The sequence below is a fragment of the Drosophila navojoa genome, chromosome 2 (genome assembly GCF_054131105.1).
Source record: "Drosophila navojoa isolate 15081-1374.11 chromosome 2, UAZ_NAV_1.0, whole genome shotgun sequence".
Taxonomy (NCBI): Eukaryota; Metazoa; Arthropoda; class Insecta; order Diptera; family Drosophilidae; genus Drosophila; species Drosophila navojoa.
The window spans coordinates 24,207,171-24,480,884 of record NC_142890.1 but is presented as its reverse complement, the minus strand read 5'-3'; the positions used below and the strand labels follow the sequence as shown (position 1 = coordinate 24,480,884).

Genomic DNA, 273,714 nt, shown 5'->3' with positions numbered 1-273,714 from the left:
CATCTCACTTATTGTTATTGAAAGTTCTATTCTAGCAGCAATTGTTGCTGCTGGTGTTGGTGTTGGCGTTGGTGTTGGCGTTGGTGTTGCGATTGCTGCTGCTACCGTTGGTGCTGCCTTGGCTTGGCTTTGGCATTTGTTTGTGCACTTGTCGCTCCTCTTGAGCTAAACACTTTGATTAATTTATTTGTGTGCGCCGCTGATGCCTTGTGCAAATTTGGAAATAAAATAACGTGGCAAATATGACTCTATTTTAATGCGCGCCGCGCCGCAACGAACCGACGCACGAACGTGAATTGTTAGCTTGCTTTTGGCCACTGAGTCTGAGTCTGAGGTTGCTGAGCTGCTGCTGCTGAGCCAACTGGAGGCTGCTGCTGCTGCTGCTGCTGTTCCCGTTGCCGTTGCCGTTGACGTTGCCGGTGCTGTTGCTGTTGCTGGTCCGCTCGAGTGTCTCTTTGGCTTGAGCTCTTGAATGTGACTGTTTGCAGAGGGGAACGCTTGTCTACTATTTGGCTTGCGCTTGCTGCCAACAAATATTGTTCGAGCCGCGCTCAAGTGCCGCCGACGATGACGATGACAGCGACTGCGACGCCAGCAGCGACTGCGTCAGTTGCCAGAGACAGCGCCGACTCGCTCTCACCCACAGCCGTTCGCCGTCTTTCCGTCTCACACTCGCACGCACACTCTCGCACACACTCACACAGCGACTCGCAGCGGCAGCTGGCACCACGATTCACCACCGGTTCCGAGGTCTTGCCAATGACAGGCTCCGGTTCTCTTACGTACACAGCGCTGGCAGCGCACGCGCATTGGCCAGCGGGCTCTTGTGTTCACAGAGCAGCGCCTGGTTGCCAAGACAACAAATGGGAGGAGCCAAAGCGTGCGGCGAGCGAGCAACGCCCTCGTTGTCTGTTGCCTGTGGAGCACGGTCAGCTGCCTCGTACACGCCACAAATAAGCACTAACACAATTACACACACACACACACATACAATCGCACACATGTAATGCCAGCAGTGAGCGCTCTAATGCCGCGTGTTGTCGCTGTGTGAGCGACGCCATGTTACAGTTAACGATTTTCTCTAATACGATCAATAATCGCGCGCTCCCGCTTACACGCCAGCCGCAGAGCCCCAGCCCTGCCGGCTGAGGCGCTGTGTTTAGCCAGAGAATGTCGACGGCATTTGTGACAAAAACAAAAAGAATGTGTGTATGGCTCCAAAGAAGCAAGACATTAATAATACCACTCTGAGTGTCTGTGTATGTGTGTGTGTGTGTGTGTGTGTGTGTGTGTGTGTGTGTACGTATGCGTGTGTTTGAGTGTGTTTTTTCTTCCTTTTTTTAAAGCTTGCACATTTGAGGTTAAGGTACGCCAATGTCACTCTCATTCATTCACATTCGTAGCGAGGCGTCGCGCGCAACGGCAGCAACAGCAGCAGCAGCAGCAGCAGCAGTAGCAGCAGCAACAGCCGTAGTAACCGTCAGCGGCAATCGTCAGCAGCAGCCATCAGCAACAGCAGCAACAGCAGCAGCAGCCGCATCTTTCTTTTTTGGCAAGTCATTGCGAAAGTGACCCAATTCTGGATGCGTCGTCATCTTACCTGTACTTCTTCTACCTGAGTGCAGTTCATTGATGCTAAACTGCACGCGTGCAATGTGGAATACTTCCTGGACCACCGACTATCGACCGCCGACCGTTTATGGCCGTGGATAAAACGCATTTTAATTTCGGTTGTAAAAACTTTAAGCAATTTCTGCTTGACGCCTTCCATTGTGTATTCCATTTAACCCTTTCACTATCTTTCTGTGTATGTGTGTGTGTGTGCGTGTGTGTGTGTGTGTCGGTGTGTCATATTTGTACTCACTCATCATCATCACGGCCATAACTACTTTATGGGTAGGGCAATTTACGTTTTGCATCCGCAGCCCCGTCCCCGCTCTCTCCTGTTGCTGTTCCCTCGTATTCGTGCTCGTTTTTGAGCCGGTGCGCAAAGTTTTTCAATGAAAATTTCTACTCAATTATGTGTTACCTGAAATATACAAATATGCGGAAATCCCACATTGTGATGTTGTGCAGTTTTACATATAGCCTCTGCTTCAATTCCCATATCAAAGCACATACATATATCATTAAGGTATTTGGCAAAGTAGTTCGATACTCAACAAGATTTATTTAGATTTGATATAGTGCCACTCGTACTGGTCGAAATTCCTGCGATAAATCGAAATTAAATTAATATATATAATTCTATATTTTTGCACATTTATCACGTTTTTAATTTTCACATTATTTAGTTCTAATATATGTTTAGAAATATTTTCAAATATTTGTTTCACTCCATCCAATATAATTTCAGCATTACGCGCAATAATAGAAAGCATTATTTGCTTACAAATTTCATTTTCAATACACTAATAACTGACCCTCATTATAGAGAAGAGTTCGAGAGCGATAGATACATAACTTTACACATTCTCTCATGTTCTCTTTGAAATTGTCTAGGATGAGTATAACATGTATGTATAAACTGTAGATAAACTACATATTATAGTCTAATCAAAATATGCTCTCTCTAAAATTTTAATTTAAATTCATTCCATAATCATATGAATAATTAAAACAGCAATTTCAAAGCATGCGATACATTTAATTGTATTTGATGTACATACACTTACTTTGTTTATGTGCAGAGCCAACAGAGTAGAGAACGCACATACAGAGCGAGAAAGAGACAGAGATATAGATGTATTTATGTACTTACAGATACACACATCCAGCTCAATATGGGCTATTTATATCATGATATGAGATACTCATTCTTTGATGCAGACTGAAATGTTCAAATGCTTCTCGCGCCTTTGTGTGCCGTTCTAATAATGTGCTTAAATATTTAATATTTTTATTGTACTATTTCCCAGGCGATCCCCAGTTCCCCTGTACCCTTGTGCCTGCTAGCTGCTCCCTGGTCCCTGGCCCATCATTGTTTGTCCGGGGGCAACACTTTCCGATGACGTAGAGCAAATACTCGCAGTAGTCCAAAAATATACATACGAGTACATGAATGTATTCGGGTATTTATTTACCTTTTAGTAATTTATCTATTTATTTATTTACTTTTAAAGCGCGCCACTTTCAGGCCTGGTCAATTCGGCCTGGTCGGCATGGGCTTGGATCTGAATCGAAATCAGTTTCGGCTGGACTCGGCTTGGATCGAGTACGAGTGCGTAAGCCCTGCTCAAACTTTTTAATTAGTTTCAATTGTCGACGCGCGTTGGCCGTGTGGGTGGCCAATAAACAGACGCATAGACAGACATATGTACATACATATATATTTATGAAAAATATTTGCTTTATAACTAGTTGTTGTTTTGCTGTTGTTGTTGTTGTTGTTGTTTTTGTTTTCTATTTCATTGACTGTTTATATAGCTTTAAAATGCAGCGCTTTTTGTTCGATTTAAGCATTCAGATGACGCATGCGTCGTGTGGCTGTGACTTTACCAAAATGTCCGCTTTGACCAAGTTTTCACAGATATGTATATATTTAGCTGTTTGTACCTGTGTGCGCATATCAATATGAAATGTATAATATTTATTTTTATTGTTATTATTTGTTATTGTTGATTTATTTGTTTATACAATATTTTCACACAAATTAAAATACTTTACCGACTCGTTGGCTTCGCCTTGTCAAAAATCAACCACGACAGCAACGTCGACGTCGACGCCGACGCCGACGCCGACATCGCGATGTCAGTGATGCACATGTTATTTATCCCCATTCTCTTCTTCTTCTTTTTTTTTTTTTTTAACCCAACCCAATTAACGATGCTCATTAGTACGTATTTAATTGTTTGCCAAATTTCGTAAAGTAAAATACGAACGCAACGCTCTAATATGTCAGGCAAACAAATCATTGCCGAAGAATTTAAAGCTTCTGATGTTTGCTTTGCATTAAGGCTTTGCATTAAGGCTACAGACACGTGTCTGCGCTTCACTCAAATGAATATATTTTTTAGGGCTTGGGAAGTCCTATATATATGCTTGAATATCATTATGAGAGCTCTAAGCAAACTAATTTGATTGTATTATACGATTCTTACACTTCTCGTTCTCTACTTCTCTGTTTTATTGTCATATATTAGCTAAATTTGTTTTACGTCATACGCTTTTGCCACTCTTAAAAAGTGCAATTCACTCAAGCCGGTTTTAGTTTGTCCTATAACCGCTCCATATAAATAAGATGGCATTAAAATGTGTCATGAATAAATCAAATGTTAAATTTTTAAGTGTATATACTCTTTCCGTCTTAATATACATACATATAAATAAAAAATTTATCTACATATGTGATTTATGTATGTCAAATAAGATAAATTGATTGTATGTGAATATTTAGGTTTCTAGAATTATATCACATTTGGAGAGCAATGTACATATCAACCAAATTACTAATAGGCGTTTGAGGCAAAACGAAGATAGTGTACAGCCGTCGCTATATCATCCATACAACATCTAACTTGTTGAATTGATAGACTATGTTAAGTTTGCCTCGGAAATCGCTTTCAATATTGGAAATCAACTTAGTTTTGTTGACCGTTTTTTTATGAAGAAAAACTTGTTCAGAATAAGAAAATACAAACAATTATTATGAGTTAGTATGAGCTGAGGAATATATATATATGGATTTAATTATGCCCATGCCATTTCATAATCAATACAAAAATATGTTGACATCAGATATGATAGAATCTTTATGTTGAATTATTCTGTAATATAGCTTAATTATTCCATATGCATTTCAATTCAATAAGTTGGCATAAAGTATTGTCTATGTATCGGTGCATGCACTGGGATTTAAGCATTCGCCTATCTGAAATTCTGTCGGCAGGAGTTTAAGGATTTTCGTTGTTGTTTCGTCAGCGTGTCGGTGTCTCCTGTTGGGTATTTGTTGCGTGTGTCGTAATGAGCACAGCCATAAAAGCGTCTTTTGTTTTACGACCGCACTGCGCGCGTGTTTGCTAAACACAACAATGCCAATTTTATGGCCAACCGAGCCGCATAGACAACGAGAGTGCCGTGGGTCCAGCAGGCACAGCATCCCAGCTCGAGCAGCGAGCAGCGCAGTCGACATCGAGGTGACACCAAAAGTAGAGCACCGCCATGCCAGAGAGGTAAAGGTTTAATCATTTGCAAGTCTAGAGCAACGGCGATGTTTGCAGTCTGCTACGGGTTGATTTCGCACTCGGGAACGGGGTCGCCATCGCGCATTAATTAGAGCACACAATGGTCAGCGGGCAACGGGCAGCCGGTAGAGGGCAGTGGTTACTTTCTTTAGCCATAAAACGCTGTTGCTGTTACCGCTGCTGACGCTAATGCTAATGCTATGGCTGATGCTGATGCTGATGCCGGTGGTGCGGCTGCTGCTTTGGCGGCTCTTATCTAAATTAGGATGTTGTTTGTGTGCGCCTGTGTCTACGCGTCGCCTGCATTATTTGCGTAGGTGTTTCATTTCCGTTTCACAATATATCTGGCGAGTGTTTGCACCGAAGCAGCGGCGTGTACGCGTCTCACCTTTACGTCTACCTTTGCCATAACATATCGCTTTCGGCCGTCTCTCGGCTGTCGCGTCAGCTGAATCCACGGTTTTTCTCTTTCCACTTTCACATGTGATTTTCTTTGTTGTGTTATCAGCCTTGTCGCTGATATTGTGCCCGTCACTGTCGTGATTCACATTTCTACTCGAAACTGCATTTACAAGAGCCCCGAGGCAAATACTTGCACTCGTAGAACTGCAATGCAGACGCCATCAGTCGCCTTTGATAAGCGCCTGCTCGAAATGTAGCGCATTTCGGGTGCGTGACTTATCAGAAAGCCGCCCGACTACGACATTCAAATCGCATAAATCACAGCCTAGTCGCAGTTTTCGCCTTAATATCTTCCCCTTTTATCTATTTGCTGCGGTTGGCCATAAAGTTTTTATCTTTGTGCAAACAGTGAAGGAAACGCTTTAAGACCCAGCCGACCTTATTATTTCTTGTTTTTAATCAAGAATCACGAGAACTGAGAACTGATATTCTTTTAATTAAAACTACACTCGCCAGGCAGGTCAGGGACGTGGGTGTACGTACGTTGTTCCAAAAATTAAAATTGAAAAAAAAAAAACAACCGAAAAATTCATTTAATACGAAATTAAATAATAATATCATAAATGCTTACATACAGAAATTATAAATAGCATATACATATATCACAATCTGTCATGATATATGAATAACATTGAACTCTTTCTCGACAGCCGGAAATCTCTCTTACAATGCTGTAATACTCAAACATAGTTGCTTTTGATTTGAAAACAGTGTTAAACATAAACCTTTTCGATCTCACCAATTACACAAACGCACATACACAGACACACACACAACATACAAAACAACAACAAAATTCAAAGTACCCAATGTAGCTACCTAAAAATCATCATGCGAAAGAATCCGTTGTTCATTTCTTTATCGAACATCAGTTTTTCTCCCATAGTTGTATTTTTTATACAAATACCCTGCATTGAAATGGTATATAAGACTTACACTGGGCTTAGCATAGCTGCAATGAAGCTATTTATTGCTTGGTTAATTCATTTGTCGAATACAATTTTTCGATGTTTCATTATATAACAGAAATTTTTTACTTTCTTATCGAAATTTGTGTGGTAGACACAATTTCAGTTAGATTATGCAATTTGAATTTTATTCTTAAAATAAGCATCCACTTTTCATATTATAATACACCATGCAAATTGCTGTTGCTTTTAATCATTCCTACAGAGTATTCAGATGGTCGACCATAGGCATCTCTAGAAATTTCGACTCGTTTTCCTTAAAAATTGTTGAGGCAACTTAGCACATGCCTGCTAATTATTTATTCGTTGCCTGAAAAATTAACTTTCGAGCTGTGGACGTAGACAACAAGAGTGCTGGCAGTTCTGCGTTTCGGTGGGGCTTCTATCTAGAAAACGCCTAGGCGAGCAAGCCCCATGCCCAAATGCTAACGGGGAGCCGTAGCGGCAACTACGACGACGGCAGCCCGAAAGCTGTCAAATTGTCGGAAAGTTTTTATCGTATCGTACTCCATGTTATTGAGTGGCCTTGTTCAGATTCATATTCACACGGCGCATAAATATAGATAGAAATACAGATACAGATACGGATACAGATACTGCGCCAGATACATTTGTATCTACACATGTTGGGGCTGATATAAACAATTCAATTACTTGTTGTAGCCCCAAATTTTGTCAACTGGGGGCGTTCCAGATTTTTTGTTTTTCGGTAGTTATTGATTTACAAGCGTGAGCTATCAAACGCTATCAGAACGTTGTCCACTTGGGGCCACGGTAGACTTATCGCAATGCGTTGTGATTTTTTGGAGTGTCGAAACGCCTAAGCAAATATGATTTAAGTTCTATTTGCTCTGGCCGCTCGATTGGGTCTTAATTACTTCCGAAAACAATGACCAATGGCGATAAAGCTTTAACTAATTGATAGTGCTGCACAAACGCTTAAGCAAATAGTTCTCGCTTGGACATTAACAAAATCAAATAAAATAATTACTCTGGAAACAGGCTTGTGTATGTGTGTGTGTGTGTGCATTTAAATGTGAGTGAGCGTAGATGTGGATGTGATGTTTTGCTACCTGGACCGGTTTAAGGCTATCATTCATAAACTTTTGACTGGCTGACACGCAAATTAGCTCTTGAGCCAACACGCAGACAGCGCGTTCATCGCTCAGCGTGCAGAGAGCGCTGGAGCTGAAGAGCTGCAGACCTGGAGACACTCAAGTGCGCAGATACAGAAACTGAAACAAGCGTAGACTCAGTCACATACACACACACACACACACACACACACACTGAGAGAGATCGAGAAAAAGAAAGAGAGAGGGAGAGAGAAGGGGCTATAGGGACCATTGCTTGGGGCCGTTGATCATGGTGATGACTGTGTAAAAAAGCGCAGCTACAAACTGGCACACAACTTTAGATGCTTGAGATGTGTTGGCCGTTTGTGTTAATCCCATCAAGCTCAGCACATTATGAAGTAGCAACAACAACAGCAACAACAAGAGCAGCAAGCAGCTGCTGCTTAGAAACTGGAGCTGCATGCGTTGAGTACGGCTGCTCATGTGCTCCAATGGAGTCTCCATCTCCAGCCCCATCTCCATCTCTACATCAACGGCACAAGTGACATAAGTGGCGCTTACATGACGATGCGTGCACAGCCAACGAGCGGCAGCCAGCAGTGCTCCAGCTCTCTACACCTTCCACAGCTTCAGTCACAGCTACAGCCACAGCTTCAGCTACGGCGCTCCATCTCCAGCTGAGCCTCAGCTTTATCTTCATCGTTTTGTAATAGTCATCATGGCCTAGACTCAGACGCTGATAAGAATGTGTTATGGCACATGGAGTTGTTAAAACCAGCGCCGCAAGGTGCAGCTCTCCCTGTGTGTGGTCCACAACGTTGATAAGGAAATTTTGGAAGCTATGACGCCGCCTCTGCCTGTCGACGCATGTCCGCACATCCGCGAGCCATCCATCTGCGTGTCGGGCTGCATATGTGACTCCCCGGGTTGGCCATACGCCTAACGTGACGTGCGACCGGCACTAAGGCTAAGGCTCATGCTGAGGCTCGGGCTGAAGCTGAGGCTGTGGCCGATTCTGAGCCTGACTCTGACGCTGACGTGCCAAGTACCATTGAAAATGGCAAGTCATTGGCATTTCAACTGGACATGCGGCACCCTTGTTAACCGCTGTCGTAGCCGTCGTAACATCCTTCGACGCATAACGGCAAGCGGCTCCTTTCCAGGCACTGGCCGATGACGCAGCAAACAGACGTAAAGCGTTAATTTAATAATGGTCAAAATATAAAAAATAATAATAATAAAAAAAAACACACACACACAGAGTGAATATTACAAGTTGACTCTTACCATAATTTGGTGCTATATGAATTTTGACAGTTGCTGCCTCATTTGGAGGTGTGTTTACAGCTATTGCTAGCCGTTGGTGATTGTTACAGTTGGCTGCACCAAAGTCAAAGCAGCCAAGTCAATGACATTGAGCAAACACATGTCCAGGCACAAGCAAAACAAGCATAAAAGTGAAACGAGAATTCAATCAATAAAATACTAAGCAAATTGAAGAAAGTAATTTCCAAATGAAGGTTCGTTCACACACCTCAAAACTATCTACATAGAATGGCTCTTTGTTGCTTGTTCAATATACTTAAAGCTCAAAGTTAATGCAAGAAATCTGGGGGCACCTACTTAATCATTTTTCAGTCGAATCATGTTTAGCAATTGATTAAATAAATACATATTAAAAAGTCCTATAAAGTTTCAAGTAACAAATAAATTGAGTAAGGGCACAAAATGCCTTAATTTGCCCCATTTGCAAGTCCCGCGTAGAGCGAGCGCCGCAAACAGCTCTGGGCCTTTATTGGTAGCCGCATTAATTTGCTAGACAAACAAAATTTCCCAGGCTACGGCCAACACTTCATAAATAGTTTGCACGGGGCAGCTACTGCAGCATCAGCTCCAGCATCGGCATCAGCATCAAGCGCGACTTGGAATGCGGTGTGAAGTTCTTGTGATTCACTCGCACTGGCTGCGGTACGAAATCAAAGAGCAGCATGCTGAACGTCTCTGACCTGGTGGCCAAGCAGCCAAAAGCATCATAAAATCTTCGTTTCTTGTATCTGGCAGCAGCAGCAGCAGCAGCAGCAGAGTTCATTGATTTCTGTCCGGCCAACTCAATCAAATAAAACGTGGGGAAACGCGCACGGCGGTGGCACTCTATTAGCACCTCTCAGGCACAATTTACAACAAACATTTACAACTGTCAATTGGCAACAAAGCAGCAGCCAAGAATTAAGGATGCAGGTCAAACAAAGGCACCGCCGACGCCGACGCCGACGCCGATGCCGGCGCCGACGTCGACTACGCAGCCAACGTCAACGTCAACGTCAACTTGAACGTTGACGCTGTCAATTTTTAGGGAGCTGCTGATAAATTGCATGCAATTTGTTAGCATTAAACAACAAACTAATTTTCAACTGGTTTGCCACCGATGGGAACCCATAGATACGAAATAATATCAAGAAACAATATAAAAGAGTCTATATATATAAATATATATATTATAGTGTATAAATGGCCATGTATGCGTATGAGTGTCTCTCTGTGTGCGTGCTTGTGTGTGTGTGTGTGTGTGTGTGAGCTGCAGTTTAAAGACGAAATTAATAAAAATTTCACTTGAATTGACAAAGTGGCCGAACGCCGTGACGTTCAACTGACGACAAGTGGCACTTGACAAGCTGCCGAACTTGAATATTTTTTCATTATATATATTTACAATACAGTATTTCATTGTTATATAGAAGCTGAATTCTCTGGCTGATGTTACCTGACTGGCTGGCTGGCTGACCATTTGTCTGGCTTTCAGTCGCTCAGTCGGCTAACCTCGTCACAGCTGGCGATTAATCTTGACATTGAGACGCAAACAGACACAAACAGACGCAAAAAACAATGCCCGAGTGGCATGAATTATGGCATATAGTATACGATATACCCCTAATAAATATGTTTGAATGTTGACAATCAATAATTTGGTCTGCTACGAATGGGTATCGAGAGCATTTAGAGATGTTCCCACATTATTGGACCGACAAGTGCATGTGAGATCATTATCAAGCGAGTCCACGTGCAGCGCACGCGGCCGCTACAAGTGCCAGGACATGCTCTCCCAGGCCACAGTCCTTCAGCGACAAGTGCAGCTCATCAGCGTCATCAGCATTATGAACCGCAACTACTTTAATTACACATTTAGCTTTCAGGGACCCTTTAGAGAATTACACTGTGCTACAAGTACTGACAAACATTTGAGACTCAATGTAAAATAGTCTAATTAGTATATGTATGTGTAGAGCTTGAGCAAAGAATTTTTGTATGCCTATAATTTAGAGTTTAGAACTAGCTCCGAAAAGTATGCTGTGCCAAATATCTATTAAATTTATTTTACTCTCAATATATAAGTATTTGTTCCTCTATAATATACAGAGATATATGGTATATGCTAGCGTCTTTAATTTTAAGTATATCATAATTGAATTTAAATATCAATTATACATTATATTCTGTTTAGATTAAGTCTTTAAACTACCAGGACGATATCATATAATATTTCATAATTATAATAATAATACACAAATAAAAAAAGAAAAATTCGATTTATTTATAAATTTCGGATTAATAGAAAACTTTACTTTACCACATCATGGAATATTAATATTATTGTACTTCACTTACAAACCTTGTTGCTTAGTGTATATTCAGATTAATAACTGTAGCCAGCCGGCGGCATAAGAGCTTAAATGGGGTTGCGCCAGGTCGGGGGCGTGCCTCATGGCAATTGTAATGCAAAGCGTGCTTTTTAGTTTCAGCATGAGTATGTGTGTGTGTGTGTGTGTTTGGGTGGGTGCGTGCGTGTGGGTGTATAGGTCGAACGCTGTGCGCCGGCAGCGTATTGGAAAATTCAGTTTCAGTGCACGGCAATGATGACGAGACTCAAGTGCCGACCCGCAGGGCTATTGACAGAAATCAAAACGGGCCAGCTCAGCGGCGCTTTGGCTCAGTGGCTCAGCAGCAACAGCAGCAGCAGCCGCCCAAATGGCAAACGAAGTTTTTTTGTTTTTTTTTTTTTTTTGCCCGCCTGTCGTTTGTCGACTGTTGGTTGCCGGCTTATCACGGCATCAAAACAAATTCGTTTGAAATTAATGCGCAGATTTGCTTTCATTAGTTGGCTTGCCGGGCGCAAATGTAACTGTAAACAAACACAATGGCTATGGCTATGGCAATGGCAGTGGCAATACGAGAGAAACCACCAGCATTCACATCCACGACTCGCTCTGAGCCGAGGCTAATCCCAAAGCAAAACTTTTGCCATTTACAAGGGCTGCTCCTGTTGCCTGCCCTCTCTTCCTGCCTTCCTACCTTCCAGAAGCCCAACTTTCAGCAGCTCACGCAGTTGCCGCACCCGCCACGTGACCAATAACCGTCTCTCCCCCTGTGCATTGCGCCACCCCGCACCGCACCGGATGTATTTTGAATCGCTTTTTGGGCAGTGTCATCGCTTTGCATTTGGAGTACTCCGGCTGCGTGTTCCTAATGTGACAGTTTAATTGCAGGTGAGACGCGGCAGACGCGTGGCCGTAACTCCGAAAACTACGATGATGCAATTAGACAGGCAACGACTTTTCCATTGTCCTGCAATGACTTCTCAGCTGGGTGTGCGGGTGCTACCAAATCCAGTGCCAGTGCCGGTGCCCGTGCCCGTGTCCGCTCCCAACCAGCTAGTCATGTGTTGTACTCCGGCTGTGCAGTCTGGCATACAAAGTCGCCTCCTGCGCCAATCGAAGTGTCTATTGGACTATAATGAGTTTTCACTGCTTTAAGACTGGCTTTAGTAACATTTTGCATTGGAAACGAACTCAATAGCTTGTTTGTAAAACAAATAGCGTATTTTATAAATATTATTAAATATTAATTTATGAGATTGAATATAATAAAAGACTATGCACAATACAATGATTCAAATCATTTCATTTTATTTTATATTCACATTCATTAATTTATTGAATAAATGTTTGTGTTTTCTAGTGATTTTTGCAATTTTTTTGCAAGAAACATTTTGGCTTCCCCAAACTTGTATGGCTACAGTCGTTATAATATGATTCTATTATATATAAAACACAAATTATATATGGTTAAATAATTTTCTTTGTTTTTTATGTACATCTGTTGGGATACCACTGAGGAATTGAGGTAATCATTATAAATTTTAACTATTTGTGACATTTTGATTATACGAATTCAAACCCTTTTGTGATAACTAACAAGATGAAAAGTTACTAAATATATGGAAAATACAAATTTAATATGTATCATAAAAGTATAAAACGTATAATATAATCTCATTACATTTCACGCCCTGTGCAATAACCTATTTAACAATTCTTTAAAGCTGCTGGGAACAGACTGACGCAGTGCCTCCATAAAAAATGTAGGCTGTAAACTGGATCAAAGGCGTTGCCTCGCTGTCAGGGTCTGTGGCTCAGGCAAAATTCTTAATTTAAACCCACCCACGAAATAAAAACAAAAAACAAAAACTTTCTCACATTACCTCACGGACCAATGGCAGTGGCAAAGGGACGAGGACGAGAACGAGAACGAGAACGAGCACAGAGACGAGTACGTGAACGGAATCGGTCTAAATGGACATCGTTTAATATTGATGGGCATTGTTAGAGCTCTTTATGATGAGAAAGCGCCGCAAAGGATGGATGGAGTTTTTGCCAGTGCTGCCTTTCGGTTTCAAGTGAATATTTAATTAAATTGTTTTCTAATAACCACGCGCAACTTTGTTGGGCTGCACGCGCCAGGACACGCGGCAATCGAGCCGACCAGCCAGGACACACCTTGTTGTGCCAACAACATTAGCAAGGGCGGTGCGCCTCGCTTTCGATGGCCCAAAAAGCCAGAGCCACCCCTTTCCCACAGCTCGGCCAGCTCAGCCAGCTCAGCCAGCTCAGGCAGCTCAGCCAGCTCGACTGTCTCGACCTGCTCGGAGTTCTCTGTCCTTTCATGTGCTTCTAATTTTCCAAATTACGCACCATCAATCATCGCAAGTTGCGACACGAGCTTGACGAACGTCGATAGCGATTGCGATGGCGCTCCGTTGGCGTTGTCGATGATGATGTTGATGATGACGATGATTATGGTGTCGTTGCAAGCTATGACCACCCAACCACCCAAAAATAGAACGACTGGCGCACCAATCGACAGCCAATCCCTGGGCGCTGGCACTTGAAACAAGCGACGCTGCGGCGGCCGCAAGTAAAAATTAAATTAAACTTCAAGTGGCCGCAATGTTGCGTGTGTGCTAAGGCAGCAGCAGCAGCAGCGGCGGCTGCGGCACGTCCTGGCTGCTGGCTGCTGGCAGAATGTGGCCTTATGCAGCTCAGTTGTTGACTGTGGGAATCCGTGTTGTTGTTTTTGTCGTTGCTGTTGCCTTTGCTTTTCCCATAGTGCTTATTGTTGACGCTGTTGTTCTTCGTCTTGTTGTTCCTGTGGTCCAGCGCAATTAACGCTAATTGCGCTTAAGCATAAGCCGGACTTTTGACTTTTGCAACGTATTTTCAGCTACAGCTACGGCTTGTGTGCAGGATTTTCCCAGTTTCCCATTTTCAATTTTCTTGCGCCTTAATCTACGCCGTGTTTTCACATTGGCTTGACTCTTTGACAAAACATTTGTCTTGTAATAGTTTTACAAGCATAGCTTAGGCACCAGCATAATGTTAGGGAGGACGGAAGTGAGCGAACGTCTTTAGTCCTTAGCTAAACAAGGATGAAGGACTAACTCTAACATCTTGAATAACTTTGTAGATGATTACGGATGACTACATAAGCCCAAAAACAAATAAACAATCAAAATTAATGATATTCTAAGAAAGTGAATGAATGAATGAATAATTAAGAAATTTATGTAATACATACATATATTTTTTATAAAGAAATATAAATCATTAAATGTAAGTTTTACTAATTAAACATCCCTATATATATTGAATGGTAAACTAAAATTTGATTGGTAAACTAAATATTGTCATTTAATAAACATCCATTCGATTAGTATATATGGTATATATTGTATATTTATATATTTTAAAAAAAAATCCAATACTATCAAGTGTTAGCGATTGGGAAGTAAAAACTTTCCATGAAAGTATTCCCAGTTGCTTAAATTCTTTTAGCTTAAATCAAGTTAAAATTTTAATAATGTTAATGCTTGGCTTTAGATGACAAGAAATTCATTCTCATTCCACTTTAATAAATGAAATAGCTTTAAGCTGAAAGCAAGCCCAGAAGCATGTGAGTCTTGACAATGCAGTGCAATTAAGAGCTCAATCAAAGTGACTGCGGCTGGCTCTCCCAAATTATATTTATGGAATTATTATTGATGTTTGGCATTGACCACCAATCAAGCCAGTGCATGGCGACCCGGCTCTAATTCCAATGCCAAAGCCGATTCGAGCACCCCAAGCCAATGGCCATTTTCAATTTGGTTGAGTAGTTGCTCGGACATTTGGCTGACCAGTTTGATGGAAGCGCAGACAGAAAATGCTGGCAGGCAGCCATTATATTTAAGCTGCCTCCGATCGCTGCTAATACATATATATACATATGTATATATGTATATGTGTGCCGGGTTGTATAGGGTGCACCACCCCATACTCCTGTCATACACAATAACGATTCCCACATACTTTATATGTATTATGTACATAGTTGATTTGCTTGCTCCTCGCTCACTTTTAGAACTTTACATACACACACACACATACTCACACTCCCACACACCCATAGTCACACTCACATGCAGAGTATAGAGCATTTTCCATGCTCGAGTAGGACGGCCTCGGATTTCATTCATGTGCCGAACTATGCGCCTTTCCCGAATCATCATCATTGATTTGCAATGCCCGAAATGTGTCTGTCTAATGATTGAGGTTTGTTGCTGTTGCTGTTGCTGTTGCTGTTGTGCCTAACTGCCAAACATTCGGCCATAGTTGTATATATGTATATGCATATGTGTGTGCATGACTGTGTGTGTGTGTGTTTGCCATCGTTTTTGGAAATATTATATGCTCATACCTCCGTTTTCGAGTAAATTGTGTAAATATTTGCGCTCGTAAGTGGATTGGAGATGGATGAGTTTATCAACAGCGTATTCGCCGTCGCAGCAATGCCATCTCCGTCTCCATCCCTAGACCCATTCCCTGCTCCTGTCCCATCCCCATCCCCATCCCCATTCCAATCACCATCATATTCACATGCGTAGCCAGCTGACTGATTGCCTTTGCCTGCCGCTAGCAATCCAGCCCTCAGCTCTTTGCCAACTGCTGCATTCCAGACCTTGATAACTGTATTGGCTAACTTCTATTCCATCTGTTCGATTGGCAGCAATAGGTTTAGGATTTCAACTCCTAAATGCACTTATCTAGAAATTTGCTTAATCTAACATTTTATTTTATTTACATTATTATTTTCATATACTTTTATTAATGCATACTAGGCTTAATTTTCAGCATAGCAAACATTTTTAAAAATAAAAAAAATTCTACTTACTAAAATATTTTTGCATTTACTTGTTTAACGTATATTTGTTTAAGCATTACAAATTATAGTATTCATTTTCTACAAATTTCCAAACAACATATGAAAAACGGATTTCTAAACAAAACAAAAACAACATTTTATTCGAAATTCGAATTCAGGCTTAGTTAGCAAAGACACGCACCAAATAAACATGGGTGAGATTAGGTGTGTGGTTCTGAAACATACTATTACAGTTTGGGAGCCGTTGGCTGAGAACAGTTTTCGGCACATGATTCTTTAACTCCGAAAACTAACCAACTAACGATATCGTTCACCTCAAACTGTTAGCGAAGTTCTGAACCACATATATTGTTTAACAACTGCCTTGACAAAGATAACGCATCATTGATACAATAACACTCAAACTATTAAGATGTTTTGAGTTGAGTCAAATATATACACTTTTCAGTGTCCCAAACTGTTAGCGATGTTACAAACCAGTTAACTATTGAGCAATTGCTCCACAACTGTTCGTTAAAAAATTAAATTAAATAGAATTCACAATTTTCACGATTCATTTCAAATTTGCCCCCATGATATCAAATGAAATGCCGTTTTTCATATGTAAAATGCTTACTGCTTTACTGCAGATCTATTACCTACGCACCGTGCTGAAAACACAGTTACAAGGGTTTCATTAAACTATCTAAAAGCTATCACAGGCAGAACAGTAATTACGCACTAGAGAACTTAACTACAACTATGCACGTATATGTATGTATATGTTTATAAGTGTGCGTCTATATATGCCGTTAGCAGCGTCTGGGCGCCATCTTCGTGCACAACATGCATTGAGGAACTTTAAAGTAACTAATCGCTGGTCCGATTCGGCCTATCGATTTGGGTGATTGAGTGGCAGGTTGAGCTCCCACAGTTTCATGTTGTTGTCGAGCACTTCGTGGAACCAGCTCTGCTTCTGCGGATGATCCCTGAACACAACGTTCACTGCCTTCAGGTCCAGCTGCAGGATCGCATCGTTGCCCAGCAGGCTGTCCAGCGACCTCAGCAGCGTGCTGTTCCCATGCAACTTGAGCAGGGTCACATACTTGACCACGTAGTACTCGTATTGCAGCTTGCGGCGGGCCCAGCGCTCGACTGTGGCGTTGGCACTGGCCGAGCGTATCTGGCCGAGGTGCTCAGCGAACCACGGCGCAAAGTAGTTGTACAAGTCAAGTTTGGAGAGGCCGTTGAGGCCTTTGCTCTTGATGCGCTCCTTGATCATTTTGTAGTTCTTGCGACTGTACACGAACACCTGGTAGAGCGAATTGCCAGTCGTGTAGGAGTTGACGTAGTGCGTGCCGAATGACTCCATAAATCGCACAGCCGATGACACATTGCCCACCTGCACCTGTTGGACGCGCGCTTGCACATCAGATTCCAGCGGCTGATTGACGGGTATCTCGGAATTAAGTTTCCCCGTTTCGCGGAAACGAACGACGCGAACCAGCACATAGGAGTAGTCGCCCACAATGAAGGACGTGTTGATACCCAGCTTCTTGGCCGCATTATCTGGGAACCAGCCGCCCGTGAACGCCTCCCAGGGCTTGTCCAAACTCTCAATGGTAAAGTCGCGGAAATACGCCTGGAATAGTTGGCGACGATTCTCGCAGAACTCCATGTGAAAGTCGCCATGGAATATGCCAGGCGCCGTATACTCCTGACTCTCTGACAGCTCACTCATATTCTGAAATGATAAAACACGCATTAATATTTAAATATAAAATGAGATGCATATACTTAACATAGATTTTTATAATAATACACTAATATTTATTAACCAAAATGCAAATTGATCTTCCATTCCGGAAATAGCAAATATTTTTTTTTTTTATTGCTCTTCTTTTTCTATAAACTTAATTATAGGTTTCTTGGAATGACATGGAAATTTATGGGGCTTAGCTTCTTTGATTTTGAAATCCATTTAACGAAAGAATTTTTAACTCTAAGACACGAGACAAGCTGGCGAACTTTGTGTTAGCGTGCTTGTCAACTATCAATAAAACAAGAAGTAATAATAAAACAATTCTTATTTCTGGTTCGAATTGATTCTTACATATATGAAATCTTGAACAAATACCCACCTTGTATATATTGCGAGTCGGCTCCTTAAATATCCATCGCTCGCTTTCGGAACTTTCGTTCAAGGGTATCACGCGCATCGATATGCCCAGGTAGCCGTACCGTAGGAATATATTAATCGCTTTGCCAATGCGCAGCTGGGACTCGCGGCTTCCACTGGCCGCCAGCACGAGGAGCCCCAGGGTCAGCAGCCAGAGCCTGAAGAGGCCCCGCCGCGGGCTCAGGCTCGGGCTCATCGCTCAGCTGTTTCTCGGTCGGCATGCAACGGTGACTGCAAGTGTAGAGGGACGTAAGCGGGTCAGTTGAAAGTAGTTTTTGTAGCTCTCATAACTTAACGTTTACTAACTAGTTTGCGGTCGTTAAAATATTTATTATTTGTTTTTCTACTAAAATGTATCGTCCACAGACGACGATAATTTATGCGCACTGACTCTGTCCGGCAGCTTCTTCAGAGCTTCGAGCTCTAATTGGCCGTGAACCGGTAACTGAGTTGAACTTGAACCGAGGCAAGGTGAGGCCTGCAGCTACTAGATGAGCCACTTAAGTGGCTGTCGCTGCAATTAGCCACGAAACACACAACGCTATAGAGATATACAAATTGGATCAGCCAGAGATGGTGTTTGTTGTCGCCGTCTCTCTCTTCCTCTCTACGTCTCTCTCTCTCTCTCCCTCCTCAAATGCAAATTATTTCCTCAAGATGGTTTTTTATATACTTTGTAAGATTTTATAACGATTTGGTGCACCACTTTAAACCGGTTGTATGTTTGTCGATCTCTTGTCTGGGACGAGGAAGCCGCACCACAGCAACTACGACAACGACAACGACAACAACATCAACAACCACAACAACATCAAAAACTGGCACAGCTCAGCCAAAGCTAAATCGGCAAATGCCAACAATATTGCAACTTGTTGCGCAAACTCGTCAAAAGCAGCTTAGAATTACCGACGTTATCAATAGCAGCAGCAGCAGCAACACCAACAGCAAGAAAAACAAAAACAACAACAGCAGCAGCAGCAACAGTGGCTGTGGCAGTGGCAGCAACAACCACAACAAACCCAGCAGACGTGTTGAACCGGTCAAAATAAAAAGGTTAGCCATAACACTCGGTGTCAGTATCGGGTGTTAGCCATGTCTATATGAGTCACACCTGAGCGCGCTGAGGCGCAACATTTGCCAAGCGACCGACAAAGATGACGGTCAAAATGTGAGCTTTGTTAGCGAACCATAAACTGTAGGGGACAACACACTCTGTGCAGTCGACAGCTGCACCTGTGCACCCGCAACCACAACAGGCAGCTAACACGAACCCAAGAATACCCTAACCCCACCAGCACACGCCATCGATCAGCATGTAAAACTATGATAGGCAAAATACAACTGACAGAGATTTCTGATCAGAGATCAGAGAGACTGGAATCGATCAGCAGCAAAGCAAATAAGTTGACTGGAAATAAATGAATATACATATTGTTGTTGTTGTTGCTTTAGTAGCATTACCTAACTATGTAGTATTATTTACTTGTATAAATTGTATAAATTCATCAGCATTTTTAATATGATTACAAAACAAATGCTAAGTTCAGCATGGCCTCGCTGCCGTCTGTTTAGATAAAACCGCAATTACGACAACTACTAAAAATATGTGTACAATGTGCCATTTAATTGCACTAAATCGTATTGTCATTGGGCGTGTTTATCGTTTTGATCTATTAGAACTCCATGCGTTAGGTTTAATGACACGATTTCTAATTTTATTTTGGTCTAATTTTCTATAAACTGGAATTCAAAAACAGCTACAGCAGAACCATTTCATTACCAGCTTTTTTAACAAAAATATGACGTAAGATCCCAAATGGAGATCGCCAAACATATATAAACAGTTTTTAACTGAGTTATACTTTAAAAAATAAATATAAATAACTATAGTAAAAAATTAATTTGAAAAAATAATAATAATATTAATGATTAATGAGAATGGAGATTAGGAGTCTGTATTATGTATGTATGTAATTATAGTCTCATGAAGGACTATACTTAATACAGATTACTAAACACAGTCGAATTTGTTGAAAAAAAAAAAAAAAAAAAATTAAAAGATAATTCAACTTACAATTTAATGTTTGAGATTATAAATCTGGACAATAGAAAACATAACTAAGATTAGGGATTTTAAGATTTAAAATAATTTAAAATAATTATATTATTATTTTATAATTTGTAATATAGCTAAAAATTATTTAGAATTAGAGACTATAGAACTTTAGTTTATTATTTTGTTTATATAAGAAAAAAGGATCACTAATACTAGAGATATAGTTTTGCGAATTCCAAACTTCATCTCTATCATTTTCATTAAAATTTTATTATTATCTTGGTTCATAGTTTCAGTTTGAGATCCTCTAATTACAATGTCAATCAATAATAATAATAATCGCTTAGGCAAATATTTTTAAATAAATGTTAAATTAGATCTTGAACCGGTTTCCATGAAACGATTTCGTTGCTAATTTCTTACTAATATGTGAGATGTTTAAATGAGGTTATAAAGATGATTGATTTATGTAAATATTTGCTTATTCCATAGTCCATAGTGGATCTAACGATGCCTGGCTACCCCTAGTGCAGACTTGTCTCTTTTCTTTGGTGACACCGTATCGATTACCGACACTCGTTGGCCATTGTGAAGAGCTTAAGAGTCAACAGCATTGCGAATTCGCAGTCTTCATCACGTTTGTATTTATGATATAATGATATTTTGGGTATGGGTATGCTATGGTAGGCATACAAAGGCAGCATGCGCATAACCTTGTGCAAAATGACCAAAAAGCCAAACCGAGACCGAGACCGAAACCGAAACCGAAATCGAAAACCAAAAGACGGACACTCACAGATGCGACGGAGGCGGGACGCAGTCGCTCGAATGAATCAAAAATTCAATGCGCGCACACAATGTTGACGATTGCGTCCGACTCCGACGTTTGACGACTCTGCCGCCGAGGCAGTTAACCAGATCGGCGAGACGGAGTCATCAGCCAACAGCGAGTCAGCCGCTCAATTGAAGATTCTTTATGTGCGGCATTTATGGGGTCTTTTGTGGCCATGTCTGCATTGGCAGAGGGTAGCGGGACGAGGAGAAGGCGATCGCACGAAGGGCACGCATAAGGTCTGCAGTTTATAGTTATATATGTACATATTATGTATATGCGTGTGTGTATGTATGTATTTACACATATTTAAACACATCTAGGTTTTCCTTGAGAAGCGTTTAACATACATATTGTGAGCTTAGATCATATGCTGTTTTTGACAACTTTGTTCAATTCCAATTTTGGCTGCACACAAGCATTCACGAAACAGAATTTGGCAGCCGAAGCTCCTCCACAAACACACACATACACACACATATTTCGATAAGCTTTGACACGCACTCAGCTAGCTGAGAGATTTTGACTTAGACTTTTGTACACACATATGTAGCTGGAGCACACGGAGGCAACTGGAGCCGATTGGCCGGTCGACAGCGACGACGACTTGTTTGCTACTGGTTTGCCTTATCGCACGGCTAACTGACAGCAGGGGCCAATGCACAAGGCGCGTTTGCCATCGTTAAACACTCATATAAGCGTTCTGTACATAAATACGGCTGATGTTAAAGGTCAGCCCAGAGCGCGATCTTAATTCTGAAGGCTACGCAACAGATTCTAAAAAAAAAAACGTACGGCCAAAGGCGCCGTTACTGATCTTTCCGGAATTTGATAAGACGGTCGGCGGTATAGACAAATTTCAATTAATCTTAAGTCGAGTACTTGTTTTTAATAGTTGTTATATTTGCGCGCACTGATTTTTTTTTAGGTTTCAGCAATAGCACACTTAAATTCCGGCTACTCATACAGTGAGAGAGAGGGAGAGAGGGAAGCACGACTACATCAGAAGCGCACTCACTCAGCCTGACACACACACACATGCACGTGCCTTCCAATTGCAATTAAAAAGCCGGAATCGATTCTCCAAGCAAGCACTTACGAGTACACCTCGAAAACGAGCCGTGTCAACGGACACAACCTCAACCGCGCAGACTCGAAGCAAAACTGAAACTGGCTGCCCTGCTGCTCAGCCAGCCAGCCAGCAGCCACCAGTCTACCAGCAAGTCAACCAGCCAGCCAGTCAGTCAGTCAGCAGCTACCAAAACTCGATCGCTTCGGAGAGAATAAGCTGAGCGGCGACGCTCCAGCGCACAGTGGTGTAGAATCGTTAGCCATGGGAAGATTTCAATTAATATAACATTGGCAAAGATTATTGTATTTAGTAGAAAATGGTTACAGTATAAAGTTTTTAGAACTGAACTCTAAAATATTAAAAAAAAAATAAAATAATTTACTCATGCATTTCTAAATAAAAATTAAATCTAAAATATTGTATGGTTTATTCTAATAATAATTATTATTATTATTTTATATTATTAGTTGTATATATTAACTATAGAAAAACTATAGTTGCTAACTATAAATTTATCATTTTCTTTTAATTATATTTTATTTAAATATTATAATTTAACTTCTTTTTTTAGCCATAATTAATAAATATTTCATCTGAAATAAAAATTACTATATTTTACTTTACTTAGACCACTGTGCTGCAGCTGCAGTTCAATGACTGTCGGGCAGATGTTCTGGTCGCCTGACTGCCCCTGCCCCTGTCCCTGCCCCTGCTCTCGCCCTTCTCGCGCAGTGGGGCGCAAAAACGGTAATAGCACATGACATAAATGTCCAAATGTCTACATTGACTATGAATGCATACATATTATTTATGTATGTATCTATGGAGTGGTGCTGGTGCTAGCTCCCCCACAGCTTTTCCGCTTATGAATGTTTCCGATCACGTCTGCCGCGTCCACATTGGCATACCAAACCGCTCGAGACCTGGAAACTTCGAACCTCCAACTGGGACCTGAGTCGTGGCTTGACCAACGCGCGGCCGTCGTAGTTGTCGTAAAGCATATGGAACTGATTGCAGTTTAGTTTATAAAAAAATTGAGCAATACTTCAATAGAATTGTGAAGCAATTGCTGAGCAATTGCTGAAATTGAACACTTTTTGTCACTCTGTTACCCGGTCAACACACTCCAGCTCAAATAAATAAAAAAAACCAAATCCGAAAAAAACGAAAGTATCAAATTCGCATTGCCTTGAAAAATATGCACAACAATTTGACCTAAATTAAGAGCTGTTTTGACAACATGCTGACGCAATTTGAAGTTTTCCAAATTTCTCAAATAGAAACTTCACAGACTGACGACCGGACTTCAGCTGTCACGATCTTTCGGTGCATTTCACTGAATTTAGCTAGTTAGCTTCTTAGAAGAACTGGGTGTTCTTTTTATTCCACTTGGCCATTTCCGAAAAAAATCAGCATTAAAACTGGTTGACTTTCTGAATTATATACGTGCATACAGACGGCACTCAGTACAGATTTTTTTTTTTTTGCTTCAATGTAATTCTTGTGTTACATACAGACATATGTACATATATATACTTATTGAAGACTCAAATTATATTAAAAATTCGTTTTTAGTGTTTATTTCATTTTTTTTTTTTTATTAATTTGTAATTCGCATTCCATTTTCGTTTCAATTTTTATTTATTTTTTTATCCCACGTTTAAACTATGTATATATAATGTAATTTTCATCATTTATTTTAAATGATATTTACTAACGTCTCAACTATTTGCACATATCGATCTTATTTCATTAATATTTTAATAACAATTCACTCAAATAGCTCAAATAGTGTCAATCCTTTTACATACATACATTTATATTGACATCGGGGATCATAAGTATCAATATTATCCTTATGAATGCATCATTATCCTTTCATTGCCATTTATTTGTCAACTCAGGAAATTAGAGAAAAATTCTAATTCACTCGGGTTGTATGTTTTTGGTATCGATATCCATTCCATACCATTTCATCATTCATTTACGCAATATCAACAATAAATTTTTACTTAAATTTAATGTGAAATTATCCTTAATATATCGCTACAATTTGCTCGCATTTGCTATGAAAAAAATATACATATATATTAATAAATAAATCATCATAATAATGGAAAACAAAAACAATGTTATAGTTATACACTTCTAGCCGGAAAGGGGCCCCGTTTCTAACATCATACATATTACCCAATTATCGTAAAATATAAGATTTTGATTTGAGCATTGGTGCTGTGAGACACCCAGCCAACTGGGGGCTGCAAAATATACATACAATACATACATTTTCTAGGTATTTAGGTATAAGTACTACTTAGTTAATTTGGCCACTCGGCTGCGTTAGTCGTGGGTAGTAGGTAGTTATGTTTTTCTTCTTGGGTAGGTTCTTCTGATTCATATCCATTGGGAATACATCTATGATTTGCATTGCCTCTCTGGCTGCCTGCCTGCCTGCCTGCCTGCCTGCTCTCTGATCTCAGATCTCTTCTCTCTTTTCTCTGCTCTTCCATCTCTTATCACTGCCTGTCGTCAGCTGTAACACTCGGAACGTAAAATGAATAGACAAGCACTCTGCATATTTAGTATATGCGTAAATTGTTCAACCATCTTGAAACCATAGAATTATTCATGTAGTTCTTTTGGGTAGCTGCATATATATTAACTGTTGGGTGGTTTGAATGGAGGCTTGTGGTTCTCTTAAAATAAGCTCCGGCTCAAATGGAAAGGGTATTAAAATGGATTGAATAGCTGATTGCTGCCGAACGTGCTGGATGATTATAAATTGAAACGTTTTGCTTTGATATTAATTTTTGCTTTACGTTTTTGTTTCTTTTCTTTTCTTTGCATTTAATTTTTTTGTTTTGTTTTTCTTTTTTTTTAGTTTTGGTTTTATTCTAGATGTAAGACTTAAAGTGTTCGCATTTCACTTGCCCAATATGTTGTTGCTCTGTTTGTGTTGGCGCTATAATTTTGGCCTAAAGTAAGAGTGTTCCGCGTAGCTTAGAAATCTAATTGCAGGTTACCCTGAGACGCTTAGCATTCTATCGGTTTCTGCATATGACTCTTTGAATTGCGTGCGACCTTCAGCTAGCGCCTAATCTCTGCATTGATTCTTAAAGTTTGGTAAACTTACAAAGTAGCTTGACATTGCAAAGTATTCACGAGTCACGATTTATCATTCTTCGTATTTATTTATCGTATTTTTGTGTTCTTAGATTGAAAAAAAGAGAATCAAACTTTACTTGAATAATAATAATAAAAACGAGTGAGTTTAAGTTTTCGACTCTATAAAAGCAGGTGCCCTCAGCAATCCTGTAAAAACGGATGAATTCGATTCCTGCTGTTGTAATTGGATTTCGTAATTTCTACACGATTTCTTTGTTGTATACATAATACATTAGCATTAAAAACTTAAAGCTGCGACGCTATCGGGTGGTTTTAGTTTTTAATCTTTTTCTCTTTTTTTTTTGTCGATTTTAATTTTAGTTTGTTTGGATTGTGGGCACATTGATTTGGTTCACTTGATTAAGCTGTCTGTTATTGCTTATTGGCTGTGGGTTAAAAGGAAGCGCTCGCTATATTAATCTTATTCAACTTGTCTGATTTTCAATGTATCCAACCTGAGTTTGAGTTGCTCAAAAATATATATGTGTATATTTTATTATATATACGTGTTTACGTGTTTCTATTTCGGTGCGTTGACCTGCACCCTTTTTACTAAATAGTGGTTCAAAATGTATTACATTTATCATTTCTTGACGATTTTGTAAATTTTATTATTTGCTGTTGCTATATTTTCTTTGTTGTTTTTAGTGTTTGTATTTGTCTGTGTGTGTGTGTGTATGTGTGTGTTGGTTTTCGTGCTCACTCTATGTTGTAATTTGCCATTATTTAATTAATTGTCGTTTTTAATAATAACGCTGTGGCAATTAATTAATTCTCTTATATTGTTTGATTGCATTTTCATCCTCTCTTTAGTTCTTAATTAAATTAATTCAACTTCAACAATTTTGTTCGCAAATGCGTTTTTTTTTCAGTTTTACTTTGTGTATGTAAGTGTAATCATTTTCACGAATTTATTTTGTATTTTTATTTATTTTATTTTTCTGTATTTCTAATTTTTCTTTTATTGCATTTAAAACCGTGCACATTTTGTTTTGTTATATTTATTAAATGTTTGTATTTGTATTACATTTTCTTTTTAGTTTTATTACGTGTATTTAATTGTTTTTAATTTGTTTGAAACACTTGAAATTGCTCACATCATACTAAACTTTATATACCCCTTCTCTTTGCGGTTGCTCATATGGCTCGTCTTGTTTATTACCTTTGTTCTATGTTAGTTAAATTTAATTACGTAGCTTGCTATAATTTACTAACTCGTTTTACGCTCGCTTTTCGAAAGACTTTCTATCGTAGTTGCAAATAAAACTGCAAACATTATACATTTCGCGTTTGCTGTTTGTTGGAGAGCTTTTGTTGCTGTTCAAGTTAACTTAATAACTAACCTCTGCAAAAATTACATAAGCGTTTAATGCTGTCTGGCAAATGAATACTTAACAAAATACTAGGTAAAACAATAACACAAATAAACAAAAAACAAGCCGCACTGCGTTACTTGATGGAATGACAAACAATATAATATTCAACTTAGACTAAAAACATCAAATATAAACAATAAGTATAACAGAAATTACAATTTAAATACGGTTCCATTTTTGTTTTCGATTTTACAATGTGTTTTTGTGTTCCGACTGCAGTTCCCATAATACCCAACTTTTTGTATATATATGTATAAATATATATATATTTGTGTGTAATGTTAGTGGACGCCAGGCGTCTGTCACTTCATTATGTGTGTGTGTGTGTGTGTGTCTGTAGATGTATATTTGCTGTGTTGCATTTGTGCCTTTTTAATACTTTAATGGTATCTGTATGTGTCCTCAGTATAGCGCCACGTTGGACGCCTGTGTGTATGCATCCCACTCACAATCGCAGCCATCGAGACAGTCGGGACATTCCAGCTCACTGTCTTGTCAGTAGAGCCAAGACACTGGCACCCATTGTGGTGTGGTGTGCACCCGATCGATGGCCGATTCCAGCGTAGCAATCGTCTCGCTAATGTCGTTGTTCACAATGGTCAAGTCAAAGAAGTGTCCATACAGTTGACGCAGCATATCCGATTCCTTGGCCAAACGCTCTAAGCTACCATCGTACTGCAATTACAAATAATCACGTTAACTGCCAAAGTTCAGGGTGAGTAACTCAAGTCTTACATCTGCAATGTTCTGCAGCGATGGCGCCGCTATAAACACCACATACGGCGTGAACTCAGCAGTGCGGAGTATTTTAAGCGCCTGCGGCTCCACGTCTAATATGGCCATTTTGCCTTCGGTATGTATGCGTCGAATGGTGTCCAACTTGGTGCCATACATGGCGTCCTCATGAGTGCCTATTTATACACAATTCCAATTTAATACATGCCCTGAATAGGAAAGCATAATTTCATATGCATTGCGTACCATATTCTAAATACTCGTTGGCACCAATGTCGGCCATCATTTCGTCATGTGAAACAAAGTAATAGCTGCGTCCGTTTTCCTCCTCGGGCTTAGCAGGTCTCGTTGTATCTATTAATAGAAATAAAATGTTATCAATCAAGCACTCGGCATGGATTCAACTAGTTGACTTACGTGGTATGGGATAAGCGTACTTGTCGGGATACTTTGATATTAATGTATTTTTAATATGCCGCCTACCCACGCCATGTGCGCCTAATAGCACCAAAGTCTTGCGCTGAAAGTTCGGATCACCAACTAAATCGAAAGCATTTCATATTATTAGATCTTCTGTAGCATGATTTCACAGTTATTTCGTACCTGGCACTTTGACAACCTCTTCGTATGTGACCACATCGAGCGTATCGAATATGGCATTGTGTTTGGCCAAATACTTGTCTCGACATTGCTTCTTCTTGCGCCCGAATATGGAACAGTTCACTGTGGGTTACATAAAGCGATACGTTTAGAAGCAGTTGGGCATAGGCAAATAACTCATTTATTATCATCTTAAAACATGCATTACAAAAATGCACTCAAATGCTGCAAGTGTAAGGTAAATTCAAACGAGCCTTAAATGGAAATCGTATTCATTTATAATTTGTTTAAAATATCCTCAGCTTAAACAGTACTTTGTAAAATACCAAGGATCATGCAATCGTATAGGTTGATGAACATAAATATAGGTATATAGGGTTTTGTGGGAATAAAATGTTCGTGTTATTGAAGCGCATCTATGTATGAGTAAATTCGTATGAAATGTCAAAGCTGCATCTGAAATCTGCATGAGAAATGATTACTTAATAGCATTGAATAACGACTATAATTATTGGTGCTCTTGATGAAATGCTGCTGTAAGTTTGAATCCTTGCAGAGGTAATACTACTCTATTATTCATTTAACGTTCGAAAAATTATTTATTAACGAAATTTTATTTAATTTTATGTCAAATTTGCATTTCTGTATAACCAAAATGAAATTATTTAATGAAGCAATCGAAAAAAAGATTAATTGAAATTTAAATATCGGTAGCATACAAAAATATATATTTACAGTTAATTTACTATTAATTGAATTTAAAAAAAAACCAACGAGTTTTGCATATAAATATTTCCTCTGCATGGGTAATCGGAGAACCGATAATGAGTATATATATGACTTAAGGATACTTTACTAAGGTATCAGGTGTGGGTGTGCCGTTTCAAATGAACTTTGCTACGTTTGGTGACGTGAAAGAAATTCGAGTAAACGTAAAACTCAAGAAAAAAAACGTTAAGAGTTCTGTTGTTGTTCAAATAGTTTTTAACTTGGGTCTTAGGAGTATTAGCTACCTGCTGATCCATCACACCCATCTGCGTGAGCGGAACATCCAGCACCCGGCTCTCCTGCACAACATTGTTATACATTTATATATATAGAATATGTGTGATTGACGATTTCACGAAATTGAATATATATTATATGTACTGGTTGCCTATAGATAGGCTTGTGTATTAAAATAAAATTCTCAATCTAAGCGTAGGCTCTTTACTGTTACCATCATATTTTTCTTTATTTTTAGTATTCCGACGAAATTTGGGGAACTTTTGAAACTACGTTTTAGACATGCAATTTTCTGTAAAAATTTCTGTTTTAATGCTCGGGATTGTGTTCATGTGTGTATGTACGGTAAAGAGTGAGTGTGAGTGTGGGTGTGGGGGTGTGGGCATGTGTACTAGTGTTGGCTGAGCGCTGCCTGTTGCAGAATGGTTTTTGGTTAACTACGAATTCATCACACGCTTTCCAATATAATAGAATTATAAGGCATACGATTATATTTAGCATCCAATTACACATATAAATAGTACACAGATATTTGGTTTACATGTATTTATGGAAATGTAAGGTGACTATTTTATATATGCACTTACCCTGCTCCTGCTTGGTCTTATCAACAGTCTGACAAGCAATGCGCCATTCCTGTAGCTCTGGTGATGGTATCAGACCCGCCGAACCGCCCACCGTATCAATTCTCGCCTGCCACCAATGATGATCGTCCTTGCTGATGATCTAAGCAGAATGATATGGTCGATCATTAGTGCCAAATGACAGAGGTTTCAGTGAGGCTTCCAAATGGACCTACCTGCAGTATGTCGCCTACTTGGAATGCAATGCCTGCCTGGGCACATGGTATAAGCTCATCATCCAGCGGATTATAATCGAACTGTGCACGAACAAAAATCTGCACAAAAAAACAAAAACCCAACAAAAACCTTTTAGTATATGGCTTTGCAGTCACGGTTCCCTAATGCGTCTGTCGGACTGATGCCCGCATACACAGCTACCCATTAGCAGGGAGTTTGGTTTCGTTAAAATCTGCATGCAATTGACACTGGCATGAGTACAAGCAAAATCCATTCAATTGGCATAGCGAGTACTGATGCCGATGTTACAGTATCTATGTTTATTAAGTTAAATTCAAATTGGCTTTAAGTCTAGATAGATGTGGGCATTGTATGATATGGATGCATGTGTCTCTTTCATGCTGTACATGTTAATTTGTCTGAACGTGATACTTACAAGCACTGGAGCAGGTCTTATCCTGAAAAGCTGCATGTGTGTTAGGGGGGAGGGGTGAAGAGCGAGTAGGAGTCATGTTAATGTTCAACCATATAATTACATAATTGATTTGCATTTGATGAATTTCAAAGTAATTTCATATTACACGAATCATTCGTGTGTTTCATGATTCAAAATTAACAAGAATTAAATTTCATTCCAAAATTGCTAAGCCCAACTTTACTACTAAAATTACAACAAAGCAAATTATTTATTTCTCTTCTTCATCCTCCAATTTCAAATTCGCATAAAATGTAACTAAATGCACAAAGGATTACGTAATGAACGTTATCAGGCAAATTACAATTTAATTATTTCCATGTCATGGCTGTATATATGTACATTTCTAACAATGTTGTTTGCTTATACAAAACTTTATGAATTTACGAAACTTTCGTTCTGTTCAAGCTCTGAGAATCAAACTTTTGGTAAAAGTTTAGGCATTAAAGCTTTTTTAAAAGCTAAATTTGATTGACAAACGTCATTCACGACTACAAAAAAAGGCATTGACCTAAATCTTATTTAATTACAAAAAAAATGTAATAAATAATAAAACTAAATGAAATGACCGCAGTTTGTATTTTATGATGGGTTATAATCGCGTTGAGTTTTTGGCTGTCAAATTATTTATTCTGGCTCGAGGCCACACAGTTTATACGTGAAAAAAAAAATGTATGAAATCTATTCTATTCTATGGAAGAGCATGTTACGAAAAAATTTTTATTCTGATGAAAACTTAAATTATTATTATTATTATAACGGCTAATTAGTGAATTCTAGTTAGATCAAAATGATTTATTTTAATTGAATTCTAGTTAAATCCAAATGATTTGTTTTATTTGAATTCTAGTTAAATCCAAATGATTTATTTTAAAGGGCACAACGTGGGCTTATTGCTAACACCGCAAAGAATACAAATAGAGCTCAATGGAACTTACCTCACAGGGTGGTGGTGCGCTACGGTAAGAAGGAACTATTTTAAAGGTAACCGAACCGCGTGCCTCGCGCTGCGCAAAAGAGAAAAACCCGCTTGATGAACAATATTTTGTCTGGAAAGGAGCACACGGCTTACCAGCATTCGTTGCAATTGACCCACTGACTGATGCTGCACCGGCTGACCGTTGATCTCTCGTATCTCGTCGCCCACGTGCAGTGTGGCCTGTCTGTGTATCATGCCACCGTGCATGATGCGTGCCACAATGCAGCGTCCGTCCTCTGTCATTTTAAGCGTGATTCCCTGCGGTGGCGAATGGCGAATGGCAAAGGGATTGGAACGACATCGGCTAATTGTGGCGACAATTTGACTTACCATGGGCTCGTCCGTGTTCTTTTGGAACTGCACCAGACGTACGCGTGTCACATGCTGCAGTTCGCCGCCCTCAACGTTGTCCAGCTCGTCGCCATTGAGGAAGGGCACCATTGGCGGTGGAGTGACGCGTAGCGCCTCCTCGCCGTACACGTCCCGGGCGACAACATCGTGTGTATGTAGCAAAGCCTATCAAGCAACGGCAAAAAAGGATGCTTTGTTAAATTTTTGCTTGCGAGCTCTGGGCTTTGGCCGAGGGAAGACGATTGAAGGCGACACTCAAAATTATGGCCCGCAATTAAGCTGCCAGTTATTATGCGGCTAAGAGCCATTACAAAGCCACTTTCTGTGGAAATTAAATTTCCGATTTGCTATGCCTGTCTCATATATCATAACCCAAACACACAAACCAGGGGTTCAAGCCCCGTCGAACGCCCACACAACTTGTTTACAACATTAACTGGCAACATTTGTTGCCAAGAAAGGAACAGAAAAAAAACAGCAAGCTGCCCAAATTCAAAATTCCGCTGAGCAGTGACTGAGGCACGCACATGAACCCCATGAACTCGAGCCGAAGCACGAATACGTATCCAATCCCAAACCAAGGGGCTTACCAGCTCAGTCCTGCCCAAAAATAACAACAACGAGAATCACAAAAATTTATTACCACCCCCAAGTGCAGCAGCCTCTGCCATGGGCTCAGTCTATGAGAGCAACGGCTTGACTTTATACAATTTCGTTTTTAATAAATTATGTTTAATAACACTTTGAATATGCTGCGAAATTAATTTGTGCGGCGTCCTCCACAAACCGCAAGATAGCAAGACGAGGCCAACCAAAGCAGAGAATTCGTAATACCCTCACACACACACACACACACACACACACACACGCACACGCACTCAAAAGCATACGCATTGGCAGGACCTCAACTGGGCGAGCGACTGGGTCATAAAAAAAGGATTTTACTGCCTGCCCATGCTGCGTGGCACGCATGTCGCACACCTCCTCAAAGGAACGCATACACACAGACACACACACACACACATAAATATACACACTTTGATATGTACTTATACATATGCTAAGTATAGCTAGGCCATGTCAGCGCTTTGGTGGGTGGCTCCATAAAAAAAGCAATTTTCAACGTTGATGATTACTCAATGCCAAAAACACACAAACAGCCACTGACTGGCACACACACACAGAGCGAGGGATACAGATAGAGAACGAGAGAGAGAAGAGATACATATTAAAGGCACGTACATGCAGCCCTCTCGCTCGCACACACCCACAGCTGCACGATTCATTTCCGACAGAGACGCCGCTTCAGCATTACAGAGGGAACCGCAGTTGCCTTTTAGTTGGTCTGTCACTAGTTTTGTTGGTTTTGTATTCGTTGACAGCGATGGAAATATTCCTCGTTGCTCACTTTTAGGCGCTGCGATGCTTAAAAGTAAATTGGCTTTTTACTGCTACTCTCCATTTGCCGCACTGCCCCACTGGCCTGGCCTTGCCTCTGCCTTTCGGCCACGATATTGCTTCGTTGAGTACTTTTGCAAAGTTTAAGCTCCTTTCACATTTTCCCATTTTCACCGCCACTCTCGCTGTTGCTGTCGCTGTCGCTGTCACTGTCAATGTCACAGTTCCAGAATTACTGGCAAAATCAAAATCAAAATCGCCATCGCTTGGCATTCACGTCGACCAAACATCCGCAATGCCGAATGCATAAATATTTCAAAGTGCTTTTAGCCTACTGTGATTTGTTGCCACCATCAGGCTAAAGTAAGTCAAAACATTATATTATTTAGGCATGTAGTTGCTGCATATGCTTGCCGTCGATAGATTGATTGAGTTTCTAGATTTTCTGGTCAATTCAATTCAATTTGTTGCTAAATAATCCGCTTGCAAAGCTAAAGAAATGCCTGTAATGCCTTGTCTTTGTTTGCATATTTTCCACTAGATAAATGAAATGTATCAAAACAGATAAAAGCTCTTGTTGTGGCAAAAGAGGGTAAACATAAAGTAAAAAATAAAGGAATATTATTATTTAATATTTAATAGAACAAATTCATGCTTTTATGTGATTTACATAGTCTAAATATTTTTACGAGAAAAGTAGTGTAACTATAAATTTGGCATTCCTTTTGAAGTAATTTTTTGATCATTAACGAGAATGGTTGCCCACCAGCTTAATTACTATAACTGTTGAAAATGCTCCAGCTTTATAACATTTAATATGACATTACACAAAATAATAAAATGTTTCGCACTTTGCGAGCATACATTTTTCATTTTAATACTTTAAGCTACTTTACGTTCTCTGGATAAAGTTCTGCAACTTACATTTCCACCAGAAGCAGACAGTTTTTTGCTTTACAGCAAGTTGTGAAAAGTTGAATTGGACGTAATTTTGGTTTAATAAATGCGTTGAAAATATTTCTAAATGTCCAGTGATTATTTTGAATTCTGATTAAGACAATGCTGCGTGGGAAACTTTTCTATCCAATTACCAAAATTTTGCTCAGTTGAAGGCAAAATAAATTAAACTTCGTGGAGCTTAGTCGCGTTGGCTTAAACGAGCTAAGCACATTCTCTATTCGTTAGCCATCCATTGCAGCAAATTCGACAAAATAAATGGTTAATACAATTTCCGAAAATGAAATTACGTACTTGGAATAAAATTTGCTGAACTTCGCAACTATTTAAATATGGCAGCAGGCTCAGGAAACGAGTACTGGCTCGTTGTGGGGGCCTTCATGTAAATGGGTGTGGCTGTGTCTGTGGCTATCGCTGTTGTTGTTGTTGTTGTTGTTGTTGTTGTTGTTGTTGCTGTTGCTGTTGCTACTACTAGCTGGCTGGCTGCCAGCCTGGATGGCTGCTGCCCGGTTGACTGTGCAACCGCTGGAAGTAAGTGGTAAACAACGTAATCTGATTTCAGTTAAAGCCTGCCTCCCGGCACGCCCACTGGACAAGCGACAGCCCATAGTTAACACCAAGTTGTTGGACCAATAAAACGGTAAATTTAATAAACGCTTGACAGGCGAAAAGTTGAGCAGTTTGGTTTAATGCCTCATTAGTCGTCGCCAGTGCCCCGACACTGAATCTGAATCCTTGAGGTTGCGACATTGATAGCCAAGGCAAGCGTCAGCAACAAAGTTTTGGGCAAAGCTAGCACCCACACCCACACAACCACACACACACACACACACACACACACACACACACACACACACACGAGCCCTCGACCGCACATAAACATACACACCCACACATAAACACTCACACATACCTATGCATACATATACACACACTCACACCGCTAATCCGTGTATACGTAACCCGCAGCTGACTTTGATTTCCATGATTAATACTTAAGTGCTTGTTAAAGTTTTACCAACACATACTCGGTCAGCAGCTGATGCCCAACCACCCGTAGGCCCTACACCGCCCCGCCCTGCCTAGCTGCCCAACGAGGCGCACAATATGCAGATGTTAGCTTACCCTATGCCCGCCTGATCCTAAACAATCGTTGACTTCGCATTTGCCTGTTTGCATACCCTCAGTGTATGTGTGAGTAAGTATGTGTGTGTGTGCGCGTATTTAGTAGAAAATTTGCTGAGGCTGCAGCAAAACAAAGCCCAACACAGCTTAAGACACTGTCTAACAGGGTTGGGCACCAGTTTGTCAAGCTTTCACTTAACAAAATAAAAGCTTATATTAATTGGAAATTCTGGTCGAAAATAATCGATTCTTTAATTAGCTATGACACCAAAAAGATGAAAGATATTAAAGAATGTAATTGAAGTAAAAAATGGTTAAAATGAACTTTGAAGAAAAGCTTTTGGTACAAATCCAGTCAATATTTGAGGGAATTAAATTTACCAGATTAAAGAAGACCTTTAAACAACATAGTAAACTTACACTATAGATACATTTGCAATTAAATATGTAATGAACTTTCTTCAGAATTTTTCCTCTTTTCATTTTAAAAATCATAAAAGAACAGTGAAAATAAAATAGCGCAATATATATGTATATTTCACTTTCAAGTTTAACATCAATATGATATCTTCTAAGTACCCTAACAACCAGTCAACTGCAATGCTGTTTCACACTGTACTAGCTGGCTGTGTGGGCCACATTGGCTGTTGGCTGACCCTTTTGCCCAGCTCTGCCCTATAGCAGCCGTCCCATTCCATCCAATTTCAGCAGATGAGGTAACGAACGAACGTGCAAACCGCAAAAACCTCATGCCGACCACATGAAACTTATTTGTTGGTTTTAATAATTACATATTACTAACAGTAGTGGCAGCAAAACCCATAGTAAAAACAACGCGAACTGTAGCTTGCTGCCATATTACGCTCTTTAATATGCCGGGCTACGGTTCAATTACACACGTATGTATATAATGTACGGGTTGGCCAGAGCATTGGCAACTGCGAACCTGAACCTGATGCTGAAGCTGAAAAGCTGGCACCGGCCGCAGTCAGAGTGTGTAGCTACAGCAGCCGCATCTGGCTTCATTAGGGACAACTACAGTCATCCGGGTAGACGTTGACAGCTGAATCATCTGGATTAATGCCGAATTTTAATTAGTACAACGTGCGGCCAGTCCACCCGTCCATCCGTCCATCCGTCCACGAGTCAGTCAGTCAGCTAGTCAGCCAACGAGTGAGTGAGTCAGTTAATCTTATGGCCTGGCCCGCACGTTTTATCGTCCTTGTGCTATCCGACTGGCAGCTGATGGCCGTTCCTCGTTCATATAGTTATGACACTTGGCGCCTTATCAACGTTCTTGCAGCGACCGATGTGAGCAGCTTATAAACGCAGCCAGGCGCAAGTTTTGGGAAATCCACAGGCCAGTCAGCCAACCAGCCAGCATACAGGCGTGCATATGTATGTGTGTGTACACATACACATGTAAGCGCAACACCCACCCACCACACACCAACACATGGTCTAATGAGCACGCATCATATGCATGATTAATTCGCGAAATGAAAAATTCTTCCAGGTTGTTTCTTGACGGAGCCAACTCCTGTCAACCTGTCAGATTGGGTGCTAAGGGTGATGGCATCACAGCAGAGAGCCTGCCATGTCTGTTTGTGACATCTGATAAGCTGGCAAGCAAACGCAACACCGCCACGCGGGAAGCAACCCGACTCAACACCACCCAACGCAACCCAAACCAAAGCAAGCTAAACAAAGAAAATGAAAACAACAACAGAAGCTGAACTTAAAATTTACAAAAGAAACTTTACACTTAGTTTTGGGGCGCAACTTGAAAACGGTACCCACATCCGTTTGTCAAAGTAGTTTGGGGGTCCCTGTTGTTTGGCTGCAACCACCGAGACACAGTCTTACAGTTAACATTGGACTCCATAAACAACATTCACCGTACGACTATGTCACGGTAATTGAGCGGCGACTCACTGCCCCTTTAATGCTGCCAGCCCATCCATCCATACATATATCCTGTCTATTAGTGCAACCGGCCGGGTCGGCTATACGGCCAAGCAGTACATCATCGTACATCAATGTACCTTTGCGTTGATTGACGCAGGTAATATGCTCACTCAGTTGCCTTATCAGTTGAACAATGGCTCTGGCGCCGTTGTAGCGCTGTCATCCGTATCCTGTGCGCCGTGTACTCTCCATCCATCACGCATCGCTGCCCGTCACGCATACCCCATCACCTATGTCCCGCATCCTTGTGGCGCGCCGCTGCTGCTGTCAGTCACAAATCATTCAATTCTGATGCCCGACACGAGCCCCAAATGAAGAAGATGAAAAAAGAACTACAAATTTCGAACAATGGCGAAAGACCAAAATATCGCCCGATTTGTTGCGGTGGCTCTTGCGGTTGCTTTCAAACCCGCTTATTATTGTTGGCAAACATCAGATGCACACATACACAGACACCGACTTGGAAACCACAAATTTCCGCTGTACATGTGGACATGTGTGTGTGGGTGCGTGAATGCATTATGCACTTATCAGCGCCATCTATCTGCGGTACGTCAGCTTCTTCCTGTTGCTCGATAAACAACAAGCGGAGGAAAGGGGGTGGGGGCAACTCAAAGAAGTCAACGCAAGAAAACCACACATGAATCCGTTTAAGCTACCAAATATTCTCTATCGCGTTCGACTTTCTCTCTCACTCTGCGACCTCTCATTTTCCTTTTTGTTCTCTATCTGTCTGTTATTTTATTCCAGAAGAAACTCGTAGCAGCCGTGAATGGCATCATCTTTACGCGTCGCCTTTTGGTTAGGCAACGCTCTTCGTCACTTTAACGCTGCCCACACTTTTCGTGTTTATTATATTATATCACACACTCAACGCTGGCGCTGTTATATAATATATGGGCCGGTTTGTTTGTCAGCGCTTCCTTTCATTCAATTTCAACTAGAGCAACAACGCAGTGACACAAAGGGCGATAACTGAGTTTTGTAACAAGTAAACTAATTATTTTTTTCGACTTTGTTGTTGCTTTTTGCTTCTTTTTTTTCTGTGTCAGTGGTTGGCAGTTGTTTTTGTCGAGCTTCATCTTGTTTGCTCGCCTTGAGACGAGGAGCAGCAGCATCTACGCATGTCCATGTGCTTGTGTGCGATGCTAAATTGCAAAATAATGTACACACTTGGCGTTGTAATCGCCATTGTTGTTTGATGTTGTTGGAACTGCCTCTAACTGCTTGTTCATGCCATTGTGCTTGTTCATCATCATCAACAGCAACGGCAACAGCAGCGGCTGGCCCCACTGTAAGTGGAAGTGCTTGTGCCTACGTCTTTTGCCTTGCTGGCGCAATTAACGCATTCGCAAATGAAGAGTGTCAAGGCAAGCAGTCAGCAGAGTCTGTCTGTCTTTCGGTCCACGTGTCAGTTGGGCACTTTTCCTTTTTGCATGCAGCTTAAGCCAATAATGTAGAAGTCAAAAATTGTCGACAGAGCCCAAAACACACACACACACTCTCTCTCTCTCTCTCTCTCTCTCTCTTACTAACACACACACACATACATCCACATACTTTTTACAGTTCTAAAGTTTCTGCAAAACTTTTAAGGATAGTTAAAAGGCTGACTGCTATTAGCAGCACTCAAACGGAATATTTTCCAAGGGTCAAAGTTCATTAAAAAGAGGCTCAGGCCTCATGGCTTAAACCATTAAAAAGTTTACAAGAAGAAATTATGTCCAAATCCCACGTAAAAGTTATAAAAAGTAAACCCAAAATAGGCCATTGTTTTTGCAACTGCAAACGCATTGGAATGTGCATTCCGTTATAATATGGCAATCGAAATTGAAATATTTATGCAGTTCGCTGGGCACGAATATCATAAAATAGCAGATGCCAACTTTCCAGCAGACAAATATTTCCAGCAACATCCATTGATGCTCGCTTTCAAACATAAATCAATAAATAAGAGAATTCGAGTTCGCAAGCAATTTGAGAAGCGACGCATCGCCCGCCACGAAGTCAGGCTAATGAGCATTCGTGCTTTATTATTTCACCACAGCAAGTTCAAAGTATAATAAAAATGTATAAGCAGATTATTAAATATTTTCTGATGAATTGCACAGCTATAGCAACAAAGTAGTGGAAGGCATATAGGACTCACATCAGAATATGCTTGAATTGTCAATGAAGAGCTGAGACGAAACACCGAATGAACAAAGAAGGATTGACATATGTAAATTACTGGGAAACTGTTGTTTTTCTTTTTTTTTTTTTAATTAAAAAAAAATTAAAAATAATATTTTATGAGACAATGAGCTCGTACTTCGTATGAATAATAAATTTATTAAAATCATAGTGCAATTCAATGCTCTAAGCCAACTTAGTACGCACAGAGATTAGTTTTAAAAACTATAATCCGCTGTTTATCGATTGCAAACGGAACGAACTGTTTTTCATTAGTAAAAACTTTTAAGTAAACGAGACTGTGGCTGGAGTAATACATTACTTTTCAAACACTTGGCTTCGACTTGGCTCTGGCCGGATTTTGCTGCTTGCCACATAGGTGACATTAAAGCTCGGACAATCTACATGAATATGCCGTCTGTTTGAGGGTGAGGCCACACCTTTTGGTAGTGCGCCGACAGTTTCAGGCCGGATGATCTGGCAAAAAAAGGGCCATCCTCGCCTTCGAATTAACTCCCCGACCGCTCTGATGGGCCCAACAAGACGGCATAACGAGCCTATTTGCAATGCTGCCCCAGAGTCTGGCCCCATCATCATGGCTGCTTGCCTGTGCTTGTGTAATATTTATGTAAATTTGCCCCGCCCACCACAGAAATTGAAAGGCGTAATGGTTTGTTGCGCTGCCTACTTTGCATATGACGCCGTCTCGCTTCGCTTTTTTGCCTCATGATGTCGCTGCTCGCTTTTGTGTGTGTGCATTTCGAAATTGTTCATAATAAATACACACACACACACGCACACACACACGGGGACACAAAGTGAAAGAGGAAGATGGAAGAAAGAGGGCAAATATACTGTATATTATATATACAACTGACATCAGGCATATTAAGCGCTATAATCGAGTGGAAGAGAATTATTTTGTGTGAACTAATTGCATTAGTGACATTCAATTTGACGCCCGGGCAGAGAAACAGCGCTAAACGGCAATTGTCACAGAGCACCGACTATTCTAATAGACCCCCTTACCATGTCATAGAGCTAATGTGATATTTTTTTCTTGCTCTGTCTTTTTTGTTTTTAGTTTCTCTTTTCATGCCCATATAGATTGTTTATTTTATGCTCTCCGCTTTGTGCTGCCTACTTTCGGGGGCAGTCAACCAAATCCAACGCCTGCCACTGATTTGGGATACGAAACCCACCGTCCCAATTTTGGGTGCGCTGCGTGACGCTTGGGCAATCATGTGAATCGAGCTCTATATAATTTGCAAAACTATGCGAGTTACTAAATATGCGCGGGTTCCTTGTTCCTTGTACTATGTGAAAGGACATTTTCCTGATTAGTATTTTGGCATATTGTGCCAGGACCTTAAGTATTTTAGAAGCAAAATTTTCTTGTCAGATTCCATCCTACTAGATTTTACTCATAATACTATATTTAAAGGATGTTGAGATTAAAATGGCTCAGTTGGTTGATCGAAAATTGAATGGATGGCGGACTTAAATTCCACTATTAAGTATTTCATCAATTGGTATATAAATGGAAGCATTGCAACCCATATCAGATAGATTCGGGTAAATATGTAAATTTTGCATACTTATGTAAATATAATAATATACAGTACACATCCTATTATATTGTCCCATTATAAATGTTTGCAAAAAGTATTGAGCGACCCGTGTGACAACGTTCTATGTGTCTATGTGTCTCTGCGCGTATGTATGTATGTGTATTAGTGTCTGAGTGTTTGCATGGCTGTGTTTGCCTCTTATGGCTTGGAGTTTTATGTGCCTGCGCGTGGGTCAGCCAAATGAATTAATCTTACATGTCGTTGACACATTTTCGGCTGTTGCCCAAATGTGCTGGGCACTTGGTTTCCGGTACGGATTTGCTTACCTGTTTACGGGTCCAGGTCCAAGCAAACAGTGGAGCGTGCGAGTGGGAAGAGAATAGAACAGAATACGTTGTTGTATAAGAAGTTGGGTACACACACGCACATATATTCAACAACAAAAAAAAACGAAAACCAAAAAAAGAGAGAGAAAGAAATGACATATCGTATAGCTATGTTGTTTTACAAACATACATACATATGTATGTATATGTATATCTACATATGGCTTCTAAAGCAATTTAAATACGAAATGAAACTCAAAGGCGCAAAACATTTTGTGGCAAGCTGTGGCTGCTTTTTTAGGTGAATGCAATTAGTTAACGGATTTTTAGACACAGTCTCTAGAATATACGTATATAGTATGTACAACTGTCCCACACTCCTTGGCAGTCGCTGCGAGAGGGTGTGTGTGTGTGTGTGTGGGTGGCTCACCTGATGTCCGGAGCATATGGAGCCATTGGGTACACGCACACGAAACGGACTATGCACGGGGCAGGAGGTGCGCGGACCCCAGCGCGAGGTGACCGCCTGCTGAAGGGACAACGCTGAACTGCAGGGATTAAACAGCGCCGGCGGCGGCGGGCAGGGCGGCGCTGACATACTTAACGAACTGAGCCCGCTCATGCTGCGGCAGTGGCCCGACAGCATGGCAACATCAGCAGCGGAGCATTGGGCCACTGGTATGCCCTGGCCACTGCTGCCGACGCCGCTGCCGCTCATGCCGCTGCTGCCACTGCTGCCGCCGCCCAATAGTGACATGTGCGAGCCACAGCCACCGGACATCAACGACTGTGATGTGAGCCCATGATGCTGGCACATGCCGACGCCGCCGGATGCTGTCACGCCCGCTGCTGACCATTGACCAGTCGACGCTGCTGCCGCTGCTGCTCCTGATGCTGCCGCTGCTGCCTGTGAGTCACCGCCGCCGCCGCCGCCACAGTAGTGATCCACGGTAAAACTGTCTTGGCTACCAGAGCATTGCAATCGATGCGGTGGCGGTGGCGAGGATTGACGCGAGTAAATGTTGTTTTATCTGTTCCCCTGGGCCAGGTCCTTTAGCCAGCTGATATGCTGCTCTTGAGCTTCTGCTTCTCAATGTTGTGGTGGCTCTTCGTTGGCTTGTGCAGCTCCTCTTGCATTTCCTGCTCTATTCACAGTTATTTGCGTATCTCCTCTAATATCTCAATGCGTATAGAGCTATTCACTGAATTACTCAATCGCAGCGATAACTAACATGAACAACAATTAACTATTAACAACTATTAATATCGTATCGTCGATTCCAATTGTGGGCTCAGTTTACAACTATTGAAACTGTTCTGCATTTTCCAGTTCCTGTTGTTGTTGCTCTCGCTTTGGTAGCACTTAAGTTCCTGCAGTCTGCATGTAGAACTATATAATACTATATATAGTCCAAAAACATATACATATATACACTTATATACGTATGTGTATGTGTGTAAGTGTGTGGAAGTATGCTGTAATAATTTATGTGCGCCCTGCAGTGTAGACTTGGTGTCGACTTCTTTTTAAAAAATTATTGTTTCCTTTAATTGATTTATGTTGTGCTTTTTCCCTTGTTGCTTTATATGTTTAAATTATGTTTGTTGCTTTTTTAAAATGCTTGGTTTTTAGTCATGTAGCTTTCAGTTATGATGAATCACAATCGTGTTTATTATTGGTATTATTATTATTATTATTATTATGTATTTAGTTGCTGTGTTTTAAATTTTTACAAGTGTGTAAAGTTCACTATTTATTTTTGGTTTAGCTGAATTTAGTTTCGAATTTTGAGTTGCCTTTTTGGTTAATTTTTTATTTAGCATGCGAGTTCTGCAAAAGAAAATCGTTGATAAGCCCAAAATAAACAAAATCTATAGAGGGACTTGTGGAAAATGGGAAATTGTGGAATTGTGAGAGGAGTTACTAACTAGTTAAGCTAAACTAATTGACTCTACTGGGTCCGTAAATATTGCTCATAGCTCAGCTCAGCACAGCAACTTCAATATGTACAATATGTATATGAATGTATGAGAAATAGGGTTGCACAGAAAATAATACAAATAATAAGCACAGTTGATAGAGTAGAGGCCTGCCATTTGAGTGAGGTAGTCGAGCGCTTGCATTGAATGAAAATGTGTATATTTTCATCCACAGGCCAATTGAGACTTTTAATTAAACCAAACGGCCAAATTACAGAAGACTGCCTAGCCAACAAAAATATAATTTTATGCGCCTAAAAGATAAAAAACAAAAAAAAACCGTAGAAATAGAAAAATGCCCATGGGAGGGACGCGCTATCTAAATTGGCCCAACGGCCAGCAAAGGGAAAAAGTTCGGCCAAAAGGCACCGAAAAAGAAAGGCAAGCAGAAAATATATATACATATATATATATATTTTAAAACTCGACCGAACTCGAATTCCCCGGCGACTACTGTATATAATAACGATGGCAGCAGTGCGAGACTGTTTATGTTAAATACATAGTTTGAGACGAAGCTCGAAGGAGTCAAGGAGGAGCGCGAGTGTCGAATTAAATTATGAAGAAATTGCGAATGCTTTAATAATATGTTTTTAAATGTGTATTTTAATAGGCAAGACATGAAGGCGGACAGACAGACAGACAGACAGACTGGCAGATAGGAGGCAGGTAAGGATGCTTGGCACAAAGGCACAGGTAAAGGTATTTGTATAAGGGACACAAAGGTGCTGAAATGTTTGTTTCGTCAGTTTCCGCTGCCACATTTTAAGAATGCTAATGTTGCCTTGTCGCTTCCGCACCATAATTGAATGAGAACGTGCTGAGCTTTGCGCGTTGGACTGGGAATGCTGGGAGTTAGGCGTGGGCCCAAAGGCCACCAACAGACGCAACTTTGCAGCGCAACATACGCGAACAAAATAACGAAATTCAATTCATAAAATATTCAAAACAACAACAAAAAAAGTGAAACAGAAAAAAGGCGAACACTATATACATATATACAGATATATAGAGACTGAGAGAGAAATTTTCATATACAACGGCCGCAACTAAGCGAAAAACGACAAGAACAACAACAACACAGAGAAATGTTGCTGAAGCCAATAAAAGTGCGGAGGCAGAGCGGAGGGAGGATCAGAATCTTGAAAGTCAGAATCTGAAGTCTGTACAGCGAGTGGTCTCTCTGTGTGGGAGTCAATGGATACTGCACTTGGACGGGGGCCAAGTAAATGATACCAAACATTATCTATGTATTGGTGCAATGCTCTCTTTCTCTTTGCAACTATGTGGATGTGCGTGTGGGTGTGTGTGTGTGTGTGCTTGTGTATGTGTATATACACACACATTTTTGATAAGGCAAAAGTAGACGGAAATGGCATAGGAAACGGAGGTGGAAAATAGAAGGCAGAGGGCCAACGACGGCGGTGGGTGGTGGTTAGCTGCTGTGCTTGAGCTGAGGCAGTGAAGTGAAAGAAATTTGTGGAGTGTAGAGATGAAATGGCATACTTTAGGTGGGTCGGGGTCTTCAGGTGTTACGGGGGTTGCTTCGCTATCCTGCTCATACTTACTGCAAAGTTGTAGATGTAGTTGAAGTTGTTTTTATTGTGGCTGTATTTGTTCTTATATGCATCTAAATCGCTAAGTTGTTGTTGTTGTTGTTTTTGCTTTTATTATTATTGTTGTTATTGCTGTAATTTAATTTTATTGTAAGCAGTTCCAGTTCTAGTTGTTGTTGTTGTTGATGCTATTATTATTATTGTTGTTTTGTTGTTATTATTGTTGTTGTTTGTGTGTCTAGGAGCCGAAATCAATAATGAAAATAAACGAAGTCTTTGTTTTTCTTTTCGCAATTGAGGGATGATATCCTGCACTCATCTAAGCATACAGTCAAAAGCACTTGCTGCAGTTACAGACCATAAATTGATAAGCCAGCTGTCACAGTTTATTTAATTTCCGTAAGGCCAGACAAACCGCGCACAACCACACGCACACGCACACGCACACACACATAAACACACAGGCAGAAAAACACGTCGGCCACATGGGCGTGAAGATAAACACGAAACATGAAATCAGATTAATTTAATTCAATTTGTAACGCGTTCGCTTGTCGTTTGCGAAATCATTGATAATAATTTTGGTCAAATCGATTTTGGAAATGCTGCTGGCTCGATTGCTGGCTCGGCTCGTTGCCCACGCCACGAGATGCTACGCCACGGCAAGCAATCGAAACTAGAGGCACTGCGGTTGTTGCTTCGAAGGCACGAAGGCACCGCCGTCAATGACAACGACAACGACAACGACAACGGCAACGACGACAACGACACGAGAGCAGCACACATAGCTCGTTGCTTCGCCTGAGACTCTCGTGCCTTGCCAGCGCACGACCAACTCCCACATACACACTGAAATTTCTATGCGTGTGTGCGTCTGTGTGTGTGTGAGAGTCCGCCTCGAACCAATATGCAAAAAATCAGCAGCCCGCAGCGAGCTTAAATTCAATGGCACGAAAAAGTCGCTAAAAGAATACATGTGTGTGTGTGTGTGCGTAACGCAAAAGTGTGTGTGCTTGTGCGTGTGTGCTGATTTTTCTTGACTTTATTTTCCCGTTTTTGAGCATGTGGCGTGACTAAAAATCAATTTGTGTCTAACTTTTTTCATCATTTATGTTGCCTTGGCTCGTCTTAGCTTCACAAAGGGCCACCAATTTTCATGGCCCACTTTTGTGCGCCGGCAGTTGGCAAACTATTTCTTAGCTGGGCCTTAAAAGTTTTCGAGCACTTGCTTTTAAAATTAAAAAGTTTCATTTGTCTTCTTATGTGTCGTACATTTGCGCTTATAGCTTCACTCATTTCATTTCTTTTTATTTCGGGTTTTCTTTATTTCAGTTTTCTTTTCTTTTTCCTTTTTTTTTTTTTTTTGCACTGGCTTGCGCCGTATGGCAGCGAGTACAGCAACAGCAACAACAACAACGGCAGCGACGAGGATGAGCCCGATATATGTGGCTCACACTCACACTAGATGGTCTATGTGAGTGACTGCGTATGTGTGTGTGTGTGTATGTGTGCAGTAAACGTCAACGTTGTTAAAGCCGTACTGAATGTTGCTGCTGCTGCTGCTGCTGCTGTCACTACTACTGCTGTTGTTGTGTACCCGTCCTATCCAGACTAGGGCTCGCGTTACACTGCCACAGTTCCAGCCAGCAAGGTGCACAATTATAGACTAAACTTCGAGTTATCAGCAGCAATTCAACAATGCTGCCAACTGCTTGGCTCTCGCAGCTGAATGCAGCCAGCGTCAACAGCAGCAGCAGCAGAGCAGCCACAGCTTCAGTTTTTCACCTAGCAATCAATTTCCGGTGCAGATGGCAGCTTTATGTGCCATTTCGATGCGTGCGAAAGAGATGACTATATTGGCGATTTGAGGCTGGCTGGTTGTCTGTGGGCGGCTGGCTGCTTGGTGGTGGGTTGCTGGCGACGCTGTCGCTGTCGCTGCCGATGCCGCTGTCGCTGCTGCTGCTGCTACTCTTGCTGATTTTGCTTCTCTTGCTGCCACAGCTCTGGCTGCTGCTGTTGCTGAATCTGTACAGGATGCTGTGCAGGACATGCGCACTGATACAACGAAAAATTTTAGGCTGGCCAAGCGATTCTTACTACAGGCACATGCTCCAAGCTGCCAGCAGCGCTGCCGGCGTCTCAGTCAATGCGGACGCCAGCAGCGCTGATATTTGTCTAACAGTAGCAACAGCAGCAAGCAACGCTAAGGGCTTGCAAAAATATTCGTAATTTATGGCGCAATGTCTGCGCCACGTAGTCGTTAACCCAATCATCACCGGCGTTCTCCCATCATCATCATCATCATCATCGTCAAAGGAGTTGCTGCTGCTTCTGCTGCTGCTACTGCTGCTGCTGCTGCTGCTGCTGCTGATAGTTACTGCTGTGGTCGCATTGCTAAATCATGCCATCGCTCGCCCATAGTCCAAACTAAAGTAGGTGACTTGTGTCCACACTCACACACACACACATAGAGAGAGAAATTCTTGTACACAGATAGCTATGCCCACTGCTTATTTGACAACCGCATGCGGGTTTGCGCCAAAGGAATCATGACCAAAAGGAAAGAATGCCGAAGCCACAACCTAATTACTTGTGTGTAAGCGGCCCAGTTGGCAAGAATGTGCAAACACACAGTACAAGGCAGACATCGAGGGGAAGGCCAGCTGGGGAGCTTATGTTCCTTCAAGTTATGGAATCTGTGCTGAGGCACTGACAAATAATTATGAAATGTATGCGCACCAAGGCCTGCAGACAGACAATCGATTGATAAACAAGGACAACATTGGCACGCCTTTGCCCCTGTCGAGGAGAGGTCTCCCAGTCTCTGCTCTCAGCTCCCTGTAACTGTTCCAGTCGCTGCTGACGATGTCCCTGCTGCTATTTCTCACAAATGCTGTCACGTTTAATGCGAAACATAACAGGCTTTTAATTAATGCACAATAGAGTGCACGGCGTGCTGCAATCCCGTCAAGTGCTACGACAACGATTCGGAATGCATTTCGCGCCAAGGTCTTGATGGAGGCGCGGGTAGTAAACCGTGCCCCGCCATGCCCAGCCCAGTCCTGCACTGCCCTGCCAAGGCACATCTAATTCCATAGTGTAGGTCAAGGCCTGAATCACATGTTCTACTAGCTGTAACGGCATCGAGAGTATCAGCCAATAAACTATTAACATAGCACCATTTGTTGTTGCTGTAGTAGATTGTTGTTGTTTGTTGTCGTTGTCGTTGTCGTTGTTGTTGCTGTTGCTGTGGTTGTCGTTGTCACAGTCTCTATCGCTGTCGTACTCATTGCCGTTGTAGTTTGCGCAGTCGTTTAGTCAAAGAGCAATTTGGCAACGAATTTGTCATTTTATCGAAGTGGCAACAACATTTACTCGCCGCATCAACAACAGGCTGCACACTTTAGCCATTCCGACATTTATGTGTGTGGCCAAAAGGAGTACGCTTAATATGTCAGTGGGCCGGGCCGGGACAGACCGGGTCGGGCTGGGCCACAACGTGGTTTGTGTCCGGGCCAATTCTGTTCAGGTGGCTGCTGCTGCTGCTGAACTGGGCTGCCAGTTAGCCTGCATGCTTGTTGACACGTTTAGTTGTCGGCTCACAAACACGCACACGCACACACACACGCACATATATATATATACAGTCACATGCCTTGTGTGAATTTGCCAAATCACAAACAAGTCAAAGGCACATTGAGCACAGTAGTAAAACTGGAAGCGAAGTTTGCAGAAATCTGAATTAATGCAAATTCAATAGTCATGGTAAAATTGTTTTGTAACAATAATATGTCCTCAGCTAAAGGACAATGGACAGTGTTGCAAACCGTCATTCAATGAACAATTGAATATATTTCGAGTTATGTTCGAGGCAATGAATAAACCTAATGAGCTTCGCAGACAACGCGTGCGTCTGAGTAAATATTAATTTGACTAGTTAGTTTGCGAATTAGCTTCGTTATGCTGCAAATATACAATCCAATTAACTGCATGGGTTTACATTTACCTAAGTTGCTTTTTATTTTCTTCAAATAAATGATGGTGAAATAATAATAATATTCTTAAGGCGACTGCAATCATATTAATTCAGCAAATTGCATCAACGTGATGACACAAAATCTATTATGTTAAAGGTGTAGGAAACGGATTAAGTTTGGGCGGTATGAGTTCATTAGCAAACCAAGCCAAAGACATTTAGAAGAGAGCTCTAATTAAATTATAGATGAATCGAGATGGAGACACAAGTACTTAAGCTTCCCTTCAGACACATTCAAAATGCACACATACGCGGCGGTGTATAAACATTTCCAAATATCTTTCAGTTAATTCTCTTTAAAGTATCGCTTGGATTTCCCCTAACCCTTTTGCCCGCGTATGTGAATTATTTATTAATTTTGTAATTTACAGTCTGATTTTTATGAAAGGTTCATAGCATGACTTTGTATGGCATGAAAAAGGGTTGGCAATTCATCCTTTGCAATTCTTACTATCGATTATTTTCCGACGTCGCTTCAAAATATTTATAAGCGATGAACAAAATTGGAATATTTTTGGAATATATTTTACTTGAAGAGAAACCAAATGCCGTTTGTGCAAGCCATCCTTGTCAGCAGCAAATGAACGAATTTGTGAAGCATTTTCCACAAATTCAATATTCGCCGATGCAAGTTGCTACAATGAACGAAATTCATCCATATCAGCTCGCCAGCGGTAAAGAATTTCATGAATTTCTGAAGAGAATTTTCAGCCAAAATCATGTTTTCAATTTATGGCTCATTTTCAACTAGTAAGCCCGCTGAAACGGAATGCATTGGCGGTCGGAAATGCTCACGACGCGACGTGTTTTTTGTGGGAACATTTCGCTCATGTGACTTCATTAGCGAATTAGCTACCGTTACGGTCAGTGTTAATTAGGGAGGATGACATAGATGATATCTGGTTTCAGCACGACACAAGGACCTCCAACAGAGCCAATTTTCAAATGGATATTTCGCGGGCTACCTGCGAAATTGAATAAACGGCCCCGACTCGACTGTCAGAATGACATGCTGTTAACTAGAAATTGGTAGACAGACGCTGCATTAATGGACATGAATGTCTGCACGTTATGGGGTCCACTGAAAGCCCTTTTCAATCAAATTCGCACTAGATACAGCGCTTAAATTGATAAGAGCATCGTCTAAATGTATAGCCAAATAAAAATTTACCAATTCAGCACGCATCAATCAAGCGCAGCCATTCAGATTGTCTATGTTCCAATATTGTTAAATCTAGCTGCGACAGCAAAACAAAAAGCCAAAAAGTGAACTCAACACTTATACTCTTAAAAGTCCTTAAAAAATATATATAAAAACTGTCCGAGTAATTGCAAAATATACACACTGAATCTAAAATTTTGTAGCTGTTGCAGAGACAAATTCATTTTCGTTGACTTTTAGATAATAACGTTATGTATATAGATATTTATATAACTTGAGATACAGATTTAATTTAAAACAGACTCTCACCCATATTTGTCAGTGAACAAGCCCTGGCCAAGCCAGTACTCTACTACAATAAAATCATATTTACCCAAAAAAAACTTAAGTCGCTTAAAGGTAAACATTATTATTCACATATTTTGCTGCATTAAATAAACAAATTGAATGAGGCTGATGATGTGCAAGAAATTCTTTAAACTGCAGTAAACTATCCGTGTAATCAAGAATCATAATTTCAGCATTGACGTCTACAACTGCCGCATCGGCGGCTGTAATAAAATTTACCTGGTGATGAAGGTTATTGTAGTAGCGCGTTATGTGCGGTGGCAAAAGCTCAGCCGTCTCGAGGCCGATCCACTGGAATACACTGTATTGCGGCGTTGATGTTGTTGTTGCTGTCGATGGTGTTGTTCCTGTTGTTGCTGTTGCTGCTTGTGCTGTTGCCGCGGTTATTGTTGTTGCAGTTGTTATGGATGCGTTATCGCAGCAGCAGCAAACATCATCCTCATCCTCCACCAAGACCTCATCCGCCATTCTAAAGTAATATGCTAATTTCGTTAGCTTGGACCGATATTGGCCTCCGTTTTATAATTTGTTCACTTTTTTTACTTTTATTATATTTTGTTATAGTGGCACACATTTGAATTTAAATTGAGTTATAGACGCGCAGTCGATGCTGCAGCAGCACCATTTTGTTGTTGTCTGTCAATTTATGAGCAGCGCCATGGCGCGGCCCCAAACCAACTCCCAGCGCCACATGGCGGGGGTCGACAGCATAACGTCGCCAATGGCAGCGGTTGCCCTTTTGTCAATTGCTCCCATGTGGGTTTTGCCGCCAAACACGTGGCTGTAAACTTGGCTACAAGCGTGGAGGTGCCTATGCATGTGCCACTGGCTGTGCCAGTGTCTGCACCACTGCCTGTGGCTGTCGTCCTTCTGTTCGCTATGCGCCGGAGGTTACTGCGGAAATTCGCGCGTAATTGGCACACTGACACGACACTATCCACTCCAGAGACAACTTCGCATTTGCGTTTGAATCCACATCCACATCCGCGAACGCGTCCGCGTCCGCGTCCTGTTAATTGGGTCAAGCGAGCAGAGCGCGGCGCGGAGCGACTCACTTGAGAAATAGACTCGAGTAAACTTAAGTTGACTTGACGAAGACGAAGGTTTCGCCCCACAATTCCCAGAGCTTTGTTTAGCCCAGCTGCTAACCCTTTTGGGGTCGGGTCGCCAATGGCGTGGGCGCAGACTGGCAGACTGACGCGAAATCGCTCGTTAGGCGCCTCTTTTACACATCACTTGGCAAGTGTCAAATAAATCCAACTGGAGGCGATGCCGTACCGTGCCGTGCCGTGCCGCGTCGTGCCCCGCCTCGCCTTGCCTTGCCTTGCCTTGCCCTGCCCTGCCTCGCGTTGCCTTTCCGTACGTTGCCTTGCGCTGCTCTGTTGTTGTCGTCGTTCCCTCGCGGCGACTGCGCCGCAAACTAAACAGAAATTTGTGCGCGCTTTTTGTTTAAGTCAATCACGAATGCTCGGTTGGTTAGTGCTACGCACACACTCGCACTCTCGCACACAAAGCATGCACACAGACCTGCACACATGCGTGTGTATGAATGCAAATACACAAATGCATATGCATTAGTATATGTAAGTGCAGTGCTCTGCTCCTGCTCCCGCTCCTGCGACAGCATCGGTAGCAGCAGCAGCAGCAGCAGAACACTCGCTGCACTTTGCAGCGCCCATGAGCAGAGAGTCAGAGAGTATGAGAGTGAGATTTGCAGCGGTTGTTTGGACTGCAACCGAGGTCCCACAATAGTTGTTGCTCTGTTTCTTCAGCATTTTCTTTTTTCCCTTCTTTTTTACCTACGCCTACCCGACATCCAACACCCTGAGCACAGTTCTCACTCTGCTCTCCGGTTGGATGTGTGCGTGGTATACAGCATTAACACAGTTGCTCATTGCTCGTTGGGCCTGCGTTTGTTCAGTTGTTCATATCGTCTGTCATTTTTATCCATCTATTTCATTTTTTTTTTTCTTCTTCTTGTGTTTTTTGTCATGAATTTATGAAAATGAGTAGTCGCTGGCACACGAGCTCAGCTTGCGTCAGAAATAAAAAAGGGTCTGATAGCCGGTTGGGCTGGACGGGCAAACCGTCCGAGGGACCCAGTGCAACTCAAAAAGGATTATCCGTCTAATGCTTGAAAGCCCAAATATCCTGTGATCACTACTTGAAACTCAACTTCTTTATTACTTTAACCGAATTTCCGTTAAGAGATTTAATTGATAAAATATTTAATTTCAGTGAAAAAAACATAATCAATAAAGACCCAAAATTAGTATATGTAAATATATTTAAATAATGAGCAAAATTCAATTCCTCAAATGACTTTAATTACAGTATGAATTTAAATATAAGTTAATCTAATTAGATTATTATATTTAATTATTCAAAATGGAAATTAATTGAACCCAATTTTATTTTTAATTTCTATTTCATTCCACTTTTCAGAATTTTCAAGACTTGTGAAAAGAATATATTTAAAATAAAACATCCGATTACTTCAAATTAAATCAATCAAATTTTAAATAAATTTGTTTCATGCAATCAACAATAATTCTAAATCATACCAACTAATAAATACATTTAATACTAACCTAATGAGCAGCTATTAATAATATATAATTAATTTAAAATTCTTGAGTATATTGATTACGATTAGGATAGTCATAACGCTTATGCCCTTCTATGTACCTTGTAAGCACAGGGTATAAAAAGGATAAAGCATCGCCGCTTGGCAGCAAACAGTGTAGGCTGCTTCAAGGAGCAATTAACGACAGTGGACAGCAGAGAGTAGAGTAATAGCTCTCGTATCACACATAGTCAGACACTGGGCATGGCAAACAATGCTGAAAAAACTCTGCATTGATTTACCCTGCATAGAAACAGGAATATCAAATATCTAATACATAATGCACATCGAGCTAAATATCAGACAAATGAAAAAATTTTGAATGTTCCACGAAAAAATGCAAACAAGCAATAACAAACATTGGCATATTTATAGTAAAATGTATTACTTCAAATGTTTATATAGTTAGTGTATCAAAAGTTCGCTGTGCTATAGCATCAGCAGTAAACCATTTTTTCACAATCGTTAAATGTTTTCTGTTGGCCTGCTGCTGCAAATATGTGGCGCACACCTACCACGTCTGCAGCACTTAAGTTCTGTGGCATACTTCTCAGGGCAAAAAGCCTTTGGGGAGAAGCCTTAGGCACAGGCACTGTCGCTGATGCTAGAGCTGGATTTGATACCGTTGAGCCAGCATCAGCAGCGGCAGCAAAGTCCGAATTTCATTTAGGTTTATTCTGATTAAATTGTTTGTATTTTGGGTTGCATTAGCTGGCGCACTCTGTTTGCCCGTGTATTGTGTGTACACTGTATGCCGGAGAGTGGACATACATAGTAATACGTGTGCGCCAGTATGTGTGCGAGGGATTAGTGACTGAGTGCGACAAATAGAGACAGTCCTCCGGAAGTTGATAGTTTCAGTGGTGGTGCTGTTGGTGGTGGTGGTGGTGGTCTCTATGTGTGTGAGCATTTACCACTGCTTTTGTTTACTAGCACTAAATACATTTCAAATTTGTTTTAGCTTATGCTAAAGCGAACCATAGAGTGGACCACAGATTGATATAACCACATCCCGTGCAACTGACAGTCGCCTCTGGCAAACAAACAGTGCAACAATGTAAAGAATCCCAGTTCCCTGAGCTCACAGCTTGCCTCAAAATGTAGCCACCAATACATACTTAATTAAATTTATGTATGCACAAGGTTAAAAAAAATATAATGAAAAACTCACCTGCATATGCGGCGATGCGAGCAGCTGCATCAGCTCATCCTTGGCATACTTATTGCCAGCACTGACGCCAACCGAAGACAACTGCTCCAGGACATCGCGACTGCGCGCAACAGCCTCGGCGCTAGGCGCCCGGCCATTTGTCGTGATGACCGTGGAGCTGATGCGATCGAAAAGTTGGAGAAACTGCTGTAAGCGAACATCACGTAGCATATCGCGTAGCACATCCGCATCCACATGCGCGTCCTGCAGTGAATATATGTCATCCAGGCAGTCCAATATACGCTGTACCGCCTCAATCCCCGCCTCTTCGTCTGCCCACTCATCAGGAGCACCAGCAATGGGCACTGCAATAAATTATAGATTAAGAATTTCACTTATAGCTCAAGTATTTCATTGGCCAAGACTTACTGTCCGCATCCGTTGAATACAGCGGATCCATATTGGTGCCACCAGCAATGGCCTGGACAGCGCCCTTGAGCTTGCGCCGCGCATTATAGCGCTTCAATTCCTCAACTGTCTCCGCCAGATGCGTGCGCTGTAATTTGTCGCGATCACGTATCCAGGGATGCTCTAGCACCTCGGTTATTGATAGTCTGTGATGTGGATTTGCAGCGAGCATTTTCATGACTAGATCCTTTGCATTGGCCGAAATCGATTTCCACTCAGGTGCCTCAAACTGCAAGCGAACAAAAGCAGCAATTAATAATCAATTAATCATAATTGCCCGTACACACTCACCGATAACCTTCCGCGGGCTATCGACTGCTGCAGTCGAACACCAGAGCCCAAAAACGGCAGCCTGCCCGAGAGCAGAACGTGCAGCATTACACCAGCACCCCAGACATCGCAGCCCTTGCCATACAGCCGCCTTGTGACCACCTCTGGCGCCATATAGTGCGGACAGCCGACGCGTCCATGTGTTTCTATGGTTTCCCGTGTGCCCGGCAACTGTATCGCCGAGCCGAAGCCACCCAGCTTCACTGGCGCCGAGTTATCCACTGTCGCCAAAAGTGCACAAGCGGGTCGCACATCTCTATGCAGTATATCGTTCTCATGGCAATATCGCAACGCCTCCAATATTTGGCGCATATAATGACTGTTGGCAATAAGAATATGTAGATATTAATTAAAATTATTCATAATGCTAAGAGAAATCCTTAATTAGTGCGGGCATGCCACTAGGCTCATATATACGGTTATCAGAATACAGAATATTTACAGCAATATAATCTGATGTACAAATATGAAGTTGGATAAAATTAATATAATAGAATGACAAATGCACTTGTGGAGTTTGATTGATTGGACTGACAAAACTGCCCTATTATGTGGTTTTATACCTTTCAACTAACTCTTATATCTCTAACTCTTAATTGAGAACTCTACATTGATATATCATATAGTATATATGTTACATGTTTAAATTTATATGCTTGCAACTAATCTTAATCACTTAACGCACACATATATCTTATATAAAATTTACATTAAGCAGTTTTAGAATTCTTGGAGGGAAAAATTTAAAATTGTAGCTTGCAATGTTTTATAAAAATGCATGATAATAACAGTAAATTAATATTGCAAGACAATTAATAATTAAATGCGCAATCTGGTCTAAGACATTGCTACTTAGCATTCCATTTATATATTAATCGATTGTCCTAGCATAGATGTTCTTCTGTTATGGGCAACCCATGTACTTGGGATTTGGCAGAAAAACTGGTGTCATAATTCTATAATTATAGGCAATGTTTCCATGCTCACCAAGCCACCGCCTCGCTGTAGACGAAGCCCGCCACAGCGCGCCGCACAACCTCAAAGCACAAGTCGGAGCCCTCCATGCTGCAAGAGAGAGATAACGAAATATTTAAGTGGCCTACATCCAAATGTATATATATATATATATATATATATATATATCAAATATATATGTGTGGGGAATTGAGCCTTGATACGTATGTATGTGGGTGAGTGTTACTTACAACTCAAACACCATGTAGAGCATGCCCTCGGAACTGTAGGTCTCCAGCAGCTCAACTATGTGCGGATGCTTCAGCATGTGACATATTGTGGCTTCGCGTTTCAGATCTGTAATGACACGCAATTAGTTCATATTAGAATGGGTAACATTTGTATGGCTGCCCCGCGCGGCTGACACAGCAACAAGGCGCCCAGCGAACGTCCTTGTTTGGGTCTGAGAGAAGCTGCACGAAAGTCCTAATGGATTTAGAGCTGACTTATGTGCCTGCCATGTATCATTTAGTCAATATCCGAGTCCAGGCGCCACTGCAGTTGAGCAATTTCTTTTTAATTGGCCCATGGACTGGGCCAAGACTTGAGCCTGTTCGCGGTGGGGCTGACTCGCAGCATCATGTGATGTGGGCTAAAGTGGGCGGCACGTGCCAAATTGTGTTTCGTTGTTACCGCACAATTAGTAGCAAAATATTTAATATAATTCGCGCAGCTTAATTATAATTTATTCACCCAAAGTACCTCGGGTGATTCGCCTAGGGCAAGATCGTCGCTCAAACTTACCAGCTGTGCTCAGTCCTGGGCTTGCCGTAAACTTGGCCACATCAACAATTTTGACAGCAAACTGCTGATTGGACTCTCTATGTATGCAGCGGCGCACAATGGAGAAGGGTCCTCTGTGGAATGTATAGAATGTGGCAGTATAATATACATATACATGTATATGGAGATATGTTTAGTAAAAGTTACCAACTGATTTCAAATGTCCGTGCTGACCTTATCAGGCCGCAAAAGGCTTGCAAACTGTCTGCCATAAAAAGCAGGCAAAAGCTTTCATATTCATATCACAACTAGCAACGCTTCGCTCTACTTAGTTCAACTAAACGAGCAGCACATAAATATTAATGTATAATGTAAGAATGGACACCGAATAACTTGTTGTTGTTGCTTGTACAACTTTTGAGGCAAGTTTGATGTTAGCCAAGTTTTGTATTGAAAGCTGTTGCCCCCATTTGAGGCGTCGACAGATGATTTAGTGCGTGCAGCACATAATGAGATATGGCAGCCATGGCAACAATATGAAAGAATAGGGAGCAAACGGAACTCACTTGCCAATGACCTCGCACAGTTCGTAAACATCGTCAAAGAGAATTTCGTCTTCGGTCATTTTGAATAATTGATGAATTAATGCCTGTGCCCGCCTGGCTCAATTGCTTTTTGGAATATTGATGAGCTGCACCACGGCGGCTGCTGTTGCTACTGATGTTCCCGGCTGTTGGTCCTCCGCCTGCTCCTGCTGCTGCTCCTTCTTCTGGTCAAACAACAGTTGGTGCTTGCGTCCACCTCCAAAAACTTCAATGAACTTTACGTCTTTGCTCCGAGTAGCAAACTGTTAATGTGCGTGTGCGTGAGCGTGTGTGTGTGTGTGTGTCTGTTCTTTTTGTTGTTGCAGTTGTTGCTTCGTTGTTATTGATTGTTGTCGTTGTTGTTGCTACGCTGATGCTAAACACTCATTTCGTCGCATGTAGCTAAAAAATGACACAAAAAAGTTGTTAACGTAAGTAAAGTGGACAGATGAGAGAGAGGGAAAAGCAAAAAATAAAAAACGGAAATAAAAATAGGCATTCGTCAAACCATGCAGATGTGTCAATCACAGGTGGCCAAGTGGCCAAGTACCCAAGTGTCCAGACAACCCAAATCAATTACAGCCGCAAAATGCTCGAGATTGTGTTCTTTGAATGGGACTCTGACCAGAAGAGGAAGTCTCACTGTCAGCTGGCTGAACAGTAAACGATTTGAATTTTGAATCGGAAATGGTTGCCTGTGGTCCACCCGGTAAACAAGACACTCGGCCTTACACTGGCCAGCCTCGTTGGGTGGCTAGCAAGTGCCCAGAAGCACAATGGCTGTTAAATGTTTGCACGAGTTTTCCTTTACCTTGTTTGTCTTCATCTTCCTCGTCTTGATCTTCTTCTTCTAGTTTTTAGCATATAATAGTAGTTTTTATCATGGACAGAGGACACTTGAAGTCGAAACACACTTTTTTGATGGTACTCCAAACTACAAGAGTGAGAGTGAAAGCGAGTAGCCGATTCACTAGGGGAGACAGAGAGAGAGCGAGCGAATGAGAGAGAGAGGAGCGCAGGCGCAAGGCGAAGTTCGTGTAAAAATCTTAAAAATGTAATAGTAATGTAAGCAATGCGACTATCCAGTCCGGGACATACACATTTGTTAAATTCTTGAAATGCAACAATTTAATAACAATTGCACATTGCTCTCACGGAAGGTGGGATCAACCTGACCAGGATACACATACAGATATATGTATATTAGGTGTATATATATATATATATGCTAAATGTCAGAGCGCGCATTGGGCGCGGTATGGCTCGGGGCTCAGGACTCGGTCTCGGGCGAAGGTTTTACCTTGCTCGTGAGTGCCTTTGCTGCCGCCGCCGTTACCGTTGTTGTAAAATTCCTTGACACTTTCAACTGGGCGACCTTACCACACATTTACACTGACACACACACATTCGCATACACACACATGGTTACAGGAACGACTTGTCGCGACAAGTGCCACCGCCTCACAATTAAGAAATTGATTCTTTGTCGAGTATTTTTACAAAGGATTTGCATTGCTCAGCCGCTGCCGCTGCCACTGCCACTGCCGCTGCTCTTGCTGATATTACCTCCCCCACGCCTACATCAACTAAGGGGCGTAGAATCACACACACACACACAGTCACACACCCGCATACATTTGATGTGTTCGCTTAGGTACAAACCCCTCCAATCTCAGCGCCGAACAACCGAAATTTGCGTAAATTTTTCCTTTACGTTTTGTGGCATATCCAATATATTTATCTTGTATTTCCGCTAGAAGTTGGCTTGATAGTTGCGCACATTCGTGTTATGCTGTTACTAATTTATTATTGCTATTTATCCACTTATTTTAACTTAAAACAAACACGACCCGTGAATTGATTGGCAAAGAACTGGCGACAACTGAACTGGTTCGCTGCGGAATGAACCACACTGCCACCGAGCAAGTCTATTGTGAATGTGCTCACTTTGTATGGTGGCAGCGCTGAGACACTTGCAATCCATTCCCGTACGTAAACATTAATCTCATTTTGACAGTCTGGCAGCACTTCCATTTTCAAACTAGAACTTGGTTGAAGTAGATTCGAAAAATATTGAATACTATTTTCAATCAACTTTCTTATTAAGATTATCCATATTATCAAATATAAAGTAAATATTACCACAAACAACAAACCAAGCTTAATCAATGCTGTGTACCGATTGTCTGATTTGTTCAATTTAAAAAGAATAATAATACAATAATATTATTTTTTGAAGTTCACAATCAGTGTAATAAATAATAAATAAAAATATAGATGCAAATAATACAGTTAGCTATTTAAACATTGTGGCAACTCTGCGATCACTCTTGAGTGCTAAATTTAAATATCCCGCGCATTTAAAAAATTGTTATATAATTTTATCTTAATCTGCCTATACGATAAAAAAAAGAAAATTATTGTGTTGATTGAGAATGACTAAAAGAGTAAAATACTCGTAAACTTCCGAAATGGAAATTTCTATTGCTGCACATACATTGAGATGTGAACTTAAATCTCTATATATCTATATTTATACATACATATCTATATACAAATTTATTTATTATCAAATTATCATTTCTTTAGTCCATATAGTATATTTATATACATATGTAAATGAAATTGCCAAGCCATAAAATCATTTCGATAATAAATGCATTATTGTTTTGCATCTCGTGTTGTTGTTGCTTTTTCTTAACCATAAACCATTTGATAAACCCATTAGAAATTATTAAGACTTTAGAATTAATATGCCGCTCACATACAGCTCACTCTCTGATACCCACACACAATAGGTGCGTAATCTTTAAATCAACTGCGTCTACAAAACGAGAGACCGGGATCCCGAACGTAAACATCATCAATTACACAGCCCTCGAAAGACAACGACAACAACAACAACAACAACAACGATAATAACAACAACAAGCAGCAGAAGCAGGAGCAACAACAAGCCGAGAATCGTAGGTCGCCTTTGTGCGTTGGTTGACAACAGGAACAGCCGAAGGCACAGTCTCTGCTGCAACCACTCAGGTGAAATCAAAATCAAATTCAACGCCAACCAATCGACGCCGTCGCCGTTGCTGCCTCTGCTACCACCGTCTCAGTGCCCACAGTCCTCTGCCCGCTGCGCGGTCACTACGCTGCCGCCTCGTTGCCGTTGTCGTCATTATTTGGACGCGTCGAGACTTGCGACTGTCGCGCTTAATGCGTGTGGATTGGACATGGACGTGAACGTGTAGGATTCGAATTGACATTATAAAAACTGGTTTGGTATTGGCAATATATGTATGTGTATACATACATACATACACTCATATGTATATTGGTGGTTGAGCGTCCTACGCCTGCGCCTGCACCGACGCGTCGCTACGTTCCCGCCTCTGCTGCTGTCTCTATCTCTGCATTCGCCTCCTCGTTGTACCTGCTCACTTGACAGTGAGTCCTGTTGTTGTTATGCCTGTTATTGTTATTGTTTTTGTTGTAGTTACTGTAGTTGATGGTGGTGGTGCCTCTAGGAAATTATCCGTAACTAGCTGCTGCAACCCGGCAGCAAACAAATGGAAAATCGAATAAGCAAGAGAACTACATAAATTGCCTGACTAGAAGATGCCTTAAACTCCGGCTGATATGCTTTATTTAAGAGTTTTGATTTGTTATACGTATCGAGATTTTATAATATTTTAGCTTACACTCATACGCACTTACATACATATGTTATCAGACACATAGATATGTATGGATATATGATATGATATATAAAATCATACATACCAAAACTATCAAAAAATCGGTAATGATTTACCCCGTTAACAGATTTTTTGGAGCGAAATTATAGGAATTCCCTGTAGATCTCACAAGTCAATCTGTGAGATTGAAGCAAGTAGACCAAGCGACAGGGCTACAAAAAACAATATACCCTCAATTACCAGTTTCACTGATTTCATGAGTATAAAAAGCGCGCCAAATGGGAAACACATATGTATGTATGTATATGCTTACACATACATACATACATATTGTATCTCAGTTGCTGCGTTTTCAGTGGTTGACGTCACAGTAGTTTGTCACAATAGATACTCTGTCTCATATTGTATACATAGTTAATATGCAGTAATTGCAACGCAATAGTCAATTGTCCACTAAATATATGAAATTACAGTAATTGGGTATGTTCTCAATTTCTAGTTCATAACAACTTCAATTTAGTTATTAGAATTACGAGGGTAAATAAGAGATAGTTATACAAAAATTAATTCTACTAAAATAGTCATATTTGACTTCAGATTTTGATGATGTTATTATAATATATAGGTATACATCTATATATGATGGCAATATAAAAAGACACGCGAAATACTCTTAAAGCTCAAATTAAAATAATTCTTACTATGCAGAAGAATTTTGTTTACTCTTACACAATAAATATAACTTGAATTTAAAATTTTAAGAATATCTGTGATGATTCTTTCCCTATTAAATATCTTAAATTCAAAATATGTTTTAAGCTTTTAAAGTACAAAATGAGCTCTACTCGCTTGCAATACAGTTGAGTATGTAGGGCGAGCGAAGACTTTGGAATCTAAATAATTATATATATTCAACGAGAGCTTATCTGGTAAATATGGAAATGTCAGCTTAAATAGTATACAAAGTGCAGTGTTTCTACTTCAAACATATATAAAAAACCAATACCCCTTCCAATTTACAGCGCTCTCAATATTTATCTGTCATTTCACATGTGTAGTACTTACAAAAAAAATCCACGGTATATACTTCAGAGATTTATCAAAGTAAATAGTTTCTTTCGATTCGCAACGCTCTCAGTAATATGAGTATACCATTATGACTACATGACAGACTCTTATCCAATTTAGCTATCGTCTATAAGCATTATTAAACACACGACAATTTTCAGTAATACGTACATTGTATATATTTCACACTTTCTTATCAAATTTTGGACACTCGAGTCTTATTTGCCTCTTTATCAGTCACATTGTATTCTGACGATTGTCTTCGTTGCCTATTTTATGTATTTGCTAATGTCACTGATAAATAAATAATAAGCAATTGCTGAGCTTATAATATTTAATACTCATGTTTAAATAGTTTCGGGAAAAAGGGAATTAAAGTGTGCTTGAATTACACTTTGAAAGTTGTTTTAAGTTCAGACCCGAAAACGTTACATAAAGTTTGTAAAAAATAAAATTTAGCACGTGCATATTAACTGGGATAAATGTGTAAAGTTCTCAAATTTCAGCTGCAGCATAAAAAGAAAGAAACAAAATTGTACTTAAGATCTTAAGTTAACGGATCATCAGGAATCGATCATCTGGCGAGGCCTCATTGCACATACATACATATATACATATGCTTGTATGTAGGTATATGTTGCCTCTCCCAATTTGATATTGATGTACGCATATGTAGTCAAATTACGTTGCCTGGAAATGCCATCACTTGGGCAGCTATACGCATATTTATTTACCGTATTGCCAGATCCGATACCCTAACCGTAGACCCATATGTCAGCCGCTGCAGCAGCAATTAACTCAAAATGTCATTAACCAGCGTCGTAGGTGAGAGACGCTCCCACCAGGCACAGACTGACATCTGACAGGCATCAAGCAGACATGGCCACAGTCCCAGGCACAGGCACAGGCACAGATCAACCCAGACAGAGTTCTTCTCGGTTTAGCTTCGCTGGGCTCTGCTCAGCATCAGCATCAACATCAGCATAGTAGAAACGAGTCAAAAACGCCCTCGCTGCCAGCGAATGGCCTGGCCCTCTGTATTATATTCTCCGACGTTCCACCTTGGCATTAAACGCTTGATTAAATTTCACTACAAAATGGGCTGGACAGTACTATGAGCTGTGTGTGCATATCAACATATACAACCCATATACATACATATATATACGTGTACGTGTGAGTGCATATCGGAAAAAGGTCATATCTTGTCTCGACCATATGTTGTTTATATGCAACTCTGCCTAAGGAGATATTCATGTTTTGACTGTCATGGCCAGCGTTAAGACACTTCACATAGATAGTCAGTTAGAAAGCACAGATCATCACATATATACACATGTATACATGCATATACATACTTATATGTTGTTTTTTTTTTTTTTTCCTTATTTTCTACATATCATTTCCCATCCGGCAGCAGCTTATGGGGGAAGCCTAAAAAGTGCGCCAGCAGCGGAACGTGGTGAGAAAATGTTTTGCATTATTTACAATTTAGCTTCTTTTTTTTTTTTGTATTTCACTGCAAACGCTGTCGGCTTTGGCTGTGCATCTGGCCCGGCCTTTGGCTCTGGCTCTGGCTCTGGCTCTGGCTCTGGCTCTGGTTCTGGTTCTGGTTCTGTCTCACTTTAGCAGGACATCCGTCATCCCGTCAGTTGTAGTCCGTTGCGCTTGCTTTGGTTTTTGGTTTTATCGCTTCGCTTCCTGCCGCGTCGCTGAACCTGTTGCTCTCATTAACAAATTGTCAGGTGTGCTAACGTCAGCGTCAACGTCAAAGTCAGCGCTGCCATCGACGCTGCAGTTATTCGTCATGCTTTGCTTAATGAGCACAGAGGATGGCGACGGTGGCGGATAGACGGCTTTACGACCAAGCAGAACATGTTTGCAATTCAACTGTAAAGCCATTTAAACGGAAAGTTTGTCTGCTCTCCCTCTCTCTCTCGGTCACACACTCTCTCCACATCTTGCACTCTTCAGTTAGTTCTATAGTCCCTCCCCAACTCCCTCCCTCTCCCTCTCTTGCTGCCCCACTCACACCGCTTTCTGTTTACCTGCTTGTAAACAAACGTCGCTTTAATCAATTCGTAAAAATTCTCAAACTTCAAGTGATAACAAACAAAGGCGAGACGCAATGAAAGAAGGGCCCAGTCTCAGTCTCTGTCTCAGTCCCAGTCTCAGATTCTGTCTCAAACTCAGTCCTCAAGTCCGATCCCAGTTCCAATAACCAGCATCAGGCATCATCTGACAACGGGCTGTTTATTTTCTCACAAAGGCGGTAAAACAAATACAATTTGACTTTGGGAATCGATTTTGAAAACCTAATCAAATTGAGCATCCGCAGCAGCAGCAGCAGCCGCAGCTTCAGAAACAGCAGCACTCTCTCTAATTATACCCTTTCAAAGTGGACAAAACGAATGTTAGATCAATTTTGCTCGCTTAGCATTATTTGCTGAAAGTTTTACTTTACTTCAAGTGGAAAAAAAATAGTATCTAAAGTTGCTTATATTGTTATTGCATGTTAATCATCAGTTATAGGTATACGGGTCCCATATTATGGGTGAAACAATTTTTATATAACAAAAGGAAAATAGTAAATAGGAAAGAATATCAAGTTAACTTAAATGAATAAGGACTCCGATATTTTGCTTAGATCTCGATGGAATAGAGCACATAAGAGATAGACTAAAGAATGAAATACATGAAATACAAGAAAGAGACAGAGAGATATAGAGTGTAACAAGGAAAGAAAGAGTTGGGGAGATACTGATTACGAGAGTAAAAAGGGAAGGGAGTGAGAGAGAGGTAATGAGAAAGTGATCACGAGAATAAAAGAGAAGGAGAGAAAATGTGAGTAAAAAAGTATGAGAGAGAGAGAGAGAGCATACAGCAATCGCCTTATTGCAAAAGTTTTCCATATCGCCCCACCCAGAAGTCAGTTTTGGATCTCCGACAGCGTATCGATGCTTGAGAGTGCGCCGACTCCAGCATCTTTAGCGTTGTGAAATATCCAAATTGAGCGCAAGCAAATGCCGCCTCATTGCTATGTAGGGGTTGGATCTTTTGGCTCCGTAAATAGCTGAAGCGAGGCAGCCAAGTGTGGCATTTTATGCAACACACGCCAAAATGTGAAGCCGTCTTTGGGCTGCAGCCATTTGGCCTGGCCCCAATGGATCACAGTGCAGACAGACAGACGGACAGACCGACAGAGAGACGGAGCTCATCATTTGCATGGACTGCCAGACTGCTGTTGTTGTTGTTGCTGTTGTTGCTGCTGTTGTTTATGCAAACGCATGGGGCATGTCTCCCGCGACTCTAATGACTTCAATGCCTGCTGCGACTGCAACTGCGTCCGCCTGTCAGCTTTTCCAAGGCACACAATGAAAATCATTTTCCAGTTCCCCCCACCGACTGAGTTGTTTTTTATTGTATTTTCAAATTCTTTATATATGTTCATACATTACATGCAACCTCTGCCCTACGCCTCGATCCCCGATCGCCGAGCCCCAGGCCCCCAACTCCAAACTCCAAGCCCCAATGCCCCTGTGTCCCTGATGCTATTTCTGACGCATTTCTTTGCCACTGCCACTGCCACGTTCAACATAATGAAAATCCATATGATGTCGATGACTTTTTTGTTTTTCTATGGCTCCGACAACGTCACAGGGCTTCGATGAGTCTCTCGCTTAAAAAACACCATCGCTCACACACATCGGCATATTCAAATGTGCATGTGCCGCACGCTCTTGATGTTGTTGTTTCTCTGCTCTCTAATCTCCAAATGTCGTTGAACTTTTTCCTTTATGATTACTTTTGCTGTTGTTGTCGCTGTTGTTGTTGTTGTTTTTATTGTTGTAGGCATTGCGCACAACTTTATTATTATTGTTATTATTCCGGAGCACTTTCCGCATATTGTTGTTGCTTCTGCTTCTGCCGCTGTCTCTGCCTCTGCCTCTGCCGCTGTCACTGCCTCTGCCTCTGCCTATTTGCAGATTCTACTCATATTATCTGCCTACCCCACCTCCCTCAGCTCTTGTCTCGTATTTTATGTCATAGTAGAAAAACAACCACAACAACAACTGATGACAACGATAACAGCAACAACAACAACAACAAGAGCTGCACACGTGCATTCTGCTGTTGCCGCTGTTGCCGCTGCTGCTGCTGCGTCTCTGCAATTATTTCCAATTTAGCAATACAACACTGGCTCCAGCAAATACCTCAGCCTGCCCCGCCACAGCGTCAGCTCCCGGGCAACTGCTGCTCCTATTGTCTTTTCTGTGGCAGTTCATTGGCCGCCAGTTGATGGAGCTCCAGCTGCAGCCAGCATCACGGCTGGGGTCAGGCTTGCTTCATGCAATTACTTCATGTACATGGGCTACAATAACACGGACGCGATGAGTAGTGGAAAGTCGAGAGTTGGGCATCAGGCAACGGGCATCGGGCATCGGGCACTGGACGAACTGTACGTAAACTGGTTGCAGTTGCAGGATGCTGTACTGGACTGGAGTGGAGTAGACGCTGCATAAAACTCTACTATCTATCTATCTATGGCTGGGTCTAGGCAAGGCGAGGCTAGGCTAGGCTAGGCTAGGCTTGGCTTGGCTTGGCTTGCCTTCCATTGCCTTTCCATTGGGAAAACCAGTTATGGGGCAAGGCTTGTTGCACGCCTGCTTGCCACAGCGTTGTCAGCGGCAATGATCATGCCAGGAGCAGCAACAACAGCCAGCCAGCCTAGACCTGTTGCTGATTGTTGTTGCTGTTGCTGTTGCTGTTGTTGTTGCTGTTGCTGTTGTTGTCGTTCTGGCTTGTTGAGGCAGCAACTTAAAGGCTATTGACTTTGTTTTTCTATTGCCAGTCTTTGGGCACACAGCACTTCCTCCTCCAGCTGGATATTGCTGTTTGCGTTAGTTCATTGAACCGCGTCACATTCTAATGTCCAGCAAACGTGTTTGGCAGCTTGCAGCAGTGGGAGTGCAGTGCCTTCGTAACATCAGCATAGACAAAAGTAACAACAACAACAACATCAAGAACCAAGCTAATCAACATCAGCAGCAACGTAAAGACTTTTCTAAGTAACTTGATATTTAAATGTATTTCATATTCAAAAATAAAATTAATTGTGACATTAGAACTTTCTCTATTTTGGCAATTTCTGTTCATATATGGCTAGCAATGACATCCACGCCTCTTCAGTTTAAGCAAGCTTCATATATAGCAAAGTAATTAAGTCAGAACTATTACAGGAGATCTGTCTATCTTTGGCAGACTAAATCATCTAGTTTCCAAATGGGTTTATATAGAATATAACATATATAAATATATACATATATGTGTTAATGTATACAGCCCATATATTCTTTTAATAAGTTTTGTAATCTACTTGTAGTTTTTCATTTGACATAGCAATATGCAAATATACCAGTTATATATATTTATAAATAATTTAAGACAAGAAAACAACAAAACAAGTTTTTACCTATTACAAATCCTATTCGATAGTAAGCCGATCAGGCGTAATCCAACACACACAGAGCCGTGGAACCTGCTTGCTTAGTTCCAAACAGATAAGTGTACGTAATTTTGGGCGTGGCTGTTGATAGGGATTGACAACTCATAGATTTGAATATGTTCGACTCGAATGGAACGTGAGGGTTGCGTGTGACGACCTTGCCAGACACACCTCCCGATTAGGAAATAATAATAATTTACTTCTTTATCAAAACTAATTTCAATTGAAATCTTATCAGTATTTGCCAACATAATAACATAGTTTTGAATAATGCAACTAATGAGACTTTATTTGATTTGACTGATAAAAGCCAAATTCATTCAATCAAGTTGAAAGTACGGCAAACGTTTGAAATTTTCACAATTGCCAAGAGCATTTGCTCCAATGTGCGCACAATGTGGGGGGCAAGGGGAGATCGGGTGCACCCGTGGTCAATGAGCACTCTTGGCCTGTCCATCAGCGAATGGTCAGGCTCTGCTCATATCGCGATGAGCTTCGTCTCTGTCTCCGCTTCCGTCTGTCTCTCCGTCAGCAGCTCCGGCTTCGGCTAATCAGTCAGCAAGGCACTCAGCGAAGCGTGAAACGCAACTGCTGATATCTAGACACATTCAATTAATAAAATCAACAGCAACAACTGTGCCCACATCCATGGCCCTTCAATACTGGTGCCTGCCCTGTCAGTGGTCAGGACAACGGGACATTGGGACAGGCGACATATAGGGCAAGCATTTCTATATTTTGTTCAGCCAGTCAACGCCTGGCCATGCACCAGTACAAGCCAGCGATTGATGGCGTGGAGCTCTGGTCGCGTCGAGTTTTGCTGGCGCTTTACCAAGCGGCTCGCGGCCTGTCGCTGCTCTCCAGCTCGCTGGGTGTGGAGCGGGAGCAACTGCAGCTGAGGCCGCCGCGACAACAGTGCAACCGACTGTTGATCATACTCTGGCGCGCCATCTTGGTTAGCATCTACTGGAACATGATTCCGGGAATCTTCAACTCAGTGAAAATTATAAAGACCTATGCAGCTCTCATTGTCCTGCTGCAGTCCAGCTCTGTGAGCCTCTTTGCCGTCGGCTCGTTCATAATGCAGGTGCGTGCCGAGTCCAGATTTACGGCCGTATTGAATCATTATATATCACTCTATGGACGCATCTGTGTCCTCACCGGAGCCGAACATCTCTTTACGCTCAAGTTCCCCATTTTCTATGCCCTGAAGCTGATTCTGACGCTCTGCGGCTGTCTCTACGAGCTGCCACAGCTGCTACCACTGCGATATATTCTGCACATGGATGTGGGTCACGTGATCGGAGGCCTAATTGCGATTTATTTGTGGCTAGGAACTATTTTTCTGCTGGATGCGTGCTTCCTTGGCTTCTTCGTATCCGGCGTACTCTATGAGCACATGGGCTCACATATTGCGATCATGCTGCAGCAGATGCGTTCCATTGATATGGACGATCAGGTACAGTCATCCGATGATGAATCCGAACCGAATCTCAATACATATGAGAATGTGAGTCCGATGCCGTGGCGGCTGAGTCACTATAGACGTATGTGCTTACTGTGTGATCGAGCCGACGAACTGGACGCCTGTGGCATAATCTATAGTGAACTTTATAGAGTAACTCTCTCGTTTCGCGACATTTTCCAGTGGCAAATCCTATTTTACATATACTACAATCTGATTGTTTTGCTAATAATGCTTTACGAGTATATAGTTAACTATTTGGAGGGCACCCAGGGTGAAATGGTGCCCGTGGTAATGACCTGCATTAAGATGGCCAACATTGTGCTGTTGATCATGTGCGCGGATTACATGATCAAAAAATCGACGATGCCACAGATATTGCCCTTGGACATCGTGTGCACCGACATGGATCAGCGGTGGGACAAAAGCGTAAGTCGAAATCTTACAAAAAAAAAAAACCACATAAAAAGAATTTTCTTTATGAATTTTCCATAATAGGTGGAATCGTTTTTAAATCAGCTGCGAGCACAACAACTGGAAGTAAAAGTCGTGGGCATCCTTCAGCTTGATAACAGATTCATACCAACAATATTATCGGCCATTGTAACATATCTTTTTATATTAATACAATTTGCTTTCACGGGCGGCTTTGATGTAGCTGAAGAGATCGCCAGATTGAACATAACAATTTGAGAACCAAAAATATACATATGTATATGAATCATTTACAATATTTTATATTATTTAAAAATAATATTGTATATAAAATTTTTGTGAAAACATTTCACATAGAAATGCGATAATCTACGATCTAAAATAAATAAATGGATCGAGGGAGAGGCGGAGACATAGAAAGCGAGAGAGAGTATATTAGAGAACACAAATTTGATTGACTGAAGAAGCATCTTTTATAGGAAATAAATAATTAGAAGTTAATAAGCTAACATTCTTATAGAGCATACCTTCTCTTAGATTGATTCTCCTATATTTATGACATCTCCTCCTCCATTCCCTATATTCTTTGATATTCTTACAAAGCTATAAATGATACCCCTTTTCAAATACATTTGCAATGGGTATAAAGCATGAAACAGCTGTGAAAAAAATCAACCCCCAATCGCTTAGCAATAAAATATTATTAATTGTTCATTGTCATTGAATAATGATATAATTTTTGAACGAAATTTATGGATCGGAGAAAGGGTTTATTTAATATTTGTAACTCATGTTCAGCGAGGCCAGATGGCTCCAAGTTACATTCGCTCTTGGTTTTGGGCTGTGGTTTTATTAGATCTTTTGCGGTTAGTTCACGCATGTGTTTGTAGGTCTTGTGCCTCTTTCACTGAACTTTTTTTTCCAAATTTATGTTGGCCATATTATCGTTCATTATATTGTGCTCCATTATACGTACCAGCTGATACAATTCGGAGATGGGTGGTGCTGAGAAGTTGGTGCTCGTTAGGTAGGCAGCAGCATAACAATGACCCGACGAACGAATTCGGAGCTAACACGGTGTAATTATCATAGCTATGTCTGGCCCCTCAGTTCCTGTTCCGCCCACCACGCCCGCCCCAATTATCAACATCGTCATCTACAAAAGCGTCTTTGTCTTTGATTATTTTTGGGCGCCAGCCGAGCGTAACGCGCTTGTCACGCCTATTATACAGCTATACGCTTTTCAAGTACATATATGTATGTGTTGTATATATATATATACATATATGTATATATGTATCTCAGCTGAACCTGAACTCAGCACCGTTTTTGACCCGTGTGCGTTCAGTGTGTGATTCGCTTCGCAAAATACTCATGCACTGAACAAAGCAAAAAAAAAAACAGAGAAAGCAAAACGAAACCAGCAAAATACTATAGAGTAATATGCATGCATAGCAAGTCGAAAGTGCAATACCCTCTAATACACAATGCAATATTTTCAGCTGTTCAAAAGAGCGCATCATAAGAGCAATAATATATATTTAGTTGGAATATAGATCTTGAAAATTTCTCTTGTTGAGCTAACTATATCACACTTAGTTCTATTATGCCTCTGTGAGAGTATCGACATACATAGATCTCTAGATTTATATAGATATTGATATATGTCTTGGCATACTGGGGCTACACTTCTACTTCTGAACTGCTTATTCAAATCGAATCGTTACCAATCCCATAGACGACTGATTATACCTTGTCTATGTCTGCAGGAAAATAAGCAACTAAAACTCGCCTACATTGCAACTGAATTAATTTGTTATTTTGTTAATTTTTTTTTTTTTTTTTTTTTTGTGGTCGGCTGCACACGCTGGCGAACATCGTTGGCAACAGAGCTCCCAATTCTTCCTGACAGGGCGCATTCAAATTTGTTTTTGCCCATTTGGAGCTGCTGGCCAAAAGGCCAAGCAAGCCATGCATATTTCCGGCCAGTCGCCCATTCCCGTCCAGTCCAGCCGCCCCATTAGCCAGCTTCGATTTCCTGCCTCAACCGGGCATTCCAAGTATTTGCCATGTACTTAATTAGCTCAACTCCCCGTCGGTTGGCTCTCTTTCAAACCAAATGCTACACCCTGTGCCCTATGGCGCGTGTGTGTGTGTGTGTGTGTGTGTGTGTGTGTGTGTGTGTGTGTGTGTGTGTGTGTGTGTGTGTGTGTGTGTGTGTGTGTGTGTGTGTGTGTGTGTGTGTGTGTGTGTGTGCGGCCAGGGGGTTAGCGATTTAGCTTATGATGAAACAGCTCGAGGAGTCCAAGAGTAACTACTGCTGCATTGTTGTTCGCATGCCGGCGCTGCAGTTGAAAGATGCCGCACACTCCAAATGGCCCCCATGCTAAGGGTACACACAGCTCCCATGTTCCACGTACAGCGGCTGCAGTGCCGTTGTGTGTGTGTGTGTGGTTTGGTGTGGCGGCTGCGGTTATATATTTACAGGCATGCGTAAGAATCGTGTGTAACTAGCGGCACATTCTGAGCTAATTAAATCCACATTCTATGCAATTGCTGGCCCCACACTTGCTTATCAGCTGAAACGAAAGCCGCACGATGAACATTTTGACCTCTGGACGTGGTCTTCCCGTCTACAAGTTACAATCCAATCCTATCCAATCTGACTTGACGACAACCGAATTCCCAAAAGAGAAGGAAAGAACTGCCACCAAGGTGGCATATTTATTATGATAACTCTAAATTTGGAATATGAACACTATCAATCAGAATCAGGTAATAATAACGAGCAATTAGATTAGGAAGTCGCTATAAATTGTACATAATTTGTAGACAACTACTCGATAGCAAAGACAATGGCAATTAGAGTACAAAGCCGCTATAAATAATAGATAATTTATAGGCAAGTACCTGGTCGAATATAGGAGAGACGATTGCGTCCAACGCTAAAATTAATACGCTTCATTATGATTGAGAAACAACTTTCACTGGCGAATGACTAGAAACAAAATAGAAACAGACAATCGTGATCAGAGCAAGTGTTGATCGGTTATTGAGATCGTGTGCTCGTAACGTGACACAGGCAAACAACTTCATTTGTCATCCCAAACATATACAGAACAGACAGGCACACACACACACAGACACACACACACACATTATCTGCTCATGCTCGAATTCTCAGTTTTTGGAACGTGACTGCGAGACAAGCAGTCGATAAACAAACGTGCCGGAATATTGTTTGAACTTAATATAGAGCAAGAACATACAGTAGTCGACTGAATACTATAGACGACTGAATACTATAAACGACTGTATACGTACAGACTGAGGCATACGTAACACAAATCGAATTTCAACAACATCTTATTAAAATAATAACAAATTCCCTCCATATGTTTGTTGCGGCATTTGCAAAGTGCATGCTAAATCAAGTGGGCTAGGTATATAAATAAAGAGAAAGAAAGAGAGACAGAGAGACAGAGAGAGAGAGAGAAACTTGCTATGAATATATTAAAAACAAAAACAATATAACAACACACCCCCTTCCAGCCTTCTTGCGTCAACAAGCCAACAACAGCAAATGCCAATACGTTGGCCTAAATAAACAAGGCGTTAACAAATAGGCAAGCGAGCAAGCGTTACGATCTTCGACGAATCTTTGCTGACCTGCAAAGGAAATAGGCCAGCAAGTACATTATCTACAATGTATCTATGTAGATTGTATAATTGTTTTCGATTGTGGCTACCGGAACAAATAGCTTTCCAAGCACGTAGTAGATCTATCAGTACAAAATATTTGATTACTTACGATTTTGGTTAAGATAAAATAATAGATATAGAGAAATCTTAGGTAAGCGCTTTGATGACGTAAGTCTATGTTATTTTAGACGATTGATTCTAAGAGCTATGTTACTTATCGACATTGAAGAAAATATCATGTGAGCTTCCTAATACTTTCCAAGACTTGCATAAATACATACATACTCATTTGAGTAAACTTCCACAGAACATAATATATTTTGTCAGATTTTACAAATGACAAATTGATTAACGGCCTAACACATACTTGTACATGTGTTTATATCGGAACAATAAAAGTGAGTGTGTCAGAAAGGTATTCGATGAAGAGTTTCTTTTGGTATATGTATGCCTTTGGTTGCAGTTGCATGAATCACACACCATCATGGTAGAGTATTCGCCAGATATACCAAATCGATATCAGAATGGGTTTGGGGGAGAACTGAAAACATAGAGAGAGAGAGAGAGAGAGAAACAGATTGCGATTGCCTAAGGCTACTGCGCAGAAGTTGGGGCCGGGCTGGGCACGCACACTCAACGCAGACGTTTTGTTATTTGTGTGTTCGATGAACCGAAATTATTGCTGACCCACTTTCCAACAAATTAACGCACTATATGGCAAATGGAATCCACAAAAAAGCGCACAGATCGCCGATAGAAAGAGAACAACAAGTTCCAGAGAGAGCGCATCTGTATCTGTGTGTGTGTGTGGGAGAGCGAGGAGCCAATTGAGGACGGCGTCGCTGTCGACTTTGCGATCGTAAAGAAAAATAATAATAAATTTGCTGTTGCTTGTGTGTGTGTGTGTGTGTGTGTGTGTGTGTGTGTGCTGGCTGCTTGTAATTTACGCAACACTCACTCGTTTGCCGATTTTTGCTTTGCTACTTGTTTTGCGGGCAGCGGCCGCAGCACGAGATCAACAACCATCTGCAGCAGAAGCAGCAGCAGAAGCAGCAGCAGCAGCAGCGCTCTTTGCACAATAGCTTCAAAATCTGAAATCAAAACCTGTTCCAAACTTGGCAAGCTTGCCACACGTCTCGGCCAAATCAAAAAGCTGGCTCAAGCCAAGCTTTGACGTCAGCAGCGTTGCGATGCTGCTGTCGCTCTCGCCGCTGCTGCTGCTGTTGTTGTTAATCGTTGTGACTGTACTTTTTTTGTTGTTTGCATTGAAAACTTGTTTGTTGTTGTTGTTGTTGTTGTTGTTGCTGTTGCTGTAGCTGTAGAACTTCAGTTCAGCTTGAGCTTTCCTTGGGTGTTGATTGAAATCGATCTGTGCAGATCTAAAGCAGTCCACGAAAGGGAGACTTAGCGGTTAAGTTCTGAAGCTTTGACCTTGTAGTCTCAATCTTATCAGATACAAGTGCATTATTTGCACGTATGTATGTATGTATGTAATGCATATATATATATATATGTATATATATATATATGTGTGTGTGTATTTAGATACACATATAATTTAGTGAGGCTTAAAGTGAGGCCTGTCCATGTAATTAATAGTGCTGGGCCTGACGGCAGGCTGTGCCACGCCCCGTGCTTGTCGTTTTTGGAACGAGCGCTTAAATGACGCTTTCCTGTGTATTTAAGGTGTCTAAACTTGACTACCGTGCGGAGTGAGTGCTTGGGCCTGGACTAGCAACAACACAAAAGAACACACCTCAGCACAACACAGCAGAAAGCAACGCAAACGCTCGCAGCGTCCGTAACCTTGCCCAAGACTCACTCAGCAGCCAGTAGCCAGCATCCCATGGCCCCCAACCCGTCCGCTGCTGCTGCTGATGTTGCTGTTGCTGTTGCTGTCGATGACCATTATTTTAGCCAGCCCAGACACAATCTCAAGCTATGAGTCGACTGAGGACTCTGACTGCTGGCTACTGTTGTGCTTTTTGTTTTTGCTGTACCCGAGCTGGCAGACGCAGCAGCAGTGGCAGAAGAAAACGCAACTCGGAGCATGACAAACAGTTGCAGGCAAAGCAAATAATTAGTATACATCGATTATCTTGCGCCCGGGCTCAAATGTGTCTGTCCATATGTGTATGTTTATATATGTACCTGGTCCGTTGGCTACTGTGCTGCCGATGCTGGCTTCAAACTGGTCCAACTCCAGATGTTGGCACAGAGCACACGCGCTGCTTCCTCTCGATGATGTTGCCGCTGTCGCAGTCTCAGTTGCTGCCGCTGCCGCTGTCGCTGCCGTTGCCGTTGCCGTTGCAGCGCCTACGCGAGCGCGCGCCCATGCAGCCCACAAAACGAGTTCCCCCGAAGCCAGTCGAGCATTCTGAATTCTGCAATCGCCATATGCGCAGCCATAAAATGCCGCGCCAGAACTGTACACAGCGTCAGGCACATCCAAGTTCCATGGAGCACAAACAACGCTGATGACGATGACGGCGACGTGTGCTCAGCTCGTGCCAATTCTTTGACTTTAAATACGCGTTTGTGTTTGAGTTTGAGCTTGGGTTTGGGTTGAGGTTTGCGATTTCAGCTTTGGCAGTTGGCACTTCGCAGTTGGCAGTTGCATGTAAATGGCTATGCATGTATGTACAATTGTGCATACATACTTATGCACAAGCATTCATTTGCAATTGCACAAACGCCTTAGAAGGCCATCAGGCTGCAAAAGGAAAAATCCATTTGCATTTAATCAACATTGTTTTTCATTACGTCCATAAACCCAATCGGGCCAAGTATCCAATTTCAAGACTAAGTTTGTATATTCATGTACATGCACAGGCGCATGTGCAAACAATTCTAGTTGTGATTGGCTTAAGCGTAATTAGTATATGACTGACAGCTGGAAATCTAAAATAGTAACTAGTTACAGACTAAGTAAGTGCACTGGATGCAAATGGAACTGGCCCACACGAGTTGAATATTGCTATAAATATGCCATTCAACATTTACATTTTACTATATTTTTAAATGTTTATTCGAAATACATATTTATTCGATTATAATATGGATTCAATGAATATACCGAAACAGAGACAATTCTTTGTATGGGAACGTCGTAGATATTCCGTTACTATATTCTTGATGAAACTATTCAAGACTGAATCAAACCTATCCAATTTAGTCGTCTAATTATAATCCATTATATGCTCTCTTATGTAAAATATGCAATTATGGAAGATTTAACTCTTTGCATGTCTTCTCTATAACTCTGTCACATATATTTATAATCGTAAGAGTTCTTCGATTATCATTTTGCGTGCAATTATATGTTATATATTATTTAAATTATATATTTCTCTGTATATAGGTTTGATTGCTCTTCTTCAATCAGACCAGAATTTTTTCGTAAATAAAATTTTGAATCTGAATCATTTTTGGCATAGAATGAATATTCAAATGGAATTACACTAAGTCGAAAGTAAATTACGAATACAACATAACTCTATGATAAATATATTATACATTGCTTGATAATTTATTTCCCCCATTTTGTTGGCTAATTGACATTAGTTAAATACGGGAACAAATGGTGTCGTAATTAATGATAAATGCTCTTACATGTCAATTTGTACTAATTGAGGCAACGTAATTTGGTAGCTAATGTGCTGATATTTGGCTTCGGGGAAATGTTACATTAAAGTCATTTTATTTGAGCAATAAGATGTTTCATGTGCAAAACTTGTTAGCCCTTACAATTTTTTTTTTTGCTGCTGCTGATGGCTAATGAGTTATCAACGGATGTTGCCCGCTTCGTAGCCTGCAGCCTCTAAAGGCAACACATTTCTATCTCTCTTTCCTTCTTTCACTTTTGTACAGGGTTGCCTCTCTCTTTCTCTCGCTCAATCTGTTGCCGGCTGCCGACTGGCGGCTACTGTCTAGCGGCTACTGTTGCTACATGCATACACATACATACACACACACATACATACATGCATACACGGAGAATACATAATCTTGATTGACTTACGGCTTTCAGTTCGTAATGATGATATTTTCATCATCCGTTTGTTTTATCAGAATATTCTTAACGCTGTTCTTGTTCAAGTAGCTGTACATTTGGCCATATCCAAGTACTTGGGAGTTACCAACAGCGGAGCTACCTGCACTTGAGCTACAACTTCAACATGGGCCCGTGTGCTTTTGTCTAGTGAAATGTTGAAAGCATCATTAATTTTTTTTTATTTTTTTTTTTTTGGTTTTTATAGTATCTTTCGCCTCTTAGCCCAAACTTTAATATACATACACTTACAGGCAGCGTGTGTGTGTATGATAATTGCAGGCGGAAAGCAAAGACAGAGATGGAGAGAAAGAGGGAGAGAGCACCAAATACTACACGAGTAGCAGAGCTGGATGACCCATAATTACCGCACACCGGTCCCAGTCACAGTCCCAGTCGCGGCCAACAGAACAATCATGGGAAAAATGACTGTAACTCTCTGTCCGTGTTCTGTTTGTTGCCTTAAAAAAGCACAATAATTTGAGCAATAGCAACGGCAAAGGCAATGGCAATGGCAATGGCAATGGAAATGCTTCGTTTTATGATTATCTTGCCGTTTACACGGCACGCATAAACACAAAAAGCACGCAGCTGGAGCAGCACCAGGTCGCAACGGGCCTCCAAATACTGATCCCATTCCCAGTTTCACTCGCAGTCAACAAACCCCAATCTCGACAACTCTCAGTCGCTGGCCAAGGCATCGCCCCAGTTCTCTTTTTGTCAATTTCGAGATAATGTTCGTCACCAAGCCGTCCGTAATTTGATTTCCATACCCTTACCACTGGCAGAATATATTATAATTTCTTACGACATATGTAAATTATGGCAATTGACTCAAACTATATGAAACACTTTATTTACTTAAATATGAACAAGAAGAAGTTCTCCATTCACATATGTAGCTAAGATTGAAAAGTAAAAATATAATAAAAATCATTTTATAAACATCGTGTGAATACATAAGAAAATAAAATATTAAATTAATTTTTAATTAATTACATCAACATATTAATTCCATCAACAAATGTGTATTATAATAAAGACTTAAAAATGTAGCGTTTTCCTTTGCTCTAGGGCAAACAATTAACACCAATCAAATGTTTCTAAATTTGTCTGTAGCCTAAGGCCTTGCTTCGTGCATAACTATGTTTGTACAGTTACAACTGTGCTAAGCTAAGCTAAGAGGTGCAACTAAATGCTGTCGTTTAGTTTTTATCTGACAATTCATTTTATTGTAATTTTCTATTAACTATATAAAGTTGAGAAATTCTCAGAGCATGCCTCTTAGGTAAAGTATTACCTGTGCGACTTTCTGCTCACATGATCATTCCTGTTTTTTTATTATCGCCAGCGCTGACGCAGCCCTTTTTGAGCCCTGGAACAAGTGCATCGAGCAAGTGCACCTTTATCTGTGCCTTCACCTTTACCTCTACCTCTGTCTCTACCTATGCTAATTAGTGCAGCGGCCTCGGCCTTGTTTTTATGCGCTTTCAGCGTGAACTGTCCAGCCGGCCGTTCGGTAGCTACGTCGCTCGGCTAGCTGCATAAATTTTCTGCTCCAAGGCAAAAAGAGCATACCGATACCTCGTACTCGCACATAAATAATTTATGCGCCAACTTTCATGGGAAAAGTGAGACAGAAAAACGTTAAGCGGAAATTGGAGTTGGTGTCCTGACAACGGATTTTTACATGCGACCGCAGGACAGGTGTGTGCAGTGGTGTACCTTATACCATATCATAATCAGAGGGTTGTTAATAAGCGCCCACAGCGTGACGAAGCTCTAAAGATTTTCCCTTTGCATATCGTACTGTATTATATAGGTGAGATAGGTGACCAGACCGGACATATAGATCAATATCAGCTCGTTTGATACCTCGAATAGACCCAGAGGACGCACTCGAAATTCTTTATAATTTAGACGGCTCAGGAACATTTCCAGCTATAACAAAAACAGAAAGGTAAATACAATTGGAGAATGTAAAGCATACATAACGAATCAGTTCAGTTAACATTAACATATATAGAGAGAGAGGGAGATGCAATCATAATATTCACCTTCATATGCCAATATCTGTTATTGGTAATGTAGTAATTCTCCACGCTGAGCCATCGAATAACTCGAGAATTGCTGCGTGCAATGTGAACCGCCACGGTCAGCAATAATATATCCAATAATATCTTAATAACCATGAACCATAAGCTGACGCCCCCAAGGTTTTTCATTACGAAGAACGCAATCGATCCTATGCTCAAAAACTTAAACATTAGAACAACACAAAGGGGAAACTCAAATAGTCTATGAAAGCTGTCGACCACTCGAGGAATCCCGTCGTAAGTTTCCAGACACTCATCTAGGCGCTGTGCAGCTGCTTTTAGTTTCCTTCGACTAGCTGGTGTCCCGTTAATTGTCTTCAGTTCGTTTAGCTGCTGGCGGAGCTCGTGTCGCACATAACCGTTAACTTGATCGTATATTACGCCAATGCTAAGGTATGCCACAAAGTAGACATTCAACATTACGGATGCATTGACCGTATTATATAATTCGCAAATTGTGGTCAGAATATAGTACACATTTATATCAGATATCCTCCCTGGAATCAAGTAGCAGCTCTCATACATCAGACCGATCACTTTTAAGAGCAGCAAAGTCAGAACCCATTTGCGGCCAAAGCCAACATCCTCAGATCCTCGCAGGGCATGTATTCTTTGAAAAAGCCCCAAGAAACTGTTGACCAAATCAACCACTCGATCTGCATAGCAAAACTGAATCACCAGGGTGTAGACGCCACAGGCCACATATATGCATACACGAATGATTAGGATTGTCCTAATATACGAAGCGTTGAACGAAAACATAAGACTACTATATATGTGAATAAATTGGCCACACATCACTATTCTTAAAATCAGGCAGACCCATTTATACCACTTTCGATTCTGGGCCACCAAACGATTATCACCTCCATTGCTCTTAATGCTGAAGCAGATGATTCCCATAATTGTGGCATAGTTCAAGGATCCTCTTAGAATGCACACAGATACCGAAGAAGCTTTAAACTGCCACCGACGACTTCCGAACATGGCTATTCCAATAGTGACTAATGAAATAAGCTAACAGTACGTACTTATATGTACCCAATATTAGATCGATTTAATTTGTTAAAAGTCGTCATTTGAGAGCTCATTTGAGTCACCTGTCAATTCAATTAGTTAATTAGATTCCGAATTCCGAATAATGAGACTACTAACATTTATAATTAATATGAATGGCATTATGTATACAATAAAAATGGCAACACGTATCAAAAACTTTATTAATTTTATTTAATATTAATATTAAATATAAATTTAAAATTTGCTTTGGTTTCAAATTGGATTAGTTTGCATGTCGTACTGGATTATATAGGTGAGATAGGTAACTAAGCCGGACATAAAGACCAATATCAGCTGGTTGGATACTTCAAATAGACCCAAAGGACGTATCCGAAATTCCTTATAATTCAAACGGCATAAAAATATTTCCAGCTAAAACAAAAAAAAAGGAATTTTGTTAAAAATTTAAAGCAAGCTATATACTAAGAAGATTTGAGTTTATTTATCTTATGATTTCAATAATCAATATCAATTATCAATAAATAAATCAATCATTTTACTGGAATAAATGCTATGGAGAGTTGGAAATATGAGACTCACCATCATATGCCAATCTTTCTCCTCGCTCACATAGTAATTTTCCAAGCTGAGCCATCGAACAACCCTCGAGTTGCTACTTGCAATATGAGCCGCTGTAGTCAGCAATATAATATCCAATAATATTTGAATCGATAGTAGCCATAGGCGGATGCCTTTAGCTAAATTTAACGTTATGATAAAAGCAATCGTCGCCAAGCTTAAAAACCCATACGATAGAAAAATACATAATGGAATCTCAAATAGTCTGTGATAAGCGTTTCCCACTTGGAGAATCTCATCGTAGATGGCCAGGCACTCGTCGAGGCAGCAGCCAGCGGTCTTTAGCTTCCTCTGGCTAACAGAGATTCCGTGGCTCGAGTTCAGTTCACAAAGCTGTTGTCGCAGCTCGTGTCGCACGAAACTGTTTACCTGGTCATATGCAATGCCTATGCTGAGGTATGCCACGAAATTTAAATGCAATATTATAGACGCATTGACAGTATTATAGAAATCGCAAATTGTGCTGCAAATATGATAAGTATCCAATGATGGCATCATCGCTGGGATCAAGTAGCAACTTTCATAAATGCGACTGATCACCTTTAAGAGCAGCAGGCTCAGAACCCATTTGTCGCCAAAGCCGTCATCTTGACATCCTGGCAGTGCATGTATCCTTTGGAAAAGCCTTAGGAATCTGTTGAACAAATCAACCACTCGCTCTCCATACCAAAACTGTATTACCAAGGTGAAGACAGCACAGGCTATATAAATGCATACACGAAAGATAAGGATTATCGTATAATGAGATGCATTGAGTACACGCATAAAATTTCTATATATTTGTATATAGAGGCCACACATGACAATCCTTGAAATCAGGCAGAACCATTTGTACCAGTTTCGATTCTTGGCCACCAGACGACCATCACTTCCATTGCTCTTGACGCTGAAACAGATGATTCCCATAAATGTGGCGTACTTCAGCGATCCTCTTAAAATGCACGCAGAGACCGAAGAGGCGTTAAACCGCCACCGACGACTTCCAAACATGACTAATCCAATAATGACTAATCATATGAACTAACAGTAGTCATATGTACTCAATATGAGCTCGAGTTTTATTTGTTTGATTGTTAAGGGTCGACGCTGAAGGGCCTCATCGATGTATATCTTGCATTAGGAGAATTACATATTAATTATATTGTTTTTCAATGCGTTTTTATTGGAAATATTAAAAATGAATGTAGTTTATATATTTGACAATAACGATTAAGGTATTCTCTCATTAATATTGATTGTATATTATATCCAAGAAATGATAAATGTAACTCGACGTCAGTATATCAAAAATCGTCTAATAATCGTGTTGACGTTTATTGATTCAACAAAAGGCGTCAGAGGCTGTTCCTTTGGTCATTATGATGAAATTGATTTCTGTATGATATGTACTGAAATTGAAGGAATCACTTCGTATTAAGAAACTTTTTTAACTCACCTTTCTTCAAATTGACTATTGACAATTTTCGACATAATGTTTGCACTTGCACCACAGATAAGCATATATACATACAAACTTTATGACTCCGCCACTAAAGCGTGACAAATTCAAAATTATTAATTTTCAAAATAACAAAAAAAGTTTTTATTTTTAACTATGAAAGAGCATTATTGCAGTCGATATCCACATTTAACATTCTTTTATCTTTGTATATAATTTCGTAACTTTTCTTTCAAATTGGATTAGTTTTCATGTCGTACTGTATTATGTAGGTGAGATAAGTGACCAGGCCGGACATAAAGACCAATATCATCTTGTTGGATACTTCAAAGAGACCCAAAGGACGTACTCGAAATTCCTTATAATTCAAACGGCTCAAGAACATTTCCAGCTAAAAAGAACCGATGAACTTTTAGTACTTTTTTATATTATATACCTAGATATTGGATTTAATCTACTTTTATAATAGAATTTAATTATTAGTCTATCAAAGTTGAAATATAATACTCACCTTCATATGCCAATCTTTACTCTCGCTCACATAACAGTTCTCGAAGCTGAGCAGCCGAATAACCCTCGAGTTGCTGCTTGCAATATGAACCGCTATAGTCAGCAATAAAATATCCAATAGAATCTTAATCGCCAGTATCAATAAGCGGATGCCGCTATATAGATTAATCATGACGAAGAATGCGACTGACGCCAAGCTCAAGAACCCAAACAATACAATAATGCATAGTAGAAACTCAAATAGCGCGTGAAAATCGTTTCCAACTTGGTGAAGCTCCTCATATATGGCCAGGCACTCCTGGAGGGATTGGCTTACGGTTCTTAGCTTTCTCTCTCTAATAGCGATTCCTGGGCTCGAGTTTAGTTCACAAAGATCTCGCCGAAGCTCATGTCGTATATAATTGTTGATCTGGTCATAAGCGATGCCTATGCTGAGGTATGCCACGAAGTAGATATGCAGTATTATGTAGACATTGGCCGTGTTATATATATCGCAAAAAACCGATACAGCTACTAAACTGCTGTACTCGAAAATTAGTAATGGAATCAGGTAGCAAAGCTCGTAAGTCAAGCCAATCACTTTCACAAACAGTAAGACCAGCACCCAATTGTCGCCATAGCCCTCATCGTGACATCCTGGAAGTGCGTTTATCCTTTGAAACAGTCCCAGAAACCGATTCACCACATCGACAATTCTATGTCCATACGAGAACTGCATGATTAGAGTGGAGATAGCGCAGACAACACAAATGAAGAACCGAATGACAACGATAAGCTTTAACTGTGTAATACTAATCGTATAGATAAAATCGTAAATTAGGTTACAATATAGACCACAAATCAAAATCCTTGAAATCAGACAGAACCATGTGTAAAACTTTCGATTCTTAGCCACCAAAGGACCATCTCTTCCATTTCTCTTCACGCTGAAACAGATGATTCCCATAAATGCGCCGTACTTCAAGGACCCTCTTAAAATGCTCGCAGAGACCGAAGAGGCGTCAAACCGCCACCGACGACTTCCGAACATGACTAATCCAACAATAATAACATGTCAAATAGGTTAACAGGTCTTATGTGTACAAGAAATGCACTCAATTTTAATTGAAGACCTCAATTGATAGGTATCTGTGAGTCCAATAAACTAATTAGCTTGACGTTAATGAAATTATTATTTCTGTAGCGTAGGCAACCATTCCGCTTAGATATGTTTAATTATAATAGTTTATAGAATTATTTATTAATATAAACAAAGATTATCATCGCAATGAATGATGCATAAAATCAAGTCAAATTTCAAATCTTATTCGATTGCATGCCATATTGTATTATGTAAGTTAGATATGTTACGAGTCCGGACAAAAACACCAGTATCAGCTCGTTAGAGATCTCAAAGAGTCCCAGCGGACGTACTCGGAACTCGAAAAAATTCAATCGACCCAAAAACATCTCCAGCTGTAATGAATTGAAATAAATTAGGATGACATAGTTGTTAAATGGGATTCTTAGTAATAATTGAATGAAGTAAAAGTGCTTTAAAATGGGAAGCAAATGAAAATAAACTAACTCTTGACTTATTGAGTGGAATATAGTCGGAAATAAGTTTTGCCCTTTTTCGCAGCTTTCAATTTGAATTCGCTGTCTCAAAAAAAAAATAAATAAATAAATAAAAATTATACCGGAAAAATCATTTTCCCTTTTTGGAGTAGACACGAGTGACGAGGCCAGACTTTTGATATACTATATACTAAAGTCAATATGCCTGTGATCCTGTTGCTAGTGCATTCGTAGATTTATGAAACGGAAGAAATTGTCATTAGTTTGGGCCACAAACTTCAGGCTTACCTTCATGTGCCAATCGTTGCGTTCGGTAACGTAGCAATTGTCGAGGCTTAGTCGGCGCACCACGCGGGAACTGCTGCTGGCACCATGAATGGCCAGTGTCAGCAGCACTACGTCGAAGAACAATCGAGCCACTAGCAACCAGAGCGCCACATTACGAAATCGCTGCAGCATGATGAAGTAGGACACCAATGTCATGCTCAAGAAGGCGAAGAGCAGTATGAGGCATAGCGGTAGCTCCATCAGCCGATGAAACGCGCTGCCCACCCGCTGGATATCATCGTAGATGGCCAGACACTGGTCCAGCCGGCAACCAGCGGCCCTTAGCTGTCCTCGACTGACTTCACAGCCAGTCGGCTGCTCCAGGCCTTGCAGCTGGCGTCGCAGCTCGTGGCGTACATAGTGATTGACCCGGGCGTAGAGGGCGCCCACGCTGAGATAGCCCACAAAACAGAGGTGACCGATCATGGTGGCATTGGTAGTAACGTATAGGTCACAGAGTATGGTTACAAAGAGACGAATACTCAAGCCATCGAACAACTCTGGAAGTTCGCAGAATACTTCGTTTATGAGGCAAATCATCTTGAAGATCAACAAACTCAACTCCCGCCTGCCACCAAAGCCGCTCGCCTGGCTGCCGGGCAGCGCGTTGACCTTGCGAAATAGCCTCAAATAACTGTTGACCACTCGGAGCACATGTTGCCCAAACCAGAATTGCATTGTCAGAGTGACAAAGGCACAGATCAGGCAGCACACCAGCCGAATCCAGGAGAGTATAATCAAATGGGAGTTATCCAGAGTGAAGATGTAATCCAAACTCAGATAGCCATAAATGACGCATATTAGCAAACGTGTTAGCAGACAGAACCACTTGTACCAGAAGCGGTTCTGAGCGACCAGGCAGCCATCGGTGCGATTGCCCTCAATGCCAAAGCAGATGATTCCCAGAAATGTGGCATAACGAAAACCTACATGCAAGATGTTCGCCGAGAGCGAGGAGGCGCTCAGCTGGCGACGCCGACCGAACATGACTAAGCGAGGGAATTTGCGGAATGTTGTAATGTTGCATTGCCTGGCAATATTTATAAGCACATGCACAGTCATACACACGCATACATACATGTGTACATATTGACTGACTGCTTGGTCAAGGTCGGTCTTTGTCCACTTATCTTGAGGGTTCATTAAGCTAATGGCAAGTAGGAATAATATTGTGATAAGGCTGCGCACTCCAGTGCGTGTTGTTGTTATTGGAAATAATTTCATAGTCATTGCAAATGGTTTGTATTACGATAATTGAATTTAGCACTAATATTTGCATAGCATATTCATTGATACATTGATGCGATCAAAATATTTACGATATTGACACATTTCATATTATTTTCAGCTTATGTGCCCAAACGTTTACTTATGGCCAAAGAGGGCACACTCTATCTCTAATCTCTGCACTCTATCTTATCAGTTAAAGATTCGCCAGAGACTGCTGGGCCATATATGTATGTATGTACTTAAAAACGTATTTTAAAATAAGCGGAATGAGTTGAATTTTATTAAAGTTAAATGGGATATTAGTAGTAATCTACACTTAAATCAATCCAGAGAAAGCAACACAATTTCAAGTAACCGGATACCTAATGACCAAGAATATGATCTTCAATATTCTCAGTAGTGGCTCTCACTAATTATCCAATTAGTAATATACAATAGACTGAGATACCTACCTAATTTAGAGCTCAATACAGGTATGTACATATATAATTCTTAAATTGTACATTTGAAGAATACTGAATCGAAAATTCAATCAGGTATTAAAACATGTAGTCTTCGATTAGGAATAAATAAATTGTTTAGAAGAAACTGAGTATTAGATATCGTAGATATATAAGTAAGTATGTACGTATGCACCTGACTAGAGCTTGGCTGTTCCCCCATTGGTTTTCGATTCACACGCTCACGATCCTGCATGGCGATATTGTTGTTGCTCCGAGCTGACGGTCTAAGCTCCCCCATGTAAATGACGCCCCCATTTCATGGGATGCGTGTACGTGATCCTCTGGCATATCTTTTGTACTACATCTTCTTCTCTCCTACTCCTAAAAATTGTATATGTCTGTGCACGATTACAGCGTTCAGTGATTTGCGTCCAGATCGGAGAGATCTCTCAAGCTGCTTACCTCAGACAGCGCCCCTGCCATTGAGTGCCATTTGAAAAGAATTTTCCCATTGTTGTTGTTTTTTTTTTTTATACATTTTGTAGGTATATATATATTTTTTTAGGTAATTACAGTAACAACAAGAGGAGAGTGAACAATGCGAGGCTAGGGGACAACGGACGAGGCACGTACATTTTCCAGCATTGTACGAAAATTGTGGGAACAATCACGAAATGAGCACTGGAAACGAAAAGTGCTTTGCATGTTGTGTTTGCTGTTCATTTTGCGCAAATTGGCTTGGCTCAACTCAACTCAAGTCAACTCAGCTCAGCTTGGGTCACCTTGGTTTGGTTTGCTTTGGTTTTGGTTTTGGTTTTGGTTTTGGCTTTAAAATTGCGAAAGCCAGACCCGGCCCGGAGCAGACCAGGCCAAACCAAAGGAAATCATGCGAAGCGGCTGGCCACAACTTGGTCAGCAGATTAGAGCAAACCGAGGGCTGCCAATTGCTCAGCGTGACCTCACGTCCAAAGGCAGACACGCAGCCTCAAAATGCGAAAGAGAGGCGAATAGAATGAGAGAAGGAGAGTGATACGTGTGGCTAGGTGGATGGGTGGTGCCATAAAAGCAGGCAGCTTGCAGCAGGGTTGATTGATTTTTATTGTGAGGACAGTGTGTGTGCGTCTAGCTGTGTGTATGTGTGCATATGTATGCCCATGCATATGTGCGTGTGTGCCAGTGACTCACGGCCTTGGCTTGCTTTTCACGCTTTTCCAGCCATTGCACTCTCTGAATGATCTCTGACATTAATGATGATTAATGAAAACGCAACGCTATTACATTTTTCCCCTTTACACTATTCGCTATAATTTATTGCGATTTCTTTTTAGAGTTCCCGTTTTCTCAACGCCGTTGCAAATATGTGAAAGCCGCGAAATAGAAAAACGACAAAACAGCGAATGTGCGTGCGTGTGTGTGTGCCTGTGTATCTGTGTGCTTTGTGCGACTGTGGCTGCACAAGTTTTATGGCACCAGAGCTTGGCTTTACCGTTACGGCATAGTGAAAAAAGCAACAAATCAACGGCAGGCTGTGTCATAAATTGTTGTTGTTTGTTTTCTGTACGCTTTGCTTTTATAGCGAGGCCAAATGCAAAAAGGTGCAGGCGAAAATGCGGCCAAAGCGACTGTGCGCTCGTTCGTTCACTCTTTGCTGCTCAATGTCTCCATCTCTCTCTCTCTCTCCCATAGCTTCTATGACTATATGCGTGCGAGCGTGCATGCGTGTGTGCATGCGCATGTGTGCATTGCGAATGCGAATGCCAGCATTAAAAATCTTGAAATTACATGCTAATAACCATACCCGTGCAGCTACTTCCATAAGTGGGCAAATAGTATGTTGGTGGCATGTAATTTAGTTTTGCGAAATGCCATTGTTACATAAAGACATACGAATAGCCGTACATGTATATATTTATTGATGTATGTATGTAGTTAAGTGCATATGTACATACATACACTCGCTTCCAATACAACTCGAATAGTTACAATCGTACAGCTTAGATTCCAAATGGACATACATATGTATGTATGTATACAATGCACATAGCCTCGAATTGAAGCACACATGCACCCTCAAATATGTATGTATGTATGTGTGTATACGAGTGTATGTCTATGAAAGCGTTGGGCGCATGGGCCGCCAACTGAGTGGCCGCTCTTCAGGCAGCATCAATCTTCATCAAGCCGCTGCCGTCGCCGACACCGACGCTGACGCCGATGCCGATACCGACGCTGACGCTGACGTCGTAGTTTGCCTAAGGCCTGCCGGAAGTGACAGCCAATCTAATGTTAAGTGCCCACTCCACGGGCTACACATTCATTACAACTGGAAAGCATTTTCTCAAATGTCTGCAGGCAGCGTTGGATACAATGTGGCACACACAGAAATACACTTGTATGTAAAACGCCGTACAGTGGAGCTCCGACATGAGAGACACAGTTAAAAACGTACATATGCGTATGTATATGTTTAAATATCTTAATTTGTAAGAATTAAAATACCAATTAAGTATACTTACATAATATATTTACATACATACATATGTATGTACATCTCAACAAAACCCCGATATGAATCTGTAGGCCAGGCCGTTTTCTATTTCGTTGCAGTAGTCATACAAAACCGTGATATGGAGTATACTGCAACGGTGTTTCACTGTACCAAAACGAGCATTTGAAAGTTTCGCTGACTCATTTTCGTTTTCCCTCCACTTAGGCACTCACTTTTCTCATTTCGTTTCACACGAATCACGCTATCAAGAGCGCCCTCCATCCTCATAGAGAAATAAAAAGCTTTGAAATTTTTTTTTTACATTTGAATTTTGTATCTTTTTTTCTTGTATTTATTTTAATTTTTTTTTTAAGATTTTTAACTTTTGCTAAAAAGTACATTATACAGTTGTTTTGTAGTGTGTTGTGTAGGTTATACAATATTTAGTTTCATTTAAGGAAATATGCACAGTTTGTGTTGTTTTTTTTTTTTCTACTTTAAGATTTTCTCTCCCCTAAAGAATGTCAATAACAATGAGACAATTCTCTTTAGTAGAGTTTACAATTTTGTTTACCGTAATTCGAATTAACATATTATACACAATTAACAGAGAATAGTCAAAATAGTCTCTGTAGTTTGTTTGCTTTAAATAATTTCAATTAATAAATTACATTTAGACAAAATAATGTACAATTTTTTTATTGAGATCATGACAAACTGTAAATACTTTCGGCACACGCGTGCAGCAGAAGCCGGAAACACGCTGAGAACGCTTTGAAATTGGGGGTTTGTTATTAGTAATTAATTTGTAATCTTCTTTTTTTTTTTTTTGAGTGTGCGTGTTGGTGTGCTGTCGTATTCGAAGCCCACTAAATGTACTGTTAAGTCTTGGTTTTGTTTAAACAAAAATATACACATATAAAAAAACATAAGTTAAATAATAATAAAAAAAATATGTAATAAATATCAATTATTGCAGTTATTGTTCCTACACCCTTTGCACATCCTCTTCTCCCCAATTGGCCCAATTTCGCTATTATGGCTATCAGCCTCAACGCGGTCGCTGCTGATCTGATTAATTTTACGTTTTGGCACTCTCGAATCTCCTTTGTAAGCTTTGCGTACGGGAAAGTTGCCTGTAAATGAATCGAAACAAAATGCTATAATTAGATACAGTTGGAAAAAGTGTCTCTGTGTGTGTGAGTGTGTTTAAATAGCTAAAGTGTAAACGGCTGACCTTCAAATGTGAACCAAGGAAAAGGGAAAGCGACGACGACAAAAAGCAAATGCAAACTCAAAGCAAAACGCAAGCGTTTACGTTTAACGCAAACAAACTGCAATACAATAAACACACATACATGTGCATATGCATCTATACGTACACACTCAACATGCATAGAGCTCTCTTATCATGGACTATGTATGTGTAGGTGCACACGCTTCTATTATACCCTGCACACAATGTACGTGGATAAACGGGGTATGATGTTATCGTTCAAGCGTACATTTGTATGTATGCACATAACAGGCAGTAGAAGAGTGCTTTGTTGTTATTGCTAACTTTCAGCAATCGGGGATTAACCTATTCACAGCGTTTTTTTTTGTGAATGAACGTACACAAACGACATACTGATACACGTTTATGTATGTATATACATTCGTTCATATGTATATACTATGTGTGTACATACATGTATAAGTATTATCATGTTCATGATTCAAAGTAACTTACTACTTTTAATCAGTCTTATAAATTAATCATTTCTTTTGTGCGCAATTAAAACTACCTTGAGTATTGACATAGAAGCTAAATGGACGTGACAGCTAAATTTTCGTGGGTGCTTTATTTCACATATAATATATATGTATGTATATGTATATGTATGTATATGTACATGTTTATATAAGTTATATATACATATACATATGTACATATATATAATGTAAGCACATAATATAAAACTGGTATAAAGTATATCATGAACACAATTTCGCTTCAACTTTACTCCGGACATTTATAATCTATGACCCATTATTATATGTATGTATCTGTTTATGTACTTAAACGGTGTTTTTCTTCCGCTATTAAAAAAAAAATAAAATAAAATAATATAAAAATAGAAATGTAAAAATAAAAATAAAAAATTTAGTATATGTATGTACATGTATATAATATGTATATAACTTCAGGCTCAGCCAATCGGCACGCGCTCGCTTCTTCTAAGCAGCACCCCAGAAGAAGAACAAGAAGTTGAGAGAAGCGCAAGCGGCGTTGTAAGCCATTTACAGTTACAGAAAATTATAAGCCGACGACAACAAAGAGCGTCAAGCAATGCGGTCACTGAGCAGGCGGCGTTGGCGGCTGGTCGATCAGACTGCCAGTCGGTGTCGCTGTCGCTCATTTCAAGCATTGTAATTTACCGTTATGGGCACGTAAAGCTTCTCAATTCATTAGGCGTTTACAGCGCTTTCTACTACAAATGAAGTGCACAACAAAAGGAGAAAGAAAGAAAGAATCCGCGCCAGATAGAACGGTGAGACGACAACAAAACGCGTTTTGTTTACGAAATGTGTGTGTAGCGATACATGAAACAGGAACGGAGACGACAACGTCGCATAACATAAATATTTATAAGCACACACACATACATATGTATGTACATACATGTATGCATACATACATATAAGTATGCATATGGTTGAGGCCGTGAGAGTTGCTGCATACATAATTATAAGCTTTGGCTGGAGGCGTGGTGAAAACTCGAAAGCAAAACAAAAACGCAAACAGCTCGAAGAGAAACAAAACAAATGCGTCTAACTGTGAAGTACAGTGGGGCCCAAAACATGGCAAAAACTATTGAGAAAAAAAAATCAGACATGGACTTAGAGATTAGAAAAGCACTTCGATTTATTAGATACAATGTTGTATTTCTACTTATTAAACATCTCATCATCATCATAAGTAAATATGCATTTATATATGTATGTATATTATTATCATCCAGAATGTGAATATACTTACATATGTATATGTATTTAAGTTGGAGTTAAAACAAAACAGAACAAAATGAACGAATAGTTTATACGTTTTAATAAATAAATCTTATAAAACAAATATAAAGTCTAATTAAAAACGTCTAGAATGCGAATATGTAAATGAAGAATTCTTTACAGTTTGTAGCTGGACCTGTCACAAGCGCCAGATTCTGACGTTGCTGTACGTACGCGTAACGCGTGACCTTCACAACGAAAAACAAGTAAAAATGTTGCAGACCGTCGGGTAGTGCTGACTGCAGAATGCTTGCTCAGTGTCAAAACTTTACTAGCTCTATTAATATATAGTAAACGAATAAACGAGGTGAACAGTACTTCAGGCATTTAATATTGAGTTTACAACTATATATAAATACATACATATGTATGTACATATATAAGATAATGCTTTTCGGATGTATCACGCCCCTATGGTTGTGATGATATTTTGAATTTTTGCTCTCCTAACATCCTAGCATCGGAAAACCCCAAATCATATTTTTTACTAGGATATTTATTAAGAATTTCAAGTTTCTAGTTTCAATGGACAGTGGACATTTTATAAAACTCAATATACCCATTTCCAAAACCTCAAACAATAAAACAATATTAACAATAACATGCGTAGCCATAACCCACATACATACATATAAATATTTATATGTATATAACCTCACGCATAAGTCAATACAAACGCGCTTATCAAAACGTATGTATATATGTATGTAATCCACAAATTGGCGCCAAAACAAAATTTCATAGGCGACACTGCAAAACAACTCACGATCTCGCGCTCAGCGCTGTTCTCTGCTATTCTCTCTCGCTCTCTTTTATTGAAAGTCTGCCCGTTTGTCTGGCACTGTGTAGCATATGTGTGCGTGTGTAGTGGACTGACAAGACCCGTGTATAAGAGTCGTTGTGGGTGCGGTTGTGAAGGAGCAACAAGCTACAATGTACAGTCGTGTGCCGTCTTAATTTTTTCTTGGTTTTTTATTTTTTTCATACATACGTATCTGTATGCATGTTTATGTGTATGTTATGTGTGCGGCAACAACCGCAGAGAGCGCGATGACAGTGATTTCAATTTTAATTGAGGCCTCTCGATTAATTGCTGAGCTGCAGCTGCATTCGCTGACGCAATCACTTGTATATTTTTTCATTTCGAATCTATTTTTTGTGCAAAAACTAAGCAAATATTGCGATAGACGAACTTATATTTATATATATATATATATATATGTATATATATTTATATATGCAATGTATATTTATACTATTCATTTTTGGCGCGAAAAAACATTTTTGTCAATTGAATTCAGCTGTCAGCGTCAACAATCGCAATTTTGTTATTTAACATTTTTCTTGTTTTTAATTTTATCTCTACGCTACTTTATCAATTGCCAACTGCTACTATTGATATTCTGTTATGAACGACACTGTTGTGTGTAAGGAAAACAAAACAACGCGAAGTTGTCGATGAAACAAAAAGAGCGGACAACAATCACATACAGACATATGTACATACATACACACACTAATATACACTAGCGCTAAAAATGGTTAGAGTGAGCGCGAAAAGTAAATGTCTATCAAAACAAAACAGCAAAAGCACGAGACTGAAACCAAAATAACATTTACTTAAGACGCGAATAGCCCTTTAAAAAGGGACAAAACTGCGGAATTGAGAACAAAGCAAAATCAGTGAAACTGAACTGCAAATATTGACATGAGTAATGGAAATATATAAGTATATGTATGTGTACGTGCAAAGGTTATTGAATTATTGGATGTCTGATAATAAGTTTAGCAATTTATAGGACAGTGCACCTGAGAAAGAGGCAGAACGAGAGAGAGAGAAAAACTTTCTTTGGCTTTATATAGCAATATAGTCAAAATTTAAGTTTAAAAAAATAAATAAATAAAAAAAACAGAAACAGAAAAAAAGAGAGAAAGGGAGACAGATAAAGCTTCTTTGGTTTTATTTAGCAATATAGCAACAATTAAATTAAATTAAGTAATTATGAAACGATAAAATTCTACAAAACAAAAAAGAAACGAAAAACCTTGTTGCATATTCGATTCGTTGAAAATCAGGTGATTTCCGATTGTTACACTTACGTTTAACGCCGTTTTTTTGTGCAACTAGAATTACTTGTTGCGCATCCAAGTCCGCAAATTTAAGACTTTTCTTTTCGCTAATGCTAACGGTAAACTTTTGCGTTTTCACAGGCTCCACTGAACTCAGCTGATTGCACTTTTCCTCTAATTTGTCGAGATCTATATTATAGCGCTCCGCCATGTAGTGGACCTGGCGAGAATTCTCCTCGTCTAGAAGGGCGTCGATGTCGGCGCTATCACACGTACCGAACAAATTCCGCCTTTTCGCCTGCACTTCCGGAGAAGACCTCGAGGGGCGTGGCTCGAAGGCGGCTAATGGCTTCGCCACCGGTGGTACCAATATAAACGATGGCATTTTGTGCACACAATTCACTTTTCTTTTTTGGTTTCTATTCGTAATCAGATTTCTCTTAGCGAGCAAATATGTTTCTTTTTTTTCTTTTTTTTTTTAAGTGCAAACAAAAACAAACCACACGAAATCAGGTGGTGCTGAAGTCACGTACCGTACGGAGAAAGCATTGCAAGCTGTATGTAAATGAATGCAAATGTCAAACGATTTCTTAATCTATTTTTTAATTGCTCTTGGCATAGTTTAAATTTGCTTTTCTATTTTTTTTTTTTTTCCTTTTCAGTTTGTACGCGCGACGAAGCCGAAACACATACTGCTTACGGAGCAACTACTACCTTTCAAGTCGATGGTTGAAACACGAATGAACGTACGAATCGAAAAATCGTACGAAACGAACATACGAAACGTAATAACATTTTATGTTAATAACATTCAGAGAGAACACTTTTAGATTCTCTTTGTTCGCAGTCCAGAGTGAGGTGAATTCGAAGTCAGTGATGCCGTTTTTCCAGTGTGTTAAGAGCTGGATTTTTTCACATTTTATTAAGCAAAGAAATTATTTAAAATGTTGCATTGAAAAAAAGGAAAAAATAAAACAGTGTTTTTTTTTTTTTTCATAAAAAGTACTCGTTAATTATTTAATTCTATTAATATCTCATCTATGACCACCAACGCTATACTTAAGTAACATTTTCCATGTCGGCGAAATCCTTATCTATAAGAAAAATCTCATATAACTTTTATATTAACATTTAAATTATTTGTTACCTACCTTATGTCTAATATTGATCTTAGCACCGTGCAACTCATTCTGTTCGTTAGCTTAGTTTGGATTAAATTAACCTGACTGAACAGGCGCTCAACTTCATTTTAGCTTAATGTAATATCTGAAAATAGCCAGATTTGTAGCTATGAGCTGTTTGAAAATTTTGGTAGCAATTGGCCTTAAAAGGTAGCCAGATCTAGCTACAAAATAGCTTATTCGGCAACACTGCTTGCTTGTTTACATTTTACTTGTGAAGAGCGAAAATGCTCTCTTAGCCGCTGTTATTTAAGAGTGTGGTAGAATTGCCAGCACTTAACACGATTGGGAGATTGATAGAGGATAGAGGGAGATTAACAGAGGCTCGACCACGATTGAGTGATAGTGGCTTTTAACAGTGACGCTAGACCATTGAGTATATTTTAGCAGTGGGGTAGATGGCTGTGAAGCTTATTTTCCTTGTGTATATGCGTGAATTTTATATATGTACATATGTTTGGGTGTATGTATTTTTGAAAGTTTGTATGTTCATTAATTTAGTAAGGTTTACATTGTTTTGCGTCTATTGTTGTTGTGGGTTAATGTTTTAATGATGTTTAGCTCCTAGTCCAAGGTCAAAGCCAGTTTCATGCAGCATTAAACGGTATAATTAGTAAGTCGTGTTTACAAAATAAATAAAATACAAATACTACGAAAAAACACTTTCGCGCTTTAAGCGTTCGTTCGAGCGTTACCCGCAAACGAAAGTGAAATCAGCTTGAAAACGACATAGAAATATTGTTGCGTGTGTATGTGTTTGTGAAGTGGTGTAGCGTACAATGTGGACTCGTTACTGTTATACAATCGTTGTAGCGTTTTTTGCGCTTGCTTAGTTTGTGTTATTGCCTTGACCAGACGATGATTCCTCGCTTATTGGCAACAATGGACTGATCATTTACCTACATATGTATGTATGTATGCATGTATGTATAATTCTCAGAACTCTTTTCGATTCTGGCACCAATTGCTACCAAAAACCTACCTGCCCCCAACAGACAGCGTATGCAACAATAAGGGTTCGGCGCGAGGGTTGTACACAGGTCCATGCAAAAATCAACCCTCCCGCCAAAAAAATGAGGCATTTTGCGTTAGGGTGGAAACATTTGAGTCAATCCAATGCTAAGGCCCAAATACCTGTATTAACGATTCTCTAATTAATGAAATCTCTCTCCTGAAATATGTATAGCACGAAACGGAAATGCTCTCTTTACCTGGCAAGCGAGTATATGTATGCTTAAATTGAATGAGCCTCAAATGGGATGCGTCATTTCCATTGAAAATGCGTTTTAGGCTCTGCACTTGGCTACAGCGCCAGTTGCTCTGCCCACACCCGTACACACGCTCACACACATGCATACATGTGTTATATTTGCATGTGTGCGTGTGTTACATTTACACGCGGCCTACGTGACCGGCCTGCTACTGAGCGACTTTTTTTTCCTACTTCCGCGAAAACAGCTTGCGCAGCACAAAATCAGATGCTGTTTTGTATTTGACGATTTTTGGTTGTTGTTGTTGTTGTTTTTCATTCAATTCGTCATCATCGGCAACTCGTGCAATAGATAGAACGCATACAACGCACGAGGCACATTCTGGCTGGAAGTGTGTGGCACGCGAGGCATGCCACAGACATTAAAGTAGTTAGAGGCAGAGGGTTAGTTTCCTTTCTTCGCTTTGTATCTGTGCCCTGTGTCTACGTACATATGTATGTATGTATGTACAATGTGTCTGTGTCTGCGACGGTGCTCTGTGTCCCGTTGCTGGGCGCTGACGTCACGATCGCCTAATTAATAAATGAGCTCATTAAACAAATACCCCAGCTTGCACTGTGCATGCGCGTGCATGCGTATGTGTGTGTGCGTATGTATGTATGTATGTATGTGTAACTGCGCATTGCATAGATACGTATGCAACACATATGAATAATCTGAAAGGGAGCTGTGGTGGTATCTAAAAACGGGGCATTTATTACACGTACCAACAGAGTCAATCTGAAGTATCTAATATAATCTACCTACATATATATAATCTCTACACAAACGAGAAAACTATGAGCGAATATTAAATTTGATCGACATAATTTATAATTAATATAGAAATAAATGCATACAAATATACATACATATGTACATATGTATGTATGTAAATATAATACACGCAATATCCGAGAATATATGTATGTATACTTAAAATTCTCAACGAAATCCCATTTCCAATGTGTACAGAGCATAAAAAGTATCTAGCAGATACATTAGGGCCGTCGACAATCTATTTTTAGTGCGTGGGGCGGCTCGACTGCGACTGGGTGCATTTCGAAACGTGGCGAAAGTGCACCCGGCACTCGGTACACATCACTGTTGTTGTTGTTGTTGGTGGTGGTGGTGGTGGTGCTGCTGCTCCCTCTCAGAGATAATAAATTTGGCGCACAGCTGAGAAATAATCATGCCCCGACAATGCGGCGCGCGTCGTCTTCAGTGTGCCCTCTGTTCTCATTTTGTTTCAGTGTATTTGTGAGGCATCTGTAAATTTTGCGCCAATTTGTGCGGCTGCTGCTGCCCCGGCAAAATACCTGCTGCCAATTTTGAGCGAATTTTTGCGCCAAAAACCAAAACCAAAACCTGAATCAGACGCAGCCGGGCAACAGCTACCAAGCACCAGGCACCACCTGGAACCCGGTCACCTCTTGCCGCCAGTCCTTCCGCACCCGCCACATTTTGTTGAGCCACAGCTCATGGCTGAACAAGTGCTTTGGTTTTTTTTTTTAACTTACTTCTCTTGTAGTTTGCTGTTTTGTATGATACCCTGTAAGTGTACGTAAAGCCATGAACATGTCGACAAATACATATGTAGTTAAATGAAATGAAATCAATTGAATGTATAAACCAAAGCACAGTTACTTAATATTAGGCTATCCCTTACAGTCAAGTCTAAGTTATACGAATACTAATTGCAGGTAATACTACCTATAATATAAGCAGAAATTGTTATTAATTACAATTCCAAGGCAAATGATTATTCACAGCTGAAACTGTAATTGCGCCCAACTATAATTCATGATGATTATAATGCTGCAATGAGTGTTTATACTTAGATCCGGTCATTAGAAAAAGCTATACAAATTAATATCCCGTTGCTTTAATTGTACAAGAGAGGCCGTTATTCAATTAATGATTGTTTAGATCGAGAATATTGCATAGCTTTTGAGTGGTACAGGGTATGTGCTAGTTGCGACTCGAACTGTGCTGCAGTGCGGCTCAAAGAGAACGCAAATTCTTGTTTTTTGAAGAGCGGTAGGGGGCGGCAGGCGGTTAAGGGGTAAGTGAAAAAATAACATCTGCTCTCAAAAGGCCGGAATGCCTGCAAATCGACAGCAATGAAGGAGCAGCAAATCCGAACTCTCGTTCTAATGACAAGCAAGAGACATTGAGCAACTGTAATTTATATGTCTACTAAATATATATACTAGAGATATACATACATATGTGTATATGCACTTCATATACAACTTTTATATATATAAATAGAAAAGATTTGATTGGTTGCTTTTATTAAATAGGCTTACAAAGCAACATATCGTATATTATTTTAAATGAGCATTAGCAGAGAATATTTTATTTACGAATGTAACCGAAAATGACGAAAGTGGCACTAAATATACATATATGTATGTATATAAGTTTGGGTTTATAATTTGACTTCGTTTGAATTTAGTAGTAGTCATCTGAGGTTTTTTTTTTAACTTTTCGTAACATTTTAGAATGCAAAAAATATCAAGGTCTTTATGTCTTATGTAATATAGTTTTTAAACGAGTCTATCAAAAATATGTCGAGTCAATCGAGACAATCTAGTATTGAGCACTTATATTAGAAATACATACACATCCTCGTGCCTGTGAACCGCTTTTCCAACGATTTCGAGATCTGTGTATAAGACAACAGACATCGACGACAGATTGGCTGGGATACGATCCATAAATATACATAGATACGATCCACAAAGGGGGCACTCCTAAAAAGCGCATGCTAAGCCGGACCTAACCGCTTGCACACAGATATATACAGATATATACGATTTATGTATGTATATATATGTATGTATGCACATGTATGATGCATGTGTTCGTTCGGCAAGAACAGTTCCGGTTCGTATATCAGCTTCCACACGTTTCACATTTGTAATTGTTGTCGTCGTTGTTGTTGTCGTCCACAGTGCTAATTTGGTTCATTTATCTCGGCTTTCGGGCTGGCACAGAAATATACATACATATGTATATACATTTGTATGTATACGTACGTATATGTAAGTATATCTACAATTGCTCTATGCAGCTGGTTTATTTTGGGGGTACGCCTAATTGCGATAGTTGCCCGCTGTCTGAGAGCACATAAATCTCACGCGCCTCCGATTGCAGCGCTGATTTCGCTGCGGCTGTGCGGAGTGTCCAGTGTCCAGTGTCCCGCGTGCATTGGCCAAGCGCATAGATAGCCACGGCAGCCGCAATTAGGCAAAGGCAACGGCAACGGCAACGGCAACGGCAAAGGTGATCTGGGACACTGTCGCGCTCTCACAGGCGACGAACCCACCCAGCTGGCCCGTTTCGAGTGACCAATGTCCAGCTCATAATTCACGAGGCGAAGGAACGAGTTGCGTCTGTTGTTGTTGATAGATGCACAGCTCGAAATGATATATATGCATGTGAGAAAATGCATAAACACAGTTGCATATGTCTGTCTGTATATCTATGCATGCATCCCATGCATATTCACATCTTGTCGGGGGACTGTCGGCGCTTGAATAAATCAAACCAGCGCCTTGCAAGTGGGTCAGCCACACGGTGTTGGCCTCTTGCCTTGCCTAGCCCTGCCCTGCCTTGCCTTGCCGTGTGGCATGCCTCAGTGGCGGCCATTGCATGCCGCACGCCAGTTACTGCCACCGCCAACTGACCCACTTGTGGAAATCTTAGCGTTCCGTTAGTTTCTCACACCCAAAACTGGTTGAGAACCAGCGACAATTGTCGCTCGACAGAGGCAGCCGCGCGGAAAATGCCAAACAATAGGCACTCACAAAGAGAGAGGGAAGGGGGGAGGCCAGCATCGCCAGATATGTAGACATTCAGATTGCGACTGCTTTTCCAACTGGTTTTTCACCGTCTTCTGCGTTTTCTGTTGTTTTTGCCTTTTTATTGCGTCGCCTTTGCCTTTTGATTGTCTCAGATTTTTCCTGTTTTCTTTTGTTTTTTGTTGATTTTGTTTTATTCATTTCGTTTCTTTTCTTTTCTTGTTGGGCCTTTCTAATGCACAAGCAAACAAAAGAGTTTGTTAGGCCAGCTCCGTGAGCGCTTGACTCGGGTTCAGATGAGTTATAGACCTGGGTGTGGTGACCTCTTGACTAGGACTAGCTCTGGTGGTTGCTTTCGCCGTGGCTCTACTTTATATGCACTTCCATTTCAAATGTTTAGCTAGACCCAAATGGACTCTATTAAGGTAATGCGATATGTGGCGCATGAAAAATCAAAAAAATGATCGGCTGCCCCCCTCCCCCTGCGCATAGCTCTGACAGTGATGCATCTGGGGCTGTAGCTGTAGCTGTATCTCAATAGCTTTTCTGGGCTCCGCTAACAGCATATGGTCAGCGTTTGGTCAGGCGATCGAGCGATGATCCGTAAATAATAAAAAAAGAGAACAAATTAAACTATTTTTGGCATATTCAATTACATTGTTGCCCACTCGGGCCGACGCGCAGCTGCCCAAATATTTTGGCCTACGCTGTCAACGATTCTCTAATGGAAAATGGAAAATCGGGTAGCGTGCAAGTTTTTCAGCTGCCTCCCCCAGCGTAGGGTCGAGTCGGAGGCGGCGGCTGCCTTCCCTATTACAGACTCTTTTTTCTAACGCCGCCGTCACTTGATAAACTTTTCATTTGTTTGCAGGGCGGCTGCTGTTACAAATATACACATTTATCTCTCTATATACACATATACCATATACACATATGTAAATATGTGTGTATACTAGTTCCACATCCAATCCCTAGCTCGGCTTTGCCCTTTGTCTGTCATCAGAGAGCGCGCGTGCGCGCGTTTTGTTTATTTTTATCTGCTGCTATTTCAGTTATGCAGCCGCTGTTTGGCTTTTCATTTATTTACTTGAAATTTTGCTTTGTTGTTGTTTTGTCACACGCCCTGTGCGCCTGTTTGCATTTCCACGTCCATCTCTCCGGCTGCAGATCGGCGGCAGCTCCAGCCTCGTCTTGCATCTTCGCCAGCAGCTCCGGCTGACTTCCTGTCTAAATAATTGCGCATTCAGCGCAAACACATCCCCAGTAAGGGGGGAGCAGGAAGGCAGATCTAAGTCGAATAATTTATACACTATATGGGACAGGTAATCATAGTCTCTATAAGTACATATTTTGTAATTTTATATGGTATATTTAAATGCAATTGTCAGTTAAGTATTTGTATAATGATATGATACCCCTGGCATATCTAATACTATACAGCTAAGTAGGCAAGCTATGGCACATAACGTTAGCATGAAACGACCAAAGTCCAAAGTCTTATCCAGCTCTATAACAAAAAATATACTTGAGACATTATTTTTATTCTTTTGATCCAGATAATTTATTGATTTACTACCTATTTCCTCAACTTTAAGTACAGGTATTTCGCAATTTCGCCATCGATATTGTTTTTATCTTTTTGTTATTATATTATATCGTATATTTGTACATATGTATATGAATCAATGAGTGAATTTCTGAGAACATTATTTTATTGTTCTTTGTAGATTCAGCCCTTGAAGAAACCACGTAGGCATAAAAGAATACTTTTGCTAATTGTAACTATGTCGATAAGAAGACTTTTGTACATTCAAACTTACATACATATATACACTTACATGTACACGAAGACTCACACTCACATACTGTATCTAAATTTAGTATGCGTCTGTGTATGTGCCTTTAAGGGAACACAGCGCAAGCTTATCGCCAAACATTGGGAAATTATAAGAGGCGCAATAAAAAAAACAACTAGATAAAACATTATTTACTGCTATTGTTGTTGTGGTGAAATCTGAAAAGTCCATAAAGTAAAGTAAGCTTTAAAATCGAATCAGTAGTTCTTATTGGTAGTACAGTAGCAGTAGATATAATTTACGATTATAAACGTATGTATGAATTTTGCATTTACATTTTCATTCGTATAAATTACAAATACTGTATATGATTACGGTATATGATTAAGATATGTATATGTTTGCAACTAATCTGCACTGCTCGAATTTATTCTATTCATTTTATGTTTAGGTATAATCGTTTAACTCAGATATGCACATACATTCACTCATATGAACATACAGACATTATTGTGATGGATTGGAGAAGAGAAATAGATATATTCGTATAAAGGGCAGCACATCACTAAGTACACTAAGAAGTGAAGAACGGACAAAGAAAGTACGAGGGTCATAGAGTGTGGTCGAGCGGTAGACAGAGAGAGATAGATATACAAATATATATGTATGTATATGTATGTCAACATAGATATAAACAACCTTACTAATTACCAATTGGTTCCATATGCTTTCTTTATTGTTTATTAATTGACTATACTGAGAATTGTGTAAGATCATATGTCTGCATATGTCTCAATGTCTGCAAATACATACATACATACATACATATGTAAGTTTAAGTGTACATACATAAGTTCTTCTGTTCAGAGCGTCAAAGAGAAAAACAAACGGTCAACTGTCATTTGCTAGGTATAGTAAAAAGATATGTACTTATATATGTACATATATACATATGTATGCTAAGAATTGAATATGTAATGTTTGGATGAAAAAGCAATATTCTTAGATGTATTTAGTTCTGCTAAATTAGCTAATTAGTGAGAGTTAACAACATCAAAGTAGTCTATGATTAAAATATTGACGATCTATTACAGATCTCGTTCTGTGGTTAATGTGGTCGATTTTCTCGCTAATCGACTGATCTATACCGTTAAGCAGTGTTAAGTGCTACCGCAAAGAAAGCGGAGGCAGAAACACAGTGGAGAACAAAATTAATCTGATTGACTCCGCTGATGACTTTTGGCTTTCAGCGCATAACTCTGTGCACGATCACACAGCGCCCGTTGCATTGATATTTTAATGACGCATTCTATCAGCGCATTCGTATTTTGCTGGCATCATAAGCAAAAGATCGAAAATTACGTTTTATATCCCTGCCACATAAGCAGCTGGTGAATAAATATTTAAGATCATTCAGTCAAACATGCGGGCTAATGACTTTCCATCGCATTATTATGGCATGTTTAATACGAGCTCAACGTATTCTTGACTGATCTATGGGGGCGGGTCTTCGCGCTCCTCGATTTCCAATTGATAGCTTAGTTTTTCCTTAGATGTGATATTTGATGTGTTGAACACAATTATTTGACAAATAAATACATACTTATATTTCGAACTATACTTTGATATATTGTATAAACATTTTGTCCATAATTTGATATACAATTTACTATTTGGTGGAGTCTAAAGTGTGAAAATATTCATCGATTTGAAGTATCACAATAATACTTTCATGTAATTACCGCTCTAATGCATTTATTGTATGTACATAAATCATTGTTCAGTGGCTTAATATCCACGTATAAATTCTGATTGGCAGCACATTCGAACACAGCACAACGACTCATTCGATTACCTTTCATCGTCTTGCTTAGTCTCATATCGATAGTTCCGATTTCCTGATGTCAGCTGATTGTAAGTTCGTAGTGCTGTAAAATGCATTTGTTGTTGTTTTATAATCGCTCAGCATAGATTTATAAGAAAAACATTTGTTTTAAATAAAAATGATTCGCAAATTGCATTGCATTCTGCGACTCAACAGCACAATTACTCAAAGCATATATAAACAGCGGGCCCCAACGCTCCATTGCAGAAATTATGCAACGAATGAAGCAAATGAGAATCATAAAAATGACAGCTCCAATACGAAGCGAGGAGGGGCTGCCGGCTCGTCCAAGAACCTGCCGAGCATACGAAATCCCTTTGCAGCCGCTCACGAGAAGACCAAAAACTCCTACCTGACAATGGTGGAAATATTTGAAGAGCGCGATGTGCACCGGCGCAACCATGTGGAGTTTATTTACGCCGCATTGAAGCATATGCCCGACTTTGGAGTCGAGCACGATCTGGAAGTCTACAAGGCGTTGATAAATGTTATGCCCAAGGGAAAGTTTATACCAACCAATCTGTTTCAGGCCGAGTTCATGCATTATCCGAAACAGCAACAATGTATTATCGACCTGCTTGAGCAGATGGAAGACTATGGCGTCATGCCCGACTACGAGATGGAGGCAATGCTGTTGAATGTGTTCGGCAACAAGGGACATCCGTTGCGTAAATACTGGCGCATGATGTACTGGATGCCCAAGTTCAAGAATTTGTCACCCTGGCCACTACCTGATCCAGTACCCGACGATACGCTGGAAATAGCTAAGCTGGCTGTGGAGCGCATGTGCACAGTGGATCTACGTTCGAAAATCGATGTGTTTGAGACAAGCGAGATCAAGGACGCGCTGGATGATACGTGGATTGTGAGTGGCATGAGCCCCGAACAGTCTAAGCTGATGCGTGAGCACTCCCGCCAGAAGGCTCTGTATATTGAGGGGCCGTTCAACATATGGATACGAAATCGGCGCATCAATTATTTTACACTGCGCGCCGATGCGGACCCGGAGTTCCTGGCGCAATTGGACAAACCACAAGTGGATGAAGATGATGTGACGCAGATTGGTGTGCCGCTCTTTGGACGTGCGCCACCACGTCGCCACAATCAGTTAGGCAAAGTGCGCTCGGTACATCAACAGGACGATGGTACTATATTTGCCATCTGCGCCACGGGGACCTCCACCAAGGACTCGTTGCTCTCATGGATTCGCCTGCTGGAGGCACATGGCAATGCATCGCTGGGCGAAATACCCGTACTCTTTAGATTCACATCCACTGTGCCCGCCAAGGCCGAGCAAATCGAGGGCCCCTCCAACCTGCCTGCGCACTCCAGCGATACGAGTAGCAATAAGGAGCATCCGGACAGTAAACCGTAGTAAGTTCGCTAAAATAAAATAAAATTGCCGAGCAATTGTAATGTGGAGTATGTTATCGTCTAGGTTTTATTAAGTATGCGTGGGCGAAATTAAAGTTCGAACATGGTTTTCAATTTAAAATTGCATTGTCTAAAGAATCAGAATATATATATGTGTGTGTATATTTACTGGATATATACACATATATACTGAAGCAGTTGAGCTTAAAAGAAAAATCACAGAACTCAAACTAAATGTAAACAAGATCTGCTACAATTTCAGCATATACTCAGTTCTCGCATATGCTAATCGAAATCTCTAAACTCTAATTTTAAGTAATATGTACATGTCTCTATATGTAATCCGTGTTGAGATATATTGATAAGCTTTAATAAGTATTCAAATCTGTTCACTGTCTGCGATTTGAGCCGATTCGCGCATCTATTTTCGAAATAGATGAAATTCCATTTCTACTTTGCTCGCGTCTTGTTGACGGGGAATACCTGGGTGACTACACCAATGCCCTTACTGGACATGCCCTCGCGGAAGAGTATACGCATGCCAGGTCGCACGTACTCCGGGTGTCCGACGAACTCAAACATGACGGAGGCCGAGTCATTGGTGCCTAGCTTCTCGCCACCCATGATGCCACGTATAACAGCCGTCTGACGTATGCTCCCAATGTGGACCGTTGTCTGGAAGCCCACGTAAATGGCAGTTGCATGGAAGAGCACCGAGACCTTGGCCTAGAATGTAAACAAGTTGTGCCATAGATATTGCTGTGTGTTCAGGCAGAAGTATTTGAATGGACTCACTTGAAAGAAGTAAGTGCCATAGGGCTCGTCTATATTTCCTGAATCACCCAACAGAACCATTCCGCTTCGCAGCGGTGGCAGCTCCTGGGTGGGCGTGAACGATAGCGATGCACTTTGGCCAGCGCGCACCACTCGACATGGAGCCTTGTTACGATGTATGGTATGAACGGTAACTGAGTGGAAGCTGCCGTTCGGTAGTGGTCCAATTTTCATGGGCATATTTTCGGTAAGGACACCCTGTACCAGCAGGCCGCCAACAACGGATCCCACATCGGTTACCCGAAAAATTTCATCAATTTGAAACTCGCATGGCTCTAGTTCCAGGCGATCCTTTTCAGCATTGCTGATGCCTGGGGACAACACGTAGAGAAATTTGGTGACCAAATTGAGTCCAGTTCCGGTCACATTCGAGACGCAAAATATGGGCACAATGTTCTCAGACACCTGGTTCGACCCAGCCGATATGGCCTCATCTGTATTGGTGACAATAAACGGTACTTTGCGGCAGCCGATATTCGTGAGCAAAGTGCGCAGCTCCTGCAGTGTGGCATCTGGTGATGTAATATCCGTTTTGGTAATCAATATAAAGAACGGCATGTCTAGAGCACGCACAATGGCCAAATGCTCCTCAGTGGTGTCATTACATCCGCTGCCAGCGGACACCACAAGCATCGCATAGTGAGGTGAGTAGCCGCTCAGAGCCTGGACCGTTGTGCGCATATAGCGACGATGACCTGCCAGGTCCATGAATGTGACCAGCTTTGTGGAGCGATCGCTTATCTCCTCGGCAGTCATCATTTCATTGTACTTGTAGTTGACCACATTCCCTAAGGCATCGAAGCCTAAAGTCTCATGCGAAATGCAGGAGGTTCGACCTGAGAAGAGACTCCAATTAGAAACTGCTCCACTTATATATAGCTTCATTTATTACCCGACTGAATCTCGTGCATGTGCCGAAACATGTTTAAGCGTGCACGCCCATGCCCATTGTCCAGTTCGTCTTGTGTGAGCACGCCCAGCAGCGTGGATTTGCCAGCATCAGCGCCGCCTAAAACGGCGACGCGTACCTCAATGTTGTGCTGATCGTCAGGGATCTTGCGTACGAGCACTTCGGCAACCGAGCGCCGCATGTCAACTGTCTTGCGCCGCAGTACGGATGTGCTGGCGCCCAATTGATGGGCCATATGCTTGAGCGTAGTCAGAGAGGCATTCATATCCTTATCGCTGAGGCCCTGCAGGTGGCCCGCATCGGAGACGCCGATCTCATAGATGGCCTCACCTTGTCCTTCGCGTAGACGCCATTTCATTTGGGTGACCAAATGCTCAAAGCGTTGCTTTGACGGATTCACCAATTTGAGCTTGTACTCCACATTGCCTAGCTGTGGCTCCGGGGGCAGAGCTCCCTGCTCAAAGTCAAAGATTAAATTACTTTTGGCATTACTGCCCGTGTTGTTGTTGTTGTTGCCACTGATTTTATTGCTCTCATTGACATGAGCATCCGTCTCATACTCGCTGCTGCCGCTGCTGTTGCCATTCAGCTCTTGCTCCTCGTCAAAGCCATCGTCTGGTTGATTCGGATCGAATAGGCTTAAAAACGAATCCATATTGTGGCTGCTGTGAATGATTAGAGGAAGAGAGAACAAAGGAATGCTCACATCATATTTGATTTGCTGAACATTTTTGGCCAAGTGCGCCATTGAGCGTATATACATACATTATATTTTTGGCTTGGCCTCTTTTGCTTGCAGTGACCTTGAAACGCTTGTTTATGTTTGCATACAAACACATGCACACACACACACACACAGTCTTACAAACACTGTGTTCGGCAAGTATTACTGTTCTTATTTACACAGGCATGTAATCACTGCCCTATATGCTTATTTAATATTATTACCAAATGGAAATATTCTATTACTTAATATTAGCGCCTTCCTTAACTAAATCAGACCGAGTTCGACTCGATGTTTTGCTATGTGCGCCGAATGTGCCACTGGCCCGAAAAATCGATTTTTGGGACGCGGGCGCTTTGGCCCACTCGTTTCACAAACACATGTAATACTTATGTATTCATGTGTTTAGGCACACGCACATGCACATGCACGCACACCCACACACACACATGTATTTCACTTGGGTAGCTTGCTCTTGGGTCCGATTCGCATCTTGCAAGAATTTGAGTGTTTTTCGTTTTCCGTTGCCTTTCGATTTTGTTTATAACTGGTTCTGTTTTGTGGCAATCACACGTACACAAACACTGAAGAGCTTTCTGCTTCCTGTTCTCTACATTAGAGCATATGCATAATGATATGTCTTATGTGTTGCTTTTGCTTTGCTTTCCATAATGGCACATTGTGTAGCGCATGCGGCAGTCAGTTAAGCGTGAACTGCTGCTCATTATTGGCTTGTGTCTTATGTTTGTTTTTCGCATTTTGACGTCCTCGGCGCTACTTCTTGGCTTTCTATACAATTCGCTAGCTATGTATTTGTTTTGATCAGCTGTGACTGCGACAGCTGAATGAAAAAATCAGATAACGAATTTGCACTTCTGGCGTAATTATCTTTTCATTATAACTTATTTCACCGAAAGCTTTCGATAGGACGTACGTGTTTATGTTTGAGTACGTGTCAATTGTTTACAAATAATTAATTGCAAATAGCACACCTATTAAAAATACATACATATTTTAACCCTATGTTAGCATATAAAAGAAAGAATATAAATTACATTTCTCTTGCATTTTTATGAATATTCTGGTCAAACAATTGAAGATGCAAATTTTGTTTGTGGATGTGAACTTTTCATCATACTTACATTTCACAATAGGTCTTAATTTGCTTTGAGTTAAACCCGTTTATCCAATGCTATGCAATTTATGTTGAGCAATAATGCACTTGGATTGCGTGAGACACTTTCGACTAAGTATATGATCAGCTAAATCTAACAGATATTTACGAAATCATCATAATTGGACACTGTGAACTAATAATTTGGAAAATTTGCGCCAAGAAAAACGCAGAACATAAACAAAACTTCTTATTTTTTACATTATTGTTTGTAAATAAAGTTTAGCCTGGCTGTGCAAGTGTGTAAATGAAAACGAAACACTAAGCGTATTCCCTCTTCTCACAACATTTTATTCGTCTTACATTTATCGATAGGATAACAGCTGTTGCTTAAAAATTGCGACTGCAACAAAGTGACCAGCTTTTTATGAAATTAGTTACAATTCATGAAATTGTTTTATAATTATTATAATATATGTTCAAATTATAATTTGTTTTACTATTGACATTTTAAGTATAAAGGAGTGTTGTAATTGATATATTTAAATACAACAGAATATCTATAAGATAAATTACAGAATATTAAATTATGTTAAGAAAAAACAAAGTTTATCCACTGTTAGTGGTTTATCTTAAATTATTATTACCGCCAAAGCTATTTTGTTGTTTACCAACACTGAATAGAACTTAGGCTGCCAACCGCCTCGAATGTGAAACCATACTGATAATAATTTAAATACTTGTTCTTCAAGCACTCCCACTTAGTTTCTGATCGTTACCAGTGCAGGAACACGTTGATAGAGAATATGCCCACCGTATACCGTGGAACAATCGTGCATACGAAATCATTTGACGAATTCGAATCGTTTAAGGAAGGCTTTGTAGCCGTAGAGGATGGTAAGATAATTGGCATTGGCGGTGATTATGACAATTGGCTGTCCACTTCCGAGGTCAATGCGGACTTGATTAGCGAAGTGAGGCTGTCTCGATTCCAGTTTCTCTCCCCGGGCTTTTGTGATGGTCACATTCATGCTCCGCAATACGCACAAATTGGCCTGGGAATGAGTGTTCCTTTGCTGGATTGGCTAAATACGTACACGTTTCCAACTGAAGCAAAATATGTTGACAAGGAATTCGCTCAGAAGATCTATAGAAGTGTTGTTGTAAGTTCAACTGTAACTCATAATGATCAATATTGGTTTGTATTCCTTATCGGCCTATCATCACACATTGTGTGCTCACACTCGCACTCACACGTGCGAACACATATGCAATAAATTTTGTTTCGACAAGAAGTTATTGGCTGGCTTTTTAACGATTGCTTTCATTCTTAAGCACACATACACACCCACACAGACACATACACATACACAGATACTGCACATGTATATATTCTGTGTCTGCTTCGTTATATCAGCTGATAATTTAATACTCTATATAGCAAGCTACACTTCGCTGTGGCACCACCTTGGCCTCTTATTTCGCTACCAATAATTTGGAATCGACACTGATCTTAGCTGAGGAAGTTGCACGTCAAGGCCAGCGCGCATTGATAGGAAAGGTCTGCTCCAATTGCAACAGTCCCGACTTCTATGTGTGAGTGTGGAAGCATTATAATTAATCAATCGATCCGTCTGCAATCAAAGTATTACTTGCTCTGTAGGGAGACGACAGACGAATCGGTCGGGGGAACTGAAGCATTTGTAAAAGCAATACGCAAACTTAACAATCCCCTTGTGTTGCCCACAATAACTCCTCGATTCGCGCTGAGCTGCAGCAAGGAATTACTGCAGAAACTGGGTAACATAGCTAAGCAATACGATTTGCATGTGCAGAGCCACATTAGTGAAAACTTGACTGAGATCGAGGTGGTTAGAGACATCTTTCAAACGAGCTATGCCAATGCCTATGATGAAGCGGGACTGCTAACGAAAAAGGTTTGTTGAATGTTGACTGAAAAAACCTTCAAGGAAACCTAATCTGTTTCTATAATACAGACCGTCATGGCGCACGGAGTGCATTTGCAGGATGATGAGATTGCCTTGCTTAAGAAGCGTGGAACCGCTATTATTCATTGTCCCGCTTCCAATACCAATTTGAATTCAGGCATTTGTGATGTACAGCGTCTTGTTAAGGCTGGATTAACAGTGGGCCTGGGCACGGATGTCTCTGGAGGCAACTCCGTATCCGTACTAACTGCCTTACTGCGCGCCATAGAAGTTTCCAAACATCTTGACTTCTTTAAAAAGCAAAATATCCTTGGCACGGGGCGAGCTGAAATTCCAGATAACGACTACCAACAATTGACGTACAAACAGACTTTCTATTTAGCCACCTTGGGTGGTGCTAAGGCATTAGCCCTGGATCATATTACGGGTAACTTCTCTGTTGGTAAGGATTTCGATGCTTTGCTGGTGGACGTGAGTGTGCTGGAGAAGCCACATCGTCCGCTTACTGTTGACGAGCTCTTGGAGAAATTTATTTATACTGGTGATGATCGTAATATTAAAGCCGTATATGTGGCTGGCAAGCTGGTCAAGGGCACAATATAATTAAATAAGAAAACTGTGATTGCTAACAATAGCTCTTCGCAGAGAAATGCATAAATAATTTATTACATAATTCCGTATATATGAATGGGTCTATTTTAAATGCTGAAAATAAAGAGCTCTCTATTTGGGTTAAAGTAACAGTAAATCAAGTGTTTTACATTCTATTCTATTTAGTACAGTTTTCATTGGTCAACCACACACATTTCATTTTTACAAACAGTTTTATATGTACTCGGATATATATATATTTATATTTTTAATTAGATCAGCTTATTTAGTTTTTATAATTGCATAGGCGTTTTTTATAATCACATATTGGGTTGGGACCAGGTCATTTTGTTTTTAACGCCAATAATTATAATAATTGAGCTTTTGAAGTATTGAGTATAAGATATATAGAATTGTTTGTTTCACAAATCATAGCTATAGAATGTAGAGTAACCATTGCTTTAAGGATTATATGATGTTCAGACCTTACATCTGTATTATCAACAGTACTAACTGCACACACTGTTTAATTACAATTTATTAAATTTTTTTTTTGCTCGTACACAATATGGGTTTTGTGTATTTGTGGGAATGTGGATGGGCACCTAAGATTTAGTTACAAAATTAAGTAAATTGTCCATAAATATTTTAGAATTTCAAATCGGGTTCATTTTGGGCTAACTAAAATGTGTATGCCTTTTGTGGCATACACAAATACTTTCACTTTACACATTAAAGCTTACACTCTTACATGGCTTTAAACTAGGTTTAGCTAATAGAAGGATTGTTAAATCTATTTGTGTATATATTAATATATACTTATAATAAGCTTTAGGACACATTTTAAGCATTGAACATGTTTTGCTGTGTGGCATCGTTCTCGAAATCCGTCCAAGCATTATTTAATTCAATAAAAATCAGTTTGGCGATTTCCTCGTGTTCCGTTCCATTATGCTGTAAATGAATGGAAGTGAATAAAGAAAAATGCTTGGCAAGCAATAAATGAGCTCACCTTATCTGGATGCACAGCTAAGCAGGCGCGTCGGTAGGCCTTTTTCACCTCGGCGGGAGTAACCATGGTGGACATTTCGCAGCGCTGCCATTTGGCATTCTCCCAGAGCACCGTATGCATGGAGCAGAGCAAAGCACGTATATTGTTCTTTTTACCGTCGGTCTGAAATTCCAGCATTATTACAGATATTCCTGAGTTAGATTGTTAATAATACTTACCCATTCCATAATGCGCACCTTCTTCGGATCCATATCTTTCACCAACTCCTCTTTGCGCATCTCGTTTATGGATCTCGGCCCCTGATTCATTTTGCTACCAAACGAATAGCCCTGTTGTCCCAGAATATCTGCAAAAATATCAGAGCTCTTGGCTCCGCCACCAGCGCCTGGTTGCTGCGATGATTTTTGCGCATCAAAGTGCGTTCGACTATAGTCCGGGCGTGATTGTGGAGCTTGAGGTTGCGGTTGCGGCTGGGGCTGCGGTGGTGTCCTTACAAACGGTGGCTGTGCCTGCTGTTGAGGTTTAGCTTGTGGTTGAGGCTGCGATTGGGTCTGCGGTGGACTTGGCGCTGGCTTGTGTGTCGGACTGGAAAACTGCGTAGGCTGTGGACTATGACCAACGGGCGTGCTGCCCGCTGACTTAGCACCAAGCGTGCTGCGATTAAAGTTTATATTTAGATCAGAAGCCAGGTTGGCAATGTCAGCAAATGGATCTAGTGGTTTTTGTGGTTGCGTGGGTGATGGTTCCTTTCTGGGTGCAGCTGGCGTTGTGACGAATGTCGGTACCGTGCCCACAAAGGGTGGCAGATTAGTGCTGGTTGATGGCTTTAGATTGGAAGCGCCAATGCCGCCGTTTTGATCTATAGAGCCAAATATGTCAAAAAGATCTGCATTGATCTGCGGCTGTTGTGTAGTCTGCTGCAGCGGTGGAGGCGGCAACACATCGGGAATGGGTGCCGATCCAATACCGGTGGAGTCATCATCGCCAAAGGCACCTAACAGGTCGAAGCTAGCATCTGAGCTGGGCATGGCGCTTGCCAGTGGATCAGCAGCAGCTGTTGCAGCTCCACCACTCGGCTGTTGATTCAGATTGAGCAAATCAATAGGTGGCGAGGGTTCTGGCATTGCTGTGGGTGTATCATGAGCGATTTCCGTGACATCGGGCAGCACTAACGGCGAGCTCGATCGCTCCGACTTTTTAACAGACGCTGGCGGAGAGGATTTCGTAGTGGGCTTGGTCACTGCAATCCACATAAATCGATTAGAATTAAATATTGATCTTTACTAAGGCCAGCTTGAACTTACCGAAATTATCCAGCATCTCCACATACTCTAAATCGGAACTAAATAAGTTTTGTGCATTACGTTTTGACTTGGCTGGTAGCCATGGTGGCTTGTGGCTGGGCGGAGTTTCCGTATCCGTTACGCTTAATGAGAGCGATACGCAGAAGTTTGGCGGTACTTGCTCCGGATCAGGTAGATCATCGAGATCATGGGCATTAAATGTGATGAGTGTCTCTGGCTCCGGCACAAAGCCAGTATTAATTTGAAACTGGCAAATCTTGAGACCCTGCGGTCGCACCATGCCCTTCAAAGCATTACGCGCATGGTACAATACAATAGTCAAGTCTCCACAAACAGTTAAATTAATTGGCAGCACGATTTTGCCTGGACCCGCTATATATAGCCTGAAATTCAATAAAATTAAAATTAGCCAATCTATAGTCTTATGTGAAGGAAGTATTTAGTTTACCGCATTTTTTCGTAATCTTGCAGAGTAGTAAGAAGCAACATCTCGTTGCAGTAGACCTCCATGTAAAGCCGGCAGCCATCACGAGCCTTGGTCATGCGCGGCACGGGCTGACAGCTGAGCGAAACCAGGTTGATATTCTTGTAGTGCGGAAGAAGTGGCGTGGGCCGCAAAATATCCCCAAAATAGTAGAGATATCGAAACTCGGAGGGACGCAAATTAATGGTGTGGCGTTTAACAGCAAACACTTGCACCGCGTCCTCTGGTTCCTGCAGCAAATCTGCGTACATAAGCAGAGCGCATATAACTGTGGCCGCAGTGCAGCCGCCCGAGTCGCCAGTTTGCACAATGACAACAGATTTGGGATCTGCGTTAAGGAAGTTATACATATCCGCTGATACAGTGAACAGGCCCTGAAATAGAGTTTAGTTGTTAAAAATGTCACGGGAATGTATTTAGAAGTCTTCGCACTTACTTGAAGATTGGGGGCGTGTGCCTGTGGGCAACCATATACAGAACCCGCCTCCACAGTTCGTACTGGCGGTGGCAGGCGCGGCACAGTTCGTGGTCCAAAATTGTAAATGCTTATCTTTTGCGGTGCAAAGCGACTCTCCAACGACAGACGCACATCCTCAATGTTGTTCGTTTTGTAAGTGGACTCAAAGCCATCCGATGGGCAGGGCATTACCAGAACGCGCGAAGTGATGTGACTAATGTCTAAGTCGTTTCGTGCAATCGATTGTTGCATCGTTTGCATCACCTTGGTTGAAGTATCTTTTAGGTTCTTGAACAGAGTACCAGCACCACCACGCAGAGAGGATAGCAAGCTACCGCTGCCATGACTAGCCGTCGAGGTCGATGCAGCAGAAGCAGTCTGTGGTGCATTCATAGATATGGGCGTTGGTGTGGGCACAGCCGCAGGATTTGGATTGTCGCAATAGAACACAGAGTGGTTCGCTTCGGGTATACTTCTCTCTGGACTATGGGCTGGCGACGTTTCTATAGGCATCCCGCGCAAATCTAATGGTCCCTTAAGCGACCAATTGTTTGTCTCAGCAATGGCTGCCAAACGCTCCAAGACCATTGAGATATCATAGCGTTCTGCTGGGTTCACTTTAAAACAGCCTTTTATAATCTCGCGAAAGCAATTATAACGGGAGTCAGGTGGCATAATATAGTTAGCATTGATGATACGCAGCTTGCCTCCATCCTCGAATGGATGCTTTTGATAGCACAAAAAATATAATATACAGCCAAGTGCCCATATATCGGCCTTGGGTCCAATCGGATAATTCGACCATGTGTCCAGCATTTCGGGCGCACGATACATGGGCGTGGTCACCGTATTCAGCTGATCCTCAAGCATATTGCGCTGATGTGCGGTCCATTCAAATGTGGGCGCCAACACCTCCTTGCTGGCTGAACCAAAGTCGCAAAGTTTGATCTGTTTGTCATTGCCAATAAGGAAATTTTCAATCTAGCAACGGAATATATATATAATGATTAGATTATTTTTGAAAGGCATTTGCTCAATAGATCTCATCTTGATATAGACTATCAAAACTGCTTAATATATTACTACATACATTTGTTAAATTCTATTCTTGCTTGCTTTTCAAATGATTTGACTTGATTCACATTAGGCATTTACAGTTCCCAATTACCTTTATATCACGATGAGCTATGGGCGGCAATTGTGTATGCATGTGGGCAACGGCGCGTGCCATTTGATAGAAGATGCGCAAAATAACAGGTGGATCGAGCGCTGAATTGTCTACTCTAAAGCAGTCCACCAGAGAACCACCTTTTGAAAGTAATGAAATTATCAAATTGGATTCCACTTGAGTTTATCCATGAGTTACCCTTGCATAGTTCCGTTAGCAGTAAAAACTGTGCGCCATGATGGGACGTGGGAGGAATGCAGCTGGTGCCAATGCAAGTGACAATGTTGCTATGTCCAGATAGTTGCTTATGGACGCTAATCTCATTGTTGATTGTTCGGCAGGCCTGCTGATCGGCGGCGATCAAGCGCTTGAGGGCGTATTCTGTGCCATTTTTCACATCTTGTGCGACGTACACAAAAGCATATCCGCCTGCAAATAGAAGGGGAAACGCTGATAACAAATCACACTGATAAGCGGGGGCGTTCAATTTCAGTGACGAGTCAAACTCATTTATACAATTAAATATGCATTATTTATAAGACCGAAATTCAGAAATTTGATACTCTTTTCTTGTGATTGCGTGTGTGTGTAAGTGTGTTTGGCAATGTGACTCATAGGTCAAGAGAACGGCTGAAGAACGCTTGAACTTCAATAACAACTTGAGACACCAATACTACTGTGAATACAGCATGTATGACTTTTAACGTACATCTCATACTCGCTAACAAAGCAACAAGTTTTTCATTCTGTTTCAATGCGAAAATCAGAAAGCGGAAACGAAGAGTTTGTAGATGACGTTGTGGTGTCATTGTTGGCAGTTTTGATTGCAATTACAAACTTTTCGAAGAATACAACCATATTTAACACTCTATTCCTATTGATTTTTATGCACTTGCATGGGGTTAGGCAATTGTTTTTGTTTGTATATTCCAAATATTTCTAACCTTCGGCTATGACACATTTTGTGCGTAGCTTCAATCCGGAGATTTCTACATATTGGCCAACGTAATCATTGTCCATGCTGCCACTGTTCACTGTAGCAGTAGTGGAACCTCCTCCTCCTCCATTACCACCTGCATCCGATGTGGTGTTAAAGTAGTTAAAGTTTAGCGACTTGAAAAAATCGCCCATATTACTCGACAATGGTATGTTGTGTATTATAATTTTTTATTGCTGAGTCGCGAGCTAATTTTAGGGTTTTTGTTTATTTTAACCGAGTTTAAACATTTTCGCTGTGGTCACAACAAATATTGCTGCGTTGCTTTAGTATTTATTACTTCTGTTCTGGTATTTTTTTTTGCTGCGTTGGACGGACATAAATAGTCAGCTGTTTGCTTAACATCGAGTTTAACAGCAAAGCATTTTAACATCAACTGTGCTCATTTTTAACAAAGATACATTTTTACATTCGTTCCCAAAGCATTTAAAAAAAAAAAAAAAAACAAAAACATTAGATTTAAATTATGTTATTAAAATTTGCTCATCTATTCAAACTCGATGACAAAAAATCACTTAAGTTGGAGATCTCAGCTGAATTAATTTCGTTAAGTGGAGTGATATGTAAAGTGTGGAGTGATTATGCTATGCCTAATATATGTAATGCTTTTCAAGAAATAATTTTATATAATCTTTTTTATTTTATATTATCTTTTTAATGATTTAAGTGTATTTATTTACATGCTTCTATAATTGGAAAGTCTTGTTGAGACATGTGAGTTTGTTAGTTTAGTTTAGGTAAAAATGGAAATATATGAGAATATTTCGGAATTAGATAAGTTAACATTATTACACTATGCAACATGTATAGGCTTTTGACATTATTCAAGATAACTTATTTTGTAGATTAGAGAAAGGGAGTACGAAAAGGATTATAATATATGTATTTAGTAATGATTAAAATTAGTTTAAGGTTGAGTTTAACATTTTTGAAACATTTGTTGAACATTTTTGAAATATATTTATTCAATTTATTTTTTGTAAGAGATTCCGTATTGTGCATATTAGTTCAGATGTCTCCAGTATTATTTATTTCTAATTCACGGATATTAAACTTTGGCCTTTAGATAATAATTTCCGTTAAATATTGGGGAGTTTGCGTTGACCTTGCAGGTGGAGTTGCCCGCATCTTTAAGTGTTATAAATATGTACATATGGTTAATTACATAAAGTATAAACCCTAAAAAAATAAATATTTTCCAAACACATTTTCAGACCGTTGAACTAATACAAGGTCGATTAGACATTTGTCAATTGCAGATACATTTGTACACATTATGCTGTTGAAACGGTCTTCGATTTCCGCCGAGACTTATAAAAGACTTAATACAAATAATCAACAAATCATCGAGAAACAAATAACAATCTTCAGTCTTTGTTTTCGTTTGTAAACAAATGTGAAATGCATGACAAAATACAGAAAGAAAGACCAAATACGATTTTAAAAACCCATTTACGGCACAAATACTGTCTGTATCTGTTTGAAAGCAAGGTACGTTGTGGATTGCGATACCAATGACAATTTTATTTTTCTGCTGCTTTCGTCGTTGTTGTTATTGCTGGCCATTGTTGTTTTGCGTAAATTGAGCGTCTCGGGTAATTTTGACACATTTTAAAGTGTCAAGTGTGCAATTTTGTTACATTTGCATTTCTAGCCAACGTAACAAATGCCATACAATAATAATGACAAAAAAAGAAACATTTTTCAGATAATGATGGCTTTGGCTTATCATGAGAGGCTCAATAAACAATGTTTCGCAATTAGCCAAATGAGTGCAGTTATTCTCCAGCTGCGACTGCAGTCATTTGGACTTATCATGGGCAATGCGATTTAGCATTGACACATTTTCCATTAGTTGGCAATAATTAAAGTTAATAAATATTTTTCCACGCCATTTAGCCGCGTAACTAATATGCCTAGAGCTTGGGAAATGTAACGAATTGAGGGCGAATAAAATACACATTCTGTTTGGACAATTGTGCGGGAAAACACGTCTAAGCCCGAGAACAATAATGAGTTGCCTTGCACCACTTTGGCTGTTGTTGGTATTATGGGTGCATTGCGTATACGCACAGTATTACCGATCGATGCCAAGCGATGCGCTGACATTTATTCTGTATAATCCTTCGAGTGGCCAGCAATTGGCACCAGTTCGTTATATACTCTCACGCACCGTCAACAATAATCTAATTGAGCTGCCATCGATGGGTAGGCCGTGCTCCTGCCAGGACTACGCGTGCAAGTGCTGCTTGGGCCTGGGGTTTGGAGTGATAAGGGAGGGCCTGTGCCTCAACGTCGCAGGCAATCTCCGAGACCTCAGTGTTAATTTTGTCGTTGAGCTTAACCATCGATCGTTGGCCGACTTTGATATATCGCCCAGAAGTCTCCCGGATTTTTGCGCTCCGCTTATGCTGCCGATTCCAATTTTTACCTGCCTGCGACTCTATAATATACATATCATCGACCGGAGCTTGTACGTCTGCACCTCGCTGGTATTTAAGATACTATTCCAGCAGATGTTTGAGTACAAATTGACCTGCTTGGAGCTGAGCGTCAAGGGCGTGGCTGCGGTTGCTGAAACGGACTGGAATAAGGATCAGATTCAGCTAAGAACGTATCAGCAACAATTACCGAACAACAAACTTGAAGTCTACGCTGCATAAGTTGATAGTATGGCCCATGGCTTTTACATGTACACTCATCCATCCTCCACTCATTCTGTTAAATATTAAATCTAACAAAAGAAAAAAGTGAAATTTTTGTTAATTAAAAAAAGCATTTTATTCAAAAGCCGCACCAACAAGAAACGACACAATAAAGCGCTATGAAAATTGCGAAAATTGCTAATAAAAAGTTGGGCCAAGTGTGTGGCAGCTGCGTGCGTCTGTGTGTGTGTGTTTGTGTGCATATGATGCGGCTGCCTTGGATTTGTATCTGTATCTCAGCATCTTAAACAAGGTACACAGCTCATTGGAACACACCTACTTCTGGCCACTTTCGTTTAACCACTACGGCACATGGCAATTATTTTTCTGCCCGCTATCAAACAGCATGCATCTGAAGCCGACAAAACAGTATACGAGCTTGCGAGCAACCCAAGCGGGACTCGGAAGAAGAATTGGGGCTGGGGAGCGCCGTTGGCACTTTAGCGTGATGGGCTGTCAAATGGTAATTTGTCACTTAAGCATGTAATCGTAGTTAAGGTCTAGGCTCTTGTACTAAACAAATTTTAAATTACACTAGCCAACAGCAGTCGGAAATAGCTTTCTAACAAAGTTAGGAATATGGTTTAAAGCATAATTTGCCGAGCAGAGTTCGACTTTGAGTCATAGAATAAGTCTAAAATTGTTGGCACTATACTTAAAACATTTTTATTTGGAAATATTTATTCTGTACTAAATAATCATCAATTATCTTTATTTATCATTGTCTGCTGAAACACATTCGCCAAAAAAGAGAGTGGAAAATGAAGAGTATGAATAAATTATGCGAGGTTAATTTGTATGACAAATTAACACTTTGCTTCAGTCGCTTTATTAGAAACCTTGTTGACTTGTGTAATAAACGTTGCTATTGTTGACTAGTTTCTGAAGATGTAATTATTTATTTGACACATTCAAAAGACAATTGGTGAAAATGACACTGATAAAAGGCATTAGATTAAAACTTTGTGAAAATTATAACAGCAACGGGTGGTGTTGAAAAAGTAATAAAATAAAAAAAAAAAAAAACAATAAATATTATTTATAAATTGCTGTAAATAAAATAACATTAAACGCTCCTCAAAACGAAGATTTTGTTAAATATGTAGCTTATGATAAATCCAAATTCAAATTCAATTCAAAGAACTGGTTTTAATTTTTGCATTTTTAGAAGAGCCAGACAAATGATGAAGTGCGCCTTTAATTGATTTATTTGTTATGTTAATGTTTAAAATTAAAATTTCAAGACCTCAAACTCTTCTTTATATAATTGATAATGTGCTTGTAGATCAATATTTGTTTTATTCTCAGCGGAGACTTTTTCAAAACCTATTCAGTTAACCTGCACTGTAAATGCATAATAACATAAGAAGTTAGCCTAAAATATATAAAATAATAAAATAAATTAATTAAAGTAACTAATTAATGATATAATAACTGACGTTTATTTTCAAAGATTTACATTTGTATATTTTTAAAGCAGTTTTAATCACAAATATGCTTGTATGATTTAAATAATCAGAGATAAACCACAGTTGGTCAATCATCGGATCAACTGCACTGATGCCAAACAAACGTCGCTGACGAGTGGATCGCCAAAAAAGAAATGAAGTATTGTGAGTACAATTTGGATCTCTGCATTCGCTCTTTTTGCCACTGATGTTGCTTTTGTTGTTGTGGCGTTGTTGGCTGCTGCTGCAATTGCGCAATTGTTCGCAGATTTTGGCCGCATTGTTGTTGCTTTGGCTTTTATTTGGCATGCTTTGCTTGAGTTTCGTCTGCCCCTTCGATCCACATTTTGTCTGTGTATTGCTGTTTTTTTCTTTCTCGGCTCTGGTGTTTGCTTAGCTGTCTCATGCTCAAGCTTCAGCTCCAGCTCGGTCTGGGTCTCTGTCTGAGTCCCAATCTAAGTCTCTTTGGCCAGCTGTTGCTGCTGCCGACGTCGCTGTCGGCGTCGCTGAGTATACTTGTATGTGTGTTTGTGTTAGTGGTTGTTACCGTTGCCAACATCGCAGTTACCTTCGCTGCGACGGCTGCTGCTGCTGTTAAGTTGTTGTTGGCGTCGGCCTCCAAACACACATAGATCCCCCCATACATGTGTACATATATACATATGTGTGTATGTATGCATAATAATTTTTACTTTTTTCTGTCGTTTTCCAGCTCGATGCTTTTTTACTTGCAAGCAAAAGTTTTTCATTTGCGTTCAGTTGTATTTCGGTTCGCGTTGCGATCTGTCGCACATTTTGTCTGGCTCGCTCGCAGATACAATAAAAACACAAATTAAGAGCCGTTTGTTGTGATCGTCGTCAGCAAGGCGTCAAGGATCAGCACGTATTGGACTACTTACCAAACAGGATATTAAGCCGAGAGTGAAATATAACGTGAGTTTTTATTGCTGCGCTTTGATGAAGCATAAATAATATATTTCGAATTTAGCATATTTACGTTAGGTAATTTGTGTCTATAAAAAATTTCATTGGTATAAATTATTAGTTCTTGTGCTTCGATTCCAATTCTTTAGTATTTACACTTTCAAAACGTGATCTGTGAAGTATTTAGGGCCCGACATTGACTGATATGCCGTAGATATTATGACATTGATGCCTTTTGATTTAAAAGCGAATGCTTAAGAAATTTTATGGGTCTACAGCTTACCGCATTTGTGTGTGGGATTAAATGGGCTGAGGCAATAGCATCTGCATGTTCGTGGATAGTATTTTAGATGACAGGCTTTATCCATCAAACCTACGGACCTTCAACTTGGCATTCGATTGATGTGCCCGAAAGTTTAACAAAATTTCACTTTCAGTTGCGACACTTGGGCGCAAAAAGAAAAAAGACCTAGGCGCCAATACACACACATTTACACTTGTTCACTCTTGTCATAAGCCGGAAAGTGCTTGCCAATGCTGACTAACAAGCATGTGTAATTAAAGATGCTGGCAAAAAAAAGACAGAAAAAATAATAAAAAGTAAAATTAAAAACAAAAAAAGACCATAAGTAAAAAGCATTAATCTTAAGAGAAGACCAGCCAAGAGACCAGCAAGGGCTACAGCATCTTTAAACTTTATGATCTTTAAAATTTCACATTTCATAGTCTCACTAACAACAAAAAGTACAAATATGTTTAAGTGAAAAACAAAAAAATCATGTAAAGTTTCTCACTTTTGGGTGGGAAATGTTAATCATAAAAAGTAAAAGTGAAATTAATACGGCGCCGGCAAGCATCACAAGCAACAATAACAATAACAACAAATTACATTAACCGCATACGGCCACATTTGCATTTTGCACATGACAACAACTGCAGTAGCAGCAGCAGCAGCAGCAACAACAATAACAACAACGACACCAGACAAACATTACGACAATCGCTGATAACAATAAGCAACGAGCGTTCGATTGTTGACCCGACTACCAATGATATCGGACATCGTTAATCGGTAACGGCTCCGATTTAGATTCATTAAGTGCAGTGCGCAACGTGCGAATATTGAAATAAAAGCGAAGAAGCAGCAGTAGAAGAAGTCGCTCACGTGGGGGCGTATACGTAATTTGAATGCAGTCTTTGTTTGCCAGATCAATTGGTAATGCTCGCAGCGTTGCCAATCGTGGCTGGGAAGTTGCTCTTGCCTTTTGATTGACAAGCTGACAGGCTACAGCGACTGAGGGCCCTAGAAGAGCGGCTCTTGCCAGAAAAGTGAGAGTTTTAAGTACGTGTGTGAGAGCTGTTAGAAGCCGACACAACTCGCACTCGAACTCAAAGTCGAACTCGAGCTCAAAGTCAACACACAAGCTCAAGAGTCAATGAACAAGTCGGCGATTTGTGCCGCCGTTGCCAGCAATTGTGCTCAATTGAGCTTGTTGTTGCTATAAACGTAATACCCAATTAATGGCAAACGGCACGCCTTGAGTGAGAAAGCCCATCATTAAATGTGCGCCGTCTGTCGCATGCAAATGCTGAGCGCTTTAAGTAGCAGTTCGTAGTAGATAACCCCAGCGTATAATGGCCAACATCAATACAACAACAGCAACAGCAACAGCAACAACAAACAAATCCCAAATAGCCAAAGATGAAATTAAGACCTAAGCTCAAACTTAAATTGCACACACATAATAATAATTGCAGTTTGCATTTCAACATAGTTATGCACATAATAGCAAACCCGCAGGGCTATGACTCCGGCTCTGGCCATGCGCCGATAAAGTGTTTCAGTCGCATTTCCTGTCTCGCTTCACTTCAAAACTTGAAGTGATGTAATTTTCATTGAACAAAAGTGGCCGAAAAAAAAGAGAGAAAAAATATATAAAAAAATAAAAATAAAGAAACAAAAATGACGCTACAAAGACGCAACGGCAAAGCTTCAAAAGGCGAAACACCAGGTGATGGCTACGAAACAACGCGTCGATGTCGACGTCGACGTCGGCAGCGGCTGTGCCGTGACATTGAAGCCGACAGCGTTGGCATCGCTGCTGGCGTCGACGCAGCTGTTACCGGGCAGCGGCCTAAAAACGCTGGCCGACACTTAAGAAAAGGCTTATAGAAAAAGAGACCAAGCGCTCAATAGCAAGCGTTGACTTCTTTTTGACGTTTGGGTTTTTTGTTTCTGTTGGGTTTTTGATTTGTTGTTGTGCAAAAAGTAAAACTTGTTTTTGTTGTTACAGTGCGCGGTGATTGCGACGATTTCATAACAACAAAAACCACAGAAGCAGAGCCAGAGCCACAGCTAGCGGTAGCAGTTGTAGCCAGTTGAACTGGGAGCGCGGCGCACTCAGCCGCGTCGCCGCCAACTTTGAGTTGAAAGTGAAAGTCAGCAAGTCGCGAGCCGCGTGTGACGAGTGGCGAGTCGGCAGTCTGAGTTTGAGTTTTGGCCACGAGCACCCAGATTGACCGAGTCGTAGTCGTGCCGTGAACTTTGCCGTGCGCATTTATTGAAATTGCAATTCACAATTCGCTTAATTGTTTTTCTCATTTTGTCGGTAAATTTTCACTCATTAGTGGCTCGCTGGTAGCGGTACGCGGCGTATGCGTAATATCGCAACATCTCAGTTCATTCAGCCCAATTATGCGGCCAATCAATAGGCCAAGCTTAAATCGATCTGACGCAAATTGCGATAAATGGTACTGCAACTCGGCCATCAATCTTTGGCGCAGCACTTAAATAGTTAGTTACTTATCAGATTGATTGGCGTGGGTTACGCCCTCAAGGCGTGATTGCAATTCAACATTAATCAGACCGAAGCAGTCGTGGGTTTGTTAGAGTTTCGATACCAGAGTGAGCTACTGACAGCTGAAATGGGCTTCCCAACTTTTGACTCTCTTCTTTGACTTTACACAGAATTACGTCAAAGTTTAATGGCTTTTTGTGGCGTAACTAATGCAAAGCTAAAAACTTAATTAAAGAAGATTTATCTCAAGGGCGAATAACGTATGCAGATTATTATCTAACTTTTACTAGAATGTAAATATCAATTAAGTTTATTGGAGTGTAAACAAGATGAGCTCGTCCCATCCGCACAATTATTATATCGTTCAGCATATATAAGTACATGTATATTTTATAATTATGTTTTTAATATCTGCAATTCCAATATTTGTTGATCAAATTACCAAATATTTTTTGTGTACACTATAAAATATTTGGTTTTTTTAGCCTTCAAGTAGATAAGAATTAGTTAATTAAAGTAAGTAAACTTGTATGAACATGGTTTGTTTTATACAGTAATCCGATTTGATATGGATGTGTGATATAGTAGGAGATTATAAGAGCATATAACTCTTAATAAATAATAAATTATTTTTAAATGTGATACAATTATTAAAACCTGTCTAAAGTGTATTCAAAAGAGTGAACTTCCTCTTTTAGATAAGACTTGGCGAAAGCAAACTCGAACTTATGTTGAATACTGTATCAGTGAATAGTGCTCCAGGTGCAAAATATTATCAAATGCGTTGGCTTGTCGCTCATAGCCAAAGGCAAGGCATTGACTTTGATGGCATGACAGCTGCTCAGCTAGGGCTTAGCTGCTTAATGCAACTATGAGGGAGGCGTGGCCATTGCAATTTTACGCCCAAACTGTCATGAGTTGTCGCATTGGCACTGAGTGGAAAATAAAAATGTTGTTGCCGGCAATCGACAATCTACAACCGACAGCCGGCAATTTCCTCATGCCACAGCGGCAAACGAAAGTTAGGCATTGCATTTTTTAATTGCTGTTTCGCTTTCTGAGCCCAACTCACCAACACCAACATCAACGCACACACACACACACACACCCATACATAGACACGCAGATGCAATAAAAATAAAACAGTTTGCAGATGCATTCAGCTCGTTTGGCTGCTTGGCTGCTTGACTGGTTGTCAATAATTAAATAAAGAGCAGCGCAACCGTCAATAATGAGCCAAATTCAATGCAACGAGGTGTTGAAAAAATCATAGCAGTACGAGTCAAGCCAGGGCTAATTAACAGGCGTGAAAACAAACACAAAAAACATTCCAAGAGCCGCAATTTGTTACTCCAAAGTCGCAAATAAATTTTTGGATTATAAGAAACCAAAACAAGAAATTAGGCATTTTACTATGAATTTTTAATAATCTAGTCTCCGACTTTATTAAAACATGCTAATTAGAGTTATAATAATGATTAATATATCGGCTTTAGAATTTTTAATTCATTTCTTATTTATTTAAACTTCTACTATGCATTTTAATTTAGACTTACTTATTTTTCTGTCTCACACTAGTTAAAAAATTTATAAAATGAACGCCATCATCATCATCAAACATGTTTATTAGCTTATACGGTCTATTTCCTTGCTTATATTATTTTTAGGCAATAATTTCAAAATTTACACCAAATTCAATAAGAGAATTTTTCTCACGATTCAAAATACATGGCAGAAGCAACGCCCTTTTTAGGGTTTGTTGCGAAAGAAATAATCAGATGTAACAAGCTTTAACATAATTTATCTCTATCGAAGTTCATTAATTAACTGGAACCTTTAAAAAGGTAGAAAGCAGTTTTAAGCCTAGTGGCAGGCCTAATTTACGTAAGACAGCCAATCGACGTAGTAAGCTTGAACACTCATTTTATGGGAACGAAAAGCTTTGCTTTAGCCTGTAACACGCATTAAGATTAGGACTACTAAGCATATATAGATACGTACTTATGTATATATTTAGTTCATTGTTTCATATTGTCAGTGCAGAGTTAATTTGAAGCTGTTGGATGAACTCGCTAATCATGCCATTATGATAGGTTGCACTCGTATACCCAGCCATATATAATGCTCACCTAATTAACTCTCACTAATTTGATACAATTTTGCATCAATTTCACAGCGCACGCACCAAAAGATGGCGACAGTGACGACTGCAAGGGCAACAGCGGCAACGGGGCGTATGAGTGCTGTGGCATTAATTATTTGCGGCGCGCTGTTGATGGGCGTGGCTGATGGCAGCAATGGCAATGTTAGCGGCGGCAGCAGCAGCGCCACCGGACGACCTTCCCTGTTGCGCACCGAACTGCGCTTTGGACGCAACCTGGATCCATCCAAGGTGCGCGTGGTGAACGTGAAGTCGAGCCAGGGCGAGGATGTGGAGATTCTGGTGGGCAAGAACAGCCGCAAAGCGCGCGCTGAGGAGGCAGCCGGTTCATTTTTCGTGCGCAGCTCGGATGTCAAGCGGCCAGCGGTTCAAACCAGAAATGCCAATGCCAATGCCAATGCCAATGGAAGTGGCCGCCAGCTAGTCTTCGAGCATACGCCGACACTGCTGAAGCAGAGCGAGCTGGCGCAGCAGCAGCAGGACTATCGCCAACGCAAGGCCGAGGCCGAGCAGCGACAGGCGAAATTTATACAGCTACAGCTGGCCAAGGCGCAGAGCAAGGCCTTGGAGCAGCGGGCGCTGGAGAGCGGCAGCAGCTCGCGAAGCGGCCGTCAGCTGGGCGGTAATGCCGCCTGGCAGCCAGTGTATTTCCAGGCACAGCCAACGGCATACAACAGGAACTTATCGTTCTCCGTGGAGCGCCAATGGCAGCCGTTCAGCTATGCTGCCCCAGTGGAGGCACAGCCTCGCGTGCTGCGTCAAGTGCAAGATACGCCAATCAGCTTTCCCAGCGACATGCAATATGCTGCCTCCGAGCCGCTGGAGTACTACAGCCGAGATGAACGCGCTTATCCCAGCCACAGGTCACGGCCACCACAGAACCTGATTACCAAGCACAACTACAACGCCTTGCCACAGAAATCGAAGTTCGTCACCTATATGCCGCACTCTGTGGTGGTCACGGCCAGCGCCGGCGTGGCTGCACCCTCGGCCACGCCCTCACGCCGCCCCGTTCAGGCCAGTCCGCATCGCAATCCCATTGGCCAGAGCACGCACAACGTCGTCGATGGGCCCGCAGTCACACTCATCGAAGGAGTCCGCGTCCCAGACACTCCCGAGGACAAGGTGAAGACCTGGCGCAATGCGCGCGTGCTCAACAACCAGCTGGTGCCATATCCCGAGGGCTACACGCCGCCGCGCGTCCAAATGCCCAGCTTTGACAGATAGGCGCGATCGGCTGGTGCCTCCACACAGCTGCACTTGGAATATTTCTACTATATTTATTGATTTGTTTATTTGTTAAGTTATTTATAAATGTTACATTAAACTTGAAAAGTATATGCCCCCACAGCTAATGCATAAACTGATTGACGGTCCAGATATTAAAGTTCGACTTGCGCCAGATGCGTATGCAGGTGTTGGTCTCAATGATCACGTGCACCACATGAACGGGTGTGGTCTGCATATAGCCATTCTCAGACAGCCTGTACCGATAGGGCAGCTGCAGCTCCAGGTAAACGAATACCGCGGGATACTTCACGGTGATGGAGAGGCTGATGCTGTTCCTCTTGCCGTTGGGGGTATCCACGCATATTTTCGACGCGAACTCGAACTAAAAAAAGAATCGTATGAAGTTAAGAGTCTCTAATTGAGGTGACCCGATGAGGGCTTAAGATTATATAAGAGAAGACCAAATAAATGCAAATGTCAGGAGAAGACAGAAATATATTGTGAATTCAACTATCAAAAATGTTCTAGACAATCGAAAACTTTCAAATAGGAATTGTTGTCGATTTTTGATCTGTGCATGCTATATAAAGTTCCGAAAATTAATGTTTACTCTCTATCCTTTTTAGGTGCAAAGATCAACGACCTCATACATATAGACTGGTGGACGTTGTCCGAATCAAAATTAATTTCCTTAACATCATATTAGCAATCAAATAATCATATACATTACTAATTAAAGTATATGGTTAAGTAAAGTACTCACTGTCGTAGAAAATGGGACTTACCTCTAGCTCCGGATCTTTAATTCCCACAGCACTGGCAATGTTCGTAGGAAAGAAGTAGGTGCGTGAGAGTTGAGTTTCGCCACGTCTCAGCTGGAACTCCAGATAGGCGTTGTGCTCATTGAAATCTCCCTGCAACAGATCTTTTATTGGTATGATCTTGTCATACTGTACTCCATTGGCCCGCAGAGTGACCGCCCAGGAGGTAGAGTTGCGCGGCATGAGCTGCGACCATAGATGAATGTGGGCCACAACGTTCAAATTATTGGTGTCGATAGTTGGCTCGTCACAGATCAAGGAGATGTTTAGGGACTTTGTTGGCTTATCATAGAGAGCCACAATGGCAACAGGAGCAAGAAAATCGCGAGCCCAATAGTGCAACAGCTGTGTTCGTGTTAAGCAAATAGCATTATCAACCAGGAATCAGCAATGCAGCTAGCAGTGGCTCACCTTCCAGTTACCAAAGAAATCTATGCCAGACCACGAAGGAGCTACCCAGACATCATTTAGCTGCCAGTAGAGGGCACCCATGGTATTGTGCTCCGTATCGCGCAAGGTGCGATACAGCTCCGTCTCCACCTTGGTGGCCATGGCATGCGATATTTGACTGAAGTAGATGAGCGCCTCGTTGTAGTCCTTGTCCTCGGGCAGGGGCAGCGGCAAATGCTGATGCAGTTGAGTGGTTATGGGGACCATTGCAAGCGGATGGTGCTGTCGATGGCCCATGACTTGTGCCAGATCGTTGTCACTTCCTTTGGTCCGCTCCCAAGCATAAGATCCAGGTAGCGACTGAATTCCATACTCACTTGCGAAACGTGGACGCGGGTAAATATTTGGATCCCAGGCATCCTTAAAGTAGTCGTAGAAGTGTACTGCAGGCAATAGGAAAAAGCAAACAGTTCGATAAGCTTATCAGGCCTTTTATGGTCTTCTAATAATACCATCGCCATTGTGGTTATCCTGTGGATTCTCCGATATGTAGTTGTCCCTCTCGCTTGCCTTGCCATTAGACGGCGAGGATACTAACGGCTCGGGGCGGCCGTTGTGTGAGACGATCTTCAGCTCGTGTATAACGGTGCCCAGGTACAGCTCGCGGTATTCGGCCTTGAAGCGATCGATATCGTGGAACGTGTTATACCAGTTCTGCACGAGAGCCGCCTCATTCTCATTGTTGCCAGCAAAAATGGCAATGCTTGCATGATGGGACAGACGCTTGGCATTCTGGCGCACCTCTTCGCTCACCGAGGCCAGAAATTCGGGCGTCGTTGGGTACATGGCACAGGCGAACATCATGTCCTGCCAAATGAGTATGCCCAGACTATCGGCCATATCGTAGAAATAGTCCGATTCATAAACACCGCCACCCCATACACGTATCATATTCATATGCGCATCCTTGGCCGATTCCAGGAGGTAAGCAACTGCACAGATGTAAAAGATAATAAAATACTGAATATATTCCAAATATTTTGCATACATATTGTATATCAAATACATATTATACATATATAATAAATAATAAGAGACGGTTATAAATGTTTTTCAAATCGATGCTTTGTAAGAGACGATATATTAAATTTATATAAATCCTTCTGTCGGCTGCAGTTTTTCATCTCAATTGAGAATTAGTTAAAATAAGATGCTTTCATAATATCTTAACCCTTATAAGCTGTCAACATTATATTTAGAATCTTGCATCAACAATAATAATAATTCATAATGAATAATCTCTTTAAGTCCAATGCGGAGCAGACAGTAAGTTCCAAGAATAATTAGATTTATTTTGCTTAGCTTGGAATAAGTTGCTACTGAATAAGCCATTTAGGTCATGGTTATCTGCTAGTCGTGCTTTTAATTTTCATGAAAATTGTAAACAAATATTGTTAAATAAGCAATGCATTTCAGAAGCTATCAGTAAGTTCAGTTAATGAAAATTAATTAATGATGGGGTAAAACCAATCTTACATATTACTTTTGAATGGGATATTCCAAGTTGCATTTCATTTTGATTAGTTTGCATTTTCAATTGAAATTGAACAAATATAGATTTCGTCTTAAACATATTTAATTTTGATTCACACTCACTCCTTTCTGGGCTTTGTTGCTCTGGCAATATATGGGATGGTATATAGTTGCTGCCCTTCATGAACATCTCCAGTCCGTTGACGCGAAACAGAAATGTGTTGCCTCGACCATCCGGCGCTGGCCGCTCAATTAGCTCCAATGTACGAAAGCCAACGCGCAGCGACTTCTGGGACTTGGTCTTGGCACGCACTTCCGGTCCAGATGGATCCAGCCAGGCGTTCAGTGTGAAGTGCAGCGGATAGAGCTTCTGATCGCCATAGCCATTGGGCCACCAGGCAACGACCTCCTCCTGCACAAACAACAAATGCACTTGACACAGATGCCAATGAGTTCAATTGCCGGCCGAGCAATTAGCGGACGGTACTCACAATTGGCACAGCCTGATCAAAGACAATTACGGGTGCCAAGTAGCTGATCGGCTTGGAGGTGTATGTGTCGATGACCACTGTCTGGTTCAGTAGCTCGCTGGAAACGTTCAACCGTTTCGCATTTAGCAGATTGGCAGCTTGATAAAGTGATCGACGGGGGAAATTTCAAGGTCTACTTACACGGCATAGAAGACTAGCTGAGCATAAAAATTCTCTTTGCCTTTGGTGTCCATAAAGCAGCTAATATGCATGTTCCAGTGCGTTTCGTTGCGGCTGATGTCCACGTCGACGTCGCGTAGCAGCGCCACCTCGTACATCTCCAGCTGCACGCTCTTCCACAGGCCCATTGAAGGCACCGCCGGTCCCCAGTCCCATGCAAAGCTCGCCTGCATCTTGCGCAGCATATTCATATGGCATTCACCATGATAACGCTCTGGCGGACAGGCTGGAGGAACACTGCGATTTGCGGCGTCCAGGGCTCGCGCCTTGGCTAGGGCTGCCCACACGGGTGATATGATCTCCACCTCCAGCACATTGTCCCTCTCCAGAAGTTTAGTCACGTCGTATGAGTAGCGCACAAACATATTGTCTGTGCGTCCCAAGAGCTGACGATTCAGCCGAATCTCGGCTACCGTGTCCACGCCATGGAAAGTCAGATTTAAGCAGCGCACGCGCTTATAGTGATCCACATCAACTGCATGGGGTTTGGGTTTAAATGATCATATTGTAGCTGCACTGGATGTCAATGCTGCACTCACACTTGAACTTGTTTGTATATGTCCAATTGTCGTAGGCCATCCAACGGAGATCCACATCGTTGTACGCATCCAGCACATTGGGCACGGCTAGCGTGCGGTGGAAGGCACTGTATATGCCAGAGGGCAGTGTCTGATTATCAGGTAGAGTGAAAGCTGAAACATATAATGACACACTATAAACAATACTCAAGGAATGGCTTCCATCTATTTGATAAACTAATAATGCAAGTGACCAAATTAAACGCGCACCGAAAGCTTATCGATAAGCAACATTCACACAATGCTGATTGTATGGCAATTCATGAATTGTGTATTTGTTTTCATTGTTGTTTGTTAATTAGATTAATCGAATTGCCAGTGACAGCTGCCTAATATTAAGCTAATACTTACACCCATTCTGATTAGATATACTCCAATTAGTGCCCAGCACGATTACTTCGACAGCGTCGCCTTTGACCCGCGTACCCATCAACAGGTGGAGCAGCAATCCGAGTCTCAGCAATTTACCGTAATCGGTGTCGCCAGCCTCCCCAAGTAGCCAGCTCCTCATTTTTTTGGCACAACGGCTGGCACAGACTTATTTGCAATTTTTTATAAACTTCTTTAAGATGCTGCTTCGTTGCTAAAAAAGCAATAATTCAAATTACTTACATATGTATAAATATACGTTTGCCTTAAGAATTTGATATTCGTACCGCTGCTTCGCCAAGTGCAAATATTTATACGTCTGGCACCGGGAAGGGCTGCCAAGAGACTGCTTGATAAGTGCCGGTCGGTCGCTATTTGACGATCGCCGATCGTCGGATTCTAGAGAGCGTAGAAATGCTGACAGCGAGACACAGAGAAAGAGATGGCCAGAGAGAAAGAATATGGGTGCTGACAGCACTAGCTAACACACGAATGCATTCATTTGCTTAGTTTTCATTTGGTTACCACATATACATATGTATATATTTGATAATTATTATTATTATTTTATTAATATTTTGCTTGTCTTCAACACAAAAACCGTAATGGGTTGTAATAAACACAGGGTATTTCAAAGTTAGGAATAAAGCTCGATTTACATAATATAACAAAAAATTGTTTATTAGAAAAAAGCTTAAGTAAATATTAATTTCTGCTCGTCAATTCTAGATTTGATTACAGTACTCCAATAGAATATATTTACTTGTTGGAAAAGCTCACGTGAATGAGCACTACATATTGAAGAGTGCTCTACTCACGCGACAGCTCGACAAGAAGATACCCTAAGCCGTGAGCAAAAACAAAAATAGATATACTTTAGTGGTATTCAATTTAACAGGCATGAACATGGATCTGATGAAGTTTATTGATCTAATTACATTTTCAGACATAATAATAATTACATTAAATAATAATTATAATTTTGAAGTGCCCTCGACTGAGAGATACCCATTATCTTGATCTGTTGTGCTCCGAAATTTAAGCGAATATGTATAATTGTACAAAGGTGTTTTGCACGCATTTTGAAGTAGCTCTTATCATCATCGTTGAATAGATTAGAGAAGAGTAGAGAAACCGTATGAAAAACGTATATAAACAAAGTATGGGATTGTTATTATTCTCAGTACGCAGGCTTTTAGGATTTATTTTATATTCCAGGAATATTGCGTTTGTCTGCAGAGCAAAACACTATTTCACACACATTTCAGATTGAGAATCGAAGCTATCTATAGTCAGGGGCGTGCGCACAAAAATTGAGAAATTTTGTATGTTAAATTTAGACATTGCATTTTTAATCAGATTCTTGAGCAAGTTTTAAATTCTTTATATAAAATCAACTTTTAGACGCTGTTTATATATATCTATTTGGTCATATACCACTCAAATCATATATTGATTCATGGTCTTAACAGCGATCTGCTCTGAACTGAGTCTTATGCAAGACGAATCATTTTTGAAATCCAAGTAGATATTTTGCACCGGCACCGTTTGTGTGAACCCATTCATTGAAAAAGTGTGCGGTTGATATGCAAGTTCCGGATCAATTAGCTCCAGATAGACGAACAGGGCTGGGTACTTAACGGTAATACGTAAGCTGAAGCTGTTTGCATAGTTAAGGTTTGGGTTGCTGCAGTCGACACCGACAACTTCGAGCTGTTTAAACAAAAAGTTTTAAAAGAGCCTGAGATTTTGGAGTAAATGCTTACCGTAAGTTCCGGATCTCTTAGACCAACAATGTCCTTAATCGGCACCGGGTAGAAATAGTTTTTAGCCACAACTCGATTATCCTCATCTCTTAATAGAATTTCCAAGAAAATTTCCTGTTTGGAGTGGTGTTCGTAAAGTACCGACTCCAGAGGTATGACAAGCTGATCTATCGAACTAGAGCGCTACAAAAATAAGACAATATTAATATTGTCCTAATAGTAGTATGTAATATGTAGGGTTCTTTGTAAGACTTACTAAACCAATTGCGCGAGCGATGGCCTTTTTGGAGAATATGTCTTTCCATAGAAATGTATTAATGAAAATGTTATAGAGCTTCACGTCTGGACTTTCCATATATTCCTCGCGAGTTACAGTTATGTTCAACTGATCCCGGGCATCATTATATAGTACAATGATATTGGTGGATGCCAAGAATTCCTTGGCCCAGTAGTAGACGATCTTGTAGTTGCCAAAGAAATCGATGCAGGACCAAGTGGGCGCTACCCAAACATCATTCAGTTGCCACATCAGAGCACCCATTGTCTCATAGTTGCGGCGCCTGCTTCGAAAGACATCCATTGCCAACTTGGTAGTAATTGCCTGTGACACCTGACTGAAGTAGATGAACTCGTCAATGTTGTCCTCCCAGTTCTGAAGTGTGAAGGGAAGCTGGTAGGCTATTTGCCGTAGTAGTGGTATAAAGCCTTTGGGGTCATGCTGACGCTGACGTATTAAAGCCGCTAGGCTCGCATCACTCGTATCCTCGCCAAGCAGACGTTGCCAGGCCGAGCGCATGGGCAGGCTAGCGTAGCCGAATTCAGAGACGAATCGAGCCGGTGGATAAATATTCTGTGCAAGCGCGTCTCTGTCATCTTCATAGATGTGAACTGCAGGCATAAAATAGTATGAAATTAGTATAATTGGAATTGCTAAATAAATAATAATGATTACCATCGCCATAGTTTGGACTCTGCGGATCCTTGGCTAGCTCCTTGCCGGGTTCGATTACGCCTAGCGAAGGCGTGGAAATCATGGGACCTGGTCGCGGACTGAAATCGTTCCTCGAGATTATGTCCAGCTCAGCGCACAGATTACCCATGAAGAGCAGCTTGTATTCGTCCTCCAGGCGCTTCGCTTCGGTTCCAAAATCTGTGCGATTCTTCACCAAATATAATTCGATCTCGTTGTTGGTCACAATCAGGGCCAAGCTGGCATGATAGCCGATTCGTTGGGCATTTTGCACTGCCTCCTTCCGCATGGAAGCCATGCGCTTACCATCGATGGGATAGGTTGCCTTTGTAAAGGTCATGTCCTGCCATACCAATAGCCCGTAGCTATCAGCCAGGCTGTAGAAGTAATCCGACTCATAGAGGCCACCGCCCCAGACTCGAATCATATTCATGTTGGCATCAAAGGCCGATTTCAAAAGATGTTTCACTGTCAATAAACGGAGTTATTATGATCGAATCCCATTGATTTACACGGGAGTCAATCACTCACCTTTTTCCGTATCGGCAGATAGCTCCGGCAATGTGTGCGCAGGCACATAATTCACGCCCTTCATGAAGATGGGATGGCCGTTAACACGGAAATAAAATGTTCTACCCCTCTCTGAAATAACACGCACGTATTTAGTCACTATTTTGGATTAAAAACTATCCTACCATCTTTATCCTCCACTAGCTCGATGGTGCGAAAGCCAATATGCAGCAGCTTTTGTGAATCAGTTCGTGAGTTTAACCTGGGAACGCTCTGGTTGCGATAGCTCTTCAAGTCGAACATTACGGGATAGAGCTGCTGTTTCCCATAGCCATTTGGCCACCAGAGCTTGACTCTGTCCTAAGCATTGTTAGTGATCAATTAAAGCGGCTCATAGAGAAATTTTACGTACTTTTGGTATGTGAATCTGAAACTCCAGTGTAGGTGAAGCATAGGTGAGATGTTTCTCTCCCACGATAAATGGCTCATCCAATAGTTCGCTAGAGACGTGAGAGAAGAATATATGATATATTGTCTAACTGTTGTAGGGAAGGTATAATAGAAATCTTCCAGCTCTAGTTTTCTAGGTTCCCACTTACCTGGCATACACGACAAGTTGCACATAGAAATTCTCGGCATCGGGCGTCTTCAGGAAAGCACGACAGTCCATTGTCCAGTGGGTGTCATTGCGCTTGATCGCCACGTCGACATCCCGCAATATTGCAACGGTATAGTACTCGATGGTAACGGGCTTCCAGATGCCGGATGACAGTGCCGCAGGATTCCATTCGCCACCAAAACTCATTTGCATCTTGCGCAACATGTTGCGATGGCATTCGACATCGCCGCGGGATTGCGGACAACTGGGTGGAGCACTATGGCCCTTCTGCTCAAGTTCCTTCGCCCGTGCATTTGCCTCTTGCAAGGGGGAGAGCAGCTCGATCTCTAGCTGATTATGTTTCGGGATGAAGTGCAGCAGATGACCCACAGAGTAGGAGTACCGGACGAACATGTTGTCCGTTTCGCCCAAAAGTACGCCATTTAACCTGATTTTGGCCACCGTATCAATGCCATGGAACGTCAAATTGACTAAGCTGTCCTGGCCCGATTCATCAGCTATAAATATGTGTATGGAAAGAGGATTAGCAATACCATAAAAAACAGGGAATCTGCAAGGCTGCTCAAACCTAAATCAAACGTAGTGCTGTAGATCCAAGTCTTGTTCGCGATCCAGCGGAGCTCTACATCGTTGCCCGGCCCCAGTAAATCTCCATATTCTTCCTTAAGAGCTGTATAAACGCCTGAAGGTAATTTTGCCACCTTAAATTGCTTCGCTGAAAATATAAAACAAATACAAATACGAATTCCCAAATCACTGAAGTTGCAGTTAAAGAAATTTACAACCAATTAATTGCCCCAAGCTTTGACAGCAACAAATCGAAGTCGACGTCAGATACTTTTATCTTATCGCACAAATACAGCGCTGGGGAGGCCGGGAATAATGCGAAATTCAATACAGAGCACTGAATCAAATCAACAGCTAACGCATATAGGCCAGAAATAGCTCCGATCAAGCTAAAACTGTTGCTCCAAATACTTACTGGAATTGGCTTCCCTCAAAGTCCACCCCTTGGACAACTCATCGACCTGCACCTTCCTCGCGTCCAGTTGCGGCAGTGCGAGCACAATAAAGCATAAAAAGTTTATTATTTTCAGCATGATTTCTTTGTTTTCAATCAGCGTCGCATTTGGTTTATTGACATCTTTTTGTATGCGCTTTGTTATTGTTTGAAATCTTATCACTGATGTAGACGTTTCTTCAATTTATTTTCCGCACTTTTCAGAGCACAATGTATCGATTCGGCGTCACGTTAATAACTGAATCATTGGCAAACTCTACAAACATTTCGACCCATTTATGGCCGGGCTTATCAGCCTGATTGGCTGTGGTGAGATTGGCTCAGCGCTGCGTGGATAATCTAAACACAGCGTCAAATTTAGGCATGCGGCGAAATTCAGGTGACCTGAAAACATTTCTTAGTAGAAGGGAGACTGACTTTCTTTTATCACTTAAAAATCAAAACAGATTTATATGAAAATAAACCAAATATTGATTTAAAAGAAAATATAATTTAAATATCTATTTTAGCAATAATTTATGTGAACAGAATAAGAGTATGTGAAAGATTGGAACTACGAATTAGGTTCATCTTACTATGCTTGTCTTCAGACTAAGCCCAATATATGAATATTCCAATTCATTAAAGTGATATTAATAACAATTATAAATATTTTGATTAGCGTATGGTTGATTCAGTTCATTGCATATAGATGCGTATAGATCTAAAAGATTTTCATATTGAATAAATATATATTTTTCATTTTCCCACATAGTTTAAAAACATATTTCTCATCAATTTTTAATAAATTTTACGTTTAATCACATTTAGAAAAATATACAGCGTTATTTCTTAACTAGGGTATAAATTGTTTTACATTCATTATTATTATTTATAATATAGAGAAGTTCAACAGATATTTTCAGTGAATTATTTTAGTTAAGTATTTCCGATATTTAAGAATTGCATTAAATTAATGCTCTTGCTTAAGCATGTTAAGTTCATAGCAGCTGGCTGCTTAGTGCGCATGGAATTTGAGGATCAAGCCAAAGAACTTAACTAGATACTAACAGTTAATATTGGTGTTTCCTTATGGTTAGTCCCGGATTCTCTCTTTTGTTTGCATTGCTAACTAAAACTATATAATTACACCCGATCACTTACACAAGCATACACAATACACCCACACACACCACACACAGCACACACACATACACACACACGCACGCAGTCACACACATTTGTCTAGATCGCATCTATAGCCGCCACTTTGAGTGAATGAATGCTACCAGAATCATCATCACCATCGTCAGCGCCAGCAACGGAAGCTGCGCATGGTGGTGGCTGTGACAGCCGCCGCCCATCGCCGCCAGGTACTCATCCTCGGTCAGGTACTCCCGCACGTGTCGCGTCTTGTTCATCATCCAGTAGAAGGCCTTCATGTTGCCAAGTCTTTTCAGCTCGGCGCCAATATATTTACGTATTTTGGCATTGTATCGATTGAGCATGCGCTTCTCATCCGAGCTCAGCATGGTGCCATCGATGAGCTTCGGCTCGTAGGGCACCAGGGTGACCGATTGGAATGCTAAAAAGTGTTCGGCGCTGGTCGTCGTTTTACCGGTGTCCAACACCTCCAGCACGTTCTTGATGCGCACGCCATAATCGTCGCGTTTATAATAGCCAGACTCTAAATCAAAGAAATGATTAATAGTTTAGAACGATATCCCATTGAAGGGTATACCTCGGCGACTTACCACTGGAGAAAAAGTATCCCTGCTTGAAATGGAAACTGTTATTCTGTCCGTAGGCCACTGAGATAGGAGCTACAAGCCAAATACATTGATTAGTCAATTTAGGGACTCAAATTTGATTCATATCACACTTACGCTCCTCGACAGAGCCGTAGGCGCCAATGCCATGCCCTGTTGCCTGAGGATAGTCGGTCATCTCGTGCCACACCTTGGCGCGCACAACGCTGTCCAGGCCGGATGGCTTCACCGAAGCGGGAAAGATTAGATCCGATATGTGCAGAATGCCCGCTAGCACGGCTGTGTACGCCCTTTTCATATCGCGCGTCGGCTCACCGAATATAAAGGTGCGCGACATATCCGTTGTGCCCTCCAAGTACTGCACGCCGGATTCGATGACCAACAGACTCTGATCGGAGACTTCAATGTCCGTCAGATTGTTGGAGATATAGTAGGGCAGGGCTGAGTGCTCGCCGTAGGCGATCACTGTGCGCAGCGACAGGCCCTTGGCATGGGTCTGCGAGAGCAACCAGAGCTCTACCTCGTACTTGATCTTCTCCTCGGTCCATTGCTCCGTATCGAATCGGGCCTCTAAGTTGCTCATTGCCTCACAAATAGCAGCGGCATCTCGTATGTGTGCCAAGCGCATGCCCTCCTGCTCCTCCGTGTTCTTCTGTGCACGCATGAAAATAATTGGCGAAATGTGCTCCACAACAACGTTGTCAGGCACGGCCGAATAAATGGCTTCCGAGGCACCCGGCTCCTGGACACAAGGCGCGGGCACAAGGACGCGCCTCCAGATTTGTACATAGGTTCGTATATCGCTCCATATGTGCTTGTACTCCTTAATCCTGCACAGAAACGTTAATTGTATTAGTGAAAACATAATAATAAATTATATAAATAATATCTACAGTATATAAATGTCACTTAATAAATATATTTAATTTATAATTACTCTGCTTTACATACCAAAATGCCTTTATTTATTCATTGATTCTAAGTGAATCCATTTATTTCGTAGCTCACCTGACACACAAGTCGTTGTAGCAATCGGTGCGCAGGTGCAAATCAATGCCAAGACTGATCTTGCCGTGATCCACATAGAAGAAAATGTCCTTCTGGCTGACAATGGCAAATGACTAAAAGGAAACAAACGTTAAGTGCGTCTCTGAAAAGAATTTCAGATGTCTAATGGGGCATACATACCTTCACCACAGGTGTATAGGGAATGTCTGTGCCTCGGATGTTAAATAGATATGCGATCTCCGTTAGCGAGGTAATAATCATGGCGTCGCAGTTCAGATGGGCCAGTCGGCGACGCAGCTCGGTCACTTTATCCTCCCACTTTTCGCCAGCAAAGTCACGTGCCTGCACTTGGATCACATGATGCTTAGGTGTCTCTGGACGCTCAGAGCCCCAAATCATGTCCACCAGATTGCTATTGATCTTGATCAGCTTCAAGAATTTCTCGGCCAGCTCACGTTCCCAGGTCAGCCATAGATGATGCGGCACCAGCTGTGGATCGGCGCCAATGCGTTTGTTCATGCGCACCTGGCTGCCCAGCCAGCTGGCAATGCTGACATTGCCGTCGGCCAGAAAAATCTGCCAATCACAGTCCAACTCTCCGTCCGCCTGCTGCACAAAGCGCTTTTCCAGCCAAATGGCGGCGCCACCTTGAGTTACGGCCGCAACGGCCCGATTGCCCGTAAAGCCGCTGAGATAGTGCAGACGCTGATCGCGTACAGCCACCTCCTGATTCAGATGCTCGTCTGTGGAGGGCAATATATAGCCATAGATCTCCGGCCCCTCAAGTGTGGCGCGAATCAGCATTTGCTCCCGCATCGCCAGCAAACGGCTGCGATACATGTTGGTGGGCTGCATCTGCAAATAGAGGGTGCAGCTCGTTAGCATTGACGGATCGATAATCCAGCGGTTAGTTCATACGCACCGGCCTGCCCTTGCGATGCTCGCAGATCTCTCGTCTATAGCCGACAGGTGCCTCTGCCGCAGCGACGCTCAGAACTATCAAAAGAAAAGGCCATAAAAAACAGTGTTAAATACGTGAAAGGAATGTTGATAAATAACGTTAAAATTATTGCCGTTTGATTTGAAATATGTTTGCCCATCGCCCAATGGCACCACTAGACGAACTATAAATGCCTAAGAATAGCAACAAGTGCGTCACAATATTATTTTCTGTGATCCAAGCAAATTTCCCACGCTCGCTAAAAATTCGCTTGGCCGCGTTGGCGTATGCTTATTTTTGGCCAAGATTGAGATGTCGAGGCAAGCGTAATGGCTTTAATATACCGTTAAATATACATACATATATGCAAATTAATTGCAATTTCAATTTTGCTCTCAACACTGATTATTTGTGCCTCGCCCGAGTTGAGTCACCCACTGGCCACGCTGCGTATGCGTAATATGAAGTGCTCTCACCGTGCGGACCTCAACAATTGCCCAGCGCGACTTCCGCCGTGACAAGTGACCGACAGCCATTCCATTGCCAAAATATTGTCCCACCGCTGACGTGCGATTTGTCAAAGCAACCGAAGTGAGTTCTCTATGGTTTCTGCTCAGTCCAGAGCATACTTGGACATTTATGTAGAGCATGAATAATGGATTGATTTATGGTCCCTCCCACAGACAGGCCGGACCCCAATTTCTATTATTAAACTTTGGCTAAAGAGAGGCATAAAGGCTAGGTCATAACGTTTGCAATAGGCCAAAGTTAGCAGTAAATGATTGTAGTTAACTAAATCAAACGGTTCTATATATAATATAGTATGATATAATTTATAATAAATAATATTTTAAAAAAATGTAAATATTTGTAAACGAAATTATTTTATAACCTTTAAAATATGAAAATAAATAAATATTTTCGATATTATTTCAGCTTAGATACACCAAAGAAAGTGTATTTGTGTCTCGTGATATTTTCATTTTCTTAGATTTCTTGGTTAAAGTGAAAATATATGAATTTAATTTTCCTGTTAATAGGCACATATTCATATGTACCGAATTAGTTTTTGCTATTGAAGAGAATTATGTGGAATATTTGAATATTCATACACATATTTTTGCATTGCTATGTTCATGTTTGGTTTTGATTCGTTTTGGATGTTTAAATTTAGATATTATGCCTCAATTGATGAAGCATGTGTAGTTCTAGGCTCATGAAATGTTCTGTTTGAATGGCGAAGGTCGTTGCTAATATTAAGAAATTCAAGTTTAAATAGCCTTAGCCATAGCCATGTGCAAAATGGAATTTGCTCTTTCAACAACCAAATACATAAAATAATGTAAAAACCAAAAAATAGTACAAGTACTTACCCAGCAAGATGCTCAGTGCCAGGCGGCAGATCCGAATCCAAATCCAATTCCATTTGGCTGTCGTCATAGTTGTTTGTGTTTGCACTTAAGATTCCCCAGAGCGTAACACTAGTGCTCCGAGTGTCGGGAATTGTTTGTTTTTTGGCCAGCAAAAATTAATAGTGCTCTTCTTCTTGTTCCTCTTCTTCTGCTTTTTTGGTGTAAACAAATCAAATGGTTGCAATTAATGAGCATGAGCTATGGTTTAAGGAAATGGAATGCAGTGGAAGCTTGGCATCTTTAATGGCCATTTGTCAGGGCACTGCACTTTTCCGGTTAATGACCGGAAAGTGTACAAGTGTGAGTGTGTGTGTGCTTTCTTTTCACTTTCATTTAATTACTTGTCTTTTTTTCCAGTTTGTTCTACTTATTGCAGTGGGCGTGCCGCACAACAATGTCTCTTATTCCTAGCCATCTGGGTGTTGGCTCTGGCGCTTTCTACTAATTGATATGCGACTCGTTTCACATTGCAACTTCTAGCTATTCCCTCAACGGCTCAGCGGCTATAACTCATTCATTCAGCTGCTACGTGTGTATATATATATGCAAAAATAACTATGATATCAGACTATTTTTGTATTTATAACTTCCGTTCTTTTGCGATCGGTGTGTATGTGTGTGTGTGTGAATGCGTCGCATTTTTCATTTTTGGAAAACCGAAAATTTGGCAACCAGTTTTGTTTCCTTTTGGTTTTTTGCTTTGTTTAGTTCTAATTTTGGTAGTTTTTACGAAACTTTTAATTGTTTTCTCTTAATTGATCAAGCGTAAAGGCAGGCATAAAAAAGAACTTGCTACTCATGCTGGAAATGAGCCAAGCTCTATGTTTACATATGCAAAACAATCCCAGACTGTGTGCGTATATACATACACACATACAGACATATATTGTATATATTTCGAGCCAATCGCTCACTTGGAACTGAAATAGGCGTGCGCCAAGTTCCATGTGCCATAGAAGGCAGCTCAAAGGGAAGCGCAACGCTCGTCATCTGTCGCTCCGATCTGCCCGCCAATCAGAAATGGCAAGCAAGTTGATTGATCGTGATTGATGGCGATTAATGACTGTTTATGCCTATCAAATTCAATTCAAAAGCTGCGTGATATGCATTTCACAATTTCAAACGAATCGACAGTTAAATTATTTTCTATTTATTTATTTGTTTGCAATAATTTGACAATTTGATAAGGTTGTATCAATCAGATAGATGTAGGCGTGTTTTGCATTTCAAATGATCTTGAATCGAGTGCCTGGGCGTTGTTATATAATATTGATATTGTTGCTTCTATTGCGGTTGCCCTTGTTTCATTGTTACACAATTGGCACGCCTCACAGCAAATGCCGCCCACAGCCAACAGCAACAGCAACAGCAATTCCAGCAATTGCATTGAAGGCAAAATGCCATAGAGAAAACTGCTATTAATTATAAATAAAACAAATGCAAACAACTTGTGGGCGCACACTTCATAACTACTTAAATGTGAAAGCGCCAACTTTTGTTTTTGTCACAACGCCCCCGCTTGGCAATTATGTGCTTGACTTTGGCAGCCCAGCCAAGATGGGAAACAAGAGCTATCATATTAAATATGTGTATGTATATAATTGTGTAACTCTTACATGTGCATATATCCTTGACTGCATGCTAAACAGTTGCCAGCTTAACAATAATATAAACAATTGCTATGATAAATGCGCTCATATTACACTTTGACTGCCAACTGCCAACTGCCAACTGGGAACTGGGAACTGGGAACTGGGGACTAGCTGACTGCCTGCCCTTAGAAGTTCATTGCGGTTAAAAGAAATATACACTACAAATAAAACATAACAAGCAAAACGCAAACAAGAACAAATATTACAGCTGCCATTGCTAAGCCGAAGACAGAATACGCTTTCTTATAGGAATTGGTATATTCCTGTATATTCCTGTAGGATATACTACTCTATTGTAGTTGATTCGTAATATTATGCTTGTATGTATTGTATATAAGAAGTATTTGTGGTAACTTTACACATGAACAAAGACGAATATCAGAATATGGCTATAACAACTCGGAAGTTTTTCGATATAAATATATGTATATATGTATGTATATTCTCTTTCTGTAAAATGATGCATTGCAATGTAAAGTTACCACAAATACTTTATTGAGAGCCGTGTAGGTTAATTCTGGTTCTACTATAAATATAAGGAGTAAACTATTTGTGGTAACTTTACATTGCAATGCATCAATGCCCTGATATAGGCTAATACATAATAGGGTATTTCAGCTTGTCAGTTTGCTTATTAACTATATATAAGTGTATATCATATTGCTCCACTATCCTAAGAACAGCAGCACACCTGCACTACAAATAGACCAGCATAGAAAACAAGGCAGGCAATTTATGGGCGCGCTCTGTTTGTGTAATACAGGGGCATTATATTAAAGAAGCTGCATGTACTGTTTATTTTATGCTTTGTTTGTTTTTTAGCTGTTGATCCAATGCATTTCGTTTCAATTTCAATTTCAATTTCATTGCAATGCCACGACCGCGACCGCAACTAACAACCAAGAGCACACTCACTTTTTTAGCTGTTGATCCAATGCATTTCGTTTCAATTTCAATTTCAATTTCATTGCAATGCCACGACCGCGACCGCAACTAACAACCAAGAGCACACTCACACTCACAGGTGACTCACGCGCACAAAGCCAAGGAAACATTGTGCCAAAAACAATATAATGTATATATAGGATATATATGCACAACATAAACATACGAGTATATTTACTTAATTTATCTTACAAATTCTTTTCTTTTGATTCTGCATATATATTGAAAATGCAAATATGCTTCTACACAATAGGGAAAGGCAGTGATTTTGTGCGGAACCAAGGCCATGGACTATAGAATTTTAGAACCTATCAACAACATTAAATTGTGACAAACATTTTAGAAAGATTTCATTTATCAGTATTAAAGATCATACATATACTAGCATGAGCTGTTCCAAAAGTTCAAAGAAATATTTAATAATTTAATGGATGTTTAGAACCATATATTGTTAAATAAATTATCTGCCAGTGTTTCAACTGATTCTTGAAAATGTATTAAGATTTTTTAATGCATTAATAATACTTAAATGACTAAATATAAGCATTGTCAATTAGATTAGGATATCACTTTTATTAACAGTTTATATTTATGCTTGATTAAATATTTCAAAAAACAAATTTTATTTCCCTTAAGCACGTTTATATATATAAATATATGTATTTCTCATCTCATATGAATGCATTCATTGTTTCTTTCCAAAATATTTATGTGTCAGCTTTTCTTTTTTAAATATTTTAATTTTTTCACTTCATAGAAATATTCAGAATCAACTACCCGTTTATTAGATCTTAAATTTCCATTTAAATGCCGTCACAACCACAAAATCCTTGTGTAACAGACAAATTTTATGCAAGACTGACAAATGGCGTATAAAAAATTAATAATTACACGCTATGCACTTTGTATTGCTGAATTATAATGTGGAATAGTACGTATACGCCGCGTATGTCAACGTTGCACAGCTGTTTAAAATAGCAACCGCATTTTAGAATATTTGTGGTATTCTACCTTTTGTAGTTTTTACTGAATATGTTCGCACGACTCGCTTGCAGATTGAGCCGACAGAGAGGGAGAAAGAGTGAGAGAGAACAAGCGAAAAGCCAAAGGCGAACCGCACGCGTGCAGAGCAACAAGCAAACTGAACAACATGTTTCATGTTTGCTATTTTCTGTGCTTTCAAATGTGAAAGATGAAAAAACGCTCATACAAGCGAACGCACACACTACTTACACATACAGTAGCACATACTCACACATACGCACACACCCATGCTCATGCATTCATGCATACCACTATTTAATTCGTTTCAAATAGAATTTATTTTGAACACACGCAACAGTGGGAGAGAGAATACAAACAACAACAACAACAACAACAAGTCGAGCGAGAGGCGCGTGAGCGAGAGCTTTGGCTAACGGCAGACGCGCATTAGACGAGCAAATGACAATGCCGTTGGCGTCGATGCCGCCGGGATATGGGTTAAAAAGCAAATTGTGAAAAAAACACGCGTCTCTTCTTGGCTGCAGCACAGTGGTTGCATTTCCTTCATGCGCTGCCTTCGCTTTTGTTTGTGTAACATAATCTTGACTATTATTATTGTATGTGCTTATAACTTTTTGATGTGGTTTACATTTCGCCTCTGACAGACAAACCGGATTCGCGTATCGTGTGTCTGTTGGGCGTCCAACTATTTTAAAGCAATTTTGCAATTGGCAGTGCTAGAATTAAAGTTGTGAAAATTATGTTGTCAATTGACATTTTATTGCTTTTAAATTGACAATGATCAAGGCAATAGTACAGAAATCGAAAATTCTTTACGTTTCGGCAATTAAAGAATTCAACAACCACTGTGCAAGCGATTGCATAAGAGCACATAAACCAAAATTCAACACAGGAAGACTGGCCATTCGCAGTCTCTTAATCTCAAAATGAATTTGTTTATTTCACTTCAGTCACGATGCCGATGTCGATGGTGATGCGCGCGCCTCTTCATTTCGCCCATTAAGCTCATTAAACTCATCAGACAACTACAACAAGATCGCTAAAACACAGAAGACTCAATCAAAAAGCAGCGCAAGTTCTTTTTGTCTCTCATGTAATCTACTCTCTCTCTCTCCCTTTCTTGTTGCTGTCAATTTTGATGGTGCATGGAAATGTTCCACATGTGCTTAATATATATTATGCTGCATCGAACAACAATTGTTGTTGCCCTCGAGCTTTCTCACTCTCTCGATTCTTAATGGCATCGTTCAATAGATCGTGCTCTCATTTGTTAGTCAATTAAAATACGCCTTTGATGCGCCGATGTGGCAAAGCTTTTAATCCAATGCAATTAGTCGCTTTGGTGCGTTGGCGGGTTTTTGAAAGTGGCAAAGTTTTCAATCATTTCTGGTTGACCTCTGTAAGTTTTTATTGGGGCAGACTGTTGATTTGGTTTTTGGATTTTTAATTAAAGCTGTTGACCAATATGGAATAATCGTCTACATTCAAATCACACAATAGAAAAAATCCAGTGTATTTTTTATTTGAAATTCATTTTTCTGAAAAAATATACAGGAATATACACTTTAATAAATTATAATTTATCAAATTACATATTATGTATGTGATTTAATTCATGTATAAATATTTGTTAATTATCAGATTTTTTATCATATATGATATTATATATGTAAATACTATATATAACTATCACAAATATATTTATACGCAGTTTTGCAAATTTAATAAATTAAACAAGAAAATTAAAATTTGGAGCGTTGCAATTTATAAACAAAATTCAAAATAACGAATTTTCAAAACCTTTGGTTCTCTTTCCTGAAAAAGAAATTGCATACTTTCAGGCTGCTTTTAAAATTGATTTTTTTAATTTATATTTGTTTGGTTTAGTTTTTTTATTTTGTATCTTTTATTAAGCCATATACATATGTATATTCTATGTATTAAAAAATATTATGTAAGGTGAATTTAAAGATATTTATTTGTGGGTTTTCATAAATCGAAAATATTTATTCTGACTTCATATCAGAGTCGCAATAAAAGTGTTCTTAAATCTAGGTCAAATTACTAAAGATAAATAATTTTGTATTGTCTTGAATAGAGAAAAACTTATAGAATAGTGTCAAATTATAATTAAACAATATGGCAATTTATTTCTTTTTATTTGTTTTCGTTTTGTCATTTTTTACGCATTTGCATCGAGTGTTGGTCGGCAAACGTTGCATCCAGTATATGAAACCGGCTGGAGTATTTGATGCTGCTCCATTTAATAAAAAAAGGTAAATCTCAAATGTAGAAAGTATATACAATGCACCAGAAGCAGTCTGAGTTGGAGACTTAAAGACATTCATCGGTCTCCTCGTTGCCCATGGCAATGATTACGGGTGGCGATAGATCCACATCGAGTAGCTTCATCTGTGCATCCTCCTGGTCCAGATCGTCCTTGCCCAACCGCTGCTCCTGCATCTCAATGTCCAGTGTGCCATGCTGACGTTGGAAGGACAACACAAATATGACCAACGAGATGACAATGAACAAGACGGCGGTACCAGAGCAGAGGGCAATGATTAGAGTGGAGCGGCTGCTGGATGCCAGTGAGAGGTGAGCGCTGCGCTCGTCGGCCAAATTGCTATCAAATGTTTGACCCGCATTGTGTGGCGGATACGAAACGAGAGGCGTGGCAGTGCTGTCTTCTGCCTTGGCCTTTGGCTCCTCTTCCGACTGCTCTTCCGATTCCTCGGATGTGTCTTTTTCGACTGGCTCGACAACGATGCTTTCTGTTTTCGTTTCAATTTTCACTGTATCATTCTCCTCTCTGCTCTCATCTTCGGCGGAATCATCACTTGCCTCAGCTTTAGCCTCTGCTGGTGAGGCCGTTGAGCTGGGCTCACTTGGTTGCACAGATGTTGGAGAGCTGGGTTCAACTTCTACAACGGTCGGTTGCACAATTTCCGGTTCTCCTTGAGAGGCAACTTGATTTGTGTTAGCTTCCGTGGGTTCGACAGAGTCTTCAACTGATTCTGATTCCTCAGATGACTCTTGAGCTGATTCTTCACCTGATTTCTGAACTGCTGGCTCCGTTGATACTACAGGATCCGGCTGAGCAGTGCTTGGTGCTGCAGGTTGTACATTCAAATCTTTGCCTTCTCTTTCAACAGGCTCCTCATGCTGAGCAGCTTCAACTGACTCCACTGGTTGTACTGATTGAACAGATTGAACTGGTTCGATTGATTGATTTGATTCAACTGATTGAACAGGTTGAACTGACTGAGCTGATTGAACTGATTGAACTGGTTGAACTGATGGAATTGACTGAACTGATTCTTTTAATTCAACGGACTCAACTGCTGATTTGACTGCTTGCACTGGTTGAACTGGCTGAACTGCTTGAATTGATTGTATTGCTTCGACTGATTGAACGGGTTGAGCTGCTTGAACTGATTGAACTGGTGCTTCCGAAATATTATCTACATTGTCCTTATCTTGAGTATTCTCAACTAGTTCAGGCTTCGGTGTTTGAATTTCTTCCTTTACATCTGGTGCAGCCTGTGGCTCCTCCTGGGTTTCCGCATTTACTTTGGAAACATCGATGGGCAGCAAATCGTCAACACCTTGTTTTTTGGTCACCTGATGCTTGGGCACTTCAAATGTGGGTGGCGGTGTTGTCACAACCTTAAGCAATACCTCGTGTTCCTTTTCTAAGGTTAACAGATTTGTTTCTGTTATAGGTTGTTCCGTAATTGCACGATTCTCATCAAAAATAACGGCCACCAGATCGCTAGTTACACTGGGCAACGGTCTGCTCTCAGCTCCCACCAAATCGCCCTCAACTGCTACCTTTGGCGTGGTTGACTCAGCTATTTCAGACTGATTTGCTGCTAGTGGTTGCTCATTCTCTTTCTTTTCCGTTTCATTTTCGGTCTCTGCTGTTTTCTCTTCCTTAACCTGTTCATTTTCAACTGCTATATCTTCCTTAGCGGGCTGCTCAACATTTTCAATCTGTTTAACCTCTTCAACTTGCACTGGGGTTTCGTTAGCTTCAACATCTAGAGTTTTTGGCTCACGTACACCTTGAGCTGCTTCTGAAATAAAGTAGCCATTTAGTACTTTTTCGTTTGTTTTAGTTTTAAAAGTAAACCCACCTGTTTGCTCATTGTTGTTGCTTGTTGCTTTCGGCTCAGTTTCTTCATTGTTAACCTGTATGGTTGCCACGAGAACAGAGGAGTCTGCCTCGATTTCCGACTCCACCTCACTCTTCACCGCATTGCGTATGCCCTGCTCCAGGCCTTCGCCACCAAGCGCAACAAAGCCGTTACGTTCAACATCGTCGTCAACTTCAGCAGCAACCGCAGCAGCAGCAGCAGCGGCAGCGGCAGCAGCAGCAGCCTCTTCGGCCTCGAGGCGAACACTCGTCTCGTTGACAGCAGCAACAACTGTCGGATTGGGATCAACATTAGCTACGCTCGTCGGCAACTGTGGTGGGCTAGCCGTGGTGACTTCATCAATGTCAACAGCCAGCTGGGTTGTTGACTCGGCTAAAAGTAAAGTGGAAAATAAATAAATAAAACAAGCTAATATTTTGTGTGTGATCTTGATAGTTATAATTGTACGTTATCATAATAAATTCATATTGGAAAGGCATTAAGAACTGCTTTTCACCAGCTCAACTTTCTCCCTGCTCTAATCAATTCAAGATTCAACAACAAAAATATTATAAATAATAGAAATGCACGAGATGCATTCTCATAGACATTTCATTAATAGCTAAGACGCTACAAACTTGATAAACATGCCATTTAACCAAATCGTAAACTAATATAACTGCCATCACATACGCGCGTCAATTATCATTTTATGGCCCAACCCAACCCAATCCATTCAGGCAAATACATATACATATATATGAATATATGTATGTATACATTTGTATGCATCCACAGAGCTATAATCGCCGTCATCAGCAGCACACATTTTCTCACACATTTCCATTCAGAAAATGTTTGGCTGATGTTCCCCATTCCGGTGCAGTACCTATCTAGATGCATATGTCCATGTCCATATCGACGTCACGAGCAACCCAAATTCAAGTCCAGAAAAACGCCCGCGCCTCATAATTCAAAATGCGTCCAATTGTCCGCGATGCAGTGATTAAAATTCCAAACACACACATATGACAACAACAACCACAGACAAACAAAAAAAATATCGAGGAATCCCAAATTAGTAACACAATAAACAAACCAACGAGACTCGGCAGACCGCCCCATCTAACAGGCAGTCGCCCAAAGTAGCTGCTTTATTTATGATTCGATTGTTCTTCCCCGACGCACACACACACACACACACAGGCAAACACAAACACACTCATGCTTCACATGGATGCAACTGCATTCGTGGAAATTGAAAATTAGTTATCTACTAGCCTGCACGAGATACGCATCTACGTTGGGCTCAATGACCATTTCTCTGCCACATCCACACACATCCACTCCAATCCCTTTGGGAACGCCTCGTAACAAAAATAACAAGAACGAGCAACGGCAGCGACCAAGTGTCTAAATGTCTTAAAATGGGACAAGCCATGCGGCACAAACAAAAACAAAGACACAACAGCATCCAAATGAAATGGCATTTACACAAAATAAAAGAAATCGATTTTCGACTCTGTTCTCTTTGCCTGCTGCACCGCCCGCTGATGCGGCTGCAGCGACTGCCGCGGCTGCAGCGGCTGCTGCAGTTGCCTAAACCGGAGCAGTGTCATCTGCCTGTTCCAGTCTAGTCTTTTATAAATGTATATAAAAACATATATATGTGTGTGTGTATGTGTGTTAAAAATTATCTTTGTGGACGCATTGAAATGGCCTCATGTTGTGTGGCATGTTTTATAGGTGGGAAAACACTCGTAGATACATATGTTTCACTGTTGAAATGTGTAAAAAAGAATATTACATAGAAATATCCTGTCTCCTAAACAGTTTGCATAAATCATTTAATTATAAATGACATTCATTATTATTTGGCTAACAAGTTTTATTTTCGGCTTGCGTTCATTATATTCGTGGAAAATGAGAAATGCCTGTAATTCAGTATACATACAAAAATAATATGTTGAACTCTATTTTCATAGGTTATAAAATTCTGAATATATAAGAGCTTAATATATAGTAAGCCTGTGCTCTAATTTTCATGATAGTCTCTTAAGACGAAAAATCTAATGGAAACTTTTGGAACTGACATTTTTCCAGTTTCTAATTCTCTATTCTATGAATTACACATTCTAAATACATAAGACTCTGTAGGTATTTTTAATGACTGACACAATTCTGAATTAAAGAAGCTAATAATTCTTAACATAAGAACCTAAAAGAACTCAGCCAGAATGTTAATGATTGCTTCGTAAGATCTTAGTCTCAAGCGTAACAAGTAAGGAACCGGAAATCAATGGAAACTTTTACTCATAACGCAACTGAATATATCAACATTTCGGGGTTTTTTAGGTCCGTTTAAGTGCCGTTAGTTATTGTATCGATGATAATTTTTAAGCATGAAAGCGGAAATGCGATGCAAAAATTTCGCTTTGCAAGCCGCATATCAATATAGAAGCATATCTGTCAATGCGCTTAACTTCCGCAATATGCAAGTAAGTTTATGAACAGAAATACATACAGAACATATATGTATATATGTAGGCCGATGACTGATTAGCAAGGATACCAGCAGAAATATAGTCTGACCTTAGCTGAAGATCATGCTGAGTAATAATAATGAGGAAAGTACAATTACTAAGAGTAATTTTTCACTGACGAATATGCATAATCTAATCATACTCATATGTATATATAGAGAGAACTGCTCGTACATGAGTTCATAGACATCTGTCCTTTGAGAGTGCGGTTAGCAGCTAAATCGTTTTATTGCCTTTGATTCCATTGTTCGAGCTGCTCGCTGCCAGAAGCTTCTATATACAATGGGTCTGCTTTCTTTTGTATTGTGTGGTTATATTAGATGCCCACATTAAAGGCGAGCAATCCAAATGTGAAATGTGAAAAGCTAAATATTATACATCAGCATTATGATATTTAAGAATTTAGTTTTCAGTCATGGCATGAGTTTTGAGAGTAAATTGGCTGACCCCTTCCTTCCCGTGAAGCTAATCAAACTCAATTATTCGAACGACTCCGCTTATCTGAGTTTTATCGCATATTTTGAACCCTGAGCGCTGCACTCGCCTCAATTGCCCTGTTACTAAACATTATTGAACTTTCGCACGGCGCTGGGGCGTTGGGATTGGATTCGATTCGATTGGATCGGGTTGCGGTTACTAAGGGCCCATTTATATGACACCCGAAAGCTATTGGAGTTTTGTTGTGGCTTTGGCGGCGCCTCTTCCGTGGCATAATTACACGAACGCGACTCTTTTGAATTATGCCACCAACAAAAGCCAAAAGGAGGAAAATGCCAATGATGTGGCTGCGGCGGCTGCTGCGGCTGCTACTGCAGCTAAATAAGTCAAAGGCCTATAGCGATTCCAGCGATAACAACAACAAGCTCTAACAACTACAACAGCAAGTTTATTACGCCAACCATCATAATGACGATGAAGATGAAGTAGCTGCAGAGCTGAGCTGCAGCCGCAGCTGATGCAGTTGGCGTATCTGATACGAGTACTTACAAGTCAGTGCCAAGCACGAAGCGGGCATCGCAGCCAGCATCATAAAGAGCAGCGACAGCGAGAGCAGCGGCCGCAGCTGAGACGACGCATGTGCGGGGGCATGTGGCCTGTTCCTGTTGTAGCATCTGCCAGGAACGGCTTTGCAGCTGTCCAGTGGATGGCTCTCCGAAATGGCCATGTTGAATGAGTGATTGATTATTCTGTCGTTTCTTGTTGCAGCGTTCGTCCGAATAAAACTGGCCCAAACACCGATCGACGACACGCACACTTCTATAGTAGTTTAATATCAGACAGTGAGCGAGAGAGGGAGAGAAAGATTCTGTCTGTTCTTTCCCACTTCTTCTTATTCAGCTGTCACTTTCACGTTCTCTTCAACTTCAATTTTAACTTCGACCTCGACTTGGACTCAGGCCATGCAGCAAACCGAACGCGTTGGCCACTCACAAAGAACTAAAGTTGAGAACGCGTGCGCTCTGGAATTTTGTTGCCTCTGCCTGTGCTCTGTACTGCTGCCAGGCAATGCACACCACACACCACACACAAGAGTCCGTCGTTTATTGATGACGCTGACGTTGTCGTGTAGGTCGCTGTCTCTGTCTCTGTATATCTGTCCCTGTCTCTGTCTCTGTCTGTGCCTCGGCCTCTGGTTATGGCTCTGCCACTGCCATTGCCTCTGCCTCTGCCTCTGCTTCAGCCTTTGCTGCAGCCGCTGCCTCTGTCGCTGCCGTCAGCCGGCTGCCTGTTGGCCCCTATACCCGTCTGTCTGCCTGGCAGATCCATCAACATGCGACCATTTGGGCGAAGCTGCCTTGCATTTATTTGCTTTTGGATAATAATAGGGCAGAGGCAGGCATGCGGCTTCTGAGTGGGCCTACTGTGTGTGTACATGTGTGTATGTGTGCGTGTGTGTTGCTCTGATAAGTGCCTGTAAGCGCCATAGAACTCTTTGAACCCCTCTGATCAAGCTTCTGCGTGGGGTAAGCCAATGTGTACCAACATATGTATTTGCTGGGCTCAAGCTGATATACTTTACATCATCATCATCATCAGCAGCATCATCGTCATCATGAAAGCCTCTTCAGCTCCGTAGGTAGCCAATTCGCTGTTACGCACTTCGTGCTGGACACTTGGGTCGTCGTGCCGCAGTTTCAGTCTCTCGCCGCAGCCTCTTCGCAGTACTTGTATTGTTTATGGAACACAATACAAGACCCCTCCATACAAAGGAGAGCAGGAACAATGGAAGAAACAGCTTCGGGCCAGCCACCGCATTGAGCATCAGCTGTAGCACGCAATGAACCAGGAATGGAACGGTAAACGGCAGCAGCAACAAGGTACATTCGAGTAGCATACACATTCATATACATACATACATACACATGCTAAATGCATATATGTATGTATGTGCATACTTAAATATTGCTGTATTCAAAGCGTAATGTGACGTTGTGCGATATCTGTTAATTCAATTTGATTGAACCTATTTATTCCCCTTAACTACATTTAATTTAATGCTCTTTGACCAGGCATTACATAAACTTTCAAAATAATTTTTTTATTATTATCTAGCACAGTGCTATTTTCGTGCCCTTGTGGAGAATATGTTAATAATGTCATTAAATGTGAAAGGCATTAAAGTGTGCTCTACATAAATGTATGAATGACCCAATAAAACCAAATCTAACTACTATTTGTCTGCCCATTTGCCATTGAAATAGGTTTCCATTCAATTCAGACTTAAACCACATTATGAATAGATATATATTCTTAAATTGTGAAATAAATTATTTGAATGTAAGATTTTTCTAGCAATAATCTATTCATTCTTATGCATAGAATGAATTCAGAAGCTATGAATATATAAATATTGTATTGTATGACATAAAAGATTGAAGGAATTCTAAATATTTTGAAATTGTAAAAATTGAGATTATACCCAATTTGTTTAACATTAATTCATCAGATAACCACAAGATAATTTTGTTATGAGTCCACTTGGATCATCAAGCAAGATAAATTACTCAGTGTGTAACAACATGCAACATGCAATATGACAATTGCAACCACAAAATGACAAACATCACATAAACCACACTTCACGTAACTGGCAGATGTCCGATTATGGGTTTGTTAAAATTTAATACATAGATATGTATGTATGTAAATGTTGAAAATAATTTTTGAAAATTTTCCAATTATATGAGGTCATAATCTGGCACGTGCAAGCATCATAATTGAATGCATATTGAATGACATGCACATAAATAGATGAACTATTGAACTATTGATTGAACTCGACGCGTTTCTTCCGTAGTAATGCCAGCTCGAACGTCTATCAATGATCTGATTCCAGCTATCCGCTCAGATCCAACCAACCAACTGCAAGCTGAGGTCTATGGGGGTTTTTCAGTGCAAGTTGACTGGCTGACTGACTGATTGACTGAATGACTGAAAGACTGACTGGCTGGCCGGACAGAATGGCCAAACGAAACTTCTCGATAAGCTGTCGACAATGACGACAAATACGATGACGTTGACGATGAAATGTATGGAACTTTTCACATATACTCAAATACACTTGAAGAAAAAACAATTAATAAGAATGCAAGCGTATACGTACGTATATACATTGTTTAACAATTTTTAATAACCCAAATTCATACATTAAAAAATATTTGTATATTATATACGTAAATAAGCATGTTCGTTAATTTTTTAAATGCTCAAATAAAATTTTTTAGATTAAACAAAATAAATAATAAACAAAGAATATATATTTAAAATTCATAGTAAAATACTTAAAGAGATTAAAAATAATTTAATGATTATAAAATTATAATATATATATATTAAATGTATATAAAATAATAATATAATAATGACAATAAAAATATACAAAATTTTATTATATAGTAAGCCTAAATTAAAAAAAAATAAATAATGAGATTTTGTAATAATTATAAATATTATAAATTATTATTATAGCAATGCAACATCTTTCCAGTATTATATAAAGTTCTTAATTTAATTCCAGTGTATTCAAATATGTATTTACATACATTTGCTGTAGCTATGTGTTTTTCTTTCTTTTATTTGTGTGTGTGTGTGGTGGTTGCTGATGTTGTTGTTTGAGTAGGTTTTCCTTGTAACATTCGCCGTTACGTGATGCGGCCAGTTCAATGGGTCTCGGGGACTCGCAGTCGCAGTCGCAGTCGGGAGCCTCTGCTTCTGCCTCGACTTAGCTCGACTCGACACAACTTGTCGGCCCACTGTTTATGTTTTATTGATTATGGCGGCAGCAGGTAAGCCCGGGTCGTGGCATGAAAAATTTGACTAATGTGAGCGCGCCTTCAGATACAATTTAGTCGTTAAATATTTAGATTTCGTGTGCGTTTTTTTCTTCTTCTTTCCTTTCTTTCTTTTAGATCGCTTGTTGTAGCGCAGCCAAGCAACAGGAAGGAATCAATTGGTTTTCCTTAGTCATGACGATGAGACGGAGATGGAAACGACTGTCGACCGTTGGACACTTCCTCCAAAACCTTCCAGTGTTCCTTTTGTTGTTGTCTATGGCGACGGCGGTGGCAGGCGTGCGTTGTCGTTGTTGTTGCTGCTGCTGTTATTTTTTTATTGTTTACTTTTTGCTTGTCGCAGTGCGCACAGCATTTTACGATCGGCAATTGCTCAGCTAGACAGCGGACCGTGGCATAGCCGTGTCTTATGACTCAGACCGATGCGGAAAATACCTCAAGCTGTATAAAATTGTAATTAGAGAAGCAAACGAGCCAGCAAAGATGGGCAACAGTTAAATGGTTCTTGGCAATGGCCAGCAGCTACCTGGTCTTTCTACTTGACTTGGACTCATAAACACATTAAGAAACAATTAGCGCCAGATTAGCGCTGTGCTTAGCCACTTTGCTGATTATTTGCTGTAGCCAAGGCCTCGATCGGCTCTTTTCCCAAGCGGCACCAATCACTTTCGTTTTATGACCCGGCGGCAGCAATATTGCCCCGGTTGCCCCTGCTGCAGCTGATAAGCCGCATCGGATTATGTATGTACATATGTGCATACAAATGCAGTTACTCTTACATATGTAAATATATGTAAGTATAAAGAAGAAGAAGAAGAAGAAGAAAGGCAGCTCTTTGGCTGGTGCTGATGCGATAACCGAGTAGAAGGGCTAACCCTGGCCGGAAATGCAATGCGTAAAGCCCAACTCGAGTCGTATAGTCTTCAGCTGAAAATGACCAAAACAAATATCGAAAAAAAAAATCATAAAAAAAAACGAGAAATGGTGAAGTTTATCAGACAGCAAGAGCACTCGAAGTGAAAAGTGAAATGTCAACTCATTGTCCCAGGGAAAAGTTGAATCAGCCTTTGATTTACGGCCGATATTTCGGGCTGTGTGCGCGTACATTATGCAGATGTAAACCATTACGAATTTCGAATTACGAATTTCGTGTTTCAAGTTCAAAGCAAAGCTTACAAAACGGCAGTCCAAATCAATTAAAAAGCGAAAGCATATCCAAGTCTTTCATTACCCTGTCTTTACACAGAAGCCAAAATTAATAAGATGGATGCACACTAAAATTCAAATATTGTAATTACATTTCCATAAATCAAAAATTTAATTAAATACTTCACTTGCATTAAGGTTTTTTATATGATGTAGTTGAGCGACTTTCAGAGATAAGGAATCGTCCTCAGACTTATCTAATATGGATCATTTGTAATTTTAAATTTTTATGATGATCACAATAAACTGAAGACTTAGTCAAGTTATGGCTCGATTGGCTTTTAATCTATACAAAGCGGGCAGAGATGCAATTCAATGTCCGATAAAAACATATATCCATTAAAAATAAAATTTAAATGTATTTTTAATAAGGCCGTAAACATAAAGCAAAATACCCTCCGCAGGCAGTGTATGAAAGTGGCCCGAACAGGCTAGGTTACATTATATAATTATCACACGTGCGAGTTAATATGTGCCGATCATAGGGAGGAAGAGCAAAGCAAATATGTTGGGCAATCGGGTGAGGTATGGGAGTGCAAGTGCCTATTACATAGAATCCATTAGGCGGCAACGAAAGAAAGCTAACGAGGTGATAACTGGTTGGCTTGAGTCAATGCCGGCGCCTCGCTTGACGGAGTCTGAGACGAGCTATGCCCGTGGCCTCAATCCCTTTTAATTACCGGCACTCGCTGGTTTAATTGTCAAAGCTTGTTGTCAACTGTTTACCGACTCGGACGCTGGCAGCACGCGTCGAACTCAACGGATGTGTCACAATATTTAAATTAGCGTAAACTGTTTTAACGCCAAAAAACAAAAAGCAAAAAAAACCAGACACTGGGCCGTGGGCTTGCCCAATGCAATGTAAAATACATACCATATTTATCGTACGTGAATGTATGACCAGCCAGCCAGACAGACATACTGCCAAACGGCCAGACAGACAGATAGTCAGATAGTCACTTTGGGGGTCAACTGTGGGCCAGTGGGTCGGTCGGTGAATTTGACCGGGAATCGAAATCGAAATTGAGTTGGTTTGCCCACACTTGTACGCGAGAGAGTGTGTACGAGTGTGTGCACAGCATTTTACAACCCCTTGCCAACTTGTTGACGCGTTATTAAAAAGCCATATAGACAAACAAGCTATCCGTAATGAAAGCTTTTCAGCCAACTGCTGTGTGTGATGTTGATGAGGACGGCGGAGCACGTGGGACGTGCTGCCAGTCAATTGTTTTCAAGTATTTAAGTACACACACACACGTACAGGCTGACACAGTGGAGCGTATGAGTAGCCGTAGAAATCTGGGCATGGGCTGGCGGGCTGGCAGAGCAAAGATCCTAAATAAGCAGACGCTCTGCCGCTGCCACGCCGCAGTCGGCGAAGCTGGAACTCAGCCACTGCGATCAGCGCTCATATTAGGCAACAGGTTATTGCAATTCAGCGAAAATAACGGAGACGTAGACGGAGTCGGCGGCGGAGGTGGTGGTGGAGACGACAATGGGACGTGGTGGAAGCCGCGCCAACTCAAGACGACAAAAAAAAAAATAAAAACAAAAATAAAACAAAAACAAATATGTAAGTAGCTCCCAAAAAATTAATACACTGCGCCAAAAATTTCTTGCATGCGCACAAAATATGCAAGGTGTGTGCTAAGACATACAGACACACGGCATATACATACATACATACATTCATATAATGAATGGAATTTTCATTGAAGTTTCCCATACAGCAACGAAAGCACAAAGGCGACTTTTCAAAGCAGCTAAATTGTATTATGATAATATTGTGATATTGAATAACAAATAATAAAATAATTATTATGAAAATTGTTGCAATTGTTTGGCAAATTATTGTATTGTTTCAAAATAAATGTATACTTCATTTATAAAACTTCATGGAATCCATCAAATTTAAGTGATATAGAACTAAATTTGAAACATTTTTATAAAACACGAAAAATTAATTGGAATACCTGCATAAATCCTTGAATTACTTTTGCATGATATATATTGTTGATTATTTAGAAAAAAATATTTAGAATATATTTAAGCTATTTTTGATTCACAATTTTATTTATATTAATCATTTTAGAGATTTATCGATCTAGTTCTGAATTAAGCCACTTTTCGAAATCCAAGAACTTGATTTTACTTTCGAGAGCTGAAGCCGCAATTATACACACATACTTATTTTTATCACAATTTTAAACAAAATATACAGCTTTAGAAAAATGTGCATTCAAATACACTTTTAAATGATGTGACGTGTATATACATATATATATATATATATATAAATTTTTATAAAATAAAAATAAAAATGTACATAATTAATTTAAAATATGATCAAGTTTTATATAAATATTGAAATAATTGAATATATAAAAATTATTATTAATTACACAAAGTATTTATCAATTTTTATTTTATTATGTTTAATTTTAATTTCATCATTTAAAAATAAAGGATTCTAAACAAAAGTAAAACTATTCGCAAAATATAACAAGTTCTTCCAGTAGAGCATTATTTTTTTAAGCACTGTAATTGAAGCGTTAACAGTTTTTATTTATGGTCATAGGCTCTCTTTCAGTAGTGGGCTGCTATAATTAAAAAACTACCATGGCATTTTGCCAAGTCATTGGGTGAAGTACAGGTGAGAAGAAGGACGGGGAGAGGGGAAAAGTTTCAGGAGAAGGGGTGGTCGATTGGCCACAAGTATTAAGCGCAGTGTAGAAAACTGACGCTCACTTGAAGGTAGTGGCGTCCGGATGCGCCGCAGCTTGGGCGCACAGGTAAGGCACACGACATGCAGGTGGCTGGCTGGCTAACTGCCTGCCTGGTTGGCTGGCTGGCTGGCTGGCTGGCTTGCTGAGTGCGCTCAGTGGCTGAGCCGATTGGAGCTTGGAGCGGCGTGAGTAACAAGCCCTGCGACTCGACGATTGTCGCTCGGTGCGGCCCAAAGCCGCAAACGCGTGCACAGTCGATAAAACACATTCGAATCGAACGTTAGCAGCGAGCGCTGGCCACGATCGTGATCGCGACGACGACGAAGACGACAACGACGACGACGACGACGACGACGAAGAGGGCAACGGTGACGGCACTTTGATTGCAATTTTCATTCATATCCATTCATGCGAACATATTGCGACTGCTTCTTGGCGCTGGTCTCTGTGCCTCGGCCGTTGTTTTTGAAAGCTCCGGCGGCACTTTCTTCTTTCATTGTGTGCGCTCGATCCTTTTGGCTCTGGCAAAGAAACGCGTGGCAGCTTTCATTTTCGATCGATAGCGAACCGGTTCGGACTAAACGGTTAATATTATTACTTAATCCAGCTTTCATGCAATCGCCATCCTGCCAGCCATGAGATTGCTGCATCTGGGCCTGGATTTCGTCATGGTGGCTTTGCTGCTGCGCCAGGTGCTGGCCACCATTAGACATTCGCGCGAAATTATTATCACAGATGCGGTAGGTGTGGTGGCACCAGCTCTACCTGGGGAGGAGAGACCGTTCCAAGCTGTGTGACGTGCGCGCGCCACTGGAATTCCTAATTACTTGAATGTCACAACGCACGCGTCGCTTGGCCTCCAAATGTCAAGCAATAAATGTGCCAACTGCGCGTGTGTGTGTGTGTATGAGTGTGTGTGTGTGTGTGTGTGTGTTAATATTTGTGTTAGCCAAGTAAATACCTGAGTGTGACTTCCTGCCAATGCTTGCTCGGTTTTTGTGCTCGTTGCAGGTGCGCCGCATACAGCACGATGGCTACAATGTGGAGCAGCACAGGGTAATAACTAAGGATGGGTACGTGCTGACCTTACATCGCATACCCCAAGTCCAACTGGATGCGAATGGAACGTTTTATACCGTACTGCGACGCCCTGTGGTATTCTTGCTCTCCGGCCTCTATGCCTCATCGGATGTGTGCGTATGCGTGGCAGGTCTTCCGCTTGACCCGGTAACTGATATCTGCAGCTGTCCATTTGCAGGTGGCTGCTCAACGGACGGGAGGACTCGCTGGCCTATTTACTCTGGCGCGCTGGCTACGATGTGTGGCTAGGCAACAATCGCGGCAACATCTATTGCCGCCACAATCTGTGGCTCAACACGACAGATCGCGAGTTCTGGAACTTTAGCTGGCACGAGATGAGCGTCTACGATATGCCCGCCCAGATTGACCATGTGCTGCGCACTAGCGGGGTATCGCGGATGCATTTCGTGGGCATCTCGCAAGGCGGCACAGTGTTCCTGGTGCTCAACTCAATGCTGCCCCAATACAATGCGGTCTTCAAGACGGCCACGCTGCTAGCTCCAGTCGCCTATGTGGACAATACTCAAAGTGGTTTGGCCAAAATCATTGGACCGATCTTGGGCACCCGTAACTACATCTCTAAGATCCTCGAGGGCGTTGAGATGTTCTCAACGAACAAGTTCTTTAAGAAGTTTCTGTCGATGACCTGTCTGGACAATGAGAAGCCGTTGGTGTGCATCACCCGGCTCTGGCCAGCGGTTGGCTATGATACGCGCTTCCTCAACAAGACCCTGCTGCCGGATCTCATGGCCAATTTTCCGGCGGGTGGTTCCGTGAAGCAGCTAATGCACTATTTTCAGGGATACGTGTCTAGAAAATTTCGACAGTACGATTACGGCCCGGAACTCAACTGGCTGCACTATCAGCAGCTGGAGCCGCCGGAGTATGTACTGGAAAATGTGAAGACGCCGGTCACAATATTTTTTGCGGAAAACGACTATATAGTAGCGCCAGCGGATATCTGGCGTCTGGTCGCGCGTCTGCCCAACGTCGAGGCCGTCTACAAGGTACCCTGGAAGCGCTGGAATCACTTTGACTTCATCTGCGGTCTGGGTGTGCGCGAATACATCTTTGACAACATTGTGCTGTCCATGAATCGATATGAGCAGCGCCGCAGGCGTTGATCTTCTGCAAGAGGGGAGTGATATTATGCTAAAGAGGTTTCCTTATATAGATTACGATCGACTCAGATTTCCTCTCCATATCATATCGCTTAACTCTTCAAACAGGATCGTGGCCATAGAGTGTTATATGCCAGGGACCTTCAGCCACAACTTCTACCAGTGCCAAATACTTAGCTAAGAATATATATTGAACCCATGGTTGATTCTTTGTAAGATATTACCTGCGGATATACGTACTGATTAATAAATATATTATTTATAGTTTCGACTTAAGTGTTTCCGAATGGCGGTTAGGAACTTATTGAAATCAAAATGTGAATCTAGTATAGACATAGGCTTCATATATGTTAGGTTGGTATTCAAATTTTTATTTTATTTTATTTTTTTACAATTGAATTATTTAATATACATACCGAAATGAAATACAGAAAGTTAATTTTGTTGCACAGCAAATTAATTTACAATCTTTAATTCAATGACATTAAGGATAGATACATTAACACTTGTCTGTTAGTGGTTTTTATATTTACATTCCGCATTGCTTTTCCTATTGAATCCGTCTACGTTATTTACATCATCTGTTGTCTAATGGAGTGCAGTGGCGCTTATCTTGAGCTCAATGTAACGATGCAAAGTCAGCGCTTTTTTGCTTACAATCGGGTGGGTCAGCGTACCCAGCAGACTTTTGGCTGCCTGGAAATCGTTTTGCAAGGCGAAAGTAACGGCCAAATTGTATCGAACAACATTCTGGGCAGCATCGAGGGACTTTAGCTGCCAGTCACGTGTCTCCAGATCAAGAGCATTTAACGAATTCACAAAAGTTGGCTCCAGATGGTCACGCGCCTCCCCGGATTTGTCCATCATCATTAAAGCCTCGCCCGCATACATGTGACCCAGCAATCTGTATTTCAAATATATTAATATTAAAGTGCCTTCCACAGTCGTACCAAATGGACATACTTGTGTGCGTCGGAGAGACGCTCACTCTGCAGCAGGTGCTTGGCCATTTCCAGGGCGGTGACGTGATCACCCAAGCGCAGGGACACAAAGCTGTGCGCCGCATAAATGGCATCCAACATGTTTTCCATTGATTCTAAGCTAATCGGCTTCGATGGGTTGCAAAAGTTATTGTCCTGTGTTTGACTCCATAGCTGCTGTGATGAGTCTTTCGGATCCAGTGTTTCGTCAGGCGAGGCTGCCATATAAAAACTGGCCTTGTATTGCAGAGATAGGGTGAGAGCGTTTCGCAGGCAAAGAGCTGCAAATTCAAGTGTTGGCTCTGGCACCGCAGTGGAGTGTGTTCTGCGGGAATATGCAAAAGAAATGCAGACAATATTAAAGTTCACATTTGCAAAGCTAATCCCTTGAAACTAACCCATATGGTTTAGATCCCGATGAGTTTAGGCTGCTGTCTATCGTATAGCGATCCTTTCCAGGTAGTTTTTGCTAATAATAATAATTTGCTAATATGAGCAGGGAAATGGAATTGAACAAGGCATAATGGCTTACCGCCTCATGTTCCATAATGCAGGCTTCGGCCATTCGATACCAAAGGCGTGGATTACTATGGTATTGCTTGACTGGTACCAAGAAGCACTGAAACGCCTCTTTGGGTCTACGTAGATGCAACATCGCGATGCCCAAATTATACATGATCTCACACGATCTTGCCAATCCCATCGTTTGCAGAGAGCATTGCCGTAAATTTGATGTTAGCTGCTGATCGAAGCGCAGTGCATTCTGAAAGAATTTTGCAGCGATTGCATAATGCCGTACCCGCAGATGGATGACTCCCATATTGTTGGCGATGCACGTGCTCAGCTGCGGCGTCACAGTGCTAACAAAAAAAAAATATATATATATATAATAATAATAATGCTATTAGCTGATCAAAGCCAATGACTAATTTTACATACCCGGCCTGGGTGCAATCATCGTTGATGCGCATCAGCTGTTTAGCGGCCATCTGAAAGTCTTTCATGATGTAATACTGCTGCGCCTTCAGCGCCGCAATCTCTGGCGTCCCATCCTCGGTTATGACTACAGGCTTGCGATTAAGCACGTGTGTTAGCAACTGCAATAGCCGGAGAATGCTACCGTTTTCGCCAGCAGCTCTCGTGACACTACTATCTAGAATCGGCGTTGAGCTCGCCACGGCTGTGGACGCTGTTGAGGAAGCAGCAGCTGCAGCAGCAGCAGCAGCAGCAGCGGCAGACACGGCTGCAGCTGCTGTTGTCGTCGGCTCCTCCAGACTGCTGCTGGGACTTGCGCCGGGTGCACTAGCCACTAGATTCAATTTATACTGCAAATAGTCGAGAAATGCTTCAGCGCGATTTAGCTGATTGGTGGCCAACAGCAGCTGCAACTGCAACGTGGCAACAAGCGCAGCCATTTGCTTCTCCAGTGCCTCCAGCCTGGTCACCAGCGGCGCTAGCCTATCTAGTGCCGTGCCGTACATATGCCGATGGAAATATATGACCGCTTTGTTGTAGCGTGCCACAGTAAGGGCGCTGCCGGCATTCTTTAGTGCAAGCGGCACAGTCGGCTCGCCAGGCGCGGGTTGGTCATTACCCAGCTTTTCGAGTTCATTGAGCAGCGTCTGGTGTTCAAGGCAACCAGTTTTATAATAATTCACCACCGCCCGATTGTGACGCAGTATAAGGCCGCTGCTCTCACCTTTCGTCTCCAGCCGCTGTAACAGCTCCAGGCATCGGTCATACTCTCGACTTTTGGGCGGGAAATAGGTTATGTTTGTGAATGTATGGATTTAAGAATTGAGTGCGGCGCTTACTTGTTGAACTGTTCATGGGCCTGGCAGAGTAGATTGTAATTTTCGTCATCGCTGTCTTGCGTTTTCGTCGGAGAATCCGCAGGGTCCATGCCAAAAATAAAAAACAAAAGAAGCACACACATACATGACAACCCTATTCACACATACACTTAATAACATAATATAGCTATCCCGCTCGCACATCACAACGTTGCAGCCCTGCGCACAATGACTGAGCCGGCACGCACGGTTGCATTGTGTGCGTGCCGACCTGATGATCGGTTTCTTAAATACTTAAATTGTTTATTTTATAAATTATGTTTAAAAATAAATCTCAAAACAAGCAAGTTTTAATACCTCAAAAAAGTTTAATAATTAAAAATAGAGATGCAGCAATAAATTAATAGATAAGTTATTACAAAATAATAGTTTAAATAAAATCTAATTCTACAACTGAGCTTTCCTAGCGGGATAAACTAACGTATACATGAAAACAAATGAAGATATGGCCTTGGCTCAAAATACTTAAGCCAGAGATTATATTAAAAATAAGCAGAAATAGAATTACTTACCCTAACACTTTGCGAAACATCACGTTGTTTAAATTTAAATATATAAGCGAAAATTGTTACGCATTAGTTTTTGGGTAAAGTGTATTAAAAGTTGTGTATACTCTGTAAAAATACATGTCGAATTGCTTTGCGTCGATTGCTACGGCTTAGATTTTCAAAAGATAAATAAAACACTGCTGCAAATTTTAGTAAAATACATGTATTATTATTGGAATTATTTTGAGTTGATTCGAAATACAATACATATATTGTTCACTAAAATAATTCAAAAATATTCAGTAATTTGCACAACAGTTGTAACTGTATAATTATATATGTATATATATATATATAGTAATAATCCATGGATGTGGAGGGTAACTTTTTGCTTTACTGTTGCAATTTTTAACTCAATAATTCAAATTTTATACAACAACTAAAGGTTTTGGAGTGGGATGAGGTGGAGGAGGAGCAGGGATGTGCTCGCACTCGGATTCGAGACGTTCTGAAGTCCTACTGACTTGTCCTGCAATAGGACTCGTTGCGATAAGACGGTGCTACGGCCAGTCCATACTGATTTGATTGATGCATGTATGTATTATGTACACTATAAGGTAAATATGTATGTATTTTTTATATATATTATATATATTGTATAGTATATAATTTGTATTGTATGTATACCGTTGCATATAAACATATTAATTTAGCAATAAAAATTCCCAATACTTCAGCTGGAGCATTCTCAACATTAACTGAGCCACATTCGCTCGCCCCATCTGAAGAAGCAGTTGGTGTTTGAATTTCTTTTTAACATCTATTATTTCGTTATTACTCGTAACTGGCTAAACACACACGCACACATACAACACACGGATTGATTTTGCCTAATTGGTTTTTCGTAATTTTCAATTCTTAAGTTTTGTTCGTTTCGAGCTTTTGCTTCATTGCATTGCTACTGCTGTTATTGCTGTCCTGGGTGGGGATCAGCGACCTTATGTGTTGCGTATCTTGCCGGGCACATAGTTTTTATCGATGACATTCTCCTGCAGGAACATATGCAGGCATCGCTCGTTTTGCGCCAGCGGATGTCCGGCTATCTTATTTATGAACGCCTCCAAGCCCTTTCTTCGCTCTTCGATGAAATTCTCGTCAAAGAGACCCTCGTCGCCACGGAAAGGCATCTGTCGCTTCCATGCCTTGCCAGGCAATGGCGGCACCACAATCTACGTTTCACCAAACAAAACTAAATGAGATTATGTCTCAAAGCCATCCACACAGCATGCTTACCTTGCTATCGCGCTCCAATTCGTTTCTTAGCCATTCAAAATCGCTGTAGCGGCGTCGCACACTCGATTCCTTTACTTTGAATACCGGCAAATTGGTCTGTCATAAGAGTAAAAATATTGTTCAATATAAAGTTGACTTTATACAATTGCCCTCAAAATATTTGTATCTTTTATTCCAGCCCGCATATCATACTTCCGTATATCAGAGTGACTCAAGTAAATTTTAATGCCACCCAAAAACCGGACACAAAGCGAACGTCTGTGAACAACGCTACTCAGAACGCCTGCTGTTATACCCTATTGATAATACAATGTTTTTTACTTATATGTATATATTGGATATAATTGTCGGTGTCAGGAGCAACAACGCAATACAATACAATGAGTTCGATCGTATTACATACGTGCTTAAAAAGCATGCAATATCGATATATGTTGAGAAATTCAAACAGGGTATCCAGCAGTCGGGCACTATTTATAATAACTGACTTGTGACTAATAATTATTGTTCAGTTTATAGGCGTATCAGACACAGCACACATTCATACAAATGTCCCAGAGCAGTTACGCACACACTCACACACCCACGATTACTTTATCAACAGTTTTGACACTTTTGTGCAAGCTCTGTCCGCTAATATTTTGCATACATATGTAGGTGACCCGCTGGAGCCCCGACATGGGACTGTATTACTCACCCTCATGCGCACTTCATAGTCTGTGTAGCGCTTCTTGCCCGCCGCCATGGTGGTTAATGGATTGACAACGTCGATTTCGAGGAAATTCGCGGGCACGGCATAGGCATCGTCTAACGTTTGTTTCTTAACATTGAGACGGCGGGTGGCGTCGGCGGTACCGTCGGACTCAACCATCATAATGCTGCAATTTGCTGCTGTTTCTGCTTACGGACTTTTAGATGCAGGCACGCCCCTCTTGTGGTCAGTCTCTGCCACGAAACGTCGCAGCGACCGCTTTGCCTGCAATGCAAATAAAAAGAAGAGAAACGCACACGCACACAAGAAACGAGTTTTTGTATTGGCCGCACTGTTGTGTAGTTGTCGTTGTCGTGGTCGTTCGTCTCTGCTGGCGCTATCTCTTTGTTTGCTGCTGCGCTGCAGTTGTTCTTTTATTTTTTATGTCGGCTTAGCTTAGGTAATTGTGGTGAAATTTCAATTACTACGCTCGCTTTCAGTTTGATTCGCACGCAGAGTTCAATCGATGCTACATTTAGATAATTTGCAAGTGTTAACTAGTTTAATTTAATTAATTGTACATAAAAAACACTTTCTACACTTAATACAATAATGCCAAAATATGCCTAAAAAATACAATGCAGGGTTGCACTGTGGTTAGTGATAAAACTCAGGGATGTATCCGACTGCTGAACAAAATACTAAAATATACTGAAAAATTGTGGTCACACGTAAAGTCATGTGACGGCACGTGACGTCACAGTAAGCTTTACACAGCCTGACCCGTGTCAGAGTGATTTTTCTTCGTACTTGCAACGACGTCGCAGGCCAAAATTTTGCGTGTGTGTCGCAGTATTATTTAAAACGGAAAAATTGTATGTTGAAACGCCAACTTTGATTGAAATTAAGTCCGAATATTTGATCGTTTAATGGAATCTAATTGAAACCGTTTGTTTTGTTTTGTTTGCAGCTCGAAATTTGCTGTGCACTTTTCAAGGTAGAGGCAATCGCGTATAACAAAAAATTCATTTCGCAAAATGAACGCCCAACAAGCACAACGGGAGCATGTCCTTGCTGTTTCCCGGGACTTCATCTCCCAGCCACGTTTGAGTGAGTATTCAATTGCTATCAAATTATGTGCCGCTTGTGAATTGTGAATTTAAAAACTGTATTATTGCCGTAACCCGTGGGTAATCGGCCGCCATGACAGTTTGTACGAATCGTTTGCGAAAGCAGAACACGATACAGAAAATCAATATTATGTTTTTGGCAACGTTATTACTCCCACCTATTCAAGTGTATTTACTAAATATATCGTACTCATTGGCCTGTACATAACAGGACTTGAATCTATGCCAATTAGAGCTAAAAATTCATTTTTAATGAAAATTTTCAGTGTCACATGACTCGATCATCAAGCTCAGCTGTTTGCTATTGCCATTCAAAGCGCGCTCCCAGAGAGCACCTGACTAGCAAAAGTTGGGCAAGCGAAGAGTAAAAAGAGAAACAAACTGCTGAAAAATGATAAAAACCAATGTAAAATTAGACTTCTGGTACTAATATGTACAAAAACTAATCTTATAAAACAGCAAAGAATTATCTTGTATAATGATAACTTGTTTTCGGTGGAGTTCTTTTTATGTAACGAACATTTTGAATTGCATTTCACGCATTCTTCCATTGTCGGTTTTTATGTCAATTATGCAGCTCGTGCTTCAAATAGCAGCTGCTTAAAGCCAGTTTGCCAGTCAGCTGACTATTTAACCCCGTAACACTCACTACGAATTCTTGACGTTTGCTTTCTTATCGGATTCTTATTCGCAACCACTTGTGCATTCATGTGAAGAGCGCTATTTTAACCTAAAATAATAGTTAAAATAAAAATCAACATTTAATGAAAAAACAAAAAAAAAAACATTATTGAGAAAGAATTTTAATTTTTTGTTGCTATTTTTGTTTTTGTATGAACAGCTTACAAGACGGTGTCTGGTGTGAATGGTCCCTTGGTCATTCTCGATGAGGTGAAATTCCCTAAATTTGCTGAGATTGTGCAGTTGCGCTTGGCAGATGGTACTGTGCGTTCTGGGCAGGTGCTGGAGGTGAGCGGCTCCAAGGCCGTTGTCCAGGTCTTCGAGGGCACCTCTGGTATTGATGCGAAAAACACGCTTTGCGAGTTCACCGGTGATATTCTGCGAACACCCGTCTCTGAGGATATGCTGGGTCGTGTGTTTAACGGCTCGGGCAAGCCCATCGATAAGGGTCCCCCAATTTTGGCCGAAGACTTTTTGGATATTCAAGGCCAACCTATCAATCCCTGGTCGCGTATCTATCCCGAGGAAATGATCCAGACTGGTATTTCTGCTATTGATGTGATGAACTCGATTGCTCGTGGTCAGAAGATTCCCATCTTCTCTGCTGCTGGTCTACCGCACAATGAAATCGCTGCGCAGATCTGTCGGCAGGCCGGTTTGGTCAAGCTGCCTGGCAAGTCGGTACTTGATGATCACACCGATAACTTTGCTATTGTGTTCGCCGCTATGGGTGTGAACATGGAAACTGCCCGTTTCTTCAAGCAAGATTTCGAGGAGAACGGTTCTATGGAGAACGTGTGCCTGTTCTTGAACTTGGCTAACGATCCAACCATTGAGCGTATTATTACACCCCGTCTGGCTCTGACCGCCGCTGAGTTCTTGGCCTACCAGTGCGAGAAGCACGTGCTGGTTATCTTGACCGATATGTCTTCGTATGCTGAGGCTTTGCGTGAGGTGTCTGCTGCCCGTGAGGAGGTGCCCGGCCGTCGTGGTTTCCCCGGTTACATGTACACGGATTTGGCCACCATCTATGAGCGCGCTGGTCGTGTTGAGGGTCGTAACGGCTCAATTACACAGATTCCCATTTTGACTATGCCTAACGATGATATTACCCATCCAATTCCCGATTTAACTGGTTACATTACCGAGGGTCAGATCTACGTTGACCGTCAGCTCCATAACAGACAGATTTATCCTCCAGTAAATGTGCTGCCATCTCTGTCACGTTTGATGAAGTCTGCCATTGGTGAGGGCATGACCCGCAAAGATCACTCCGATGTTTCCAATCAGTTGTATGCTTGTTATGCCATTGGCAAGGATGTGCAGGCCATGAAGGCTGTGGTCGGTGAAGAGGCTCTGACGCCCGATGATTTGCTGTACTTGGAGTTCTTGACTAAGTTCGAGAAGAACTTCATTTCGCAGGTGAGTAATCAGTGATTGATATCAGTAAATAACAAATGTGCTGACTTTTGTTTTTTTAATTTCCCCAGGGCAACTACGAGAACCGCACTGTCTTCGAATCGTTGGATATTGGCTGGCAGCTGCTGCGTATCTTCCCCAAGGAGATGCTTAAACGTATTCCAGCCTCTATTTTGGCTGAATTCTATCCTAGGGACTCGCGCCATTAGATTTTGTTTAAAATTGTTTTGTTTTTGATTTATGTCCAAAATTTTGTTTCATTCATAATTTAAGCTGGTGGCGCAAAGTGCGGCGTGCCTCCTTTTGCAATAATCCGTTGTGTATGCGTCTATACATATACGATATACACACATATATACACATTAACTACAATATAACCCAAGAAAAGGATATTAATATGATAATATCTACGTATAAAATTTGATTTGTGGTATACACAGAGAGAGAGAGAGCCGAAGCGCAGTCTAAACAATAACTAGTTAAATATTTTCTAATCACTATATAAGCGGAAACTATTTTAAATGTGTGTTTTAGTAATCAAAATTTGTCAAGATATCATAACGTGTACATAAACTCAAAGGAATTAACCCAATCCACACCTCAAATGAAGAAGAAAGAAAAACAAAACAAAACAATGAACATTCTCCTTAAAACTTTGTTGCCGACCCGTCGATAATTTGTTAAAGTTTACCCATTTTTGTTAGGTTTTAAGTGTGTGTGCTCTGTAAATGTTTATTATTTCTCGATCATTGAATTGTTTAATTAATTTCGTTTCGCATACAGAATCGTAGCATTCCAAAACCAAATTAAATAACGCATATTTGTGTTTCTTTCGCTTGCGCCGCTTTCGGTCTTCTGTTTATTTTGTATTCGCTCAACTTTAAGATGTTACAACACTTCGCACAAGTATTAAAAAAAAGTTCTCTTCAGCACTTCCCGTCCCCATCCCCTCACTGTTCCCTGCACCGAAACAATGTGAACAATTTGTACAGCAACTAAACAAACTAAACAATGAAATATGAAAAGTGCAAACAAACTGCTGCTTTAAATGCAACAAAATGTTTTTAACAAAAATCTAAAGAAAACAAATTAAATATTAAAATTATATTGATTATTTGTTCGTTTATTGTCCTAAAGTAAATAGAATGTTATTTAAAGTTGAAACTAAGCGTTGCAATGTTGTTTGTTGTCTGTGGGAATAGGGAGAAGATCCGCAACTATAAAAAATAGAAGAATGCAAATCCAATAAATGTTCAACGCATACATATATATTTAAATAATAATAGAACATTTAACTATGTCTGTATACATTATACGAATGATAAATTAATAAATTACGCTGCAAGTCATGTTAAATATTCATTCAAATGGATTACAGATTTATTATTATACGCATAAATATATTATACAAATTTCAGATCTTCAGAGCTTGAATAACAGTGAAATGCTTTACGACTGACATCCGAGTGAAAATTTTTGAAAACCAATATACTCTTCTTTTCGCGAGCGTGTCTTAAAATGAACTATCAACTTTAATACCCATTCGCAACCCTAGGCTTCTCTTTACGAACCGAATGATACGCGCAATTGATGATTACCGTTGCAATGCTGCTCGTTGCCTTTCAGTTCGCTTTCGAGACTGATCAGTTCAAGCTGAGACGTGTGTCGTGATATGTATTTCTGATAGAACTTAAAACTGACTCAATCCAAAATGGCGGAGCCAGAGGAAGTCATGACTACAGCCGAGGTGAAAGTGGCCAACAAAGGGAGTGTACTCTCGCATTGCTTGAAAGCCCTTAAGGCTTTGAACAGTCGCTCTGGGTCATCGGTGCCTGCGATTGCAAACTTCATCAAGTCCTCCGGCTACGAGGTGACCGACATGACCCGCATGAAAAAGCTTGTGCTACGCGCACTCAAAGTGGCGATGGGCACGGGTGACGTTGTACAAGTGAAGCGCTCCTTTAAAATGTCAGCGACGGCAAAGGCGGAATCCAAAGCCATGGAAAAGATGAAGGCCAATCAGCAAAAGAAATTGGACAAAGCAAAGGCTAAGGAGCAAAAAGCTAAGACCAGAACAAAGCCAGCGACTAAGAAGGACAGCGAAAAGACGCCAGATTCGGCAGGTGCAGAGACTGCAAAGCCAAAGCAGCGTAAAAAGAAGCCATCGGAGCGCCACACAAATGAGGTTTACTTGAATATCTCACGCCACTGCATATCCCCATCTTACTAATTGCATCGTATCATTAACCCTTGTAGCCCGCAAAGAAAAAGTCGACCGCAAAGATAGCTGCAGTTGGTGGGAAGATGAAGCCTGAATTGGTTGCGGGTGAGTCAGACCAGACCACCCCTAAGAAGCCCAAAAAAGCCCAGCCAAAAGTTAAGTCTGCAAGTGCCAAGACAAAGGCTTTGGACAACGAGATTAGTGCAGCGTCCAAATTGAAGACGCCACGAAAGTCAATTGGAAGCCTGACAAAGAAGGTAAACAGGCCAAAGATACAGAACAAATCCATTAAAAAGTTGGTGGCCGGCAGAAAAAGCTTTGACGATCCGGAATCTGATCTGACTGATTCAGGACCAGCTGAGGCCTCAACCCCATTAAGCCCAACTAAGCAGAAACGTATGGCCAAACAGATTAAGTAGCTAAACGAATTCTATATAATCTGTTAAGTTTAAAGTTAAATTTTGTTTTGTATTTTGGGTTAGGCAATATGCAAAACGATTTTTTGTTCTTAATGTTAATTAATTAATTAATGTCCAATGTGATTGAATTATGCTTGTCCTCACGAAGCTCCATATGTATATTCTAATTTATCAAAGTCAAAGTTGGCTAAATTGAATTATGATAGTCAATAAAATTTATTGTAACGTTTTTTTTATGCCTCTACACTAGTTAATATAGATTTTCTCTGTCTATATATTATTAAAGTTATAAATAGATATTTAAAGTGAGGCTGAGGCCAGTGCGTGGTCTCTTTACATTGTTGCCCAGCAAAAAACTGTTCACATCCGCCTGCAGGAGATGGCCTGTGTGGCTTATGTGTATTATTCCGTACATAAAATCGTATATGTAAGTACATATATTTGTAGATTGTAAACATAAAAAGATAGGCAGCCGGCCTTTAATTATAAATAATAAATGTAATATGCAAGTTTCAATATATGTAGCTGTTCATTAGACAGTTATATATCTATGACGAACATTAAACTGCAATCATACACTTTTCGCAGAAATAACTAATATTTTATAAAATTATTGCATTTTACTTTATTAAAAGCATTCTTCAAAATAATATATCTTCTAATGATTCAAAGCAATTTGGTGCTTCATTTACATACAAATTCTCTTTCCTTAATACTATCCGTTTAAACTCACAATCTGCCGCCAAAGTTTTAGAAATATTTGTCAGCACTGAATACTAAGAGTGGCGCAGTTCGCGTTGGAACTAGCTCTTTAGTGGCTTGATAAAGTAAAGTTAAAAACAATTTATTTATTCCACTAAATATTTATTTTTTTTTAATTCGCTAAGAAACTTAAAAGATAGTACCATAAAAACTATACAATATAAATGGATTATAATTTGAATATAATTTAAATTTTTAGGTGCGGAACCAAGTAGCGAATGAATAACCAATGCAGATTGAGCTAACTCATAGCACGTGCAACATTGACCAATAAATTGATAATATACTTGCTATATTATTACTACCCACAGGCTGTTACAGGCAATAAAGTTATTAATTAAATCGCAGTATGGGAAAGGCATCAAAGGACAGACGTGATATATTTTACCGTTTAGCCAAGGAACAGGGATGGCGAGCCAGAAGTGCCTTCAAACTACTACAGGCAGACGAAACATTTAATTTATTGGAGGGTAAGATTTGAGTTAATTCATTCTTTAAATTATAAAAATTAAGGTTTCTTAGTTCGTAGGCGTAACACGAGCGGTTGACTTATGCGCAGCACCTGGAGGATGGTCGCAGGTTCTATCGAAGCGTATGTACGAACCGCGATCGGAAGAAGACCGGGAGCAAGTAAAGATAATTGCTGTAGACATGCAGGGTATGGCACCAATCGATGGCGTTACTCAATTACGTGCCGACATTACTAAGGAGTCAACCGCAGAAGAGATTATTAAATTTTTTGATGGCAAAAAGGCGCAACTGGTAGTCACGGATGGGGCACCCGATATCACCGGCTTGCACGATTGGGATGCCTACATGCAGGCAGAACTATTATTGTCAGCTCTAAGCATTGCGACCTACATTCTCGAAGAGGGCGGTTCGTTCATGGGCAAAGTGTATAGAGCAGCAGACACCAGCCGTGTTTATTTACAGCTGCAGCGATTTTTTAAGGATGTTTGCCTCTTCAAGCCATCCGCCTCACGCAGCTCAAGCATCGAAGCATTTGTGGTATGTCGTCAATTTACCATGCCTGAAGGTCATGTTCCATGCAATCTGACATTGGAATGGTTCGACAAGCCGGAAGAAGCGCTGAAAAATATTTCGGGAAAAAAGGAAAGAACAATCGTGCATTTGCCATTTGTGGCACATGAATGTGAATATGATGCGGATCTAAGCTACGAGATGGTGATTATGGCTAGTTACTTGTAACTAAACTTCAGCAATAACGCGTTTCTTTATAGGAAAAAGATTATAGTGCACAGGAAGCTGTACAAAAGCCACTGACTGCCGCCTATCAGGAAGTGATAGAGAAAACAAAATCTATAAACCTTAAATACGGTTATTTCGTTGTTCGCCACGACGAGGAGGAACCATCTGAAGAGCCACGTACAAGTCGTAAAAGTAGCAAAGCTTACGTTCTTCCTGATGACGAGGAGGAAATATCTTCAGTGCCAAAAAGAAGTGTTAGAATTGGTAGTGCTATCATTGCTCGACACGATCAGGAGGAAGCATCTGCAGAGCCAAGTACAAGTAGTAAAAGTAGCAGTGCATACGTTGCTCACGACAACGAGGAGGACACAAAGCCAAATACCAGTGGACAAAGTAGCAGTGCATAGTCCATGGACGCCGAAGGAGCCAGCTTTCTCATATAAATAAATAATTAATAAAAAGCTAAAGCTAATCTTTTATATACATTTTATTGATAGATGATTCTTATATATACGTATATATTATTCCTATACGTTCCACATTGTTTGTAAATAGTGTAATTAATTTGTTCTAAATATATTTATAAATAATGCATGGATAGCTTCTCTGCTGGTTTTACACCATATTTGTACACTTTGTTGAGACTCTCAGGAAAGTCTGGCAAAAGATTATTAAAATTCTCCACGTGATGCGTATGCTGTTCAGTCCAAATGCCATCGCCAGTAAAATGAAATTCCGATTCTATCAGATATAGGATCAGTTTTAATATCTCATTATTATCCAAAACGTGAACATTGGGAACAGGCAGTTGAAGCTCTTCTATAATTTCCGGAGTCTGTAACAGCAACAATTTTTCCTCAATGCGTTTGCTAAATCAGACAAAAAGACGAATTCAAATGTGTTCTGTTGCTAAAATTTTAATCACTACTCACATGGGATACAACAGTAAGTGTATGTTTCGGAAGATGTCGTCTAGTTTAAATTTTTTACTTAGCAAGTATTCCAGACATTGCTTGATATGAAGAACGGGTATGTGGCACCAATTGGGATGCCGCGACAGCACATTGCGTAGCAACTGTTCATCTTTTCCTAAAATATTTCCCAGATAAATTACAATGTCACGACCTTTTGTACGATCCGAGCCATCCCGTGCAAATCTATAAAACCAAAACAGAGACAATTGAGAATATATATGTACGTTATGTTAGATAAGCCTATAATCGAACTCACTTGGCAAAGGCTTCCGAACCGCATGAAAGTATATGCAACGAGGCACAGCGTACACGGAGCTGGTTCAAGTAGTCCAAACGCAAACGTGCTTTATTCTGATAGTGTACCAGGCGAAGTACACGCGGATTGCTACCCAGCACCTGAAACTGCTCTATTTCATTTAGATCGCGAAGCCGCTCCAAGACAGTATCTGGTCCTAAAGTGAGCACTTCAAGACATCGCAGAACAGCATCCTCCTTAATACCAAAGGATTTCACGTGCTCCAGTGTTTGCTTAAGACCATCACAAGTGGACATTAGAATTTTTGGCCGACGATATCCAATATCACGAATGTCTTGGCCATTAATTGTGGGGATCTCCTTTAGAATACGACGAACATTGTCTGCATCCCCATGCAAAAGGAAACTATTTTTACGCAGGCGTTCAGCTGGAAACTTAAACACTGATGTTAACAACTCGACAATATCCTGCACGGACCGGAAACTCTTGTGGCGTACCCGGCCATATACACGCCACAGCTTCTGCAAATCCGCATCTTCCATTTGTAGACGTTCGCGCAAATATGCATTTAGTACATTTTGTCTTAGGGTCTTTAAGGGCACGCTTTCATCAAGGTGTTCTTGTATATTAAAGTTGTTCAGCTGGACAGTCGTAAAGCATTTCTTGAGACGTTCCGGAACATTAACATCATAGGGTATATAATTGTGTGCTTTCAGCATATCTATTGGCTTGTTTATAACTGTTACGTATTTAAACAACGTTGGGATGCTGATGTTTTGGAACCCGCATTCAATGAGCACACTATGGCGATTGGCAAGTGTTGAAGCGCCATAATAAATAATCATCGGTTTTGTAACAATATCATCGACGCTGTAATTCAACGATTTTAAGGTGTGATAGGAATTGAGCAAGTCTTTTCGCTTGACCGTTTTCAGCTCAGGATGCTTTTCTAGCGCTTGTGCCCATGTGCGATAGTTACTGCCTGAAAGTAATTTTAACTTTAGAACCGATGTATTACCATTATCATAGCTACATACCTAAGGTTCGCGCCAAATAGCTGGGATTCAAGGAATCCTCCGTTGTCCGTTCAAATCCGCTTGATTTGATTGGCTTTGGGTCATCCTCTTTGTTGGATGTCTTATTTATTGCAGCTAAGCCACGTGCTAAATAAACACAGCCGCGCGATAGTAGTTGAGCTTGACATTGACTAGTTCGCAACATATTTATGTCATTTTAAACTTTATTAGCTCTCGTGAAACAATACAATATGCAACAGTTGAGATGTACAACAATCGATTAATTACGTTCGTAGCTGAGAACAGCTGATTCAGCGCTGCCAACCTAAGTAAATAAGTAAGCAAGTGTAAAATTATACCAGTTGCCACTATCAGAAAGACGCTACACGTGCGTTTGTGCATTTTGAAAAGAACTAAATAACTAAATAAATTAATACTTAATAATGTCACTTTTACGGATCAGGTATGTGCTCTAAAATAGATAGAATTCACTTGTCGCACACTGCTTACATATCTAAATGTATTTGTAGGAAACCGAAAACACGCAAAGGAAAGAAAGTGTTGTTGGCCCGTGAGCCGCAACTCATTGAGTCGGCACGCACTATGTTGTTCGTGGACGGACGTAAATGTGGTGGTAACGTAAAGCTCTGCATGAAGGATCTGCAACAGCTGAAGAAGCCGCTAGTTAAAGTTCTAAACCGTAAGAACGATATAACACCATTCGATGATCCATCTTCCCTGGAATTGTAAGTGAATTCACTGAAAGTTCTATTTCACCTGAAATTAATTTTATTTTATTTTAGTTTAACTATGAAAAATGATGCGGCGCTTTTCACGTTTGGATCAACGTCAAAGAAGCGTCCAGATAACATAATCATTGGTCGTATCTTCGAAAATGAAGTACTTGATATGTTTGAGCTAGGCATAAAGCGCTATCAGTCGATTTCAGAGTTTAAAAACGAAAAGATTGGCGCCTGTGTGAAGCCCTGCCTGGTCTTCAACGGGCCGAAATGGGCTCAGACCGAGGAGCTGCGTCGTTTGCGCAATTTTTTCATAGACATGTTTCAGCGAGAAAAGGTTGAATCCATACGTCTACAGGGTATAGAGCACGTACTTAGCTTCACAGTCACCGATGATATGAGTATCCTCATGCGTTCATATAAAATCTTGCTAAAGAAATCCGGTCAAAAGACCCCGCGCATTGAGCTGGAAGAAATTGGACCATCGGCTGATTTTTCAATTCGTCGTACGAAGATTGCATCTGACGATCTATATAAGCTGTCCAGAAAACAGCCCAAGCAGCTGAGGGTTACTAAAAAGAAAAACGTCAGCACCGATGCGTTGGGCAATACAAAGGGACGCGTCCATCTGGGCAAGCAACAGACGGGCTCAATACAAACACGCCGCGTGAAAGCGCTGAAAAAGTCACCGGAGGAGAAACGCGCGGATCGTCAGAAAAAGAAAGTAGCACTAAAAGCAGCCGCAGTTGAAGCATTGTCAACAGCCGATTGATTTATAAAAAATGATTTTAGATTTTAATTAGTTATAATTGCAATAAATTGGTCCAGCTTAAAATATGTTTAATATATTGACTTAACAATTAAAATTATATACATATACATATATTCCTTTAGTGTATGGCATTGACAATGTTTTTGATGCGACGCGTCTTCGACTCCGCCAAGGCATCCTCGAGGGTTTTGATTAGGTACACCAGACTGCTGACATCCGTTTGCACTATAAGATCCTTACGGTGCCGTCGCTCATCCTCATGCATTGCTTTTAGCTCATTCTCGCTACGTTCGGACGTATCTATTTCGAGCAGTTCGCGATTTTCGTTTTTCGGCTCAGTATGCAGATATAGCTTCATTGTTATTACTATATTTGATTGTTGCAACAAGCAGCGAGATGCAGTGCGCACCTCCAGACGCCAATCCAGGTTGACTAGTCGGTAGGCACGAATATTGGCCGATTTAATCGAGCCCTCTACGAAATTTCTCTTACTTGTGACAAATTGTTCAAGAACCTCCAGCACATCGTCACTCAAATCGGGGAATATATTGCGCATATTAACCTGTTCACCATTAGGTGTGGACTTGGTGGTTACATGGATTAACAGTGATATTAAGGCTTCCACTGCTCGCTGCACCGCTTCACTATTCACATCACCTGCATATTTCTTGGCCAACATGTCATAGCGCTCTAAGTTGGGCCCGTTCACCAGGTAGTCGAATGCCGACTTACATAGTTCTAGGACTTCACTGGCCGGACGTTGTAGTAACGCCAAATGATCGCGTTCCACTTGGCTTAATCGTACTGAGGACATTTTGTGTTTTTTCTTTCAAAATAAAACAATTATTTTACATACAGAATGTAAACAAATCTGATTTCATCGGATTATTTTGCTCAATGGTATGCTGTTCATTGCTGAATTGCAATTGATACTTTCAGAAATTATTCCGATTATATATATATATTTTTTAATGTATGTAGATGAATCCCTCGCAAAAAATAGTTATTCTTTATTTTTGATTCTGTTCTGCAATTTGTCTAATAAACGCCGCTTTGCAATTTGCATTTGCATCAGGTTGGCAATTCTATTAAATTAAATCGATTTTGCAATCGATTGTTAGCCTCTTCTGCTTTGTTTATTGATTGCAGATGGTGTAAACATATTAATTGTATTTATTTATTTATTTAAACAAGTTGCCACAACAGTATGGATTTTGATAGTCCGGAAGAAAAGGAGTTTCCAGGGCTTTATGCCTCTGAAGCAATAGATTCCAAGTCCAAAAAGAGCAAAGAAGAAAGTGACTGTAAGTAGATCAAAGATGAAAAAGGGCGCTACAACAAAAATATTTTGCATTTCTTAATTAGTTAGTGAAGGTGACCATGACAAGCACAGCAAGAAAGATCTGCTCATAGGTCGACGAAAGGATAAGAAAGATAAGGGGAAAGATCGTGGATATGCCGCTCTGGAAGGCGAAAGTTCGCCAGAGGAAGAATTGGATACAAAGTAAGATAATGCGATCCCTAAAATCTTCTAAATATCGCCTAGAATTGAGTTTTTTTATCCACTCAGAAGCCCTTCAAAATCGAAGAAGTCAAAAACTTTTAAATTTACAAGCTCAAAAAGTAAGGAAAAGCGTGAAAAGTCGCGTGACAAGGAAAAAGAACCAAAAACGTTAGATGAGGAGCCGCCTCAAAAGGCAAAAGAGAAGGAACGTGAAAAAGAGAAAGATCGACACAATGACGAAAAGGATCATAAAAAGAAAGATAAGGAACGCAAAGAAAAGGACAAGAAGGACAAGTTCGAAAAGAAAGATAAAAAAGATAAAAAGAGCAAACAATTGCAACAAGAGGACGGGAGCGAAGTTGAAGAAGTCTTAGCGCTTGGATATCCTATTTTTGGTGTGTCGATTAGTTTGGCCACAGAACGTTCCCGATGCCATGATGGAATCGATTTGCCGCTGGTAGTGCGCGATTGCATCGACTTTCTGCAGCAGGAGCAATCGCTCAAATGTGATCACATTTACAAAGTGGAGCCCATTAAAACGCGATTGTTGCATTACAAAAGATTATACAACAATCGCGATAATGATGCATCTGTGGACGATATACCCACCGCCTGCAGTTTGCTAAAATTATTTCTGCGTGAGCTCCCGGAACCGGTCTTAACTACAGATCTAGTAGCACGCTTTGAGGAGGTGGCTTCACATCCCAAAGTCACCGACCAGCAGACAGAACTGGAGCAATTACTAGAGCAGTTGCCCAAATGCAATCGCACTTTGTTATCGTGGATACTATTGCATTTTGACGCTGTCATACAGCAGGAGCGTTACAACAAACTGAATGCTCAATCTCTAGCAATGTTGCTCAGTCCGACGCTACAGATGTCACACCGCCTAATGGTCGTGCTATTATGCCACTGCACGAATCTCTTTCCGGACGTAAAGCTGATAAAGTGAGTAAACATTGGCCAGATTAGATTAAAGCGCGCATCATGCGCCCATAATATGACAGATCTCCAGAAACATGAGCGTAGCACCACGCAAACGTACTCGTTTTCGTCGAATCGTCAGCTTTTTGTTCAGGCAGTCATCAATCTAAATACACTAATGGATCCTTAACTAAAATTTAATATTTCTTGCAGATATGTTCCGCCACTTACGTCCAGCAGTCCTGGACTTCCAGACAATCCGGAGGATATTAAGACAGAGCTACGCAAGCAGGACAGTCTGCTGACTCAGATACACAGCGAAATGAATGCGGGCTTTATTACCAAAAAGCGCGAGGAACAGCTTTGGGAGGTCCAGCGTATCATTACGCAGCTCAAACGGAAACTTCGAAGCTGTGAAAAGAAGCAAGAGAAGTCTATTGATGAACTAGAACACGCCACCTCTGCACCACCAGCTCCAGCACCAGCACCTCAGTCAGCAGTCCAACCAGCCGAACAGAAACCACCCACCACCAATCAATCAACTGTATCTGCAGCCATCGTTAGTGAGGATACCATTGACTCAAAGTCTGTGCCGACGCACACAGTCACATCGCTCCAGCAGCATGATGAGACTAACATTACAACTTCGCCACCACCGATAGAATACACCGTTGATAAGCAAACAGGCTATTTGCTATTGTCAAAATCTAATCCTCAGCGTGATGATCTCTTGCGGCTGCAAATAGAATATGATGAATTAATGAATTGGCAAAACGAGCTTAAAACTCGTATTCTTGCCGAGCGCAACGAGATCTTTCGCATAAAACAATTGTACGAGCAGGAACTATTAAAAGCACAACCTGTTCCAACCATAAGCCAGGAGCAGCTTCCGGCGGAGGGTGACTACGAACGAATCATTGAACATTACACGCGAGAAAATTCACTGCTTGAGCACAAAAAGCAAATGCTGGGCATGGAAATCAAGGAGGAGCGACGTGCCTGCATTGCCCTTCAAGTAGAGCTGCGAATGCAGGAGTTTTAATTTATTTAAATTTTTACTCATACATATGTCTGTCGAACAAAACAAATTCAAAAGATATCTCAAATATAAGAAAAAGCTTAGCTTTAAACAAAAGGCTTCCCGCGCTTTTCCGTAAATCAATTGGCAGCACCGTTTTACAGCAACAGCTGTTTAAAGCTCAACTACAACAACAACATACAGAATTTAACCTTGCGCCAAGTTGGCTGAAAGCTTTTAGTGAATAGCAATTGGGATTTTGCAAGTCGCGCAGCTGCTAATTGTTTTGCATACCAATTTTTTAACAATTTATTAAAAACAAAATAAAAATGTTGAAGCAAGTTACCAAGCAATTGGCGCTGCAAGGCGTGCGCAACTTTTCGGTCAGCCAACAGGTGAGCAACAATTAAATGTAAATCTTTTCTTGACACTTGACGATTGCCTCTTGCGGTTTACGTAATAAAAAAAATTTACATGACCAAATAAAAAAATATATTTCTGCGAAGGCTTGAAACAAAATATATACACTCTTGATCAGGTTCATTGTCTACAGAAATTAAAATATATTAATCTTATTTTTTGGTAGAATAACTATAAGGTGACCGTATGCGGCGCCTCTGGCGGCATCGGCCAGCCGTTGTCGCTGCTGCTGAAGCAAAATCCCTTGGTCACGGATTTGGCTCTGTACGATATTGTGCACACGCCCGGTGTAGCTGCCGATTTGTCTCACATCGACACCAAGAGCAAAACGGCTGGATTCATGGGCGCCGACCAATTGGGCGATTCCCTGAAGGGTAAGTGGATAAGGCAGTAAGTGAGGTTAGGTTTAATAATCCAGATTGGAAAATCGGCATAGCATCATGGGTTTAGTAAAGTTTTTGGTATTTTTTTGTAATTTAATTTGCATAAACAAGAACAATATAAAAATTCATTTTTATTTTTTTATTTTCATGCATTTACGTGTCATAACCGATAAGCCTAATTGATGCGATAAGAGAAAGTTTATTCTACTTTTATAACTGACTTTTAATCTGTGCGCGAACTTATCGCCTCTTAACAGTAGCCTGTTGCTTGGAGCTTAATACAAAAGATCAAAGTGCTGTCATTTAAATCTAGTACTCTCGCCTAATCGTTTTTATTATATTAATTATCTCGAACAGGTGCTGATGTCGTTGTCATCCCTGCTGGTGTACCCCGCAAGCCTGGCATGACTCGCGATGATCTGTTCAATGTCAACGCTGGCATTATTAAGGACATTTCTAACTCCATTGCCAAGAACTGCCCCAAGGCTCTGGTGGCTATTATCACCAATCCAGTCAACACCTGTGTGCCAATTGCTGCCGAGATTCTGAAGAAGGTAAGTTTCGCTTAACTTGACAGCATAAAGAAGATTGTCACTAATTGTGTTTATGCAGGCTGGCGTGTACGATCCCAAGCGCTTGTTTGGTGTCTCTACCTTGGACGTAGTGCGTGCTCGTGCCTTCATTGGTCACGCCCTCGGCGTTGATCCCCAGAGTGTGCAGATTCCTGTGATTGGAGGCCACTCCGGTGTCACCATCCTACCAGTGCTGTCGCAAAGCCAGCCTCAATTCAAGGGCAACCAGGATGCCATTGAAAAGCTGACTGTGCGCATTCAGGAGGCCGGTACTGAGGTGGTTAAGGCTAAGGCTGGTGCCGGATCTGCCACTTTGTCAATGGCCTACGCTGGCGCTCGTTTTGCTGGTTCCCTGCTGAAGGGCCTCAATGGCGATAAGAACGTTATCGAGTGCTCGTACGTGCAGTCTAACATTACTGAGGCAACATTCTTCTCCACGCCCCTGGTGCTGGGTAAGAATGGTCTGCAGGAGAACCTGGGACTGCCCAAGCTGAACGACTATGAGAAGAAGTTGCTGGAGGCTGCCATTCCCGAACTTAAGAAGAACATTCAGAAGGGCATTGACTTTGCCAATGCTTAAATGTCATCAGTTCGCAGCTACACACTAGCCAGTCAACCAGTCAATTGGTCCCACTGTATCCTTCATTATCTATCATTTAAAATTCATAACAGCATTGGTTATTTACTTAACTAATTAGATCATCTTAAGTTGAAAAGTGTAATACAATCGTTTGTCCAAAGATTAAAATGCAAATCGCTCAACATCTTTCAAAATAATGTTGTTACATTTTTGGGAATCAATAATATGTTAGAATATGTTAGAGGCAATGATTTCCTTTTAAATCAGGATTCTACGGACTTTGACCATATCTAGATATCTTTTAAAATGTTACAAGCTCAAAGAAGAGCTATTTGGCTCGATACTATAATTTGCTTTGATTGATGATTATGGTGAACATGGCATATTTATAAAAAATATACTTCGAAAAAATGCGGTATAGTATTTAATTTGGCAATAAATAATTCGCTAGGTACAGGAATATGTACTCACAAATGTAATTAAATGACGCCAAAGACTAAGCTTACAGGTTCTCTTATTACAGTAAATAGGTTATTATTTTGTTATAATTTTAAACTTAATTCATTTATTAATGAATTTCTTATTTGACAATTCACTTAAACAAAATTATTCTATTTATTTATTTTTTTTTTTTTGTGCACTAGCGAGGTTGACCTCGACATATGTACATATTTAAATTACCGCCTGTCTTCGAGTAATAAATGACAATAAATATAGTGAGTATGTAAAATGCACAGAAGTAAGTATCTAAGGGTCGAACTACTCAAATCCTAAAACAGGATATTCCTTAAAGTTAGTCCCTTTGAGCTAAATATACAAGATATGTTTATTATTTTGATCAACTCGATCTACTTTATAAGACTAAAACTAAGTATTATAAAAAACATTTAGAATATAAACTGTTGGCATACATAATCAGGTTTGTAGAAGTTAAAAAATTCAAGTTCCCACATTAGTTACGTTCATAAATATATATATATATATATATATATATGTACTTTATAAATATATATATTATATGTATTAATGTATTAAAGCAGTGTAGCCTGGGAACGGATTGTCTTCAGTCGGCTTATAGTAAGCTGACAACGTAATTGATAATCTAGTCAGTGGTAAATTACGTACATATGTTACGTAACTGGCGGTATGTTACCTTGCTGAGTAGTGCATTTTGGAATTTTCGTCAAATTCTAACTGCAAGTTTTTTAAATCAAAACACACAGTAATTCGTCATAATTATGATTAAAATCAAATTGGCTGTTTATTTAATAATAAATTGATATATTAAAAATATCAAGTTTCTAAAAATGTTTTAGGAGGTAAGTGTATAAGAGGTCGCACTGAAGTGCAGTAGCTCAATAAGGGTATTGGGTCTTTAAGTCCTATTGCTTTATTCGTTGATGCACAGTGCGAAATTCTAATCGTTCAGTTTAGGTCCGCATCGTATTCAGCCAATCTCTGCCAAACAGTTTTCCTCAGTGTATGCGCAGCTCAGTCATGGGGCATACTATGTTTTCCTGAGGCTCACATACACACACCAATACTAGCGCAGCCAATTAAGCTTCATTAAGATCAATTGAAAAACTTGCCCGCATGTCATATTTGCGTCTCTCTCCACCTTCCCCGCGATATTCTATATACGCCAGTATTTGTCGACGGTTTGTGACTAGTGCGTACACATTTTGGAATTTCTTGACATATCCCATATTCATATTTCCATACATATGTATGTATATGTCGTAAAAAACAATTGTCAAAAATACAAATATTTTAATGTATCTTAAAGTAAGTATATGTATATATTTTTGTTGCGTTTAGATTATAGATTGATGAAATATAATTGTATTCTGATACTTAAAAAAATATTACTGTCTAGATTAGATATCTAACCCGACGAATCAGAAATCATTAACATAATAATATGTTTTATTCTTGCCACTCCTCAAGAAGTCATTCAAAAGCCAATCGCTTTTACCTTCTTCAACAGATACATAATTTGAGTAATCTTAATTGATACTGAATTGATTAACAAAATGAGATGATTTTAATCGATATATAATGTCTTCATTCAAGATAGACAATTTGATTTGCTAATTGAGCCACTACTGGGGATTGACCCAAGCCCAATATAACTGGAATCTATTTGACCAGTATATGAGGCACACGCCCCCGACTTAATTATCGACGATCAAAAGGCAACGATAACAGCACCAAAACAATCAATTGATACAATTTCATTCATAAAATCTGATCAAAATGCAAGCAAAAATCAGGGAGCACTCAAACATGATGACGCTGACGACGACAACGGCGACGACGACGTCAATTCGATGTCTCCTTCTACTGAATGGGCACTCAGTGACCAATTGGTCGGAGCGTTTTTAATGAAATAATGAGCAGGAATCAATTTCAGACGCTTACTACATACGAAACAAATACAAATACAATTTTGCCGGCCGGCCGGCGTTTTTCATTACTTTTTGCACTATATTAAAACAAATTGGTAGTCATGGATTTTCCAGCAGAACGCCCAAGTCCCAATGTCACTAAGTGAGCGAGCGAGTGAGTGAGTTTGTAAGCGACCTTGTACAATTTTATTTAATTACAAACAATTAAGCCACACACATCGGCCGAGCAGCCAAAAACGATATGCGACGCCCACAACGACAACAAAGTGCTATAAATTCAATTATAAATTAAGAACACAAATTTCAGCCGATGCTGCAATCCAGTTTATTCATTCATAAATCGTTCAAATTAAATTTAACGTTGATCGAGTTAGGTATCGATACATTTTATTAGTAATCGATGTCTGCCTTTGAATTTCTGCAATAGTACAAACATACACACATACATAAATAGTAAAGGGCTTAATAGTTGGCAGCCGATATTTAAATATTCAAATATTAATGCACTGCAAATAAACAATTTTATTGTTTGTTTTTTAAATTAAATTAGGAAATGGCATGTGTAGAACTTAATTAGAATTATATTCTAATGATCTTTCCGTTTCCTTAGGTAAGCTTATTTAGGCATTCAGGAATTGTTATTATTTACCATAGTTAGAATTTGTATTAAACAAATGGAGATGACCGCCTTATCCTTTAACAAAGGCTTTACCGCATTTATATTTAGTCTCGGCAATTGCTCAGCTATCCTATAAATCTCTCAGATTTTGCTGCTATAATCACACCGTTTAAGTAATCAGAGGCAAACACAGACTGCGTCCATATCCACGTTGAACCACATTAAATGGCGCCTTTGGCTTAAATAAGTCACAATTGTCAACAATTAATTTGAATTACGCGCGCTGTGTTGCGATTTTTTGTGATCCGAGAAGACTCCGACCCAGAGCCAATTACAAGGGCCAAGGCAAGCCAAGCGAAGTGATTGTCATCTTTCATATGTATATTTGAGCTCCATATGCGCTCTTACGATTCTGATTGGATTTAATTTATTGGCGTGTTCTCACTTTCACTTTGATTGCATTAAGTTGTATCTGCTATATTTCTTATCCCAATAACACGACAAATGGGTAGAAATAAAATATCTGTTTGTATATTAAGTAAAATTACTTAAAATAAATTATTATCGTTTTCGTTCAAAACGCATTGGATATATATTGTATCTGTATATACATATATTGAGTAATACAAGTGGGGATAACGACTTCAAGTAGCCGTAGAGAGACGTAGAACATGCTTACGATTCTTATATCAAAGTAAGATATATATTTCAAAGACTTTTTTTTTATATAGGCAGAAGGAAAAAATCATATTTGTAATATATGTAGTTGAGAATGATTCTATTTAAAATGGCTGTATATACGAATATATTTTCGAATCTTCGATGAAGCATTCGTAAAAGCATTGTGTCCAGATAATGTTAAGAAAGTTTGAAATAGATGTAATATCATTACAATTGAATAGGGAAAAAATTATATCATTTTCAAATTTTCTTAAAAATAGAAAATCTATTTCATATATTTATATTTTCTTAGTTTAGAAGCCTCACACTGTTCACCTAATCTAGTGGTTATTAGATTAATATTAGACCAATATGTATATATATATGAGCTAACGTGCAAAGCATAACTCAAGTATTGGAATATATTTAGACAAACATTTATGACTACGAGTCAGTTAGGCAGTTGCCGTGTCTGGTGGCTGTAAATACTCTTATAGCTCGTGATCGTACGGGTCAGATGTCAAAGACGTCCGCACATCCGTTGTCATGGAGCCTGCGCAGAGTCTTATCATGTAAAGTGCTATGCTAAAGGGGGTAACAAGTGGACAGGCAACAAGTGGACAATGGGCAACTGCAACCCCAAAGTGCCATAGAGAATTAACAAAATATGAAAAACTATACATCTTTGTCATGTCGGGGCCTGGGGCCCGATCGACTTGGAGACATTGTCTCGTACCGTGGGTTGCGGATTTCGAAACTTTGCTGTTGTTGCTGGCTGGCTGGCTGGCTGGCTGGCTCGCTGGGTGGCTCGCTGGCTGTGGCTGTGGCTGTGGAGAGCGTCTGCCCGACAACCGACAACAAATAGCGACAGCAGAAATGGAACTAAAGTACAAAAACTATTTGATATTTTATGCGGGATTTTAAATTGATCTTAACGAAGCTTAATTGGATGCAACTGTATTGGTGAACTGCTTTGCCCAACTCTGGACTCTGACACTACGTACATATATATGTATATGTACATGTGTGTGTGTTTGTGTATGTGTTTGTGCACGCCATATTGGAATTTCGTTGGCGCAGATCACAATTACATACGAGTGCGAGGTATACGATCATATATATAATATAACGTAGATATGTATGTATGCAGAGAGGCATGGCAAAAAGCAAAGAGCAAAATAAACAAAAAAAAAAAAAAAAACAAAAAAAAAATAAAAATACATATAAGTATATCGTAATACAATGTGATAATATTCAACTGGAGGATGAGAATGCTGAATGCTGAACGATGATGATGATGCCGAGCTGATGCTGATGCGGAGTAGTGACTGTCACTGGGTTCACAACAAATATGTGCAAGTGAGACTCGTGTTTGTGTATGTGTATGTGTGTCTGTGTGAATCTTAATGGTTATGGAAAAAATATGAAAAATTGTCGCAGTGGCACTCGCATCCAACAACAAAAGTTTAGGCAGCGCAATTTGGTTTCTGTGACAAACTGTACCAAGTTCCACAAGTTGGTGAAGGAATCCAGAACGCAAATCTGTATTTGATTTTCGAGAAGATCACTAAAGTGATTACTATTATTATTATTTCTCAAATATTAACATTAGCCCTCATTCCACGACCTCTCATTAGTATATTTTTTTCTATCTTGCTATATGTCTATTTCGTTAATTAAGATCAAAACAAGACCTTCAAGGTAGTGATATAATCTCTATTGCCGAGATCTTGGTTACTCATTAACTCTGTCTGGGTCCTTTGCCCCCTTGACTTATTGACTTTTTCGTATCGATCAGATGCTATCCTCGTTGACTCTTCTTAACCCTCAAAGCCTTGAGTCGGCAGGAAAATTCTCTGTCGCACACCCCACCCGAGGACATTCCCGCACCATAATAGTGCCCACATAATTGGCGCAATAGCAATCGCAATGCAAAATGTTGTCTGATTATTCACACGCAAACGTTTACGGGCTAAGGCTGGTCGCATCATCTCTCCAACTGTGGGGTGGCTTCTTTCTTTTGCTCAACGCCTATCGCGTGCTTGTTTCCCATTCTCGATTCTATTTCCGCTGCCCGCATTTTGAAACCTGCAAAGACAAATCCAGACAAAAATGTTGCCCCATAGCGCGACCAAAAGTATCAAATTGTTGCTGTGAGATTCTTTCATGAGTTTTGTGCCGAATGAAAATGGGAATTTTTATGTTCAGCCTTAAGCGAGAAGCGAGCTGATCCTGGGAACTTCAGGTTAAAGTTTTTGTTTATTTTGCAAGGTCAATGCGGGCAGCAGCTAGGCTTATCAGCATCGGGATTGGATGGTGCGGATTGATTAGAGCCTACAATAAATGTTGAGAATATTTTAAACAATTGATCTATAGAGTGCCGAATCAAATGGAGTAGAGTAATTGACACCTGGCATTAAATTAACACAAAAAAGTGTTACTAATTAAATATTCTTTAAGGGCCACTTTTCCTACTCATTTACCGAAGAAACCGGACTTTTATTTTTTGTTCACTTTCAGTCAACTCTTCCGTCCATTGAACCATCAGACCTTCTGTCACGCTTCCTTGCGAATTGACGATTTCAATAAGTATGCAAAGATAGATTTAGAAATATTTAAAGACCAACGGTTCGTGAACTTTCTTACTGACACGAAAACGAAATTTTCTTCCAACTTATATAATTTAGTCCCGCTTTTCCTTCCCGGTCAAATTCCTGCCGTGAAATCTTAAAACCTATACCAATGACCCACAATTTATTGACTCGTAAGTGCCCGGCTGTCCGATACCAGCATTTGGCCAAAAGGTCGAGCGCGCAACCAAACGCGCGCCAATCCTCCAAGGGTGAGGTTTAGCTTAGTGGTGAGGGCGACACGCGCAGCAGCAAAGATATAGAGGAACAGAGGGACAGAGAGGGAGGGTGGGAAGGAGTCTCGCAAGCGTGCGACGCGATCCTTGAGGTCATGTGGTGGTAGGAAATATCAACGATAACAACGCGACCCTCATGCGATCGTATGGCGTGAGAGAATTCCAATTAGAATAGTGCATAAATGTGTATAGGGATTCGTTCGGACCAAAGCTAATCGAGAGAAAAACATTTGCAGGCATGCAGGCAGGTGATCAAATGCTCATTATTTAAATAATGCAAAAAAGAGAAAATAAGTACATATACATTGTATTCGTTGACTTTAGACAATTTGTATTGAGAATCTTTATTTATCTCATTTATCATACTTTATATTTTATATAATCTATTAATCATTATTAAACGATGACATGATTATTAAGAAGAATGTTATAATTCAAAAACTATTATATTACTTGAATCTAGAAGAGAATGCTTAAAAGCTTTTAAGCGAATAAGCCCTGATACTAATTTTCCCAGGATATTTTGATGCTGGCTCCTTTCGGTTTCGGAAAACTATGCGTATAATACTCACTGGCAAGCGTCCCGAACTGGCAGCGAGCAGATTCTCAGGGCAAAACAAAAACCACACCCCACGGTTGCAAAGGCAAACCCAGAGCCAAAGGCAAAGGCAAAGGCAGAGGCAAAAGCAAAAAGTCACACGCGCCAGCATAAAACACAAACACAAGCAACACAGCCGGTATATCGGTGAATGCTCTCGCTCTGTCTCTCTCTCTGGCTCTTCCCATGCACTGCTGTGGTGGCGGCCATTGCTGGTCGCTGATTGGTCGAAACTTTCTACGCTGCGTCGCTGCCAGCAAATTGGTATAAAAGGGCAATCATCGCGACTTGTGTGCTCAATTAAGGCCACAGGCACAGAGTCGAGCGGTTCGTAGTGCACGGAGCGGAATCATTGCAGCGAGTGAGTGAGTGTCGCTGCAGCATCATTCAACAGGAGTGGCGCATAAGTGAAGGCAAATGCTTTTGCGCGTGCGCCAAAAACTAAATGCAATTAATTCATTTACTACAATTAGTGATCAGTGACAATTGATTTTGATTTTGATTTTACTTTGTGCGCACTTTGATTACCGACTAAATGGATTAACTCTTGAGCAACCTATCAAATATAACTTCAAAAAGCGTTAAATTGTGCGGGTGTGTGTGTGTTTATGTATTTCTAACTGCGTCCTTTTAAAATGGAGCACGCCACCTTCGATGATCAAATCTTTGGTGACTTTAGCGGCGGCCCACTAAGTCCACTGGGCGCCAGTAAACCATTGCTTCCGACATCCACGGCAACGGTTACTCACAGCAGCCTGCATCCCGTGATGCTGGGCAGTGTCGTTCATGAGTTGTGCAGTCAGCAACAGCAGCGACTGCCCGATTGCAACACTATATTGCCGAATGGTGGTGCCGGCGGCGGTGGCTCCGGATCGCCTAACTATGTGCAGAAAATGGACTTTGGCAATAAGCTGGGCTGCTTCTCGCCCAGCCAGAAATACGAGTACATGACAACGCCCCAGAAGCTTGTGGAACAGCAACAGCAATCCCAGCAACATCATCAGCATTATGCCGTAACGCCGCCGCCTCCACTCTCGCATCCCCACAATCACAATGGCATGTTGCACCACAAGCCAAACCAGCAACAGCAACAGCAACAACAACAGCAACAGCAGCAGCAACTGGTGGGCATTATGAGCGACTATCATGCACTGAATGGCAAGTTAGACTACTCCCCGAAGGACCCGTACGAGCCTCAGCCGCAGCATGTTCAGCTGCAACACCAGCAGCATCTATACGGCGGCAGTCCGCATCATAATCATGCGCATGGCCACGGCCACAGCCATGAGGATGCCAGCAATGGCAACGGTAACGGATTGCTGGAAGCAACACCGCTGCTGCTCAGCAACACGGCAAATGGCAAGCATAAGAAACCAGAGGATATGTGCGTCCAACTGGAGAATGGGTCGTCCACGCCGAATGGCATCAGCAATGGAAATCCCACCAGCAACGGCAGCAGTGCCAGCAGCAACAATAACAACAGCAATAATAATAGTAGCAACAGTTCCGTCGGTCCTGCCACGAGTGGAGCAGGAGCGACGGGCACAGCTGCTGGTGGCGTTGTCGCTGTTCCAGCCGCCAAAAAAGACAACAACAAGAAGAAGGGCGATCCCAACGGCATAAAAAAAAAGAAAACGAGGTAAGTGCTGAATTGACAAAACTATTTCCAATTAACTTAACGACGGGAAATCAATGAAATTATTTCACAATTTATATATCGCACAACGGGGTGTATACTTAATGTGCGCGATGGCAGATCTAACCCTCAACGAATAAGTAGGGACTCAATGGCAGGGGGCACACTGAAATGTAACTTTACTGCTTAAACAATAACTAATAACTAAGTTTATGATGTGAACACTTGCGACATGACTACTCCGATTTGAATGAACTTTATTCTAATATATCTATTATCGAGTGATTGGTGTAACATTAATAAGTAATCGAATCCTATTAGATACAAATACAAATACAGATACAGATACAGATACAGATACAGATACAGATACAGATACAGATACAGATACAGATACAGATACAGATACAGATACAGATACAGATACAGATACAGATACAGATACAGATACAGATACAGATACAGATACAGCACTTAATTATAATCGGTTTTCTTTTTCGTTTACAGAACCACATTTACGGCTTATCAACTTGAAGAACTGGAGCGTGCCTTTGAGCGTGCTCCGTATCCGGATGTGTTTGCTCGCGAGGAGCTGGCCATCAAATTGAATTTGAGCGAGTCCCGAGTGCAGGTATGGTTTCAGAACCGACGGGCCAAATGGCGCAAGCATGAGCCGCCACGGAAGACTGGTTACATCAAGACGAACACACCGCCGACGGCTGCGCTGAATAGCTCATTGGCTCCGCCTTTCGCCAGTTTCCCGCAGACGACAACAGTCACGCCGCCGGGCAGCATGGACAGCTGGACGAGCTATCAGACACCCTACGAGCTGAGCCCACAATTTAGCCTGCTCTCCCCGGCGGCGAGTCCCTATGGAACCTATTCCGGCCAGTACGGCACCTATGTCCACGAGAGCCAGCTCTTTCCCATGCGGCACTTTGACTACGGCAGCCCGCCGCGCATCGAGATGAACGGCACCGGCGGGGGCGGGACAGCAAGCGGCAATCCTGAGGCTGGAGATGGCTACCAGGCGACAGATCTGCAACAGCAGCAACAACAACAGCAGCACCTTGACGGCAGCACCAGCACCCAGCTGATTACAGTGCACCAGCAGTTGAATGGAAAGTATCTCAGTGCCGAGGAGGCTAAATATGTCCAGGTGCAGTGCCAGCCGCCCACGGGACTGGAGGAGAACACACCTACCTGCCACATGGATGGGCATCACTATGTGGCCACGGGGACAGCTGCATCCGGCAGTGATGACAATGACAGTGCTTTGCATACTGTGATCAAGAGCGAGGAGGCGGGCGTCAGTGTTCAGCAGCAACAGCAGCAACAGCAACAGCAGCAGCAACAACAGCAACAGGCGCAAAGTTATGTCCTGCCGCCTTTTTTGAACTAAGAGAAATGCTCACACATCGACGTCAGCAGCGACGCTTCGTCCCTGCCTCTGCCACTGTCTCTGTACTCGCATCAGCACGCTTCAAACGGCCATTTTGATTTCATTCAATTTCAATCAAATCCACGCTGCCCAAAATCTGTTGCATGAGTGTGTGTGTGCGTGTGCGTATGTGTGTGTGCAGCATTTCCAAAAGTCTTCAAGCTATAGAAAATACCATAAATATATCGAAAATATGGCAACAATTAGCAGAATTGCTGCCATGGGTTCCTTGTAATTTTAAGCATAGTTAAGTTGACCGACTACAACAACAACAACGACAAAATCAACAAGTCTTGCCAAAACTTAATGCTTTTTATTAGCCTTACTATCAAAATTAAAAACAAAAATACATTGTTGGCCTTTCCCAATCGCCAACATGTACGGAATGCATTCCAAATGTGCCTTATTAGCAGTAACCAGATGGATGAGACAAAGCCTCTCGCTTTCTCCCCAGTCCGGTTCGTAATTATTGCCCCTAGTTATATGTATAAATTTAGTATATCAAAAACTGTTGTGTAGATAGACAATAAAGTGTTTGTATGTTTGTATAATTGGCTTATAGTATATAAACAAAACCAAAAAATGTTTTAATACATTTGGTATATGAATCTTAGTAATCTAATTTCGAGTTTCAGTTGCTTCAAGTTTTCATTAGTCTAAGATCTAGTTTGCTTCTTAATATGAAATACTCTAGCAATTTGCAATGTATATATACATAAAGAAAATAATACATTTACATTAAATAATAAAGTAACATATTTTGTACCGCACAGAATTCATGTCAAACAAAACTATGAGCAGAAAACAAAAAACAAACAAAACATCAAAAAACAAATGTGATTAGATCGAAATTTTCTCTTACTTTCAAACAAATTTTGGCTGTTTATCAAGATTCTTCAAGTTCCTCAAATCGCCCTACTATTTAAAAGATAAGGCGAATTTGGAAATTCGATACATTTGGTGCCTCTTCGTCATACGATTAACTAAGACGAACCGTTGCCTTGGTCCAAAACTGTCTGCCAATCGACTCCTTCAAAAAATGGATGTGCCTGTACCTGTTCATAGTCCAAACGCTGCTCTGGTGACAATTGAATTAGTTGCTCTAGCAAATTTCGTGCATTATCCGATATGTCCTCAACATCTGGCGGATATTGTACACATCCATAGAGCTCCAGATGGCCGGGATGCATTGCCTTGTACGACTGCATTAACCAATCAATTAGTAGAATTGAAGCAAAGGTAAAAAGATTTGAGTAACTTACCACGCCCAATAGAAGCTGGTAGAGAACGATTCCATAGCTCCACCAATCTGAGCGAAGGGTAAGCGGTCGTTCTGGGGCCACGAAATGATTGTTTAAAGCTTGGAAACTCAGTGCCTTATGCACGTAGTTGTCATCGGAGGTTAGACCCTCGTTCTGGTAGAAGTATGTGAGCATCAATTGGCCAGACTTTCCCAGCAAAATGTTTTCCATATGTAGGTCTCGCAATATAACACCCTTGCCATGCAGACTGTGTATAGCCACCGCCAGCTCGCAAGCCCATTGACGCAAGCAGACCTCAGGCAAACGCCTCGCCGTCGTCTGCTGTCGTCTTGGAGTCAGCACTCCCGCATGCAAGTTGCTCAAAGTATGCGAGACTGATTTAAGCAACTGCTGCGAACTGCGAACGAGTTCGGTAACATCACTAGCGACTGTCAATGGCTGTTCCGCAGGGAATAAGTTGGCGTAGTCAGCACTTTTGCTAGCCGTAGGGGTGTAGCTTTGGATATAGTCGTAAAGGCGTCCACCCTCGGCCTGTTTGAGCAACAGGAAAATCTTCTGGTCTGATTGGAAGTATGCCAGCAGTTGGCACATGTAGGGCACACGCTGTGGCAGAAAAATGCTTTGGGTGGGCGAATTGCTTGCTGGCTTCTCGATGCCCTTCATTATACACGTTGGCCGCGACTGTGGCTCTGTGATGCACTGCACCTGCATGACGCGATCTCCCAACACTTTCAGCACCTTATACTTAGCCAATTGATTCCAGGCACATTCTAATTGAGTTACACTGTCGACTTCATCCAGAGAGAGTTGGAATTGGAGCTTCCTGTTGCCATTACGACCGACATCGGAGCGCAAGAAATTTGCACAAATATCGTCGGCACGCGCCAGATATTTGGCAATCTTGGCCTTGGCAATAAATTTACGATCCTCGTTACTATCACATTTAGAACCCACAAGCAAAAGCTCCACTCCGCGCTTGTAATGCTTATGGGCATCTTCATACTCCAAATTGACCTCCGACTGTACAGCATGACTGAATTCCAAGGCCGCCTCATAAATGTAATCGCTGTCCTCGCTCTCTACCGAAGCCATAGGCGTCAACAGGCGTGTGTAGTCACGCTTAGATTGTTGTTCCTGTTTTTCCACCACCTTATCTACACTAAGCTGCTCTTGCTCATGCTCTTGCTGTTCATTTTGCTCGCTATCGCTGCTAGGCTTGTCACAGCGTGGATCCAAGAGCACCATGCCATTAGCGTCGTGTGGATCGTAGGGCAAATCGAGTTTATCGCAAATTTCCGCTATTGCACCGCTGCCAGGTATTTTGAGCGAGCGCTCCACATACAATTTTCGTAAAGGTGATGAATTTGGTGATTGAGCTTCGCTAAAAAACTGTGTGAAACTGTTGCATTTGTATAGCACCGGATGCTGGGCGGCAAAGTCAAGTAGCCTGAGTATATAGTCTTTGCGTAGCTGTATCACATCCTCATCGAAACGTTTAAAATAGCTGCTGTCTGTTGGTTCGGGTACTTTACCCGGCAGCTTCATACTTTTGTGCCGGCGACTAAGTTCCCTATGCAGTCGTTTGACTTCATGAAATCGTTTCCAAACCACAAGGCACGTTAGTGCCTGAGGCACCGATCGGGGGAAGACCTAGCAATGAAGTGTTCCAATAAGGTTTATAGTTCGTACAAATCCGAGATACTTACAATCGATGTAATCTTGTAAATAGTATAGCCTCCCTTGTGCTGTTGTGTATCAGTTACTGTGAAACTGTGTATCCATCCTCCCAGATTTAGGGTCATCGTAGCACAAGAAGATACAATATCCTTGTATTAATGAGTTTGATTTTATTTGGTAATGGAGCCAAACTGTGGTTGCACAAACTGCTGTCTCTGCTGTTAACTGATTTTCGTAAATGTATATTCAAGTATGCATTGTACGTAAGGCATATATTTCCTTTAGTAATTTCATTGTATTATGACTAACTCTCTAACTTCGGCATCCTCTTAAAATTTTTACCATTATTTTTGTGTTGTCGTTTAACTGAACAGATGGGAAGGAGTTATAACAGACAATTTACAGTAACAGTATCTGAGCATTAAAATTTTCGTAAATGTTAATAACAGTGGATATTTAAAAAATCACCAAATCGCTCGGTCAACTAAAAAGTAATCAAAGCATATATATTTTTTCTATTATTACATTAAATTAAACGTCAAACAATTTATTAAATAAAAAGATACAGAATAATTGATACAGAGAATTGACTGGAGAAGGAGGCGCAGACTAGACTATCTAGTCTATCGAAAAATATGTATGTTTACCTAAACAACATGGAAAACTAGTGTTCAAATCTTATAATATAAAAATGTTAAGAAATTATATTTACTTTTCTGTCTTATACTTTTATTTATACTATGCTTTTATTTGGAAAATACAAAGAGTAAATACCATCGATAGTAATCGCTAGTGTACTAGCAGACATTCAAATATATACCGACCAGTACGGTTTATTATCATAATAAGCGTCTTGCACAAAAGCCAGCTAAGATGTATAATTATTTGAAATATTAAAACTCTTCTAACACATATGATTATAAAATTTTGTCGTTACACACTTTACTTATTTATCGTGCGATTTTGTCTCTTATCGATACTTTAAATATGCGTGCATCGCTACTCAAGAGCCATCTTTTTTTGCCGCGCCTCTGCCTCTCATTCTCAGAGACATTTTTGAGCGACCGACGACAAAGTAAGCGTTTAAAATCAATCAAATAATACAAATTAATATCGTCTTGTGACAGTGTGTGGAAAGACAGTTAAAATTATAAATAGTTTTAAAACTGAAAAAAAAAATAAAAGAAATAAATTTAAGACGCACGCTCGCTCTCAGTGTATAAATTATTCATTTACCCCCAAACGTTCTTTACTGTACTCGCAGATTCGTGTAGCGTCCACGACGACATTGAAAACGGAACGGCAGCCGAACCGAGCGTGCGAGTGAGCTAAGCAGAGCGCTTGTCAACTCAAAAAGCAGTAGAGAAAAAGAAGGCGACGAAGACAGCAGCAGAGCATAATCGACGCCGCACGTACCGGGAGCATTTAAAATAATTTTTTCTGTGGATTAATTTTACTAAAAAGGATTTAAACACAATGACTGAACGTGAAAATAACGTCTACAAGGCAAAATTGGCCGAACAGGCCGAGCGCTACGATGGTAAGTACGAAAAACGGGGCGAAAAAATTTTTTTGTCAGCGGAGCGCCAAGTTTTGGGGAGGGGTCCAGCGACATTGTCGTCGCGTGGCCTGCGCTACGTCAAAAATTGTGGAAAATATCAAAATTTTCTACAGCGGGTGACAAGAAAAGTAGCAATTATTAATTTTGCAGACATGTGTATGTGTAGGTGCGCCCCTCTGCCTTACCAATGGCTTTTGTCAGAAGTAGAAGCAGAAGCAGCAGCAGCGTCGAATCGGCGTCGCCGCCGCATCCGATGAGTAGTGTTTCTGCGAAAAGACCGAATACCGAATGAAAAAGAAGATGACGAGGAGGCGAGGCAGCGCTGTTGAAAAGAAAGACTGTAAAAGAAACATGTAAAACAAACCTGATTTTTACCGGCAAAAATTCGCGTGGTTTTCGTTTTTGCGTTGGCCTTTGCAAAAAGGCAACTTTGTTGCGTATTATTTTATATGTATATACATATGTATGTATTTAGTAGCTACTTAACTAAGAAAATATATAGGATGGGGGGGATTTTTCAAGTTGAAATTTTGTGTATTTAGTGTTCGCTGATAGGCGCGCAAGGGCTGCGCAACGGGGCATTACAACGTTGCTAAGGGCTGTTTTGTAGTTGCTTTTTATGTTGCCAAGTCCAACTTAAAGTAAAGTAGAAAAAATTAAGTTACAACCATAAAGGAGCATAATTAATTCCATATTTAAATACGTGAACAATTTGCTTTTGCCTGTATTTGAAATAAGTGAGAGACGAAAACTTCGTTGTTCTCTTGTTCCTTTCGCTCTGTTTCGTCGGCACTTAAAATGTGCTTTTGTTGCGCAGCAGCAAGGCGGCGACGTCGTCATCATGCCGTACTGCGAAAAATCGATGAATGAATCGATTGTGTGACTGGGGCCTCACAAATCGTCGTTAGAGTAACGATCGCCGACCGCTGCCAGACATTGCGAATATTTTTTTTTTCTGTTGGTTATTATGCAAATTAGTGATTGTCCCTTTTACTGAAACTATTCGAAAAGAACTTTCTCGCATTAATTAAGGGCAGGAACTTGGCAACTCTACTTGATAGTGCAGAAAAGAAAAAAAATTTGCACTAGCATTACTCATGCTTCTGTGCGCATGTGTGTGTACATATGTATGTATGTGTGTGTGTTTGTGTGCCTCAGGAAGGCATACGCACGCACGCTCACCGCTACTATCTTAACTACTCACACCATCCCGGTCGAAAATTGTGTTGTTGCTGGTAGCTTATTTAATTAAAAATACTTCAATTAATTAAAATGCTACGGCTGTTCAAAATGCAAAACGCTAGGCAGCTGCGATGGTTTTGGGGAATTGACTAAAAAGCGCGCGCGCTCAACGACGTTGCTCAAATGTGTTTCCGTGTGCGTTAAAACGAGATAACTAGTGTTGCTGACACAGACACTGATGCCTCTTCTGCCCCAATACAGTAGTAGTCAGAAGTTTGCTAATGTGTTTCTTGTATTCGGTCAGAGGCATTAACTGTAGTAATTATAACTAACAATTCTACTAGCAATTGACAGGAATACTGCGAACACCTAACAAAGTCTGATTTTTTTTATCCCCTTCCCTCTCATTGTTGCTTCGGCGTTCCAAAGAAGTCAATCAACTATTAGCAGCCACTGCGGTCACGCACACAGACATACTCCTCGCACATACACATGTGAACATTAAAGTCTGTATCACATGTTTGTCTTCTTATTTTTGCCTGCGTGAGCTCCAAACTGTCCTCGTCTGTGTATTAGTGCGAGCACTTGGCGTTGGCCTTGTCGCACTTACGACAGCTTTGGTCATGCTGGAGACTAACACAAATGCATTCCAGGCAGCCGGCAACGTCTGGCTTGCTTCTCCTCTGGACCCGCTTCTTCCCCTACGTCGCCCCCACACAACGCCACCTTTTGCCGCTTTCCCCACTCCCCTCTATATACATTAACGTCAGCAGCGGTAGTTAGCCTTTAAGTGTGCTTTCAGGTGCGGACTGCTGCTGCTGCTCCCGTTTATTCTAGCTACGTCTTTTCGAGGTCGCTGCTGTGCATTTTTTTGTTGACGTTCAGGTTAATGTCGTCAATAGAAAACAGAAAAACAGAAGGCAGAGAGAAGAGTTTACAAAATGTTAGATTGACTGCTATATTTGTTCTTGTTTTGAGTTTATATTATTTATTTATCTTTTTGCTTGTGTATTTATACTTTTCTAACGGCATCATATACTCAGGCTAATAACCTGATAGGCACGCAGATGATTAAAGAAGAAATCGCAAATATGTGACTACATATTGTACAAATAATCGGATCTATGTATGTTTAAGCATATTTTATGTGTTAAGGCTCATTAATAACCACCGGAACCAGGGGTGTATCGCTCGCCTTCGATATCCTTTTGTAATGTCCCTTTGTTAATGGCGTCACAAATGTTGCCAAAGTTTTAAACAGAATATTAATGTGACGTATATGGGTGGGTGTCTTGTACATATGTAAATGTATGGGTGTACGATGAGGTGGGCTGGCGGTTTGTTGAATTTGGCTTTTTGACGTATTTTTTCTTTTTTTGCCTTTGCGTAGTCATGTCGTGGGAATTTCGATTTAACTATATGGTATTATATTATCTGGGCTTGTTTATTTTTTCGAAATCTAAATTTAAAAAATTTGAATATTTTTGGTAGGCCCACAGTGCTTGTGGATGCTGTGAAAGTAAGCGCATAGTGTTGTAAAATGCATTCCAATTAATGCATTACAATTGTGTGCCATTGCCAAACAACAATTTGAAGTTCACCGAAAACCAGCAACAAGATGCTACTAAATTGAGCACAGTGAATCACACAGGCAACTTTATTTTCGAATTTTCACAGCTACGTGCTGCAGCAGTATATAAAAGTAATACGAAAAACAAAGCTCCCGCTGTTTGAACGTAAATAATCATGAGGGGTATGATGGGGGCGGCGTTCATGCTTAAATACCTACATAGTCATATACATATATATGTTAGCAGCTTGCAAGTAAAGAGAGAGAGAGAGAGAGAGACAGAAGAAGAGAGCAGTGCAGGCAATGTCAAAATGCCACAATTACTCTATTTAGCACTGATTTGTTTCAATGTGTGTTACAAATATATATATGTATAATTAATATGTGTGTGTCAGTTGAAATGTTATCAATACGCACACAAAAGTAACGACCGACTCAAAAGCTGCAGCTGTATTTCGAAAGAATTCAGTCACTGCATATGCATGTGATTCATGACGCGGTTTTAAGCCGATGACGCCTTTCGCATTGTTGCTTAGCCTAGACAAATGTGCAACAATGTGGGTGACGAAGTGTTATTTTCCTGATTTTCCTTATCATGACAACTCTCCATGACAAAATTGGCCTGAAACTAGCAAATAGTAGTCACAGGAAACAGCTATGTATATATCATCTACCTGAGTGTGTGATAGGTTATGTCATTAAAGATTGGAAGTGTGTCTACGCATAGATAGCGAATGTGCAAATGTGAATGTGAGTGTGGATAGCCGATAATATGGAAAAGCAAACACCTACAGTGGATACTAAGTGGAGGTAACTAATGATAGAATATTTATTTTCAGCATATCGCACACTCCGGCATAAATTATATAAATTTGCATAATAGGCGCCAAAGAAAAGTTTATTATATTTTGTTTATTTGTTGTGCACTTACAGAAATGGTGGAGGCCATGAAGAAGGTCGCTTCCATGGACGTTGAGCTGACCGTTGAGGAGCGTAATTTGCTATCGGTTGCCTACAAGAATGTAATCGGAGCACGTCGCGCTTCATGGCGCATCATTACCTCCATTGAACAGAAAGAGGAGAACAAGGGCGCTGAAGAGAAATTGGAAATGATTAAGACCTATCGTGGTCAGGTGGAAAAGGAGCTGCGCGACATTTGCTCGGATATATTAAATGTGCTCGAGAAACATCTCATTCCATGCGCCACGTCCGGCGAAAGTAAAGTATTCTACTATAAGATGAAGGGAGATTATCATCGTTATTTGGCCGAATTCGCCACCGGTTCGGATCGTAAGGATGCTGCAGAAAACTCACTGATTGCCTATAAGGCTGCAAGTGATATTGCCATGAACGATCTGCCACCAACACATCCCATACGATTGGGTCTGGCTTTGAACTTTTCGGTAAGTTAAATAATGCTGATAATGTTTATTTGAATATCAACTCATTAAATGCGTTTTATCCATTTAATTAATCCTAGGTGTTTTACTATGAAATTCTCAATTCACCGGATCGCGCTTGCCGCTTGGCGAAAGCCGCATTTGATGATGCCATCGCTGAGTTGGATACACTAAGCGAAGAGAGCTACAAAGACTCGACACTGATTATGCAGCTTCTGCGGGATAACCTCACATTATGGACGTCCGATATGCAGGCAGATGGTGTGTAATCGCTCAGAAACGATATTGATAAATTATATTTTGTTCGCTTCCATTTGACTAATGTAAAATAAATCTTTGCTCTTTTCACAAATATAGACTCCACAACAGGCGATGGCGAACCCAAACAGGAAATTCAGGATGTTGAGGATCAGGATGTGTCGTAATTTAAGTAAACCCCCGCCCTTCCATTTAAAACACAAAACAAAACAAAAACATATACCTTCTAAAGTAAATATAATACATATAATATATATGCATGCAACAATAAAAGAACACGCGCAACCGGGTAGTAAACAAGAATAACAACAAGAACAGCATCATCAGCAACTAAAAATCAACAGCAACGATACGCGACAACTACTCCAAGGGCAGCAGCAACCACAGTGAAATTTAACAGCAATACAGAAAGAATACGAACTATAACAGCCATGGCAACATCTACATCAGTAGCAGCAGCATCAGCAGTAGCAGCAAAGCCCACAAAGTACATATAACAAATTCAGCAGAAATTGGCACAAAGTGAGGGTGGTAATGGGCGTGGCTCTTGTTGGGGCTAGATTTAGGTGCAGCCATCGTCGTCTTCGCTGTGGAATGCGAGCCTTTGCCCTGGCTCCCAAAGCTATGCAGCAGCAGCAACAACAACAAGCAACACTACATTTGAAATTTTTTGCATTCGAGAAACAAAAGCATTATATTATATTTAAATAAATATTATATTTAATTCTGAGAAGCGAAAACAAAATAAACTCATTTCAAACTAATTACACACACTCACACACACACACACACAGTAAGCAAAACGTACATTTCATTGAAAGTTGGCATATTAATCATTTTACAATCTTATCAGCATAAAAATGAGAACTACATAAAATTCACAACTTCAATTTTAATTTTAAGCCAGTCATAAAAATAATGAAATGAAATAAATGAAAAGGAAATAACACAAAAATAAAAATACAAAAATTAATAAGCGCAAATTGAATTAAAGCGAAGCAAAGAAAGCGTAAAAATAAAATACCAAAACAATTTGTATGAAGTAAATGCATGAACAAAACAGCAACAATTAATTTTAATTTCATACGAAACGAAAAGCAAATGTGAAGTAAGAACGAAATGAGCAAACAAAAACAAAGTCAAGCTTAAATAAGAATAAACTATGAGGCGAAAAGAAGGAATGTTAGTTAAAGCGAAATTCGCACGAATAAAATTAAAACGAATTCTTAAGCTTAAATTTGTATGTATGTTAGTGTATTGTTCAAAAGACACGGAGACACTGACACAGACACGAAAATCAAACACTCGGAGCAATCAATCACCATTTAAGCAAATAGAAAAGCTTTCATCTCTGTTAATTATTTGATTTCTCTCATTCTCTCACCGCTCTATTGCTCGCAAATAAAAGATTTAGGCGCAGTTTATGTTAGTGTTTTGATAAGTACCAAGAGTTTGTTTGACGTTTTTAAATTCACTTCGACACAAACATTTCAAAAAACAAAAGTATTTGTAGTTGCTAAATAAATGGTACACATATATTTAAATATATATTGTATACATCTTAGTATATATACATTCAGATATATGTACTTGTATATTTTCTATGCCTACCACTTATGTAACTTGTAGAGAATTCGAATTCGAATATTTCCACATGAAAAGATCATCCCAAAATAACTACCTGCGACAAAATGTTTGCATTTAAAAACAATAATAAGAACAAGCCAGTAATTATATAATTTATTTTAGCTGAAAATGAAAAATCAGAAACAAAGTTTTATGTTTTCCCCTATTTGTTGCTGCGTTCCAGGCAAACAATTTGACCAGAACAACAAACTTAATATCCAAATTGAAAAGCATTCCGTTTCAAACACTTTCTGCCTGCACTTTTCTTGTGAATGAGAAAATTTTATGAGTATATACGCACGCATATATATATGTATTTATATATAGGTATGTATGTATTTATATTGAAAACGCAGCCGTGAGAAACCGAGCAGAAAATTGGAGCGTAGGGCAGCAGTAAATACTTAAATAATATCGAAAAACACAAGTTTCTTAAATGAAAAATGAAAATCAGCAAAACAAAAGCTAAACTGACATTCGTATTCATTTCAAATAAAAATAATTATAAAAAAAATAAAATTGCGCATAACTTAATATTACATTGCTGATTGATACAGCGTCCGCAGAGAAGGCATCGATATTTTATATTAAGGACGTAAGTAGGTGGGTACTGCGAATGAGTGGGCTACTATTATAATTTGGATTAAGTTTGAATAATTTGTGAGTGAGGGGATCCGTAAAAGTTAATATTACTAGAATTGCATATCCTATACTACAATATATCAGTTCATATGCTTAAATATGAAAGACCCTCATAATTAAAATCGCTTAGCAATGCAGATATTGTTTAATATATTTAATATCATAATTTTATTAAAAAATTAAGCTTGTTTAGGATTTGGTGTGGACTTACAAATTTAAAATAGTTTAAACATGGAAAACTTAACACAAATTAGCGTGAAGGTCAAATCATGGAACATGTGTCAATACTAGACGCACGTCGTAGACACAGCAATGCAGCAGAGCAGCATCTCAAAGTGCTCGAGTCCACTTCAGCTCAATGTCAAAGCCAGTGGCATTGAATGCACTTGCAACTGCAGTGGAACTAGGTCTAGTGCCATTGTTTGGGCTGTGTATGGCCAACCATCCGAATAGCCCACCACACCGCCACCATCACCACCATTGAAAGCACATAACAAAAGAGATAGCCACATACGATACGACCCGGCATGTCATAGCATATACAATTGCTTATATGTATATCTAAATATGAACAACTAGGCAAATTGGCAGACAGCAGCACAAAGTAGAGACGCCAAAAGGCCTAACGATTTATTTGCAAAACGTCGGTAGGTCTTGAGACAACAAAATATTGGGAAATGACGCTGCAACTGCAAATTGAGAAGTTGAAAGGCTTGGATAATTACAAAGCGTGGTCGATGACGGTGCGTGCGTATTTGGAGTCCGAAGATCTATGGACGGTTGTTGAAAACGGACCGGAGAACAATGAAGAGGTAGCTATTTGTACAATATTCCATTTAGAGCTCTCATTTATTGCCCCAATTAATTATGTTATGCAGTCACTGCTGAAGGATAAACGAGCCAAATTCCTGATACTCTGCTTGATAGAAACAAAGCTATGCCAGTTTATGGTAAGCATACGCACGGCCCGAGACCTTTGGAATTATTTGCGCACTCAACATTCGCTTCGTTAGGGAGTCTGGATTTTCTGTGCGAAATCGAGAAAAGAAACCAATAAAAAGATGGCATGAATATTGGCACCAGCACTGTTTACCTCGCCTTATTGGGGCAGCTCTATTATCACGGGTTGTTCTTCGGGATCCTCGTCGAGTAAGCCCTCAAAATGCCAGTTTAGCTGCTTGGCCAGTCGTTTGATAAGGCGCTCAGCGTTAACCATTAGACCACCAGCGTAAAGATTCACTAGCAGCTCGCGAACATCTTTGTAGACTGTGTTGTGCATGGTGGGCGCCATCAACTCCTCAGGCAGATGCGGAAGTTGGTGGGCTAGCACTTCGCTATATTTCATAAAGGCCAGTTTGTATTTGCTAACAGCCGTCTCCGAGTGTGCCAGCAAGGCGAGCACCTTCCGCCAGTGGTCCAAAGATTCCACTGAATAGCCAACTAAAAAGAACACAAACGACAGCTGTACCTCCTCAATGAGTGCATCGGGATTGTTTGCAAATTTTTCGAGTAGCTTGTCTACAGCTGCTATGCAGTCTATCGCATGCCGCGAAACATCTGCTGGCGGGGAATTCTGTGGAACACGTGTGGGCACAGCACAGAAACGTGGCGCTGTGCCCTGTACGGGCTTCAGGTATGGCAACATCTCACTCTCATCTAGCAGCAACTTGGCAGCTGTATTCCGTTTGCTGATGCTGTCTGTTCCACCGCGTGGCCTGTCAGCATCTGTACAGGACTCTAGCTCAATGTTAGTACGAATTGTTCCCAATTCGGGGCGGCAGCGATTTACGCACGCCTCTGTAACGCTGCCAGTTAGATCTTTCCACTTATACACATAACGATAGTCATACGGTGCCAGAACGCGCTCAAGTTGTGCTAAGTTCTTTCTTATACGGGTGCGCTCTAGCTCTGGATCTGTTGTCTGGCGTGGCCGCAGCTCCTCCAATTCATTATCCCATTCACGCACAAGAATCTCATTAGGATGAAAGAAATGGACGAAGCCCACACGAGGTGCAGCGTCACCATACGGGCCGCGGGATGCGCACCATACATAGTGCACACCTGGCGGTATCATCTTAACGCCACGAAAATCTGGACCAATGGTATACGAGCACAAGTCGATGCCAAACTCTGTGCCTACAGGAACACCGGCTATGACCAACACGGCGCCCTCTGCCAGCAAGCGCAATGCTAATTCAGGATCCATTTGCATGCTGGAATTGTCCTTATTCATTGTGAATGTGTTTTCTTCTTTATTTATTGCTGTAATTCAAATATGAAGACTGGTTTCTCGTTCTTAATGCAGGTAATCGTTTACATGCATATGTTCATTTTGGAACATGTTCAGTGGAACATATATTCGTCTTTTTGTAAGCAAGTGTTTATTTTAGATTTTTGCCTACTTTTTACAAACACCTAGCAGAAATGGAAAATACACTAATTTCATATCAAATTATATTTAATTATATATTTTTTAATTGATATTTTTTTAAATATTAATATTGTAAGCACGCTCTATAGGCTGTGCATTTATCGATAGTTTGTCATTTTTTAATCGATCTAAAAAGTCAAATAAAAAGTGAGTCCGATAGAAAATTTTTGTTAAAAATGTTGGTTGCTTACTGTCGTCCAAGCCATCAATATTATATGCAAGTACTTCGAATTTAGGCGGGCACATCTTTTATTTTTTAGGCAATATTACATAGGCTATGCCTTTCTTAAAATCATTGTCTACTAGTTACTTTTTAAACATTATGTATGTTGCTGATAGTAAATAGTCCTAGTCTGAGTACGTTCGTCAAATTACCTAGCAATCCCACATATGATATACGATGATGCTGATAACTTTAAAGTAATTATGCTGAAAATGTTCTATGTAAATAAATATGTTTCATCAGAAGCAAACAAGGTATATATATATTTGTAAGCTTAAAACTACTTATATGAATTATATATATTAGTTTATTTATTTACTACAAAATTAAGCATTAGTACTGTAAGCTACGTTTAGTGCCTATATCGTCAAGTATCTGGCGCAATTCTTCGTCTTCAAAGCGACCCTCCAAAGAGGGTATTAAAGCCTTCGCCTCTTCCGGCGCCTCCGGGCAGAGATTGCCCAGAGCGGCAAGTTCGAATTTGTGAAGTTTCTTTTGCATAAGTAAACTAGAAGAAAACAAATTGAATCTGAAGTTATGCTGATTATAATGATAGGTATTTTGTATTTACCTGCGTACGGACATAATGGTCTCTTTATTCTTGAATTTGCGAAAACTGTCTGTGTAGGCGTAAGTTTTCATGAAGACCTCTGAAAATTCCTGCTCTTCGTCAGCGGATTCATTTTGCCGTTTGCGATGGTCCAGTAACATGTGCACCTCTGATATGAGCAGTGTCTCAGCATTCTCGAACTCTGAAAGACAACACCATGCGCCGCTATATGAGAATAAATTATATTGCGAAATATTTCATTTCTTTTTGCAATTTACAAGTGAGACGCAAGTGAATAAAATGCTACAAGTTTAGCCATTAGAATGAGGTCGAATGTGGCCATTTTCCACCAAGAAATCATAAATCTGACGCGTTTTGTTAACATCGATCTTAATAAGTCGGCGTGCATCGCCCAGCCTTAGATGCCCCAGCTTGGCCTGCTCTGCAATTAGCTGGGTTTTGTGCTCCAAATAGGCCTGTGGTATTAGACGCGCCACGCTACAAAGTGTACGTTCTCCAGCATCCAGCTTGGAGTATCCTGGCAGATCTGAAAATAAAAATTTAGGTAGTTAATAATAAGCTTATTATTATACATGGCCAAAAGGAATATAAACATTCATACAATAACTATACAAATTAATATCTTATACATAATTTATTTTTTACTGAATAATAAATGTATCTAAGTATGAATATGCCAAGATATTTGAATTTCTTACCGGAAATGTCCATTGGACTCGCCTTCCGACGCGGACAATGTATATAAACTCTGGAGCTACTGCCTTGAGACAGCTGGTCAACATTCTGATTATTTTCGAAGTGGTGCACCAATTGTTGCCAGTCGTAAGCATCGTTTTGTCGTTGCCGTGCATAATCCCGCTGGGCCTGCTGGCGCTGCTTGTAAAGCCGAGTATAAAGCGCGCCGCCGTAGAGAGTGCGCACGCCATGTTGCCGTATATCGTAGAGCCAGTGGAGTCGATTTTGTAATTGGCGATAATTGCGCAGCGACTCCACCAGCAAATCAAACTGGAAGGGTTTGCAAACTTGCATGAGTGCAAGGAAGCGCATGCAGCTGACATCACTGCGAAAAGCGCTCACATATTTGCTTATCCAGCTAACAGTGCGGTTTGGCAGGATGAGACCATGGTCACGCATAATTTTGTAACGTCGCTGGCGTTCTCTAAAAGTACATTGACATTGGCTTGTAATTGAGGTAGGTTTCAATAAATGAGGGTTGCTCCTACCTCAGACGATTGTTGTAAGCACGGACTAGTCCGCACTGCAGTTCCTCCATTAACTCCCTATCTGGTATCTCATCTTCAAGCTCATCATCAACGTTTGCTCGTTGCTGTTCGATCATTACCGATAGCAGACCCTCGGCAGAGGAATCGTAGGGCGTGTCGAAATCTCCGCGTGCGCAGCGGTATCCTGCATTCATTTTAAACTGGATCGAGGAAATGTCATCATGCCGAGGCGGCTCTAGGGATCGCATTTTGAATACGTATGGCATGCGTTCGGGCAGGTAACAATTTCGAGCATGCTGCAAGCCGAGCAACCGTTCAAAGATGCCGCCGAAGTAGCAATCGTGATAGTGTCGTCGTACCTCCTCTGGTGAGTAACGTCGCCCGAGTGCTTTCGCTATGGCATCCCAGTTGCCATAGCCATGTGTATGTAGAGCTTGGAGCAGTGCACGTTCGTCTCGTGCTACCCAACCAGAATCGTTTGCAAACACCTGAATATCATCTCGTACTATAATGTAGGCGTGGCTGTTGCGATGACTCCCGACTTCGCGTCCTCGTGAAAAGCATTGCAAGCATATTAGGACATCCAGACATTCGGCACACTTGATATATGGCTCTGCGAGGCAAGAGCGACAGATTGCACATAGAGTTGAGCCCGACGAGTGCTCTGTTCTGCGATCATTATTTTCAACTCTATCTACATTTTCATCGAGCTGATTGTGGAATGCAAGGTGATTATAATAAATCGTTACACGCTTCGTTTTTCTATCAGTGCGGGCACGAGCAAACCTGACAGATGAGCGCATAACCTCACGACTGTTAGCTTTCTCTGTAAAGAAGTAATTTAATGATTGTTATGGTGTACATGGCGCACCATGTGGACCCCGTGGCACTTCATTTGCATCACTTGTAAGTTGCTAGTTGGGCTGCTTAGCCGTTTGTTATTTTTACCTTTTGGAAATTGCAGGTCTGCTGCATCCTCATCAACCATGTCCACTGGGTTCATAAACGACATGGTGGTTTTATTTTATTTATAGGCTGATAAATAAGATTTAAAAATTATTTGCTAACTTCAATTTGTTTTCACGCAATGCCGCTTTTTTAATAGTACTAGGGCTGCAAAAAATGACGCCTGCGATTGTAGCGTCCTGCAACACTGTTTCTAGTTAGGGCTACCAAATACTTTATGAAGTCACAGCGACCATAAAATACCCGTGATATATGAGAGCGATTTTTCGTTATACAACACTTAATATTTAGCGGCATGCACTTCTGGTGTTATTCATGTATTAAAGCAGCAAACGGTTCTGAGGTTTTTATCATATTCGCTGTTGGAAAGTGATGAGCGACGTTGAGATTGCGCCGCTCACAAACGATCCAGCAGAAAACCTTCCCAGATACTGTGATTTCTTCAAATATTTGCTTGTTGAGGAATTGGTGCTGGAACCCGATTACCGACAGATCCATTACGGCAAGTGCACCGTTATTGGACGCCTTTGTGCCATCCCGGATAATTTTGAACTGGAAAACGTGACGATACCGCACTTGCCAAGGTAAAGACCTGTTGTTTTGTTTATGCTTTTACACAAACTTATACTTATCATACGCCAATATTCGACAGTGCTTACAAGCTGCCTACTGGCGCTGTGTCCCTGCTCCTACTGAACTTCAGCTACGAGAACAGCTGCACAGGAAGTCTGGCTAACGGAGCGTACTGTATTATGCGTGGTGAGATTGTGCTATGCAACGTGAAGAAGCCGAATAGCCCCACTCTGACCACACGGGGTTTACATGAGCAATTGCTTCGATTGAAAGACAACGACAAAGAGAGGTGTACGTTATTGGAAAACGTGCAGAAAACTCACAAGCCTGCGCTGTACGTATGGCACTCAAGTCGTATTGATCAGGCCGAAGAGTTAATTCAACGTCGGCTTGAGATTCGTGTGCTGTGCAAGTAGACAGATATAAAGAAGAACCAATGAAATGCAGTCTCATTGCTTGACCACGTCACGCAGTAATCCTCAATTTTATACATTCTCTCAAGTGTTTGATCGGCAAGCGGCAAGCTTGGATCCTCTGTGGAAAGAGGAGTTACAGCAATCGGCTTGGCTAAGTTTCTGGAAGCGCGAAGGTCACGAGTATCTGGAGGAGAAGTGGCACAGACGGCATCCCGAATATAAAGAGACAATCGAATCAGCCACAGACGAGGAGAGAGCAGCTTGGCAAGAGTTGTGGGAAAAACACGTCCAGGATCAAAACGCACATTTTTGGCACATCTTTTCATGTGTCTTGGAGAACTACGAACGAGATTTGCATAATGGTTTTCAAGACGTTGGTCAAATCTTAAACGATATAGACGATCAGTTTTCGTATTTGGAAATATATCAAACCGACGCCAGTACAGCAAGTACTGAATACAGCGAGGTGGATCAGGAAAATCTACACAATAACGACGATCAAGAATCTCTTGGCGAGGAGCAGCAGCTAAAATTGCTCGGATTACCCACATCCTTTGGTGCAAAGAGTACAAACGACCGACGAAAGCCAAAGCAGCAGCTCCCAAGTGAATCTGAAAGTGAGAGCGACTCAAATCATTTGAGCATGTCCAACGAAAAGGATGAAAATCAGCTTGACGCCAAGTCGCGGGCAATTAAAAAAACAAAGCGAAAAACAAATTCAAAAATCCCCCATTTTATGCGAGATGACAACCTTTTGCTTAAGTATTGGTTCAAGCGCTTCTCGCTTTTTTCGCGCTTTGATCAGGGCATTCTCTTGGATCGCGAAAGCTGGTTCTCAGTGACTCCAGAGAAGATTGCCAAGCAGACGGCTAGACGTCTCGCCAGCGATGTCATCGTCGATGCATTTTGCGGCTGTGGCGGCAATGCCATACAATTCGCCAACACCTGTGGCCGCGTGATTGCCATCGACATTGACCTCAACAAATTGACAATGGCCAAGCAGAATGCGGCTATCTATGGTGTGGCCCATAAGATTGACTTTGTGCATGCGGACTTTTTGCAGTTTGCCCGCACCACACGTGTGCGACCCGATGCTATTTTTCTGAGCCCACCCTGGGGTGGACCAGGCTATCAGAAACAGCAAACTTTTGATATTGAAGAGAATTTGTTGCCGCTGGGCGCGAGTCCCTTGATGGAACATGCACGACGGCTAACGGAGAACATTGGATTCTTTTTGCCACGCAGCTCCAATATTAAGCAGGTAATTGCGCTAACGCATGCGGGTGAGCAATGCGAGGTGGAGCACAACTATTTGGATACGCGTCTGGTGGCAATTACAGCCTACTATGGCAAGAGCTTGATCAAGAAACAACGGCAGAAGGTTGATAAATGACTGTCAGCATAAATTTGAGTTAAATTTGAATACGTTGGATTAAATCGTGTTACATAGAGCAAAAGAAGCTACTACCGATCAGTTGTACTACTTAATTAGTAATTCCTTTTTTTTAAACTTATTGAGTTTTAGATTTAAGTATGTAACTAGACTTAACCTACATAACTTAAGCACATTGTTCACCTTTTGTGATTAGACATAAGTATAGCTTTTATACGTTGGATTAAACTGTTTGTGGCTCTTTCATAGGACTTAAATTCTATTGTAACCACATTGATAACAATTCGTCTGTGCGACTGCTGCGACTCTGTGCAAATCCCGCTTTGTTGATGCACCATTCTGCTGGCACAACAGTTGCCAAGTCACCGGGCAGAGCGTAAGGACTTTATCCAATTTAGACAGCTTAAACATGCTGCTCTCTATCTCGCTCTCTCCGTGTCCTGTGCAGCCCCGCTCAGTTTGTGTGTGGTAAGATTGCAGTGACCAGTGGTCATAACCGTAACGTCGATGTGACTTTTAATTAAAAACGCAAACGGAACTAAACGGGCGTCTATTTTTAAGAACTTTGTGAAACAACTCTAAGCCTGGCAACCGGACGGGGGGGCAATTAACATGTTCCATGTCACAAAAGTTTCACATAAATTCCAGCGTAGACCAAACAACAACAGCAGCAGCAGCAACAACAACAACGACAACAACAGCAACAACCCTTTTCGCCGTTAACAACATACTTAGAGCATCCCTTGGGTTGGGGCTGTATTTGCGGAATTTACAGCTACCTAAATGGCAAAACGCTGCTCTCCACAGATATCCTCATCAGTATTTTCGCTCCTGCTCCCTAATTAGTTTGATAAACTTATCACCCGCCTAAATGTAGCTTTAGCAATTTTAAGTGGATTATTTTGATTGAGTGAAATATTATATAGTAGTCACCATTATTTGTGATACAAGAAAGTTAAAGCATTTTATATTTTGTTTAGTTAGTTGAAGTCTACAATATTCTTACATTTACTCATTAAATACAATAATTACATTATTGTTCTTTTTTTGTTTAATATAAAAATTTATATTTGAAGTCTTATTATTTGAAGATGAGTAAAATAAATCATTTTTTTTTTTTTTTTTTTTTTTTTTTTTTTTTTTTTTTAATAAAAATGAGTTATGATTAGATCTGATTTGTATATAACAAAATTTATTTCATTTATGTAAGTATTCTTTTTAGTCCTTTTAGTATTTCCTCTTAGTATTTCCTCTTAGTATTTCCCCTTCGTATTTCCTCTACGCATTTCTCAGTCTTTAATGCTTAGCTGAACGATCACTTCACTTCACTTCACTTCACTGCACGACTGACCCCACCAGGTCTGGGTGACTGAAGAAATGCTACAGCTGCTGCCCTTTATATAGGGCGACTTTCACTCGGGCACTATGTCGCTCGCTCTCAAATGTTGAGCCCGGCGCCAGGTAGAGATCGTGCAGTCGATGCTTAACTGTCCAATCGGAAGACTCTCTGCTGCGTCAAGCATTTCAGCTTCGTTCGCTTCGTGGGAGTCGTTGCAGCCGAGCCCTAATTGACCAATGAGAGCACTCTCTGCTGCTTCAAGCACTCTTGCTTCGTTACTTAAATATAAATATCAAATGAACACTACTACACACACATAGATCATTTAAATGATCTTCTGTAGGTCTAGAGTTACAGCTCTAGAGACAGACTCTAAATTATACAGAGAGATAACCTCATTACTCATTGCTCAACCATACATATACAAAAATGTGTGATAAGCTTACGTACATTTATATTTATATTTATTAGATGGCATAGACAGTAGTTTCCACTTTTATATATGTAGTTCTCTTTGCACTTTAGCATAGTCTACTTCAATTTATGATTATATTCCATGTGCATATGCTCTCTCTTGTGGAAGTAGAAAATATGCCTAGAATTATTGAAATATCGGTCCCTCAAAGGGCTCAGGAGATCGTGTAGTCGAACAGTCTCCCGACTAGAGCTTTCATACTTGTTATACCCTGAACCCATTCCAATTGGAAATCAAGGTATAATCTTTCTTTATTATTGTGAAGTGGAGTTTCAATATACTAAGACTTATTAATCTGATTTTTGTTGCATAATATATTTATATATAGATTTGAGGTTGTTTTACTCATAAATCAGCTCTATATGAGAATTTTGGCCCGTTCCGGCTGCTCATCATGCTTAATTAGCTGCGCGCTGAGGCTGCACCTGCACAATCGCATTTTCCACTGGCTGTGGGCTTCGTTCACGGCCTAATCGCATTTGATATTGTCAAAACTTGTAGCACAAATAAACCACCCTGGCGTTTAGGTTTGGGCAGGAGCTTAGCCCTCGTCATCGGCAACATCGTCAAGTGGCACAAATTACAGATCAAACATGCAGTCAGAGTTGCAGTTGGACTTGTCCGACGGGGTGGGATGGTACGGTGCGGGGCAGGGCGACCATTTATCAAGACCGTTGACAATATTACGCTTAAAATTAAATAGCGTAATAAAAGGGTGACTTAATTTGTTTTTGCCCAGGCAGGCGCCACCACTCACGATTACGGGAGATGATGAGCTGTGAACACGTGTTTGCTTTCTAATAAAATATTTGCTCATATAAACAACGACGGCCGACTCAAAGGAATATTGCTCTTATATCCTTGGTCTTTGCATTTTATTATTGAAATTTGTGTGCTTTTTTTTTTTATGTCAACCCTCGGCAATTAAGCGTATCTAATAACGGTACCAGACTGTATAGCCCTACATAGATTTAAGTAGCCGATAATACCTCGATTGACGCGTGACGCAATTTGTTTGTCTTTTATTAACATTTATTTGTCCTTATAGCATTTCCTGACTGTGTGAAAAAATCGAATCTCTTAGCGATTTTAAGCTTATGCACTTACAACAATTTAATTCGGATTTGAGCTTGAAGCTGATTGCCAACCAGTCAAAAGAACTCTATCAAAATAAAGTAAATTGATTTGTTTTTATTTAACGGACATGTAGTAAATAATGGGGATTAGCCTTATGAGCTTTACTTAAACATAACAATCTTAGGTGTTGAATTTTGTAATCTGATGACTTAAGACATATGTAAATTAGTTCAACTCTATCCTTATTATTTATATTTTATATTGATATTTGAAAGATTGTAATAATAGAATAAAATAAAAATACTTCAATACACATTAGCGTGCAAGTTTATTAATTTATTTAGTAGATAATACTTTTCATGTATAAATTGGAAACTTTAATTTCATTTTGTACACAATCTTGATACAAGTTTTGCTGTATATTTTACGCCGATCAGCCGGGCTTAGAGTATTCCTTAGTTGGTGCTACTGACTAGCGATTTCTCACTTGTTTTAATATTGTAAGAATATAGCTGATATATATTTTCAATGCTTTCAATAAAAGAGAAACGAATGGGAATGCATGAAACTATTCCAAAATGGCGGCACATTTGACTTATTGATTAACCGTTATTCATGGCTTGGGCATTAAAATTAATAAATGTTGCCCAATGTACATATATATGTATGTATGTATGTACGGTTGTACAGCAGCATCAACAAGAACAACAACAACAACAACAACAACAACAACAACAACAATAGTAATAACAATAACAATAACGCAGTGCCCGAACACTTGCGTACAAACCAGCAACCACACAATACCAACTTTGTCTCGGAGCAATAAAAAATGCCAAGTATATCCACAAAATAAGAGCAATAATATTTAATAAATGTGCACACACACACACACACATACACTCAAACAATATGTTTTTACTTTGGTGGTTGAATACGAAAAACCATAAATAAATACAGGCGCGCAAACAAACACACACACATACAGATACACAAGCACACACACACACAGATAAAAGCAGCGAGCGAGAAATAAGCGCATAAAAAGATTAAAACGTGTTGGCATCTCTGTGTATATACATACATACATAGGTAGGCAGGCAAGCTTTCTCTGGTGTGTGTGTGTGTGTGTGTGTGCTATGCCCTTTTGGCTGAATGCTTGAGCAAGGCGAGCAGGCGGGCGGGCGGCCTGTCCGACTGGGTGGGCATGGGCGCGCAGATAACTTCCGCATCCCTGGCATCCCCGCCCATGCCGACCCCCGACATCATTTTCCGTGGCATTTCGGTGAAAAAGAATGCTTTTGATCTTCACAAGCGAATGATTTTTAATATGACTTTTTGCTGCTGATGACGCTGAGGTCGTACGACGCATCGCGCGTTGTTGCTGCTTTCCGTTCCAAAATATGTTTACCAAATGCTTGATGCTGGCAGCGAGGCAGAGACGCAGCGAGTGAAGTGAGTGCAGACAGTCAATCAGTCGATGTCCTTTCGCACAGAGTTTTTTAGCCCGCTGCTGCATATAATTAATCAGCTCAATTAAATGGCAATGTAATGCACTTTGTGACACACACACACACAGAGAGGACAATCACATATGCACACACACACACAACCCACACAGATGCATAACCGCAGCGCCTAAAATTAGGCTAGTTCAAAGGGTCTCATTTGCTGTTCGCTGTGGCTGGGTGGGCGAGCGGGGTAGGGGTGGCATTTGGGCACAGGCATAATGATGGTAATTTGTTGGTTTGGCCAAAAGAGCAAACGGCACGCTTGGAATTTCAATTAATTTCCATAATTTCCAACGCTTTATGAACGAACCGAACAGAAGCGAGACGAAGCGAAGCGAGGGAGGCAAAACAAAGCAAAGCAAAGCAAATGCGTCGCGATTACGAGGGTGTTTTTTGTTCAGCCAACAAAGCTAAGCTAAAGCCATTGGAATCAACGGCTCCTGTCTGCCTATCTGTCGGACCAGCCCTCTTCCCTAATGTGGGAGCGTGAGCTCGTCCCAGGATGAACACGACCTTAAGGTGAAAGTTGTCCCTTTCTCATCATCATTATCGTTATCATTATCATTGGAGAATAGTATGTACTAGTTGCAAACCTATTTTATGTAGGCTATAAGGATGGCTCAGGCTTTTGGATAAGACAGCCTAATATGCTAAACACTCAGCGAACACACGTTACTCAGGTGTGCAAAGGACAGCTCTATTTTTTCCTTAATATTGTAGCAACAAGTCGGACTTTTAACTCGTTGGCAGACTGATTACTGTACAATTTTATTATAAATTACAGGATATTAGTTTAGATAATCCCATGAAATTCGTACAAATTTCGGACTTTAAATCTATGTTTAGAACATCATACCAAATAGAAGAAAAATAATGGATTTTATTATTTAAAATGTCAACATGAGTACGAAAAAATGTTATATTTTTTATATACTCAGAATGGATATAAAAGAAAAGAAATAAAAAGACAATTTTGTTTACACCTCTATTAAAATAAATTCAGTTTTGCCTATGGTTCTAATTTTATTTATCAGAAATTACAACTAATACTATTTTTTATCCATCCATCTTTCTGCAATGCCGTATCAATTTATTTATTTATTATTTATAACTTTTTCTACTTCTCCTCCCATTATAATATCTAGCCGCAGTTAACATATGCTTGTTTATATGAAGCTACATGTTTATAAGATCCTGTATAACATTTCTTCAAGTATAATAATAAATAAGTAAGAAAAATATATTCTACAGCCCAACCTAAAAAAAAATTTCCTCCTCCGACTTGAGTTGTTGAAGATATTCACACGAACGGACAGCTTGTTAGACAGATATAGTTAGATGGGTTCAGGCTATCGTCCTAATAAAGGATACACAACATATTCCTGAAATAAGCTTTGTTCGCTGAAGAGTTCAGGGTCTGTACGAAAAATGTTTTAAATATAAAATCTATGTGACTTATTGTAAGGTTTCGATAATTATATGTCATTTAAATTCATTTTATGTATACATATGCCATATGTCATGTATGTAAATAAATATCTTAGCAGAAAAGGCCTCTTTTTTAGCGTATACTGTTGAATTATTGTAAGATATCATTCACAAAAATCTCAACTTATAATAAAGAGTGAAATAAATTGAAATTAAAAAACTGAAAGTTCGTTTTATTTATACAACATTAACATATTTTGATGACAAGTATACGCAGCGTTAAAAAAAGTCAATCAAAGTGAAAATCCTCAGCAGGGTTTAATGGCTGGTGTCTTCAGTCGTCATCTGCTGAAACCGAAGAGGTTAATGCAACCTTCCCAGTTGGGATCAGGCTTGAAGGGCAAATCCAGAGCCGAAGACTGTTTCCATTTATTAGGTCAGCCGTCAGTCGGTCGAGGTGTCTGCAGAGTCTGCCGAATCTTTCTATGATAGATTAACTACAATACTTTTACTTATGAACTCCTCATATATATGAATTTCTCATATATTCTATTCCTAATAGCAACTCCTGTACATTTTACTTAATTTTCTGTAACCATAATTTATATTTATTTAATATGAATGCCTATATACTCTATAGCTAATAGCTGGAATTAGCGCAAATAAATTGCATTTTAATTTGTTTAATAATGATAATAATATAACATTTTTAACTTTCGAAATATATAGCACAGCTTTTGATATTATTTTTCAGCTTGACGAGCCACAAAACGCACTGGAAAATGTTTAATTAAATGCGCAGCAATAATATGCAATTAAAAACTCAGTTATTATTATCAAAAACCAAATAAATTTCTAATTACAACAGCTAACGGGCAACGTTCGCAAGTTTGGCCATTTGGTTATTTGGCTGAAATTAATTTTTGGGTTAGGTGCGCAGCATATTCAAGGGGCGAAGGCAACAAAAACTCATTTCGACAGCGGTGGCCACAGTTCCAAATTGGAGTGCCTATGACCACTAGCAGCAGCAGCAGCAGCAGCAACAACAATAACAACAACAATAACAATGGCTGCATTGGCCAAAACAGGATTTAATTAAAAACTCAAAATGGCGGCTTAGTACCTGCTTTGCGATTGTATTTGGCTTTTGTGAAGTGGCCCGGCGAATGGGCGAATCGAGAATTTTGTAAATTGCGCTCATTATGGGTTTTGATTTTTGAGTGCCAGATGAGTTTCTAATTAATTTTTGCGCCAGGCATTTATTGAAAAATGCTCGCATAAAACACACACAAACACAAACACGCACACAGCCATCAAATTGTTGCAGTTATATGAGGCAAATGAGAAAATGACCGAAATAAAACAAATTTAATGGCGTTTGTTTCGAGCCACTGCCCCAAAAGCCATAAAAGGCATTCTATACAAATTCATCCAAAAGGCAGATAACACAGCAACAACAACAACAACAACGAGAACAATAACAGCAACAACAATGTCTAAAAAAAAGGAAAAAAATCGACATTATAAACAACATTATTAAAAACATGCCGCAAATGTTTTACTGCGCTCAAATTTTTGAGTCCATTTTGTTGTCGACGCTGCTCCGTGAGTGGGTGGGCTGGGTGGTTGCTGGGTTGGCAGGCTGGCTGGCTGGCTGGCTGCCTGGCTTGCTGTACTAAGCTCATAATGATGTTCAGCGGGCAAATTAATATTGCTGTCTCGCTTCCACTCTGGCAAGCTAATAATATTAAGCGCTGCCAAAAGCGGGAGTAAGAGAGAAAAAATGAGAGAAAGAAGAAAACGGAATTGGCTTGTGTATGTGTGTGTGCCTTTACATATATATGTGTACATGTACATACATATGTTTATATGTATATGTTCTATAAGGTGCTGTTAACATTCTGTGTTCGTGTGTCAAAGAGTATATGTATTTATATGTGTGTGTGTATGTGTGTGTATTTGGTGGCATGCAATAACGCAGTTTTGCTCAATAATAATAAAAATATTTCTGAGAAATGCGAAGGGATAAAGAAAATCAAGCTATGCGATAGATATGACATGAAACACATGAAACGATTATAAATATATGGATGGGTATAAGCATAAGTATAAGAATGACTATATATAGTTAGCTCGAACTTAAATCAGTCAACATAGTTGAGTTTATAATAGAAGACATCATTTATATTTAAATGTAATTTATTTGTTTTCTATACCCAATTTACGCTCTACATTTCCAGATAAGTAGGCAATACTTTTTTTTTTAAACCATTATCTATATTCTAATGAAAGCCGCAGTTTACTCCTGCCGCTCTAACGATAATATAATTTGGCTTTACTTTGTTGCTCTCTGTCTCTCTCTCTCTGTCTCTCTGTCTCTCTCTAGCGCCTGCTCCCTATTCCAGAAATTTGCGTAATAATTCATAATGAAAAAAGTTTTTCCATCCCATGCCTGCCAGTTTTTCCTTTGCTTTCATATATATAAATATGATTTTTTATTTGAAAATAAATAAATATTAGGGCCATAGCAAGGCAGCAGCAACAAGAACTACATTATTATCGTCATTATGATGAGTGGCCTTCGCTAACGGTGAAGTTTATCAAAAGGCCAAGTAACAATGGCGATGGCAGCGACTGAGACTGAGACTGAGACTGAGACTGCGACGCCTTCTCGTTCCAGCTCGCTTCATACAGATGCACGGACACATGCGCAGAAGCAATGTACACACACACACACGCATACGCATGCATATGCATGTGCATTCACACACAGCTTTACATGGCCACTTGTAACGTGTGGAATTTGTTTACCCTTATTTCATTACAAAGGCATTGTAAAAAAAAAAATATTAAAATTGTGGTAAATAAACAAATTTCGAAATAATTTAAAACATAGAAATAATTTAGTTTACACACACACACACACATGCTCTTACATTTACTGCTGCATGTGTGTGTTGTGCGCTCTCGTGTCTGTGTGTACTCTGCATACATTCTCTCGCTCTTGCTGCCGCATGACCAATTTGCTCTCTCTCTCTCTCTCTGTCTCTCTGTCTCTTGCTCTCCGCCTCGCTGGCAGCCATTGCCCGCGCCATGCCAAGTGGCTGCCCAATTCTTGTGGGTACATTAGCGCTAATGATGATTGAAACGACAAACGTGTCGCCTCGTCCTGAGCCTCAGCTCGAGCACAAGAGAATGAGAGCGAGTGAGAGAGAATATGAGAGCGAGAGAGAGAGAGCGAGGGAGAGATATCAAGAGAGGAGCGTTAACGAATTCCGAGCTTTGATTTAAAATTTGTATCTCGTGCCAAATTTAAACTTCAAGGAGCGAGAGGCTGCGCCAACAAACGGACGAGGGGGGGGGGGGGGGCTCTCTCCGTGCAGCCACTTGGTATCCCATTTTTCTTCTCGTGCCGTTTTCCCTTTTGCATTGATTCACTTTGATGGGCGCTAATTGGGGTTTCTGTGGTGGTAATGATCGTTGGTATTTTCTGTAGTTTATTAAGTGGTAAATTTAAAAGCCGAACACTTATGTATAAGACGAGCGGGCAACTGAAATGTATGAGAAGCAAAATGAGTATAATAAAAAAAAAAAAAAAATGTAATAGGCTAATTAAATTCAGGAATTTATATAATTTAATATGATTTTAAATTTATTTTTAAATACAGATATTGTATAATACAAAATTAAATATATAAGACTCAAGTTGCCTACCGTAACTCTGAATACCGAGTGTTATAATGTAGGAATATAGTAAATTCACGTAGTTAGCTCTCATACATGCCTAATTAATTATTGGATGTTGCGACGGGTAATCATTGCGCTCCTTAATCAGTAAATGTTATTTCTACCGCAACGCCATATTGTTTTCCCGTTAATAATTCAAGGCACCGCCCACTGAGCCACTCACCCGCTCAGCCACTTCACCCTGCAACCAGCCAATTATCCATTTATTTCATAATTTCAATAACTTTTCATACAGTCGCGTGCGGGCTGAGAGGAGCGGGGCGTAGAGGCTAATGGAAGGGTGCTCGCTGCAATAGGTGGGTGGCTCGTTGGGTGGGTGGTGGCGTTTTTATGTAACTGCTGGTGGTTGCTCCTGACAATCTGAATGATGATGATGTTACGCAGCTACTGCTCTTGTTGCTGTCGCTGCCTCTACCGCTGCCTCTGCCGCTGCCACTGCTGCTGCTGCTGCTGCTGCTTTTGTTCTGTCGCTGCTGTGTAAATCCCGGAAAAAAGCAGAAACAAGCTGGATGCGAACCGCATCCCACACGAACATGAGAAAAATCACAGCCACGAAGCATGCAGACGCACACACACACACACATCCACAGAGACACACACAGAGAAAGCAGCGCTGCTGCCGTCGGCGTCGACAATTGCTGCAGCAGATATTGTAAAAATTTTACGACCAGCAACTTTTGAATTCAGTTGAGTTTGCAACACGTTCTCGTTCGCATGCGGCTCGAAAGGATGACCAGATCTCCGGCTTACGCGATTATCCAATTCCCTCGGCTTCCGCTGTAATTGACGAAACGCGCGCAATTGTAGGCAACATTTTTATGCCGTCGGCTAATTCAGACTTTCAAGTGGAAGAGTGCATTACACACATAATAAGTTTAAAGATGCAGTCAAACATTTATATATTATTTAACTGAACTGAACTATTAACTATTGAAGCGAATACGAAACTGAAATTTTGGATAAAACGGAAATACTTAATTGCTCAAAAAGGTTTGCTTTTCCATTCGTTAAATTACCGCCACATAATTGACTTAATAAATTATAATTAATTTTAATTAAATTTATTTATTCATATATTTGCATTTGCATTAATTGTTTTACTATTTAGTAACGATTAAGTATATATGTATATGTTATTGCATAAATATAAATAAACATTTTTTTTTTCTTTTTTGCTGTCATACAAATTTTAAGGGCTGAGAATCGGCGAAACTAGAGCATAAATTATAGATATGCATGTAACTAATTTTTACATTCGTTCGAGCACTAAATCAAGCAGTTGCTTTGTTCTTAATTTTGAAAAATTAAATTTCAATCAGACGAAACATATTTTTTAGTTAGTAAACTAATCTGATTAGAATATTAATAAATAAAAAAACAATATAATCAACAATACATTCCAATCTTACTGGATCTATGCCAGAGTTGTGACCAGAAGTTTAAGAGCCATTTATTTATTGTAATAATATAATATCTATAATCTTTATTATATATATATTGTCCATGAAATTATAAATAGATAAAATAATAAAATACTAATAAGGCTCATGATCTTTTTATCAAATGTTTGATTGTTCTTTTTTTGTTTTTTTTTTTTTTTTTTTTTTTTTTTTTTTAGTTTTGATTAACTTTAACAATTACGTATTTTAAAACTTCTTGTAGTATTATATACATGTATATCAGTTCTAATAGTATTAAACGCATTGTCGATTTACTTTTTTTCATACCTTATTCCTTACTTACATTTATTGTTAAATTCAGTCTTGCTGTTTTATAATACTTCACTTTAATGCTTTAATTTTAGAAAAGAATGCGCTGAATGCGAACGTTGAAGAATTTATCTAAATAATAATATAGAGTTTAATATCAGCGCGTGCTTCAAAAGAGAGTCTTAATGATAGATCTTTAACGATACATCAGTTGACTCAAATCATCATGAATTTAAGATAACAGAAAAAAAAAAAAGAAAATCTCTGTTTTTATATTTCAATGCGCGAGTATACTGAAAATATACCGGTGATAATATTGAAATAATTTATTATTACAAAATTGTATTTTTATTATATTGAGAAATATATTTAAAAATACATACATATACATATGTAATAAATTTTTACATTAACAAATAACAAATCAATAGATTGAAATTGGAAATAAAGTAATTTTCTCTTTTTCAAATTATAAAATAGTACAATTTCCTTTTCTACTTTAGTTTGACTATAAAATGTGTAAATAATATAAATTTTTAATCTACAAAAGTTGCCTTAGTTTTGATTTACTTTCATTTTAATAAATTTGCAAGATTGCTTAAGATTGATTGAATAAGAGTTCGCATTTATTTATTATTATTTATTTGTCATTATAAAATGCAACGAAATATTTAATTAATTTATTGTACTTTTGCCAATAGCTTCTATAAGTTTACATTTATATTTTTTAATTTTAATTATTAAATATTGTAGCTTGTATTAAATTTACAAGCCAAAGTTTGCACGCTCTGTCTGGGTGTTCTGCTGAGCTGAGCTATCCACAGTTATTTGTATTAGACGCCTTAATGAACCTAATTTATTCAATATAAGCCACACAACTTGACCACGTCTGTATATAACATTTATTTATATGTGTAAATTTGCACTTGCATTTGTCTCCATATATGTATGTATATACAGATACATCTGAAACTGTCTGGCTATCAGATGGATATTAAAGCACCTGTCCAACAACAACAGCAAGAGCAACAGCAACAGCAATGCCAACAATTAAGCAGCAAACTGTGACAAAGTCTCAATTAGGCTATCAAATTGCTAGCAGGGACAGCGACAATAGCTGAGCAGGACAGATGCACAGAGCGAGACAGACAGATAACCTAAAAGAGAGAGAGAGAGAGAGCGAGAGAGTAGGAGAGGGACTGAGATAGATAGAGCGTGAATGAGAGGAGGAGAAAAGCATTGCAATTAAGTGCAATGAATGCACTCACTATGCAACTGACTGTATGTATGCGTGTGTGTGTGTATGCGTACGGCTTTGTCCGTGTGCATGTGTGTGTAGTGGTCTGCGGTCATTTGCCGTTGTATCAACCAGTTGCTGCTGGCCACCATTCATTGCAGGGTCAATTGTTTGGCTAAGCTGAAGATTCTGGACTTTGGTTAAGGCAATGTGTACTTGAATGATGATCCCCGCCGTTGGCTCTTGTGCCAGCAATTCCCTTTTCACTTCAAGCAGCTCAGATTACACGCGCTGGCCGCTTTGGTTGTGGTTGGCCAAGTGCCACTTAATTGTGGGCATAATCAGAGCTGAAGACAATTGCAGTGGCAATTGCAGTCGTTGACACCTGAATGCCATGCGGATAGCCAAGGTGGCGACAATTTAACATTTAACACTGCTCTTGGCATTTTTCAGCTGACCAACAAGTGAGACGGAGGTGAACAGCTCGGAATTGCCGTCGTCGACTTGTGCCAAATACTAAGCATGTTGCAGAATCCTTCCAAATATCACGCAAATCCCTTGTCACACTTCCTGGCATTGCATAACACACAAGCCAGCAGCGTGGCACACGCACATGCACACAGACTTGGACATGGACATGGACACGGACACGGACAGGGACACGGGCATGGACAGCTGCAACCGCATCATACACTGCCAACGGCGGCGTTAGCAGCAGCAGCCGCGGCAGCTGCAGTGACGGCAGCGGGTCAAAGTTCGTATCAAATGGAGCTGCAGTCGCACCAACAGCAGCAGCAGCAGCAACAACAACAACAGCAGCAGCAACAACAACAACAACAACAACAGCAGCAGCAACAGCAACTTCCCATTGGCCTCCCAACACCCACACAGGCACAATCGCACACGCACACACACAACCACCACAGGGAGCAGCTGGCGACTGCGACGTCGCACGCGCAGCTCGTTGAGGCGGCCGCGGCGCATACCTCCCTCGATGTGGGCAAGTCGTTTACAATAGCCGCCATTTTGGGTCTGCAACAGCAGAGCAAGGAGTATAATAATGCCATTAATCTGTCGCTCAATGGCGGCACGTCAGCAGCGGGCACAGGTGGAGGCGCTGCTGGTGCGGATGCTCTCGACCAGGATAACAATAACAGCAAATGCTACAATAGCAACAGTGCCAACAGCAACAGCAATAGCAACAACAACAACAACAACAACAGCAGCACTAGCTATGGCACAAGCAACAACAATAACAACAACAATGGCCAAAGTGTAAATAACTTCAATTGTGATAGCAGCGGCAGTCGCTACCTGCCCGCAGTGCAACATACTCTCCCGCATCCCCACACCCACTCCCACTCCCAGCAGCGGGCTAATTTCGCTGCTGCCGCTGTTGTCGCCGCCGCCGTCAGTGGAGCGCCCTCCGCACTGCAGAGCTTGCAACAGCTCCACCAGCATCACGCGCAGCAGGCGTCGCTTAGCTTCCAACGTGAAAAGCTCAAGTCGGGTAAGTGGAGCCTAGCATTAGAGATTAGCTTTATATTAAGAATAGATTTTTTGCTCTTTAATTGTCTTCACAGACTCGCAGAAGAAAAGCGGACTGAAGAATAAGCGCGTAAGAACTATCTTTACACCAGAGCAGCTGGAGTGCCTGGAGGCGGAGTTTGAGCGCCAGCAATACATGGTGGGACCGGAACGTCTATACCTGGCGCACACACTCAAGCTGACGGAGGCCCAGGTGAAGGTGTGGTTCCAGAACCGTCGCATCAAATGGCGCAAGCATCACTTGGAGCTGACCCAACAGCGTCTGGCACTGATTAGGCAAACTCAACTGCCAGGTGGAGGAGTGACGGCGGTGCCAGCATCGACGAACACCACGTCTTCCGTGGAGCTGCCCCTGAACGCCGGCTGCAGCACAGCCTCGCCGAGCCTGCTAGAAGAGGACAATGAGGACAGCAAACAGTCGCTAACGCTGCCGCTACGTCCCCTGAGTCGAGCAGCCTCTGAATCCGATTTATCCATATGCAATGACTCCCTGGACCTAGACGGCGATAGTCTTATGGACGGCAGTGAGGAGGCATAAGCAATCCGTGCAGACAAATATGTAAATATAGTAAAATAAATCTGTTTAATACGCACTAAATCCTTATTTAAATATAGTTGTATATATTTATTAGAAGTAAACCGTTTCTCCATAGTTTAATATACATTTATAATTACAAGAACTACGCTTGCTTAGCACTTGTCGAATAATATATCTATAAAAATAATATCACACATTAAAGTTATTGTTTTGTCGCCGAGACGACTCTATCGTAGCAGGAGAGATGCACCACCTGGCCATCTGGCAAGCGCACAAAGGCCGTTTGGTTGGTGAAGCGTTTCCTGCACTCGGGACACAGAGTGGACTCATTTATTTCGAAGCTCTTGTTCTTCTCCTTGGCGACAGACGCTCGCAATCGAGCGGCTTCGGCTTTCAGCAGGCCGCACATAATCTGACGCTGGTGGCTTTCGTTCATTTGGATGCGAGCCACCGTCTCGAAATAATTTTTCAGCTCATGCATGTAGATGTCATCGGGCAGATACTGGAAATAGCAAATGAATAAGTGTAAGTCAAAATTGCTATGGGATAACAGCAATTAAATGGCGCTTACTTCGATAATCTTCGTGGGTTCAATTTTGATGGTATATGTATTGAGCAAGTCCAGTGCGACTTTTTTGTTGGGTCTAAGAAAGTCGGGATGCAACGTTACGCCCTCATAAGGTGGCTGTTGTGGTGGCTTCAGTATAATGAGGAGTAGCGTATTGAACACCTCTTCATCATCCTCGTAGTTCGCCTCTGCGTACGCTTTGGCTTTATCCACATCCCCAAAGACTTGTATATATATGGCCAGCACTTTCTCATGCTGTTTGAGGCGACCTAGAATAAGAGCTCGCTCCTCCAGCAACGATGTGGTCGGTAAATCATCCAAGACGCGATCCGGCGAATAATGTTGCGACTCCTCCAGCATTTTGTACATCTTGGCGCGCAAGGGCTGTAGCTCGGGTGTTTCTTCTCTATTAATTAATAAGACAATAATTACAATATTAGTATATATGAAATTATCTGACTTACTTACCCCTTGGCCTGCAGAGCCAGCAGGCGTTGCACCTGCTCGCTGTACTGCTTAAGAAGTGCATTGTGGCGCAGGGTATTGGTGTCGTTCCATTCGAAAATGATATGCTCGAGGTAGGGTATGACGAGAGCCTTGTGCTTGCTGAGCAGAAAGTCAAGAACTTTAGCACGAGGCAGCGCCTCCACGGCGATCAGCTCGTCGGTGAATATTCTTAAGCCTTCCAACGGATTCTCAGTCAAGACCCAGTCAGCAAATTCAAAAATTAACGGCAGATTATCGGAGCCAAGTGCCTGAAGATAAGTTATCGTGCGTTTATGTCCCTGCAATACAGAACCCTTAATATTCGCTTGTTCCTTCAGCAGTGTCAGAGCCTTTCTATGCTTTTTCTTGCCATCGTAGAGAATGATCAGCTCCGAAAGCTTGTTGTGTTTCTTTAACATTTTCTCAGACTCCTCTAGGTGGCATTGGTTAAGTCGCAGCAGAGGCGCAACCAACGCATCATTTGTCTGCAGATAGCACTTCAGCAGAGTGGTATCAATTATTTCCAGCAGGGACTTTGAGCTGCTCTTGGTGTCGAGCAGCTTCACCACTTCTCGTTGACGGGCTTGCGCCAGAAATTCAATAAGCGCCAAGTACGCATTTTCAAGATCATGATCCTCTAACTTCGGTACACTGGATGCTGGAACAGCAGCATCTCTAGTGTTTTTTGGCTCCGGGACCAAGCTAGGGAACAGGCGTATCACATCATAAGGATCAATGGCAGCTTTCTCAAACTCTTTCATGGCTGCTGAAAACTCTTTGTTGGTAAAGAGCTCTTTGGCATACAACATGTGTATTTGGCGTATGATCTGTGCTTTATCAACGCCATCTCTTTCAGAAATTTCCTAGAAATGGATTCCATATTAGCGTAACTCGTGCAAGACACATTTAAAGTAAACTTACAGTTAATTCAATTGCCAGTTGGAATTTCTTTTGCTGCAATAATTCTTGTCGCTGAATTTGAATGTCCACGAGCCGTATACACCACAGCTCAGATGACGCGGCGGCGAAAATAATGCCCTTATCGGATCGAACAAGAAATCGAGTATTTTTTAGCTCCGGCATAGATTGAACTAAAGTGTCCTTGCCCACCAGGCTGCGCACCTCGATCGTATTTTTAGTGCGTCCAACAGCAAAAGGCTCATCCCAAACTGCAAAAAAAAAACTCAGGTTAGTGCGTATAGTAAAGTTTTAGATTATATAATTACCTAGAGCCTGGAGCGGACTTGACCATCGCGTCAATGTAGTTCTGTTCATGCCAGTGTCGACGTTATTGTCTGTGGCTTTGTATTGGTCAATATCTATGAGCATTAGATAGTTGTCTTTGGATATGCCCAGCATACTATTTCGTATAAGACAAATGTTGGGCTCCTGGCTTATAGTGGACGACGTAAGTATGAGCTTATGCATCTTCGGTGGATTGTAGGATATCTTGCATCGGAGAATACATAGAGTGTAAAGATTATTGATTTTAATTCAAGTGACGTCACTTACATCGTATAAGATATATTCATCTTTGTAACCGACACAGATGAGCTGATTTACCCAGCACATTGCCTTGGGTACATCAAGGAGCTCAATGGCCAGTTCCAGAGAAGCAAGCTTGTCCTTCTTCCAGAAGAACAAGACCAATCGACGTTTGATAGCGCAGCCTATTCGTATAAATGTGGCCACCTCACCAGTGATCGACTTACGTGTGTCCACATCCATTGTGAATAACGTACACCCCTTAGTTTCTGCAGAGCTATGCATAAACTCGAAATTGTTCTCGATCCGGCTTACATCACACACATGAATCATGTTGTCGGTGAGTACAAATAACAAATTTTCAGCAGCCACCACTTCCATTTGTGTAATAGGCTTCTTGCTGAAATTCTTATTGAACATTCGCATATCGACGTCTGTTTGATTTTCCACCGAGTACATGATGAGCTGACCGCTCCGGGTGCCCAAAATGACATGATTACCTATTGGTCGTAGAAATGTTTTTAAAATAATCATACTATATTATTTGTTATAGGTAATTACTTACCAAATGCTGTAATGGCTTCAATTTGAACTCCCTGCTTTAGTATTGACTGCACACTATAAGCCGTATGCATTTTGCTTTTTAAATTGGTGTAAACAAAGGCCTGAACGCAAAGAAAACTAATATTCAGTCCAGCCCCAGAAAACAGCTGATATGGGGCTCACACACGAACATAAGGAGCACAAAGTAGCTCCAGTTCCATTATATCTGATAGATTTACTGTGTACTAATATAAAAAAGGTTAATATTTAAAAAAGAAATACAAATAAAGAATTACTGCAATATCCGTTTTATACATATGCCCACATCTACCGGCAAATTGAATGCTTGTCGTACAGTGTGTGGGTATTATATCTGTAAGCAACTTTGCAACACTGCCTATGGCACTGCCACCCTGTGCAATAAATAATATGACCAGCGGGATACGGCGCGCAATTTGTGAGCAGGTAAATCAATGAAATAAATTATTTAAGCACATATTCAATTGAATTCTATATCTAAAACAGCTGCCACAACTGAAAAATATTTATTATGCATTGGAAGTGCCTTCTAAAGCGCAGAACAGTTCCGCTACAAGACCACTGCTTCAGTGGATTTTGCCGGCTGATGTTGCACAACATGAAAATGAATTGTTGGACTCTTTAAAAAGACAACAGTTTGATACCACATTTATTGAAGAAGTTCGTGTGGTACCCCGAAATGGTCGCAATGCGGCCAAAGTGGAATTCAAGATTCAACCCGATGCATTTACAGAACAGCTTCTTCAGTCAGACACAGTCGCACCAAAGGCGTCAGCCTTTCAAGAGGAGCACGTTGTTGTCGAGTATAGCTCGCCAAATATAGCAAAGCCCTTCCATGTGGGACATCTGCGATCCACTATCATAGGTAATGTGCTGGCAAATCTTCATCAGCATTTGGGCTACCGTACGACGCGTCTCAACTATCTGGGCGATTGGGGCACCCAGTTTGGCTTGCTAGCACTTGGCGTCCAACTGGGGAATATTAGCGATACCCAAATGCGCGAGACACCAATTGAATCGCTATACAACGCGTATGTCATGGCTAATAAAGCTGCCGCAGAGGATCCACAACTAGCTCAGCGAGCTCGTGAATTGTTCACAGCGCTGGAAGCAGGCACAGATCCAACTTTGTCCAGCGAATGGCAGAAATATCGGCAATACACCATAGACGAGCTCACAGGCGTGTACGACCGTTTGGGAGTGCATTTCGATAGCTACGAGTGGGAATCGCAGTACTCACAACGAGACATCGGAGATGTCCTCACACAGTTACGTTTAGCGGGGCTACTGCAAAGAGAGCACGATGGTCGTGAGATTGTTGTTGTGGATGACCGTCGTGTGCCTGTCATAAAGAGCGATGGATCTACCTTGTACCTGGCGCGTGATATTGCAGCACTGTTGGAACGCCAGAGGCGCCTGCAGTTCACGCGCATGCTCTATGTTGTCGATAATGGCCAGGCGGATCATTTCAATGCCCTCTTTAGTACAGCAACAGCGCTGGACGCAAGCTTAAAGGATAAACTGCAGCATGTGAAGTTCGGGCGCATTCTTGGCATGAGCACCCGTCAGGGCAAAGCCGTATTTCTCCGTGATGTGCTCAACGAAGCGCGTGACGTGATGAGGGAGAAGCGCTTTGCGAGCGCAAGTAAGTGTAAAATTATTGTGTCTACACTTTTGTTATTCAATTTCCACTTGCAGCCACTAAAGCTAATAGCACACTTAATGATGAACACGTTTGCGATATTCTGGGAGTGTCGGCTGTGCTTGTGAACGTGCTGAAGCAGCGCCGGCAGAGGGATCATGAGTTTAGCTGGCAGCAAGCACTTCAGGTTAATGGCGATACAGGCATCAAGCTACAATACACGCACTGCCGGCTGCACAATCTTCTAGAGCGTTTCGGAGACATTGAGCTGTCAGAAATAAAGCCCAGCTGGAAGCATTTAACTGAAGAGCCATCAGATGCGCTGGCTGTGCTTTACGAGCTGGCACGCTTCGACCAATGTGTCTGGCAGGCCAAGGAGCAGTTGGAGGCTCATATATTAGTCAACTATCTGTTCGGCTTGTGGTGCGTGACTGTGTTCGAGCAAATTGTTGAGCCTTAAACTAATCTTTAATCTTCACTGTCATACAATTACAGCAATGCAACGAGTCGCGCACTGAAACGGTTGCCCGTCAAGCAGGAGAAGTGTCCAGATAAGCAATCGCAACGTCTACTGCTCTTCCGTGCGGCCAAGCGAACGTTGCAGCAAGGCATGCAACTGCTGGGTCTGAAGCCTCTAAACCAAATGTAGTAGAAATTTCTGATATAATATAAAATAGTTTTTTTTTTATTGAACATTTGAGGAGTAGAAATTCAGCGTCGCTTTGTTGTTTGCCGCTTAGCGCTTCTTCCACGTGTACTTGCGACGTGCGCCTTCCTGTCCGTACTTCTTTCGCTCCCGCCGGCGATAGTCACGTGTCAACAAGCCGGCTGCGTGGATAAATACATAGTAGATATATAAAAGTAATTGGCGACAATTAAATGCTTTTTAGCCGGCAGTTGCACTTACCCAAACGCATTGACTCAATCATCTCTTGATCAACAAAGCTGCGCAAACTCATGGCGATGCCCCAACGAATGGCGCCCGCCTGACCGGATGGACCGCCGCCCTCCACATTGGCCTCCACATCAACTTTGCCCAGCATTTCGCTGTAGCTCAGAGGAAAGAGTAACTGCAAAAAAAAAAAAATAAAAATAAATAAAATGTAATCGTGTTAGAAGTCAAGTTCAGAGCGCTCGAGGCGGCTATTGTCTAAATATATGTATGTCTGTGCATGCGGAATTGCTCGACTGGATCTACGTATTCGCTGCATTGTACTTTAGCGTATGTAATGAAAAATTAAACTGTGAGTGTATTTCCTGCACTAAAATAACAACAATAGATATTTAGAAATAATGACAAAATCGTTACCCGAATTAAATGGCTCTGAGCCAACGCTTAAACCTGCAACGAATTGATGCATAATTGTGTCTAAATTAGCTGCCTGCATTTGCTGTTCCGATGTCTCTAATATTAGCTATCAAGAGAGGAGAAATAATTATGTTTTAGGTGAGACTAGCCTAATAGCAGTTAAATTAGTCCTTTGAAAAACATTATATGTAATACTATTTTTATTATTATTTTGATAACAATATTTCGATGAGTATCTCCCATAGAAAGCTGTGTATATGCATTGCTATTGGTTGTATATTACTTAGCGATATTAGTATTACTGTTAGGTTTAATAATTTGAACAGCCGAATCGATTTGGCACAGTCCGAAGGCCCGTATTTATAAGAGACTTGTAGTTTAGTCGAGCTCTTCCTGCTAGATCACTTTTACTTGTTTACGAGCGGTCTATGATTACCTCATAGTTGTGAGGTGATAATTATTGCCGTGTTTGCATGATTACATACTGTTAACAGTTCCTTTACATATGCTGTTAATTTTCCTTTAACAGTCTTTTTAGCAAAGAAACTGGCTCAAACGTGTTATAAATTATTTATTAGAGGAAGCAATTAGCTACCGCATAAGCACATTATGAATATTTGACAAACTCAATTAAAATAATAATAATTTCATAGTACAGATCTATTAACAACTAATAGATGGTATATAAATATGCAAATTAAAACAGTCTGACGTACGAATCAAAATCCACATGCAGGGGCTGTTCCCAATATCTAAATACATTTATATAATGTTAACCTCTTTTTTACTTTTTGACAATTTTATGAATGCGTGGGAAAGCAAAGTCAACGAGCTTGGATAGCGTCCACAAAAAATCCATATGGTCTACAGCACACAGACAATAAACGTTATGATTAAAAACGAATAAACAATAAAAATACATAATAAAAGACATAAACAAAGCAGAGATCACAATTTTGGCAAAAGCGGACAAAGAAATAAATAAAAAAAGAACGCGAAAAAAAAAAGAAAAAACCCAACAACAAAACAAACACAATCAATCATTGAAGACTTAAAAAAATTTATTTTGATTTGTTTGTGTATCTTTAATTTGTTTAAACAATTTGTCAGATGACTTCACGCAGCAACAAATAATCCGCTTTAGCAGCAATTGCGCAAAAGATTTTTAAATTAATTATACTGTCAATTAAAGTAAGTTCCAAAATATCAAACTACTCAGCGAAAACAGAGACAGAGACAACCTCATAATAAACAGGTTCCCCAAAAAAAAAAAAAACTAAAAACAATAAGTCTATGTAAATATTTGAAGAGAATGAAAATACTGGCCAGCCGGCATAGAAGACACTTTGAACCGGCGCTTAAAGAAATCTCGCGTCACATTTTATTATGATTTAAATGAATTTTATAGCTGATTCTCTGGAGGGTTCGAAAAGCTCCTCGCTTTGCGCTTTTTCCCCAACAATGAGCGCTGTACATAGCGCGTGTATGTGTAACTATCTGACATGATGACAATGATGATGATGATACTGTTGACAGCATATGTATATGTATATAAATATAGTATATATACTAAATGTACATTCAGCCTCATTGGCGCGCGCTCACTTGTCTCAAGTTGGATATGCTCAACCACCTCCCACATTCGCATCTAAAACGAAACTTGTCTTGGTCCGCATTATCATTTCGGCGCAGTTCTTTTTATCAGTCAATTCTCGCTGCTCAAGTCGCGCCTCAAGTCGCGGAAAAATTATTATATATCGCGAAAACGAACACCGGATCTTCAGTGTTGTTTATACCATTGGAAAATAGAAAATGTTGCGCCTTTTGCAAGTCGAACGGCCTTGGCCAAGCCACTTTTAAGGCAAATCAGTAAATTAATTAAAACGTGAACAAATTTCGGAATCGTACTGAAAAACTGTATCATTTCCTCTTTTGGTAATTTACGTTAGCAATATTCCTAGCTCAAAGAGACTTGTTTAATATTTTGTATATCCGCGCTTCACTCACTACTTCGAGAAACTAAGGAATTGTTTATCGTCAACTAATTGAGTGCTGTTATGAAGATTCGCTAATGAAAGTGGATGTCAGTGAATTTCACTCATACGAAAATCGTTGTCTTTATCTCGCTTCAATATAATCTTACAGTTTTGTGTTGCAATCATCAGTTGTATTATCCTTTAATTTGGAGATATTCAATTACATCAACGCATTTGAGTGCACAACTTGGGGGCAGCGGGGCGCCTCAGGTTCAAGGGCACTCTGACAGCAATGCAAAAATACAGCTCATCTCGCAACCGCTACGCCTTTCCAATGGGCACAACAACTTGCTCTTCGTAGCGCCGTAGCGTCTCCCGCGCCTCAAAGGCTTTCAATCGCACAAATTCAAATTAGTCTCAATTATAATTGAATCAACGCGAGCCGAACGGAACGAACGAAGCCGAACCGAGCCGAGCCGATTCAAATAAAGGAACGAGTAATCTACTATCAAAAGAAACGACGCGAAATGTTCGCAGGGTTGCTCTGGGGGCGGCGCAGTTTTCAAAATGACGTTGCATCGTTGCAGCTAAACGGTAAATTACAAATGGCGCTTCCGGCTCGGTTCAAAACGTTCAGTTCGCTCTCTTCTTAATGAAGCATGTGCACAATATACAAAAGAATTTATACATATAGGAATTGCAAGAAACCCTTTTTCAGAATTTTACTATTACAAGAAATACCTCGATTTATAACTCGTCATGTTGTAAACCAAAATTATTTGTTGGCGCAAAAAACTTTCAACTGGCTAATGGAATTTAAGCCTGAGAACCGCAAACAGGTTTTTCTACTTCATCTATGGCCTCTCGTTCAGAGAACTTCATTAATGTGTGCGCATAATCATTTAAGATGTTTTTTACGTTCCGTTATCTGATTGACCACCAAATTCGCCAATAACTCAGCTCATTTGTTCCACTCGGTGCGAATGAAGAAAGTTTGTTTTATGACTTGTTTCCAGGCTGGATTTGTTCAGTATTAAACAGGTTTGAAATTCACAGAAATGTTTCAAAAAGATGGTATAATAATTTAGAATATAATTGGTTAAACAACTGAAAACAGTGTTATATTCAAATTACTGACTTTTAACTGTTTTTTCCTTGCAATTACAATGCGAAAACTCATTAAACGGTTTCACGTAATTCTCTTTGAAATGTTTTTACATCGGCGACGATTAAATTGCGCAATGGGCAGCGAGCTGAGAGCTGCAAGTGCTATTAAACAAGCAAATAAATTAAATAGAATAGAATAAATCACCGCACAATGGACATGTCTAAATAAAAACTAAATGAGCTTTACTTAGGCGTGCCTAAATAGACCTAGTTCCTTCACACTTCAGGTGCTTAAGCCAAGTTTCCCTTTTCAAAAGTAGTTAAATTTGAATTTACTGTTTCGCTATATATAGACTTGAGCTGGAGATCACACGAGTCATACCTGAAGCACTGCCGAATATTTAATGGAATTTACTCAAAAAATGAACGTTGACATAAATTGTAAATAATGTGAGCAAACAAAATGAGGATAGAAATAAACGGAGAAGCAAACATTTCGTAGAGTACACAATACGAAGGGAGATATGCGATTAGAGAACTTGTATTATGGAGATTTTTAGAGAGGCTAGAGAAACTCTCCATACATGATTTGGTATAAGCTTTAGTTAATAGTTACTGCAAGCCGAGCCCTAAAGCACTGTACCGTATGAGATATATATATTCTGGATATCAAGTCTCTCAAGTCTCTTGAGAAATCTAAGTTAAAAGCATAAATATTTTAGTCGCCAGCTATGGAGGACTCATAGATGAGCTAAAGCAGAGTCTAGGCCGAAAAAGTTCAAGCTTACTCAACAGCTGATTTTCCTATCTCAAATATTCTGTTAAAAATCTAAAAGCTTCCACTAGACATTGAACTAGACCCTATGAGAAACCCCGCCCCTGCTCCGTTTGGTTCATATAAACAGTAGCGCCAACTGATAAATCTCAACCCGATAACAATAAAAACCAAAAGTTGCTTTGTTGCTGATGATTCTGTTTATATGGTCGGCCTTATCGCTGCGTCAAACGAGATGAATGCTTAGATAAGTCCCCGCCGAGATTGTCGCATTCGGGGTGCGCAGAAATCTATAACGAGTCCATAAGGAACACGATCGCAGGGAAAGTCAGAAGCAGCACAAAGCGACGCCAGAGTTAATATTTGACTAGCGTTTGTGCAGATTATGCGTTTGGGCTGGCAACGAAAGTAAACGCGAATTAATAGCGATCCAATTTCGCATTGGATCACACACAAATCAAGGTGCAAATAAATCTCAGCTAAGACTCAAACAATCTCCGCTTATTGTTTTATTGCAGCTGACAGCTGAATCGAATCCAAACAAGAGCTCAATCAAAATCCAATATCAGCCAGTGTCCGATATCAAGAAACTGGTCTATAAATTGTTGCTGCTGATATTGGAAAGTTTTCGGTTGGTTGACAAGTGCAGCAAGCCAGACGCTTGGGTTTTTGAATATCTGCGCATATTTGCAAACAACAACAACAACAACAGCAACAGCAACAACTCCAACTGCAAGTGGAACGAGAGAAGCCAGCTGGCAAGGTCTGTTCGTTGCTTTCGTGGTCGCCATGGAGAATCTGGGCTACAAGGAGGGCAGCACGAAGCCGCGTCGTATGACACGTTCCATCAGCGTCGTAACCAAGACCGAAGTGGAGCAGCCGCTCAATGAAAATAATGCGAATAACCGGTAAGTGCCAGTTGTGGCCAGAGGCCAGGCTTTAGCTCATTCACTTATTTTTACCCAAAACGCCCCTCATAAAATAAAACCCCCAAATCAAAAGTGAGAGTCAAGGAAACAAAAACAAACATGATTTAGGATCAGTTTTGGGCGCGGCCAGCACAATGACGATAAGTGTACGAGTTTAAAGTTAGCCGATGCAGGTTCGAGAAGAATTCAACCATCCAACGATGACAACAAACAGCTCTCTAGCTCAACATCTGCATTATTCCCACGCTTGCGAACTCGTGAAAATCACATAGATCACATTAGAATTGCGATTGCGCAGCGATCTTAAAATTGGTAAAATAAATTCAATTAGCATCAATTGTCAAAGGTACCACTCGAAGTTGGCCCCAACTTAAAGTTTGCATAATCAATGTTGTTTTTGTTTGTGTTTAGCATTATATAAAGGCTCAAGGCGTTTCTTACACATGATTAAACGAAACAAGTGCGAATTGCAGCGTAGAGCATTGATTGGTCAAACAAATCCCACCTGCTAGGTTTTCTTTTAGTCTCTTCCATAACTCATTCAATTGCTATGGTGCCAGCCGCTGTCGCAGACTGTGTAACATTCCAGTCTTCGCGCTGCTGTCTCAGTCACTCCAGCCCAGTCCAACTCCCACTCCCGCTCGTCTCTCTCGCTCTTTCGTGGAAGCTAGTTTTGGTGTGTATTTTTTGTTTTTGCTTTTTTGGCAATCGCTCTCGCAGCTCTTTACTCACTCTCTCACCAATGTGAAGTGTGTATGTGTGTGCGTGTGTGTATTTGGCATTTCAAGCCCGATCGACTGGCTGGCACTGAGCGGCGCTTAACGCTTTTCATCAGTCGGAATTGAAACAACAATGCAGGCGGTCGCGTTTTAGTCGCTGGCTAAAAAAAAAAACCAAATCAACATATTCGAAAAAAGCGCGTTCGCAGTTCGTAGTTCGTCAGTCATAATAAAAACAACAGCTAGAGCAACAACAACAGCAACAACAACAACAAAAGCGCCAACGAAACGGAAGTGAAAAATTCGCGTTTTCACACAACATTTTTGCATTTTTCCGCCCGTTAGACACAAATTATACAAGCGGCACAAAAGGCAACCATTGTTAGCCACTTGGCCCGTCTCTGCCTGTCTTATTGTCTGCCCGTCTATCGGATCGGTCTGTAGATGGGTCACTCAGTCAGTGGACAGCCCGGGCTCTCCTGTGTGTGTGTAACCGCGCGATCGCATTTTGGAAATGAAATTAGAAATTGAAAATAGTTCACTAGCGAATTGGCATCATCCGTGGACATGGCTGCGAACGGTGTACGTACACACACACACACACAAACACACTCGCACACACATGAGTACACCTACACACACTCTCACACATAAGCAGCTAAGTGCAGAACAATGACGGACCTAGCATATACGTCCCTGGATTCAATGTGATTGCTAACTGAAATTATGCAAAACCGCATTAGAAATTATCAACAGCAACAGCAACAGCAACAGCAACAGCAACAGCAACTGCAACTGCAATTGGAATTGCGATAAATCGCAACAGTCTAAACCGGCGGCAATTGCTGCAGCTGTGCTGCTGCAGCTCCTGGCAAACGTGGAAAACATTCAACATAGTGCATTAATTATACAGATATAAATACAGCAAAATCTTACAAGTATAAATCGTATAGCATATGCTAACTCCGCTCTTTGCATAACTTAACATATTATGCTGACAAACCGCTTCTCCTCCATTGTGCATGCCTCACAGCCAGCGAACGTGCAGCGGCCGCACATTCAGTGTCATTCGAAACAATAATAATAAAAGCAAAAGCAAATATGTGAAAAATGTCTAAGCAAATAAAGACAAACGAATTTCAGAAACCTGAGCATGATAACGAAACCTCAATACGCTTGCAGATAAACTAATTCAATTCTCAAACAGTTGATAAAATACAAATAAATATATATTCAAATTGTGAATAAAATCAAGTTGGGGCTTTCAAGGCTGGCTTGCACTTAACTGTAGTCAGACTTTCTCTGTTTAATATTCATACCAAAACTTACATATATATGTATACGATATACTTGAAAGAACAAATCGAGAGATGCACAAATATGATAAGACCTATTTAAAGAAAATAAATTGTTAAATTACAACTGAATTCAGCGAAAATTGAAAAGTCCTTTTGCATTTGTTTGGTTTTAAAAGTAGTGTTAAAATTAAATTTTTCATTATTTCATTATTTCATATTGATAGTATGGGTTAAAGCTCATTAACGACCTCCAAGTTCTTTCTCGAAAAAGTTCATGTATTGTAATTTCTGTACTAGACCTTTCTCTGAATTTATCAAAAATATCAAAGAGTAGAGTATCTCAATAAACAGGAATAAGGATTAGCTATTTTCTATCTTATGAGGATGGGAAGCACAAAATACCCAATTCAAATCAGATCCACATCATTCTCTATAATTAAATTCGTAAATGCTTTCGTCTGACTCAAGAAGTTAGACTGTGAATGATTTGCAAATTGCATTAGTCTCAGTCAATAGATGGATAAAAAAACAACAAGAAAAGCAAAAACAACAACAACAACTATTAATGAACTGTTCTTATTGTACTTGAAATAGTTTCAAATCGATTCCACCCAATCTAATGGTGCGATGGCGCAATAACACTGACGCCATGATCGAAGCTCAGTATCCGACAACTGGTGAATTTGAATACATGGAGTGTGGACCATCGCCGCCGGCGGAGAGTGCGCCGAGCATGTACGATAGCTTCGAGGAGCCAACTAGCGAGCTGAGCGTGCAGATCTGCAATGACACGCTGAGGATTAGTCTCATCGACCAGATGAAGAGTGCCGCTGGCCGGGTGCGTTTGTTTGAGGACATCGAGCAGGGTAATGTGGTGGCCGAGAGTATCGGCGCACATTTCGAAACAGCTTCCAAGATCGAGAAGAATCTGTGTTATTTGTGGGCGGCATTTCTCAAGCGCTGGGATCTGCTCGAGGGCCTCTTAAAGGCTGGCGCCGATCTGCACTTTTACGACCAGAACGGTATTTCAGCATTGCATTTGAGCGCATTCAGCGGATGCCTGGCCACGCTGAATCTGCTGGTGGCCAAGGGCATCAATGTCAACCTGCAGCCCAAGTGCTACACGCCGCTGCACTGCGCCGCGTTCGGCAATGCCGTTGAGGCAGCCAAGTTCCTCATCAACAGCGGAGCCCTCATCACCAAAGACACCAACAAGCCCAACTGCGAGGAGAGCCTGCTCCACTGCGCCGTTCGCTCCAATGCCCTTGAGTGCTTGCAGCTGTTCATTGGCGAGGGAGCCGACGTCAATTCGCTGAAGCCCAATGGCACCAACGCCATACACCTGGCCGCTGATCTGGGCCACCTGCAGTGCTTGGAGGCGCTGCTGAATGCACCCAATGCCGACGCCAATGTGCGCATCTGCATTCGCGAAAAGGAGTCGACCGCTCTGCATCTGGCTGCCGATGAGGGCAACGTGGAGTGCGTCGATCTGTTGCTCTCCAAGGGGGCTGATGCCAAGCTAAAAAACCATCGCGGCTTCACCCCACTCCATCTGGCAGCGCGAACTTCCAGCTTGGAGTGCGTGGAGTCGCTGCTGCGCAATGGCAATGCGGACGCAAACGCTGAGGACTTTGACCATAGGACGCCGCTGCATGCGGCCGTTGGCAAGTCCGAGAATGCCTATGATATCATGGAGACACTCATACAGTGGGGCGCCAATGTCAACCACAAGGATATCTATGGCTTCACCGCTCTCCACTTGGCCGCCCTCGACGGACTCGTCCAGTGCGTCGAGATGCTCATTTACCATGGCGCCGATGTCACAACGAAATCCAAGAAGGGCACATCTGCTTTAAACGTCATTACACGGAAGACCCCCGCCTCGGTGGCTATGATTCGTCAGAAGCTTGATGCGGCCATTACCCTGCATCACTCACAGGTGAGTCGATTCACAATGGAAGGTCTCAACTGCTAATCATTTATCTGTTCTTGTGCTTGAACAGGATCCCGTCAATCGTGAGGTGGAGCTGGAGCTGGACTTTCGCCAGCTGCTGCAGCATTGCCATCCACGTGAAATTAGCTACTTGAACACATTCGTGGATGAGGGGCAAAAGGAGATACTGGAGCATCCGCTATGCTCCTCCTTTCTGTACATCAAGTGGGGCAAAATACGAAAGTACTACATCGGCCGCCTGATCTTCTGCTTCAGCTTTGTGCTCTTCTTGACGCTCTATGTGCTGACTGCACTGGCGCACAACTGCTACAACGGCAGCAAGGACGACAACACGACGATACAGGCGCAGGAGCTCTGCCAGAAGCAGTCCATACTGGGCGATATGCTGCGCAATAATCCCTTTGTCATGGAAATGCAGTGGTGGGTGCTCGTGGCGATCACAATAGTGGAGATATTTCGAAAGCTCTACGGGATTACCGGCTACTCCTCGTTTCGACACTACGTGACGCAAGTGGAGAACATTATGGAGTGGTTTGTCATCACCAGCGTCTTCGTCATCTCGTACATTTACACGAAGCAGACGTACACGTTCCAGAACCACATTGGCGCGTTTGCCGTGCTGCTCGGCTGGACCAATTTGATGCTGATGATTGGGCAGCTGCCCGTGTTCGATGTCTACGTGGCCATGTATACGCGGGTGCAGGGCGAGTTCGCCAAGCTATTCATGGCCTATTCGTGCATGCTGATTGGATTCACAATTAGTTTTTGCGTTATCTTTCCATCGTCGTCGTCATTCGCCAACCCGTTTATGGGATTCATCACGGTGCTGGTGATGATGATTGGGGAACAAGATCTGTCGCTATTAATCAACGATCCGGACGGCAAGGATCCGCCCTTTCTGCTGGAGGTCAGCGCTCAGATTACGTTCGTGCTCTTTCTGCTGTTCGTGACGATCATTCTGATGAATTTGCTGGTGGGCATTGCGGTGCACGACATACAAGGGCTCAAGAAGACAGCCGGACTCTCGAAACTAGTGCGACAAACGAAGCTCATTAGCTACATTGAGTCGGCATTGTTTAATGGCTATTTGCCCACATGGCTGCGAAATCTGCTCCACTACACGGCGCTCGTCTCGCCGCAGGCCTACCGCGTGGTGCTGTGCGTGAAGCCCTTGAATCCCAGCGAAAAGCGTTTGCCGCGCGACATACTTATGAAGGCCTACGAGGTGGGCAAAATGCGTAAGCACTTTGGTTACACAATCTCCTCGAAAAATCCGGCCGAAAACTATCTATCGTACAAAAACAAGTACAACAACAGCGGCTGTGTGAACACAGCATACGTGTTGCCCGATCCTGATCCGGAGTCCACACAACTAACAGCGCTGACCAGTAAAATTGACGACAATGCGGATCGCATTGAGTTTCTCACGCAGGAGATTCAAGAGTTGAAGCAGGTGCTCATATCGCAGCAGCAGCAGGCCAGCAAGGTGATTGACAAGCTGCTGATCGTCATCTCCAACCAACAGAAACAGCAACTGCGTAAATAACTGCTGCATAATGCCATTTACTATTATTGCTATTATTATTATCTTTTATAAACATACGAATCATAAAATCCTTAGCCGTAGACACCTCTTGAGTGTGTTAACCATTGCGCCCAAGAGCCCGAAAATTGTTGATATTATATTGTAGTTAGCGTATTGATTACCGCAGCGTCTAACGCTCTACCTAATAATGCTATTTAGCTCTACACTATACTATGTATGTATTTACCCTACAATATATATACATATGCAGATATATAAATAAAAACTAGTTGATAGGTCTTAGAGGTGAGAAGCTGGCAGGTTTGTTTTTGTCTGTGTCTGGTTTTAGGCTGTGTCTTTATTGTTTGGCGTTGTCGTAAGAAGAGCGTTTAAATAATGAATAATAATTCTGAAAGTTATATATTTTATAAAATGAATAATAAACTATCTATATATCTATTGTTTTAAATATCTCTCGGACTAAATTCTGGTTTGTTTCTATGAAAGGACAGACTATATTACAGCTGTCACATATAAATTATTAACCGAATTAGCTTCGAGCTCTCTTGACTAATATGATTATTTGACTCTAAGAAAAAGATTTTCTACGGTTTCAAATATTATAATTAAAAATTGGACTCACCTGTTCCCTGCACTCTTCACTACTGAAGTACGAGATATCCTGGCCATTGATAGTTATCTTTCCTGTGCCGGGCAGACGGACAGTGACGTCGGCACGCGCCGTTTTACGCAGGCACTCATAGGTCGTTATGTACTGGCGGCCCTGGTCATCGATCTTTGGCTTGGGCACCTCCAGTTGCTTTGATTGATCAATCAGGGGTTTTAGATAGCGCTCAATAAATGCTTTGCTTTTATACGAATATGGCAAGGAAATTAAACGATCCATGGCATTGGTAAAGTTCTGGTATTCAAGGTCCGCAATGTGTTCGACAAGCACTCGCTCCAGTTGATCCTTCGGCAGTATTTGAAAGCCAGTCGTTTCGCTTCAAAAGTAAGGTTTACGTGAGTTTTATGTATTATGCAAGCATAAATTATTAACATACAGCTTTTGGTTTTCATCTGGCTTGTTTCCACGCCTCAGCATGCGCTCTTCAAGGTCATATAGCTTGTTCGTTTCCTCCACAATGTCCTATAAAAGAGTAACGCCTGAGGTTAGCACATTTTTATGATAAACGAACTAAAACATACGTGTAGCAGCTGGAAAAAGTTCGGCTTGCCCGTGTAGAACATGCTGTGAAAGGGACGACCCGTCTCATCGAACTCGGCTGCCTTACGTGCTGGAAACACTTCTTCAGGCGATCGCATGGCGGGGCGAGCACGCTTATCAAACAGACCGGAGGGAAAGAGATACGCGATGGCTTCCTGAAAGCGATATTTTGTTATTTGCTGCAACTCATCTGGTAATTGATATACTCACATCAATGTCTTCTTGTGTAAAGGTTTCTGCATCAGCGCCCATCATATTTGCCAAATGCCGTTTTCCAATTTGAAACTCCAAGTCTTGAGTTTTCATAAACTCGTCGTGCTCGTTAGCCCGCTCCAGATAGGCTTTCATGGCTTTGCTCACCTTTTGCTTTTGGACAGCAGCCGGTGTGGCCTGGACAGTCACCTGTGTGGCGTACGGCGCCACCGCTAGCTGAAATGTTATGCAAACGAAAAAGTGAGTTGTTGATTCAACCTAAATTGATGATGTAAATTTTATGGGAAGTATTAGCCTACCGCTTGGACACCGGGTCCTTTACTGTTTCTAACAGCATTCTGAAGGAAATTTCTGTTATTTTTTAATAAGTTTAAGCTTAAAACACGCAGCGACATTATTTTTGTCTGAGCGCACGGTGAGGCTGGAAGAGGAAGACCATAATCAGCTGTTTTGCGACATCTGTGTTGAAAAGCGGCCCAAAAAAACGGTTGGCAGCACTGAAATTTTTATTTAATATGCGCCAAATTTAAAACAAAAACAAAAAAACGTTTTTCGGCATACATAGGTAATTAGGTATTAATATGACCTGAAATTACTCTTATTAAGATATTCAGAGTTCATTTAGAAAGATTAATTCAAATGGGGTTTTAATTACAGATGCACAAATGGACATCTATGAAAATCAAATCAGTTTTTACTTCAATTAATTATTATTGCACTTGATTATCTTTCACATGTGCTTACTGTAATTATTTTGGCGTTATAGTGTAAATAAAACTCATTAATTTACCATTGTCCTTACAAATGTTTTTTTATTGACTAATTTGAAAAACACAATTTCAATGCTGATATTTTGAACTATGGAAAGTAAACACAAAACGAAACAAAAATGCAATGTGAACTTTTTTCAACAGCTAATTACTTGTTTGTACGCTATATATATTTAATTATAAATAATTGCCTAAGCTTAGAGAAAAAAATTGTTATCAATTGCATTATTAGGTAAAATGCAGCTACTACAATTTGTTCTCTGCCGTCTACTCCACATTTCTTCTTGTTATTATTTTTGGTCGTAGTACAATTTATATAAAGCAATTACATATTCATATTAGGGCCACTTTTATTTCCACGCCTGTTTGAGCAGCTTACGAGACGCTAAATGCCTAACGATCAAAGAACCCGAAGTTAGAACGACCAGTACAATCGAAATTAATATATAGTCGAAATCCTCCTTCAGCAAATCAAACGTTTTTGAAGGCGCAACACGCGTAACAAATATATCTAAGCCCGTGGCTACGACTAGACAGGTACTCTCTAAGCCGCTGGGAGCGGTATAGATATTACGCAAACGTGCAACTGTTTGATTATAGTTTATGTAATTCTCAGTTGGCAAAGGCAGCTCAGGTATATAGGGAATGGCACCTTCTTCACGTCCCTGAGTTGTGGATGATATTGGACGACGTGGATCCAGCAAATGCCAGGGCATTTCTACAATGCCACCACTAGCAGTGCCAACTATATGAGTAAATAAAGGAGAATTGAATGAAATATTCTGATCAGGATAATTATATCAAATGTAATCTTACTTAGGACATGCTTGTTGGTGATGCCACGTTCGGTGATTGTCTCGCGCATGGCTTCCACAATTGTGGGTATGATATAAGACTGACGCTCCACGAGCGGCATGGACGGCGCCTGCAAGGAACTCCAAACGCTGTTGTTTGCCTGCGCACTACCCTCATATAGTTCAATAGTAGCTGTTGTAAAAAAACAATATATTCAATAAGCATATGCCAATCACCTCGCCTTAGTATTGCTTACTGATTTCAGTGCGTCGCACTTTGTCGTTGAAGTAAGAGTAGGCTAGCCAGTTCTCGGAGTGCACAATGTGCAGCGGAGCGCGCACCTTACGATGCGTCATTGAGAAGATGACCGATCCGGACACAACATCAATTAAATACAAATTGAGCACAGCTGCATTTAAAGAAAAATAATTAGAACTGAGTACTTTTTCGCTTAAGCTAACCTACATTTGTGAGTGGCATCTGGAGCCTGTGTAACGAAGGCAACTAGGTTAGGATTAATGTACTTATAGAGTACTGAACGATCACCCAGTACACGACCCTGGGAGTGCACGTGCTCAATAGGATTTTTGCTAGCAACGCTAATGATTTGTTGTTCTGAATTATGACCGCCCAGACGAACATTCCAAATGGGTAAAGCTGACAGCTCCTAGAGAAATAGACGTTAATGAGTATCTAACACGCCAGCAATTATTTGTTGTTGTTGTTGTTTACTTACACCGCCCGCATATTTCACATAGTAGCCTTCGAGTTCAGCAGTTTTTAAATCGGCCGTGTACAAATACATACCATGGGCCTGCAATGATTAAGATGAATGCGGGTCAAGTCACATTCAGTGCATTACATATTTGTATTTACCAATGGCGTTGCATGTTTAGGCTCCACATGAACTTTATTGGCGCCATCCAATATTAGAATGCCTTTAACATAATCTTCCTCTGTTTCGGGTAGCAGTGCCAACTGCTTGATTTTATAGTTCAGTTGGAGCAGTCCGCCCTCGGAAGCCTGTCCTGTGATGGGATTAAAGCGAAACAATACACCATTGCCATTTTCCTGAAAAGAGGTTACGATCAATGTGTTTCTCAAAAAATGTACTCAGCTTATTTAAACTCACTGCAGATTTAGCTACAATAGCACATAGAGGCTGCAGGGGAAAGTGCTTGGAGCTTCGCTGCACAATCAGACGCATCTGCTCGGAATTTTCGAAGCCCGCCACGTTGGGTAAATAGAGTTTCCAATGATGTTTGCCGGCAATATTGTCAATGCCAAAGATTTTGCCTGAGCGAGTCAGCAATACCAGCATCTTATGCAGTCCAAAGGAATCGCGGACAAGTCCAGCACGTTGCGTAGCCGTTGGTGGGGGCCCCAGCCCAATGACATGCAAGAATAGGCTCTTAATTTGTAGCGCTTGCGTGGTAATGCGACGCATAAAAGCAGTGGCAATGTCACCTAGGGTATCAAGAAAATAACTTTAGCTAGATCATAGTTTGAAATATTCCCAAGACTACAGATACTTGAATGTGCTTTCTAGTAATGTGAAACATAGTTGATGCATGAGCAACTTACGCTTTAAACTGTTTGAATCCACTTTGGCAAGCATTAATAAAACATATGAATCGCATTTTGTTGAATAATAGGGAAAGACTAGAAGCTTACCTGCTTTGCCCTTCATTTCATTTTCCAGCGTGCCTTCCGTATCCGCTAAGGGTAAGTCTAGGAACTGCGTATCAATAACATTCGCCAAGGATTCCTCACGCGTCCAACGTACGCGACCTTGTTGTACAGCAACAATGGACTCGGCGCTGGTGGAAAGCAGAAACAGACAATTTTTTCCATCGCTATTGCGCTTCGATTTACAGTCAAATGATCGAAGAGTAGGAGCTCCATAGTGCTCAGCAAATGCTACACTTAAATGCAGTTCGGGCACGGGACTGCAGTCCTCCAAATAAACGGCATTAATATTAAGCATCTAAAAATACAAAACCCCAATTTATAAAAAACTTGTAATTAATTTAATCATTTTTTTTTAATTTTACTTACGTTATTTATCAAATCGGCATAGGCAATAACTTTGCGGCTGTTAAAGCTGCCGACAATATAGCTATCGCTTGAAAGATCTGGACACACAGCCTGGTCCTTGTTAACGCTGACGAGTTTTTTATCGACAATCAACACACCACTTAGTCCCTGCAATTATATTGTTTTAGATAATCCAGATTTCTTCTATTTAATAAAACTTACCGGTAAATCATGGATTTTGCTTCTCGGTTCAGCTGAAAGAGATGTGGCTATCACCTGCGTGCTCTTGGCTACTAAGTCCAAGCTGATGAGCTGCTTGCCATCCAGGCAAACATAAAACGAGCCACTGAGCAAACAACTCTCTGGATTTATCCAAGCAGCCATTATCTTGCTTGTGCTGCCTGTTGTGTGTCCGGACGTTGCAAAGTATGAGGTGACTTCAATATGACTACGCCATGCAGGCACCACATGATACAGTATAGAATTACTGTAGAACCAGACGGCGTCCTGTGCCCTCTCTGTATTCAACGGCATTATGGACCATTCCCATTCGATTGTGCCAATATTCGTATTCCAGCCTCGCACAAGCGCTGGTGCATGGCCCTGCACGGTCATCATGTCAAAGCCCAAATGCGAGCCCATGGGGGCAGCCGCCGTGTCACTGCTGTCGTCAGCGAAACCGCTTACCTGTAGCAGTTTTATATCACCGCGCGGCTTTTTCTCTAGCACCTGTCGCCAGATAATTTCACCGGTCTTTGGGCATAATGATCCAATCACTTGCTCGTGTGTACTCAGTAGCACACGCGGCTGAAAGTGGTTAAGATCCACGTAAGCATGCTTTAGACTGCCCACATGCACGCTTCTCCTGTTTATGGGCTAAATCTTAGTAAATGGTCAATGTTCAATATTTGTGTCACTTGCCAGTCGAATTTTTTAATCTGGTCCTCGTACAGCCCAGAGCAGGTGCTCAGCAGCAGCAGCAACGAGAGCAACGAAATTAGCGTACCGGCAGGAGTCTGCAGAAAATCCATTTGCGTGCGGTTCGCTGTGAAACCTCCTTTAAAATGTATTAGGCACGAATTGTGCAGAGACCGACACGTTTTTATGTTATAAATTAATGAAAACGTCAGTAATTTGTGTTTTCCGTCATAGTAAAAGGGGGATGAGACGACAATTTTTGCAGGGCTGCAATTATTTAGTTGTATCGCTATCAATAGTTTTAACAGACGTTTTTCAGCACTGCTTTGTGCTATCGGAAATATATCGAATAATTTAGAAAATTACTAACGGTCATAAATTGATTATGTTAAATTACTTTTTTTAATTTATTATTTATTAATATTTATATTGGAATATTTTTAAACTAATTTAAATTATAAATTTTAATAATCGGATGATAAAAAATGCATTATTTAATTGATTGAATGAGCAATTGGAAGTCTTGAGTTTAGTCAAGGGAATTAGCTATACTTGATCGTATATAGAGTTTCAATGTTAACACCAACATCTTTGCCGATCTAGATCTGCGCCGATGCGTGGAATTTGCAGAGCACCTTGGATTGAATTATAAAGTTGCAGTCGATATTCTTGTGCTAAATGTCTTTTATTATTGGCATTCATAATTTATCAAGCTAAAAAATAAATGGTAACAATGTATAATAATTGGCCATTCGGTGGCAATATTGATGGCTATTTCTTTTGTACAATAGTTGTCATATTTGTAGGGAAAAGTGCTTTTCACTGAAAAGCTACTACATACGTAATTCCTAATTTAGTATATGGTGTATAATTTGATCTTAATAATTACTATGTATATAGAAAATGGAGAAAATTGAAATGGATACGTGCTTCACATGTGAGGCGTTAAATGCAAAAGTGCAACTAAATAATTTGTGACAGTAATATTGAGCGCTCGTTGGCTTTATACTGCAAAGTTTTCGTTGTTTTTCATACTGGGAATGTTCACCAGCTTAGTTCGTCAGGCAATCCTCCAGGATATTCACCCGTTAGGCAGGCAGTGCAATGACCTGTTGGCTTGCCAGATGCCACATGCTTGCGCTGAACTGTCTGGACCAAGCCAGCTACACTCAGGTAGGCCAGACTGTCGGCGCCCACATGACGGGCCAGTTGCTTGGCGTTCAACTTGTTGGCGATAAGCTCTTCGCGAGTGGGTATGTTGATGCCCATGTAGCAGGGATATTGCAGCGGGGGGCTGGCTATGCGAATGTGCACTTCCAGGGCCCCGGCGTCACGCAGCAGCTTGATAATGGGGCCGATTGTATTGCCGCGCACAATTGAGTCGTCTATTAGTACCAGTCGCTTGCCGGCTACATTCTCAGACAGTGCTCCGAATTTCTTGGCAACGCCCAGCTGCCGCAGACGAGTAGAAGGTTGAATGAACGTGCGGCCCACATAGCGGTTTCGACATAGAACCTCAGCAAACTCCAGATTGGACTCCCGGGCATAACCGTGAGCTGCCGCAGTCCCCGACTCTGGCACTGAGCTCACAATATCAGCATCAACTGGGGCCTCGCGCCACAGCTGACGTCCGCACTCCAAGCGTACCGAGTACACCATTTGACCCTCAAAGATGCTGTCGCTTCGGGCGAAGTAGACGTACTCGAAGATACAAAAAGCCATTCGCTTAAAATCTGGACGCTCCACAATGTCCACGGTGCGGTAGCCCTTACGTGTCAGCTCCACAATTTCACCCGGCTCTACTTCACGCTCATAGCGGGCGCCAATAGACAAGAAGCCACAGCTCTCGCTTGACACCACCCAACCATCAGCTGGAGTTACAGTGCTGTTGCCCGCATGGCCAGAGTTAATGGGTACAATTTTACCAATGCATAGCGGCCGATTTCCATACGTATCTCGTACGGCATAGATCTTGTCCTTCAGCATAATCACCAGAGAATAGGACAATGGGGCAAACATCATAAAGTGCCTGATGCGTGCCGGCCAGTTGGGTCCGTCATGCTCAGAAACGCCCTCCGGTGTACAGCAAAGAGATTGAGCTATCAATTCACTATCACTGTGGGTGGACAAGCCGACACCGCGACCCAACACTTCGCGGCGCAGAGATTCATTGTTGACCAGCTCACCGTTGTGGGCCAGCGCCATGGCGCCATGTGCTGTGTGCACGACAAATGGCTGACAGTTGACCACCTCCGAAGCACCAGCAGTGGAGTAGCGTGTATGGCCAATGCCCAAGTTGCCTCGCAGCTTCTTCATCGAGTCGTCATTAAACAGGGTACTGATCATGCCCATGCCCTTATGGACATTGAAATTCTTGGAGCACTTTCCCTCACTTGTGGCTATGCCAGCCGACTCCTGTCCACGATGCTGCAAAGCTACTAGACCCAAACATATCACATGAGCAATATCTATCTGGGTGGGCCAGTCGCCACAGGCGATCGCACCAAAGACTCCGCATTCATGCGTTAAACCGGTTAATTCCTTACTTTCAGCAATGGACAGCGTTGCGGCCGACGGCATAGGCGAGCTGGCCACCACCTGTTGATCATGACCCTCAATGCGCACATGCTGCTGTTTTTGTTGCTGCGACGTCGACACGTTGTTGCTGCTTAACATGTTGTTGAACTGCTTATCACAGTGTGGAATGAAGTGATTGTTAACCAGCTTAGCTAATGCAAGACTTTGATCTGCTTTACCTGTTGATTTATGCAATGGTTTTATACACATAAATCTTCGCGACAGAGACGTAAAAAACTTACCGCGATCATTGACATAAGCCTAAGATCGATGACACTATCGATAGCTGTTACATCTATAATATCGGTATTTCCAATTGGTCTCATATGAACTGTGTGCCAGTAATAACGGATAGTTTCAGTTTAAATGTTTTTTAACAGAAATTTATTGAATCGTTATTTATGATATAAATATTGTTAACACAAATTGAATTTTAATTAAAACAGTTCTATTTACATTGTAAAATCATAAAATAGTTTTAAAGTTTGTTAAGTGGCTAATCACATATTCAAAAATTATCTATCATAGGGCATTTAGTAGTCAAGTACCTCCACTTAAGTTTTCCGACGTGCCGCTGCAAATTAATCAATCAAGCTTCGTCACAGAACTAATTGTTTTTAACTCAAAATCGAAATTTGTTTTAAATAAGTTCTATTTTCTATCAAGTACGTGAATCTTGGAACTTTGCGTCTTTTAAGTACCTGAATGATAAAATTTAATCAACTTGTCGATCGCAATCAATGGGAGTTTTAATGTTTCGTTGAAAAGAAAGGAGCATGTTGTAGTTTCTGATTTTCTGCCGTGTCGAGTAATGTTGTTGCTTTTTCTATATCCGACTTTATAGCCTTGATTAAGTCATCTAGAGACTTGAAGTTTTGTTCCGGTCTCAGATATCCAACAATGCAGATCTTTAATGTGCGGCCATACAAATCACAGTCGAATTTATGCATAATGTGCGTTTCTAAACTCTTTTCCTTGTTATTGTAGAAAGGATTCCATCCCACGCTTAGTACCATTTTGTACACTTCGCTGTCATTTACTTTGGCCCACCCATAGTAAACTCCAGTTTGTAGGGATTCGGGTAGAGACTTTACCACATCCAGTGAAAAGTTTGCTATCAATAAAAATCGTACATTAATGTGAAGCATTATGTGATCACATGAGATTAAGAGCGGCCCATACCTGTTGGAATACCTAGCTCCTTGGAGCCACGACCAAATCCACGAACGATTTCACCGCTGACGTAGATAGGTAATTTGTGTATCATATTTGTTAGTTAATGTTACAAGGGAAGTACTTTGGTTTGTGGTTTGATGAAATGCGCCTTATTGAATTTCCAGATTTGGCCTTGAGTGCGTTGTCTGAAACAATTAGTCAATTAAGTATTATTATGGGAGAGTGCTATAATTACAACACCACTCACAAAACTGTTGAACTTGCCATTGCTGCTCGTATTATAAGCGAAACCGTGAGGTCGCAATCAGCTGTTAGCATGGCTGCAAGTGGTGAAATCGGAAATCGGAATCCGAACTTCTCATCGAAATATGATAAAGTTTTGTGTTTATGCGAATTTACATATACACAAATTTTCTACGATAAGAATTTTAATTTGTTGTATTGTTTTTTTAATCAAAAACTCGTATGATATTAAACCGCATTAAGAAATGGACAGCCTCTGCCGTGTCTGCATGGACGATTCCGTTACATTGGTGGACATATTTACAGAGCGGCAACAACCATCAACTGAGCAGCCGAGCCTGTGTGAAATTTTAAATGAATTCTGTGAGGTAAAACCAGATGATTTCCTACCACATCAGATTTGTTTGTCCTGTGTGCTGGCGGCACAAAACGCGTATAAATTCAAACGCACATTCGAGGAGACTGAGCGGAAGCTGTTGCTTCTGCAAAATATTAAAATATGTGAGGGAGACAATACTGCATTACCGTGCGTGCAGGCAGTCTACGATAAGGATGGGCAAGCGGTCAATTTGAGCTGTGTTAAGCTGGAGCCACTCAATGGGAATGAAGACGCTGCCCAGGAAGACGATCTCGAAGAGGATGATGAAAACGAAGAGGCAGGCGAAAACGAAGCCGGATACGGAAGACCATACAAATGTCAATTCTGCGAGAAAAGTTTTGCCCGGAATTACCTCTTGAGTGTGCACGAGATGTGAGTGACTGGCAGCTAACTAGTTGCAGACAAAGCTAATCTTCAGTTTCTTATATGCTAACCAGGCGTCACACTGGCGAAAAAACACATTTCTGTGAGATTTGTGGTAAAGGTTTCATACGAGGACACGATGTCAAGGTTCACATTCGTACCCATACTGGCGAACGTCCGTTTCAGTGTCCTCAATGCCCGAGAACCTTTATACAAAACCACGTTCTGAAGGCACATCTCCGTCATCATCCTACTTTAAATTTTCACTGTGATCAATGTATGAAAGGTTTTAGGCTGCGCTCACAACTAACCACTCACCTATCTCGGGTGCACGAAACATCGAAAAATCCGGTCAAAAAGCCTGTCACTAGGCGTATTAAGAAAGAAGAACCCAAAACTAGGGTAGGGAAAAAGAAGGGGAAAAAAGAAAGAACGATAAGTAAGGAAAATAGTATAAATGCTCTGGAACGTGAACTACGAAATGGATTAGCTCCAGTCGCTTATGAAGAGCTAGACGTCAAATGTGAATTAAACGACTTGGAGTCAAAGCCAAGTGTCCAGCTAAATTCCTTGAACATAAAATGTGAAACGAAGACGAAAAAACACAAACAAACGCAATCCAAAAAAGTACTACCTAAAAATTGTTCTCCGCTAATGAAAGGGAAATCAAAAGTTATTGACAACATTCAGTAAGTAAATTTTCAAATGTTTTAAAACGAAATTTTTGTATGTGTGTCATAATTTTTAGACGAAATGGCAATGCCAGTAAATGTTTCTGTGAGACTTGTGGTAAGGGCTTCGCGCGTAGGTGTGCATTACTAGTACACAATCGGGTTCACACAGGAGAGCGCCCATATAAATGCGAATTTTGTGGATATGCATTTACCCAAGGGCAGGCCCTGAAAAGACACGTGAAAAGAATTCATGAAAATAGTGTTCCGGATGTGCTGGTACCAACGACCAAGCGAGCGATCGTTCGAATAGCGCGTATTCACTTACCTCCAAGCGCCACGACTGTTAAGAGTGAGGACTGACCAAATGCTATTGATTAGCACCGTTCCAACTGTGTTTCATTGTTTATTCCATTTGTTTTTGAGATTCTTGTTTAAAATGTTGTTTTAAATGAATTTATTATTTGAACTGATTAGGCAATGATGTATTAAAAAAAATAATAAATGTAGATTTTATTTAAATCATCAAAAGCATCATTCATTTAAATTACAGAATTCATATCAATTGAGAAATAATTACCAGGTTTAGTCACTTTGCTTTCTTTGTATGTCCATACTATTTTAAAAACCATGTTAATAAAACAGTTTCGGCGATTATTTTTTAAATGATTCGATAACAATAACAACTTCAACAGGTGGTTGTTTCGGTTGCGGAAAATCGAAATTATTCATCACACAGGAATCGTTCTGATTTCCAGTCACGAAAATTTCCATTTATCGATATTAAAAAGTAGTGGATGCGTTGAAACATTATCCACCTCTAGCCGTGATTATCTAAACATTTTTTTATGTTAAAATGAATATTAACGTTAGAATTCTAACTAAAAGTGTGTCACAGCAATATGCATTCAAGCGAATTGGTGAGTACATACGATATTTCATTGCTAAAAGCAAGTATTAACATGCTACAATTTCAGTCACATTTTCCACTAAACCGACACAGCAGGCTGCCGTGGCCGCAGTGCCGCAACAGCAAGAAGTGACGGGACCATCAGTACGCAAACCCATTGTGCCGGCACACTATCGTTTTGTCTATCCCGAGTTTCTGCCAGATCCCAAAATTGAATGGCGCAATGCAATTCGCGAAAAACTAGAGCGGCTTGACATGCTCGATCGTCGCCGCCAAATTGAGCTACCTGAGTTTTATGTGGGATCTATTCTTGCTGTTACTAGCTCCGATCCCCATGCGGCTGGCAAGACAAGTCGCTTTGTGGGCATTTGCATACATCGTGAACGCTGCGGACTGCGCGCACGCTTCATTCTTCGTAACGTGATCGACCATCAGGGCATAGAGGTGGTTTATGAACTGTATGATCCAACCATACAGAAAGTAGAGGTTTTGCGGCTAGAGAAACGTCTCGACGATAGTCTGTTCTATTTACGTGATGCACTGCCTGAGTTTAGCACATTTGATGAAAACATGGAAGCGGAGCCTTTGGAGGAAGGAGCTCCTGTGCCTATCAACGATATTAAAGTAGTTCTGCGTCCACGACCATGGCTAGAACGATGGGAACGACAAAACCTCCTTGGCGTGGCAAACATTGAGCAATATATAAAGGACAAGCATCGGAAGTCAGCCGAAAAAGTACAGAAGCCTTGGGAAAAATTCGACTTGATGAAGCAATACCGCGCCACCATCCCAGAGGAGGAGCAAAAGGAGATCTTCGCTGAGGTTCACACCGAATTGCACACCTTGGAGCTCCAGCGCAAACGTAACAAAAGGAAACGTACCTTTGTTAAACCCAAACACCTGGCATAGATCATCCAAAGTACTGCATTTGTTATTCTACCTTGTAAACCAATAGAGCCTAAAACAAACAAAATTGAGAAGACAATTGTTAAGATGGGGAAGTTGAACTTTTATGCATATATATTAACATGGATTATGCTACAGTAGTTAGTATTAGTTAGTCATTATCGTAGGGGAGCGCCTAGAAGCTAAAAAGCAAAATAATTTACAACCCACGTTGCTAAGTCGATCAATACACGCGATATTTGTAAAAATTTACAAACGAAATGGTTGCGTTCCAGCCAATGATTGTGACTACAATATAAAGGAGAAAGATAATGGGCAATGCGATGAGTATGAGGCGCGTATTCTTTAAATGTGGAATACCTGAAAGAGTAAGAATATGATTAGTTGAGATATATCTGCTGCAATATATACTTACAGTTGTAGCCCAGGAAAGTGATGTAAACGTAGTAGCTCATACCCATTAGCCAAAATGAGTTGCCCAGGAATCGTGATATGAACCATGTCTGACTGATCAGCCAATTGTAGAAGAACAACTGAATGAAGTGCAACAGCATTAGGGGTGGAAAGAAGGCATTTAGATGGACATCGAACGCGTATCCCCATTCAATGTCTGGCTCCAGATTATTGGTGCGCAAGAAGCGATTTGTAACCAACCAGAAGAATGACGCAATTATGATGCCAACAAATATGCAATCAACGAAAACCACGTAGAATATAAAAGAGATACTTTGCCAAATGGACAGGCCAAGTACATATGCAAAGCCCAAGGAGGTTACTGAAATCCAAATAGAGATATTCTATTAAGCTTTCAGATTTATGTACGTGGTTCCTTTTTCAAACAGCTTACCACAGAGACAAATAACCAACAGCACCAGAAATGCAGGATCATCGCGGGCGAATTGAGATTTGGTTTGCTTCCTGTAGTTGAAGTTTCTATAGACCTTTTGAGGCGCTATAAACAAGTATATCATCTGCCAAAATGCAAATTCAAAGTCCATTTGATTGAATTTGAGCAAACGCCGCAGATATTTGTAGCTTTTTGATGTCGCCGAGAGGCAATCTTTGCGATATCCAACTGGCGGGGGCAGCGGCGAATGTAGCCGGGATGCACTCGAATAGCCAGACACCACGGATGGCGTTGGAGATGTTGTGTACTTAACGTTACTATATTGGCTCATTTTTCGTGTTTTTTAAAACTAAATATGTAAACGTAGTCTTGCATTTTTGTCTGCAAGAACAGCTGAGTGGTCGCCTAGAGATGAAAAGTAAATTTATCGAATCGAGATAATATCGAACTTTCTGATAGTTTATAATATCGATAGTATGAATGATGCATTTATTAGCACAAATAGTGTGACCGAAGCTATTAAAATAAACCGCCAAAATATATTTAATTTTAAAATTAAATGGTCTAAATTTTTGCCACAAATTTAGTTTTGATATTTTAGCTGCTAAGTCTTTAAGCTTAGATAAATTAATAACTAATATAATTTTTTAAATTACAATAATTAATTAAGTAATTTTGTAAGCAACAAATAATTTTTGGATCATTATGGACTTTATGGTCATGTAAATATGAATTATGTCATTTGATACCAACAGGTATAGGAACTTTTTTGACCAGCTAGATTTCTATTGATTACAAATTTATTCCATTGATTTTATTCTGCAAAAGCTGTATATTTCAATCTAGTAAAATTAAAGTACATATTATTATAGTAAAGATTCTTATTAATTTGCTAAAATAACGACTATGAAAATAGTTTCTATAAATAATGCCTATAGTTAAAATGTGCACAACGCCAAGAAAGAACATACAGCAGAAACTCCTCCTGGAAACACGCGCTAAACTCCCACAATTTCTGCGATAGTTCAATAGAAATATAAAGTTTCAGCTGCCTCAATTAAGGTATCATTGAAGGCATTTTTCAACGCTATGCGACATCAAGGGGTCGTCTAACTGCCAACGGTCAACCGATCGGCCAGCCGGCTACGGGCAATTTATGGCAGAGAGTCTCAGCAATTGCAGAAGAAAAATAAAATCAAGAAAGAAAAAAAAAAAAAAACAATAAGCAATCTTTATCACATTTATTGCAATGCCCTTTGGCATTGACAACAGGCCAGGATCACAACGCAAGCATAAGACAAAGGCAAGCGGGTGCCAAGGGAAAAAGAAGACAGAGAATCCGAAAAGGTCAAACAATGACCGGCGCATGCACAAAAGGAGCAGCATGCGCGCGCGCGCTTCACATGGACACATTTTGAGGTCGTCTTAGAGGTCAACTTTGGACTTACTTACGCATGTTGCAGACACAAGAGTTCGATACTCAAACTCGAACTCCATTCAACTCCCCGCTGCTGCTGCTTGCATTGAGTTTTCACTCGAAACAGGGGTTGAGATTTTCGATGTGGGCATTGATTCGCTCAGTTAACTCTGCATCTCTCTCTCAATTCATCTCTCACTCTCTCTCTCTCTCTCTCTCTTCAATTTGAGTTCAGTTCCTCAGATTTCCACTTGGGCGATCTATCTATGTCCATGCAGCACAGGACATTTCCGGATTGCATTCAATTGTCATATCGCAACAATTGCGCTTTTTATTCCAAACGTTTGTTTTTTCTTTTCAGATTGTTTGTCACCTTTTCTTTGGGCAATGGTTATTGGTTTTTTAGATCATGTTACGTTTTTCTGTTTGATCGGTAAATACAGCGATCGATGTCAAGACAAGACAAATGGGCAAATTTGCCAGGCATTGAACGCTGCTCCCTTAATACGACGGCAGCCGTCTCGTCTTGGCGCCCATAAAAATTAAACGAAAATTAAGCGTAAACACGAGAATTCTGTCACATAAATCCCCCCGGGCAGATCACAGCTTCGCTCTGCACCTTGCCTCCAACTATTTTTAGTCCTTGTCGTAGACCTGGGAGCATGAGTTGCTGCAGCTGTTTACTCGTTCGCTTCCTCGCTCACACACACACACACACACACACACACATTCATACACTCAAGCATCTGCTGACTGCAGTTGAGTTATGCGCCGCTGAGGCCGCTACTTGATTAACACATGTCCTGCCGGCCATGCGGGCGTATCCCTGACACGCAATTTTTCAAGCGTCACAAGGGGCAGAGCTGCTGCCGCAGTAGTCGCAGGCAAAGTCGCAGTAGTCGAAGCTATATGTTAATGTTTAGTTTGTTGATGCTCTTAACTCATTCATTATGAATTGGAGGTGTTAAGTGTGCCACATGTGTGTGGCAGCCGTAGCACCAGTTGATTCCATGCACAGACTGAAGCAGAGCTAAAGCTTTGCTTTTGGATTCTTTATTGAATTCCATATATACTAAGTGAATAAATGTTTGACTGATTTGTTGAATATGTCGGGATTTTATTAGATTGCTAACGCATTTCTTAGGATAAATATAAATGGAAGTATCATTAGTGGTATAATCATTAAAAACGTTTGAAATTAAAATTTAAGCTTGTTAAAAATCCATGAATAATGAAATTCATATACATATATTAAATTTTTATTATACTTTTATGAGTAGAATTTGTCTTATATTATTATTAATAAAATATTGTACTTTTATGAAAAATACTTTTGTATTTCTTTAGACATATTGTTTGTATGTATTGAGTAAGAAAATATGAATATAAATTATTCGTCTATAAGCATAAATTTCCTGGATATTGAAATTGCTAAATTATAAATATAATATTATCTACAATTTAGCCTGAATGAATAAATTGAATACATATGTTTCACATACTTATGGAGACAATTTTCTATGAGACTTCTTCAGTTGTCTTTATCTATCAGTTGAATAAATTAAAATAAATAAAAGGGAATTCATTCTACACATACTACATTTTCTTAACATTATGAACAATCACGCTGCATATTTTTCCGAAACTATCAACCGCAAATTTGTTATATACTACACCCTACGTAGTGTTCATGCTCTATTGAGAATGCCACAAGATTATGATCATGAATATGAAAAATCGTCAAAATACAATAAATTGACGCGAGTATAAAGAAAGTATTCAATCATGAGACGCAGGAGTAATACACAAATCCTAAAGGAAATCAAACAATGACGCCACGAGCTCGAGGGAGGATAGGAGCCGAGGTTGAGACCAAGACTCGGGGTGAGGCAATGTTGCGCGTGCGCAGCGCACGCTCCCATTAAATGTTTACGCTATTACGCTCGCCAAGGAGCTGGCAGCCAGGCAAGGAATTTAAAGGACCCCGACTCCGACCCCGACCCTCACACCGACCCTCGCTCCGGAAACACACAAATCTTGCGCGCCAACGTCGTGACCCTTGATGGCATTTGGCTGCTGCTGCTGCTGCCCTTAGCACACGCTCAAGATCTATAGCCCTGACCCTGGTCTCAATGGCGACCCCGAGGTGAAGTTCAAATATGCATTCACAGTTTCTTGCCTCACAAATGATTTTCTTATGCCTGCTCCTTTGGGGATTTGTTTTTGTTTCTGCAGAAGTGACATTTAAATGAGCGCGGGGTTAAGTCGAATCCTGGTTCGCCGCCTGCGATCCCATCTGACATCTGTCCAAACTGGAGTTATGAAGTTATGCACTAATTTCTGGTACTTTTTAGTAATTTTTCAGCCATGAAAAACTCCTGCTCCATGTTCTAAGGAATGTGTTAAAAATTGTCCCTCTATGTGCCAGGACATCTGTGTGTGGGTGTTCGATAGTTGAGAGTAGAAACTTCCTTATATTTCAAATGTTTCCTATGTCAATAATCTAATATGCTGTTGATATAAGCAAATATAGTAAATGTAAGCTAGCAACTTTTTATGTATTTTCATTAAATAACTAAGAAAGTACTATTACCAGAATTCCCATTTTCTTTAGGTTTAGATCAATATATGAGCAAGTTTAAGGAATATATTCTCCTATTAGCACAATAGATAGTCAATCAAAAATTCGAATTCAGTTGACGTCCTGTTGCATATTTGATGCCAGCCAATATTGCATAGTCATGTAGCAAACAGGAACATCTTTCACAAAATGGTAGACTTTCCTGGTTGTCTGCTAGAATTTTACGGCAATTGCACGCTCATAAAAAATAAAGATTATTGATACATCTGAAGATATCGTCCTATCGTGAGCGGATTCCGATTTCATGGCCATCGGCTTGCATTTTGTTGGAATGAATGAGACTATGTGAGGATCGGTCCAATTAGCACAGGACAATCGAAGGCTAGAAGAAGATAAAAAACTTCACTTCAGCTAATCCGGTCAGTGAGTGATTGGCGTGCTTCGGCTCAGCCAGGATCTGCTTGGAGATTTCAATCGCCAAGCGTTGCTTGAATGGAACTCGAATTCCGATCGCCAACAATATGAAAATGTCACGCTTATCGGTGCAAAACAACGACAACGCTAGAGACGTAGATCTAGCCGAAGACCAGGCAGGCGACGGTGAATGAGGTCGGCAGTTGCCTTTGGCTAGTGTTGTGGTTGCACTCAAAAGGAAGTCGAGACCGATGGCTACACCCAGGGCCCAGTTTGAGTTTCATTTTCAGCCAGTTGCTGCCTTGGTTGCTTTTGCTTTTGTTTGTGTTTTTGTAGCCGCTGCACGCTGCCTTCTGCCCTCTGCCTTCTGCCTGCTGTCTGTCATTTGAGGGAACTCCAACGCCGACGCACCGGGCAGCGAGCACATGAAACCGGATGAAACATGAAAATAATAACATCATTCGTTCGTATCCTGTGCCAGGATATTGGCGCGCTGTCCCATTGAAATCGTATTTTCATGACAACAACGAACAGATTTGCGCCGAAATGAGATGCAGGCGTTGCTGCTGCTGCTGCTGCTGCGGCTGCGGCTGCTTATGCCCCGTGGTTCCTATTCTCCTACTCCTGCTCCTACTCGTGCTCGATCTTCTCCCAGCTCTGGCCGCGTGCCCGTCCATTTAGCATCGTCATTGTGCTGGCGAGCAGTATTTGAATGACATTTGAATTTGTGCATAGACCTGAACAACTATTCAAACTCCATTGTTGGCCGCTGCATGGCCGGCAATTTGTTGCAGGACCGATTGAGGATCTATTCGATCAGCATTTTATGCGATGAGTTCATTATGCCGTCCGAGCTGCAGCAGATGATGCTGCAGCAGCCGCATGCCAACGCCTAACGAACAATTATTTGAATATCCATTATTCTCTTTAGATTAGAGAAGACGAGGTCCTGGCGCAAATCAGATGAATTAAATTTTAATAGAAATAAGAAAACTCTGTAGAAATATGTACATGGTTATTAATGAAGTACTCTTTATTAATGAACTACTCTTTACAAGTCAAGTTTTCTTTTAAGAAATACTCAAGAATTTAATTATTTATTATAAATATTACATATATTAAATATAAATATTAATATTAAATATTAAATATTTGAAATGTACAGGTTATAAAACTTGAGATTAGGAGGAGAGCAAATTCATGATATTTTTGCATTATTCAGTTTTTTTATCAAATATTTTCCGGCATAGACTTTCTGGCTTAGCTGACAAATAATAGAATGCACTTATATCTTATATTTTATATTTCGCAAGTAATTTAAGTTACCCTGTACCGAAAGAATATAATATTTACTACGAAAATGGGCTGGCGTATGGAATTCCAAGTCTTTACTTCTTTCAGATAGACTCATTTCGTATCTACCTCACTCTCTCTATCTCCATCTTTTTTCACTCCTTCTCTCTCTCTCTCTCTCTCTCTATTCCCCTATATACTGTATATTGCATACAATTGTGCAAAAAATAACTACATTCCCTTTATTCAATTCCAATGAATGAAGTCGAAAACTAATTTTTCAACATTTGATTTTCATAAAAAATGTCGGCCACGCCTATCCCGGGCACCCTTAACATAACATTATGCCCCCACTTGAAAAGTTAATTACATAATACACTCCAATTACCATGTCAATTTTTTTAACCCCCAACTACATGGTTTTTTCCATAAATAAATAGGGAACAAAAAACACCCTAAAAAAGTGCGCGATAAGTGGCGCTAAAAATCATATTAGGGGTGTTTACGAGACTCCTCGATTACAACATAATTTGAAAAAAACGGAAACATGGCAGGCGGCAAGGGGGAAGCAACAGGCAGTGAACAAAGGAGCAAAAAACGGAAGTTGTTTTTTTTTTATGAAGTGCCTTTTTATTGGTGGTTAATTTGTGAGTGCACTCGATATGATGAGGGTAACTCGATGAGGATGATGATGCAACAAGTCAGGGGCAGGGTCTGGAGGTGATCACAAAAAGAAAAGACTAAGCAAGGGTTCCTCGGCGGCACGGGCTATTTATAAAGACGTGCGACAGTCGAAGGGTTTTCTCTGAGAGCGCATTCCTTTGATTGCCCAACGTGTTGAAAGGGTAGACTCAGCGGCTGTTGTTGTATCTGTTGCATTTGTGTTATTGCTGTTGTTGTTGTTATTGTTGGGCACACTTCGAGCACTTTTCAAGTTCAATGCCGGGGATCTTGCGGTGCCACGCTGCCATAGATGCGCCATGTAATCCCCGAGCGTTGATTGGCCCACCATTAAATCTACTTACGTGCTGTTAAACAATACGAGGGGCTGCCTAAAAATAAAAACAAATAATTCAAACTCTTTTCGGGCACTCCGCCGAGCTCATATTATTTTCTTGTTTTTATTGGGTGCCGTTAATTTTGGATTTTTCTACCCTTGCTTTGTGTGTAAGTAAGTAGTGGATAGGGCGGGATGAAAGTGGAAATTACGTATGTCCGCGTGTGTTTGACATTTTTAAAAATATAAAAGTGTTATAATGCGTGAATGACAAAAAGGGGGGCAAGCGATATATGTTTGAGGGTTGGAACTATGTAGAAGCAAAATGGCGGCAAAGTAGGCATAGTTGTGTAAGTAAGTCCAGTTACAGATCGTGACGATTCCCAGAGTCATGAGTATGAGTAACGGGAGCTACTTACTATTATATGGACAACATTTCGAGTAGTTGAATTTCTAAGTAGACTCGACTTGATATGCCAAGCTTTCCGAATATTTCAGTATGAAAGTAGGGGAAGAAAGTTGAGCTGCCCTACAATAACAGAACGCGTAAATTCAAAGGAGTTCAATCATTTGAATTAAAGAAGCCAGACTCATGTTTTTCTTTTTCAAGTATAATATAAATAATAATTTTAATGTAAATATTATTAGAAGAATATATTGCTTGGATATCAATTAAATATATATATTGTATTTTCTCATTTGCTGAGGGCAGGAAAAAAAACTTCATTTCAAAGACCTTAGACCTTAGGCTTTACTTATTCTAAACACAGAAAATCTGAAAACAACAAATTATAGCGAAAACTATATTTTCTATTTAAGTAAGAGCTGTTTCAAATTAAAGTAATATTATTAAAATTTTTATATATCTAAAAAAAATTATTTTGGCTTTCAAGTCTATGGTCAATATTAAAGATATTAATCTGAGAAGAAATATATACATATGACCCTTTTAATCTAATACCTAACATCAAGTATGTACTAGGCTACGGATACGAATAATTCGATGTATTCGATTATATTCTTGCATGGCAAATAAGGTGAAGAACTACGCAATTTTTGCAACTAATTAATCTCGACTTATGACGATTGCAAGCTGGATAAATGAAAGCAGATGTTTCTGTTGACAGCAACCACCAAAATGGCTAGTGATTGAGCCCAAAAAAGGGTTAAAGTGTAGAAAAATAACACCTCATTCGGAGGGTACAAGAACGGCTTAGAATATTGGCATGAAAGGCAACCAAAATGAGTTCGTTGCGCTGCGCTGATTTGGCAAAAATCAATGACATTTGCAAATGTGACAAGCTGAGATCTAGCCACAATTCAATTGAATTAAGGAGCAGCTGGGAATTGTGTCTGGACGCAGACAATTGAGTGAATGTGGGCAAAATATGTGCAGCATAATGGATGCACTTCACGTAGAACAAATAGAAGCAGGCGAGACAGCTCTGATGGATGCGGTTGCAGGCGTAGGCGACACCTGGCTGCTGAGCGAAAGGCTTGCGATTCGCTTGGCCTGGAATCGGGATGGGGCAGTGGACAATTGCAACGTGCCAGGCAGTTCGGCTCTAGAGTAACCCGAAACCCATATCCGCCCATCAAATGTTTAATGTCTTGATATGTGAGCAGCAATGACAACTTGCCGAGATACCGAAGACGGTGTCGTTTAACACCTGTAAGTTGTTGCTCCAGCCTGATAATGATACCTGGCCAGGGCATGTCTAATTGCTCACATTACAGAGCTCCAGCTGACATTTGCACTTCTCGCTGCACAAAGACCAATAAGTCGATCTCCAGGCCGGGCCAAAGTCTATCTGTACCAGATACCAGATCTATTCACATCGTTGTCCAAAAGGAAAAGTATCTGTTACTGAAAGATACAAAAAACAACTACCTGTTTTTTATTCACATGACAAAAAAAAAAATGAGAAGAAAAAAAAAAAAACAACAGAGGCTAAAACTGGCAAAAAAATATCGATTTATTCGGTATTGTGAAAAGGTTTCCATGGATGTTGCAACCCTCCCCGAGTAGGGGATGTTTGCTCTACCCACCCTATTTGCAGCATTTGCAGTTTTTCTGCACATTTCAAACCATTTTTTTGTGTTTATTTTTTTTCTATTTTTACTTATGTTCTTTTTTTCCTATATTTTTATTGGTCGTAATCGCGTTTTTTATGTGCGAAGCGTTAAATTGTTCGCTTCTGATTGTGTAATAGGCGTTTTTTGACTTTTCGGCTTGTGGTGCAAACATTTTGATTGGTTGTGCGGGATCTGTCGAGGGGATGTGATATACACTGAAAAAACTCGGATATATATGGGCTAGTTTAGGGATGTCAAGATATAATAGGTATTTGAATGTAATTATTATTCTAATAGTATGGGGGTATACATTCTATTTAAGATCTAAAGCTTAAGTAATGGGGCTTAAGTAACGGGCTTCTCAATTCGCTGGGTATGTCTTATTTTCGAGTCGTCCAGCCTGAATGGTATCCCAGGCATCTACGATTACTCTGTTGACTCACCGACATCTGCGTCGCCGGTCTAGCGTAAATATAGTATCTAAGTAAAGGCTGCAAAAAATAAAGAGGAAAACATTCTATTGTGTGTGTGTGTGTGTGTGTGTGTGTGTGTAGAGAATACAAGAAAATCGAACTCAATCGAGTAACCCACACAATTTTTATTGTTTGTGCGCGGCAAATGTAGCAAACTGTCCAAACGAAGGCCGCCAACGGCTGTCCAGTCCACGGCATTGTCTGTCCAGTGCAAATAGTTGAGGACAACGCCAGAGCTACAGCGGACTACTAAGTAGGACGCGTGTGCAACCCCCACAGACACACACACACACACACACACGCATACAGAGACAGACTGAGGCAAAGGGCATCAGGCACACGCTGCTGTCGTTTATTTCGACTTCCTTTTTCTCTATAACGGATGCTGGACATTATCGATGGCACAGCCAGTCCAAAACAACAACAACAAAGAGATTTCTTTTTTTTTGTTCCATGCTGCATGCATACGAATATATGTATATGTATATATGCCTGTTTATGTGTATATGTATAAATGGCTATGTATATTTTTAACCATTGTTATTTTTCGTTAACTAAAGTGCCATCAGGGGCAGATGTTTTTTCTATCTTCGAAAATGTTCATCGTGTAGGCGATTCTAGTTTTTCCATCCCTCCCACTCCAAATATACATACGTCTATATGTATGTAGCACTCTGATTCCGATTTACATGTGAAGTGTGGACTGTGTGGAACTATAAGCATTTTTTTTTTAATGCTGAGTGGATTTGGTGTTTCATGTTTTTTGTTTTTGGCAACCTCATTGGGTTAGTGGGTATCTACGGGTGTTGCCACCTTTCAGCATCATTCACATATACATAGACACACACACACACACACATGTTAGTCAGCACCCGGCCGGCGTTTCGATTCAGTTTTGCATATTTATCACAGAATGTGTTGCAATTAGTTTTGGTTTTTGCACTTCAATTGAATTCGAATTTCAATAGCGCTCTCATGGAGGTAGAGTAATTAGTTCCCCAATCTCAATAATGGAATGCACAAAGAGGCCCCTACATAGAATGCAAGTTTTAAATTATTGCCAGTAAAAGTAAATTTAACTAATTTTTCAATTTCAGTTTCTTTTCATTTCGAAGTATTTGATGAACCAAAGTTATTTTGGCAGGCACTTTTAAAAGACGATCATAGCTAGGTCTATATATGTGCTATACCTTTTAAAAATGCACAATCTTTCTCTGATCCATTTTTAAATCCTTTGTCTAACAAAAACTTGGTTAGCCGAGTGCGATTATTGTAAAATATATTAAAAATCAGCTGTAAAAAATCATATATTCCCGATGATCTTACGCGGTGACACGCCCCGTTCTATACCAAGTTGTAATGCCTTTCGTTTTATAGCGTTTATCCGCGACAGACATAAGTTAGCTCATGCCAAAACACTCACCTGGCTGAAGTGTTGGCATCTTGAGGCCTGCTTGTTAACGGGGCCCATTTAAAAATTCGTTCCATCTACCAACACATGGGCTCGATGATGAACGGACCTTGGTCAGCTGTTGGACTGGTTGAAGAAGCGAAAGTGGTTCTCGGACCGTGCGCAATTCCAGTGAAAATTGTTTACAGAAATAAATTATCGGCTATTCAGCAAATCCTTCGGCTGCGTTTGAGTGAGTGTGTGTGTGAGTTAGGATTGGTTTGCATGAATAGCGAGGGATATTGTTAGGTGCCGATAGACGGCAGCACATGACGTCATGCTCAATGGATCAGAGCCAAGCCATAATTGGCTACAGATGCTGGTCGAAGGCAATTTTCTAATAATAACGTGTAGACCTTAACAATTCCGTTCCATCTCGTCTCGTCTCGTCTCGTGCTGAATATGGGCGCCGTCTCTGCGAAATGGCAGTCAGCAGCCACATAGCTCATCGGATCAGGCGGCAACGGCTGTTTGATAAGGGCTCGTGGTCTGCGACCTGGCGGGGTGTACGGCCAGCCATGGTCCATGGTCAAGAGCAGTTATAAATGGTGAGTGTATCGCTGGCATTTAACGGCACCCTTGCGTGTGTTAATCAACTGAACACCCACACAACGTGCACATCGAACCCACGCCCCCATCCCTTTGTCCCTGCCCACTATCCAGCTAGCATTACTTGGCATTACGCCCCCTCCTAACTGCGCATGCAGCGCCGGCTAGTTTTGCCATAGTGAAAAACCTTGTAACACTTTTCGACTCAACTTCCAGCTCCGTCGAATTATTTCGGAATTGTTAGTTGGCTTATTTTTAGCTGTTGAGCATCTGACGCGTCTAAAAATGGCTACCCACACCCTAGACCAAATCCAGCCCAACCCTACACAACCCCAACCACAATCCAGACTCAATATATTCAATATGGCGTGCGCTCTGTGGATTTTTTTTGTGCACTTTATTGTAGTTGTCGTCGCTGTTGTTGTTGTTGTTGTTGTTGGTGTTGTTGTTGCTGCTGTTGTTGTTGTTAGTAGTTCCGGGGGTGGTTCTGACTGTAAATACCTATTTTATGTTCAGCCCTGTGGGAGATTTTTTTCGTGGCATTAATAATACTTTCATGTTTACCATTGTGTGCTGGCTGCGGTTCTTATGTAGATTGTAGGATAAGCCAGACGATATATCGTATATATAAATATACATTTATATATATATATGTTTATATGCTTGAAGGGTCACAACAAAATGGAGGCATTTTATATAAAGTTCGAAGTTGGGCCAAGTGTATTAAAGAAGAGACTGTCTCTTTAAATTATTTAAAAAAAAACTTTTTGTTTAGTTCTCTAAAACTTAAAAAAAAAATATTTTTTTTGTATTATCATAACTTATTTTAACTCTATGAGAGAAATATTCGATTTCATTAGTATATGCATATCTGAAAAGAATTCATATATATACATATATATATTTTTTATATATATATTTCTTAATATTTTTATTATTATTATTTACACTTCAATCAAATCCTTAATGGTATAATGAGAATGAAATCAAATTTAATTTATTTTTATTTATAGAAATTTGATAGAAATGTTCATCAAATTCACGGAAATGGAACTCGTCATCCATTTATGTATATGGACTAATAGCCAGAGAGGGACAAAACTATATCAACACATCTGATTAGGGATCTTTATATTATATGGTCTTGACTACACAATCTTTCAAATGGAATACAAACCCTACTCCTATTACTAGACGATTTCATTTATAATAAATTAAAGACCACTTCTAGATATGATACTACAACGATGGATTTCACATATAAGCACTTTATATTGAACACCTTATCGATGCTTTTACATTATGAGAAAATTACTTTAGCCTAAAAGACATATTTGATTTACAAAACCTTTGGCTACAAAAAATGCACACAAATTTTGTAGCTAAAGGTGCAAAATGAGCAACAGCTGCTAGAGGAGAAGAGGGAATTGCAGCAAATACAATAGAAACCGGAAAAATGGCGCATGCGCAACATCTCAAACCGAAAATTACACCTTTTAAATGGTCAGTCAGTCAGTCAACGACTATTCGAGACTGTGGGGTATCCTCAGTGACCCCGGCTAGTTTCACTTAAAAGAGATTCGTCTTTCTATTATGTTCCGAGTTTTTTGTCTGCGAGCCGAACAATGGCCAGAGGGATGGGAACAATACCACAAGCCGAGATAAGAGCTGGCAAACAAGACTAGGGATCGGCCGAGCATCGTTAGGCAGCAGTTTGAGGTTAAGATTCTGTGCGGCAGATAAACATCTTAGAGCTGCGCTTGCGCTTGCCACAAGCCAAAATAAAAAGCCGACTGTTCAGTGGGTTATTAGCAAATTACGTGCGCTCAAATGGACAAGAATCTGGATATGTTCGACTAAAGGGATATGCAAAATCTTATTTCAGATTAGATCTTTGGGTTGTTGACTAAATATCAGCTGGACCACCATCAACTATGTACATGAAATTGCTGACAATATTTTCTAAACTCTATTCTAGGCGGGGTCCCATTCAGAATTTAATTTCTATCGACTCATAAATATCAATTATTGCATTGTGGGTGCACAGTTTTAATGAGGGAAAAACGGAAAATTAAAAATATTGAAAACTATCTAATGAACAAATATTCGAGCTATGTCGTTTCTAGCCCACACTCAAATCGCTTGCAGCCAATCAGAGGCCAGCTGGAAGAACTATTTATAAAACGCCCAAAAATGCGCCAAGGGATCAAGGGAAAGGAAAGGAAAACCAATTTCAACTCAAGAGCACGCGCCATTTGTAGGCAAAGCGTGTGCGACGCATGCGCAGCTCTGAGTGAACTCCCCAAGCGATCCTCGCGATCGTCGCCAGATCCCTTGAAAGGCGTTGCCCAAGAGCGTGTGCTGCTCATGAGTGTTTCATTATTATTATATAATTTCCCCCCTCTCAGCTCATATGCCATGCGAATTGTGCGTTTTCACGCAAAATGCCAGACAATGATCGATCAAGGGAAGTTCTTAAGCCCCAGACGAGATCCTCACAGCTATTTCTCTCGCCAGGCCAATTTGCTCGGGTCACCCGCACAGTTTTTTCACTTAATAGCTCGAGCATTTAGCCCATGATCGAGCAGTTTCTCAATTAACCGTTACACCACATTCTGTGGCTCTTGTGTAGGCGAAAATTTCCATAAATCATCTTCCGGAAAAG

The 273,714-nt window shown here is 40.7% G+C and overlaps 48 protein-coding genes and 2 long non-coding RNA genes across 84 annotated transcripts in view; 23 read left to right on the top strand and 27 right to left on the bottom strand.

Annotated features, from left to right (window-relative positions):
- Window positions 1–568, bottom strand: part of fkh (fork head box protein) — a 4,131-nt gene extending 3,563 nt beyond the window's left edge. Inside the window, exon 1 of the mRNA XM_018112277.3 lies at window positions 1–568. This exon is cut by the window's left edge and continues 3,563 nt beyond it. The gene's annotated coding sequence lies outside the window, so the exon portion shown is untranslated.
- Window positions 569–16,814: 16,246 nt separating this feature from the next.
- Window positions 16,815–22,534, bottom strand: tsl (membrane-attack complex domain containing protein torso-like). Of its 5 annotated transcripts, none has more exons than XM_089263959.1 (3): window positions 22,286–22,534; window positions 18,342–18,610; window positions 16,815–17,944 (listed from the first exon to the last, which is right to left on the bottom strand). In XM_089263959.1, the coding sequence occupies exons 2-3, from the start codon at window positions 18,573–18,575 to the stop codon at window positions 17,093–17,095; spliced, it is 1,086 nt and encodes a 361-aa protein (XP_089120085.1). In that variant the 5' UTR covers window positions 18,576–18,610; window positions 22,286–22,534; the 3' UTR covers window positions 16,815–17,092. The 5 variants fall into 5 exon arrangements, with proteins under 5 accessions (XP_089120085.1, XP_017967764.1, XP_089120093.1 ...); XM_018112275.3 differs by having other exon boundaries at window positions 22,367–22,529; XM_089263967.1 differs by lacking the exon at window positions 22,286–22,534 and adding an exon at window positions 21,744–22,243.
- A 2,625-nt stretch (window positions 22,535–25,159) lies between these two features.
- Window positions 25,160–59,225, bottom strand: CASK (peripheral plasma membrane protein CASK). Of its 11 annotated transcripts, XM_018112263.3 has the most exons (20): window positions 58,982–59,225; window positions 57,302–57,721; window positions 56,757–56,869; window positions 56,204–56,309; window positions 55,986–56,063; window positions 54,960–55,317; window positions 54,630–54,897; window positions 54,222–54,565; window positions 31,805–31,990; window positions 31,568–31,732; window positions 31,434–31,502; window positions 30,457–30,486; window positions 30,020–30,118; window positions 29,808–29,946; window positions 29,229–29,282; window positions 28,219–28,338; window positions 28,033–28,155; window positions 27,862–27,969; window positions 27,616–27,791; window positions 25,160–27,555 (listed from the first exon to the last, which is right to left on the bottom strand). In XM_018112263.3, the coding sequence occupies exons 2-20, from the start codon at window positions 57,358–57,360 to the stop codon at window positions 27,376–27,378; spliced, it is 2,775 nt and encodes a 924-aa protein (XP_017967752.1). In that variant the 5' UTR covers window positions 57,361–57,721; window positions 58,982–59,225; the 3' UTR covers window positions 25,160–27,375. The 11 variants fall into 11 exon arrangements, with proteins under 11 accessions (XP_017967752.1, XP_017967755.1, XP_017967757.1 ...); XM_018112266.3 differs by lacking the exon at window positions 30,457–30,486; XM_018112268.3 differs by lacking the exons at window positions 29,229–29,282; window positions 30,457–30,486.
- Window positions 32,042–35,642, bottom strand: LOC149092267 (uncharacterized). Its single transcript, XR_016196186.1, has 2 exons — window positions 34,105–35,642; window positions 32,042–33,740 (listed from the first exon to the last, which is right to left on the bottom strand). It is a non-coding gene; the product is annotated as an uncharacterized LOC149092267 (long non-coding RNA).
- An 8,768-nt stretch (window positions 59,226–67,993) lies between the features above and the next one.
- Gr93a (Gustatory receptor 93a) lies at window positions 67,994–69,743 on the top strand. The gene is made up of 2 exons (XM_018112616.3): window positions 67,994–69,479; window positions 69,549–69,743. Exons 1-2 carry the CDS (start codon window positions 68,349–68,351, stop codon window positions 69,741–69,743), a joined length of 1,326 nt encoding a protein of 441 aa, XP_017968105.1. The 5' UTR covers window positions 67,994–68,348.
- Window positions 69,744–74,477: 4,734 nt separating this feature from the next.
- Window positions 74,478–75,211, top strand: LOC149092266 (uncharacterized). The gene is made up of 2 exons (XR_016197666.1): window positions 74,478–74,677; window positions 74,874–75,211. It is a non-coding gene; the product is annotated as an uncharacterized LOC149092266 (long non-coding RNA).
- A 5,395-nt stretch (window positions 75,212–80,606) lies between these two features.
- Window positions 80,607–82,062, bottom strand: LOC149092265 (putative gustatory receptor 93c). Its single transcript, XM_089256371.1, has 2 exons — window positions 80,934–82,062; window positions 80,607–80,765 (listed from the first exon to the last, which is right to left on the bottom strand). Exons 1-2 carry the CDS (start codon window positions 81,960–81,962, stop codon window positions 80,607–80,609), a joined length of 1,188 nt encoding a protein of 395 aa, XP_089112497.1. The 5' UTR covers window positions 81,963–82,062.
- Window positions 82,063–82,642: 580 nt separating this feature from the next.
- LOC149092264 (putative gustatory receptor 93b) lies at window positions 82,643–84,046 on the bottom strand. Its single transcript, XM_089256659.1, has 2 exons — window positions 82,922–84,046; window positions 82,643–82,801 (listed from the first exon to the last, which is right to left on the bottom strand). The coding sequence occupies exons 1-2, from the start codon at window positions 83,948–83,950 to the stop codon at window positions 82,643–82,645; spliced, it is 1,188 nt and encodes a 395-aa protein (XP_089112785.1). The 5' UTR covers window positions 83,951–84,046.
- Window positions 84,047–84,214: 168 nt separating this feature from the next.
- Window positions 84,215–85,869, bottom strand: LOC108659386 (putative gustatory receptor 93c). The gene is made up of 2 exons (XM_018112274.3): window positions 84,766–85,869; window positions 84,215–84,375 (listed from the first exon to the last, which is right to left on the bottom strand). The coding sequence occupies exons 1-2, from the start codon at window positions 85,864–85,866 to the stop codon at window positions 84,217–84,219; spliced, it is 1,260 nt and encodes a 419-aa protein (XP_017967763.2). The 5' UTR covers window positions 85,867–85,869; the 3' UTR covers window positions 84,215–84,216.
- Window positions 85,870–89,442: 3,573 nt separating this feature from the next.
- On the bottom strand, window positions 89,443–94,833 carry glec (gliolectin). Its single transcript, XM_018112276.3, has 2 exons — window positions 94,117–94,833; window positions 89,443–90,101 (listed from the first exon to the last, which is right to left on the bottom strand). The coding sequence occupies exons 1-2, from the start codon at window positions 94,469–94,471 to the stop codon at window positions 89,932–89,934; spliced, it is 525 nt and encodes a 174-aa protein (XP_017967765.1). The 5' UTR covers window positions 94,472–94,833; the 3' UTR covers window positions 89,443–89,931.
- A 9,193-nt stretch (window positions 94,834–104,026) lies between these two features.
- On the top strand, window positions 104,027–105,437 carry ECSIT (evolutionarily conserved signaling intermediate in Toll pathway, mitochondrial). The gene has a single exon (XM_018112794.3). It carries the CDS (start codon window positions 104,126–104,128, stop codon window positions 105,380–105,382), a length of 1,257 nt encoding a protein of 418 aa, XP_017968283.1. The 5' UTR covers window positions 104,027–104,125; the 3' UTR covers window positions 105,383–105,437.
- On the bottom strand, window positions 105,418–109,310 carry LOC108659737 (GTP-binding protein 2). 2 transcript variants are annotated; one of them, XM_089256628.1, is made up of 4 exons: window positions 108,992–109,310; window positions 107,108–107,787; window positions 106,177–107,051; window positions 105,418–106,107 (listed from the first exon to the last, which is right to left on the bottom strand). In XM_089256628.1, the coding sequence occupies exons 2-4, from the start codon at window positions 107,778–107,780 to the stop codon at window positions 105,832–105,834; spliced, it is 1,824 nt and encodes a 607-aa protein (XP_089112754.1). In that variant the 5' UTR covers window positions 107,781–107,787; window positions 108,992–109,310; the 3' UTR covers window positions 105,418–105,831. The 2 variants fall into 2 exon arrangements, with proteins under 2 accessions (XP_089112754.1, XP_017968279.1); XM_018112790.3 differs by having other exon boundaries at window positions 107,108–107,790; window positions 108,992–109,309.
- Window positions 109,311–109,656: 346 nt separating this feature from the next.
- Window positions 109,657–112,049, top strand: DhpD (guanine deaminase). The gene is made up of 4 exons (XM_018112793.3): window positions 109,657–110,126; window positions 110,405–110,559; window positions 110,627–110,900; window positions 110,961–112,049. The coding sequence occupies exons 1-4, from the start codon at window positions 109,770–109,772 to the stop codon at window positions 111,513–111,515; spliced, it is 1,341 nt and encodes a 446-aa protein (XP_017968282.1). The 5' UTR covers window positions 109,657–109,769; the 3' UTR covers window positions 111,516–112,049.
- aux (cyclin-G-associated kinase) lies at window positions 111,535–117,254 on the bottom strand. Of its 2 annotated transcripts, XM_018112788.3 has the most exons (9): window positions 116,873–117,254; window positions 116,127–116,357; window positions 115,929–116,068; window positions 114,740–115,741; window positions 114,268–114,677; window positions 113,820–114,202; window positions 112,734–113,755; window positions 112,516–112,677; window positions 111,535–112,457 (listed from the first exon to the last, which is right to left on the bottom strand). In XM_018112788.3, the coding sequence occupies exons 1-9, from the start codon at window positions 117,057–117,059 to the stop codon at window positions 112,347–112,349; spliced, it is 3,648 nt and encodes a 1,215-aa protein (XP_017968277.1). In that variant the 5' UTR covers window positions 117,060–117,254; the 3' UTR covers window positions 111,535–112,346. The 2 variants fall into 2 exon arrangements, with proteins under 2 accessions (XP_017968277.1, XP_089112752.1); XM_089256626.1 differs by lacking the exons at window positions 115,929–116,068; window positions 116,127–116,357 and having other exon boundaries at window positions 116,873–117,001.
- A 1,447-nt stretch (window positions 117,255–118,701) lies between these two features.
- On the top strand, window positions 118,702–119,765 carry LOC108659742 (uncharacterized). The gene has a single exon (XM_018112798.3). The coding sequence runs from the start codon at window positions 118,938–118,940 to the stop codon at window positions 119,586–119,588; it is 651 nt and encodes a 216-aa protein (XP_017968287.1). The 5' UTR covers window positions 118,702–118,937; the 3' UTR covers window positions 119,589–119,765.
- A 1,336-nt stretch (window positions 119,766–121,101) lies between these two features.
- Window positions 121,102–128,307, top strand: LOC108659741 (uncharacterized). Of its 6 annotated transcripts, XM_030390948.2 has the most exons (3): window positions 121,102–121,243; window positions 121,791–122,011; window positions 126,977–128,307. In XM_030390948.2, the coding sequence occupies exon 3, from the start codon at window positions 126,992–126,994 to the stop codon at window positions 128,186–128,188; it is 1,197 nt and encodes a 398-aa protein (XP_030246808.1). In that variant the 5' UTR covers window positions 121,102–121,243; window positions 121,791–122,011; window positions 126,977–126,991; the 3' UTR covers window positions 128,189–128,307. The 6 variants fall into 6 exon arrangements, with proteins under 6 accessions (XP_030246808.1, XP_089114611.1, XP_089114616.1 ...); XM_089258485.1 differs by lacking the exons at window positions 121,102–121,243; window positions 121,791–122,011 and adding an exon at window positions 122,046–124,611; XM_089258490.1 differs by lacking the exons at window positions 121,102–121,243; window positions 121,791–122,011 and adding an exon at window positions 122,046–124,646.
- LOC108659736 (beta-mannosidase) lies at window positions 128,230–132,942 on the bottom strand. The gene is made up of 9 exons (XM_018112789.3): window positions 132,575–132,942; window positions 132,185–132,337; window positions 131,607–132,120; window positions 131,427–131,523; window positions 131,059–131,347; window positions 129,915–130,394; window positions 129,424–129,845; window positions 128,977–129,357; window positions 128,230–128,573 (listed from the first exon to the last, which is right to left on the bottom strand). Exons 1-9 carry the CDS (start codon window positions 132,732–132,734, stop codon window positions 128,313–128,315), a joined length of 2,757 nt encoding a protein of 918 aa, XP_017968278.1. The 5' UTR covers window positions 132,735–132,942; the 3' UTR covers window positions 128,230–128,312.
- A 581-nt stretch (window positions 132,943–133,523) lies between these two features.
- Window positions 133,524–137,728, bottom strand: LOC108659630 (beta-mannosidase). The gene is made up of 10 exons (XM_018112642.3): window positions 137,440–137,728; window positions 137,026–137,172; window positions 136,438–136,954; window positions 136,251–136,338; window positions 136,024–136,198; window positions 135,860–135,970; window positions 135,311–135,796; window positions 134,615–135,246; window positions 134,359–134,541; window positions 133,524–134,305 (listed from the first exon to the last, which is right to left on the bottom strand). Exons 1-10 carry the CDS (start codon window positions 137,555–137,557, stop codon window positions 134,033–134,035), a joined length of 2,730 nt encoding a protein of 909 aa, XP_017968131.1. The 5' UTR covers window positions 137,558–137,728; the 3' UTR covers window positions 133,524–134,032.
- Window positions 137,729–138,253: 525 nt separating this feature from the next.
- Window positions 138,254–146,098, bottom strand: LOC108649019 (xaa-Pro aminopeptidase 2). 2 transcript variants are annotated; one of them, XM_089262293.1, is made up of 8 exons: window positions 146,075–146,098; window positions 142,548–142,728; window positions 141,157–141,230; window positions 140,415–141,089; window positions 140,235–140,347; window positions 139,344–140,056; window positions 139,212–139,280; window positions 138,254–139,144 (listed from the first exon to the last, which is right to left on the bottom strand). In XM_089262293.1, the coding sequence occupies exons 2-8, from the start codon at window positions 142,612–142,614 to the stop codon at window positions 138,714–138,716; spliced, it is 2,142 nt and encodes a 713-aa protein (XP_089118419.1). In that variant the 5' UTR covers window positions 142,615–142,728; window positions 146,075–146,098; the 3' UTR covers window positions 138,254–138,713. The 2 variants fall into 2 exon arrangements, with proteins under 2 accessions (XP_089118419.1, XP_017953498.1); XM_018098009.3 differs by lacking the exon at window positions 146,075–146,098 and having other exon boundaries at window positions 142,548–142,734.
- Window positions 146,099–148,162: 2,064 nt separating this feature from the next.
- Window positions 148,163–154,314, bottom strand: Dtg (Dpp target gene). 3 transcript variants are annotated; one of them, XM_030390989.2, is made up of 3 exons: window positions 153,858–154,314; window positions 150,328–150,720; window positions 148,163–150,264 (listed from the first exon to the last, which is right to left on the bottom strand). In XM_030390989.2, the coding sequence occupies exons 1-3, from the start codon at window positions 154,033–154,035 to the stop codon at window positions 148,523–148,525; spliced, it is 2,313 nt and encodes a 770-aa protein (XP_030246849.1). In that variant the 5' UTR covers window positions 154,036–154,314; the 3' UTR covers window positions 148,163–148,522. The 3 variants fall into 3 exon arrangements, with proteins under 3 accessions (XP_030246849.1, XP_030246850.1, XP_017953458.1); XM_030390990.2 differs by having other exon boundaries at window positions 148,163–150,261; XM_018097969.3 differs by having other exon boundaries at window positions 148,163–150,267; window positions 153,858–154,313.
- Window positions 154,315–161,054: 6,740 nt separating this feature from the next.
- LOC108659871 (lipase 3) lies at window positions 161,055–163,300 on the top strand. Of its 3 annotated transcripts, none has more exons than XM_089256740.1 (3): window positions 161,055–161,160; window positions 162,106–162,287; window positions 162,353–163,300. In XM_089256740.1, the coding sequence occupies exons 1-3, from the start codon at window positions 161,137–161,139 to the stop codon at window positions 163,296–163,298; spliced, it is 1,152 nt and encodes a 383-aa protein (XP_089112866.1). In that variant the 5' UTR covers window positions 161,055–161,136; the 3' UTR covers window positions 163,299–163,300. The 3 variants fall into 3 exon arrangements, with proteins under 3 accessions (XP_089112866.1, XP_089112865.1, XP_017968502.1); XM_089256739.1 differs by lacking the exon at window positions 161,055–161,160 and adding an exon at window positions 161,212–161,994; XM_018113013.3 differs by lacking the exon at window positions 161,055–161,160 and adding an exon at window positions 161,214–161,834.
- Window positions 163,301–163,734: 434 nt separating this feature from the next.
- Not10 (CCR4-NOT transcription complex subunit 10) lies at window positions 163,735–167,037 on the bottom strand. Of its 3 annotated transcripts, none has more exons than XM_018113010.3 (7): window positions 166,641–167,037; window positions 166,090–166,140; window positions 165,215–166,024; window positions 164,808–165,135; window positions 164,674–164,744; window positions 164,259–164,600; window positions 163,735–164,199 (listed from the first exon to the last, which is right to left on the bottom strand). In XM_018113010.3, the coding sequence occupies exons 1-7, from the start codon at window positions 166,658–166,660 to the stop codon at window positions 163,884–163,886; spliced, it is 1,938 nt and encodes a 645-aa protein (XP_017968499.1). In that variant the 5' UTR covers window positions 166,661–167,037; the 3' UTR covers window positions 163,735–163,883. The 3 variants fall into 3 exon arrangements, with proteins under 3 accessions (XP_017968499.1, XP_089112863.1, XP_017968498.1); XM_089256737.1 differs by having other exon boundaries at window positions 166,090–166,144; window positions 166,641–166,793; XM_018113009.3 differs by lacking the exon at window positions 166,641–167,037 and having other exon boundaries at window positions 166,090–166,255.
- A 201-nt stretch (window positions 167,038–167,238) lies between these two features.
- Window positions 167,239–169,233, bottom strand: Snx3 (sorting nexin 3). The gene is made up of 3 exons (XM_018113014.3): window positions 168,607–169,233; window positions 167,910–168,005; window positions 167,239–167,845 (listed from the first exon to the last, which is right to left on the bottom strand). Exons 1-3 carry the CDS (start codon window positions 168,781–168,783, stop codon window positions 167,615–167,617), a joined length of 504 nt encoding a protein of 167 aa, XP_017968503.1. The 5' UTR covers window positions 168,784–169,233; the 3' UTR covers window positions 167,239–167,614.
- A 90-nt stretch (window positions 169,234–169,323) lies between these two features.
- On the top strand, window positions 169,324–173,192 carry Vha55 (V-type proton ATPase subunit Vha55). Its single transcript, XM_018113012.3, has 4 exons — window positions 169,324–169,475; window positions 169,571–169,710; window positions 170,572–171,833; window positions 171,902–173,192. Exons 2-4 carry the CDS (start codon window positions 169,638–169,640, stop codon window positions 172,037–172,039), a joined length of 1,473 nt encoding a protein of 490 aa, XP_017968501.1. The 5' UTR covers window positions 169,324–169,475; window positions 169,571–169,637; the 3' UTR covers window positions 172,040–173,192.
- A 264-nt stretch (window positions 173,193–173,456) lies between these two features.
- BigH1 (Histone H1 variant BigH1) lies at window positions 173,457–174,602 on the top strand. Its single transcript, XM_018112941.3, has 2 exons — window positions 173,457–174,015; window positions 174,087–174,602. Exons 1-2 carry the CDS (start codon window positions 173,542–173,544, stop codon window positions 174,468–174,470), a joined length of 858 nt encoding a protein of 285 aa, XP_017968430.1. The 5' UTR covers window positions 173,457–173,541; the 3' UTR covers window positions 174,471–174,602.
- Window positions 174,603–175,482: 880 nt separating this feature from the next.
- On the top strand, window positions 175,483–177,041 carry Trm7-34 (tRNA methyltransferase 7-34). Its single transcript, XM_030390994.2, has 3 exons — window positions 175,483–175,702; window positions 175,762–176,417; window positions 176,474–177,041. Exons 1-3 carry the CDS (start codon window positions 175,582–175,584, stop codon window positions 176,846–176,848), a joined length of 1,152 nt encoding a protein of 383 aa, XP_030246854.1. The 5' UTR covers window positions 175,483–175,581; the 3' UTR covers window positions 176,849–177,041.
- On the bottom strand, window positions 176,950–178,990 carry mTerf5 (mitochondrial transcription termination factor 5). The gene is made up of 4 exons (XM_018112938.3): window positions 178,709–178,990; window positions 177,672–178,653; window positions 177,374–177,598; window positions 176,950–177,310 (listed from the first exon to the last, which is right to left on the bottom strand). Exons 1-4 carry the CDS (start codon window positions 178,890–178,892, stop codon window positions 177,022–177,024), a joined length of 1,680 nt encoding a protein of 559 aa, XP_017968427.1. The 5' UTR covers window positions 178,893–178,990; the 3' UTR covers window positions 176,950–177,021.
- Window positions 178,991–178,996: 6 nt separating this feature from the next.
- Window positions 178,997–180,262, top strand: Non3 (Ribosome production factor 2-like protein Non3). Its single transcript, XM_018112940.3, has 3 exons — window positions 178,997–179,150; window positions 179,218–179,433; window positions 179,491–180,262. Exons 1-3 carry the CDS (start codon window positions 179,131–179,133, stop codon window positions 180,197–180,199), a joined length of 945 nt encoding a protein of 314 aa, XP_017968429.1. The 5' UTR covers window positions 178,997–179,130; the 3' UTR covers window positions 180,200–180,262.
- LOC108659830 (COMM domain-containing protein 2) lies at window positions 180,200–181,176 on the bottom strand. Its single transcript, XM_018112942.3, has one exon. It carries the CDS (start codon window positions 181,011–181,013, stop codon window positions 180,318–180,320), a length of 696 nt encoding a protein of 231 aa, XP_017968431.1. The 5' UTR covers window positions 181,014–181,176; the 3' UTR covers window positions 180,200–180,317.
- Window positions 181,177–181,292: 116 nt separating this feature from the next.
- On the top strand, window positions 181,293–184,040 carry Rlip (Ral interacting protein). The gene is made up of 4 exons (XM_018112936.3): window positions 181,293–181,503; window positions 181,565–181,703; window positions 181,770–182,651; window positions 182,841–184,040. The coding sequence occupies exons 1-4, from the start codon at window positions 181,407–181,409 to the stop codon at window positions 183,667–183,669; spliced, it is 1,947 nt and encodes a 648-aa protein (XP_017968425.1). The 5' UTR covers window positions 181,293–181,406; the 3' UTR covers window positions 183,670–184,040.
- Window positions 183,863–185,797, top strand: Mdh2 (malate dehydrogenase 2). Its single transcript, XM_018112939.3, has 4 exons — window positions 183,863–184,040; window positions 184,232–184,439; window positions 184,806–185,002; window positions 185,061–185,797. The coding sequence occupies exons 1-4, from the start codon at window positions 183,975–183,977 to the stop codon at window positions 185,598–185,600; spliced, it is 1,011 nt and encodes a 336-aa protein (XP_017968428.1). The 5' UTR covers window positions 183,863–183,974; the 3' UTR covers window positions 185,601–185,797.
- A 7,240-nt stretch (window positions 185,798–193,037) lies between these two features.
- Window positions 193,038–195,984, top strand: repo (homeobox domain-containing protein reversed polarity). Its single transcript, XM_018112937.3, has 2 exons — window positions 193,038–194,390; window positions 194,895–195,984. Exons 1-2 carry the CDS (start codon window positions 193,387–193,389, stop codon window positions 195,787–195,789), a joined length of 1,899 nt encoding a protein of 632 aa, XP_017968426.1. The 5' UTR covers window positions 193,038–193,386; the 3' UTR covers window positions 195,790–195,984.
- Window positions 195,985–196,360: 376 nt separating this feature from the next.
- On the bottom strand, window positions 196,361–199,156 carry LOC108659822 (ribosomal protein S6 kinase-like 1). The gene is made up of 3 exons (XM_018112935.3): window positions 198,797–199,156; window positions 197,091–198,740; window positions 196,361–197,030 (listed from the first exon to the last, which is right to left on the bottom strand). The coding sequence occupies exons 1-3, from the start codon at window positions 198,890–198,892 to the stop codon at window positions 196,812–196,814; spliced, it is 1,965 nt and encodes a 654-aa protein (XP_017968424.1). The 5' UTR covers window positions 198,893–199,156; the 3' UTR covers window positions 196,361–196,811.
- A 534-nt stretch (window positions 199,157–199,690) lies between these two features.
- 14-3-3epsilon (tyrosine 3-monooxygenase/tryptophan 5-monooxygenase activation protein epsilon) lies at window positions 199,691–205,502 on the top strand. The gene is made up of 5 exons (XM_018112118.3): window positions 199,691–199,842; window positions 200,032–200,307; window positions 204,014–204,483; window positions 204,561–204,741; window positions 204,838–205,502. Exons 2-5 carry the CDS (start codon window positions 200,244–200,246, stop codon window positions 204,903–204,905), a joined length of 783 nt encoding a protein of 260 aa, XP_017967607.1. The 5' UTR covers window positions 199,691–199,842; window positions 200,032–200,243; the 3' UTR covers window positions 204,906–205,502.
- Window positions 205,503–207,611: 2,109 nt separating this feature from the next.
- Window positions 207,612–209,323, bottom strand: LOC108659271 (protein AAR2 homolog). The gene is made up of 2 exons (XM_018112117.3): window positions 208,100–209,323; window positions 207,612–208,033 (listed from the first exon to the last, which is right to left on the bottom strand). The coding sequence occupies exon 1, from the start codon at window positions 209,237–209,239 to the stop codon at window positions 208,106–208,108; it is 1,134 nt and encodes a 377-aa protein (XP_017967606.1). The 5' UTR covers window positions 209,240–209,323; the 3' UTR covers window positions 207,612–208,033; window positions 208,100–208,105.
- Window positions 207,626–208,091, top strand: LOC108659273 (uncharacterized). Its single transcript, XM_018112119.3, has 2 exons — window positions 207,626–207,818; window positions 207,885–208,091. The coding sequence occupies exons 1-2, from the start codon at window positions 207,684–207,686 to the stop codon at window positions 208,017–208,019; spliced, it is 270 nt and encodes an 89-aa protein (XP_017967608.1). The 5' UTR covers window positions 207,626–207,683; the 3' UTR covers window positions 208,020–208,091.
- A 600-nt stretch (window positions 209,324–209,923) lies between the features above and the next one.
- On the bottom strand, window positions 209,924–212,613 carry LOC108659267 (DNA-directed RNA polymerase II subunit Rpb4). Of its 2 annotated transcripts, XM_018112111.3 has the most exons (5): window positions 212,403–212,613; window positions 211,455–212,280; window positions 210,930–211,390; window positions 210,489–210,757; window positions 210,281–210,412 (listed from the first exon to the last, which is right to left on the bottom strand). In XM_018112111.3, exons 1-4 carry the CDS (start codon window positions 212,464–212,466, stop codon window positions 210,522–210,524), a joined length of 1,587 nt encoding a protein of 528 aa, XP_017967600.1. In that variant the 5' UTR covers window positions 212,467–212,613; the 3' UTR covers window positions 210,281–210,412; window positions 210,489–210,521. The 2 variants fall into 2 exon arrangements, with proteins under 2 accessions (XP_017967601.1, XP_017967600.1); XM_018112112.2 differs by lacking the exons at window positions 210,489–210,757; window positions 210,930–211,390; window positions 211,455–212,280 and adding an exon at window positions 209,924–210,168 and having other exon boundaries at window positions 210,232–210,412; window positions 212,403–212,587.
- Window positions 212,614–212,686: 73 nt separating this feature from the next.
- On the top strand, window positions 212,687–213,591 carry moi (modigliani). The gene is made up of 2 exons (XM_018112666.3): window positions 212,687–213,004; window positions 213,073–213,591. Exons 1-2 carry the CDS (start codon window positions 212,793–212,795, stop codon window positions 213,407–213,409), a joined length of 549 nt encoding a protein of 182 aa, XP_017968155.1. The 5' UTR covers window positions 212,687–212,792; the 3' UTR covers window positions 213,410–213,591.
- Window positions 213,435–215,048, top strand: Tgs1 (Trimethylguanosine synthase 1). Its single transcript, XM_030390940.2, has one exon. The coding sequence runs from the start codon at window positions 213,435–213,437 to the stop codon at window positions 214,800–214,802; it is 1,368 nt and encodes a 455-aa protein (XP_030246800.1). The 3' UTR covers window positions 214,803–215,048.
- A 10,008-nt stretch (window positions 215,049–225,056) lies between these two features.
- LOC108659268 (uncharacterized) lies at window positions 225,057–229,411 on the top strand. Of its 2 annotated transcripts, XM_018112113.3 has the most exons (3): window positions 225,057–225,369; window positions 227,779–228,835; window positions 228,909–229,411. In XM_018112113.3, exons 2-3 carry the CDS (start codon window positions 227,848–227,850, stop codon window positions 229,409–229,411), a joined length of 1,491 nt encoding a protein of 496 aa, XP_017967602.1. In that variant the 5' UTR covers window positions 225,057–225,369; window positions 227,779–227,847. The 2 variants fall into 2 exon arrangements, with proteins under 2 accessions (XP_017967602.1, XP_089112864.1); XM_089256738.1 differs by lacking the exon at window positions 225,057–225,369 and having other exon boundaries at window positions 227,054–228,835.
- Window positions 229,412–229,473: 62 nt separating this feature from the next.
- On the bottom strand, window positions 229,474–232,719 carry Vps39 (vacuolar protein sorting 39). The gene is made up of 7 exons (XM_018112109.3): window positions 232,516–232,719; window positions 231,978–232,450; window positions 231,692–231,914; window positions 231,387–231,634; window positions 230,448–231,328; window positions 229,983–230,385; window positions 229,474–229,913 (listed from the first exon to the last, which is right to left on the bottom strand). The coding sequence occupies exons 1-7, from the start codon at window positions 232,583–232,585 to the stop codon at window positions 229,614–229,616; spliced, it is 2,598 nt and encodes an 865-aa protein (XP_017967598.1). The 5' UTR covers window positions 232,586–232,719; the 3' UTR covers window positions 229,474–229,613.
- A 100-nt stretch (window positions 232,720–232,819) lies between these two features.
- On the top strand, window positions 232,820–235,451 carry ArgRS-m (arginyl-tRNA synthetase, mitochondrial). Its single transcript, XM_030390993.2, has 4 exons — window positions 232,820–232,958; window positions 233,019–234,177; window positions 234,231–234,597; window positions 234,670–235,451. The coding sequence occupies exons 1-4, from the start codon at window positions 232,836–232,838 to the stop codon at window positions 234,821–234,823; spliced, it is 1,803 nt and encodes a 600-aa protein (XP_030246853.2). The 5' UTR covers window positions 232,820–232,835; the 3' UTR covers window positions 234,824–235,451.
- Window positions 234,843–247,665, bottom strand: mRpS9 (mitochondrial ribosomal protein S9). The gene is made up of 7 exons (XM_018112115.3): window positions 247,507–247,665; window positions 247,205–247,423; window positions 246,976–247,149; window positions 246,831–246,916; window positions 246,410–246,770; window positions 235,082–235,244; window positions 234,843–235,002 (listed from the first exon to the last, which is right to left on the bottom strand). Exons 1-7 carry the CDS (start codon window positions 247,600–247,602, stop codon window positions 234,911–234,913), a joined length of 1,191 nt encoding a protein of 396 aa, XP_017967604.1. The 5' UTR covers window positions 247,603–247,665; the 3' UTR covers window positions 234,843–234,910.
- Window positions 237,122–246,251, top strand: wtrw (ankyrin repeat domain 61 water witch). 3 transcript variants are annotated; one of them, XM_018112104.3, is made up of 4 exons: window positions 237,122–237,418; window positions 239,867–240,249; window positions 242,882–244,226; window positions 244,291–246,251. In XM_018112104.3, the coding sequence occupies exons 2-4, from the start codon at window positions 240,131–240,133 to the stop codon at window positions 245,785–245,787; spliced, it is 2,961 nt and encodes a 986-aa protein (XP_017967593.1). In that variant the 5' UTR covers window positions 237,122–237,418; window positions 239,867–240,130; the 3' UTR covers window positions 245,788–246,251. The 3 variants fall into 3 exon arrangements, with proteins under 3 accessions (XP_017967593.1, XP_089112862.1, XP_017967594.1); XM_089256736.1 differs by lacking the exon at window positions 237,122–237,418 and adding an exon at window positions 239,425–239,803; XM_018112105.3 differs by lacking the exons at window positions 237,122–237,418; window positions 239,867–240,249 and adding an exon at window positions 240,877–241,571.
- Window positions 247,666–247,992: 327 nt separating the features above from the next.
- EMC1 (ER membrane protein complex subunit 1) lies at window positions 247,993–252,020 on the bottom strand. Of its 2 annotated transcripts, XM_030390937.2 has the most exons (12): window positions 251,731–252,020; window positions 251,032–251,674; window positions 250,831–250,977; window positions 250,447–250,759; window positions 250,357–250,377; window positions 249,905–250,239; window positions 249,649–249,843; window positions 249,509–249,586; window positions 249,238–249,439; window positions 249,029–249,181; window positions 248,794–248,964; window positions 247,993–248,722 (listed from the first exon to the last, which is right to left on the bottom strand). In XM_030390937.2, the coding sequence occupies exons 1-12, from the start codon at window positions 251,838–251,840 to the stop codon at window positions 248,328–248,330; spliced, it is 2,763 nt and encodes a 920-aa protein (XP_030246797.1). In that variant the 5' UTR covers window positions 251,841–252,020; the 3' UTR covers window positions 247,993–248,327. The 2 variants fall into 2 exon arrangements, with proteins under 2 accessions (XP_030246797.1, XP_017967595.1); XM_018112106.3 differs by lacking the exon at window positions 250,357–250,377.
- Window positions 252,021–252,393: 373 nt separating this feature from the next.
- On the bottom strand, window positions 252,394–254,653 carry Prat (Phosphoribosylamidotransferase). Of its 2 annotated transcripts, none has more exons than XM_018097979.3 (2): window positions 254,547–254,653; window positions 252,394–254,483 (listed from the first exon to the last, which is right to left on the bottom strand). In XM_018097979.3, the coding sequence occupies exon 2, from the start codon at window positions 254,401–254,403 to the stop codon at window positions 252,772–252,774; it is 1,632 nt and encodes a 543-aa protein (XP_017953468.1). In that variant the 5' UTR covers window positions 254,404–254,483; window positions 254,547–254,653; the 3' UTR covers window positions 252,394–252,771. The 2 variants fall into 2 exon arrangements, with proteins under 2 accessions (XP_017953468.1, XP_017953470.1); XM_018097981.3 differs by having other exon boundaries at window positions 252,394–254,412; window positions 254,484–254,604.
- A 246-nt stretch (window positions 254,654–254,899) lies between these two features.
- Rfk (Riboflavin kinase) lies at window positions 254,900–255,663 on the bottom strand. The gene is made up of 2 exons (XM_018097999.2): window positions 255,487–255,663; window positions 254,900–255,418 (listed from the first exon to the last, which is right to left on the bottom strand). Exons 1-2 carry the CDS (start codon window positions 255,569–255,571, stop codon window positions 255,054–255,056), a joined length of 450 nt encoding a protein of 149 aa, XP_017953488.1. The 5' UTR covers window positions 255,572–255,663; the 3' UTR covers window positions 254,900–255,053.
- Window positions 255,664–255,968: 305 nt separating this feature from the next.
- kipf (kipferl) lies at window positions 255,969–257,667 on the top strand. Its single transcript, XM_030390934.2, has 3 exons — window positions 255,969–256,474; window positions 256,540–257,154; window positions 257,214–257,667. The coding sequence occupies exons 1-3, from the start codon at window positions 255,969–255,971 to the stop codon at window positions 257,497–257,499; spliced, it is 1,407 nt and encodes a 468-aa protein (XP_030246794.1). The 3' UTR covers window positions 257,500–257,667.
- A 228-nt stretch (window positions 257,668–257,895) lies between these two features.
- On the top strand, window positions 257,896–259,020 carry mRpL19 (mitochondrial ribosomal protein L19). The gene is made up of 2 exons (XM_018113766.3): window positions 257,896–258,056; window positions 258,114–259,020. Exons 1-2 carry the CDS (start codon window positions 257,993–257,995, stop codon window positions 258,953–258,955), a joined length of 906 nt encoding a protein of 301 aa, XP_017969255.1. The 5' UTR covers window positions 257,896–257,992; the 3' UTR covers window positions 258,956–259,020.
- Window positions 259,021–259,031: 11 nt separating this feature from the next.
- Unc50 (Unc50 RNA binding protein) lies at window positions 259,032–260,229 on the bottom strand. The gene is made up of 3 exons (XM_018113768.3): window positions 259,800–260,229; window positions 259,368–259,727; window positions 259,032–259,312 (listed from the first exon to the last, which is right to left on the bottom strand). The coding sequence occupies exons 1-3, from the start codon at window positions 260,128–260,130 to the stop codon at window positions 259,176–259,178; spliced, it is 828 nt and encodes a 275-aa protein (XP_017969257.1). The 5' UTR covers window positions 260,131–260,229; the 3' UTR covers window positions 259,032–259,175.
- Window positions 260,230–273,714: the final 13,485 nt, after the last annotated feature.

Coding starts and splice junctions, on each gene's coding strand:
- mRpL19 (XM_018113766.3), top strand. CDS start 257,993: ATGAATATTAACGTTAGAATTCTAACTAAAAGTGTGTCACAGCAATAT. Junction 258,057..258,113: donor ATATGCATTCAAGCGAATTG/GTGAGTACATAC, acceptor CTACAATTTCAG/TCACATTTTCCACTAAACCG.
- LOC149092264 (XM_089256659.1), bottom strand. CDS start 83,950: ATGTTCGGAAGTCGTCGGTGGCGGTTTGACGCCTCTTCGGTCTCTGCG. Junction 82,802..82,921: donor GTAAAGATTGGCATATGAAG/GTGAGTATTATA, acceptor GGTTCTTTTTAG/CTGGAAATGTTCTTGAGCCG.
- repo (XM_018112937.3), top strand. CDS start 193,387: ATGGAGCACGCCACCTTCGATGATCAAATCTTTGGTGACTTTAGCGGC. Junction 194,391..194,894: donor ATAAAAAAAAAGAAAACGAG/GTAAGTGCTGAA, acceptor TTTCGTTTACAG/AACCACATTTACGGCTTATC.
- LOC149092265 (XM_089256371.1), bottom strand. CDS start 81,962: ATGTTTGGAAGTCGTCGGTGGCGGTTTAACGCCTCTTCGGTCTCTGCG. Junction 80,766..80,933: donor AGAAAGATTGGCATATGATG/GTGAGTCTCATA, acceptor TTTTTGTTTTAG/CTGGAAATATTTTTATGCCG.
- aux (XM_018112788.3), bottom strand. CDS start 117,059: ATGGGCGATTTTTTCAAGTCGCTAAACTTTAACTACTTTAACACCACA. Junction 115,742..115,928: donor TAGCTCATCGTGATATAAAG/GTAATTGGGAAC, acceptor TTCCGTTGCTAG/ATTGAAAATTTCCTTATTGG. Junction 114,203..114,267: donor CAAGATTACGAAAAAATGCG/GTAAACTAAATA, acceptor ATTGAATTTCAG/GCTATATATAGCGGGTCCAG.
- Gr93a (XM_018112616.3), top strand. CDS start 68,349: ATGCACCAGTACAAGCCAGCGATTGATGGCGTGGAGCTCTGGTCGCGT. Junction 69,480..69,548: donor ATCAGCGGTGGGACAAAAGC/GTAAGTCGAAAT, acceptor TTTCCATAATAG/GTGGAATCGTTTTTAAATCA.
- mRpS9 (XM_018112115.3), bottom strand. CDS start 247,602: ATGTCGCTGCGTGTTTTAAGCTTAAACTTATTAAAAAATAACAGAAAT. Junction 246,917..246,975: donor ACTTTTTCCAGCTGCTACAC/GTATGTTTTAGT, acceptor ACTCTTTTATAG/GACATTGTGGAGGAAACGAA. Junction 235,245..246,409: donor GTGAAGAGTGCAGGGAACAG/GTGAGTCCAATT, acceptor TTTTTTTTGCAG/TTACTCTTTCCTCTGAGCTA.
- ArgRS-m (XM_030390993.2), top strand. CDS start 232,836: ATGCTTGTCGTACAGTGTGTGGGTATTATATCTGTAAGCAACTTTGCA. Junction 232,959..233,018: donor GGCGCGCAATTTGTGAGCAG/GTAAATCAATGA, acceptor TATCTAAAACAG/CTGCCACAACTGAAAAATAT. Junction 234,178..234,230: donor GAAGCGCTTTGCGAGCGCAA/GTAAGTGTAAAA, acceptor TTCCACTTGCAG/CCACTAAAGCTAATAGCACA.
- LOC108659822 (XM_018112935.3), bottom strand. CDS start 198,892: ATGACCCTAAATCTGGGAGGATGGATACACAGTTTCACAGTAACTGAT. Junction 198,741..198,796: donor TTTACAAGATTACATCGATT/GTAAGTATCTCG, acceptor CTTCATTGCTAG/GTCTTCCCCCGATCGGTGCC. Junction 197,031..197,090: donor ACCAGCTTCTATTGGGCGTG/GTAAGTTACTCA, acceptor TGGTTAATGCAG/TCGTACAAGGCAATGCATCC.
- LOC108659736 (XM_018112789.3), bottom strand. CDS start 132,734: ATGAGGAGCTGGCTACTTGGGGAGGCTGGCGACACCGATTACGGTAAA. Junction 132,338..132,574: donor TATATCTAATCAGAATGGGT/GTAAGTATTAGC, acceptor TATATGTTTCAG/CTTTCACTCTACCTGATAAT. Junction 130,395..131,058: donor GCAACAAAGCCCAGAAAGGA/GTGAGTGTGAAT, acceptor ACATCTGTGCAG/TTGCTTACCTCCTGGAATCG.
- Unc50 (XM_018113768.3), bottom strand. CDS start 260,130: ATGAGCCAATATAGTAACGTTAAGTACACAACATCTCCAACGCCATCC. Junction 259,728..259,799: donor GTTGGTTATTTGTCTCTGTG/GTAAGCTGTTTG, acceptor TTTGGATTTCAG/TAACCTCCTTGGGCTTTGCA. Junction 259,313..259,367: donor CACTTTCCTGGGCTACAACT/GTAAGTATATAT, acceptor TTACTCTTTCAG/GTATTCCACATTTAAAGAAT.
- Snx3 (XM_018113014.3), bottom strand. CDS start 168,783: ATGATGGTTGAGTCCGACGGTACCGCCGACGCCACCCGCCGTCTCAAT. Junction 168,006..168,606: donor ACTATGAAGTGCGCATGAGG/GTGAGTAATACA, acceptor CTCTTATGACAG/ACCAATTTGCCGGTATTCAA. Junction 167,846..167,909: donor AATTGGAGCGCGATAGCAAG/GTAAGCATGCTG, acceptor GGTGAAACGTAG/ATTGTGGTGCCGCCATTGCC.
- LOC108659830 (XM_018112942.3), bottom strand. CDS start 181,013: ATGTCCTCAGTACGATTAAGCCAAGTGGAACGCGATCATTTGGCGTTA.
- moi (XM_018112666.3), top strand. CDS start 212,793: ATGAGCGACGTTGAGATTGCGCCGCTCACAAACGATCCAGCAGAAAAC. Junction 213,005..213,072: donor ACGATACCGCACTTGCCAAG/GTAAAGACCTGT, acceptor AATATTCGACAG/TGCTTACAAGCTGCCTACTG.
- wtrw (XM_018112104.3), top strand. CDS start 240,131: ATGGAGAATCTGGGCTACAAGGAGGGCAGCACGAAGCCGCGTCGTATG. Junction 240,250..242,881: donor GAAAATAATGCGAATAACCG/GTAAGTGCCAGT, acceptor TACTTGAAATAG/TTTCAAATCGATTCCACCCA. Junction 244,227..244,290: donor TTACCCTGCATCACTCACAG/GTGAGTCGATTC, acceptor GTGCTTGAACAG/GATCCCGTCAATCGTGAGGT.
- kipf (XM_030390934.2), top strand. CDS start 255,969: ATGGACAGCCTCTGCCGTGTCTGCATGGACGATTCCGTTACATTGGTG. Junction 256,475..256,539: donor CTCTTGAGTGTGCACGAGAT/GTGAGTGACTGG, acceptor TATGCTAACCAG/GCGTCACACTGGCGAAAAAA. Junction 257,155..257,213: donor AAAGTTATTGACAACATTCA/GTAAGTAAATTT, acceptor CATAATTTTTAG/ACGAAATGGCAATGCCAGTA.
- LOC108659737 (XM_089256628.1), bottom strand. CDS start 107,780: ATGGATTCGTTTTTAAGCCTATTCGATCCGAATCAACCAGACGATGGC. Junction 107,052..107,107: donor CATGCACGAGATTCAGTCGG/GTAATAAATGAA, acceptor GTCTCTTCTCAG/GTCGAACCTCCTGCATTTCG. Junction 106,108..106,176: donor ATGGCACTTACTTCTTTCAA/GTGAGTCCATTC, acceptor TTTACATTCTAG/GCCAAGGTCTCGGTGCTCTT.
- Not10 (XM_018113009.3), bottom strand. CDS start 166,211: ATGTGTGTGCTTCTTTTGTTTTTTATTTTTGGCATGGACCCTGCGGAT. Junction 166,025..166,089: donor GCCCATGAACAGTTCAACAA/GTAAGCGCCGCA, acceptor CCCGCCCAAAAG/TCGAGAGTATGACCGATGCC. Junction 164,601..164,673: donor TCGGGATCTAAACCATATGG/GTTAGTTTCAAG, acceptor ATATTCCCGCAG/AACACACTCCACTGCGGTGC.
- tsl (XM_089263959.1), bottom strand. CDS start 18,575: ATGAGCCCGAGCCTGAGCCCGCGGCGGGGCCTCTTCAGGCTCTGGCTG. Junction 17,945..18,341: donor CGACTCGCAATATATACAAG/GTGGGTATTTGT, acceptor TTATCATTTCAG/AATATGAGTGAGCTGTCAGA.
- CASK (XM_018112263.3), bottom strand. CDS start 57,360: ATGACCGAAGACGAAATTCTCTTTGACGATGTTTACGAACTGTGCGAG. Junction 27,970..28,032: donor GTACGCTTATCCCATACCAC/GTAAGTCAACTA, acceptor TTCTATTAATAG/ATACAACGAGACCTGCTAAG. Junction 27,556..27,615: donor CGCTGCAGAACATTGCAGAT/GTAAGACTTGAG, acceptor TTGTAATTGCAG/TACGATGGTAGCTTAGAGCG.
- LOC108659742 (XM_018112798.3), top strand. CDS start 118,938: ATGAGTTGCCTTGCACCACTTTGGCTGTTGTTGGTATTATGGGTGCAT.
- Prat (XM_018097979.3), bottom strand. CDS start 254,403: ATGTTAAGCAGCAACAACGTGTCGACGTCGCAGCAACAAAAACAGCAG.
- Rfk (XM_018097999.2), bottom strand. CDS start 255,571: ATGATACACAAATTACCTATCTACGTCAGCGGTGAAATCGTTCGTGGA. Junction 255,419..255,486: donor GGAGCTAGGTATTCCAACAG/GTATGGGCCGCT, acceptor TTTTATTGATAG/CAAACTTTTCACTGGATGTG.
- Trm7-34 (XM_030390994.2), top strand. CDS start 175,582: ATGGGAAAGGCATCAAAGGACAGACGTGATATATTTTACCGTTTAGCC. Junction 175,703..175,761: donor AACATTTAATTTATTGGAGG/GTAAGATTTGAG, acceptor CTTAGTTCGTAG/GCGTAACACGAGCGGTTGAC. Junction 176,418..176,473: donor CGGATCTAAGCTACGAGATG/GTGATTATGGCT, acceptor GTTTCTTTATAG/GAAAAAGATTATAGTGCACA.
- LOC108659267 (XM_018112111.3), bottom strand. CDS start 212,466: ATGTCGTTTATGAACCCAGTGGACATGGTTGATGAGGATGCAGCAGAC. Junction 212,281..212,402: donor AGACCTGCAATTTCCAAAAG/GTAAAAATAACA, acceptor ACTTCTTTACAG/AGAAAGCTAACAGTCGTGAG. Junction 210,758..210,929: donor GAGTCCAATGGACATTTCCG/GTAAGAAATTCA, acceptor TTTTATTTTCAG/ATCTGCCAGGATACTCCAAG.
- ECSIT (XM_018112794.3), top strand. CDS start 104,126: ATGATTCGCAAATTGCATTGCATTCTGCGACTCAACAGCACAATTACT.
- LOC108659271 (XM_018112117.3), bottom strand. CDS start 209,239: ATGAATAAGGACAATTCCAGCATGCAAATGGATCCTGAATTAGCATTG.
- LOC108659386 (XM_018112274.3), bottom strand. CDS start 85,866: ATGACTGTGCATGTGCTTATAAATATTGCCAGGCAATGCAACATTACA. Junction 84,376..84,765: donor GCAACGATTGGCACATGAAG/GTAAGCCTGAAG, acceptor AATTCATTACAG/CTGGAGATGTTTTTGGGTCG.
- Mdh2 (XM_018112939.3), top strand. CDS start 183,975: ATGTTGAAGCAAGTTACCAAGCAATTGGCGCTGCAAGGCGTGCGCAAC. Junction 184,041..184,231: donor ACTTTTCGGTCAGCCAACAG/GTGAGCAACAAT, acceptor ATTTTTTGGTAG/AATAACTATAAGGTGACCGT. Junction 184,440..184,805: donor ATTGGGCGATTCCCTGAAGG/GTAAGTGGATAA, acceptor TATCTCGAACAG/GTGCTGATGTCGTTGTCATC.
- EMC1 (XM_030390937.2), bottom strand. CDS start 251,840: ATGGATTTTCTGCAGACTCCTGCCGGTACGCTAATTTCGTTGCTCTCG. Junction 249,182..249,237: donor TCCAGATGCCACTCACAAAT/GTAGGTTAGCTT, acceptor CTTTAAATGCAG/CTGTGCTCAATTTGTATTTA. Junction 248,723..248,793: donor CACCAACAAGCATGTCCTAA/GTAAGATTACAT, acceptor TTACTCATATAG/TTGGCACTGCTAGTGGTGGC.
- Rlip (XM_018112936.3), top strand. CDS start 181,407: ATGGATTTTGATAGTCCGGAAGAAAAGGAGTTTCCAGGGCTTTATGCC. Junction 181,704..181,769: donor GAGGAAGAATTGGATACAAA/GTAAGATAATGC, acceptor TTATCCACTCAG/AAGCCCTTCAAAATCGAAGA. Junction 182,652..182,840: donor CCGGACGTAAAGCTGATAAA/GTGAGTAAACAT, acceptor TATTTCTTGCAG/ATATGTTCCGCCACTTACGT.
- DhpD (XM_018112793.3), top strand. CDS start 109,770: ATGCCCACCGTATACCGTGGAACAATCGTGCATACGAAATCATTTGAC. Junction 110,127..110,404: donor AGATCTATAGAAGTGTTGTT/GTAAGTTCAACT, acceptor TACTCTATATAG/CAAGCTACACTTCGCTGTGG. Junction 110,901..110,960: donor CGGGACTGCTAACGAAAAAG/GTTTGTTGAATG, acceptor TCTATAATACAG/ACCGTCATGGCGCACGGAGT.
- LOC108649019 (XM_089262293.1), bottom strand. CDS start 142,614: ATGACGACAGCCAAATGGAATTGGATTTGGATTCGGATCTGCCGCCTG. Junction 141,231..142,547: donor GGCACTGAGCATCTTGCTGG/GTAAGTACTTGT, acceptor TTCTTTTGATAG/TTCTGAGCGTCGCTGCGGCA. Junction 139,145..139,211: donor GGGATACTTTTTCTCCAGTG/GTAAGTCGCCGA, acceptor TCTTTGATTTAG/AGTCTGGCTATTATAAACGC.
- Vps39 (XM_018112109.3), bottom strand. CDS start 232,585: ATGCATACGGCTTATAGTGTGCAGTCAATACTAAAGCAGGGAGTTCAA. Junction 231,635..231,691: donor AAGTCCGCTCCAGGCTCTAG/GTAATTATATAA, acceptor TTTTTTTTGCAG/TTTGGGATGAGCCTTTTGCT. Junction 229,914..229,982: donor AACCCACGAAGATTATCGAA/GTAAGCGCCATT, acceptor TGCTATTTCCAG/TATCTGCCCGATGACATCTA.
- mTerf5 (XM_018112938.3), bottom strand. CDS start 178,892: ATGTTGCGAACTAGTCAATGTCAAGCTCAACTACTATCGCGCGGCTGT. Junction 178,654..178,708: donor CTATTTGGCGCGAACCTTAG/GTATGTAGCTAT, acceptor AATTACTTTCAG/GCAGTAACTATCGCACATGG. Junction 177,311..177,373: donor CACTTACTGTTGTATCCCAT/GTGAGTAGTGAT, acceptor TGTCTGATTTAG/CAAACGCATTGAGGAAAAAT.
- BigH1 (XM_018112941.3), top strand. CDS start 173,542: ATGGCGGAGCCAGAGGAAGTCATGACTACAGCCGAGGTGAAAGTGGCC. Junction 174,016..174,086: donor CGGAGCGCCACACAAATGAG/GTTTACTTGAAT, acceptor TAACCCTTGTAG/CCCGCAAAGAAAAAGTCGAC.
- LOC108659273 (XM_018112119.3), top strand. CDS start 207,684: ATGACGCTGCAACTGCAAATTGAGAAGTTGAAAGGCTTGGATAATTAC. Junction 207,819..207,884: donor GACCGGAGAACAATGAAGAG/GTAGCTATTTGT, acceptor TATGTTATGCAG/TCACTGCTGAAGGATAAACG.
- Non3 (XM_018112940.3), top strand. CDS start 179,131: ATGTCACTTTTACGGATCAG. Junction 179,151..179,217: donor ATGTCACTTTTACGGATCAG/GTATGTGCTCTA, acceptor ATGTATTTGTAG/GAAACCGAAAACACGCAAAG. Junction 179,434..179,490: donor GATCCATCTTCCCTGGAATT/GTAAGTGAATTC, acceptor ATTTTATTTTAG/TTTAACTATGAAAAATGATG.
- LOC108659871 (XM_018113013.3), top strand. CDS start 161,730: ATGAGATTGCTGCATCTGGGCCTGGATTTCGTCATGGTGGCTTTGCTG. Junction 161,835..162,105: donor AAATTATTATCACAGATGCG/GTAGGTGTGGTG, acceptor TGCTCGTTGCAG/GTGCGCCGCATACAGCACGA. Junction 162,288..162,352: donor CTCTATGCCTCATCGGATGT/GTGCGTATGCGT, acceptor GTCCATTTGCAG/GTGGCTGCTCAACGGACGGG.
- Tgs1 (XM_030390940.2), top strand. CDS start 213,435: ATGCAGTCTCATTGCTTGACCACGTCACGCAGTAATCCTCAATTTTAT.
- LOC108659268 (XM_018112113.3), top strand. CDS start 227,848: ATGTTGCAGAATCCTTCCAAATATCACGCAAATCCCTTGTCACACTTC. Junction 228,836..228,908: donor ACGTGAAAAGCTCAAGTCGG/GTAAGTGGAGCC, acceptor TTGTCTTCACAG/ACTCGCAGAAGAAAAGCGGA.
- Dtg (XM_018097969.3), bottom strand. CDS start 154,035: ATGGCCATTTCGGAGAGCCATCCACTGGACAGCTGCAAAGCCGTTCCT. Junction 150,721..153,857: donor TTCGTGCTTGGCACTGACTT/GTAAGTACTCGT, acceptor CTTTACTTTTAG/CCGAGTCAACAACCCAGCTG. Junction 150,268..150,327: donor CAACAACAATGAGCAAACAG/GTGGGTTTACTT, acceptor ACTTTATTTCAG/AAGCAGCTCAAGGTGTACGT.
- 14-3-3epsilon (XM_018112118.3), top strand. CDS start 200,244: ATGACTGAACGTGAAAATAACGTCTACAAGGCAAAATTGGCCGAACAG. Junction 200,308..204,013: donor ACAGGCCGAGCGCTACGATG/GTAAGTACGAAA, acceptor GTGCACTTACAG/AAATGGTGGAGGCCATGAAG. Junction 204,742..204,837: donor GTCCGATATGCAGGCAGATG/GTGTGTAATCGC, acceptor TCACAAATATAG/ACTCCACAACAGGCGATGGC.
- Vha55 (XM_018113012.3), top strand. CDS start 169,638: ATGAACGCCCAACAAGCACAACGGGAGCATGTCCTTGCTGTTTCCCGG. Junction 169,711..170,571: donor CATCTCCCAGCCACGTTTGA/GTGAGTATTCAA, acceptor TTGTATGAACAG/CTTACAAGACGGTGTCTGGT. Junction 171,834..171,901: donor AGAAGAACTTCATTTCGCAG/GTGAGTAATCAG, acceptor TAATTTCCCCAG/GGCAACTACGAGAACCGCAC.
- glec (XM_018112276.3), bottom strand. CDS start 94,471: ATGCCATCGTTTATATTGGTACCACCGGTGGCGAAGCCATTAGCCGCC. Junction 90,102..94,116: donor ACAAAAAAACGGCGTTAAAC/GTAAGTGTAACA, acceptor ATTCATTTACAG/GCAACTTTCCCGTACGCAAA.
- LOC108659630 (XM_018112642.3), bottom strand. CDS start 137,557: ATGCTGAAAATAATAAACTTTTTATGCTTTATTGTGCTCGCACTGCCG. Junction 137,173..137,439: donor TTTGAGGGAAGCCAATTCCA/GTAAGTATTTGG, acceptor TTATATTTTCAG/CGAAGCAATTTAAGGTGGCA. Junction 136,955..137,025: donor CAGCACTACGTTTGATTTAG/GTTTGAGCAGCC, acceptor ACATATTTATAG/CTGATGAATCGGGCCAGGAC.